Below are 242,608 nucleotides of genomic sequence, written 5' to 3'. Positions count from 1 at the left end.
TGCCATGATTTTGCCTTCCACTCTTTTTTTTTTTTTTTTTTGCGGTACGCGGGCCTCTCACTGCTGTGGCCCCTCCCGTTGTGGAGCACAGGCTCCGGATGCGCAGGCTCAGCGGCCATGGCTCACGGACCTAGCCGCTCCGCGGCATGTGGGATCTTCCCGGACCGGGGCACGAACCCGTGTCCCCTGCATCGGCAGGCAGACTCTCAACCACTGCGCCACCAGGGAAGCCCTGCCTTCCACTCTTTTTTGGTGTGTGTGTGAAAATTTTTATTGTGGTAAAATATAATATATATATATATATATACATAACAAAAATGCTCATTTAAACAATTTTAAGTGTGCATTTCAGTGGCATTAATTGCATTCACAGTGTTGTCCATCTCTCACCACTATTGATTAATAAAACTTTTTCCATCACTCCAGAAAGAAATTCTGTAACCATTTTAAGCTATAAGTTCCATTCCCCCATTCCCCTGACCATCAATAATAATCTACTTTCTATTTCTATGAATTTGCCTATTCTAGATATTTCATATAAGTAAAATCTTATAATATTTGTCTTTTTGTGTCTGGCTCATTTCACTTAGTATCATGTTTTCAAGTCACCCATGTTGTAGTATGTATCAGTACTTCATTTCTTTTTGTGGCTGAATAATATTCTGTCATCTGTATGTACTACACTTTGTTTATTGCATTTATCTGTTGGTGGACACTGTGTTGTTTCCATCTTGGGCTATTGTGGAGAATGTTACAGTGGATATTGGTGTTGCCAGTGTGTGAGTCAGTCCCTGTTTTCAATTCTTCCGTGTATACGCCTGGAAGCACAAATGCTGAGTCATATGGTTGACTGCAATTCTCACAGAGTACTAGGCACCCAAGGAAAAGCCCCTCTTGAAAAGGAGTTATCTTAAAGTATTAAAATTCTTATATCAGATTTTCCAAACCACACAATATCTGGGTCATTAAGAGAAAGAGGAAAGGAGAAACATTGAGAAGAAGTTGAGTTAGAAGTCATACATAAACTGACATGTCAGAAATGATCAATTTGGGAAACTAAGTTTACCTACACTACTAAATGACTCAAATATTTTAAATAGTGATTCAGAATATTAATTTTAATTATGAAGTGTCAGGTTTATTTACTTTCTTTAATTTTGTATGATTTCATCCTGTTTAATAGGAAACATCATAATGATGGTGTTTTTCAAACTGTGGGACCTAATCCCCATTAGTGAGTTATGAAATAAATTTGTTTGCTATGACTAGCATTTAAAAAAGAAAGAAAATAGAATTGAGTAGAAAATACAAAACTGCATTGCACCTAGTTAAGGGTAAACATTATTTTGTGAAACACTTGTTTCAGTTACGTGTGTGTTCTGTAAAATATTTCTTATTATGGGATGTGATCAGAAAAAAAATAGTTTGAAGACACTGGTATAATGGAAAGTATGGGCTTTGGAATTAGCTAGAACTTGGTTTGAATCTGGGCTCTGGGTGACTTCTGCCAGTTACACGACTTCTCTTACAGCTCAATCCTCTCATTAAAAAAGGAGAGTAATAATATCTACTTCTGTTTTGTGTTTGCGAAAAGATCAGATTACTTAAGTAGAGTGCATAAAATATAGCCAGTATTAACAAATATATAATTACTTCCAAATCTTCCCTCAAATAATGCTCTCTATGTAAAAATACTTCATTCACTAGAAGGAGGACAATATGTGTTATTGATGACTAGATCTGTTATGCCATAGTCTACTCTGAAAACACATCGCTCAGTCTGTTTCTGCAGTTTGGCTTAGGAAGGAGGCTTGAACACATAGTTCTTTCCCCTTCCTATTCTCAGATTGCACTTTTCTATACCATGGATTTTTGGCATTTTGTTATACATCTGTCATATATTTTCTAATTATTTCATAGTTCTCAGCTAGTATTACAAACTTTCAAATCTCTTCTAGTGCTTAAAACAGTGCTGGATGAAATTTTATTGAGCTTTTAAAGGTCCATAGCACACCTTTTGCAAAATATCTCTTATCCAAGGGGAAGCAGATGTAATCCTGATTCCACCAGTATTTCTCACTCAATCTACTCCATGCTAAACAGGTCAGTTAGGCACTGTCATGTCTCTGGGTAGTACAAGTGGAAGGTGTGAACAGAAAAACCACTTGATCTGAGGACAGTCGAAAATGAGATCCCATTTTCCCCTCCCCACTCCTATTCCCAATCGGGGAGGAGGCATTTATAAGCTCTGAGGACCAGGGCCCAGAAACCTGCTGGCGTCCTGAGCTGCAGAGGCTTTCCAGCACGCACGATCTCCCGCACTGAGAGTCCTTCTTCCCAGATGAATTCTCATAGTATCACAGACGCGCGCAGTCTCGATCGATACTGGATGGCAGACGTACTCCCACCGTCAAGTGTAGGCACGGGGCGGTGGATTTAGCCGCCCTGCCGCTCTGTCGCAGCTTCTCATCAGCTCCATACGAGCATAGGACGTTAACCCGTTCCCCGGCTGACACCCAACCGGTCGCCTCCCCGTCGCCCTTCCTCTCAGCTCTGCCACCATAGAGCCGGGGCTTTTCCGTCAGACTCCCACGCGCGGGGGGCAGCAGGGTCCCGGGCCCGCAAGGAGGGCGCTGAGAGGTGGCCTCTCCGCCCGGCACCCCAGACGGCCCCTGGAGGCCGCTGAGGCACGGCGTGCTGTGCTTCCTCACACTCCGCACCTTACCTTCGGGCGTCTTCGCCTGGTGGGCGGCAGGGAGGAGGCGGCTGCAGGCAGCAGCTAAGCCGGGCGCCGGGGCCCGAGCCTCCGCCGCCCGCCTCCGGGGCCCCCGCGAGCCCAGCCCCGAGAAAGCCCCACCCCCCCGCGGCCGCTCCCACTCCTGATTGGCTGGTCCGGCCGAGGGCGACCCGGCGGTCCCCCGGCCCGCGTCTCAGCTATAAAGGCGGCGGACACATGCCTGCGGCGGCGAAGCTCGGGCAGCAGCGGTGCTCGCCCGCTATCAGACCCCGCGGCGCCCCGGTTACTCCTTGCCCCCGAGCGCTCTGACTCCACCATGCCTCGGGGCTTCCTGGTAAAGCGAACAAAACGGACAGGTGGCTCGTACCGAGTGCGCCTAGCAGAGCGGGTCTTCCCCCTGCTGGGGCCCCAGGGGGCGCCGCCCTTCCCCGAGGAGGCTTCCAGTGCCCCTCAGCCCGGTGCGGAGAGGGCGGGACCCCCAACCCCGGAGGAGGAAGCGGCCCGCGAGCTGTCGGGGTCGTCCTGTAGGGCGGCTGGGGTGAGCCCAGCGGTGGGCGGGAGGGAAGGCGCGGAGTGGAGGGCGGATGGCCGGGAGGGTCCCGGGCCCAGCCCCAGCCCCACGAAGCCGGCGGGCGCGGAGCTGCGCCGGGCGTTCTTGGAGCGCTGCCTCAGCTCGCCAGTCTCCGCTGAGTCCTTCCCCGGGGGCACCGCCACCGTGGCCGCTTTCTCCTGCTCGGTGGCGCCAACAGCAGCACCGACCTCGCGGGAGCAGTTCCTGCTGCCGCTCCGGGCACCGTTCCCAGACCCCGCGCTCCATCCGGACCCCGCGCCTCTCTCGGCCTCCCTGCACGGCCTGAAGCGGGCCACCGGCGGCGAGCGCTGCGCCAAAGCACCTCCGGGCTGCACGTCTGGGCCCGCGGCCGCCGGAGTCAAGAAGCCAAAAGCCATGAGGAAGTTGAGCTTCACCGATGAAGTCACCACGTCCCCTGTGCTGGGCCTGAAGATCAAGGAGGAGGAGCCCGGAGCGCCGTCCCGGGGCCTGGGGGGCAGCCGCACGCCGCTGGGGGAGTTCATCTGCCAGCTATGCAAGGAGCAGTACGCAGACCCCTTCGCGCTGGCTCAGCACCGCTGCTCCCGCATCGTGCGCGTCGAGTACCGCTGTCCCGAGTGCGACAAGGTCTTCAGCTGCCCTGCGAACCTTGCCTCTCATCGCCGCTGGCACAAGCCGCGTCCCGCAGCGGCCAATGCCGCCACAGTCTCCTCAGCCGACGGGAAGCTGCCGCCTTCGTCGACCTCGTCCTCCCCGGATTCCGGGGCTGTTGCATCCTTCCTGGCGGAGGGGAAGGAGAACAACCGGGCAGAGAGAACTGCGGATCAGCACCCGCAGGCCGGGGACAGCTCCGGGACGGAGCAGCACCGGGACAGCGCCCCATCACAAGGCCTCCAGGTGTTGTCCCACCCCGATCCTTCGCTGCCTCAGGTCCCTTATACGGCGGGGGTGTTGGGGCGCCGGGTGCCTGAGCCGGGCGGGGTCAGTGCTGCCGGGGGACCCGAGATCTTCGTGTGCCCATATTGCCACAAAAAGTTCCGTCGCCAAGCCTATCTGCGCAAGCACCTGGCCACTCACGAGGCGGGCTCGGCCCGCGCGCTTGCCCCGGGCTTTGGCTCCGAGTGCGCCGCCCCACTCGCCTTCGCTTGCCCGCTGTGCGGGGCGCACTTCCCGTCGGCAGACATCAGGGACAAGCACCGGCTGTGGCATGCGGTCCGCGAGGAGCTGCTCCTGCCCGCTCTGGCCGGGGCGCCTCCCGAAGCACCGGGCCCAGGAGGGGCGTCCGACGGGAGTGCTCAGCAAATTTTCTCATGCAAGCACTGCCCGTCCACTTTTTTTAGCTCCCCAGGCCTGACCCGGCACATCAATAAGTGCCACCCCTCAGAAAGTCGCCAGGTACTGCTGCTGCAGATGCCATTGCGGCCGGGCTGTTGAGGGCGAAAGACGAAGAGGATTGAGGGTGGCCTTGGAGCAAACAGATCATGGGAATTTCTGTGGGGCTTTCTTCAACTTCCAAGTTTACCCTCTTTACTTCCTTTATTTTCTCTCCTAAAACTCCCAGTAGTCAATGTGCTGCCAGAGGAGCGGGCAGCGAAATGTAAAATCCCTCTCTAGAGCAGGTATGTATATGGTATAACCGTTCTCGGTCAAGAATGATCAGCTTTAAATCCCTTCTCACTTTCCCCACGAAAATAGGATTCCCCTGCTCCCACCAAACTCTGGAGACCCCAATGAATCCTGTATGACTTGTAATTCCTATGGAAAGTCGCAGTGAATGCGTGCATGTCTCTATCTACAAAGGATTCTAGCTACCAAAAGTGGTAGTTTTTTTTTTTTTTCTCTTCTTCCTCTTGTCATCGCAGGCGCCTGTGTAGTTTCTGTCTCAATAGGGTCAGATATCTTGCATTGTATATTCTGTGAATTAAAAGTTATGTGATTGGTGCCAAACTTACGTCGGGTGGGTGGGAAATACAAGACCTGTGTCTGTGGGCAGGAAATGTTAAGATGTTTGCGCGCTTTTGGGTGATATGAGAAATCTCCTTGTAAACTTTCCTTTTCTCAATTATTAAGTCCACTCTTAAGCTAGTGTTTGGAGGTGGGGAATAGCACCTCTTTACTGGAAGGAGTTGAGACACCCCCCAAATTCTCACCTCTAGCTCTCGTGTGCAGTATTCAGGAAGATACTTTAAACCTTTCTTTAAATAGCTTTTGGGAAACACAGAACTCATTTCCTGAAGTTTGACTGTTTTAGTAGGGTTTCATCCAAATTGTTTAACGCTTCTGTTGTAATCATAATGTGTATTATATACGACACTATGTTCAGCTTAAGGAAGATGTTAATACTTCTAATCCGCTATGGAAATGAATGGCAATTCATTCAATATTCAATATTTTCTTTTCAGCTGCAACCTGGTTTTGATTTTTTTTGTATTACCATACTTAGCATACATTCTGTACCTATGCCCGAATAGCCAGTTTGGGACACTGGCTGAATATTGCTTGACAGATAGCCCATATTTGTAAGATGCTTACCACCAAATAAATGTACATAGCTGGTGCTTTGTTGTGTTCTGTGTTTGTCTTAAGAATCCCATTGAACACAGCCTATTTTTAAAAGCCTCACTTCTTATCTCCCCAAAGCCAGTATCCTGCTTTATAATCTTAGTGACCCATTTAGACAGAATACAGACAGGAGAAATTATACTTTGTAAATGAATGTAATGGTGCAGAAATAAAATGGGAAAATTTCCTTATATAGTATATATACTATGAAGTATGGCTGCATAGACTGAGCTCCAAAAGGCAAAGAATATGTACTGTTCTTTAAATATTAAAGATACTTTACCACCCAAAAATGTCAACAGGAAATATATTTAAAATTTCTTCTTTTTCAAAAAGCTAGTGAATAGTTTATCTGAAGATGAATAAAACGTTAACTGTGCTAATCAACTTCGGTATTTTTAAGTTGGTATTTTCACTCCATTTTGTTACGTATCACCAAACCTTTAGCTGTTTATTTTTTTAAAAAATGAAAGCACTATAGAAATGTGTAAATAGTTACTTTATCTTTTCTGCAATTCTTCACCTTGGTTGTGGGAAACTGTCTATATTGTTTAATCTTTTTCCCAGGGACTGTCTCTATCCATGTTTATCCTTTATATAAGCTTTCACGGGACTTTTAAAGTTTATTTTCTACAGTTTCATAGGAATTTGTTTTTATTTATAAGGCAATCCAAAATTTAAGCGCACAGGAACTCTGAAAGCCTGCTATAGAAACTGTCTGTAAAAAGTTTTGTTCCTGAATGTATATTACCAAAAAAAAAAAAAAGTAAAATTTAACAAATCAAAGCATGAGGGTGAGATAAATTGATGCTTTAACCAAGTGCATTGGGGGAAGTTTCTGCGAGCTCTTATGAAGGTGAAAATTTTCCTGTAGTTTTAATGACTGTGGTAGGATCTCTGAGAAATAAGGTGGGGTATATCCTGAGAAGGGAATTAAAATTCATTTTTCATGGTGAGCTAAGATAACCTAGGTTTATGCTTTATATCTCTCCATTAATCATACAGCCCTGCTTAAGTCTGAAAAAACACAGAAGACAAAATACAGAAGACAAATCAACACTCATGGACACGAAATGATAAGAATATTTTTATTGTATTATTAAATACCATCTTTTTTCCACTGTTACAAATTTGTAGATACTACATGAATGATGATACATAATTTATATTTTATAGTTTGCCAGTATGATGTATTTACACATGCAGTTAGTACCAATGTCATGCTACATTTCCTTAGGAGATGCCCGTTCAAAACAAAATGTGAGCAGCTTATCTACTGTAGGAAAATACTTCTGGAGGGTGGAAGGTACACCAACCCGCACGTGCAAGTTCAGTATTAACAATATTAGATTAATTTAGACTCCTGGGTCATGTCCCCTTTCCTTTGACAATAATACACATAATTTAAGCCACACATTTATGTCAGAAAAGTTTTCTCCCTCTTTTCTCTTTTCCTACCCGCCCCACCCCATTCCTCCCTTTTTGGTACTTAAGAAAGAACATAGATGTACCAGGATCCAGCAGCCAATAAGGGGCCACAATCTCAAAACAGAAATGGCATTTAACAGTGATACCATTTAAAAAGCAAAACATTAGAAAAATATTTGGAAGCTAAACATGAATCAAAGTTCAGCACAGTGATTTTTCTGGTTTTTAGATATGTCATGGCATCACCTGCACAGTAAAGAAATGAGACATTGCTTTGGGAAGAAAAAGTTAATGCTAAAATTATTTCAGCTGGAACTTGAGATACTAAAAGACCATTTATTTTAGGTGGTTTATTTTGATAATATAAATAATCCATACACATCCTGTGTATTAACAGATTTGCAACTATTACTACAACTTTACAAATGCTTAAATTTAAAGATGTACATTTATTAAAAAAATTATAAATTTACTGAGCCATAAAGTTGTAATGGGGCACGATAAATAAAATAATGAGACTATCTGTCCAATTATATTTTGGCTCAAAGTTAATTACGAAATTAAAAGTAAAACTACTTAGACATAATTATCTAGGGAAGGTAAAGGGTGTAGAATAAAACTCCCCCCCACCCCCCATACGGCAGCTTGGAGTGTGGGGGGAAAACCAACCGAATAAACAACCCAAATCTAAAATACTAAGTTACAAGTTATTTAAATCCAGTGTTTTCTAAAATAAATGTTCAGGAAGGAACATGCATGTTATGGTAAACACGAAGCCTGAAAGGGTTAACGCTATGTTCATGCTAAGGTGGCTACTGCTGATCACTGCTGGGCTGCTGTCTCCTTAGGATTTATTGGCTGAGCCAGAGGAACGACGCAGCTTCATGGACATGCGGCTTTTGCTAGTTCGAGGAGACATTGGTGAGGCCAGGTCAGCCCCGTCTACCTGCGTTGCTGTGGGAGTTTCACTGGGTAGAATCTCTGGGTAGGAGCCTGTGGGAAACAGCAAGAGCATTAGTGCAAGTCATCCAGCCACCCATCCTGTAAGAAATAACTTTTCTGCTACAGATCTGCAGCATGGATCCCAACCCTTAGTGAGGTCTTTTGAGAGGAAAGAGCAAGCCCCAAACTTGCTTGTTATGACAGTGATCTGGTGGCTCATGTCATCATATTAGCAAGAAAGCACCAATCATTATTTCCAGAGCCAGAACCAACCAGAGAGCTCCCCAGAAAAAGCAATGGGAAGCAAAATCTTTGGGACAGAAAGGACAGGGATCCAAAGCACCATTAGCATGCACGTAAGGGCTTAAGAAGCAGGTGAGAAGGACCAATTCCTATCTCTAGGGTACAGGGTATAATCAAGAAAAGGGCCTTCATTGCTCAAACTTGAAAACAAAACAGCACCAAACGTTTCCAAAAAGGAACTTAGCAGTGTGAGACCATTATACATGCTAGGTAGTTAAATATGCTTTTAAGAAGGAGCAAGATAAATTCCCTGGGGAAGGAAGAGGACAAGAACTCTTATCTGAAAGTCAGTCAAAAAAGACAAACTGATCTCTCAAAGTGTCTCAACTTAGAATTGACAAGTAATGCTTTTGTTTTCTTAAACTTTTGCAGTTACAGTATCCAGTCATAGCAAGTAGATAACCAGTAGAATTTAGTAAGATATAAAAATTTGAAAGAAGCAAAACAAGTTGAAATTGGAAAATTCTTCATATCATTTATTTACAAAGTAGTTCTTCACCTTTGTACTTTATTTCTGAGTTATGATTCTCTAATTCACAGCAATACTACAGAACTTTGCACACTATAGGCTCTTAAATATTTCATGAATAAGAAATTACATTAAAAATTAAAAACCCTTCCAGAAAAATCTGAAAATATAACACAATAACAAATTTTTAAAAAATTCTGTATATTTTGAGGCATTTTAATCCAGATTTCCTTGGTCTTATGTACATAAAAATTATCTTTACTATGTACGTAAAAATTATCTTTACGAGTGTCACAAACAAAGACATGTCACACAGGTTGCAGGCTTAAACTTACACAGCTCCGAACTCTGTAGGGAAACTTTTGGCATATTTGTTAGCCAGCGTAGCACCACACTGACACTTCGAGCTTGGGAATACTTATACGACTATTTCCATATAATGAAACATTTGTGCTTAAACTGAAGTTATGAATATTTATAAGGAAACATAAAACTGTTCAATAAGGGGTACAGATCCTACTGAGATGTCTTAGGAAATTAAGAATGTATCTCTGTAGAACACTTAAAAGGTTTTAAGGCCAAATATTATACTTAAGAACAAACATACATTGTCAAGGAAAAAACATTTTATCAATAATCCTAATCCAGGTAAATTGCCCTCCTTTTTAAAGTAACCTCTCCAACATTCTCTTTTCTAATTGAAATGAGGTTGACCTTCAAAATACAAGAAGGACATATATTTCTGTCCACCTTTACTCTTCCTGAAGATCTGAGTTGGTTCATACTGGGCCCATACTGGAAAACCTAGAGGAGAATATGAATCCACGGACCTTTTTAGGGAAGCACTGCAGGTGGATGGCAGAAGGAAGGTGAAGAGCAGTAGCTCATGCTTTGCTGGTAATGCATACTATTCCCGGCCAGTCATGAGAGGCCTTCCCATGGCTGTTTACCTTGAGATGGCCAATGTTTTCTAGTGGAGGTTTTGGGAGGAAGAGAACTATCACTGCATTTCTTTCTTTGTTGTGAATGAAGAAATGGAGTAGCGAGCAGAAGTGAGAAAACAAAAGAGAAGATAGATAACAGATATGAGCGACAAAGTGCAGAATCTTACAGGTGTTAACAGAGGAGTAGAGAAGACAGTAATCAGGTTTTTATTATGAAACACAATTGGGCATGCAATGCATTAGGGCGATGAGGTTTCACAATGGACAAATGCTTTGTAAATTCAAATGTTATACTTACCCACTAACAAAACAAGTTCAAACAGGAAAAAAAGAAAAGAAAAAAAAGTCTATGAGAGATTCTTTAAACATCTACCTTTTAAAGTGTTCATTGTACTGGTGGCATATTATGCTAACCACTCAGTCATAAAATCTCTAGGGCTGTACTGTCCAACGTGGTAGCCATAGCCACATCACAGTTAATTAAATTAAAATTATAAATAAATGCAAAAAAATTATAAATAAATGCAAAAAATAAAATTAAATAAAAATTAAAAATTTGGCTCCTTGGTGCACTGGCCACATTTAGATTGTTTAGCAGTCACATGTGGTTAGTGGCAACCATACTGGACAGCGCAGATACAGAACATTGCCATCATCACAGAAAGTTTTATTACAGAACACTGCTTTAGAGTACGCCAAATTCAAAGAATATTTTCCTCAAAAACAGCAATTCCTCTATGTCTCCCCTACTGCCTTCAAGGTGAAACCCCCTTTCACGCAACTGAGTCAAATCAGGCTAATGTTTAGTGTGTGTGGTATACAGTACCGCCTCATGTTTTAGCTAATGATGTTTGTGATAAATACTCAGCATACCCAAACTCTATAAATAATTTATGGTGGATAGATCTCAACTTTAGATTTAAAGAATAATGTGATACTTATACTTCATTTCACATCCTATTCTGTCTAAGTATTGATTTATATCACCTGAGTCATAAAGAATATTGATTTATTTATTTCTATTGATAATATATCCTCTCAAGTATAAAGTTTAAAAAGTATAGGCTCCTATGTTTCACATATAGTATCTATTAATAACATTTTTACAGTACACAGACTGTTGTCTGTACCTTGATGGAATAATAAACTGATTCATATGTTGTACACTGATTACAATGAGCTATTATTACAAATAACATGATGAATATGACTTTGAGGATCTATAAAGATTGTAAAAGGGAACTCAATGCATTGTTATTTATTGTGGCGTTGGTTATACTGCTTGCTGACAGGTATGACCACTTTAAAACTGCTAAAGTTACTGGACCTACTAAATATAGCCTTTAAAAATAAGAGGCAGCGTCATCTTAGAAAGAGCATGGGTTAGAAAGACCCATGACAAGTTTGTCATGTTACTAGATGCTGGATATTGGGCAAACTAACCGGAGACAGTTGTCTTATTTGTAAAACAAAGACAATACTAGTTATTTTGCAAAGTTGTGGGGAATGAATGCCTACATATGCAAAGATCCTGGAACACAGCAGGTATACAATAAGTGTACCTATATAATAAAACTACGATAAGAGCAAACATTAATAGACTTTAGATCAAAAAAGATGAGGATTAGAAAAGAAGGAATAGAAACTAGAAATATTTTTGAAGAAAATGACCACTTAGAAAACATCAGTTGTTAAAATGTGGAGAACTCAACGTAACTGTTTAGTTTGGGGGAAAATAAAGAATATCCACTTTTATGTTAATACCCCTATAAAACATAACCTTACATTAAAGGACAGATTACCCAAATAATCTTACTGCCTTAATATTGTTAAAGGAGTTGGTAAGTGATTAAGATTGGTGTGGACGCACCACTGAGTGTCATAAAGTAACACATAATTTAAAATAAAACAGTACAGAAACGCAGGCAAACATGAGGTTTCAAGATATTCAAGAACTACCATTACTGTAGACTTAGAACATATCGGTCTAAGCTTGTCATATTTTATCTCCTTACAAACGGGAAAACTGGGTTTAGGATAGATTAATTCATTTGAGTTCATGCAGATAAGAAATAGCAGAGCTAGGATTTAAATCCAGATCAGTCTGATTCCAAAGCCCATAGCTCTCCCACGGCAACCTTAAAACTATACTAAAAATAAATAAATAATAAAAAATGATTTTTCAATGGGTGGAAAAGTAGAGCCTTCAAAATAAAAATTTTTAACAACTTCTAATTTGCAAATATGACAGGTTACTGGGCAATTTCTCTCCTCTCTCAATATCAAGAAGGGACTGAAAATATTTAGACTAAATGAGTAATTATAATACTTCAAGTACTCTGAAGTCAGATTCTGACTTTACCAAGTGACTGTTGGTAAGGCTTTTTGTTTTTGTCTCATAGAATTGCCATGAAGATTCAGTGAGAGGATGCATGTATAGTACTTAGCACACTGCCTGGCACTCAGTAATCACTCAATTATTATTTTCATTACACAAATTTTACATCTGAATGAATGCTCTATATGAAAACTGAACCTAGTAATTATTGTTATAAAAGGTTAATGGACTTTATTTAAGATTAATATTATTTGCTTCTTGGTCAACAACATACAAGCCAAATTTCTAAGTTTAAAATACTGAAAAGAGAACACATTTGGCTGCTTATAATTTCAGGCTAACCTAGTGATAAATAAATATGATTATTTTTAAAAACATTTGTTTTTAAAAACACAGTAAACAAACTTATAGCTTATGTTATATGTTGAAGGAAACATTTTCTACTGGCACTTACAAATAACATTTAGGATATATATAAAATAACTATCTTCTGAAGAGCTACAATCTTTTCTTCCAGATCATTTCAAAGCCTGGGAAAAGGAGACAAGTTTAATGCCTAAATTTTGATGATTCATTCCATTCAAAGATTCAAAGAGATGGGCCTTACAATCATAATACTATCTCATCTACATGTGGCAATACAGATTTTGTGAATTAACAGCAAAACTGAGGTTAGAATTAAGGAAGATTAGACACTACTCTAGGTCTTCAAAATCACTGTTAGATTATCTCTTATTTTGATGGCATAGAAATATTTGAATCTTATTACTAATTTTTAGAAGATTTACTTAGATAGGAACCTATATGTTTTCTAAAGGTAATTATGCAAAGTGGTATGTATGTATACGTATATTTATGTATGTATACAGTGGACCCTTGAATGTAGGGGCTAGGGGCGCCAACCCTCTATATAATGTGCCTATAACTTATAGTCAGCCCTCCATACATGCAGTTCCTCCCTATGGTTCTGGTTCCTCTGTGTCTATGGTTCCGCATCCAGGGATTCAACCAATCTCAAATTGTGTAGTACTGTAATATATACTGTTGAAAAAAAAATGCATGTTTAAGTAGACCTGTGCAGTTCAAACCCATGTTGTTCAAGGGTCAACTGTACATGTATATGCATATGTGTGTGTATATATGTATATACATGTGCATATATAGAGGGAGTCAAATACCAATCACCCCTTTAATTTTTAAAGTATTGATACTAAAATCTCTAAATTTGTAGAGAAACAAATCCAAAGAGAGGTACATACTAGTTCAACTAATAGAGTATTAGCTGTAATTCTAGATATGCTACATAATAGGCATTGAAAAATACTTATGGCTGATGATAGTAAAAAGACATAATACTGGAAAAAAACTGGGTGTATGATATATATATTTTATTATTTTTTTTTTTGCTATACATACATTTTCTCTGTTGCGGGCAGCACACACATTTGTGCTGGACCCGAAGGCTCACTGCGCTGTTCAGGGTGTCCCCACCCCTCACTGCTGGCCGCTCTTAAGTGTGGTGTGGATAGACCAGGCTTCCTCCTCAACAGCTGTCTTTTCCCTTTTTCCAAAATTGCTGTGTCTGGCTCTGCACATTCCCTTTCCTCCTCTTCCCTTTTTTTTAAAAATTAATTTTTATTGGAGTATAGTTGCTTTACAATGTTGTGTGCGTTTCTACTGTACAGCAAAATGCATCAGCTATGCATGTGCATATATCCCCCCTCTTTTTTGGATTTCCTTCCCATTTAGGTCACCATGCATTAAGTAGAGTTCCCTGTGCCGTACAGTATGTTCTCATTAGTTATCTATTTTATACATAGCATCAATAGTGTATATATGTCAATCCCAATCTCCCAATTCCTCCCACCCCACCCCTTTCCCCCTTGGTATCCACACATTTGTTCTATGTGTGTATTTTTAATAAGAAAGATAACTTAATATTTACTGTGCACTTGCAGTAAAACAGGATCCTGTTTCTTCTTGTTGGCATTCTAGATTTTTCTTTTATTTAAAAAAAAATTGGAGGGGGAGGAGAAAAAACAACTTGATTTGAAAAGACAACGTGACATTAGGGAAAAATATCTAGATTTTGAACTGCCAATATAATCTGGCCAAGAAGAGAAGTAATTTCATTTTAAAGTTTAGAGTCGGATGAGAGGTGTTCATGAATGTTAAAAAAGAAGGTTACAGTAAAACTTTTGATATTTTCCACACACATGCCTGACAAAGATAAAGGGATTTTTTTTTCCTGTAATTTTTTTTTTAAATAAAGGACATGAAAAATCTAATAATGTTTTAATGTAGTTATGGAAGATCAACAAAGTGTGACATCATGATATCTCCCTCAGTGACCTTAGGGATAAAAATAATTTCCCTTAAGTATCAGTCTACTGCCACAGACAGTCCATTTTGAGAAAATACAGTTATGAAATTTATGGATCAACTATGATATACGAAACATGTTTTTTGTATCTATTTAAATAATACTAAAAATTATCTAGAAGAAGCCCCATTGGATTTCAGTGTCATCACAGTTGATACATTACTGTTAACCAGGAAGTAGGTTTTAAATAAGCTTGAGCCAAGTTAAGTTTTAAGCTAAACTTAAAACAGTATTTTTCCACTACTCCACTGAATAGTATTATGTTATAGGTTTGGTTAGAAAGAACAGATTATATCCTTTATATGATTACCGTACTGGTATTCCTTTAAAATGTAATTTCAATTTATTGCATTAGTATTGATTAGTATTAGTTTATATGGATGGGGTATGCATGGGATATCTAAAGTTGATTCTCAATTGCGGTTGATTCTCGATTACAAGTTAAAAGGAAATGGGGGAAGAACAAAGGGTGTTTTGTTTGACACTTTGTCTTACCTTCAGATAAACAGAACTGATATTTAATGATCTAAATCTCAATGGGGCAAATCAATTTTATCATCATGTTAAAAAGTAATAATGGGGCTTCCCTGGTGGCACAGTGGTTGAAAGTCCGCCTGCCGATGCAGGCGAAACGGGTTTGTGCCCCGGTCCAGGAAGATCCCACATGCCGCGGAGCGGCTAGGCCCGTGAACCATGGCCACTGAGCCTGCGTGTCCGGAGCCTGTGCTCCGCAACAGGAGAGGCCACAACACTGAGAGGCCAGCGTACCGCAAAAAAAAAAAAAAAAGTAATAATGAACCTAAAAATCTTCACATTATGTAATTTTTGAAAACCATAAGTCAGGTCCATATGGCTATTACATGGCCTATTTCATGTCTTCTCTCTCAACTTTGACTTACAACTTTAAAGGGACTTCTACATTTATGGGTTGGTTTGTGACAGGAAAATCAAAATCTGAGATGACTGGGAATAAAAAATCATTCTTCAGATATCATAATGTTTTTGCTACTGTAAAGGAGTAAATATTTCCTTTTTATATTATTGTGCTGAATTGAAAACCACTGATAAAATTTTTTATCTTTCATAACTATTAAAGTCTGCAAAAAAACATAAAAATGTATTAAGTAACACTGGAAAAGTTATTTACAGTGTTTAAAAACACCTTTTAAAAATTCAAGTGCATGTTTCTAACAGTTCCTAAAGGCAAAGATAATTTAAAAAAATTAACCAAAGAGCCTTGACTTGGCTGCTGTATCATTCTTCACCTAATGTCTCAGAAAGTGAGAATACTACTTACTTCCCATGTTATACATCTGGCCGAATGTGCAGGATAATATGCAAAATATAAGAAGAACATTAAGAAGAGGAATATGAAGGACTCCAGCTAGTAAACAGCTACAACATGAAAACTGACAGCCTTTATACATTTAAGGGGAAAAGTTAGTCTCAACGTGGCTTTATTATCAATATTTTTCATTTGTGAAATTTATGGCTCAACTCTATGTATGGTACACAAAAGTGTTATTCATGTCTATTTTAATAATGTCTGATATTTTATCAGATATTCTCTATTATTAAAAATGAAATGTCCAGGTATACTTAACTAGTTTTTATTTTGTTGTTCATTAACTTATTTTTAGTATCTTTCTTTTACCATCTTTCTTATGCCGAGCTGAGTAATTTTAGATAGTGTCAACCCAGTCTAATATAATTTTCTCTTTGCTAGGTCTTTTATATAATTAATTGAAAGGGCTCCAAGTTTTTTTGTAAAATTATTTTTATAATGGCCAATTAATTGGTGACAGGAATGGAAGCTTTAATTTCATCGACTTTGAGAATTACAGTAATTTTTTTTGCAAGCAAATTAGGCCAGTAAAGGCCAGTACTGTGCCTCTTAAACTACTTGATATAAAGAAAACTTATATAATATGAAGAGAATCTGAAGGCTTATTAAGATGAACTTCAGGTATACTGTATTCTCTTTTCCTGCTTCCCTTGAACATCATTAAAACAGTCATCTTTGTATTTCAGGTGCCTAGTATGGTGTGAGGCACACAACAGAATAACTATTTGATGAGTTAAGATACCCAATAACAATGCAACACATTACAAAATACAAAGACACACCATTTCAGTTCAGTAGTACTACATTTTCATGCTGAGAAACAAAAAGGTCAATACAACAAGGTGTAACTAACTTCAACCAAGGGTTCTATTATTAGTTATTTTTATCCCAGAACCAGTGTTAGTGTTTCATGCAGACCTAAGTTAGTAAGTATACTTCTGGAAGAAATTTAGTGACAATTTCTGAAATGTTTAGTATGAACCAGGGCAGTGTTAAGTTTGCTTATTAACTGAGTTACAAGCTTAGTGCTTGCTAATTTTTAAAAAAGGAAATGGGGGAAGAACAAAGGGTGTTTTGTTTGACACTTTGTCTTACCTTCAGATAAACAGAACTGATATTTAATGATCTAAAGAGGGAAAATAAAATAAATGAAACAATCATAAGGAGTGCAAAGAATTACAGAATAGGAAGGCCATGAGTCATTTTTTTTCTTACTGATTTCTTCAAAATTAGTTAATTGTAAAAATGCAGTACCCTCTTATAATCTTTAAATATTACAAAATAATTTACTCTAAGTACTTCTAAATCTAGACCAATTATGTTAACTTTATTTGTAAAATCAGAGATGATAAGGTAATATTCTTGGCCATAAAATTTGATCCTCTGAAGTTGAGAGTGCCTGCTCAACTTGTATTTCTTTTGCAGATACTTCAGTAACGATTCCGTGAAACACAATAGTTACTGCCCATTAGCTCAGATAAAATGTAGTGTATGTGCTTTTATGAAGACTGTTGACTTTTAAAGGAACTGTATTTAGGTAAAAGAAAGTATAAATCAAATTTAAAGGCCAAATATGAAAATAATGATGAAGAATATTTATATTTCAATGACTGGAAGTTTATTCAAGCAAGTTTTCCATTATTTTAAGAGTTTTTTAGAACAAAAGGGTATTGCATTTCAAGTTCCAATAACGAACAGTAACTAATACTTGCTTTTAATCTTACCGGCATCAGATGGTAAATGATGGTAGGGAGCTGGAGAAAAAACCTGTGCTGCAAAATCTTCAAATGTCGTTGGTTCTAAATGGTGCTGGACAATCGTTTGCAGATATCGCGCTCTCTCCTCATAGCTGATTTCCTTCAGTTAAGGATGAACTTCAATGCAGCATACATTGGGAAAGAACCGATCGCATCAAAAAGGACTACTATCACTGCTAAGCCATTACTTCTTAATAAATATAATTATTAACTATTCTTGCATATCATTAAAAGTACAGCTTTTTAAAGAGAAAAAAATGTAGCTTTTAACATAAGTTTACTCTTCAGGATATCACTATACCTGGCAGCTTAACAGGAAGACATTTATTAGAAAATAATTAATAGTAAACTGTTGGAAGAAAGAAAGGCAACAGTTTACTTGGGAAAGGATTCAACTGCTATCAGGTCAGCCTAGGGCTCCTCTTATCTTGTTAATCAGCTTCGATCTGCAGATGTACTCTGAAAAGCCACGCAATAAATACTATAATGCTTAAAATACTATGTCTGAAATTCTGTTTTTCATTTGTAATAATTTATTGTGAAAAATTCCTGCATATCATCTTTTTCTAAAATCCCTGCATTTTCCCAACAATCGTTCTCATTTTGAATGGAAGACTACTGTTGCTGTAATCCTCGAACTTAACTCCATGCAGTTAAGATAAATACACAGCTGAATCTGTATGTCAGGAAAAAATACCTAGTCAATTATAACACTGAAACAAGCAGGAATATTTGCAGAGAGTCCACAGGACTCCTACATACCGTCTAACAAAGCATCTACAGGGCACTGACACTGACAGAAAAATACTGTACTTCCCTTTCACCACATTTTCTTCTCTGATATTATTGACAAGCAACCAGTACCTTGAAGTGTTGTTGCTTTTGAACAACCCACTCCAGGCTTCCTGTTTCAGCAGGCCTGATTGTGCTGTTAGCACAGAGAGGGCGAGAAAGAGAGAGAATTTTTCTGTTGTTCACGAAAGCAACTATGGAAATGGCTGTCAAAATGTAGAGCAGCAGGCAGCAACATACAATTATCAGGAAAAACTCACATGCTGACTTCGTGTCGTATAGTTCCTGAACTGAGAAATCAGTTAACCTTTCTTCTACAACTTTTAAAAGTTTTCCAGCTGTACTCAGTGTGCTATGTTGATAGGCTTTACCTAAGACATTTAACTAAGTGTAAAGGATAATAAAAATTTGCTTATTGGTTCTTCTTTATTCATTGAATTTTCCCCAAAACCCATTTTAATATTTTACCCTCAAAATTCATTATTCTCTCTCTTTTTAAAATTGCAATTCAATTGTTGTAATCCTTTAGTTCCAGAGATTGTAGACCGAGTCTACAATCAAGACCGAGAAAAAATTTTGAGAGGAAGATAATTTAAAATGTTAATTCAGTGGGAGATACCATAGCCAGTTACATTTACAAAAGATTATTGATTGAGAAAAGAAAAAAAAAAGAAGAGTTAAAGGTAAGTCTATATTCATTACGCACTTGACTTAGACTGTGATGTCTTTTGCCACCTAAATGACTTGAGTAACCTCTTCTTATACTACGATTTATTTTATGTATCAAATATTGAAATAATCTTAATTCCAATTCCTGGCAATCCATTATTTTCAATTCTGGGGTTGAACTTCAAGAGAATTTTACTCCTGAAATGGGTAGCAACAGGACAAGATGCTATATTGAAAGGATTTTATGGAAGGATCATATAGACGTTTTTGAGTGTTAACACAGAAAAGTAATATAGCACACTTTTAAAAGAGGGTATATGGTTATAAATGAAAGGGGATGAAACTGATGGTTCAATCTAAATAATACCACATATCTCACAACTTGTTGGAAAGTACTTTTTTCATTGGGGGAGATTCACAGCTGCCGAATTTTCTGCAGTTAATAGAGTCCTTTGATTCACAGCAGTGCCCCTTGTACAAAAAATACTGGCCTTTGTGTATTACCAGAAACTAATTTTCTATTTGGCTGAAAAGGGAAAAATGGGGTTATTGCTTCTCCCTCCTACAGAGCTTTTCATTATGCCTGATGCACTCAACTTCTAAGCTCTTCTGAGAAAAAAAATAACTGAAGAGGCAAGAGGTAGAAAAATGAGCTTGTTAGCACATTAGAAGTGAAGTATCTTGGTGGGCCCTAGAAATTCCCAGTGGTGTGTTAACTTATCACTCTATGCATGCTGGCACTGATAGTCTCCCAATTGATCACTCTCTTTTCGCACCAAAGGTGCTGCCAGGAAGCAAAGGCTGAAGGCCCACAGGAGAACAGTCTGCTATCAAAACAAGCTGTTTTTAAAAGTCTACTTGAATGGGTAAAATGCTTCATGAAAAGTAGGGTGGAGACACCTACCTGCTTTTAAAAATGCTCTACTTTCAGAGGGCCTATAAATGAAATATTTTACTTTACCTTATTATATTTAGAGTTTACACAAAAATTAGGCAGAGAGAAAGCAAATTTAATATTTCTAAAGCAAGGAGATTATTAGAGCAAGAAATGAATATCTAGAGAAGATACATTTATTTTTTATTTTTTTAACATCTTTATTGGAGTATAATTGCTTTACATTGTTGTGTTAGTTTCTGCTGTATAACAAAGTGAATCAGCTATACATATACATGTATCCCCATATCCCCTCCCTCTTTTGTCTCCCTCCCACCCTCCCTCTCCCACCCCTCTAGGTGGTCACAAAGCACCAAGCTGATCTTCCTGTGCTATGCGCTGCTTCCCACTAGCTATCCGTTTTACATTTGGTAGTGTATATATGTCAATGCCACTCTCTCATGTCGTCCCAGCTTACCCTTCCCCCTCCCTGTGTCCTCAAGTCCATTCTCTACGTCTGCATCTTTATTCCTGTCCTGCTCCTAGGTTCTTAAAGATACATTCTGAAGTGTAATTCTATTTCACTATACAAAAGGAGATTCATAAAACTCTGAAGAAACCCTAATATATAAAGCTATAGAAACTAAAATTATCTAGACATAATGTATTCATTTTGTATAAAAACACATGATGTATTTAATAAAACTGCAAAAAAACGTAATTAGAGAAAATGATGCTTTCTAAAACAATTTTTTAAAGTTCAAGTATAGGTGGCAGAGTGAAGGAAAACAATCATTAATGGTTGAATTTAAATGAAAAACTGCAACGGTTATTACAAATTAGCCCACTGTCTGAAGTTTCCTTCTGGGGGATTATTTTCAGAAAATACTGTTAGCTTAGTAAATTATTATAGACTACAGTAACTCACCTTCTAAAAGCTAAATATTCTAATTTTCCAAGTGTGATGTAGTCAAATAAATAAATAAACAATATGAAAGCAACCCAATCTACAGTACTTACATCTTTTCCCCTTTTACTTTGGAAAACATATATTAAGGAGATATAATGAACTCTAAGTACTTAAACAATAGTCCTGAGTCCACAAACAAGGTATTTTTTGTGATTGAGATGATGATAAAGTTCCAAACAGTGATGTTAGCATCTGCAATGGTAACCATAGTCCAAAATAGTTAATTCCTATATCTCCTTATAATATGTTAGACACTTATTCCTTAAAAGGCAGCTCTCTAGGGAAGAGTTATTAGTACCTATAAATTGCGTGGCATACGCAAACTTGATGGCTAATAACAACAGGATAAGCTCAAGCTATATTCCTACTGTGACTGTGTGTTGCCACTGGCATTGAAATTAAATAAATTGAAATGGGTGAAATGATAAAAAGATGATGATAAACTTACAAATTCAGAACAAAATTTAAAGTACAAGTCTAAGTTGAATTAAGATGTTTTTTGTTGCAAATCTAAAACAACCCAAGCCAAAAACTAGCTAACAAAAAGCCATTTGATGAAGGAGACTTTTAGCTGGTAGGAATCTTTAATACAGAACTAGCCAATCAAAAGAAATAACACACAGGTGCTGCAATCACAGCAATATAATTATCCACTAATCCTCCTTCCTTCTACTTTCTGCAAAAATGGAAATGGGGGGAAGGAATATTACCATTCTAAAAATAAGAAAAGGGAACGGAATGATTTTTATAGTATAAATAAATAGTTTAAACCCAATCTGTACTTCATTAATATGAAGTTAATATCAGTATTCAATTAACTACTTTTGATTTTAAACTTATCATATGAAATAATAATGGCCCCCTGTCACTGTGTCAAGCCCAGCTGTTATGAAACTAGGGTTCAGTTTCAGCCCACTCCTGGAAAGAGGTGCATGAATTCTCTGTGCCACAGTTCCTCTGAATGTTAAATGGAGATCCCCCCACCTGCTCCTATTTATGTCACAGGGCTGTTGAAGATAAAGGATATAAATACAAAGTAAACCAAAAGTCCCTCTACATCTGTGATGAAAATAGTTATTTTGACCTTTGACTCAAGTCTTTGTAAACAGCAGGTGCTGTCTCCACTAGGACAATTTTCAGTATCATCAGTTTAAGAAATATACCTGTGTACATGTGCAAGAACTCTGATAATATTTCTTGTTTATGTTATGTACAAGAGGAACTTTTGACTTATTCTGGTAAGAGAAAACTCTGATTGCTCATGAGAAAAAGCACAATATGAAGAAAAGAGACTGCAGACAGTTAATTAGAAACACTTTTTTCAACTTTACTAATGTATAGGGAGAACAGATAAAAGGTAGATTTGGTTTTTAAAGAAGCAACAACCCTTCATTCGTCACAATAATTCTTAATAATACAATGTAATTTTGAACTGCTTCTGCTGTCAGAAAAGGCATAACTTTCAGTTTTGTGATCATTAATTCCATGGCACGCCCAGGAGGTTGTATAAATACTTAGGTCCAATGTAATTTGTGACTAGTCTCAAAGAAATAGAAATTTGTGTGTGTGTAAGTATATGTACATGTGTATATGTATGTATGTTTATGTTTGTATGTATGTTGTACATAGCAAGAATATAAAGTATAATTTTTCACAAAAAGGAGTTACGAAAATTACAGACAGACAACAAAAGCATATCATTGCTTAACTAATTTCCTCTTAAATTCAGATTTAATATTTTCTTTCCTAAACAAGAAAAAACGACCGGCTCCTTTTTAAGTAAAGGCAAAGCATGAAGTGTCTGTCTGTATCTGTGCTCAACAGCATAGCCTCAGGGATTTAGGGCCCATTCTGAAATTCCTAATTTAGTAAGCACTTGCCCACACTCATATTAATGTGGTTTCTTTGCCATTTTAGCAGTCAGGAATTTCATCTCCCTTCTCTGTATACAAAATTCCAAGAACAGCAATTGCAGGAAGAGAAAGAGTTTTACCTATTAAAAATTTCTTGCAAGTACTACTTACAATATTTACAAAGTCTGTAAGATGGTTGGTAGTTTGAAATTGGCTATGGTGGGAGTTTTCACATCATAGAACTCAAAAAATGCCACAAATCGAGGCCTCCTCCTGCTCTCCAGAGCCAGTTGTTAAGCATCAAGTGTGCCTCATTCCTCACGCTTGTTCTCCTAATAAACTAGTGGGAGACTAATGTCTGAGGGTGGAGGCCATGCCTTTTTATCTTTATATCTCTAGCACCTAGCACAGGGCCTAGCAGCACTCAATGACTGTTTATAAATTATAGAATGAAAGAAGTTGGGTTTGGTAGTTGATTAGGAGCCTGTTATGCAGACAGCCCCCTTCCTCTAATCTCACTTTGGCTCCCCAGAGACAAGGCCCTTTGGGGCAAATACAGTTGGGACTCTCCTAGGATTGAACTCAGAGAGTCTGGTTCCACCCCTACCCTTAATCTTGCTGACCTTCTCCGGAAGAAGAAAAAGTGAGTAAAGCACAATGTATACATATGTAAGGTGTAACATTAAAAGAAAATTGATATTAATTTCTTAAAAAATTATAACAATTGCCTACAGAAGAAATTCTATAAATGTTGAAAGTAATTACAACTCATTACAATTTAGCATTTAAATAAACATTTTGCCCTATTGGTTGTGATAATTTTAGTTAGAACTAGAGGAAGGATACAACAATGATCTACAAACGTTAATGTCAGGAAACTTAGCAAAATCAGCAAAATGTTTATTCAGCAATAAGCCTTGCCTCGAAGGAGAATATAAAGATTCGCTCAGAAAAACAAAGCTGCTGACCGGTAGAGTTCGGACTAGAACCTTGGTCATTTAATAGTCCAGTGCTCTTTCTACAGACAATCTCAATGATCTGGATTTTAGATGGGAAAAAAAAAAGTATAAAAGGCATTTTAGTCAGCTCAAGGATGGCCAACACAATGACTACTAGCTTAAGTTCTAAGACTGGCAATTTTTCAAAAATCTTTGTTTATATACTAGAATATCATATGTAGTATAGTAATAAAAATCCATGGCATGATCTAAAATAAAACTGAGAAAATAAACCACAGTTGACTTTTTAGTTCTAAAAGGCCTTGAAGTATCTTCAAACATTCTGAGTCCGTATGATTACACAGGGTCTTGAAAACTTAATGAAAAATAAGAATTTTATTGAGATATAGCATATGGGTAGATATATTCTGCAATTACATCTGCAGGATCTAATAATTATTATTATCAGGAGTAAAGTGGCATACTTCCCTGAAATATACAGGGCAATTAAGTATCCCAAGGACTAACAGGCACTGCTCATTTATAAAATAAAAGTAAACTATATTGCTTACTTTATAAAGAAGATCTAGTAAATTAATTAATACTCCATTTCTTTCCTACAGTAGCTAATTTCTTTAAGAAACATGCAGTCTAGTTCATATGCAGTAAAAATAAAATTCCCCTAAATAAATAGCATGAATCTTGGAATTATTTGTACTGTTATTAGAAATTCTGAAAATCTGCAACAGGTTATGACCAATTATTATGTATGATTTTTATGATGCTTTATATTAATGAAATTCTTTAGTAGTTGATACTATCTACACCATGAAGGAAAAGCTGTGATTTGTCAGAGTAGACAAAGCTGGGCTTTAATCCATCCTTTTAAGCATGCTGCCAAGTCTATATTGTTTTCACTGCGTCTCAATTAGGAGACAGGCAGGACACCTGGTACTTCTTTATCTAAGTCCCATGGGCTGCCAGATGACTCAAAATCCATAACAGGTGCTAAGGCACTGTGAGGATAGTCCTATTATTGAAAGCTGGAGCTGTATAAAATTTGGACCATATATAATTGCTCATAAATCAGTCAATTACTAAATGAAAACATTAAGTAAAACGTTGATAAGCCCAATTCTAACAAACTTCATGTAAATACATTTAAAAAGATTAACCTTAAATAAATAGGATTAAAAATTTAAACCTACCTAAAGGTTCTGAAAATCCTTCCTGATTTAATAATCTAATAATCACTGGCAGTTTCTAAAAAGGACTAACATGATTATCAAATATGTGCATCTATTACACTTTCATGAAAGTGGTATGAAACAAAACATCTAAAAGAAAAACTAAGTTACCTGGATTTCAAATTTAATGAAATTAAAATTTTGTACTCTCCTTCTTGGTAAGATCTGCTTGAAAATACTACCATTAAGTAATAATGAGACTTTCATAGTCAACAGAGACCTGCTTCAAAATTACTAGTATTACAGTAAGAGTTTAAAAAATATTGGGGGGAGACTAGGAACAATCACTGTGTTGTTCCTCTTAGGAACAAAAATTTCAGTACATTAAGTTGAGGAAATGAATGTCTGCGTTTGGACTAAATACTAAACTTGGGTTCTATGAGAAGACTGCAAAAAGGAAAAAAATAACTAAGTGAAATTTTACAGTGTACAATTACTTAAGTGTTATCTCTACCTAAATGTGCACTAACTTAATTAAGATTCTGTTTAAATGCTATAATTATCAGGAGTACAAAAAAAGTGATTTATTATCATGGTAAGTAGTTACAAAGTACAGCAAACTGTCATTTAAGACAGTGTCATAGCATCTATGATAAACAGTATATTGGCTTAAACTAATGCACTATATGCCCCCAGGGAATAATAGGCTCAGCGACTGGACTTTAACATTAAAATCTACCCATTAATCTTGACTTAACTACAATCTATTCTGCAGTAAAAGGAAGAATGGGCATTCAATGAATTACTGTTTTTGAAATATTGCACTGGTGCCCATTTACTAAAATAATTTAAGGGGACATGAAGAGATGCAATACTAGTAAATCTTACAGACTGTTACTAATTTTATAAAACATGCATTTGATTTTCCCTCAGTTTAGCAAGAACACCCCATTTTTAAAAATCTATAGATTGAAAATTTTTTCTTAAAATATTTCTCCCTGATCCTTTGAAAGGACATGTTGCATAACTTACAATACTGCAGTATAATTTAGTCAACTTAAGTTCTGCTGAAAAAAGGAATCATCTATGGAAATATACTGTGGGGTCAGGATCCTGGGGGCTGAAAAAGCTTTAATTTTTTTAAAGTTGTAGATCATTGTTTCTTTGCATCAGAACCTCCAACTGCTTGATTAGACTGACCAGAAGAAAATGGAAAGGCCCAGAGTAGTGTTTATACAAATATCACAGCATACAATGCCTCACATAACAAAGAAACAACACTCACATTTAAAAAAGCTATCCAAAATAGAATTCAAGGAAAGACAATTATGAGTGACTGAAATAGGCATTACCTACTCGTTTAAATGATAAATCCAGTATGTAACCTTAAGATTTGCTTAGTGGATTATTTTAGCACTTACGATTGTTATGCATAAAATTAAGTTACATTTTTATATTAATATTGCTTATATGTATTCAGACGATATTTGGGAATTCTAAAAAGCACAGCGTAAGCCAAATCTGTCTCTAACCTTATCTGATATATTAAATGTGCTGGTTTTAATCCACTTTCCCTTATTTTAAATTTCTATCAAGATAACAAAACATTACTTTCATTTCATTTAAAGGTAAAAATATAATGAAGCAAACCGACTTTTGCTCTGCTATAATCTGGTGGGCTGAAAATAGATAATGGCGTGTTAACAAGGAATTACTACAGGTGGTTGCTTAAATATATTTATTTGCTTTCTTTTTGATAGTAGGTATGTGCTAAATAAAAGTCAACACGCTTATCAAAAGAGTAAGTAAATGTAGAAACATCAATTCTACAACAGCTATTTTTGCTTCTTCTCTTTTCTGAACAGCAATTAGTAAAGCAACCCCTTCCCCTCCTCCCTAGTGCCGTCAAGCTGTTCAGAGCAGTTTGCAACTCGACAATGGTACCATTGTGAATGCTCTCTGGGCTTCCTTCCCACAGAGAGTTAAATGGGCAGTTCCTGCTGCCCATGATTGGTGTCCAGTGAAATAATACTCAAGAGCCAGGTTTTATCAGCTTCACGCCAAAGAAGTGAAGCCAGGGAACCCAAGCCTTCATATCATACTGGACCATATGCCAACCCTGATGGCCCCAAAGGTTTATCACTAAGAATCAGGATCCATCATGTCCCTTGTGAAATTTCATTTCGCATACCTTATGTGAAATGCAAAGCTTCACTAAAAACCGAACCTTCTTTGCAATTGGCATGAACAGATGGACGGTAACAGTGGTTTGGCAAGCAAAAGTTAAAATTTAAATAGGCTATATTCTAGCGTTTGAGAGGAAAAGCAGTTAGAAGAAAATGGGGAGATTTGTGATCCACAGTTTAATTTCAATTCCATTACTGAGTTATTAAAAATTCAATAGCAAAATCCCATATATTTAGTAAAAGGAAAACAATGGATTAAAAGCACTGCAATTCCTACATTAAACGAGGTTAGAGTAATTTCAGCTTTACATCCTTCCTTCTTTGCTCTCTGAAATCCCCAAATAGCATCTGAATCTACTGCTGTTTTTCTATTTAAATAAAGACTAGAATAGAACTTCCACATGATGCAGTAGGTGTAGTTAATAATAATGTGAGCATACCAGTGCATCTTCATCACTAATATCAACAACACAGCGTTTGATAGAAAAAAAAAAATCCTTTTCTAGCAAAGGTCAGAAGTTAATAAAGATGGAAGTAGAGAAACTTCCAAGTTTTGTTGTTTTTAGGGAACAGTCTGACAATCACCTGATAGAGTTCTCCTATTTTCTTTCTGGTACACTATGATATAACCCAACTGTCCATAGATTGGCATATATGGACCATACTGTCACACTGGATTTGAGAAAACAGGTAAAATGGTGGTACTGTTTTCTTTTCCTTTGCTATTAACGCTGTGAAGCCAATGTACTATCAGAATAGGATAAAAAAACTTCATTTGTCAACAACATGTAAAAGTATAACAGTATGTAAAAAAACACATTTTCTGAGCTCTTGCTACATGACAGACAGGCTGCTTAGTGCTTCATGTGGATAATCTCATTTAATCCTTACAACACTCCTGAGTTTGGTACTCCTTTTACAGATTAAATAAAATTAGACATAAAGACAGTGACACACTTAATAAGTGGTTCTGGACTCTGAAGCCCAGGCTGATTACCCAACAGTCAGCCTCCACATTTTTAAATATAATTAATTTATAATTAAGGACTATAATTAAGGACAGTCTATACTTACCAATATTATCTTCTGAGGAAATGATCTATAAAAGACGGTAGATACATAAAGTTATACAGTTTCTCAATAAACTCACTTTCTTCTAACATGAAATGGCAGCAATATTGATGGGCCTCCCTAAGAGGTTTTATAATGTTCTATCATAATGAATGGCAAACTGCATTAGTGGAGCCAATCAATTACATTTCATTTCGTTTTGGCTCTCATACTTTTGCAACAGGTTCTTTACATTTGAGTAGTAGAACTGCAGGGATAACAAACTGTGACTAATTGAAGAATGATCATTGACTTCTGGTAATTTGTCTGATAAAGTTAAACAGAAACCCAATTCTGGCATTTACAAAAAAGTCAAATCTAAACAGATTAGAGGAAATCAAATAATATTGGTTTGGGAGGAAAGAATATTAAATCTAGGAGGAAAGTGTTTTTTAAAGATACTATTTTATTTTATAACATCCCCCAAAATGTATATTTCACAATATTATATATGTATTACATACATATATATATATATATATATATACACACACACACACACACACACACACACATAAAGCCTCAAAATATAAATTACAAGACTTATAACAGACATGCTGCATTCCATCTACTCAAATCTCACCCTTTGAGGCCCGGATTTTCTATACATTCTTCCCTGATTTTCTTACTCCAAAGTAATGACTTTTTCCTTGGAACTCCCATAGCATCTTATCTACAACCGTACTGTGACACATTTTACCTTGTGTTATAATTTTTAGTGAACATATAATTATCTCCTCTATTAAATTATAAGATTATTGAAGAGATTACCATCTGATTTGTCTTTGCATTTCTCTCAAAATCTTTACCATTACCATTTAAGTGATCTAAATATTTTTGATAGAAGAAAAACAGTACAGTTGCATCTTTTGACCTGGTGGTGGTTAAACTGTAATTATTCACCATACAGTGTATTTAGGATTTATACTCTTTTTTCAAATTATATTTTGCAGTTAGGTTAAGAAGAAAAACTTAAGAAAATTAGGACATGGGATGTGGTTAATTTTATGTCAACTTGGCTAGGCCATGGTACCCAGTTTTTGGTCAAACACCAGCCTAGATGTTGCTGTGAAGGTATTTTTCAGATGTGAATACCATTTAAATCAGGAGAAAAGTATATCAGATTACTCTCCATAACGTGGGTGGGTCTCATCCAGTCAGTTGAAGACCTTAGGAGAAAAGACTGAGGTCCCCAAGGAAGGCAGGAATTCTATCTCCATGATGCCTTCTGACTCAGACTGCATCAACTCTACCCCAACTCCCACAGATTTCAGACTTGCCAGTACCCACAACCGTGTCAGCCAATTCCTTAAAATCAGTCTCTCTCTTTATGTACTTATGTACATACACACATCCTACTGATTGTTTCTCTGAGAACCTGAATACAACACGACTATATACTGTAACTTCTGAAAATTTCTATGTATAATAAATCTCATATTAAAAAGAGAAGCCTTAATGTAAAGGTTTTAAAAAAAGGGTTTTTTAACTGTAAAATGAGGAACCCATTCCACGGCACTATCAGATTCAGAACTTTCAGAACTTCCAAAGCCAGAAGAGAAACAGTACATATTTGATAGCAACATATTTAACATTTATACATAGTCAAAATGTCCCTAGGATCAAAACAAATAATTAATTTAAAATTTTTATTTAAGGAAAAGTCATGATAGCTAAGATCATGAAATTAATGCTTTGGAATTATTATTCCTAATACAAAAAAGCCAGAAACAAACAACAACAAAAAAACCCAGATCCCACCAACACACACATACACTCTCTTTCAACAGGTAATTAATAAATGATGACTAAGATCAACCTGAAATACCCCTCAGGTCCAATGGTTACTGAGGATGTGCCTACTCCTTCTCCCCAGTGATGCATTTCAGTTCTAACTGCATGATCAAACCAATAAATTGAGCTCGAGACAAAAAAAGAAACAACAACAAAAAAAAACCCCCCAAAAACCTAGCTGACAAAGTCAGAGGTTGCAAGAAAATGCTTTTCAAGTACAAGTAATGCAAGAAATAACAAGTGAAGTAAAGGAGAGGTTTCAAAGCTTGAAAGACAGTCATCAATACTGACAGATTACTGTAATTCTGGCTGCCAGCATGATCGATTTGGGCAGCATATGACAATCAATATTGTCCTCATTTAGTGAACAACATTAGATTCACAGATACAGAAGATGTTCCTAGGATAAAATTTAAGCTGTACTTAATGATCATAAATAGCACAATTTATGCTGTGGAATCTTAGTGGGTACTTTTACTGGGCATAAAATAACTGACACAGCAGTACAATTATCCAAATATAATTGAGTTTATTACATATTCTTTTACTCCTTCATTTCTCTTATGAGGATTAAAATAGTAACTGATGGTTTTCAAAGCCTACTTCTATCTCAGTTTTTGTTGTAATTTCTTTTGTTTTATTGATCTGTTTTAGAGCGCATGATTTTTTTCCTTAATGGGAGCTTAAGGAAATTTGTCAAAAATATACATTTAAAATTTTATTATATTTCTGAAATATGTATTGTTATTTAAAATGAAAAGACATTTATATTTCAATATCTCAAAAACATCTAGCTGTAATTTATTGTATAAACTTTCATTTAAAAATCAAGTAATTGGGCTTCCCTGGTGGCACAGTGGTTAAGAATCCACCTGCCAATGCAGGGCACACGGGTTCAGTCCCTGGTCTGGGATCCCACATGCTGCGGAGCAACTAAGCCCGTGCGCCCCAACTACTAAGCCTGTGCTCTAGAGCCCACGAGCCACAACCACTGAAGCCCGTGTGCCTAGAGCCCATGCTCTGCAACAGGAGAGGCCACCACAATGAGAAGCCTGCGCACTGCAAGGAAGAGTAGCCCCGGCTCACCGCGACAATGTGCAGCAATGAAGACCAAAAATAAATAAAAAATTTTTTAAAATGAATAAAATCTATCTTTAAAAAATATAAAAGTCAAGTAATCTATCAGTACCTATATGAAGTGATTTCCTCCAACGTTTAGAATTAATATACACCTTTGTGAAAGATGACTACATGTTCTTCAGATTAGCAAAGGCTGAGTGTCTCTATTATATATTTAAATAGCATGGGAAAATAACTTCTATATAGCTTCTAAATTCAAGCTTCTAAGTCAAGAAAAATTTGTTTGATCTGTCTGATTTAATATTTTTACTCTGATAGTTCCAGAAGTGGTTTTCCTGATAGAAGTTGCTCACATCTGCTGTGTGTAAATAAAGTGTTCATGTTTACTGTTTTCATCTGAAATTATCTCTCTTCATCTTAGAATTTTCTCCAATGTGCTATTTATTAACATCTCAGCAAGATTAACTATTAAGAGCTTCATGAAACAGGCCTAAAAATCCAATCCAATCAATTAACCAACCAACCAACCAAACATAAAAACCCAATTAGGCAATTCCTTGCTGTTGGGTAGAGCTGTTTCATATTGACTGTAATCTTTACACATAACAGAATTAATCACTGCACAAAATAACATACCTTATTTCATTTACTAGGTGCATCCAAATTCATTATCTCATTTATTCTTCACAACAATTCCGAGATGGGTATTAGCATCTTTTTTACAGATGAAGAAAGTTAGGTTTAGAGATTCTGGGACTTGACTAGGATCACAAGGTGGACCTCGGGTGCCATGGACTTATATACACTACCAAACGTAAAATAGATAGCTAGTGGGAAGCAGCCGCATAGTACAGGGAGATCAGCTCGATGCTTTGTGACCACCTAGAGGGGTGGGATAGGGAGGGTGGGAGGGAGGGAGACGCAAGAGGGAAGAGATATGGGAACATATGTATAACTGATTCACTTTGTTATAAAGCAGAAACTAACACACCACTGTAAAGCAATTATACTCCAGTAAAGATGTTAAAAAAAAATCAATGTTTCTAACTGCAAATCCAGCTATTATACCTCTAGTGTAACGTGCAAATCTGAACTAGTCCTTAAGAGTATGAATTTAGGCGCAGGTAAAAGAAATTAAGCTATATCCTCACTTTTAACTGGTATACTTGAACTACTTGGTAAGGTGTGCATTTTACATGTTGTTTGTATATCAGGCCTGAAATAGTTTGTGTGAGTTCAATAAATTGAGTTCCTGTTGACACAAGAGGCAAATAAGAGTTTTGTATTACAATCTAATCTCGCTCTCATCACTTTCCCAAAAGATTTAAGGCATTCTTTCAACTGTGTCTTAAATGAAATGATGGAGAACACTAACCTCAGGATAAACATCAAGATCAGGGGAACTGTAAAGAGGCATAGGTCAGAAAGAAGTCAATCTCAGTAGAGTTGACAATGCGGACAAAATTAGTTTACAGATAATAATCTGTATATTCCTTATAAGATTAGCTACCTTTCTAGAGATATTCAGGATATAATAAACTGAATCCTTACATTTCATGACAATGACCACGTCAAATCTGAGTTTTCAACTCAAAGTGAAGATGTAACCGCTACAAATAAGAAATGCTATATAAATGACATTAAGCTTAAGCAATGTAACATGCCATGATCCACCTATAATTCCATTCCACAGTATCAGAATACGTGAGAAATTACATAGAAATCAGATTGCTTAAGTCAATTTTCATTAAAAGAAGAAAACGTATGTGGTAGACTTATGATAAATGCATTTCATGTGGAATAGGACACAGGATATTTTTAAAAGCCTTCCCTGTAAAGCTTAACATCTACGGTTTATTATGTAAAAGAAAAATAATTGAAGTGTTTTGAATAATGTAGACAGTATATGGAAACACAAATCCATTTTAGAAAGGAATATCAGAAAACAATTTAAATTTTAAAACTGTGCATATTTCGCCCCAGGCAGTGTTCTAAGTTTACACATATTGACTCATTCAGTTCTCATAACACTACAGGCTAGATATTATTATCATTCTCATTTTATGGATAAGGAAATTGAGGCTCAGAGAGGTTAAATAACTTGTCCAAGGATGTATAGCTAATGAAGTGGTGACCAGCATTTGAGTCCAGGTAATCTGGCTCCAGAAGCCATGTCCTCTCATACTTCCATGTCTCTGTTTATGTCGTTCCTCTGCTTGGAATGCTCTTAATCTCATCTACCTGATTAATTCATTCATCCTTCAAGATTGGTTCAATCCTTACATTTCTCAGAAGTGTTTCCTGATACCACCACTCCTTACAGCTGACTGAGAGGTATCTGAAGTATTGTTATAATAATTCCAGAACATCCTGTGCATAACTCTATTACAGCACAGATACTGAAAACAATATATTTCCTCAACTAGATTGAGTACTTTGAAATGACTGTTACGGTTATCTCTGCACATCCAGATTAGCAGAACGCCTAGTACATAATGGGGCTCTAATTAATTAACCAAAAGACAAGTACTGATTAAAAGCGTATAAAAGAAAATACATCATTCAAATATCATAACTGCTTAAACACTGGGGAGGAACTCCATCCTCTATATATCAATAAACAAAAACTCAAAGGTCTTAACAACACATAAGAAGTAGTTACCTTGGAAAGTAGACGTAGAGTAGAAACCATACTGCTAAAAAGGATACAAGTTTTGATATAATGGAATCAGCGATTTCAGAGCACGGCTTGCATTTATAGCGGTTGCTCGAACCATAATGGGTAGGACCTTTCCATTCACAATAGCACCATCAAAAAGTGGACCAAAGAAGGGAACCTGATTGAGAAATGAGAACATAATTTTATACTCAAACTGGAGAAAGGTTGTAGATAAGAAACAGTTTGCATACAAAAGTCTTTCTGCTTCCTGTTTAGTTCTTCCTTCAGTAGAAATGCTATTCAAATTCAGTTCTTTTCCATGATGGGTCATCCATACTAGGACAATAAACAAACAAAAAATGCCAGTGGTCTACAGGGTTTCCATTCAAAAGAATTATATGCTTCATATAACTGACTAAATAATTTACACTACCTGCAAATTTTCAAATTTTTGTAGCCGCAATTGTATACAAAAATCCAACACTTGGAAATAATTTACTTTTCTCCCATTGAGTAAACACAGGAAGGACACACATTCTTACAGGCAGCAAGTTAGTTTTTTATTATTTTCATGTGATGCCAGCTTTACTACCAAACCTAAAACACTTTTATTATTATTTTACTACAGAATCTAAAACACTATTTTTTATTTTATTATATGGTTTATTAGAAAAAAATCTGTCATTTTTATCAGATGACTGACAGTTTCAAAAGTATTCTGTTTGAATATGGCTGGTACAAATGGCAGCTGAAGGCAAAGACACGAGCTGTGGATAATACAGTAAATATTTTAGGCTTTGTGGCCACATATTGTCTCTGCTGTATATTCTTTGATTTTTTTAAAAGAGAAAAACTCATTAAAAATGTAACAAACATTCTTAGCTTGTGGGGTGTACAAAAACAACAGTAAATGGGAACTTCCACTCTGGTACTACCTAGCCTTCTTCCATGCAAATACAGTTTCTTTCTATTTTTCCTATTTTAGCGCCTTCTGAAGTAGACTTAGACAATTCACATAGCTATACCAGAGTCTGTGTCTCATCTCCCCCTCCATTTCCACGTTTTGATGCCTAGTCTAATTCTTCTGAAAGAGGGAAAGAAACTCACAAAGCCACATAGAACTCAAAATATATTAGTAAAATGTAAGATAAGGAGTTCTTACCTCTGGTTTTTTCATTATCTGGATACTGAACATGTGATTTTTCATTGGGTATATTACAATAAGGACATCACCAAATTCGGTAGGAATAATTCCTCTCCTGTAGTCTCTAGTATGCTCTGACCAAACGATGTGTACTTCATCATTTCCTAAATGTCTCAACTGGAAAACCAAGAAAATAGTTCATAGTGCTCGAGAAAAGCCCTGTGAATACAGTCATACAGCTACTGACAACATACTATAAAAAGATTAAAGGGTAAAGAAATTTTAAAAATATTTTTTAAACTTCATTTGATAATTTTTCATAACATGCAAAACACAAGCACTCAAAAGACATTAGGAGACACTGCAGAAGACCAGATAATTTTCAACTGTCTATACAGTCAATGGCAAACAGAGAAATTAGATAAAAAAGATTCACATACAGACCAAACGCTCTTCTTAACCAGCAACTGAACCAATTTTCCACTACCAAACCTTTTAAAAATTGTTTAAAAGAGTGTTTTAAAAAGTGACGGATTTAAGACTATTCTTTTTTTCTGACCACTCTCTGGAACTGTTAATGAGCAGTGAAAGGGTCTAAAGGAGGCAACAGAAAGAGAAGGAAAAGAAGTAAATCATAAATATCTACTGAGTAAGAGAAAGTTGGTTATATTTGCTTTAACAAATTTATTTCCAGCTTTTCTTTGACTATGAAACTTTGCCTACGAAATTCTTTCAAGTAATTCTTTCAAGAAATTCTCTTTGTGAGATTTGTTAGACTCTCTAAAGATTTTATTTTAATACTTATAGTGCTTACGAAGGTGTTTTTGGCATTTAGAGAACTAACATTATGATGATTAAAATTATAAAAAGCAAAGTATACAAAAGTTGGATTTCTATTAAGTTATTAGAAAAATTAACTTAATGTCCATCAGTATTGAGTTTTCTTCATGTAGATTATTGTTTAAACATGTATTTTAATATATCAACACAATTTGGTTATTTTAGTACATTTATTGATTCTGGCACTGCAAACATTTGAGCCCATTTTTGGTGCATATCTCACACAGGCTTTTCTATTACTTTCAGATAACGTGACATATTGTAGGCAGAAAAGTGTGGAAGAGAAAATTAGGATAAGTGTCATCAATATTCTTAGTAGGGGCTAACATACAGGCAATTTCTGTTTTTGAAATATTGGACTTATTTTGACTTAATGACCACAAGGCAGGAAAACAATTAAATGTGTCATTTAAACAAACAAAGGAATTAACCTTCCAATTAATGAAAGGTTTTCTTCTGTCACCCTGTAACCCTGGAGTTCTTAATCTGGGTTCAAGGGATCTATGAATTTTTGCAAATTTTATTTGTGTATTTTTCTGAGAAGAAAGTCTATCATATAGGACTATGTATTACAAAAAAAGCCAAGAACCAGTGTTCTAATGGTTCTTAAAAGTCCCCAACACCAATCTATCTAGAAAATCCTAGGTACTATGAATGTCATTAAGTATTTGAAAACACGAGGTAAATCCCTGAACTTTAAAATTTATATTCCTAAGTAAGAAATGCCCTCTCTTCTTTGACAGATTATAAGATAGTGGCAGCTATTACTCTAGAGACAGTGCCCAGCTAAGTCTATAGACCAGCATCTATTATTTTAGAAATATAAAGATTTTTATTTTCTTTTAAGGAGGACTTTTTTTTAGGTCTAAGTGGATTAAATAATTCTTTTTGGAAACCATAAATGTGCTTATTGCTCTAAATACATGATGATAGACCTCAAACATCAAAACAATGTTTATTTTAAGTTTTAATTATCATTACTTACAACACACACACACACCCTGAATGACATAAATGCAAGACTTGGACTTTGTGACATTTTTAAAAACCAAAAAAGATTACACAACTCAGAAAAGCCATGGCTCTATAATTTCATTTTTTAATCAAAATACTTTAAAAATATCCTTCCTATACAGCCATCCCCATGTGTCAGCTTCCCTAATAGGTTTATGTTAACTGAATACAAAAGAAATGTGAAATAAATTTAACCAGGAGGGATGATCCAATCTAATTTTGATACATTAATGTCATATGCTGTACATGTTACAACAGCAGCCAGATCTAATACTAAGCTCCAGGCTATACTGAGATTTCCAAATGGCAGATTGTTCTAAGTGATATCAAGTATAATTGAAGTAATAAACGATAGTAAAAGCTGAGCACACTGTCAGGAAGAATTTAAGTATTTACTTTTTAAAATTAAATGAGTTAGGTTAGGAAAGACAAGACAACTGAAATAATGCAGGTCTCAATTTACAGAAAATTCCTTTTATTTATCTGCTACATTAACCCTTGAACTCTTGCCAAACCTATCTATAATTTCTAGTGCCCACTTATCTAAAGAAATGAGAGAAAAGGGCAACTGTAGTTTTATTTTATAATGAAAGCTTGTCTTCAAATATCTACCACAGAGTATTAAAAGTCTCTTATGGAAGTTTAACAGAAAAGAATAATATATTTTTTCCAGGATGTTGTAATGCAGATATTTGTGGCATAGAACTATGCATATAAGCAAAGTCATTTAAAACATGTTCAATCATTTTAAGGAAAAAGCTTCAAGAACATCCCTTATCATTTTTATCCAAATGCTTAAAAAAGCAATTATTTTATGCTGTTATGTTGAGGCATGTTTTTATATCTTTATGTCTTTAAACCCTGCTATAAAATAATTAAACAAATTGAGAAATTGCTAATCATTGCCATGTATCTTAGAATTTTTGAAGACTACTGAAAATATGAATTTTGAGTGGTTAACAGTTAACAGAAACTTCAGAAGTGTGTTTGACATTTATTTGACATAAATACTTTATATAGTATTTGATGTTTTAAATTATTTTATCTATTCCTTATATTTTACAGATTTAAAGGGTTGTGTCTTATGTATACTCAGCAGGGTTTTTCCATACTCTGAAAACTCTCAAAGGAGTTCCTACCTGCATGTTTTTGTACCCAAATGCGAATCACTTCTGAAATAGACTATAAGAATTCTGTACATGGGATAGGTCTGTTAAAATGACTGGCAACCAAAGTACTCTTCCAAATTCACTGTGACTGCTGTTGAAGTCATTTTGGAATTCGAGGTATATAACATAAGCTGCAGATTATCATTATCAATTTATGAAGATAAAATAGTTAAATGAAATTCAACACATATAAAATTGAAGTCCTCAGTACATTATAGAATATTAGCACTGGAAGAGACATTAAAGCTCTAACTTCCCACACAATACAGGAACTCCCAGTGCAATATCCCTGACAAGTAATCCTGCCTCTGCTTGAATATTTCTAGGGTTAGGAAGCTTACAGATTCACAAATTAGCCCATTCATTTTAAAGAGCTAAAATCGTTAGACCCTACTTTACAGTAAGCCAAAATCTGCCTTCCCTAAGCTAGTTCTTCCAAAATAAGACTAATACCAAATAAACCCAAGCTATATTTCATATATTATCTTTTCAAATATTTGAAGATTCGTCTAATATATAACTCAACTTTTCTAGGTTAAAAGTGTTCCTCTTTTTATACTTTACAAACGTATTCATTATCCTGGATTATTACCTCAGTTTATTGATGTTTCTATTAAATTGTGGTATCTGAAATAGAATATAATATCAATATATTCTATAATACAACCAGCCCACAGTAGGACTACTTCCTTTGTTCTGTTCACTCAGTTATTTTCTGCATTTTTACAACACTGGCTCAAATGGAAGCTGTAGTCAATTCAAACCCTTAAGACTTTTTCTTACGAAGTTCTTTTAAGCGGGTACAACTGACTACTAGAACTAGAGAGGATTTCTATGTATTCTTAATAAACTTTAACTTACCAGGTTCCGATTATCTTAAAGCCTATCAAGGCCTTTTGTTAGCATGATTCTTCTATTCAGTATGTTGGCTCTCCCTTTTCCAGATTTGGATAACCTTAAATTCAAATTCTTGTGTCTTTATTTAGATTTTGGATAAAAATGTCAAATGGGACAGGTTTGGCTAAGAGCCTTACAGTAAGTCATTACAGATGTCCTTCCTGGTTAAATGAATATCCAACATTTGTTAAATACTTACTATTTCTGAGTGCTTTGTGATAATTTAATTTTCAAAACAATGCTACAAGATAAGAATAATTATTGACCTTATTTTTACAGGTGAGGAACTGAACCTTTGTAACTTGCCTAAGGTCACGTAACTAATAAGTGGCAGAGCCAAGATTGAAACCCAAGTAGGCTAGCTTTAGAAACCATACTTTAACTACCTCCCTCTATTGCCTCTCATTATATAATTAATTTCTCTAGATATAATTACAGAACCAGTCACTAACATACTTATTGAACTATTATTAAGACCGCATTTCTTCAACTTGTCTACAACAAACGACTTAGTTAAATGCTTTATACTGTCTATGGCCTTCCCTGATGTAGTAATCCTATTAAAACAAATTAAGTTACTTTGATGTGATTTGTTATGGTGAACTCATGGTAGCTCCTAGTGATCACTACTTCATTACCTAAGTGCTCACAAACCATCTGTTTAATAATCCTATTTTGCCAGGCATTGACATGGAGCTCATGAATGTTAGTAATTTTTGTGGTTGGTGGCCTGTTCCATGTCCTTTTATGAAAATCAGATGTTTGCCTATCTATGGCAGTGTTCTCATTTTCCATAATTATCAGTAGAGATTCCAGAGTCAATTCTAGATTTCCTCAGTGAAATATCATTCATTTGGAGTTAGAGACTAGAATTCATGTAATATAACTATATCATCTGTTTTACAAAATCAACTTACCCCCTTGACGTCCTCATTTCTGTTAAAAACACCTAATAACTTAATTATAATTACTCAGAGTCAAAACCTGAAAGTCTTCAATTTCTGATTTCCTTATAGTATCTCTAACAAGCTCTTCATTAAAAAAAAAAGTATTATGTTCTCTTTTTGTACTTTCCTTCCTATTTCCTCTACTGTTGCTCTAGATCAGATGCTAGTCATCCTACACAGCTGGACTAGTTCACGAGTTCTTAAAAGGCCTTCTCTCCTCCTTCCCTCTCTCCTTCCTATCTACCTCTTTCAAACAGCAAATATTGAGAGCTGACTAAATGCACTGCACTAGCTATTAAAGATACAACGGTGAGGAAAAACAGACATATTTTCTTCTCTCACATAGCTTTAAGTCCAGTGGAGAGAGAGTAAAATAAACTAAGCAATTAATGAATAATTAACAGTAGAGATAATGCTCTAAATATACCTCTCTGAATGCAAATAACAAAGACAACTGATCTATAATGGCACTTGAAGAATGCATAGAAGTTAGTTAGGTTAGGGCAGTTACTTCACGAGATAGTGGTATACATGTAGAAACTGAAACTGAGTTGATACTCAGTGCCCCAAGCCCTCATTCTTTGCCCCTCACCTTCCAGACACTCATGTAGCAAAACATAAACTATCATATACTCCTCAATCATGTGCAAAAACATACTCTCATACATTTTCACAATTCACTTGCTGTCTGGATCGTTCATTCTTAGTAATTGGGAAAAGCTTCTTGAAGCAATAGGCATGGCATCTAGTACAGAATACTTTAGCAGAGTGGGCACTCAATAAATATGCTATTAAAAAGATAATGTCACAGTACTTACCTAGCAAATTGTTTCTTATCATTACATAGTGCACAGCATAAAAATACAATTATCTGCAATTACGGCTTTATTTAAATATGCCACTTTGATGGTGATACGTGCTATACAAATATAAAATAGGGTAATGTGATAGTGTTACTGGATAGAGAGGGCTTCTTTAGCTAGGATGGTCTGGAAAGGCCTCTCTGAGGAACTGTCATGTGAGTCTGAGAATAGAACAATGAGGATGAAAAAACCTGATAATGTGACGAAAGAGCATTTCAAATGGAAAAAAAAGGTTAAGTGCACAGCCCCTGAGATGGGAATGAGCTTGACATGATGGCAGGTTAGAATGACAGCCAGTGAGGCCAGATTGTGGTAAGTGAAAAGGAAAGTGACAGAAGATGAGATCAGGGAGGTAGGCAGGCAAGTGGCCAAATCCTGTAGGGCACTGAAGGCCACAGTAAGGAATTAGAATTTTATTCTATATGCAATGAGAAGCCACTGCTATACCATCCAAATTAAACCATTCACAGTGCTGAGACAAATCTGCTCTGAACCATTTATACTTCCTTGTTTCTTTATCTTCATTTCTTGTCATCAGGAGTATATTTATAGAAATCGGGGTTAAAGGTAGAGTCTATTATATTAAAACAGAATTATTTTATGTAATGTGGCTAGATTTAGGACTACAACCATGTGTATAATTCCATAGCATTTTTACATTAACTACACTTCTACTAAAACAATGAAAAAATTTTTCTTATTATTCCTTAAGTTTGTTTTTCAATTCCTTTTCCAGACTATATTAGCATATAGTTCTTTGGAAAGTGAAGTATACTTTAACTGTATTTCTAGATAAAATAAAGAAAAATGGATTTAAAGTTATAATCAGACTAAGCGGTTCGATAGAGCTCATTTATTTGCGAAACTATTGTAACCAAATTTCAAAACAAAAAACGAACTGCTGTCCAGTACACTAACAATATTTCAGAGGGAACTGACTTAAATAAAGTGCTTCTTTCCCCTCTTTTGGGGGGTCCAGGAAATGAAAGATAGGCTAGAGAGTCCAACTAAAAGTAGGTTACAATTATCTCAACTTGATCTTCATCAAACTCCTAAAAGGATGATTCAGCTACCTATGAAGCAGAGTATCAGCAAGTGGCTACAACAAGGAGACAGGAAATGAGACAAGCTCCTGTGAACACTTTATACCAATGCTTGCAGCACTTTTGATTTTTAGGGGTGAATAAACTCAGTAAAGTGGAAATTATTTTTAACCATTTTCTGTCAATCTTCCTCAGATAGAGAGAATTTATAGAACAGATGGCTTGGACTGGAGTTATATCAGGATTTTTAATATGGTGGCGTAGTATTTCTAAGAGAGACTACTTTGTTAGACTGAAAATTTGGTTAATTTGTTAAAAAAAAGTATAGTCTATGTTGTAAAAATTCTGTCGCTACCATTTTGATCCTTGAAAGAGCCTTTCTTCACAAGAAATAAAATGCTAACACTTAAAGGGGTTCAAAGATATTTACCTCTCATTCTGAGAAAATAAAATGCTTAAAAATAATTTACAAAATCACCACATATTTTAAACACAAAGTGAAAACTAAAATTAGTTTCTATAAAACAGATATAAATGATTTTCTCCTATCAAGTTTAAAACAAAGAACCAGAGTCATACATAATTCTACCTTGCCAGAGGCACGGCTATTTCTTTAAACTGACTGTTGACTATCTAATTTAATTAGAGGTATTAAACTCCACGCTGAGGTCAACAAGCCTTACTTCCTTCAATATTACACTTCAACCAGTGCTCATTAATGTGTCTACTGAATGGATTAACACACCTAAAGATATATGTACAAAGCAAAGGGGGACAACCTAATGATATCCAATTGTTCATTTGTAACAGGACACATGTTCTAGGCCTCAACTTATTACTACTAATGTGGAATTTATTAAATTCAGGAGAAAAAATACCAATACAGAAAGTGATTTTTTTATTAAGGAAAACTGGTATAAGACAACTGGTTTCTATGATTAAGTTTAAGGATTTAACCTTTTATTGAAAAGAAATTGATACTGTAATAGAACTAAAATATAAGACTGTTACTTAGAAAAATCTTACATACTAGGACTCTGAAGAGCAGTAAGGGCAAGAATCACAGAGAATAGGGAAAAGGAAAACTCAGTATATGGAGAAATAAATGTTACTTTTTAAAAAATTTCTATGAAAAGAAGGTTTAGAATAATTTATGCTGAATTATGAGACTGGGTAAATTTTTCCTTTCTACTGAATTAAGTGAAATATTGCTTCAATTTAGCCCCAACCTTGATAAGAGTAGATTTTACTTAAATTACTACTTGAGAATATAAGAGAACTATACCTTCCAAAATGATACCACTTTATTACATATTGTTTACAATTTTGACAGGTTTTATTTTTATCTGGTAGGTATTATACATGTGAAAGAAGTTATGTTTTGAAATTTTCTCACTACAACAAACAAATAAACCCTTTAAATTGCTCTATTTAAGTAAAAAAAAGCCTATCTAGCCAGGGTAATTTTCTTCAATAAAACAGGTATAGTTACTTTGACAACTAATATAATAGCATGCTTGCATTATAAATTTTAAAAAAATTATAAACATATGCTTGCATTTTTAAAAGTTACATTATTTCTGGCATCTTGATACTAAACAATTGGAATACTACGCCATGTAATTGCCTGCAGTCTTTCTCTAATAATTTGAAAAAAACCCAAAACACTAAATAATTGGAAAAAAATACTTGTACTATTCCACTTGGTAAATTGCTAAATAATTTTACATTTAGAATTAATTAGCTTAAAGGGGGAAAAAACCACAAAATTTTCTTCTAGGGTGTTATGTCAGCAAAATGGTGGACCAAGCAAGCTCTTGTTTCTCCACAGAGACATTGAAAAATCATGACATATATACAGAAAACCCTGATCCCACAACAAAACCTGTTAGAACTAATATATGAATTCAGCAAAGTTGCACAATACAAAATTAACACACAAAAATCAGCTGCATTTTAAACAATGAACAATTCAAAAAGGAAATTATAAAAACAATTCCATTTATAATTGCATCAGAAAGAATAAAATTCTAAGGCATAAATTTAAGGAGGAGAAAGGCATATATGTTGAAAACTACAAAATATTGCTGAAAGAAATGAAAGACTACATAAATAAATGGAAAGCTATCCCATGTTCATGGATTGGAAGGTTTAATATTATTAAAATGACAAAACTACTCAAAGTGATCCAAAGATTCAATGCAATCCTATCAAAATCTCAACACAGTTTTTCATAGAAACAGAAAAACTCATCTTAAATTTCATATGGAATCTCAAGAGACTCTGAATAGTAAAAGCAATCTTGTAAAAGAAGAATGAAGTTGTAGAACTCACATTACTTAATTTCAAAACTTACTACAAAGCTACAGTAATTAAAGCATTTAATTAAAGCAAAAGGACATTCAGACCAATGGAAAAGAACAGGGAGTCCAGAAATAAAGCTTTGCATAGATGACCAATTGATTTTTGACAAGGATGCCAAGATCATTCAATAAAGGAATGTGTAGTCTTTTAAACAAATGGTGGTGGGACAAATGGATAGCCACGTGCAAAAGAATGAAGTCAGACTTTTATCTCATACTATACACAAAGAATAACTAAAAATGGATCCAAAACCTAAATGTAAAAGCTAAAACTATAATACTCTTAGAAGAAAACATACGGGAAAATATTCACAACATTGGATTTAGCAATGATTTCTTGAACTGATACCAGAAGCAGAAGCAACAAAAGAAAACATAGATAAATTGAGCTCCATCAAAATAAAAACTTCTGTGCCTCAAAGGACACTATCAAGAGTGAAAAGACAACCCCCAAAATGGGAGAAAAATATTTGCTAGTCATATATCTGATAAGAGATTAACATCTAGAATATATAAAGAACTCCAACACCACAACAAGAAAATTACAAACAATCTAATTTAAAAAAATGGGTAAAAGAGCTGAATAGACATTCCTCCAAAGAAGATATACAAATGGCCAATAAGCACAGGAAAAGATGCACATCATTAGTCATTAGGGAAGTGCAAGTCAAAAACCACAAAGCATAATACTTTGTGCCTATTAGGACAGCTAATAACAAGTGTTGGCAAGGATGTGGAAAAACTGGAACTCTTGTGCATTGCTGGGAGAAATGTCAAATGGCACAGTCACTGTGGAAAACAGTTTGACAGTTCCTTTAGAAAGCTAAACATATAATTTCCATATTACCCAGCAATTCAACTCATAGGTCTATACCTAAAAGAACTGAAGACAGGGATTCAAACAAATACCTGCAGGACAGTGTTCATTGCAGCATTATTCACAACAGCTAAAAAGTGGAAACAACCCAGTGTCTATTGATAGATAAATGGATAAACAAAATGTATATATGTATCATGGGATACTATTCAGCCATAAAAAGGATGAAATTCTGACACGCTTTAACATCAATGAAGCTTGAAAACATTATGCTAAGTGAAATAAGACACAAAAGGACAAGTACTGTATGATTCCAAATTAATGAGGTATCTAGAACTGGAAAAATAAAAGAGAAAGAAAGTAAATTAGAGGTTACTAGGGGCTGGGTGGAGGGGTTAATGGAGAGTTATTGTTAATGGATACAGAGTTTCTTTTTTGGGAGAATAGAGTTCTGAGATTTCCAGTTTCCAGCCTGGCATGTAAAGAGATTAGAAGTTACCACTCTGTCCTAACAACAAGTAAAAAGCTAAACAACTGAAAAATCAACTACAGTACTCTTAGATCAGAGAATTGAGGTCACAGGGAAAACTGCTGCCCCAAAATTGGACAGACAGGCATATATGAAGAATAACAACTTAACAGAGCAGAAACCTCTGTAGGAACCAGTGCCAGAGTAGGAAAACCTGAACTGTAGCTGACAAACTGCCGGAGACTCAGTGTGAAGAATGAGAGAATGAAAATGCATCAGAACCACAGTCGGATATGGCAGGGATGTTGGAATTACAACTATGATTAATATGCTAAGGGAACTAATGGAAAAAGTAGTCAAAGTATGGATGGATGAACAGATGGATAATGTAAGCAGAGAGATGGACATTCTCAGAAAGAATCAAAAAGAAATGCTAGAGATTAAAAAAATATGTAAGTGAAATGAAGAAAGCCTCTGATGGGCTCTTTAGTAGACTGGACATGTCTGAGGAAAGAATCTCTGAGCTTGAGGATGTAATAATAGAAACTTCTAAAACTGAAAACCAAAGAGAAAAAAGACCGAAAAAAACCCCATAACGGAATATCCAAGAACTGTGGGACAACCACAAAAAGTGTAACATTTATGTATAGAAGGAGAAGAAAGAGAGAAAGAAACAGAAGAAATATTTGAAGCAATAAAGATTGAGAATTGCCCCAAATTAATGTTAGACACCTAACAACAGATCCAGGAAGCTCAGAGAACACTAAGCAGGATAAAGGGCCCCCAAACTACATCCAGGTATATCACATGCAAACTTCAGAAAATCACAGATGAAAAAATCTTGAGAAAAGCCAGAGGGGGAAAAAACATTTTACCTATGGAGGAGCAAAGATAAGGATTACATCTGACTTCTCCTCAGAAATCACGCAAGCAAGAAGAGAGTGGAGTGAAATATTTAAGTGCTGAGAGAAAACTCTACTAATCTAGAATTCTGTACCCTGTGAAATTATCCTTCAAAAGTAAAGAAGAATAAAGATATTCTCAGACAAACAAAGATTGAGGGAATTTGCTGCCAGTAGACCCGCCTTACAAGAAATGCCTTTCAGAGGGAAGGAAAACAATATAGGAAAGAAATTCAGATCTACATATAGAAAGGAAGAGCATCGGAGAATCAATAATTGAAGGCAAAATAAAACTTTATTTTTCTTATTCTTAATTAATCTAACACATAACAGTTTGTTCAAGATTATAAATGGCAACAATGTATTTGATAATGTATGCTTATGTATACACATGGTTATGTATAAGTGAAATAAATGATAGCAATGACACAAGGGATAGGAGGGAAGAATTGTGCTATTAATATGCTATTAATAATAGCATATTGTGCTATTATAAGGTACTTGCAGTGAACCAGCATAGTATTATTTGAAAGTGGACTTAGATTAGTTGTAAATGTATAGTACAAACTCTAGGGCAAGAACTGGAAAAAAATTTAAAAAGAAAAAAAATATAAATGATATGCTAAGAAAGGAGAGAAAATGGAATCGTAAAATGCTCAATTATAACCACAAATGGCAGAAAAAATGTAAAATAATCCAATTATATTAATGATCACTTTAAATGTCAATGGTTCAAATACACAGAGATTGTCAGAGCCGATCAAAAAAAACAAGCCCCAACTGTGTGAGGCTTGAAACCAACTTTACAAGAAACCAACTTTAAATACAAAGATACATATAGATTAAAAGTAAAGGGATGGAGAAAGATATACCATGATACCACTAATAAGAAAGTGGGAATAGCTATACTAATTTTAAAAAAAGCACACTTCAGAGCAAGGAAAGTTATCAGGGATAAAGAGTGGCATAATCTAATGATTAAGAGGTCAGTATTCCAAGAAGACATAACCAATCCGTAAGGTGTATATGCCTAACAACAGGGTGCCAAAATATGTGAGGCAAAAACTGACAGAACTGCAAGGAAAATAAAAGAATCCACTATTATAGTTGGAGACTTTAATACCCCTCTCAGAAAAGAAGAGATCCAAGCAGGTAGAAAATTGGTAAGGATATAGTTGAACTCAACAGCTCCATCAATCAACTGAATATAACTGACATTCATAGACTATTTCATTCAACAATAGCAGATAACACATTCTTCCCAGACTCACATGGAACATTCACTAGATAGACTACATCTGGGCCATAAAATACACCTTAAAAAATTTAAAAAAATAGAAATCATATGATGTCTGCTCTCAGACCATGACGGAATTAAACTAGAAATCAATAACAAAAAGATAGCTGGTAAAGCCCAAAATACTTGGAAATTGAACACCACAGCTCTAAGTACCACATGGGTCAAAGAATTCTCATGAAAAAATAAAAAATATTTTGAACCAAGTGAAAATGAAAAAGTTCTGGAAATGGATACTTGTGATGGTTCTACAACACTGTAAATGTACTTTATACCAAAGAACTGTACATTTAAAAATGGTTAAAATGATAAATTTTGTTTTATATATATTTTTCCACAATAAAAAATTTTCTATACTTATAGATGAAATAAACTATTAGTGTTCAAGGTTTAATCCCTCAACATTCTCTAATAAATCCAGTACTTAAACATTTCACCATTTAAGGGTATAATTTTAATTAGAACTCAACCATTTAACAATTCTTAAATGGTGTTATCTCCAAAATTAATTTTGCTATGATAATGGATTGTTAAACATCCATTTCAGACTCTTCTTAAATAATTAAGGACAGACCTTTGTGACTGTTGTGAAGGAAATAAGAAACCTTAATTATTTGAGATATTTCTACAAAGGCTGCAGGAATAAAATTTCAAGTACCTTTTAACCATCAGGTTTAATATACTGAAGTAAAAATATCCTGATATGTTTCTTTAAAAAAAAAATTTCAACAAAAAATGATATACTTTGTTCTGCTCTTATGTTTGCAATCGAAAATACTATTAATTTTAGACTCTTTTGAAAAGGAAAAGAGGGTTTCCTTTTGCTCCGGGGTTTAAAAGTTGTATCCATGAAGCCATGAAAATGAGGATAACTGCCAAGTCCTAATGTTTAAAATAATTTATCTTTTTGTACTATACTCATAATTGCCTCTAATTTGAGTATGGCTTATTTTCATACAAATTTAAAATGAGGTGATGGAAGAAAGTGCTTAATTGAAGTTTTAACGAAGTTTTACTCCAATCCAACTCTTCACCATTTTCTTGTCCGTATTCATGTCTCATTCTGTACTTCTAAAAACTACATGCCAAGATATTCTATAGCAAATCTGTTACTAAATATACTTACTTTCCTACACATCAATTACCTCCATCTTTACTACACATTCAAATCTAATCAGCATCCATACATTAGTTGTTCTAACCATTACTCATTTAGTAGGCAATTTCCAACAGTATTCTAAAATGTAAACAAAAGGCATCAAGGGTACTGAATCAATCTTATAAAATATTTGAGAGGAATTCTGAAGTTCCTTTTCAAAAGAGTATAAGGATAACATTGTTTTCATAGGCTATTAATGAAGTATGAAGAGATTCGATATCAGGCAACATGATAACAGAGTACCAAGTAAAATGATCTATGATATTAAGTTGGTTACATTCAGTAGTAGTTTTGAGTAAATTGAGGAGTAGGAAGAAGAAGAGAAGATAAAGAAATGTTGGACAAGGTTTCACTTTAAAAAAATGTTTCTCCCTAAAAAAATAAACATGGATTGAACACACAAAACTTTATTCTGAGGTATGTCTGTGTCACTAGAGTGATTTTTGAATGCTGGTGCCAGCTACAGCAAAATGGTGGTGTAGGTTTTAAAAGACATGGGCCATCAAAACCATTCCACTATATCTCCCATAAATATTCTAAGGCAGTAAAGTCTATTTTAATGAATTAATGCTTATTTTATCTGCTATATTAGTTTTAGTTAAAATTTATGAGAGAGCACATTATATTTTAAGTGATTTGTAATAATTTACATTTTAATTTTTTTCCTCTCCGTCAATCAATATAAACGTTATATCTCTCCGTGTGTGGGGTCTTGAATTATAATTTCACCAATCTGAACATTTACGGAAGTTTTTCAATTTGTCAGATGCCCATTTTCTTGAAGGCAAATGCTTTGTTAAGACTATAACTTTCAATCATATCATTAAGGAAAACAGAGTTTACTCTGCAACAATACTGTTTCTGAAGACACTACTGGGTGAAGAAAGGAGTACTCAGAAATAGTTCTTGATCAATTAGATGACTTGCTTACATATTTTATGTATTACTAAGATTTTAACTCTGAGCACTTTTTTTCTTAGCACTTACTTTTTTGGTCAAAGAGTCATCAGAATCAGAAGGCATTCTTGTTGATACGTGAAATATTACTTCAACTGTAGAGGTAGCAAAATATGGTGTGGTCAATCCAGTGCTTTTATTTCTTTGTAGTCCTCCCATGAAACCGCAATGGTTTGTAAGATTTACCTAGAAGCAATGAAAAGACACATAATATTAATTAACTAAACAAAACTAAAAACCTCACTATGGAAGAAGACTCAAATTTCTCACTTTGCAAAAGCATGAGGAATGAAGTCTTCTGCATGTTATCAACTATGGCTTGACCCAGAATTATTAGTTAGAACTATTCAAGTCACACTGGTAGATTTTCTTAGGTATTTGAGGGCCCCTAATTAGTAGGAACTAATTAGCAAAGAAATCAATCGCTGTGCACTATGCATCTCTTGTTAGGCTACGAGGTGCTAAATGGTAAGGGCTGTGTGGGACGCCGAGGGCAGAGAGTAAAAACCAAGTGGCAAAAATCAAGACTGGAAATGATTTGAGGATAAGTTAAAACAGTAATGTCACTTTGATAAAACGATTAATTGTGTCATATTTACTCATTGAAATTGGCTTCCTAATTATTAGTACTTATCATAGCCCAGAACAAAAATACAAAAATGTAGAACTTAACTACACTTCAAATGCATTAAAAAAATACAAATTAATCTGTGCAAAGTCTTTTTCCTGATTATAAATATATTTACTATCAGGACTGTTGCACTGGACGATATCCCCTGGATTTGTGTGATGCAAAGAAGCCAGCAACTTGTGTTCATTGTAGAAAATCAAAGAAATATTGTAAAGAAAAAACAAAATATTGTAAAGAAAAAACAAAATTTAAACACTGCTTGTATTTATCCATCCAGAGAAACCAGTTATGCACCTGCTTGTAAAAAACAAAATATAAATATGTGAAAAAGTGGAAACCTATAAAAGCAAATTTCTGCACTGTGTGAACTGAACACATCTCAACTATCAATATCAGTTACTAATGGCTGAATGTATGAATAACAAGTTAGTTTTTATGCCATTACTACAAGATTTCCTCAATCATTTATATTTTAAATTTATTTTTTAACTCAGTAATACATTCATACAATTAAAAGTTCAAAAGATACAGCAAAATTTTTCCTTCCATATCTCTCATCTCTAGCTACTCAGTTCCACTCCAAGGAAGCAATTTAAGTATGCTTGCAAAAATGTTCTCTATATACAATTAAAATTTTAAAGGTATGTATGCACATATACACATGTATGTATATACACATGTGCACACACAACACGGATACACAATGTTCTGCACCTTGCTTTTTTGCATTTAAAATACCTTGAAAAATACTCCTTATTAGTAAGTAAAGAGCCTTCTCATTTTTTTTTTCATGGCTTCACATAAGTCCCTTTTCTTGATGTACAATAATTTAACTAGCGCTCTACTTGACGGATATTTAGGCTTTCCCAATCTTTTGCTATTACAGTCAATGCTACAATGAATAACACTGAACACGTCATGCTGCATTTGTGAAAGTAGATCTGTAGGACAGATAGTCAAAAGTAGAAATGTAAGGCAAAGGGCATGTGCACATCTAATTTTGAAACTGACTACCAAATTGCTCTCCATAGATGGTACCAACAGTGCATGAGAGTGCCTGTTTCCCTCATATGCTCTCAAATATATTAACAAACTTTATGACCTTTGCTAATCTGTTAGGTTAAAAAATGGTATCTTAGTGTACATTTTTGTTCTGTTTTGTTTTAGTGAGAAAGTTATTTACTTTCAGGTCAATTCTCTGATTATGTAAAGGAGAAAGTCTCAGTTTAGTGCTCCTTTGCTATAAATAATTCTGTAACACTTGCAGATCTCTATTTTTTAATTAAACGTTTTATCTGGAGGTAATTATAGATTTACACAGTTTTAAGAAATAATGAGATTCTATGTACCCTTTACCCAGATTCCCCAGTGCAATCACATTATAACCAGGATACTGATATTGACATGATTCAGAGACAACATTTTCATCACCACAAGGATTCCGTGTTGCCCTGTTACATGAGCAACACTCACTTCCGTCCTACCCTACCCTCCTTTTTAACCCCTGGCAATCACTAACCTGTTCTTTACTACTAAAACTGTCATTCCAAGAATGTTATATAAGTGGAATTATTTGGCATGTAACCTTTCCAAGCATTTGGAGATTTTGCCATTATCTTTCTGTTCATGATTTCAAGTTTGATCCTACTGTATATGGAGAAAACACTGTATGATTTAAATGCTTTTAAACTTGCTGAAGTTTGTTTTAATGGCCCATATATGGCCTATCTTGGTGTATGTCCCATGGGCACTTGAAAATAATATGTATTATGGTATTGGTGGGTGGAGTGTTCTATAAATGGCAATTAGATCCTGTTGGTTGTTGGTGGTGTTGAGTCCTATATACTTGCTGATTTTCTGTCTACTTCTCTCAGTTGTTGAGAGAGGGGTGAAATCTCCATTTATAATTGTGAATTTGTCTATTTCTTCTTTCAGTTCTATCAGCTTTGCTTCAGATATTTTGCAGTTCTGTTGTTTGCTGCACACACATTTAGGATTGTTAAGTCTTCTTAGTGGACTGACCCTTTTATCACTGTTATAAAATGTCCCCTCATCTCTGGTAGTTTTCTTTGCTCTGAAGCCTACCTTATCTAATATTAATTCAGCCACTCTGGTGTTCCTTTAAGGTTTGCACAATATAATTTTTTCTATCCATGTACTTTCTACCAGCCTATGTTGTTATATTTGAAGTGAGTTTCTTTTACAAAGCATATAGGTGAGTCATGTTTATTTATTATTTTTTTTTTGCGGTACGCGGGCCTCTCCCTGCTGTGGCCTCTCCCGTTGTGGAGCACAGGCTCCGGACGCGCAGGCTCAGCGGCCATGGCTCACGGGCCTAGCTGCTCTGTGGCATGTGGGATCTTCCCAGACCGGGGCACGAACCCGTGTCCCCCGCCTCGGCAGATGGACTCTCAACCACTGCGCCACCAGGGAAGCCCTGAGTCATGTTTTTTAATCCATTCTGCCAATTTATTTTTATTTTTTAATAATTATTTATTTTTGGCTATGTTGGGTCTTCATTGCTGCATGTGGGCTTTCTCTAGTTGCGGCGAGCGGGGGCTACTCTTCGTGGTGGTACGTGGGCTTCTCATTGCGGTGGCTTCTCTTGTTGTGGAGCACGGGCTTTAGGTGCATGGGCTTCGATAGTTGTGGCTCGCGGGCTCCACAGCACAGGCTCAGTAGTTGTGGCACACGGGCTTAGTTGCTCCATGGCATGTGGGATCTTCCCGGCCCAGGGCTTGAACCTGTGTCCCCTGCATTGGCAGGCGGATTCTTAACCACTGTGCCACCAGGGAAGCCCCACTCTGCCAATTTTTAATTGGTATATTTACATCATTCATATTTCCTGTAATGATTAATATGTTAGAGCTTAAGCTCACCATTTTATTTTTTGTTTTCTGTTTATTTTCTGTTTTATTTTTCTTGCCCTCTATGGATTACTTGAACATATTCTAGAATTTCATTTTTATTTATCATTTTTTGAGTGTGCTTTTGTTATATGTTTTTTACTGGTTGTTCTTGGTATTATACTATATGTACATACCTTATCACAGTCTACTGATGTTGACATTTTACCAGTTTGAGTGAAATATAGAAACCCTACCTCACTTTATGTCCTTTTACCCTCCCTTGTTTGTAATATAATGTAATATAATGAATATTTTCATGGCATTATATTTATTTATTTATTTATTTTTTTGCAGCATGCAGGATCTTAGTTCCCTGACCAAGGATCGAACCCGTGCCCCCAGTATTGGGAGCGTGGAGTCTTAACCACTGGACTGCCAGGGAAGTCCCTGTCATTACATTTAGAAACACAGCAGGTAGTAAAATAATTTTTGCATCAACCATCAAACATAATTAAGAAAACTCAAGAGGAGAAGTAAATTTAGTGTATTTACCCATATTTTTTCTTGCCATGCTCTTTCTTCCTGATGTTCCAAAGTTCCTTCTATCATCTCATTTCTGTTAACAGAACTTCTGTCAGTGGTTCTTTTAGGGCAGGTCTGCTGGCAACAAATTCTCTAAGTTTTCCTTCATCTGAGAATGTTGTGCTTCATTCCTTAGCTAACTATAGGATTCTGGGTTGACAGTTTTTTTCTTTTAACATTTGAAAAATATTACCTCCTCTGGCCACCACAGTTTCTGATGAGAAATTCACTATCATTCTAATTGTACCCATATAGATAGGTACAAGTTTCCTCTGGATACTTTCGAAATTTTTTTGCCTTTAGTTTTCAGAAGTTTAATTATGATGTGTCTTAGTATGGATCTCCTTCCATATATCCTATTTGGTTTTCACCAGGTTCTTCAATCTGTAGCTTTATTAGCTTTATTTTTCTTGCCAAATTTGGGAAGTTTTCAACATTATCTCTCAAAGTAGTTTTCAGACCCAACCTCTTTCTCCTCTCCTTCTGGGACTCACAATAACAGGAGTGTTAGATTTTTTGTCATAGCCCCACAGGTCTGTTCATTGCTCTGTTCACCATCTTTATGTCTATTCTCTCTCTGCTGTTCAGATTAACTTTTACTGTTCTATGCTCCAGTTTACTAATTCTTTCTGTACCCTCATCTCCACCTGACTCTGTTGCTGGGCCAATCTACTGAGTTTTTTATTTCAGTTATTATATTTTCAATTCTAAAATTTCCATTTAGTTCTTTGTATCTTGTATTTCTTTGCACAGACTTTCTATTTTTCATTTGTTTCAACTGTGTTCCTAATTGCTTGTTGAAGCATTTCTAATATAGTCACTTTAAAATCTTTGTCATCTTGGTGTTGGCATCTATTGCCTTCTTTTCATTCAGTTTGAGACCTTCCTGGTTTTGGTATGAGTTTTGGTTGAAGCCTGGACATTTTCATATTATGAGACCATGAATCTTATTTAAACCTTCTGTTTTAGTTGGCTGTTTTGCAACACAGCTCTGGAGAAGCAGGGGCTTTCAGCCTCATTATGGCCAGGTGGAGGCAGGAGTTCTGACTTCCTATGTGGTATCCACTGACACAGCAGTGGAGGTGGTCTCATTATCACTGGGTGATGGTGAAAGGCCTAATTCTCCACTAGACCTCCTCTGACTCCAGTGTAGAGGGGGAGACACACCTCATTATGCCTGGGTGGGGCCGAAATTCCAGGTTCCTCATGTAGTCTCCACTGACACTGTGGTGTTAGACATGGATGGGGGACTTGTTACCAGTTGGCAGAGATGAAACTCTTAGCTTTCTATTTGGTCTTCTCTGATACTATCTTACTCCAGGGTGATGTTCGGGATGCCTCATTATAGTCATTTATTTATTGACCAACTGATTTTTGGCTGCATTGGGTCTTCACTGCTGCACGCAGGCTTTCTCTAGTTGCGGTGAGCGGGCTTCTCATTGCAGTGGCTTCTCTTGTTGCGGAGCATGGGCTCTAGGCACGTGGGCTTCAGTAGTTGTGGCACGTGGGCTCAGTAGCTGTGGCTCACAGGCTCTAGAGCGCAGGCTCAGTAGTTGTGTTGCATAGGCTTAGTTGCTCCGCGGCATGTGGGATCTTCCCAAACCAGGGCTTGAACCCGTGTCCCCTGCACTGGCAGATGGACTCTTAACCACTGTGCTACCAGGGAATTCCCCTCATTATAGTCTTGTAAGGGTAGAAGTCTAGGCTTCCTAACCCACTTTTGTTGTCAGGGGTAGGGATGAGGGTCACAGTATTTTCTGTGGTGTTTGGTTGGCATACAGCAGTTACTGTTTAAATGTTTTCTGTCTTTCCAGGTTGCTCCTTTCCTGATCCTTTGGTTAGAAAGAGTAGGCTTTTGTTGGGTTTTTTTTTGTCCTGTGCTTGTTGATATTTCTAGGTTGCTGGCTTCTTCAACTCCAAGTCCAAGATATATGAGGCAAAAAGAAAACCTGAGAACTCACCATAATGTCATTCCTTGGTCCTGAAGTCCTGTTGGTCTATTTTCTTTTCTCCAACGAACCCGTGTCCCCTGCATTGGCAGGCAGATTCTCAACCACTGCGCCACCAGGGAAGCCCTTGCCTGACTTTTTAATTCTAGCCAACGTAATGGGTGTGAAGTGGTATCTCACTGTGATTTTGATTTCCATTTCTCTGATAATGATGTCAAACATTTTTTCATGTACTTACTGATCATCTGTATATCTTCTTTGGAAAAATGTTTATTCCGATCCTTTAGCCATTTTTAAATTGGGTTGCCTTCTAATTATTGTTTTGGTGAGTTCTTTGTATATTTTAGATACAAGTCCCTTATCACATATATGACTTGCAATTATTTTCTCCAATTCTGTGGGTTATCTTTTCACTTTGTTAATGGTGCCCTTTGATGCACAAAAGTTTAAATTTTGATGAAGTCCAATTTAGTTATTTTCCTTTGTTGCTCATGTTTTAGTGTCATATCTAAGAATACCTTTTATTTGTTAGTTATGTCTCAATAAAGCTGGAAAAAAAGAATCCACTGCCAAATTCAAGGTCATAAAGATTTACCCCTATATTGTCTTCTAAGAATTTTACAGTTTTAGCTCTTACATTTAGGTCTTTGATCCATTTTGAGTTAATTTTTGTATACAGTGTGAGGTAAGATTCCAACTTCATTCTTTTGCTTGCAGCTATCCAGCTACTCCAACACCATCTGTTGAAAGGACTTTCTCCACTGGATGGTCTTGGCACCCTTGTTGAAAATCAGCTGACAACAGACGTGTGGGTTTATTTCTGGAATCTCAATTCTATTTCATTAATTGATATATGTATCCTTAGAGCAAGTAACTTGCTGTTTGATTAGAGCTGCTTTGTACTAAGTTTTGAAATTAGGAAGTGTGAGTACTCCTAATTTGTTCTTTTTCAAATGTCCCTTGCTTTTACTAATACTTTTCTTAGTTTGTTTTTTTAACAGGACATATATTTATAACATTTCTTTACACTTTCCAAACCACTTTCACATACATAATCTCAAATGAACTTCATATTATATATCTGTTGGGTAAAAAAGCACACTGCTTTTGACAAATAAGCAAAAGGCCAAGAGAACTCAAGTAACTCAGTGAAATAGCAGGTTAGATCAGCTATAAAAATATATATTGAATGCTAAAGGTTTATGCATTGGACACTGTGCAAGGACTGGGATTTAAAAAGAAAAAGCAGGAAGATGAAAGAGCCTGCCCTCTAGGAACTTACAGTCTAGTGTAGTGGTCTTCAATAATTTTGCTCATGTACTATCTATAAGTATATTGAGAAACTATGTATTAAATTGACAACTATGATGAAAATTGTCATCATAAGTTTAAGCTGTTACAAAAGATACAATTTCCAGTATACTGTATGTTATATCTATATACTTTAAATATATTTTCATCAAAATCTTAGAGCACAAATTTGGCTGATACAGTATATATAAAATGTCTGCTATTAATGACAAATCAATCAGCCACATCAAATTCACTTTCTGTTAGAACATGTCTGACTCATAATTTTACAATTTAAATAAACATACTAATACAAATCTCTATGACAAACACCTCACTTCTGAATTATAATTCTAAGATAGACAGATTTGGTTCAGGAACTTCAACATGAGTTGGTTGCCGGGTTGTTGGTTGCCAGGATGACAAAAAGTACAGCACCTTTCAATACTTCCTGCTTTGCCATTAGAGACACTCTCTCTCAGGAACATGCCCTCTTGAATGAACTGTCCCTTTTTTGGTGCCAAACCTTCCAGGGCAATGCAGGATTCAGGTGAGTAATAGGTATGCCTTACTTTTACAAAGATGAAGAACAGAAAAGGAGAGGCAAAAGACTGTAGAAGGGTTCTCCGGAATTAATTGTAGTAAAGTTGAGGATCCAGAAACTTATCTCCTCAAAACTAACCTAGCCAACATGCCCCCTAGAATCCTTGGGATAGTCCTAGGATATTCATATCTTCGTTTGAAGATCACTAGTCCAGCGGTCACAACTGTGAGGAAAATCCAGATCTTTTAAGTCTAGGAGTTTAGCACACTCTGACAATATAGTGAATGATAAAACAGTCAAAAACCTTCCTAAGTCCCAATTGCTGCTGTCTTTGTAGATGAGATATAAGGCAGAAACAATATCAAACCCATTGTTATGTTGTTGAGTCTCCTAAAATAATGCTTCCAAAATAAGCTAGAAAGAAAAAGAAAACCATTGCTTCCAAATAGAAATAAAATGATATTTGTATAATTTAAAAATAATACCTCCCAACCGAGACCAGCTACAAAATCTTCATATGCTTGACTTCCTCCTGTATTGGTGAGAATGGAATGTTTGTCTTCTTGTCCTTCAGCAACATAAAATACTGCAATCTTGTGTGTCTCTCGGCTATAAAACAAAAGATTTCACCATTCACTTAATCATTAATTTATCCGTTCATTCATCCAATAATTAACTTCTAAATATGTGGCAATAAAAAGATGAAAATGAATTAAACATTATAATCTACTAAGGGAGACAAGTAATTATAAGAAAAAATTATAAAAGTTACAAAATGCACTCAGAACAGAAGAAAAGGATGATTACTTCTGACTGAGAAACAGAGAGAAACTTAAAGAAGGTAATATTAAGCTGGGTGAAGGTAAGTAAGATTTGACAAATGAAGGAGAGAAAGTATCAGGAAAGACACACAGGTGTGAATGCACAAAGCATCTGAAGAGCTGCCTGTTGTGCAATGTGTGGCTGAATCCCAGAGTTAAAGGGACTGTGTTTTAGAAATAAAATTAAGTAGGAGTACAGAGATGGTGAGAAATGATCCATTTCTCCAAAGTACTTATAAGAAATGTATACACAAATATTATAAAAGTGTATGGAGTAACTGACAAGTTCTTAGATATTTTAGTTTTAGTTCTCCCTAAAATTACAAATGCTCATAAAAGCAAATTTCTTGTATGAAATTTGGCTTTCCAAGCTAACTAGAAAATAAACAATGACCCAAGCAAACAGCAACCGCCAACGTACTTTTGATTCAAAGACACAAAGTAGAAAGTAAAAGAAATAGAAGAAGATGCTATGCAAACAGTAACCAAGAGGGCCAGCATAGCTATACTAATATTAAACTTTTACATAAAAATGTTATAGGGAGTTCACAGAGAGACATCCTGGGGTGGAGTGGGGGGTTGGTTTGGGTTCCTTTTTCCTTTATGTGTATGTCATTAATCTGACAATTCTCCCTCCTCCCCACTGGCCTGTCCCCATTCCTCGTATTTGTACAGTTCAAGCAATAAAGACACTCATTTCAGGAAAAAAAAAGTTATAAAAGATAAAGATATAATTCATAATGTTAAAGGTCCTTATAACAGGAAGATATGAAAATTAAAAACATATGCATCCAACAACAGAGCTTCAAAATACATGAAGCAAAATCAGACAGAATTGAAGGCAGAAATAGCTATTTCTATAATCATAGCTGGAGACTTCAATACCTCACTTCCAATAATGGACAAACAACTAAGAGAATATCAACAAGGAAACAGAAGACTTGAACAATAGTATAAAATACCTAAAGAACACTCCACCAACAGTAGCAGAAAAACACATTCTCCTCAAGCAAACCTGGAATATCTTTCAGGATAGACCATATGGTAGGCCACAGAACAAGCCTCAATACATTTGAAATAACTGAAACCATGCAAAGTATGTTTTCTAATCATAATAGAATAAAATTAGAAATCAATAAAAGAAGAAAATTTACAAATATGTAGAAATGAAAAGATATACTCCTAAATAAGTGATGGGTCAAAGAATAAATCTCAAGGGAAATTAGAAAAAAAATCCTTAGAGATGAATGAAAATGAAAATATAATACAACAAAACTGATGGCATGCAGGTAAAGCAGGGCTCATTGGTAAATTTATGCACATAAATGCCTATATTAAAAAAAAGAAAAAGATCTCACATCAAAAACTAAACCTTCCACCTTAAGAAACTAGAAAAAGAAGAACAACTAAACTCAAAGCAAGCAGAAAGAGGACAATAATAAAGACTAGTGTGGAAATAAATGAAACAGAACAGAAAAACAAGAGAAAAATTTTAAATTGGTTCTTTGAGATGTTAAACAAAATCAACCTATAGCCAGAATGAGCAAGAAAAGAAATACTGAATTTATTAAAATCAGGAATGAAAGGAGAGACATCACTACATACCTTATAGAAACAAAAAGGATTATTAAGGAATACTATCAACAATTGTATGCCCAAAATCAGATAGTTAGATTAAATGGACAAATTCTTAGAAAGACACAATCTATTAAAACCAACTCAAGGGAAAATAGGCTATCAGAATAGTTCAATAACAACTAAAGAAACTGAAATAGTATTCTGATTGAAAAGGAAGTAGTAAAACTACTTCCACTTGCAGATGAGATGACTCTGTGTATAGAAAATCCTAAGGAATCCACTAAAAAGCTATTAGAGCTAATAAATGACTTCAGAAAGGATTCAGGATATAATATCAACATAAGAAAATCAACTGTATTTTTATAAACTAACATGAACAATCCAAAAACAAAATTAAGAAAGCTATTTCTTTTATAATAGCATCAAAAATAATAAAAATACTTAGGTATATATTTAACACAAGTAACAACTGATACTCTGAAAGCTACATTGTTGAAAAAAATTAAAGATCTTAAAAAAATACCACATTCATGGACTGAAAAACTTAATATTGTTAAGATAATATTTCCTAAATTGATCTACAAATTTAATGCAAGTGCTGTCAAAGTCCCAGCTCCCTTTTTTTGTAGAAATTGATAAGCTGATCCTAAAATTCACAGGAAAATGCAAATAGTCAAAATAATCTTGAAAAAGAAGAACAAAGTCAGAGGACTCATAATTCCCAATTTTAAAACCTACTACAAAACTACAGCGCTCAATGGACTGTGGTACTACCACAGCAGAAACATATAGCTCTATGTGGAATAGAATCTTGGGTCCTGATATAAACCTTTATGTTTATCATCAATTGCTTTTTGCAACGGTACCAAGCCAATTCAATGGGGAAAAAAATAGTGTTTTCAGCAAACGGTGCTGAGGGAACTGGATATCTACAATGCAGTTGTAGATATCCAATGAAGTTGGATTCTTACCTCATACCATATATAGAAATTAAATTTAAAAGCATCATAAACCTAAAAATAAGGTCTAAAACTATGAAAGTCTCATAAAGAAGTTTACACAACTATAAAATGTCTGTGTAAAAGCTACATGAATGTTCACAGTAGCATTATTCATAAGAGCCGGAAAGTGAAACTAATGCAAATGTCCATCAAGAGATGAATGGATAAACAAAATAAAGGATATTCACACAATGGGATATTATTCAGCAATAAGAAGAAATGAAGTGCTGACACATGCTGCAACATGGATGAATTTTGAAAACACTGTGCTAAGAAGCCTGCCACAAAAGACCACATATGTTTGATTGCTATTACATGAAATATCCAGAATAGGCAAATCTATAGAGACAGAAAGTAGATTAGTGTTGTCCAGAGATGGGGAGTAGGGGGTGATGTTTGGGGGTAATAGAGAGTGACTGGTAATGGGTAATGGGTAGATTAGTGTTGTCCAGAGATGGGGAGTAGGGGGTGATATTTGGGGGTAATAGAGAGTGACTGGTAATGGGTATGACGTTTCTTTTAAGAAAATATTCTAAAATTAGATTGCTGTTATAGTTGTCTGTGAATATACTAAAAACATGTACACTTTAAATGAGTGAATCTTATGGTATGTGAATTACATCTCAATAAAGCTGTTAGAATTTAAGTTGGAAGTATGACCTACTATGTGTAAATTCTGATCCTGGCAGAAAGGGGACCTCTGTGTTCTCAATTTCCTAGGTAAAGGGCTATCAGCTAGAACTCATAAATCACAATTTATAAAATTGAGAAGAGTTGCATAGAAATGTTCACCTAATACTATATAAATCAAAAAGAGGAATACACGAGCCATATAGGAAAAATTAGAAAATATATCTTTAAAATGCAAAAGTAAAAATGAAATCACCTTTATATTATCTGTCCTTTTTAAAATTTGAAAAAGCAGAGTTTAGCTGCTCTTTTATATCAAATTTTAATTTTTCAGCATTCCTTCTTATTTTTCTACTTACTAACTACTTCTACTAAATGCTTGGTATATATTGATTGCCATTAGATTAGTATGTACCACAATAGTGAATGAGGTAAAAAGATTAGAAAAAATGAGATTACTGAACTTGCAGCCATAAATATTTTACAGTATGTCCAGTACTGGCAAAATATTATGAGCTTACTACTGGAAAGTTCAAAGTGAAATATGCTAACTTATAAGCACTTCTGATTCCCTGTATATACACTGCAATAGAAATAATAATACAAATAATTTGGAGGTTTGAAATTTAAAAATCTGATTGTTCAACCATGAGGAATAGGAATCAGTTAATCTAGTCAAAGAAAACAAAGGATCTATAAATGGTCTGGAGAGATAAGACTATAAAGAAAGTAACTTTTCATTTTCTTCCACCCTAATCCTCCAGACAAGTAATCAGGTTTGTTTCCAGGTTCTTGGCTTAAGAAGAAGCTCAAAGTTGCCTTACTGTCAGATAATTAGAATTAATTTTTATCTGAACCCAATATGTTAGAAAAAGAAACTTGTTTTCATTATTTAATTTGTTTAAAAAAGCAAAATAAATGTCATGTGTTCATGTGGTGTACAATATCAGAAAGAAAACCTATGCTGTCTCAAGGAAGATGTCCTTCATATATTCCAGGTACATATGAGAATGGAAGTAGTTTAGCAGGAGCCAAGAAGTAGAAAAGCATAAGGTAATGTAAAGAAACCATGAATAGCCAAGACTGGCTGGTATGGCCTGAGTTCTAGACTAAGGAGTCTGGTCAGGCACTGGGAAGTCACTAAGGAATAAAATAAAAATTTTACTTTAGAAAAATTATTCTTGTGGTGAATATTGTCTAGACGGTGAAGAGTTAGAAGATGAGAGAGTTGTTTTAACTCTCTCCGAAAGAAGTAATAAGGACATGAATCAAGAAGTTGGGAGTAGGAAAAGCAAAGAAGAGATAGAAGTGAGAAATAATAAGAAGAAAGAACTGACATAATGATAAACACTAAGGGCAAGGGAAAGGAAATGGTCAAGTGTGGGTGACACTGAAATGGTACTTCTGAATATAATGGAGAAAATAAGGAGGAGGATGTTACTTGGGAAAGAACTGATGACCTGGAAACAGAAGTAAGGAGGCAGGGAAAAAATTGTAATAAGCAGCTACAAAATCATGACTGAGAATTAAGAGAGAGGAGTACATGTGCAGAAAAGAATGGGGTTGAGAAGATATGAGAGATATCCCAGTGAGAAGGAAAACTATGTTAGGGGAGAAGGCAGCAGAAAATGAGCCAGTGAAGACAAACTAGAAATAACTAGTTTAGCAGGAGCCAAGTAGAAAAATATTAGGTAATGTAAAGAAACCATAAATAGCCAAGATTGGCTGGTATGGCCTGAGTTCTAGACTAAAGAGTTTGGTCAGCCATTTGGAAGTCACTAAGGAATAAAATAAAAATTTTACTTTAGACAGTTTTACTTTAGAACAAAGTAATTTAACATGACTTTAGAAGCCAGGGGAAAAGAACATTTTAAAGAGAGAACAGACAACAGTACTGAACTTTTAGGGGATATAATACTCAGGAGTTCTTAGGGCAGAAACTATTCTGTATTATATTGTAATGAGTATACATGTCATTATACATTTGTTAAAACTCATACAATGTACAACACCAAGAGTGAATCTAATATAAACTTCAGTTAATAATAATATATCAATATTGGCTCATCAATTTTAACAAATGTACCATACTGATACAAGATAAAAATAATAGGGGTAACTATGTATAGGGGGAAAGAGGGTATGTAGGAATGCTCTGTATTTTGCAATTGATTATCTTGTAAATCTAAAACAGCTGTAATTTTTTAAGTGCCTATTAAATTAATTGAATTTAATTAATTAGATCAATCAAGGAGGCTGGAGAGGATGGAGAAAACTTTAGACATGGTGGTCAGGATACTAACCTTCAAAAGGATAGTTTCAGTAGAACAGTAGAGGTCTGAGAATACATGGTGAGCAAGACAGCAAAAGAGGTATGATTTGTGCCCTCAATGACTTTGCTATCATCTAGTACCAAAGATAAATTATTATGGGGAAGAATTAGGATATGAGAACTCAGAGACTACTTATAGCGTTTTAATTTTATAACTGTCTTGGAAAGAATATCTAAGAAATAATAATAATATTAATACAGTGTGATAAATACTATGACAGCAGAGTGTTATTGGGATCTCTGAAAGCCCATGGAAGGATATCCAAACATAGGGTGGAAGGAACTGGGGAGGAAGGTAAAGGGTTAGCGGTAGCTTAGGGAAAGGCTTTTCAGAAAAAATGATGTTTAAGCTGAGACTAAAACAATGGACAGGATCTACACTCAGAAAAAATTTAGAGCATAAGACTATTTCATTGTTAAATAATAAAGAATAAAACTCAGACAGATAACATTCAATTCTAGAAGAAAAAGAAAAATATAAAGCTTATAAACAAGAAATAACAGTAATTAAAGAGTTAAAAAACAGAACATAATAGAATATGATAAATGAGAAACTGTTTCTCTGAAAAGATTAAGTAGATTCTTTGCATCCAGAAAAAAAAAGCCCACTGTAATGGTGGTGCATAATTCACTTACAAATACAGCTTAAAAGTTAAAAATCATTTTAAAAGAAACCATAATTACAATAATTTGTTATTTAATACATAATACAAAAAAGATGGAAATTGTTAACACCAATAACCTAAAATGTGAGGGAAGAAGTAAAAGTATAAAGGTTCTGTATGCTGTATATAAAGCAAATACTAATAGAAAAGGAAATAAACAGCAATACAGTAATAGTTGGGGGTTTTAATATCCCACTCTCAATAATGGACAGATTATCCAGACAGAGACTGAAAAAGGAAACAGTGGATTTGAACAACACTATATACCTAACAGACATACACAGAACATTCTGTCCAACAGCAGCAGAATATACACTCTTTTCAAGTGCACATGGAACATTTTCTAGGATAGATAATGTGTTAGGATGCAAAACAAGTCTCAACAAATTCAAGAAGCTAGAAATTATATCAAGCATCTTTTCCAAACACAATGGAATTAAAGTAGAAATCAATAACAAGAGAAAAGCCAGAAAGTTCACAGACACATAGAAATTAAACGACACACTCCTGAACAACCAATGGATGAAAGAAGAAATCAAAAGGGAAATTTAAAAAAGATCTTGAGACAAACAAAAATAGAAATACACACTGAAAGTGTGAAGTATAGCAAGTTCCAAGAGGGAAGTTTGTAATGATAAACATGTACATTAAGAAAAAAAGATCTCAAATAAACAGCTTAACTTTATACCTAAAGGAACTAGAAAAAGTAGAATAAACTATCCCAAAGTTAGCAGAAAAGGGGAAATAATAAAGATTAGAGCATAAATAAATAAAATAGAGAATAGGAAAATAGAAAATATGAAGCAAACCAACAGTTGGTTCTTTGAAAAGATAAACCAATTGAGAAATAAATGGTATTGGGAAAACTGGACATTCACATGCAAAAGAATTAAACTGGACCCTTGTCCTACACCACTCACAAAAATTAACTTGAAATGGATTAAAGACTTAAATCTAAGACCTGAAACCATAAAACTCTTAAAATGAAAATAAAGGGTAAGCTCCTGGACATTGGTCTTGTCTATGATTTTATGGATATAACACCCAAAGCTCAAGCAACAAAAGCAAAAGCAAAACAAAAACAAAAATAAACAAGTGGGATCACATCAAACTAAAAAGCTGCACAGCAAAAGAAAGGATAAACAAAATGAAAAGGTAACTGACAGAGTGGAAGAAAATATTTGCAAATTACATTTCTGATAATGTAAGAAACTCATACAACTCAATTGCAATAAAACACTTATAATACAATTAAAAAATGGGCAAAAGACATGAACAGACGTTTTTCTAAAAATGATATTCAAATGGCCAAGAAGTACATGAAAAAGTACTTAACATCACTAGTCATCAGGAAAATGGAAATGAAAAACCACACTGCAATATCACCTCACACCCAGTAGAATGGCTATTATCAAAAAGACAAGCGATAAGTGTTGGAGGGGATGTGGAGAAAAGGTAACCCTCGTGCACTGTTGGTGGAAATGTAAACTGGTGCAGTCAACTCTGTAAAAAGTATGGAGGGTCCTCAAAAAATTAAAAATAGAACTACCACGTGATCTGGCAATCTCACTTCTGGGAATAAATCCAAAGGAAATGAAAACACTAACTGGAAAAGATATCTGCACCCCTGTGTTCACAGAAGCATTATTTACAATAGCCAAGGTATGGAAACAATCTAAGTGTCCACCAATGGATGAATGGATTAAGAAAATGTGGTATTTACAATGGGATTCAACCATAAAAAAGAAGGAAATCCTGGCATTTGAGACAACATGATTGAACCCTGAGGGCATTATGCTAAGAGAAATAAGTCAGACAGAGAAAGACAAATATTGCATGTTCAACTAGGAGAACTCCCACAATAAATACAAAAGTTAATCCTTAACACATACACATACGTAAAAGAGCTCTTACAATTAAGAAAAATTCCTAAATAGAAAAACAGAAAAAGGACACTAAGAGAGAATTTAGAAATTCTTTACAAATATATGAAAAATATTAACCTCACTAGTAATTAAAAACTATAAATTAACAAGATACCATGATTTGCCCCTCAAATTATAAAGGTTAAGAAAATGTCATCAATATCTTTTGCTGGACAGGCTGAAGTTATGCAACATTGGTAGGATTAGAAATCAGTACTTAATGGAAAGCAATTTTATATATGGCCTGAAATAAGTCCTTATGCTTTGACCTAATAATTCTATTTCTAGGAATCTATTCTAGGGCAAAAAATTAAAAACAACTCAAATGGCCAAATATCATAGAACTTGGTGCCATAGAATTTTTTTTGAAGAATATCAAAATGGCTGAGAAAATGCTAATATAGAGTTTTTTAAAAGACATACTTACTATACATTACTATGATTCCAGTTTTGTAAAACAAACAAAAATCATACATATGTCTATCAAAAAGAAAGACTGAAAATATATAAAGAAATGCTAACAAGTCTTATGAATAACAATAGCTTTATTTTTCTGTTTTCTATAATCAAAGAAATTATACATTATTTAAAAAAATTATTCTGAGAAAAGCTAAAAACAACAAAAACCAGTTAGGAATGACAGGAAATGAATAAAAAAAATATTTTTCTATAAATTTGGTAGTAAAAGGCATGAAAGGGATGTACTATAGCTTTGTTTTAAAGGCAGATAACAAATATGCTTATGGTAAGAGAAGTAAGTAGAAATACAAGATAAAGAAGGGATAACTTTTTGAAGATCCTATAGCAGGCTGAGAAAGTAGGAAGCAGAAGTATATAAAGAAAAAAAGGCTTTTCTGATGCGGAAAGTGAGCAAGAGAAGATGGCTCAATACAGAAAATTTTAAAAGATGAAGATGTAAGGCCTATTTGTTTTGATGTGGGAAAGGTCTGAATCATCTTCACTTTGCATTCCTGTAGAATAGTGATGGCAGGGTGAATGGCTTGTTACAAACTAGTTTCCCAATTGTCAGAATCACTGGATTTAATTAATGAACATATGTGACTAACCTGTGTTAAAATGTGAATGTGTGGAGGAAGAAGAAAGGTTAAGAACTACTGTTCTAGCAGATTGTCTTTCACATAGGTCAAACCTTTGAAGTGAATTCTTATGAGGTTAGTAGAGTAGAGATGACCTTCTGACTATAATGCTAGGCTTGAGGAACAAAGAAGTGGTTTATAACCATTACTCTGAGAAGTAAAGTAAAAGTGAACAAGGGATAAAAAATTTGCCAAACAGCAGAGATGGCATTGTTGAAGTAAAGGTGCATGAATATACAGTAACTCTCTATATCACACTGGTTTGATAATTTTTCTAGTAATATACTGCTGCCAAGGAGTAGAGAAAGCAGTCGTTAGGAATGATTCTAATTAGAGAACTGGTTATGGAAATATATATACACACACACACATATATATGTGTGTATATATATACTTAAGCAGAAGAACAGTTTTGAGGGTGCAAGATAAGGCATTTTAAAAATGGTTGACAATATGTGAGTTTGCTGAACAGAAAGGTAAGTGGAATCAGAGCTGGGTGGACAAACTGACTGTGGGAACACGAAAAGCAAAAAACTGAAGACAAAAGTATAAAACACCAGTCGAGTGTTTATTATTTATAAACAATCCAAAGATACCAAACATTTAAATGCAGCTGTACGTTTTTCTAAAAATGGTATTTCTAAGGTATATATAAATGAAAAACAGTTTCTGCTCAGAAAGTTATAATTCAACAATACAGTATTATTCACACACGAACAGAGAAATAGCTGACAGGTGACAGAGATAAACCTGAAAATTTCCCAACAACTTACCACTGTCTTGAGTCCAAGTTCCTAAGTTCTCTAAGTAGTTTTTCATTTTTCTTCAGGAGATGAAAGCTCCTCCTAAATAGAGAGATTTATAAACATTTTCATCACGTTTGCAGAGAATGACATGACAGTTCTGGAAATACTTTCCAGTCTACTCATGCAACTCTTATACTTTTCTTGCCTTTTCATACTTCTAACACAAAGGAGAACAGACCCTAAAAAAAATGTAAAGAATATATGTCATTATTTCTACCCAGGTCCTCATACATTTCTGCTAGTGGATCATAATCTACTGGCCACTTAAATGTTTCCTTGCAGATGCTGTGAGTTTCCCAAACTCATATTCAGGAAAATGGATAAAAATACTTATAGGTTCCTTCTCAAGAGTTTCGTAAATATATGTGAGAAAGTTGTTCCTCATGAGAAATAAAATATTCACAAAATCTAAATCATTACCAAATAAGGATGTGTAATCCAGATGGAATTTGTTTTTTTTCTTGTTTTACATTATATGTATTTTTCTACACTACAAAGCAGTGTGTACATTTTACCAAATACATTACATAGGTGCTAAACTACGTATAAATTATATTCATGAAATCAATGCTTGCTGTGGTAAAATATAGCTTCCCATCTTTAATTTTTCTCAAGAGACAATGTATGGACCATTCTACAGCAAAAGAGAGTAGAATGAATTTATATTAGTGGCAATTACCTGTACGTGGACATACCATAAGGCAAATTGTTTTCCTGATATAACATGGCTTTCCCATAAGGCAGAGGATACGCCCTTCTAATAAATGGAAGGGTTTAAACCAAGTAAGATTATAAACACTAGGTAAGCAAGTAGAATTCCAATTCAGTGCTTCACATGCATTTGAATTCCTTTAAGATTTATTCATCCAGTGATACCTGAGCTCCCCTTCTACTACAAACTGAACAAAAACAATACATTCAATAATGCTTCTTCTTCCACTTCCCTACAGCTTTTAGTATCATAGAAATTTTAAAAATCAATTTTAAAGATAAATTTAAAAATATTTTTAATATTTAAAAATATTAATAATGCTTTACACTAGTGTACAATTTTAGTATTTTATGTACATTATCTAATTTAATTCTTACCATCATGTGAGGTAGGAGTTATTTCCTCAATTTGCAGACTGTAACCCGAGGCTCAAAGTTTAAGTGACTCTAACCTGGATCTTTTGCTTTAAGTCTCATGCCTTTTCATTTAACTCCTACTTAACTTACTTCAAAACTGTGTGTGTATTGCAAGTTTTCAATGAGGTTTTGCAATAGGCATAAGAGAAAACAAAATTTAAAAAAATGAAATCCAGATTCTTTTCTTGATTTGATGCTAAATCCTGAGTTAATTTCTCTGATACAAACAAGAAATGATCATATCACTGTTTGTCTAAAAAAAAAGTTAGGCCTATGTGCCATAATAAGAAATATACATTTGGGCTGTGTCCCCAGTTCCTGACACAGAGGTCCTAAAACCCTTGTAATTTCCTGAGTGCTGGAGGTAACAGGAGAGTCTTACACAGACCTCCTAAAACCTTTGGAATTTCCTGGGTAATAAGAGCATCTTTTGTTCTAATAAGGTGACTCTTGGTGGTGTCCTGGATAACTTCAGGATGGTGCCTCATCACCAGAAAGAGCAAGCCATGATTAGGATCTTGAAACTTTCAGCCCCACCTCTGGGGAGAGAGAGGAACTGGAGACTGAGTTAATAATCAATCATGCCTACATGATAAGACCTCCATGAAAACCCCTAAATTATGGGATTTGGAGAGCTTCCAGGTTGGTGAACACATTCAGGGTGCTGGGAGGGTGGCACACTGCAACTCCACAGGGACAGAAATTTCCACACTTGGAATCCTTCCAGACTTTACCCTATGTCCCTCTTCATCTGGCTGTTCATCTGTATTCTTTAACTATCCTTTGTAATACACTGATAAATGTAAGTAAATGTTTTACGAATCATTATAGTTAATTTTCATACCCAAGAAGGGGGTTGTAGGAACGTCTGATTTACAGCTAGTTGCCCAGAAGTATGGGTGACCCAGACCTGCAATTGATGTCTAAAGTGGGGGGCAGTCTTATTAGTCTGAGCCCTTAACTTGCCTGTGCTAACTCCAGGTATTGTTGAAACTGCTTGGTGTGGAAAACTCACACATTTGCTGTTAGAAGAAAAAACAGTTTTTCCTATTAGCTTACATGAAGGTTGGAAAAAACAAGATTTTTTTCAATTGTATGAGCTATGAGTTCTAAGTCAGATAGTTATACTAGTCATTATGAAAATGTTAAAGTTAATTTATTACATTAAGTTATCTTTTTATTCCCTTGAAACCTGATTATGACTCAGTAGACGCAAAAAATAAAAAAAAAAAAAAAAAAAAAAAAAAAAAAAGAAAATCTGCCCACTGGTCAAAGAACTAATTGGTAGGTAAAATTTAGCGAGGGAAACAACAGAGACTAAAATGCTGATCATAAGATGAATAAGACTAATATTTTTTTAAAAAAGGAAAAATTTCTCCTTTATTCTTACCTTTTGTCCCAGGAATTCATTCCCAATATACTAAGAAGCAATCTGCAATAATAAAATGCTGACTGAGGTTTCTGAGGTGTTGGTTCATCTTGCTCCACAGCTTTCATGTTTAAGTCATTAAAGTGTTTCTCAACAAATTCTTTTTCTTCTGTATGCTGCTTAAGGATAGCGTTAATAACATCATTTTCCTGTTTTTCAGAAATGCACACAGGCTGTGGAGCAGGAATATTAAGTGAGACTCCAGTCCTCTGTAAGCATTCAGGACTAGTTACACCTAAATACTGCAAAAGCTCGTCAAGAACATCTTCTTCATCTCTTATTGTATCCCAAGTTGGTACAGTTTCTCTAAATCTTCTTCTAAACTGGAGGGAAACCCCATCTTTAACTGTTATATCTTCTAAGCATTCATGAGATGTAGAAGGCTCTTCTGGCTTCTCTTGGTGAGACAATGAAAGTATAAGAGATGTAGGTTCTGACAAACCACTTACAAGAGGTGGTCCATACAGGATGGCAGAATCCCATGAATATTTTCCAGAAAGATCACGTACTATAATCCTGACATTTGAATTGGCTGATGCAAGGCCAGCAGATAAACCTCCTCCAGGTATACTCTCTTCAGATCTGATCTGGATACAGGACACTAAGGTTGTATTGTTCAACACAAAGAACTGAATATTTGGACTCTCAAAGAGTTCAGGAGAAAGTTCAGTGCTTTCACTGTAATGATTGTCGTGATTTTCACACACCTGACTTGTTAACATAGCAGGACCACCACTCATTGGATAATGGCCCAAGTGATTTACCAGATGTGTAATAACAGTGCGGGCAGCTATAGAGATTAATCCTTGTTGCATTTGAGTTTTCACTAGAAATAAAAAATATAATAAGTGAGTGGGAATACTGCTGCTTCCTAGGAAGTCATATAAGAATGAAACATTAGACAACAAATGGGGATTCCATCACATTATCAAAATCACATTCAAATATTTGAGTAAATATTAATATTTTCAATTTAGAGTATGTACTACAAGAATGATAACGAAGAAGAAAACTGTTCTTTGATGAAGTTTTGTTCATTTTTATAAGAAAGCCCTTTTTGAAAATTTTGCTTATGGATTCATAATTTAAACTAAGGCTCTTAAATGTACGTCATACCGTCAAAGAAGGTTCAAAAGTGTTATAAATCACTTGAAATCACTTAGCACCCAGATTAAAAAGTCAATGAAATCCAACTGTTAAGTTTCTTATATTATGAGGAGATTCAGAAACATAGTTTGCAGCATGCCTTAAATGGCATTTAATTATGGCTTTTATGGATGACGTAAAAGTGTCAGAAAAAAGTGATCTTTCACTAAACTTTAGGAGTCAGGATCAATTTAAATAGTGAGTCAGTGTAGCCAGCATATGCCAAGGAAACTTTATTTTAAAGGAAAAAATATTTTATGGCCTGCTTATTTTTCTAAGGCATTAAAGAGATCAGGAGCATATCTATATGAGTAACTTAAAAACAAACAAACATAGGAAATGGTAAAAAGAGAAAACTCAAAGAATATAGTAATAAGAGGCCTGAAGAGGCAAGGTGCCTAATGTCACAACCTGAAGGAGGAGGAAAAAGGAGGGGAGGGTGGAAGGAAAACAAAGAATACAGAAAGAGAGTAAAGGGAGAAAGGAGGAAGTGCAGATAGACAATAACTTGTCCAAGCCCACTAGCCAAAGACTGCCAGTGTGATTCTATAGAGGGTTGATGTGGAAGCCACTTATGTAATGAGTGGTGTCAGGAAGTGGGGACAACTGGGTTAACTTGATACTTTTCATCTAGGAGGTGGGAGGAGAGTTGTCATTAGTAAAGACATACTAATCATTCATGTTAGAAGAGGGTGTTCAGTTGTGTGTTTGTGTGTGTGTTGATAGTGTTCTTGTCTGTCTTATATACAAGGTTACAGAATAATCATGTCTCTGTATTGTTCTACCACAGTGATATTGTCTGAGCATTGTTATATTCTGAAAGTTAATCATTTGGGAATACTATGGCCTAGCTATCAGAATAAATATAGATTTGAAAATGTCCTGATGATCAAAGTATTACCTACATAAAATAAATTCCTTAATTTCGAGTGTACTTTGTGATGAATTTCAGTAACTATATAGAATTGTATAACCACCAACACAATCAATATATAGTAAAATTCTCACATCAAAGGAAGATAAATTTTATTTCATGTAAATTATACCTCAATAAACTCAACTTTATAAAGTTTATAAGGGAACTAGGTTGTGCACTGCTGATATGATTACTTAAAAAGAGGCAAGAAAGAAGAACAATGTTATATTTTCGAGGTTGTAGCCCTCAAGATTCAGAACCGACACCACTGGGTACAGGCAAAGAGTCAGCAACAAATCAGCTGCTATGCCATTAATACCAATAACATCTTCTCCATTATTCCAACTCTAAAAAAGAACAGTTTTCTGTGGACTTTGGTTGATTTTGAAATGTTACTGAGTGTCAAACTTTTAATCTTCCATAATCAAGTTTTATTTTACATACATGTATATATAAACATTTTCAGTTTACTTAAAAAGTTCCAATTACATTGAGCTGTTCTTTGACGATAGTATGGCTAGCTCTGAAAATGAGCTATTCAGCAGTAGATAGCAACACTAAATGATTAACCTTAATTCAATCCTACATTTTCAAGACCTATTATGGCAAAGTAAAAAGATATGCCACTGAATGATGAGAAACAGAGGGGTGATTTGAATCTAGTGCCTGCTTTTGCTTCTCTAATTACAGCTTCGATTTTAATGAGTGTTCACACTGTAAGAGGCCTTGCAGATAATCTAGCCAATACTTCCCATTCTCATTTTGCACTTGAGGGTTCACAGAAATTCACTGATTACACTTAAAAAATAAATTAAGATTTCAGAAGTAGGTAGAAGCATTTTCTTTCCTAAGCTGCTTCTCCAAATTCAGGATATATATATATATATATATATATTTATTTATATAAAGGGACAGAAACCTCTCAACTTGTTAATTTGGCAGTTAGGTTTATTTAGATTTATTTTTGAATTGTAAGCTACAGAACATACACATCTTTCTTCTACATATCTTAGATATAAAGAAAACATATGAAATTCTCTAATGTAGAAATTCAAAATGAAATTCTAAAATAACCAGCCTTGTGAGAAAATGCAAAATGAAGATATCGATGCTTCTAAGGCTTTATGTAACTAGCATTCATTTAAAAAAGTCTATTCAAGGTTGTCTTTTCATATTGTCAGATTAAACAAACCCTACAGCATTTGCAGCAAACCCGTAATTACTGATTATTATGGCATACAAAAGCAGCAAGGCATAAAAAGCTGCTGCAATTCACTGCACTGTAATAGAACATGCAGAGGAAGTTAATTTTGGCAAATGCTTTAAATATGAGCTTTGCATAATATGTATAGGTGAAACTATAATTAAGACAGAATGAATTCTTTGGAGCCTCCTTTCACTCTGACCCTGCAAATGATGACTTTTTGCTAATAAGACTACTGCCATTTGACAAAAAGCCAACTTCACTACCTTGCTTTATTCTTTAGTAAATTTAATAATTACAGCTACTCCTGCCAATAATTCTCAAATCAGACTTGTTCAATCCAATACTGAGCTTATTAGGGACACTCTATGTTTAGAAATCTTTGGCCAAAAAAGTACTTGAAGATGATGAAGCATGCCTTAGACAAGGGCACAATGATTAGCCATTTCTGCCACATTAAAAAAACCCCACAGCATGTAGTCACTACAGACCACAGAATCACCTGCTGTTAGCTCACAGCTGTTCCTAAAAGGTTCTGCATTTATCTGGTCCTTAATACCTTTAAGAAAGTCCAAAGGGAACAACTTTAATACATTTAGAGAATAGCACCCTACAGAGTATTTGGTATCAATATAAAGCTCATCTGTTTAAAACCTTTACACCTTTCTGTCTTTTACAGTGACTGTTAATGGCACAGTAAATTTGCATGAAATACATTAAAACTTCCCTTTACATAAGTAAACTATTTATTTCACTGTTTAAGAAATACACTATCCTGCCCTGAATCAAACTTTATCATTTTACACCTTTAAAAATGCAAAAAGCAAAGAATATTTTCATATAACTTTGTCCTTAAGTAAAAAAAACACTGTATTGTACTATGCCAAATCTAAAGAAATAATTATGTCACCTGTATCAATTACTGTCTGAATTATTTTTCCTATATTCCTACTTCACTTGTATATATGTGTTCTAGACAAATTATCAGCTATTTGTGATCAACCCAAAACCCTAGCCCTGTTTCCTTGATGTGTAACTTTATATCTTCACTTGCATTCTATGTCATCAATCCATTACCACGGCCACATCCTAAATGTTTTAATCATTTATAACTATTCTGCCTTTAAAAATCAAACTCTTCCTTGATAGTTTACTCTTTGACCACAACCTCCTAGTCTAGTGATTTCCCAATTTTGTTTTGTAGAGCCTGGGAGAGGGCTGTTGCAGATGAATGGGAGAAAAGTCAGCACAATCCCTGCTGCAGCTCTACTTTAAAAAGTTTTACAAAGTGGACTTCCTTGTGAAATTTATTTGAAGAGGTTCCACTGCTTAAAAACTCATTTAATAAACCACTGTCCTAACATACTGATATGCTCTGTGGTTCTCAAACTTGGCTGCATATTAATCACCTGCAAGGTTTTAAAAATCCCAGCAATCCCAGATCAATATATCAAAATCTCTATGGACGGGACCAGACATCAGTATTGTAATAAGCAGCCAAGGCTGAGAATCACTGTTCTAATTTGTTATTAACAACTACATCTACTTTCTGCATCACCTCTACTTTCTTCCAGCTTATTACCCATTTCCTAGCATCAGTTCAATCCTTACCAACCCTAGATTCTATAACTAAACCATATATCAACATTCTGAAAGCCATTGTTCCCTTGTATATCTGCCAGATCCACCTTACTGAATGTTGACTGGTGCAACCAAAATTTTGCAGTTTCCATTTTCTACTGGGCCCTCAGTAACTTCTGTCAGTCCCCTTAATTTACTTCCACCTTCTTCTTTCTGGTCGCAGAGGAAGGGCTAATATTAACACCTAATCTTTCCAGCTCACCTCTCAGGAACTTCATCTCTATTAATGATCCCCTTACTAACTTCCTTCTCAGCTTATCATTGAGTTTAACTGTCTTTAGAACTCCTTTAATCCTGAATAATCTTTTAACTTATCTATTGTTTTATGATTTTTCTTTGCTTTTTTAAAATAAAAAAGTCAAGCTTTTTTAAAGAGCACTTTTGACAGATGGCTCTACTTCCTTAACTTCTGCTTGCTCTTCAACCCACAGCCATCCACTTCTGTCTCCTACTTTTCTGCTGAAACTAAAGTAGATATATTTGTCAGTCTTTTTGTACTTGATATCTCTATCATTTAATACCATTGGCCAGTCTTTAAAAAAATCTTTCTCTTCTCTTTGTTTCTGAGAAACTACTCTCTCCTGGTTTTCCTTCCTTTCCAACTTTTTCTTCTCAGAATACACACACCCATGTAAATACATATTCCTAACAAAGACCCCTCTGCTAAGACCTAGATCTGCATGTACAATCAATTGTCCACTAGATCTCTTCATATGAATATCCAACAGGCACTCTAAGCTAAACCATTTCCAATACTGCCCTCCTGATTTTCCCTCCTAATCCTTTAAACTTTCTCATATTCTTAGTCTAGTTTAGGGAAAATATAACCAATTTAACCCTTTAGCAACTCTTGCTTGGCCTATTGCAACAGCATCATGATTGGTCTCTCTGATCCTGAGTTAACCACCCTAAAATCAATCTAACATACTAGAGATCACCAAACTTTTTCTGCAAGGGGACAGAGAGTAAATTATCTTCAGCTTTACGGGCCATGCTATCTCTGTCCCAACTACTCAACACTACTATTACTACACAAAAGCAGCCATAATGACACACAAATGAAGAGCATGCATGAGTCTCAATAAAACTTTCTTTATAGAAACAGGTGGCAGGCATGGGCCATAGTTTGCTGACGCCTGTAAAATACTACTATCAAAGTGCTCTTAATACTAATTTTATCATGTATATCAGTGGACCCCAACCTTTCTGGCACCAGGGACCAGTTTCGTGAAAGAACTTTCCCACGGATGGGGGGTCGGGTGTGGAGGGATGGTTCAGGCGGTAATGGGAGCAATCGGGAGCGGCAGATGAAGCTTCACGTGCTTGCCCGCTGTTCACCTCCTGCTCTGTGGCCCAGTTCCTAACAGGCCACAGACCAGTACCAGTCCGTGGCCTGGGGGTTGGGGACCCCTGATGTATATCACCTCCTTAAAACCCTTCAGTAATTGCTGGGTTCCTCTGGGCTACCCCTGTATCTTGAATGTACTTTTGTTTTAATATGTACTCATATCATAAGGTTACTTGTTTACATCTTTCCCTTTTATCAGAGAGTAAACTCTCTGAATGTAAAAACAATGTGGTTAAAAAACTTATCAGAATAACTCAGAAGTGTAAAGGGAATGTCATCACATATAATCTTAGGAATTGTGTATCTGAAGTTGTTTCTTAAACTAAAAATGAACTTAGCTATAACGTACATGTCAAGGTAAACAATTACCAAGTAAGATATATTATCCTCCAGTATTTCTACCCAGGCCTCAAATCATACCTTGGGAGAACCCAAGCAACAATACTGTCCTGAAGAGAATTCATTTTACCTTCTGTTACTGGCTGGAGTTTAGAAGATCGTTCCGAATCAGGAGAGTGCAGAGGTTCAGGCTCTTTTAGGCTTTCCAAATGCATAAAAGGATCATAATCTACAGATGCCAAATCAGAGAGGCTTAATGGAAAATACCTTGGATTGCTAAAACACTGAGATCCATAAACACACCCATGTAATACCTGAAAATACAGGGGAAAAAACATACCAAGTTTTCCTTTTAAGTGAAAATAAATACATAAAGAAAAAGTAGAAAACAAGTCAACTGCTAATACAAGTACTTGACAAAAATTTAAAATATTTAAACACTTAGCTCTTCAATCAAGGTAAAATTTAATCTAAAAAAGAAGAATGAGCAAAATTTAACGAATGATTCTCATATTCAACAAAGACTTCTTTCAAAATTTTGCAATGAAACAACAGTGTCTTGTAAGAAGTACTTTTTAATTATCCCTAGGTACCATAAGATAAATCTATGTTCTTAGAAAACACCTAGCTCAGAGTTTCCCTGGTGGCGCAGTGGTTGAGTCTGCCTGCCGATGCAGGGGACACGGGTTAGTGCTCCAGTCCGGGAAGATCCCGCATGCCGCGGAGCGGGTGGGCCCATAAGCCATGGCCACTGAGCCTGTGCGTCCAGAGCCTGTGCTCCGCAACGGGAGAGGCCACAACAGTGAGAGGCCCGTGTACCGCAAAAAAAGTAAATAAAAAATAATAATAATAAAGAAAAGAATCCGCCTGCCAATGCAGGGGACACGGGTTCGACCCCTGGTCCGGGAAGATCCCACATGCCACGGAGCAACTAAGCCCGTGAGCCACAACTACTGAGCCTGCACTCTAGAGCCCGAAAGCCACAAATACTGAGCCCATGTGCCACAACTACTGAAGTCCGTGCACCTAGAGCCTGTGCCCTGCAACAAGAGAAGCCACCACAATGAGAAGTCCACGCACCACAGCTAAGAGTAGCCCCCGCTTGCCGTAACTAGAGAATGCCCAAGCACAGCAACAAAGACCCAATGCACCCAAAAATAAATTTATTAAAAATAAATACCTAGCTATAAAACAATGAAAATGTAATACTAAGAAATGTTATTTCTTTAGGTTTTAAAAACCCTTGGTTACCAAATAAATAATAAAGCAAAGAAGTTTACCTTATAAATACAGTTGAGAACAGATTTTTCTATTTTATCATTTTCTGTTCCTGTTGCATGGACTGGTAGGAGCAGTGTCTTTAGAGGTAAGGCCATGATCCAGTCCAGAAGGCACAGAAGTAAGGATACCACCAACTGAAACAACAACAAAAAAGATCATTATTATTGTAAACTCATAAAATAAGAGTTAAAAATTTAACAGAAATTCACCAACTTATCTTTTGTTTTCCAAAATGTATTTCAGGAACTATCAACTAAATTCCACCATTAATATTTACCTAGACCTAAATGATTTTAAGATGTATATGAACATTACTGTAGGTTTCTCCCTTATATTTTAGGGCAAGCAAGCACAATGAAACCTTAAGCATAATAAAAACAGGAACATTAAAATTATTATCATTTTTAAATTAATTAATTAATTTTTGGCTGTGTTGGGTCTTCATTGCTGCACACAGGCTTTCTCTAGTTGCGGCAAGTGGGGGCTACTCTTCGTTGTGGTACGTGGGCTTCTCATTGCAGTGGCTTCTCTTGTTGTGGAACACGGGCTCTAGGTGCGTGGGCTTCAGTAGTTGTGACTCGCGGGCTCTAGAGCACAGGCTCAGTAGTTGTGGCACATGGGCTTAGTTGCTCCATGGCACGTGGGATCTTCCCAGACCAGCGATTGAACCCGTGTCCCCTGCATTGGTAGGCGGATTCTTAACCACTGCGTCACCAGGAAAGTCCCCAAATTATTTTTAAACAAACATAAAAACACTGAGCTTAAAAGACAACAGACATCAATTAGCTATTCTTACGTAATGCACAAGAAATGGAACACAAATGAAAGGTTTTAGTTCATATGTATTACAATCATTTCCACATTTCTTTTCTAATTTAACACCTCATTGAGCAACCTGCCAGAAAGACTATCTTAACCACTTTCTGATACTCTTACTAATTACATTAAATGAATTTTTCTACTGGACACGTTTAAACTGATGGATGTTATAAACAAGACACTGTTATCTAAAATGTAGAGTAAAATAGCAGTATCTATGTGGTCCATTTTATTGAATAAAGAATCACAATTAGTACCATAAAAGTGTCAATCAAGTAGCAATAAGAGATACACTGATCTTTAGAATCAAAGACCAACTCTCCAACTCAAAGAGTAATGCTGGCCTAAATCTCACAACACACCCTCCAAAAGAACAATAAAGAACAAAAAGAACCAATAAAATACCACAAAACCCACATCCTCAGTATAACCAGAAAACAGAACATTCTAAATTCAATTATCTGTGAGTAGAAAATACACACAGCAAATCCAACAAGCTTTTACCCATTCTCCCACTGCAAGCTCTCATGAAGAGTGAGGGTAGTTTGGGTAAGCTGTAAAAGAGAGAAGGAAACCAGGTACAAACCAAAAAACCAAGCCCCCCAAAAAAGGTCTACCCTAAGTGTGAGAATAATGAAAAACATGTACTGGTAGATAGCGTACTGAGTAGAAGGAAAGTATTTAAAAGTACTGCAGGAAAGGTAATACTTTGGGGGAGAAAAATTGTTAAAAGGGAATGGAGAGACACCTTGTGGAAAACATAATGTGAAAAGAAAAATGAAAAGAGAAATTTAATACCTTGCAAGATTTTTACAATTTTTAAAAACTGATGGTTCTGTAATTCCTCTCCCACCTTAGTGTCATCCAATGAAAACACTATACTTTGCTAAACTGCCAGAAGAGGGAGCTCTTGAAATAGGAATCCCATAAACCACCCCAAGCTACCAACCTTGTCCACAGAAATGCAGACAGTCTTCATCTATAAAAAACTACTATAAAAAGAAAACAGAAAATGAGAATCTTAAGCAATTCAGCTGATGAAAATTCCTGCCCACCAAAACCAATAATGAAGCAGAAGAAAACTATAACACAACCTTCTAATCTAAATTAAATATTGTCAAATAAGCATTTAGGTATAGGGGACAACGAAAATCCCATCTTAAATCAGGAATTTAAAAAACTAAGAAAAAATAGACCAAAAAGGGAAGAATTGATTCAAGTCAGGAAAGAAAACTAAAAAAGGATAAAATGATATTAGAAATGAAGCCCAAGTTATAAGATGCCTAAGGAAGAATAAGTTTAAAAAAATAAAAAGAAAATTTAATAAGGGGTATTGAATAAAGAGAACAAAAGTGAGACAAAGAAAAAGGTAAAAAATGTCACAGAGAAATGACTGGAATGGAAGACAGAAAAAGAATATCCTATTGACTTAAATGTGGAGTCCCCAAAATCTACATATTGACAAGGCCTACCAGATCCAGGACAAACTGACCTGCAATAATCAACTCTAATACATATCCTGGTAAAACTTGAAAAGTAAGACCTAAAAAAATAAATATATGTGTGTGTGTGTGTGTGTGTGTGTATGTGTGTGTGTGTGTGTGTGTGTATCTCCTTAGAGCCTCCAGGAAAAAACATGAAATAACTTACAAGGACAAGAGAATAAAAATGGCATCAGATTTCTCAAAAACAGTATACAAGCAAGGCAACATTAAAAAAATAAAAACCTCAAGGAAAATAAGTGTGAACCAAGGATCCTTTTCAAGTATCTACTTGAAAAGTAGCTACTTTTCAAGTATCTTGCTGTTACAGAAAAAAATTTATATATGCAAGAGCTTAGGGAATTCTGCATTCATGAGCCCATCTTGAAGAATAAAGATGAACTTCATTTAACCAAGAAGTTGACAGAGGAACTTCAGTAAAAAGTCTAACAGTGAGTGTCTGATATATTTAGTTATGGATCTAAGATTTTTTAAAAATGTAGAGATGAGTGTAGAAGAATCATTTGTTACATGACATATGCTAAATGTTACGTGCAGACATAAAGGAACTAAAAATAAAGGTAAAGAGAGAGAAGAAAAGTAACATAAGCTCACTTATTAACATATAGGCAACATATGGGAGATAAAGGATACCATTAAATAATCACAAACCACATAGTATAAAAGGTTAAGAAAGCAAGGGAACAAAGGCATTAAAAAAAGTATACATATAAAGGTAACTACAAGAAAAAAGTACAAAGTTTCCTGAATACCAAAAGAATTTTAAGAAGAACAAAGGAAATACATCATGCAAAGAAAGAAACAGAAAATATAATATGCATAATAATCATAAAATAGACTGACAGAGGCAAGATAAAAAATACAATATATCATAAAAATGGGTTTAACTTGCCTAATAAAAGAAAAAGATTTTCAGTTTGGCTCACAAAGCAAGACGCAAGTATGTGCTGTATTCAAGAGATATAGTTAAACAAAAAGATTCAGAAAGGCTAAAACTAAGGAGATGGAAAAAGGTACACCAGGCAAATTAGAATTCAAACCAAAAAGCATTAATGTTAAAGCTATAATTCAAAATGAAGATAAAACTGTTATGGATATCTATGTATAAAATAACAGTGACTACAAAGGAAAAACCACAGTAGATGCAAGGAAATATAGAAATATTAATAGAAGACTTTAACACACCACTCTCAGTACAAGACAGGTCAAGAAGACAAAATATAATCCACATTAACAAAAGTTGAGATCTTCAAAAATGTTTATCAATAGTAAAATGATTTTGTCACCAAAAGAGTTTGAAAACTGCTAGTATAGAAAGTTAAGAAACAGACCCAAGTAATTATGGAACTTGATTATTCATTAAGAGGCAAAGAGGAACTTTTTAATGAAGGGAACTCAGAAATCTGGTTATCCATTTAGGAAAACAACAAAAATTAGATCCCTATCTCAAAAGACAGAAAATAAACTTCAAATGGATGAGGGGTAAAAGTGTAAACAATGAAGCTGTATAAGTACTAGAAGAAAACGTGAAAAGGTTTTCTACCTATGGCTCAAAATCTAGATACCTAATGAAGTAAAAGATTGATAAACTGACTTACATAAAAAACTCCCTAATATGTAAACATCTGAGGGAAAAATACCAAAATCTGACTGAAAATGTAAAAAAATATGAATGGACAATTCACAAAAATAAAGTAAAAAATTAGGCCATTAACAAATATGAGAAGATATTCAACTTCACTTATAAAAAGAGAAAGGTAAATGAACACTACACTGAAACACTATTGTTCCCCTATCAAACAGGCAAAAATTTTAAAATATGTCATACTCTGTGGTTAGGCTCTGGGGAAACACTCTCATAGTATATGCTTGTGGGAATGCCAATATTTAACATAATTACAATATCTGTTTACCTTTTGACCCAGCAATTCCACTTCTAGGAATACACCCTGAAGACACATTCCAACAATGTAAAAATATACAGACATAAAGTTAGTCACTGCAGCATTGCTTGTAACTGCAAAATTCTGAAAATAATCTCTACGTCCATACATAGAAGAATGACTTGAATAAATTATGAAATTTATAAATTATGGTGCACTCCCTCAATGGAGTACTAATACTGTACAGCTGCAAAAAAGAACACGGAAGACCTCTGTGAATTTATTTATTGTGAATTTCCAGAGTATACTGTCAAGTGAAAAACCGAAAGTACCAATGAGTATCTAGACTATTATACTTTTGTGTAACAAACAGGAAGAAAAAAGAAAATACAGATGTATCTGCTCATCTGTACAAAATAAACAAAGGATGGATAAACCACAGACAAATAAATAAATAAAAACAACAGGGATGGGGAAAAAAATCTCTAAAACGGAATATAAACAGCAACGTGCCTGTTAACAGCTGCTTCTTTGTTTCATATAGTTCTATGGGAGCTGTGAATGCAAGCCCTTTGGCTTTCAGAGCCAGGTGATTCGGGGACCTGTCCTTGGGTGGCAGGCTTAAAAGGTGGGGTGCTAGATGTATGGGCTAAACCCTTCTCTCCTCAGAGAAAAGGTGGAAATTGGGGGCTTCCTCCTGACTGTATGGAGCTCTGCTAGGGTGGGGTTTATGGCAAGAGTGTGTTACAGCCTTTCCTACCTATTTTTGATGTGGGTATTTTCTTAGTCGCTTGATGTGTAGAGGTCACTTGACTAGTTTCTGGATTTCTCTCAGAGGGAATTGCTCCATGTGTAGCTGTATCTTCCATGGGTCCAAGCGAGGAAGAAAATTCAGCAGCCTTCTATGTCACTACGTTGGTGATCCCCCTCTCTGCCTGTTCTTTAACTGCTATCTTCAAGGTGTTATACTTTGCTAACCCTTCTTACTCTACAGCTTCACCTTAAGTGATCTCATATACTCCCACAGTTTAATAGAACTCATGTGCTGACAATGCCAACAAGAAATCTCAGTGTTACCACTTCTTAATCATACTGTGTTGAAATATCAAGTATGTTTTATTACATATGTTCTGCCCACTATTTACAGAACTCTGCAGCTGTAATTATGTTTCTGGATCTATTCTCAGTTATTTTCAGGCATAAACAAGACCATAACAAGTAAAAAAATTATAAATGGACAGAATATCCTCCCAGGTTCCTTATAACCCTAAAATTCAAAGACTTTATCAGATGACCATGATTAACTTGAGATATAAACTAAAATGTGATTTAGTTACACTTAAATAATGGAAAGCTATATTTCCAATTATTTTAAACACAAGATTAATTAATGTCTCCCATGTAAATAGATATACGTTCACAGTTTTAAAATGTAAGTATCTTACTAGGTAACCACATATTAAATATTAAAAAATTTAAATTACCCTCTTGTCCATTTCATAAGATGAAGCTTCTGTACTTGGCAAAAGATGGGTAATAGTGGCTATCAGAATCTGTAGGAAATAAAGAAAATAGCTCAAAATATGTCAAACTAATGGTGCATCCTAAAACTTAAACAATAATGCTAAAGTGATACAAAATCTACTGCTGAAAGTTTATCCAAAATATATTAACATTGTTATTTCAAAGTAATTTTTAATAGGTCAGCTTTTCAAGTACACTTAACTATCAATCATTTACAATCCTAATGTACAGAACCAAAGTTATATATGCTCTGTTAACTATAAATGGATTTCTTACAAATTCAAGTCATGAATCAATATGTATAAACATACAAATAATATATGTTCTGATAGAAAAATGAGAAGACATAGATAAGCAAAAAGATTTATAAAAACCATCTGTAATTTATCACTCAAGACATCTACTTTGCTCAACCAATTAGGTATAGAAGGGATGTATCTCAACATAATAAACACCATATATGACAAGCCCAAAGCTAACACCATACTCAAAAGGTAAAAAGTTAATATCCTTTCCTCTAAAGTCAGGAACAAGATAAGGATGCTCACAACTGCCATTTCTATTCAACACAGTACTGGATGTCCTACCACAGCAATTAGGCAAGAAAAAGAAATAAAAGTCATCCAAGTCTGAAAGGAAGAAGTAAAATTATTTCTGTTTGTACATGACATGATCTTATATATAGAAAATCCTAAAATTCCACCAAAAAAAACCCCGTTAGAACTCATAAATGAATTCACTAAAGCTGCAGGATGCAAAATCAACATACAAAAATCAGCTGCATTTCTATACGCCAACAATAAACTATCACAAAGAGAAATTAAGAAAGCCATCCCATTTACAACAGCATCAAAATCAATAATATACTTAGGAATAAATTTAACCAATGAGGTGGAAGACTTATACGCTGAAAACTAGAAAACACTAGTGAATGTAGCTGAAGACACAAATAAATAGAAAGATATTCCATGTCATAGATGGGGAAGAATTAATATTGTTCAATTGTTCACACTACCACAGTGGTCTACAGATTCAATGCAACTGAATGCAAAATTCCAGTGGTGTTTTTCTCAGAAATAGAAAAAAACTATCTTAAAATTTGAATGGAACCACAAAAACACCCAAAGAGCCAAAGCAATCTTGAGAAAGAAAAACAAAGCTGGAGGCATCACACTTCCTGATTTCAAGCTTTATTATAAAGCTACAGTAATCAAAGTATGGTACTGACAGTAAGGTACTGACATAAAAACAGGCATACAGACCTGTGCATTAGAATAAAGCCTAGACATAAACCCACACAGACAGTCAACTAATCTTTGACAAGGGTCCAAGAACACACACACGGCGTTAAGAAAACTGGATATCCATGTGCAAAAGAATGAAACTGGACCCCAATTTTATACCACTCACAACAATTAACTTGAAATGGATCAAAGGCTTAATATAAAGACCTGAAACCATAAAACTCCTAGAAGAAAACATAGGAAAAGTCTCCTTAACATGGGTCTTGGTAATGATTTTTTTGGAAATCATACCTAAAGCAGAAGCAAAAACAAAAAAATAAACAAGTGGCACTACATAAACTAAAAGCTTCTGCACAGCAAATGAAACCATCAATAAAGTGAAAAGACAACTTACAGAATGGAAAAAAAGTATTTGCAAACCATATATCTGATAAGGCGTTAATATCCAAAATATACAAGGAACTTATACCCCCAATAGCAAAACTAACTAAATTTATAAATGGGCAAAGGATCTGAATAGACATTTTTCCAAAGACATACAAGTGGCCAACAGGAATATGAAAAGGTATTCAACATCGGTAGTATCAGGAAAATGCAAATCAAAACCACAATGAAATATCACCTCACCTTTGTTAGGATGGCTATTTTTAAAAAAACAAGAGAGAACAGATGTTGGTGAGGATGTGGAAAAAAGGGAACCCTTATACACTATTGGTGGGAATGTAAACTGATACAGCCATTATGCAAAACAGTATGAAGGTTCCTCAAAAAATTAAAAGTAGAACTACCATATAATACCACTCCTGGGTATATATCAGAAGGAAGTGAAATCAGTGTCTCAAAGAGATACCTGCACACCCATGTTCACTGCAGTATTACTCACAATAGCCAAGATATGGAACAGCCCTCATGCCTTTCGACAGATGAACGGATAAAGAAATTGTGGTATACATATATACACAATGGAATATTATTCAAGCCATAGGAAAGAAGAAAATCCTGCCATTTATGACAACATGAAAGAAACTGGAGTGCATTACACTAAGTGAAATAAGCCAGACAAAGACAAATATTGTATGGTATCACTTATATGTGGAAAAGTAAAAAAAGCTGATTTTATAGAAACAGAATAGTGGTTGCCAGGGTCTGGGGTCTAGTGAACTGAGATGTAGGTCAAAGGGTACAAATTTTCAGTTATGAAAATAAGTTCTGAGGATTTAATGTATAGTACAGTAACTACAGTTAATTGTACAGTACTGAATATCTTAAAAGTTGCTAAGAGTAGACCTTAAGCATTCTCACCATAAAAAAATGTTAACAATGTGAGGTAATGGATATGTTAATTATTGTGATCTTGGTAACCATTCTACAATATCAAATCATTATGTTATATACTTTAATATAATACAATTATATTTATCAATTATTCCCCAATAAAGTTGGGGGGAAAATAAAGAAATTTACTCTCATCTTCCCAGATATTTCGGTATATATACTTGTAAATATACACCTTTTTTTTAAAGAAAGATTTTATAGTGTGGCTTTTTAAATTAACATATATTATACACTGAACAGAATATGAATAAAATTGATACAAAGAATATGAAATAAAAGACCTTATTAAAAGAAAGCAAAACATTCTTATAGCGTTATCATTTACCCTGGAAATTTCTTGATCTCATTCAATTTTTTTTTTTTAAGAATATGTTGGGGGTAGGAGTTTATTAATTAATTAATTTACTTTTGCTGTGTTGGGTCTTAGTTTCTGTGTGAGGGCTTTCTCTAGTTGTGGCAAGCGGGGGTCCCTCTTCATCGCGGTGCGCAGGTCTCTCACTATCGCGGCCTCTCTTGTTGCGGAGCACAGGCTCCAGACGTGCAGGCTCAGTAGTTGTGACTCACAGGCCTAGTTGCTCCGCGGCATGTGGGATCCTCCCGGACCAGGGCTCGAACCCGTGTGCCCTGCACTGGCAGGTGGATTCTCAACCACTGCACCACCAGGGAAGCCCTCATTCAATTTTTTAATGTGCATGTTAAAAATGTATAGAGGTGGGCTTCCCTGGTGGTGCAGTGGTTGGGAGTCCGCCTGCCGATGCAGGGGACACGGGTTCGTGCACCGGTCCGGGAGGATCCCACATGCCGCGGAGCGGCTGGGCCCGTGGACCATGGCCGCTAAGCCTGCGCATCTGGAGCCTGTGCTCTGCAACGGGAGAGGCCACAGCAGTGAGAGGCCCGCGTAATGCAAAAAAAAAAAAAAAGTATAGAGGTAAATTTACTGTATTTTTATTGTATGCTATTAAATTTTTATAAATGATTGCTTCAAGTAGAAAAATTCCTCTAAACATAATTTATACCATAAAAGGCTTTACACACTAATAGAATCTAGTATATTAGATTAATACTTAATACTGGTAATAGAACTGGGCTTCTATTCCTAACTATGTAAGTAGGTAACCATTAGTGAAATGCTCTACTATTTTAGAATTTCATTTCTTCATTCAATTAGAGGTAAAGTATAACCATTTATCTGTAGGCACTGGCCACTATAATGTAAAGTGAAGCAATCTGCAAAAACTCTACACACCTAAGAATTACTTAGGTAAGTATTAATAGCATATAAACTATGAAGAAAATAAGGGGAAGGATTTGGAGGCCTTCAAATGAACAAAAAAAATATGCTTACTTAAAGAACACCTTAACTTTCAACAGAATAATCAATCTTAAAGGGTAAAATTTTCAAGTTTTAAAATTTCAAATGTTTTAATACTAATAGACATATATATGAACATTCACATTTACATCCAGTTATCATGTTCTGCATGGTAACAATGGTAGCTGCTGCCAACATTTATTAAAATTTATGTCCCATCACTTTTATGGCAAAAAGTGCTCAGCGTGTTACATATATTTTCTCATTTAGTCTTCAGAGCAACTCTGTGAGGTAGGTAATTTTATCCCAAATGTAAAGATAAAGAAAGCCAGAATTTAGAGGACTGAGTAATTTGTTGACAGTTACAAAGTTAGTAAATGGCAGAGTCAGGGGTTAGTTAAACCAGGTCTAACCTTCAAACCCAACCTCTTAACCATAATACTATATTCAACTCAACAGATTATTTACCTAAGAGATTCTACATGCAAGTCATCCTAGGCATAGAAAATAATGAAGAAAAAAAATGCCATTGTCTTAAAGAAGCAGCTCAGAATTTTTTAAAAAAAATATTTATTATTTGATTGCATCAGGTCTTAGTTGTGGCATGCAAGCTCCTTAGTTGCGGCTCACAGGCTCCTTAGTTGTGGCATGTGTGCTCTTTGGTTGTAGCAGGCGGGCTACTTAGTTGCAGCCCGCAGGCTCCTTAGTTGTGGCATGTGAACTCTTAGTTGCGGCACGCATGTGGGATCTCGTTCCCTGACCAGGGATCAAACCCGGGCCCCCTGCATCGGGAGCATGGAATCTTATCCATTGTGCCACCAGGGAAGTCCCAAGAAGCTTAGAATTTTTACACAAGTATATTTAGTGCTAAAATAGGGCCTGGCGACGTGGTTGGGTGGGAAATGTCTGGACTTGAAATTTTACAGACTTGGGTTTGAACCCTGTTTCTACCCTGTTACCTTATGACTTTATACAGTTGCTGTCTCCTCAGTTCTCTCATCTTAAATAAAGGGAGGAGAGGAGGCAGGGATAACAGTCCACCTCAAATGACTTTTTACGAATTAAATGAGGTAACATATGAAAAGGTGACTAGTATAGTGACTGATACATGGTAGTAGGTGCTTAATAAATATTAATTACTATCTTTCCTAAAAATGTTATAAGAATATGAAGATAAGAAAGATAAATTCTGGTTGGAGAGAACAAGTAAGGATTCTTATTTTTTGAGGAGATGGTATTTAAACCAATCACTGAAAGATGGGGGGTGGGGTAGAAAAAGTAAAACATTTTAGGTAAGAAGAGAGTGAGGGGTATGTTTAGGGGATAATAGCTGACTCAGGTGCCCAGACTACAGGGTATTTCATAAAAGGAATCAGTACATGACTCTGAAAAGATGGGCTGGGTCCTCATCTGGAGGCCTCAAATTAATTCCCAGCTAAAGAGTTTGGGTCTTATTTTATAGACAAAGGAAAACCACTCTGAGATTTTGTTTGTTTGTTTGTTCTTTAGGAAAGTGACATAAGAGTCATGTCAATGTGAATGATGACTTGGAGGGGATGACCTCAGAAGCCAGGAAACCAGTTTAGAAGGTTATTATAGTATCTCAAGAAAGAAATAATTAAGGGCTGAAAAACGTCAGGTATTGTAGGAAGCACAGAACACATAAAAAAAATAAAAATAAAAATAAACCACTTCATAAATGACTGGCTGAAGAGGAAAGGAAAGGAATGAATCAAAATAATCTCCTGATTTTGGTAACTGGAGGGATGGTATGTTTTCTAACCTAAGACAGGGAATGAAGCCTAATATACATTATAAAGACAACGGCAATGATAAATTTGCATGTAGCATTTAAAACCAACCACATAATCTCTTAACATAATATAGAAAGGGACTGTCATGAACTTTGATATCTCAAAAAAATACCCTGGGGCCTCCCTGATGGCGCAGTGGTTGAGAGTCCGCCTGCTGACGCAGGGGACACGGGTTCGTGCCCCGGTCCGGGAAGATCCCACATGCCGCAGAGCGGCTAGGCCCGGGAGCCACGGCTGCTGAGCCTGTGCGTCTGGAGCCTGTGCTCCACAACAGTGAGAGGCTCACGTACCACAAAAAAAAAGAAAAAAAAAAAAAAAGTACCCTGAGTGGCCATTATTTAGCTATGCAAAATTTAAAGAAAACTATTAACTAATTTTAATCTCAAGGTATCCAAATCTAAGGATCTTTAACAAGTCATAATAAGAAATAAATGAGAAATTACTTACTTGAATAATTTTCAAGGGAGAATCAGGCTGGTAAATCTGAAGTCTAGGTACATAATGAACCAGCATGTGAAGCATGTTACAAGCTACATGGGCTACTGTTTTATTTGTAAACTGTAATAATAATAAGAAAAAAACAAAAAAGCACTGTTATAAAAAATTTCTTCCTGATATTATTCATCTCTGCATTAGCTGCTAAAAAATTTTAAATTGTATACATGTTTTTTTTTGTCATTCTATATTTGTGTTTATTAAAATATTATTAGGAAGATAAATATACACCTGCAAAATAAGAAAATCATAACATATTCCAAAGATATAATTAACTTTATTTTTTCTTGTAATGTTTGTCCTCATTAAAGTTTTATTCCATTTTCTCTTACCTGGATTTCTGGAATGGCCTCTAAACTGCTAATCTTGTTATCCCATCTTTCCCCATTGCAATCTACTTACTATACTCAATACTTCCATATTATCTTCTGAAGAACTGTTCTGATGCTGACGTTCTCTATGCTTAAAAATCTTAGATGACTCCCCAATGGTATAAAGTCAAACTTTTTATGCTTATCTTTCTATAACCAAATCTCACCCACTCTTCAAGCCCTGACCACATAGTTCCTCTTTCCAGTCTTCTCTGATACCTAAGTCAAAGTGACCTCTGCTTTCTCTGAACTCAATCAGCAGTTTATATGCACCACTCATTTGGTTCTCTCAGCTTTTTATATTTTATTACTTATTTTAATCTTTTTCAGCCATCATATTATTAATCTCTTCAATCTAGTATTTATATTTCTTTTTCATTCTGGTATTCCTTACTCTGCCTAGCAAAGCACCTCAAACATAGTATATACTCAGAAATATCTGTCAAATAAGTAATATTTGTACTTTGTGTGTTTAGAGTTCTACACAGATATTATAATACAAGTCTTAGGACAAAAAGTAATATCACTCATCTTTTTACAAATAAAAAATATCCACTTATTCATTCAGACTCTCCAAATAATCGGGTTATTATTTCTGAGCAAATCTTATTCTGGTCACAAAGAGGGCATTTAACTTGAATGATAAAGCCAAAACCTGAATAGCTCAAGAATTCAGGAAGTAATAAAGATCGAAGGGTAGGTTACAAAAATACTGATTAAGAAATGATAAACAGCCTTACAAATGTTGTTAAATGACTGGTTTCCTTTTTAGGAGTCATCCATATTTATCTTAGGGACAAAGCCAAATATATAAAAAGTTGAGATAAAACAGGTCATCACCAAGATATCCTAAAATCAAGAGTAGAACTATTCTTAAGGAAAAAGTCAGAATCAAAGAAATAATGTAATAATAAATTAATGAATTAATGATTCTGTAAGGGCACAATATATAATTAACATTTAGAGAAAAATAATCATACATTCTATACTATCTTAATATAGTCCACTAAATATTTATTTACTTACCTTTAAGGAAACACAAATTACATTCAGAGCTTCCTTAATTTGAGGATGATGAGACTCATGGACTAGTTCTTCACATATCCAAATACCTAAACTGCAAAGTGCTACACATCTGCAGAAAAGGCAACCAATAATGATACAAATAAAAGTGGATGAGCGTTTAAATGAAATGACACCACCACCACAACCAAAACACCCACAACCAACCAACCCAGAGTGAGCATGCACTGTTTAGGTGAATTAATCAATTTGTTACTCTGTTAATTAATCAATTTATTGCTGTTAATTAATCAATTTGTTACTTAGGAAGATAAAGTGGAGGAAAGCACATCCCCCAAACTCTAAGCCTTATTTTTTTCAATTTAATTTAATTTTTATTTTATATTGGAGTATAGTTGATTTACAATATTGTGTGTTTCAGGGTATACAACAAAGTGATTCAGTTATACATATACATACATCCATTCTTTTTCAGATTCTTTTCCCATATAGGTTATTCCAGAATATTGAGTAGAGTTCCCTGTTCTAAGCCTTATTTTCAACTATAATTTATTACCAAGATCATAGGTGGGGATAACACACAGGATCTTTCTAACAAACCCATATTGATAAATTGATATTGTCATAAAGCTTTCCAAAAAAATATGCAACCTGCTTTTTGGGGACTTCCCTGGTGGCACAGTGGTTAAGAATCCGCCTGCCAATGCAGGGGGGAGCAGGTTCGAGCCCTGGTCCGGGAAGATCCCAAACGCCGTGGAGCAACTAAGCCCATGTGCCACAACTACTGAACCCACGCGCCACAACTACTGATGCTCGAGCGCCTAGAGCCCGTGCTCTGCAACAAGAGAAGCCACTGCAATAAGAAGCCCACGCACTGCAACCAACAGTAGCCCCTGTTCACCACAACTAGAAAAAGCCTGCAGGCAGCAACTAAGACCGGATCAGACCAAAATAAATAAATAAATAATTTTTTTTTTTTTTTAAAAAAGGAAAGTGTAATTTTATTGACTGATAGCAGCAGTCAGTAAGATATTATTTTCATATCTTTTACATTTAACATAGCTAGCTACAAATCCTTTTTAAAACAAATTGGGACCACAAATAAAATTTATACACTTTATAAAGGAATTCCAACAGAAACAGAACTTGGAGATATTTTGTTCTGTTTCCTCATGTCTTGTGAAACTTCAGTTCCCTACTTCAACTGAGTTTCAGCTTGAAGAAAGTAATCTGATGATCAGAATCAGTAAAAATTCTATTAGTGTGTTCAAGTATAAGTTTCTGATGAAGCATATAATGTTTCTAAGTATTAAAAGAAAGTCAGCTCCTTCTATATATCTTGCAAGTCCTGATACTGATATTCTTAAATTAAATTCAGTAGAATGCTAAATTTCAGAACAATTCAGTGCAGAAATATTTTTCTTCCTGAACATAATGGATCAGAAGTTAAGTCCCTTCTTTCAGTCCATCAGTGTTAATGCTACTAATTTACTATCAAAACTATAGAAAGTCTTCTATGTGAGGTCTACAGCTTCCTTTCTTCCCTACTGTTGTCCACCCATCAATCTTATGTAACGTTTATAGATCTAAATAACCAAGTGACAGGTTTAGCAGTGGAAGGAGCTGTAATCCTAAAATAACAATAAACTCTGAAGTGAAGCAAAGTTCTCCATAGATGCAGCTAACTAAAGACACAGTAAAAGGCACAGACTGGGAGTACAAATGCTTAAGTTTTTGTTTTTTGGTTTTTGCTTTTTAAAGGTTAACATCAGTTTTTGTGTGTGCATGTGTGTGTACAGCTTCCTACATTCTTCAAGATGTCAAAATAATCTAGATTATTCCCAGTATGGCTCAACTTTCTGCTACTAGTCAGATTCTGGGGTATAAGCTTCTAAGGCCTTACATTCCTGAAAAGTATAGGCAAACAAGTTTAGGAAATGTTTAACGTTCGACTTCTGGGATTTTCCTACACTGTCAACGAGCTATCATGTTAATGATTCCCAAGTGTACATCTGGTCAATTATGTTTTAGGCTTTGATATTCTTTCACCTGAGAGGCAATGAAGTTTTTTTTTAAAAAAAAAAATAGGCAGGGCTTCCCTGGTGGCACAGTGGTTGAGCGACCGCCTGCCGATGCAGGAGACACGGATTCGTGACCCGGTCCAGGACGATCCCACATGCCACGGAGCGGCCGGGCCCGTGAGCCATGGCCGCTGAGCCTGCGTGTCCGGAGCCTGTGCTCCGCAACGGGAGAGGCCACAACAGTGAGAGGCCCGTGTACCACAAAAGAAAAAAAAAGGCAGAAGATCTAGAATCAGAAGCTATAGGTTCAATTCTGGTTCTGCCACTTATTACTTATGCATCTAATAAGGCTCTGAAGACAAACTGCCAGGGTTTTAATCATGGCTCTACATTTTCTGGGTGATAGGGCATATTACTGAAATTCTCTGAGAGTTGTTGTAAAGATTAAGTGAGGTAATAAAGTGTTTAGAACAGTGGCTGGCACATAGAAAAGGCTTAATGAATGTTAGTTTTCTAAGCCATCAGTTTCTTGCTAGCAAAATTGGAAGAATAATGATGATTCCAATAATTTCTTAGAATTGTGATGAGGATTAAATGAAACAATATTATAGGAATATCCTCGTAAACTTAAAAGGTTGTCATTATTAACATAGAAAATGCTAGGGAAAGAATATCGAAAATCATCAAATTTGGGGCTAAAGCTAAAAGAAATGAAAATGTGGGATAATGGAAAAGACAATGTCATTTTCTGGAGTAGCTGAGCAGTATTAAAATAGAATTAATGTTGAAAAAGAATTCACTCCAAAAGACTTGTTTTTAGTTACCTTGGCTATTAAGTAAGAAAAATACACAACTGAATTAAAAAGCTGGAGCTATGTCTCATTTAAGAAAATTGCTCATTACTTTTAGTTGCTGGAAAAAGAAGAGGTTTAACTTAGAATTAGAATCCAAACGGTCAAAGTCATGATCTGTACTTTTATGAACCTTGAGTCAAATAATGTGTAGATTACTGAAAAAGACACAGCTTTGTGGAGGTTCAAGAAATATAAAATAATGATATATGATATTTGGGGGAAAAGAAGGAGCATGGTATGCTATTGGCAACCTGCTTTTTTTTTTTTTCATTGAAGTATAGTTGATTTACAATGTGTTAGTTTCAGGTGTACAGCAAAATGATTCAGTTATATATATATATTCTTTTTCAGATTCTTTTCCATTATAGGTTAGGCAACATGCTGATTTAAATCAACCTTTTTGAGAAAGGTTTAGTAACACAGACAAAATGCCACAGTTTTCACTTCTTAATGAGACATTTAAAAACAAAAACATTCTAAAATCTTATTTACATTCTATTTTTAAAAAATATCCTGATCAAATATTTATAAAGATTAATATATACTACTTTCTTAGATATATTACTTTCTACAATAAAAATATTTTAATTCAATTTAACAAACATTCATTGGGTAACTAGCACCATATTTCAAGGTACTACATAAGAGACGGTGACAAATATAATCTGAAGGGAAAGCAAAATCTACTTAAATAAAATTAAAAGAAATCATTTTGGACACAGAAGGTGACTAGGATTTTATTTTTTTTACTGAAGGGAAGGTTCATACTTAAATAATGAAAAAATGTATTTAATCATCCAAATAATTTAAATTTATGATTCAGAATAGCTTTTGTGTATCTGAAACGATCTGGACTGCTAAATAATTCCGTTAACTTCTAAAATAAAACTGCAAACACAGAATAGCTATGTCAAGTCTTAAGAATATCTGACTTACCGTGCAGGACCAGAGGGCTCATCTCTTGCCGAGCTTAATACAGTTTTGATTATAAGTTCCTAAAATGAAGGAGAAATATTAGCAATGACTAAGATTTTTTCATTCACTTATTTAACAAATACTTATTAAACAGCCACCACGGACCTAGGCACTGTGTCAGGCGCTAGGGATACAATAGCAAAATAAAACAGTCATTTTTCGTTCTCATGTACATACTTTTAGTATATTCCAATGTTATTCATAAAATTAGCTAAATAAATAAAACAATGGTATGGTCTGAATGTTTGTGCCTTCCCCCCAAATTCGTACATTGCAATCCTAACCCCTGAAGATGATGGTATTAGGAGGTACTTAGGCCATGAGAGTGGGGCCTTTATGAATGGGATTAATGCTCTTATAAATAAGAGACTCCCACAGAGTTCCCTAAGCACCTTCTACTCTGTGAGGACACAGCAAGAATGCACTGGCTATGAACCAGGAAGAGGGCCTTCACCAGAATGTGATTATGCTACAGCCTTGATTTTGGACTTAGCTTCCAGAACTGTGAGAAATTTCTGTCACTTATAAGCTACCCAGTCTGTAGTATTTTGTTATAGCAGACAAATGATTTTTGAAATTTATCACCAAATGTATATGTTCAAAAACTTTTTTTCTGATTAGAAGATTAATAAAATGCTCACTATAAAGATAATTAAAGCAGATTTAATAGCTCAAAGGTATGAACAAAACTTTTCACAACTTTGAGAATTATCATTTTAAAGAAAGCTTCCTCTTCTTATGTGTGAGTTTTGGGATAAGTGCTAGTTAATAGTTAATACGGTTTTTAAAAATCATTCAATTATTCACTCATTAAGGATTTATCAGCTATCTAGATTGCAAGCTCCTTAGAGGAGTAACCTTCTACTTATCTTTGTGAATTTAGCAGCTAACCCAATGGCTAGCCATTAATAGGTACTTGGAAGCTACCTATTGTTTAAGCCCAAGAGCTTTCTATGTAATAGTGCTATTTGGTTGTTTTTAAAAATCACTTCAGCCATTACTGCCTATACAATGGCCAGCAAAGGACAAGGCCACTCTGATCATACAAATCACATATAGTAGGCTAGGCTAAGCCCAAACGAACTCAAAACGGCCTAAGCAAACTGAAACTCTTACCTATCTTTGACCTTCAGGGTCTTCTGAAAATAGAAGAAACCAAAGCCATTACATCCCTGAAGACCAAAGGTCAATTTGTATAGTTTTAATTAAATATCATTATAAATTTGCATCGGCCCCTACAATTTTATGTTTAAGTGAAGTTCACTTGTTTAACAAATGTTTTTGGAGTATATTCTACATGCCAAGCAACATGCTAAGCTCTGAGGATATAGCAGTAACTAAGACCTTGTGGTACTTATTTGTCTAAAGTATAAATCAAACACTGAAAAATAATTACAAGTGTAATTATTACAAATGTTTCACAGAGAAATACAGGTGGTATGGAAAGTATATGCAAAACTACTGACAAGCAAAAAAAAAAAAAAACTACTGACAAAAATTTGATTCAAAACATTTCTTTCAAAGAAAGCACAAGTTTAAAAAAAAATCATCAGCATGACTTCTGAGGAGATAGAATGCCCCTCTCTCGTCCCTTCTTTATTCTCTTTTCCCTTCTAATTCTAGGGCCAATTCAGGTCAAACAGAGACCATCTGGCAATTACTATAACAAGCACAACTTCTTAGGACTGTTAAACCTGTGGGAATTTATAATACATGGGCATTCAGTTAGAGACAGGTCTTGACTTAGTGACAGAATTATTCACTACCAGGCACATTGCTGGGTCCAGAGCACTAAGTGCCTTTATCCTAACTAGGAGACCTGACCACACCACTCCCCTCTAACTTGGTCTAAGAATTACTGAGTCCAGAGGAGTAAGGATTCTGATCATGTCACACCTTCCCCTTCAAACAGAGGCTGACCTCTACAGAGGCACAAAACAACTTTTCACCAATTTTTTTTACTTGAAATTTTTAAAAAGGCTTGTAAACAAACAACAATTAGGGTATGTCTACTCCTAATTAGACACTATCTTTTTTTTTTTTTTAAAGATTTACTATCTGAGTAAGCAATTGTATAGACAGTTCAATTTTGCACCATCTCTTACTCAAGCCTGTTAATGCTTCAGGTACATGGGATCTCCACCCCAATTCCACAGTTCCCTATAGCAGAATAGAATATTCCATTACATTGTTTGATTCATCACCTTGGAAAACTGGGAGAAGGAGACAGTCAAATATGCAGGTCGAGTGCCATCTCAATCTTAGAAGCCTTACATTAGCAGCATAGTATATGGCTCATGGGATTTCAATAAATGTTCAGTGAGTGAATGAATGAATCCTAAGATAATGACATGTGAGTGGGTTCAATAATGAGAAAATGTTTCCAAAGTAATAGTTATAAAAAAAGGTTATGCGGGCTTCCCTGGTGGCACGGTGGTTGGGGGTCCGCCTGCCGATGCAGGGGACACGGGTTCGTGCCCGGGTCCGGGAAGATCCACATGCCGCGGAGCAGCTGGGCCCGTGAGCCATGGCCGCTGAGCCTGCGCGTCCGGAGCCTGTGCTCCGCAGCGGGAAAGGCCACAACAGTGGGAGGCCCGCGTACCGCAAAAAAAAAAAAAAAAAAAAAAAGGTTATGCTCCTAATGGACATTCCAGCCTTTGTGTCTGAGGGGTACAGCTGGCTAAAGTTCTTTAACAATTGTGTGGATTTCAAGAGGAAAATGAAGAACACAAATTTTACTGAATATATTGTTATGATTATAAAGTCATTTAAATGCTAAAATTAGCACCTAATTTCTTACCTTAACATCTGTAAATTGAGACACAGCAATATCAGGAATGTTGGGATGGAGAGCAGGCAGTTCACAATATAAGTTGGGAAAACAAACCAAAGATCCAAGAAGAACTTGTGCTTCCACTCTTGGTGCCTATGTATCAGATTTTAAAAATCTTTAATTATCAGAAAAATTACTTTATTACCTAACCAGATTACACAGGGAAGTCAGAGTACAAGCAAAATTGAAAAAGGAAAGGGGAACACAAAAAGATTAGGTTTTCATCTATACTTTCCACTAAAACTACTGTTATTCTCAATAAATGCAATGAACAAATAGTAGAGCTTTCTTTAAGAGCAGCTAATAAGCAGAAATGTGGGTACAGCTACTGAGTATGTAGACAGGAATACAGTTTTAGTTAACAGCATAAAATTACCCTGATTTTGAGGAAAAATATAAATACTTTCATTCTAAAGGCAACTCACACATCGTAACATATTGTTCTAATGAGCAGAAGACCCATGATCTCTAGAATATATCCGTTACTATCCAAGGATGAATAAAGTAACTAAGGATGAAAATGGTCAATATATCTTCAAGACACAGGCATTAGTCTAGATGTGTTTTATGATATTATGCACATGATAAGAACACTACCTATACTACTTACTAACAACAAAATTAGAAATTATGCTTGGACTGCAGATGAAGGTAACTTTTCATCTTTTTTCCTTAGCTGTATTAAGCCATTTCTGAAGTATCAGCACTGAACATTTCTTTTTTCTTCTGCCTTCTTGCATGCCCACCTAACATCAACACCCACCTACTGATAAATTGCTTTGTTTACTAAAATACCTACAAATTGATTTATATGTTTAATAACACCTAACAAAAATGCTAAAACCAATCTATTAGAAATATAAAACTTCTTCTATTTACCTAAAACAAGAACCTATCTCCAAAGGATTTCCTTGTTAATAAATGTTATAACAGAGGTGATATTATGATTTTCAACAAAACAACTCATTTCCATATTAAAAAAATAATCTAGATTTACAGATACAAGGCCAGCAGTATAATGGGGCGGGGTAAGCTCACATCCACCATCCCGATTTAAAATCAATTTTACTATAAAAATGAAACTGAAAAACACCCCCAATATTTAATGATAGAGATTAGCTAAGGGTTTTTCTTTAAAGTTGGATAAAAAAACTGGGAATATTCATTTAGGTATGTGGGGCATAATGGGAGGCAGAACTGGAATGGAACTGTAATTAAGAAAGGCAAAACCTAATCAAATTACTTTGAAATCTGCCTGGGGGCGGGGGGATTAACAAAAGGAAGATGATATGTGTGGGATCTAAAATGAAACTCCAAAGAGCAAGATTTAGACTGTGTATCTCCAACACCGTCCAGAGGAAAACACTGCCCATAACCTTACAGTGGAGATGTGTCAGGTTTAATTCTTGTAATGATTTGGCTTCCTATGCAGCCTGTCTCAATAGGTGTTCCTCATAAGAACCACAGAAAACAGAAAACAACTGTTTTTAAAATTTTCCCAAGGATGTTACAATAGTATCCTTCTAGATAGGAGGAAGGTTTAGTCACTTAAAATGGATGCCTGGGCTTGCTTGGTGGTGCAGTGGTTGAGAATCTGCCTGCCAATGCAGGGGACACGGGTTCGAGCCCTGGTCTGGGAAGATCCCACATGCGGCGGAGCAACTGGGCCCGTGAGGCACAGCTACTGAGCCTGCGCGTCTGGAGCTTGTGCTCCGCAACAAGAGAGGCTGCGACAGTGAGAGGCCCGCGCACCGCGATGAAGAGTGGCCCCCGCTCGCTGCAACTAGAGAAAGCCCTCGCGCAGAAATGAAGACCCAACACGGCCAAAAAACCAATAATAAATAAATAAATTTAAAATGGATGCCTAAGGACATCAGGGCTGTAGGAAATGTGCCAACTACTCATCTGGAATAATCAGCCAACTGAACAGTTATAGTTTTCATAGTAAATGCATTAAAAAATGGCATTGGTTTATGCATCAGGCTCCTCTGAGTTCTATCAGCTTTTGCCAGTATCCAAGAGATTGATAATCTGTGTACTCTGTTAATACTAAAATAACCTTGTAACTTGTTTACCATCTTTAGTTTGTCTTCCATTTAATCTATTCCCAGTTTAATACACTTATTTAACATTAGCAAAGCACAGATTTAATCATCTCTCTCCCTACTTTAAAAAATTCAACTGTTTATCTAATATAAAATATAGCATTATAATCTGATCCCTGGCATTAATAGACCCTCCAAGATATAGTCTAAAGCAGTGCTTCTCAATCTTTACTGTCCATACCAATTATTTGGGATATAGTTAAAATATATATTCTGTTTCAGTAGGTCTGGGATGAGGTCTGAGATTCTGCATGCCAAATGTTTCCGGTGTGCAGACCACATTTTGGGTAGCTGGGATCTAAAGTACCTTTCTGTTCTTTGTGTCTACTACTCTCTAGTTAGACTAACTAGCTTGTAAACAAAATGAATTATTTGTCATTCCTAGGACACAGCTTATTCATGCCTGTTTCCCTATGCCTGGAATACCTTCCCCCTTCTCCATTTTCACTCATAAAAATACTACTAATCTTTCACGGACCTACTCAAATACCTTTTCCATGGAACCTCCTGATATCCCTTAAAAAAAAAGCTCTCTCCTCTGTCTTAATTACCAAATAATTTTATTTTGTTTAACAAACACTTAAATTGCACATACAATGTGTCATATAATGTTCCAACCATGTTACAAATATTAACTCAAATCCCCATAAAATAACCAGATGAGGAAGGTTACCTCCATTTTATAGATGAAGAAACTTAGACACAGAGAAATCAAGTAACTTGCACAAGGTCTCACCGCTAATTAAGTGGCAGAGCTGGGATTTGAACCCATGCTTTTAACCACTATGCTAAGCTCCTCCTACTGGTACCTCTTTGTTGTCCTACATTCTATAGTCATTAATATATTTTTCTATCTTCCCAGCAGCAGATTATATGCTCCCTGAGTACAACGTGTATCTCATTTATTCTATATCCTTCTATATTCCACACAAAGGAACACTTTGTACACAAGGGGAAACAAAAGTTTAATAACCACAAAAGGGCTTAGCACCATGTTGAACACATACTAAGTGCTGAATATATATTTACAGATTCGATTAATAAATACCTATAACCATGATGCTGTGCCAGGCCCTGAAGATACCAAGATAAGTAAGACATGATCACTGTTCTCCAGGAACTAGGGAAACAGGGTTAATAACTAGCTATAAATATGGGTTGTTCTCTTATTTGCACATTTCCTCTAGGTGACTGTATCCAGTTTCATGGCTTTCAATAGCATCTGTAAGCTAATGTCTCCCAGCTTTACATTTTTGGTCCAGACATCTCCTTTGAGATCCTGACTTGTATATACAGTGGACCTTCTGACATCTCATGGGTGTCTAACAGGCAGCTTCCTATGCCCCAAATAGAACTCCTTTTCATTCACTTTTGGTCTTTTGCAGCTTATAAATGAAATAACATATGTTAAACTGCTTTGCAAGTTTTATAACTAGCACTAGTCAAGTATGACTGATTTTTCTTTCCCAAATACTTTTAGTTTTTCCCAGTAGACATTCAGTTATTTCTCATTTCTACTTTGTTCCAGGGTGATCTTTCTAAAATACAAATGTGATCATGTCACTCTGCTTAAAATCTTTCAACAGCTACTCATTCTTTCCTTAGGATGAAATCTAACCTCTTGAGCACTATAGACAGAGCTACTGCCTTCCTCCTTAGTTCACTTCTGCCACTTATATCTGAACATGTTCCAGTTATACTAAGTTACCTGGCATTGTCTCACAGCTCCAAACTGTTATGAAAAACCCTCACATGCTGTTTTAGAGTTTACTCCTAGAGCATATTTCTGGGTTACCTCACCTATATTTCTTTCTTCTCTTTTGCTATAGCTCATTGCCCATTTTCAAAATTTTCTTCCCTCCCTGTTTGTTTCCTTAGATTTCCTCAATTTTAAATTGTTTTGCTTATCAGATTTAACCCATTTTTGTAGCTCCTGGGTCAATTTATCAAATAATTTTAGTACTTTCTTACACTTCAGAATTGTTTACTTTTTTTTTTAAAGTGGGAGAGACAATCAATTCTAATTAAATTACATATCTTCCTGAACATCAGTTTGTTATATTTTATCAACAATGGCTCTTCCTTTGTTGTTCTGTTAGCTGAATCTTGGTTAACTGCAGTTTGTTATATTATGAAGGACAGGAAATAAAAACTTACATTGAGAAAAGCTGACGAAGCCACTCTACCAGCTGCTACAATAAAATCCATAATAAGCATTGTGGCACCAGGCAAACCAAGTGAAAAAAATTGAGGTGAGCAGTGCTTGATGATTGTATTGACAATATCCTTAGGAATAAAGAAAAGAGGAGAAGAAAAATATCACAAATGTAATCTTGGGTATCAGCTAATCAATATCCTTAAAAATAGACAATGTATGAAATAATAAAACAGGTAATAACTATAACTGGTTGGCTAACTGGAAAGACTAATTTTAATTCTTCCAAATAATCCATGCTTAGTACTATATTTTGTCACAGGAAAGTAAACTGAAAACACTTTTTAACTGACATCAATACAGCATTTTTTTTTTTTTCACCCTAGAGAGCCAGTTAGAAGGGTCTCTACTTCGGAGGGTTAAAAATATAAGGCCCGGGCTTCCCTGGTGGCGCAGTGGTTGAGAGTCCGCCTGCTGATGCAGGGGACACGGGTTCGTGCCCCAGTCCGGGAAGATCCCACATGCTGCGGAGGGGCTGGGCCCCTGAGCCGTGGCCGCTGAGCCTGTGCTCCGCAGCAGCAGAGGCCACAACAGTGAGAGGCCTGTGTACCACAAAAAAAAAAAAAAAAAAAAAAAAAATACGGCCCATGTGTTGTAAAACTTAATTGCAGAGTAGTTCCTTCTGCCACCTATTTGCTTCCACGTGATAACTCTGATGTCTGAAGTTGCATGACCTATTATGTGGCAACTGGAGAAACTCTCTATTTTAGAAAAATTGAAGTCCTTTGATGATAGACATCTAGCCTCAGAAATCCAGATGTAGGCATTTTTAAGGGAATATTCTCAACTTGGTTGTTCATTCATTTTGCCTTTGGAATTTACCATGAGGATGCAGTATAGCAGGTTGTATTACTCAATCCAATTTAAATGAACGCTCTTTATCCAGTAATTAAGAATATCATTTTATTTGAGACATGTTTATAAGGTAGAACACAATAATTATTTCAAATTAACACAAGAAGTTTTTTCACTTTTCAGAAAGATACATTATCATCTTTTAATATTATTTTAATGCTCCTGAAATGAACTGCAAGTGAAATTTAACCACGTTATGATTACAAACATTTACATTACTTTGACCGGCAACTTCCTGTACTTTTCAGTTTTATGGCCAGGATCAAGACCTGTGAAGTAATGTTCTAGAGACATATTTATGACTATCTAATGTAATGACTATACTGATGCAAATCAATATACTTGTCACTATGGTAATACAATTTATAAAAATAAGAAAATGTGATGTGCTGACTCTTAGAGTAGAAAAAAACCTCTGACTGCTGCATGACTAGCTGAGCAAATACCTAAGTCCCAATTGCCAGTTATCAAGTAACAATTACAAAATACCTAACAATAAGTACATTAGGACATTAAAGGAAGATGTTGTCAGCATAAGCAAAGGATGTTTTAATCTCTTCAAAGAGTGAACAGTTCTTATAACATTAGAAGAAAGATGCACTTAATAATCAAGTCAATCTCCCAACTACAATAGCTTGTTTTGAAACTATGTTTCAGAATAAATGAGGTTATAAATGGAATAAATCTGTAAATAAATTACAATATAAGGGAATGTTTTTAATTCTACACCTTGAAAGTCAAGAGTTAAACAGAATAAAGAATCAAAGATAAACTTATAAAGCAACTTGTTAGAAAGTACATATATTTACCTGGTCAATATGAAGTAATCCACAGTGCATTATGTTGTAGAAGTGTGTTAGGAAATCTCTATTTGGAGAAACATCTTGTCTTCTTTTCATTGTATTACAAATAAGTTTATAGGCGTGTAATTTACCTTGCTTATATTTATCAGTTAACATGGTTGCCTACAATTGAAAGATGTTGTTTTTAATACTCAAAACCAAATACTGTTTGTTAAATACTGAAACAATTGAACATAGCAAGCTATATATTTGTTTTCATTTATTTCTATGTTGGCCCATTTTCTTTAATGAACTAAATATCAGGATTCCTAAAATTATTTTTATCATTAAAATGATACAAAGTAGGTGTGAATAACTATACACTGTTTCACTTAGGAAAATGCACCAAACATATCATATAATGCTTAAAAGAATTAGTTCTTTAGAAGTACATAGCATATTCTATAACACAAAACTGAGGTTTACATTTCATTTAAATACAACAAAAACATAATTTACTATATTCATTTTTGTTTTAGTAATAAAAATGATGCAACCTAAATAATAATTTTGCTAGGCCCACTCTCCTCTCTATATAACCCCTAATGGTTAGTTAAAAATTAAGTGTTCTACAGGGAACTATATTCAATATCCTGTGATAAACCATAACGGAAAAGAACATGAAAAAGTATGTATATATATATGAATATATATATATATGTATATATATATGAATCGCTTTATATATATATCGCTTTATATATATATCGCTTTATATATATAGCGCTTTATATATATATTGCTATATATATGTATATATATATGAATCGCTTTGCTTGCTGTAGGGTAGAAATTAACACAACATTGTAAATCAACTATACTTCAATAAATTTTAACAAAAGCAAAAAAACACACAAAAAACAAAACTAAGTGCTCTAGAAGACTACACAATAGTCTTCTCTCTGTTTGAGACTGACCACATACTTATTTACTAAATGAAACTTTTAAATTAATATTTTATATATTAAGCTTACCTTGAAAAGCCAAGGTGTAAGAATTCTCAGTGGAGGAATTAAAACCGGTGGAGAAGGGGAGGTCAGGTTATCAGTTGAAATGCCGAGGTTATCTCTAATCTGTAATTTTCAAATAAAATGCAACAAACCTATGAAAAGTGTTCTCTTTCCCAGTTTGTTTTACCTTAAACTTGAGATCTAGTTCCTACCACTAACAATATATTTAAACATGGTTAAGGCATCAGTTCGTAGTGCGGGGGTGGATGCTATCTAAGGCTTTTTCTGTACTTCTTAATACTTTATTTTTCTTTCCTTCTCCCTGTTTATCTTTTTCTTTTTTACCTTAGCTAGATTCTGCCAAAGTTCACAGAGGTAATCAAAAACTTGAGCATGTATTTCAGGATCCATAATAGCGTTGACATCTCCCAAAATACCTAGCATTCTTCGCCACATTACAGTAGCAACATCAGCATGCCATCCTGTGAGAGTGCCCCCTGCCATCACACTACAGCATTCAGATGGAAATTCACTGATTTCTATAGAAAAAAATAATTCACTGGTGTCAGTAATTTTTCTAGAGAATTGATCACAAAAACACATAGGAGTCAAATTAATAATCTTAAATATCTACAAAAGTGAATAAAAGAAATGTTAAGATGCATCAGTGTTATTTTTTCCTGGTAAGGTCAAAACCTCGCTAGTTCATAATTCCTTATTTTGACAATAATTACTTATGCAATAGGGCATCTATCTAGATTTACCTAAGGAGAAAATGATGCAGATACCAGATGGAGAAATTTACGTTTGACATAAAGATCATATTTATAAGTACATACTCTCTATTTAACCTAATAGCTACTTCAAGTTCCATCATCAAATTAACAGAAAATCTCAGGCTGAAGGCAGATCCTGTAGGAAGTCTTCCTAAGCTTATTTCTTTGTAATTAAACCTTCTGAAGAAATATATTTCTGTATTTCACAATTAAGTCAGGCCTAGCATTAAAAGGGATATCACAATGGCATGAAAAAAATAATTTAAATATAATCTAAAATTTCCATAATTACATTTCTTTTGTTTATTAATACTGGCATGATTATATATAAGACATATAGGTAACCTAGGGTCTTAGTCTCATTTCTGTCACTAATTATGTGATATTGTACAAATTATTTAATAACCTCCCTGAAGCTACAGCTCCTCATCTGTAAAATAGATGTTTTAGGTAGGTATCATTATAGATCTCCATAGAAAAGCCATAATTCTATGCAATGTATATAATGGAAAAGGCAAAATCATTAGAAAGTCAGTAAAGACTTTTTCCTGCTTGATAATATGTCAGTGTACTGATAATTTACAAAGTCATACACAGTATGTGTACATCCTTTACTCTTAATGTTTAACTTTTTTCTCTGCATGTAAAGTGTACAATAACTGAGTATATTATTAAAAAGTTACTGGACAGTCTTTCACAGTAATAAAAACAGGTTTTTGGTGTAAATTCACTAAAATAAAATTTAAAAAAAACACTACAGGGTTAACCATCACTGTTAACATCTCCCTATTCTACAGAACCTTCATAATATAGTGATAACTCAACTGATTGGTAACTATGAAGGACATTATTGGAACAACTGAGGATAACTGACTATAGACTAAAATTGCAATGATGTATCAATGTTAAATATCCTGAACGTGGCCCTTATATTATGGTTATATAGGAAATGTATACTTATTTTTAGGACATACTTGCTCAAGTGTTTAGGGGTAAAGGGTCTGATACTTGCAATTCACTCTTAAATGGCTCAGAAAAAAGAAAGGGTGGGTACGGTGGGGTTGTTTTAATGGGTGTGTGGGGGTGTGTGTGTGTGTGTGTGTGTGTGTATGTATAGGTAGAGAGAAAGATAAAGTGGTAAAATATTAACAACTGGTGAATTTATCCAAAGGATTTATGGGTATTCATTTTACTAGTCTTGCAACTTTTCCATGAGTTTGAAATTTTTTCCAAATGTTGGGGAAAAAGCTGAAAATAAAAACCCAAAAACCAAAAAACTGCAGGCCAAGAGGAGGAAAGAAAAGGTCAGAAATAATCTAAAAACCAGAAAATCAGGGCTGTGTAATTGCAAGGTAATTGCATATTAAGAGAATGAGGGCTTCCCTGGTGGTGCAGTGGTTGAGAGTCCGCCTGCCGATGCAGGGTACACGGGTTCGTGCCCCAGTCTGGTAAGATCCCACATGCCGCGGAGTGGCTGGGCCCGTGAGCCATGGCCACTGAGCCTGCGCGTCCGGAGCCTGTGCTCCGCAACGGGAGAGGCCACAACAGTGAGAGGCCCACGTACCGCAAAAAAAAAAAAAAAAAAAGAGAGAATGAGTACCTTAAAAGGGGGGGCAGGGGGCAGAAGTCACATGGTTTTAAATTTCTTCCTTTGGCCAGAGAGTAAATGTGCTGCACTACCAATGAAAACTAGTATTTTACATTATTCATTATAAATATCTTATCAGCTGTGTCCTTGACCAAATTTTCTGGCATATTTTCAAAATGAGTTTTTATCCTGATGCTTGTTACATGATGTAGGACTTAACAAAAATAACTTTTTATTAACTTGCAGTTTCTAAGGTTTCCTAGTCACTTTTAAACATTTACTTAAATATAAAAATACTTCATTTGGACTGCCTACTTCGATTCAGCAGGTTCTTCAGATAAAATATTAAGAATAACGATGTCAAATTATGTATTTCCTGCTTTAGGAAATGGTAATGTAAATGATAATATAACATACAAAAATAATGTAACCACTAATACCAGGACTATAATCAACTATAATAAAATAACAAAAATCAGAATGCAAATATCTTTCTTTAAGGGCAAGAAAAAAAATGTTATACAAATTAATTTCCCAAAGACAGAAAAGCCCAAAAGACTTATAATAATATTTACATAACATATATAAAATAATCAGTTTTAAGATGCCTTATTTAAGATCTCCTGACACTAATGCCCTGAAAGGAAATAATGGCAAAGATCTAATTTCCAAATATTGCCTAGGTCATCTGGTGTCTGTAGAACAGAGTGGTGGAGCTTCTCATCGAGCTGTAGATCCTTCTGTTCCATGTGATCTATATTCAGTGTGGAAGGAGAAGGTGTCTGTGACCTGGATCCCAGAGCTGAATGGACTGGAGAGGCACTTTCTGAACCTGTAAATATAATTTCGTAAAATTACCACAAAGAATATATTCAATACCCTCTACCTAAGATGTAATGCTTAAAAGCCCAATAAAACACAAATTGAAAATATCAAAAGATAAATCAGGTTATAAACTGGCCAAAGAGGTCAATAAAATCATAATACTGTACAAGATTTCATATCTAGCAGTCTCATTCCATGTCTACTATGGGACTAGTGTGGAATGAGAACGGGACATGCCAATTAATAGGGGCCATCAGTGAGAGCAAGAATGCCTACTTCCATTCCTGGTCCAGCTATAGAAACTCTGGTACCCACTGCTACTTTATTTCACTTACTTCAGGCTTGAGGCAATTCAGGAGAAGAGAAACTTGCCCATTGCTATATGCCACTAACATTGCTAGCCTTGACATCTTTCTTTTAAAAGCATATTTTTGAGAGTCAGCTATGGTTTTGCATATATTAGCATTTAATTCCTTTTTTATTGCTGAGTACTATTTCAATGAATACTGGATGGATGAATACATTACAATTTGATTATTCATTCACTGGTTAATGGATATTTGGACTATTTTCAATTTAGCTACTGTGAATAATGCTGTTATGAACTTTCACATACAAATGTCTGAAATAAATACCTAGGAATGGTCATATGGTAAATGTATGCTTAATTTTAAAAGATACTGCCGTATTTTTGCAGAGTGGCCCTACCATTTTGCATTCCCATTATAATAATGTAATGTATGATATTTCCAGTTGCTCCACACTCTCTTCAACACTGGTATTGTGTTTTTAACTTGAGCTGATTTATTATGTGTATAGTGGTACCTCATGGATTATTTATGTTCCCTCATTACTAGTAATGTTGAGTATCTTTTCATCCAAATTTTCATCTAAATTTATGTTTAAGGACAACTACAGTAAAAGGTGTTTATTGTAAAATAAGAATTCTTCTTTGGGTAGTAACTTAAATTCTGTAACAGACTGTGGATACAACCAAACTGGCTCCTATCTTCCACTCAGCCCTCATTCTGCAATGCGCAGGCTAAAGTTCTTACTTATCCTCTGGTAGAAAAGATGTGGAATAGAAGAACGTGAAAACATAGGATGGGTTCCTGTGAGTATTTCACTGGCCGAATTTCATGTTTCATTTGGCTGAAGAAATGTGCCTAATTCAGACATGCAGACATCACTGCTCCAGTCTTTCAAGTTCCAGCCAACCACAGGATGCAAAAACCACCCTATTGATATTTCATCCATCATCCATCAAAGGGGTGTCAAACTGCAGTAGGAACCAGAGTGAATCTGGATAATACAGTGGAACTCTTGAAGTATGGACCACAGGCTGCTCAGGCTCCCTCTGGTCACGGTACTGCTCTTGGAATAATGTGCCTTTCATGACTCAATTTCTTGGACCCCACTTGTCATATTATTGTCAGGTTTGACCACACACAAAAAGTTGCTGAAAAGCATAATTTACTATATTAATTTACTATATAAATACAGAATATTAGTATACTGAGAAACAGACCTTATTTTAGTGTGCTTTATGTTTGCAATAATAAATAGTTTACCAAAGAAATCTACAAAAATCTAGGCTAACTCTGAAAATCAATGAAAAAGGTAAAGTGCAGTACCTCAACTTTTTTTGGTCATTTATTTAAAAATTGCTGCAGGAAATGCTCTGGTGCAAACATACACAAAATTTTGCGTACGGTATTAGGAGTTTATAGAGTTCCCTGAAGCTTATCCATGTGGACTCCAGGTCAAAAAACTCTTATATTAGTGTTTTTTTCCCTCCATTGTTACATAAAGATGAGTGAAAAAAATAATACTTAAATAGTAATAAGTAATACATAAAATCTATCAAATACAAGTCTGAAAAGGTTCTTAGGTGGCTTAAAAAAAATGCACTTAAGGAATACACTCCCTTGAGTAACTTTACCAGTAACTGTTGCAACTTCAGTACAAAAAGCTTGTTGATTAAGACTGCTTGTTTCCGAATCGATGTGAAGCGTGGTTAGACTAGCCACTTCTTGCTCTTCAGCACTCTGATAATGGCCAGAACCTGAATCCACATCAGCAGAGGATGCATTCCCAGTATCAGCTCCAAAGCCAAAATCTATAGGCAGAAGAAATGCTAGTGTACAGAAGTTCCAATTATAAAACAAAAATATTTACAAAAGAGACATAGCTACTTCATCAAAATAATTAAATATGAACATTCCCCCCAAATTAATTCTATTTACATACCACTCAGGCAAGGGTAAACAATGTTAACACTTTGAAATTTATAATTAGAAACAAATTTTTAAAGATCCTCATAGCTTATTATTAACAAAAAATGATAAAAGGACAGAGACATACAATATATCATCACTATTCTTATCCCTGTTTTCTGATAGCTGGAAATATACTTAACTGCTTTTCAAGTTTTATAATCTCTAGAAGAAAGATATATATAATAAAAATGTCAGATACGTGGTAAGAGTCATTTTTCTTTCAAATCATATTTCCAGTCCAAGATCAGAGTAGTATATAATCCATGAGGGCAAGAAACATAATTCTCTAATGCATCTCCCAGCTCTTCACAAAGTTGGTTCCCAAGATTTTGACTTTCTTCTTTTAAATTTTGGTACCCTTCACTGACTGCCAAGTGTAATACAGAATTACAGCAGAAAAGCTATGTGGTAGTAATATAGCACCAAATAATATCACTGATGTCATTTTAACATGAAGCAATTATTCAAGTAAGGTTCTGGGTACCATAGCATTGAACATAACTGTACTGAACATGCTGAAGCACTGACCATAACTAGATAGTGGTCCCCAAATACGACTTCATGAAATAGTCCAACTCATAACCATGACTGTCCTTTATTCTAACACCAAGCCCATCCTTTTTCCTGTCTATGTGTCTGGTCTTAAAATATCATTTGTTCTATGAAAGAACAGTGTTTTTTTTGTTTTTTAAATGCCTTTAGTTGGCAAAATAAAGAGGTCTCAACTGGAAGTGATTCCCTAAAAATTCTTTTGGAGTTTCACTGAAAATGAAATCAAAATATGTATCTGGAAACCCCTAAGTAATGTTAGAGAGGAATATGATGGTTACGTAAACTGTCAGTCAGTCTCGAACAGAAAACAAATCAACAAAAAACCGTACTGCTCAAACAGAAAAAAAGATACTTGCTGTCAAATTTTCGGCCATCATATTGGAAAGCGCTGAAAGAATCCGAATGACTATCTGAGCTGATAAGATCACTGCTCCCTGCACTGGCAGGAGAAGTCCATTCTGAGGGCACACCTGGGTCATCAATAGGGCGCATTTGGTTCTGCTTGTTCAGAATATCAGGGAGGTCTTTGGGAATTTCGAGGCTACCTGGACTACTTCCTCTTCTTGTCATAGTCTAAAAATTCAAGAAACATTTTACCATTAAAAAAATTTTTTTGAATTCTCATTAAGCATGTGAAATCTTTAATTTCCAAGACAATCGTCACAATAAATGTTGAAATTGAGGGCATTAAGTAGGAGTGGGGGAAACACTAACTGAAGACTCCGTGTAACTGTATGGAGCTGGGTCCTGAACTACTGTTGGTCTGGCTAAAGCAAAGACCCAAATACCATTTGGTGCTGGGCCCGAGACCCTGAAGCCTCAAAAGGATCCATGGAGTGAATATTAAGATAAGATAGTAGAAAGAGCAAAGTATTCAAATGGAAAAAAAAGAGGCAAATGGAAGAGGGAATTCCCTGGCAGTCCAGTGGTTAGGACACTGCACTTCCACTGCAGGGGGCATGGGTTTGGGCCCTGGTGGGGGAACTAAGGGATCCCCGCAAGCTGTGCAGTGGAGCAAAAAAAAAAAAGAAAAGAAAAAGAAACAAATGGAAGAGATAATGGAGGGAGGGAAGAATGACAGCAAGGATGTCATTCTATGATGATTACATATAATGATTTTATAACTTTTTTCCCACTCAAGGAAAACAACTTAAAAAAAAAAAAGGAAAATGTAATGGAGCTACAGACTTTCACGAAAGAGACAAGTTGAAATCTAAATGGAATATTGCCCTTTAAAAAAAGCAATTCCACATATATTTATCTTTCCTTAACAATTAAGCATCATTAGAAATAAAACTGCTTCCATTTTCATTTTGCCTTAATTCTAACACTCAAGATAAAGATAACTTTAAAATCTATTCCAAAGTTATCTGTAATGATTAAGTAACCGATGTTAGCATGCTGTCAAAATGGTGTGAGTTGGGCCAGAAGACCTCCATTGTTATCTTTCCTGTTGAGGGCTGACAACAGGCATCAGAGTACTCTAAGAACAAAGATGAAAAACAGAGAAAGAACTAGGAAGGTAGTGGCTTATACCACAGGAGCTGAGCAAACAGGTATCCCAAATTTTCACCCTGGTCAAAACTAAAAGCCTGCTTGTTTTAGGTCTTTGAATAAAAAATACTATAAAAATATAGTTTAAAAATCTTAATTCAAAAAAGGGTTAAATTTGGGGTGAGGGCTTATTTGAATAAAATTTTCCACATGTATATCATATACATATATATGTACATATGTATATATCTTTTAGTTTCTCTACCCTCCTCTCTAAAATCAAATAAATAAAATAACACTTACTGAGGCATTACCACTTCGAAGTCGTTCTGCTATAAACTCATCCATCAGATCAGGAACATTAGCATTGCTGCTGCCAATATCACTATTAAGAGGGGGCAGTTTTGTGCTCATGTCCTCCTTATTGACTAAAAATAAATAAATAACTATATATAGTGAAGAAAGACTTAACTACATTTCCTAAATTTAAAACAAAAACAGCCAAAAAATTACCTATGCCATATCAATTATTTGCCAAACATGCATCTACGAATAATTTCTCTCCTTTTAGATTTAATTTTAAGAATTAGTAAATTGATATTTACTTTATTTAACTAAGCAGATGTTAGTCAATCTTCAGTATAACCTTAAAACAGCAAGAAAGCTTATAGATAAGCACTAGTTGAAGTTAGGTTAATATTGCCTATAAAGAAACTGGTATATTTTTCTTTCTTCCTACCTCTGCTTCTATTTGGAGCCTTAATAATTTATAATTCCATTTTCCCCAAAGAATATTTGCAAGAAATATATCCCTTGAATTTAAGTTTAGATATTAATAAATTAAAATTTTATGATTTTGACATAATGTTGTTTCTATTCACTACAAATCTAATTTTTTGCTTTAAGAAAAAAGAGATTTATTTTCACAAAGATTTTTCTGTTTAAAAAAAAACACCACAATAGTTAGATTTTTTTATGACTACATTATGATTAACATTAACAAGAAAGTTTTAAACTTGGGAAACTAACTTACAAAAAATGATATTTACTTATTTCACTATTATGCTGTAGAAAAGCATTTCTCTGCAACCAAAGGATATCGACACTGTTTATGTTCCTAATGAACTACGAAGCATTTCAGGTTAAGAAAATATACTGGTCAGGAAATCACTCTGAAATACGATTGTCTTTATACTACTTGGCCAGGCTTTTTTAAGCTGTCAAATACTGCCCTCAAGTGGCATTAATGGCTCAGTGCAAGATGCAGCGTTCTGTTAATCATGCTAACAAAACCATGTTAAACAAATAAAATCGAAACCTACCTTACTGCTGAAAGTTAATTTTCTCTAACTGTGAAGTTATTTTAAATTTGAATCAACATAAGAGAAAACAGTTACCATAATCTTGCTTTCTGTAATCTGTCCATAGAGGTTCCATATTTAAATCATGATTGGCTATCATGAAACCTTTATGCACATCTAAAATCTCAGAAAAAAGAAAGTAACGATAAGTGTTTTAAGGATATAACTTGCATTCTATACAAATGAATGCAAAACTAAAAAGCCTACAGCTTGTTTGCAAATGGTGTAAATGAAAAGTAACTGAGTCCACTTTGAGGTTTAAGAAATAATTTCCTCTTCAATGACAGTTAACTAAAAATGTTGGTGTTGGTTGCAGGACCTTGATTTCCATTATGTTATATCATGTCACAGTAATCTACCAAGAAAAAGATAAAATCAAGTAAATCAGCAGTAAAAATAAACGAACCCAATTATATAGAGCTGGGGCCCTTTTAAATGTAAACTATTGGGGGGGGACGGGGAGAAAGTATTCCAACTCCTCGGTAAACTTAATTTCAAGGTTCACGTGGTACACACTCAGAAAAATATCTGATTTAGATAGCCTTTGGAAGGTCATTAAATTTTCCTGTATGTCCCTCTTTCCTATCTTGTTCAGCAGCAAAGAGGTTTAACTAAATGCTTTATAAGGGAAATTAGTAATTTAAATAAACATTTTATGCTGGGAAAAATACAGCTGGGGAAAGGCGCATGCATAACCAAACAGAGAAAGCAGTGACCATCCCAAAGCTTTTTGATTGCTTATAGCTTGCTTCAGTTGCATTAAGCCAAACTGGTGCTGTCTTTCTCCTTTTGCGCTCTGCACACTGTTAAGTGCTCACCTGCAGCTTTCCTTCCAAAATAGCCCATTACATGACTGTACAGATCCCTCAGTGGAGCCTCTGGTGGCATTCTGTTCTGCCTCTGTGGGGAAACATTTGCCTTCGGCTTCGAAAGAGCATGTACAACAGTTTTATAAACGCCACCCAGGGAGCCCTGCTGTAGTCCTGCCTCATGACTTGACGACTTAATAGTACTACGACTACCTCCTAACTGATTACTAGCAATTCCTTCTTTTTGTAATATGGCGGTGGGGATCTCTGTAGATTCCTTAACTGTCTTACTACTTACTGGTGCCGTGTCTAGAGGCCTGTACACACCGGGTTTCACTAGCTCGGTAACACTGTTTGAGCTGGCATGGGGGCTGCTGATGCTGCTATTGCTGCTGCTACTAAAGCCGCTGAGCTTCCGCAGCCTCATCTTCCACGGAGCCTCTTTGTTTTCCAGAGGGTTATAAAACTGAACTGACTCAGTAGATGGTCTAAAAGTAACGTGAACACTATTTCGTTTTTTAGAAGCAATTTTCATGATTTTGGCTCTATGAGTTACTGTTTCAGACAAGCTCCTTTTAGTTGGAGAAAGCTTGCTAGTGCTTGTAACATGAGGCATTCTGTGGTTAACAGGTGCTTTTAGAGTAGTTTTCTTGGCATGCAAAACATGTGGGACAATGATTTTTTCATTAATTTGCATACCCTTAACCTTTTCAGCTATTGTTATATCTATACAGGCATCTAATTCTGTGGCTGTTTGTCTATACAGATGTTTCCTCTTTTCTTTATCACAAGGGCTACCCGAACTAGGTTCCGATGACGGTTTATCACTGTTTAGTTGTTTACATTTTTCAGAAGTTTTTGTTCTCATAAAGCTGTCTAACTGGTTGGGTGCACTGTTACTCATGAAGACAGCTGAGTTTGATTCTTTTTGAAACTGTATGTTTTCAGGAGTCCCAACAAAGGAGGTGGTATTTTCTGATTTACTTTCCTGATCTATGTGTTCTAATTTATCTAAGGATGATCTTTCATCCCTATTTACTGCAATAATCACTTCCTGTGAAGCTACGTCTTTACCTAACTCGTTTTTACTATGACTTTCCTGGTTTTCCTTAAAATATTCTTTCAGGGAGGAAAGAAGATCATCATCTCCTTCAAGGTCAATGTACTGGATTTGTTCAAAAGCTGAATCTGCAAGTTCTACTGGATCTATTAAGTGACAAAGATGGTCATATATGCTATCACCAACTTCCAGAGAAGACTCTCTACTATGAGTATCAGTGATGTGGCTTTCAGTGGATCTAGTTATTGAAGAAGCCTCTGTGGAACTCTGCAAGCTTGGTGCATGACGGGATGAACTGTCAATTACAGGAACTGCACCTTTGGCTCGTTCAACAGTGAATGGTTCCAAGATGTCAGAAGTGCTGCTACTTCGAGGCAATGGCTGCTCCTCACTCAAAGCACCAAAAACTTCATTTCCAGTGTCTTCGCTTTGTGAAAAATGTCTGACTCTAGTTGAACGAGGAAGTATTTGAGCATCATCAATATCTGTAAAAAAGAAAAATTACAGAGTAGGAACTATACGAATATGAAAAATAAGTATTAATTTCAACCATACCCTAAGCATATGCTTAAAAATAAAAATTTTTGAGATTTTTTGTAAGCTCAATGAAAGAAAATCTATTAAAAATACAAATCTGTTTTTAAATAATGATGTGCACAAGCCAATATAGCATGTAGTATAAATGAATTAGAAAACTACCAGAATACATTTTAATATGTTAACATGCATAGAAATAGACAGTGAGGTGATGAAACATTTGGAAGTGCAGTTAAAGATAGAGCTGTGCCAATAAATCAAGGAATTCAAACTTGCTATTCAATTTTTTGTACTTATTTAAGTTCCAAGCAGAAAAAGTAGATCTTAACACAAAAAAGCTGATCTAAATATCCCATTGCAGAATCTTACAGGGTCTTATAAATTCCTGTTTCCTTCCTTACCAGGCAAGAGGCATCACCTTTTCTTCAAATTCTTGCTTATCTATTTGATCACAGATTACACATGGAAATCTCCACCCTCTTCCTAAAGTCCTCTTTGTCAGGAAACTATTTATCTGTTCTACTGAGGTATTTTACTTTATTTAATTATAGTATTAAAACCTATTCATCCTACCAAATAAAACTAATACATTGCTAAAAAAAATAATTGTACTTTTTCATTTCTGACACAAACACCATTAATCTACTAGGAAGAAACATTCTCTGCCTATCACTGGCCCATTCCATTAAATAACCATCAAACCCTAAAAACTGTACCTATGGCTTCTTACATTTCTTTTCAAGAATTACAGATTTTAGAGTCAAAATGGACATCATAGATTATTTAACTCTCTCACCGAGGAAACTGAGGCCCAAAGAGATGAAGCCACTCTCTCAAAGTTGAGAAGCAGGTTTAGTGCTCAACGTCATTACATTGTTTTTACTGCCTGAAGTGCTAAGTATATGGTAAATCCTCAAAAATATTTACGAAATTGAAAATCACAATATGAAATACTATTTAGCTGTAGAGATATATATACAAATTAGAAATTTTAGAAGTAAAATACCATGTCTATGAATCTATCATGACCTTTAACATTACCTAGAAATAACTAAAAAAATTTTTTCAGAAGCCAGAAAAATATAATGAAAAAAGGACACAGAGTCAAAAAGTCAGATGTTGGGTGCTCACTAGGCTTGTCATGCAAAGATTATAAATAACAGAACTATAACTGATCAAAATGAGAAGAATTAGATCCAGAGTAAAACAGTTACTTGTCCAAGATCACAGATATACTTATTGATGGTGTTACGTCTAAAACTCTGGTTTTCTTATTCCAGACTCCGACACCAGTTTTCGCATTTATAAAATGGGGATAGTAATTAAAAATATTCTCAGGATCCATCCAATGGATGAAAAGAGGCTAGTCCTTCTGCTATTTCACTCATATCCCTTTCTCTGTATGAGGTCCAAAAGGAGCCACCTTATACTAAATTCAGATCAAGAGAAGTTTGTAATATACTAAGACTGCACTGTATTCCTGAAGATATACATTTAGACTCCCAATACGGGTCAAATACAAAATATCGCCTAAAGTTGAAACAATTTCTTGTTATCATTAAGTTGAGGAGAATACAACACTTTAAAAAAATGTTGGCTTTCTTCTTCACGCACTCCACTTAGAATTCTTCTAAATGAAAAAGCAAGCATCTCCTCAGAAACTTTATATTTATGCATTATACTCCATTTATTACTGTAGTAGATAAGTAATGCATATTTGTGTATCTTGACGAATGCTAAGTATTTTGGTTTATCTCCCATAATAGGTCATAAGAACCTCTGCCTAGAGATCATATTCACCATGCACTCCAGTTTCTTTCCACAAAATATTCTAATAGACTCAGCAAAGGATAGACTATATAACTTTTCTATAAAAATTATTAAGAATTTTATAGTTGGAATTATTTTATTAGCTGCAAATTCAAAATCAAGATCTTAAAACCTTATGAAAATCTAATATTATGAGACTAACAAATATACGAACTTCAAAAAAAGGGAGAATATTAGTTTCCTTTATTATTTATTTATTTATTTTGCCCATGCTGCATGGCATGCGGGATCTTACCCCAACCAGGGATTGAACCTGTGCCCCCTGTAGTGGAAGTGTGGAGTCTTAACCAGTGGACCACCAGGGAAGTTCCCCTTTATTGATATTCCATAATTTTTCCATTCTAAAGAAACCAGTAAAGATTATTGTGAAGTTCTGTTTTTAGGAATTTCTTGCCAAACCCAGTCCTCACATTGCATGTTAGGAAATTTAAACATTATTTCAGCCTAAGTGTTTTTCCCTAAACTTTAATGACTAAAAAACTTTCAAGTCTAAGAGGGCAAGAGCTTTGGAAAAAAAAAATTTTTTTTTTCTATCAATAATGTACTGTTAGAGAATTTAAAATTAAACAAAAAACTTTTGGAAAGTTTTAAGCTTTAAATACAGTTCTTACACGGGCATATAACAATATTAACTGCATAAAAGAAATCAAAGTCAGCACTTGAATTAAGCATGACTGACTCTAACGAGACTTAAATTTAAAGAAATATACCTGAACCTTGTTGAAGATAAGAAGTCTAAATGACAGCTAAATCATATACAGTTGTCCTTCTGTATCCGCTGGGGACTGGTTCTAGGAGCCCCCCATGGACACTAACATCCACAGATGCTCAAGTTTCTTATATAATATGGCCTAGTACAGTGAACACAGTTGGCTCTCCACACCTGCAGGTTTACATGGATTCAACCAACCTTGGATACGAAGGGCCGACTGTACAGTCGTTCCTACATGCATTGTTCTAAGCATCTTACACGTATTAACTCATTTAATCCTCACAACAGCCTCATGAAGTAGGTGTTATTATCCCCATTTTATACATGAAGAAACTATTTAATTCACTTGCCTAAGGATACACAGCTAGAAGATGGAGAGGTGGGATTTGAAGTAAGGAAAAAATTAGTCCATGGTCTTAATTTCTTAAATAATATATATTACATATTCATGAAATAATTAATTTTTTAAAAAGTATTATTAAGAAATTATAAACCAGCACAGTGATTTATCTCTATAAAGATAAGACTCTTAGAAATCAAAACTTAGTCAAATACAAGTATCAGTAAATGATACAGAAGAACACAACGGACAAACTTTGTATTGGATTGCTGAAAATGATGGTAACAACAGGTTATAACAGAAATGGCCTTCGAAACTATTTAATTATGCTGCTTACATTTTACCTTGAACAACGGCAGTGTCTAACTAATTTATTTTAATCTAAAGTATCAGTAACCAGTGATTGAGCAAAACAAGAAAAAAGCTTTTTAACAAATTAAAAAAAAAAACTTGAACATTGAGAAATTGCTTCCTATAGAGCCTACAATGTGTTAGCAATGTCAAGTTTCATCTCTGGATTTGCTTAACGATGTTTTAGCATTAAAGTGTTGGAAATTACTTCTGGATTAAAAAGTCATTTTTTCTGAATGTTGTGTTTCAAAGAAAAGTTTTCTTTGCTATTTCAAAAAGATAAGCTGTAAATTAAAGTGTAATATTAGCTTGTAAACATGTAAAAAAAAATTCTTTTCACTGAAATTTACCTTTCTTCAGGATTTTGTTTGTATTAACATCACAATATCCCCATTGCTTGAAATAGCTCTTGTCACATAGTAGGGGCTCAATAAATACTGGTAGAAGGAAAGCATGTCTTTGATATTAAAAATAGTAGCTGTTAATTACTAAAATATCAAGCTAGTTCCTCAGAGGGAAAAAAAAATCTCTTAATCTGTAATACTAACATACCACTAGAAAATTTAAATAATTTCTAAAACGAGGTACAGAAAAAAGTGCCAAAATCCCTTTTACCAAAGTTAAATTCTATTCTCGGTTAATCATAAACACTAGCTATCAGTAATAATATTTTTACAGCTCCTGAATTCATAAAATCATTTCTATTACTTTATGTAGAAACTGATGCCATTTAGAAGCTCAAGTTTTTTCTGAATTACCTAAAGGAAATGACAATGTCCTTTATGTAATTAAAAAAATTTTTTTTGCCTATTTGGGCTATAATAGCAATGTACCTTCAAGGTAAGTTAAGAAATACAGAATATCTATGTTTTCGATTCTATTATTAGCAGAGGCTAGTAAAACTTCCACATCTTTTTATGACTAGATGTTCAATTTTTAGGTAATTCAAAGCAGTATGCACATCATTGAAATCATATGAAAAGACTGAAAAGCAATAAACCAAGCCCAAATAATTAACTTTAATTTTAGACCACTAAAATTTAAAACACTAAACTATCTTCTACTCTTATCCTTCTAATATTGCTTCCCTGACTCTTAAATTCTGGAAATAGACAAATGACCAATATTTTTTTAATAAGAAAATTATAGTTTTATTTTATTTGTTTGCAAACATGTTATATAATGCCGTGTTTAAGTTAGATTCAAACTTTTCTTGAGATGCACTTTTAAAAAAATTAACACATTATTTCAACAAAAAAATCTAATTTAGAATTATGCTAGAATCTGCTGGTTTTCTAGGTGGAAACTCTGTAAAAGGTTACTATCACATATTGATGACAAGAAGAAATAAATTCCTTGATTGTGCAAAGAAGAACCTGCTTGTTTGATTAGAGATAGAAAATTCTCCTCCTGATTAGGCAGAATTTAGGAACAGTATGGGGCATGAGACATAACATCTTCTTTCTCCTGATACTCAGAAAATAGAAGCAGAGAGATCAAAATATTTTGCTCTACAGTGCTCAATTCAAATATTGAAGTACTGTTAATAACCTTAGCAGTCTACATAATATGGCCTAGACAGACTAGAATCTAATAGCATCAAATATGGCAAACAAATTAGCAGTTTTGAGAACTAACTGGAAGAAAGTGGGTTTGTAAAATTTATTTCAGGGTGAGACACCCAGAGTTCTTGATTAGAAAATAATAAGAAACAGTTGCAAAAGTCAGTTGCCCACCATGCCTATGTTCTTTTACATCCCTTCTATCATGAAAGTCTTATTTCTGACAGTAAAAGCTAATTTGCTTAAGAATAATTATTGAGATTTCTGACTTCTCTTTGTTTATCAGGAAAATAAAGACTGCAAGGCTGGGCTACCATATGTGTAAAACTACAGTCTAGTGTAGAAGAGAGGACAGGAAAAATGTGCCTGCCCAGACACCAGCACTACTGCAGAGCTTTAAAAAATAAACTAAGATACTCCTGCAACCCACAGGATATTATATCAAAACCTGAGACAGGAGCCTGGGAAGAAACATTTGTTCAACATCAGATGAGTCTAATGTTAAGAACTAAAGTCACTGACAAAGTCAGTGCCCTTGAAATAGTCCCCAGAACTTAAGAAAAACTCTCCAACGATATTCAGCTAGTCAACTAGTTTAGTCTATCTATATACAGCTATACCACATAGCATCACATTCACAACAATGTAGGTTGAATGGTCATCTAACCAAGAATACTAGAGGAGAAAAAAAGGGCTGGATAAAAATAGAGTACATTGGGCTTCCCTGGTGGCGCAGTGGTTGGGAGTCCGCCTGCCGATGCAGGGGACACGGGTTCGTGCCCCAGTCCGGGAGGATCCCGCATGCCACAGAGCGGCTAGGCCCGTTAGGCCCGTGAGCCATGGCCGCTGAGCCTGTGCGGCCGGAGCCTGTGCTCCGCAACGGGAGAGGCCACAACAGTAAGAGGCCCGCGTACCGCAAAAAAAAAAAAAAGAGTACTTTGAAAACTGACAGCTACTTCTTAGAAATCGTAGTATGTTAAAATAAACAAACGTAAAAGGAATTAAAAGAAGTGCCTTTTTACCCTGTAAGTATTCAAGAGTAGCAAGTAAATATTCTTCTGGAAAACCCTACTTCTAACCAAAAGCTAGAGTGATTGTCTATGGGTAGTTTCATTGTCTTATTGGTGAAACAGTTATAGAAACCTCAACTCCTGATCTTAGATGACGCATCCAGGAAATACATTATTATGAGTTCAATTAAGCCTGCTCACAGCAGGGGGAGAGAGAAAACTATGAAGAACAATTTCTTCTTTTATGTAGTTCACTTTCCTTTTTAATTTTGAATTATATACCTCCTCTTGGTTTGGGAGAAATCTCTGATCTTAGGGATGGTGAAAGGGATTTCACCTGAAATAACATTATTAATAAAAATGCACCTTCCCTCACATAAGCCTATAGTCAATTAGAAAGTAAAGAGGGTACAAAGATAGGTTGTTAAAAAAAACCCAGCAACCTCACCAAAAGTGGCAACATCAGGGAAATACTCCTAAGAAGAGTATAGGAAAGCACAAGAATGCACCATAACTTTCTTTGAGCTAGCACATTTTGCATAGTAAGCACAGTTGACCCTTGAACAACACGGCTTTGAGCTGTGCAGGTCCTCTTATTTGTGGAGTTTTACAAGTAAATACGTAGTACAGCACAACACTACGTGCAGTTGGTTGAATCTGCCCATGTGAAACCACAGAAATGGAGGGCCCACTGTAAAGTTATACATGGATTTTGGACAATGTGAAAGGTCGGCACCCCTAACCCCTGCGTTGTTCAAGGGTCAACTGTATATTCAACACAAATTTCCTTCAGTCTAAAAGACAAGGCACTGTATGATCTTAGTCATACAAAAAAAAATTTTTTAAAGAAAAAAACTGATCTATGGTGATACAAATTACAAAGTCTGTGTATGTGTGTGTGTGTGAGTGACTGACTCGAAAGTGTCACTAGGGAATTTTGGGGGTAATGGAAACATTATATTTTGTCTGGGGTGAAAGATGATGTGGGGGTGTACAATTCTCAAAACTCACTGAACTGAACACAGGAACTATGCATTTTATTGTATGTTAATTAAGCCTTATTAAAGAGCAGACCAACCCAATACTGGAGATCAAGGACCTGAGGCAGAAGTACAAAGCTAACCAGGTTTTGAGGCTTCTTAGAAATTGGGGCTTCACAAATTGGTTGCTTTATTTGGTTTAAAAGAGAGTTGAGGGCTTCCCTGGTGGCGCAGTGGTTGAGAGTCCGCCTGCCGATGCGGGGGACGCGGGTTCGTGCCCCGGTCCGGGAGGATCCCGCGTGCCGCGGAGCGGCTGGGCCCGTGGGCCATGGCCGCTGGGCCCGTGGGCCATGGCCGCTGGGCCTGCGCGTCCGGAGCCTGTGCTCCGCAACGGGAGAGGCCACAACAGTGAGAGGCCCGCGTACAGCAAAAAACAAACAAAAAAAAAGTGAGTTGAGTTCTTAGAATTCTATATGCTATTTTAATCTAATATAAATCCAAAGATTTATTCCAGAACAACTTTTAGATTATGTACTTTTCTCAATTACTGATTCCCCTGGCTTAAGTTCCATTACTATAGATGATGAAGAATGCATTATTCAAGATTTACCATATAGTTAGTCAAATAATGACATTATAAATATACATTACCACTTCACTTAACCACCTGAGAAGAAAAAATCAAACATGAACAGAAAAAAACCTGACCATTTACAACCCAAACTATTGGTCATTGGCACAGCACTAAACTTAGCACTTCCAGAATGAACTGCAAGGATAGCATTAGAGTTCAAACAACTCAAAATGTTGATTGCTCAACCACTTTCCCAATTTCCCACACCTCCCCCAAAGAAATTAACTTTGAAGAGTTTATTTGATTAAGCAAAATTTGAAAGCAGAAGGATTAAAACGTGAAAAAGGTGGTGCAGAAATTAGCAGAGGTGGCACTACCTGAAAGCTCATCAGAAAGGGGAGTGAGAACAATATCAGGCAAGAAGGGTTTGGAAGTATGGATCAGAACAGGAGCACTTTTAGCACTGCGTATATAGGCCGATGGCAGAGCACATTCACCAATGGATCGGCTTCTCATGGCTTTAAAAAAGGAAAAGAAAGAAGTGGGGAAGGAAAAAAGAAGTGACTATAATGAAAGGCTTGTGTCACAGAAAAAGCAGCAACAGAGAAAACTAAAAGATACAAAGGAAGGAAATCTTAAATTAAAACATTTCAGCACGGCAAATACTGGCAAGCTGTACGAAAAGAAATTAGAGAACACATATGACATTTCGAATGTAAATTTTTTGGTGTAAAGCAGGAAAATTTTTTTTTTTTATTATTAGCAGTTACAATGGTATAGCATTAAAAACAGCAGACACTTTAATTAGCACTATGTTCTCAAAACCAAAGGTCAAAAAGTTCATCGAATGGAAACACTGAAAAGAACCAATATTAACAGTTTCAAGAAATTTTAGGTACCATATTTGGCATTTCTCTCAGCCACTCTGAGGCAATTCTGAGCCATTCTTCTTAATGAAGCTGAATTCCAAGAACAAATTCTTTCTTTCATACTTTTTTCTAATAAAGTTTCAAAGTCACTCATAGGTCTTTTTTAGAGAATTTTATGTAATTCATAATCTAAAGAATTAAATCTCATGGTTAGTATTTGTTCCTGGTAAAAGAATGCTTGATCAAATCAGTATCTCCTATTTATATTAAACTTAACAGTATAATTTTAAAATTTTAAGTAAAAACACAGAAAATAGAATTTGCAATAAGCATGAAGAATCGAGTTATTGAGAAAAATGTTTATGCTTATTCAAGTCTTAAGCATATTATGTAAAAATTTAAAAGATTAAATTTTTGAAGATAAAAACTTAAAAACTGGAATTAAAGAAAAATTGCATTTGTAGTTGTATTTGGTAATTTCTTAAAAGTAACCAGTTCACAAAATTAAAGACAAATTCTGACACACTTAGAAATAAATAATCAAGTTTATACTTCCCAAATATTTTTTAACTTAACTTTTAGTTTAGAGATTCTTGAATAAATGAAGGTATGTATGAATGGAGAATTTAAAAGAAACAATACTGCATAATATCCAGTGTAATAGTGACATTGATAAAAAAAATACATATATTTAAATGTTACCATCAATTCGAAATCTTAGATTTTTCTGATTATTAGAAACAGCTGGTTCCCCGATGGCTAAATCCCTTAGTCTGTCACACAAGGCCTTTGCAATCCAGCTGCAATATCCACGGAAACTCCTCCGCCTTCTGTTCTCCCACGTTGCTGCCACACAGAATTTTATACTGTTTCTTACAGATTTCATGCTCTTTTACAACAACATGGCCCTGTGAGTTCATAATACATTTGGTCTTCTTTTCTTCTTGACACTCCTTCATACATAAAATGTCATATCATCTGTGATGCTTTTAAGACTCTCCCACGTAATTAACTTACTAGCAATACAGCAATTACCAAAACAAACAAGAATTCCTTCTTTTACAAAGCTTACAATCTGTTTTTAGTGGACTGTACGTTTTATATGTCAGCCTCCTAACTTTTCAAAGGCAAAAACTATACCTTCTTATCTTTATAACTCTGGTGCCTGGCACATATGAGCTCAATAAATCTTTACTGAATGAGTATCTGTATTTGGGCAGCACAGCATAATCATTTGAAAAAAAAAAAGTTTTCATTGTGAACATATAGAGGAGAAAACCAAAAAAAGTATTAACCAAAAACTAGATGTATGTCATAGAGTTATAACTGGAAAAGGATAATTAGAGAGTCCCTAACCCCCAAATTTATCAATGTTGGCAAAATAAAGGATTCTTTAAGAGCAGCTTTCAGGTAAATTTATGTGCAGCAAAACATGGAAGGTTGGAATATATTAAGAAAAGGCAACAACATGCCTTCAGTGTATGGCTTTCTGTATAAGGTATTAAAGATAGGTATATTTTAAAATTGAAACCATACACAAAATGTCAGAATCTGACCCTACTCGTGATTTCCTGCTAGCTTCTTCTACCTCTCGTGAAAGCGACCAGCAATTTTATAATCCGATTTGAAATAAAAGTTATGTTGACTTCAAGGTAAATCATTTCTCAAAACTTAGAGCAAAGACATAAACACATAGGTAAAACTTGAAGTGCTGCTTATTAACACAAAAGGTAAAATGCCACCTACAGTTATAATCAGATGTGATTTTTAGAGATATTTCTTTTAAAACTAAATTGAATCAAATTTTCAATTCCACAGATGAATTACAAGTTTTTTGAATTTTTCCCTTGGGTTAGATAATTCCTTGGAGATAACAATTCCGTCTATTCCTTCTTTCTCACCACCAACCTGAAGGAAGAGCTTGGGCATTTCCCTTGGAACTTCTCCCATTATCACAATGGTGTAAGTTTGTGTTCTGATCCTGAATGAATTCTTCAGAAGTGCACCTCTCCATCTGCTACTGTACAACAGGTCTTTAAGCATACCTGGAAATCTGTCAAGTGCCTCACAGCTGTGCAACCTATGCTACAGAAAATGACTTACATGAATTAGCTCCTGGGATTTTGGGGATTTACTAACCTAAGCTTAGATCAGAGAATCTCTGTAAAGCCACTGAAACTGGTCTAACTTCAGTTAATTACCCTACAATAGTCTCTAAGTGTTCAAGTGAAAGGAAGAGTCACACGACTCTCACTTTAAATCAAAAGCTAGAAACGATTAAGTTTAGCGAGGAAAGCATGTCAAATGCCAAGACAGGCTGAAAGCTAGACTGCTTGCTCCAAACAGCCAAGTTGTGACTGCAAAAGAGGAAAAGTTCTTGAAGGAAATTAACAGTGAAAAGGCGAATGATAAGAAAGCAAAACAGCCTATTGCTGATATGGAGAAAGTTTTAGTTGTCTGGAAAGAAGATCAAGCCAGCCACAAGATTCTCTTAAGCCAAATCCCAATCCAGAGCCAGGCCCTAACTCTCTTCAATCCTAGGAAGGCTGAGAGAGGTGAGGAAGCTGCAGAAGAAAAGCATGAAGCTAGCAGAGTTGGTTCATGAGATTTAAGGAAAGAAGCCATCTTCATAACATAAAAGTGCAAGTGGTGATGTAGAAACTGCAGCAAGCTATCGAAAAGATCTAACTAAGATCATTAATGAAGGTGGCTACATTACACAACAGATTTTCAATGTGGACACAACAGCCATCTATTGGAAGAAGATTCCATCAAGGACTTTCATAACTAGAGAGGAGGAGTCAATGTCTGGCTTAAAAGCTTCAAAGCACAGCCTGGCCCTCTTATTAGGGGATAATGCACCTGGGGACTTCAAGTTGAAGACAATGTTCATTTACCATTCTGAAAATCCTGGGGCCCTTAAGAATTACGCTAAGTCTACTCTGTGCTCTATCACTGGAACAACAAAGCCTGGATGACAGCACATCTGCTTGCAACATGGTTTACTGAATATTTTAAGCCCCACTGTCAAGACCTACTGCTCAGAAAAGATTCCTTTCAAAATATTACTGCTCATTGACAATGCACCTCATCACCCAAGAGCTCTGATGGAGATGTGCAATGAGATTCACATTGCTTTCATGTCTGCTAACACAACATCCATTCTGCAGCCCATGGATCAAACAATTATTTCAATTTTCAAGTCTTATTCTTTAAGATACATTTCGTAAGGCTATAGCTGCTATAGATGGTGATTCCTCTGATGAATCTGGGCAAAGTATAGATACACTGAAAACCTTCTGGAAACAAGAAAACCATTCTAGATGCCATTAAGAACAATGTGACTCATGGGAAGAGGTGAAAATGTCAACATTAACAGGAGTTTGGAAGAAGTTAATTCCAATCCTCATGGATGACTTTAGTGCAGGAAGTAACTGCAAATGTGGTAGAAAGCACAACAGAACTAGCCTGAGGATGGGACTGAGATAAAACTCAGTCTCAAGATAAAACTTTGAAGAGGAGTTTCTTCTTATGAGTGAGCAAAGAAAGTGGTTTCTTGAGGTGGAATCTACTCCTGATGAAGATGCTGTGAAGACTGTTGGAATGAGAACAAAGGATTGAGAGTATTATTAAAGTTTAGTTGATAAAGCTGTGGTAGGGTTTGAGGGGACTGACTCCAATTCTGAAAGAAATTCTAGTGAGTAAAATGCAATAAAACATCATTGCATACTACAGAGAAATCGTTTGTGAAAGGAAGAGTCGACCAATGCCATGGACTCCCTTAATGGTCTCACTTTAAGAAACTGTCACAGCCACCCCAGCCTTCAGCAACCACCACCCTGATCAGTCATCAGCCACCGGCAAAAAGACTATGAAGTACTGCAGATTCAGATTCATGGTTAGCATTTTGGGGCAATATTTTAAATTAAGGTATGTAACGTTGTTTCTTTAGACATAATGCTACTGAACACTTAACAGACTGCAGTATAGTGTAAACATAACCTTTATATGCACTGGGAAACCAAAAAATTCGTGTGACCCGCTTTATTGGGATATTTGCTTTATTGTGGTGGTCTGGAACCAAATCCGCACTTATCTCCTGAGGTCTGCCTGTACACTTTAATTTTTAAAAAGCAGTTTCAGGTTTACAGGAAAATTGAGTGGCAAGTACAAAGAGTTCCAATATATCCCCTTCTTCTCCCACCCCCACCTCGAGTTTCCCCAAGTACTGACATCTTTCATTGGTATAGTACATTTTCTACAACTGATGAGCTAATACTGATACAGTGTCATTAACAAAATCCACAGTTTACATTAGGGATCACTCTTTGTGTTGTACATTCTATGGGCTTTTGACAAATGTATAACATGTATGCACCATTACGGTATCATACAGAATACTTTCACTGCTCTAAAAACCCCCTGTGCTCCACCTATTCGTCCCTCCTTGTTGCCCTGCTCCCCACCTCCACCCCTGGTAATCAGTAATCTTTTTATTGTCTCTTTAGTTTTCCCTTTTCCAGAATATCATATAGTTGGAATCATAGTGTATGTAACCTTTTCAGATTGGCTTCTTTCACTTAGCAATATGCATCTGGAGCTCCTCCATATTTTTTCCATGGCCTGATAGCTCACTTTTTATATTCAAAGAATAATATTCCACCGTGTGGATGTACCACTGTTTGTTAATTCATTCACCTATTTAAGAATATGTTGGTTGATTCCAAATTCTGGCATAAATTCCGAGTTTATGAATAAAGTTGCTTTAAATATTTGAGTGCCAATGTTTGTGTGGACATACGTTTTCAACTTACTTGGGTAAATGCCAAGGATGGTTTGATTCTATGGTAAGAGTATGTTTAGTTTTCTAGGAAACTACCAAACTGTCTTCCAAAGTGGCGGTACCATTCCCACGAGCAATGAGAGTTACTGTTGCTCCATATTCTTGTCAGCATTTCATGTTATCAATGTTCTGGATTTCAGCCATTCTAATAAATATGTAGCGGTATCTCATTGTTTTAAGGGCAATTTAATTCCAAATCCTATAGATTAAACCTACAGACATATCCGTATGTAAGCACAAAGTATAGAAATATACATGACTATATTCTGTACCATTTTTAACAGCACAAAATTGGAAATAAACTAAAAGTCCATCTTCAGGATACAGGTTAAATTATGGTACTGACATGTAATGAAATCTGATGCAAGGAGTTCAACATTTTCTAGTATTAGTATTTTCCAACTTTATGCAGCTATCTTTCTAAACTAAGTTTGTAATGCTGGTCATTCTGACTGGTGTGAGATGATATCTCATTGTAGTTTTGATTTGCATTTCTCTAATGATTAATGATGTTGAGCATTCTTTCATGTGTTTGTTGGCAATCTGTATATCTTCTTTGGAGAAATGTCTATTTAGGTCTTCTGCCCATTTTTGGATTGGGTTGTTTGTGTTTTTGATATTGAGCTGCACGAACTGCTTGTAAATTTTGGAGATTAATCCTTTGTCAGTTGCTTCATTTGCAAATATTTTCTCCCATTCTGAGGGTTGTCTTTTTGTCTTGTTTATGGTTTCCTTTGCTGTGGTAATGCTTTAACTTTTTATTTGATAGGTTAGTCCAATGAGCAAGCCAGGCAAGACTGTTTTAACATAGGTATCAGAAAGTAATCAGTCAGGTATACTTTTAAGATGAGTATTTTACTCACACATGCTTTTATACAGATTAGATATATGCCAACATGTTAGCAATGATTTCTTCTCATTAGACACCTAATATGTTTTTATGCTTCCTTAAACTTTACTTTCCACACTAAGCATAAATTACTTCTATAATCAGAAATATATGTATATGGAACTTTTTAAAAAGATTCTAGTTTTAAGTAAAATTTTAAAATTAAAAGAACAATTCCTTCTTAACCAATATAGAAATATTTTCTATAAACGTGACATTAACATAAAATGAAGAAAGGCATTTCAGATGTAATCAACATCTTCCCAAGAATTTCAAAATGTAATTCTATACCAAAATTAAATTATATTAATTTGTATCCATCAATATCCTTTTTCCTTGTATAATCTCTCATTCTTCTGGCTTGACATATACAATCAATATAATTCTATGGTTATTTTATAGGCAGAAGACAATTGTGAAAATATTCTTTTGAACAATTTTAAACATTTTTAATTCTTCTAACATCTTTAATTTAATTATTCTCTTTCTACTTTTGTTTCTTCCTTTAGAACTGTAATTCTTAACACTTTAGAACCCATCATTTCATAGAAGACACGTCCTACAACAACGTTTTTAAATTTCTTTAAAATAGTAGTGTTTTTCACTGATTACCATCAAATATAGATATATTCCCACAGAAAATTCTCCTTCCACAGAATCACAGATTGCAAAGCCTGAAGTAACTTCAAGCAATTTTGTTTCAGGCATGTGAGATATTATCATACCCACTATACAGATGAAGTAAATAACGCCTAGAAAGTTCAGTAAATTATTCAAGGTTATCTAGCTATTTAGTGATGAAAGAGTGAAAAAAAAGATCAGGACAAAGTCCTCGTTTTTCCTTGCAGCACTCTTTCTACTACAGTGAAGACCAAGTTATAAATCTCTGAGAGGAAAAGGAATAAGATGGTAACTAGGTCCACAGTATGCTGAGTGATCCTACATCCAGAAATTCTTCCCATCATAGAAATTTCTTCCATGCTTGTTAAAGGCAGCAAGGAACCTAGCAGTATGCTCCACCTTGGCCTCAGCTGCCTACAAGTAGAGAGCGTGAATTCCTCACTGGAAGTTTGTGAAGCCAATATAATTGTATAATTGTAGCACTGAAAATAAGCTACCTAATTTTCCATGTTTATGAGTATATTCACTTAGTAGAAACTATATCAATTAATACATGAGTTCTGTAAACTGAATCAGAGTTCTACTTCAATTCTGTAAAGTAACGGTTTAAAATTATTGATATCAACAGTAAAATAAACTACATGAAAACAATAATGTAAGACACATCTTAATAGCATAAAGTGATAACACAGCATGTCATCAGACTCCAAGTATTACTGAAAAAAAGGTTTTCCTATGGAAGTTTTTCACTTAACAACAAAAACCAACAGATAAGAAAACAGTGTATTTATATACATTGTTACTAAGGACTATAAACGCATTGCCCCATACAATTCTCATGATTTTAAAGAGTACATACCAACAGTTTTTTGCCGTACTATACTCCTCGCCTTTTCTGTTCCTGGGGAACCAGTGGTTGTTGCACTTCTCTGTCTCATTGGGGCTTGGCCAGGCTGATCGCGACTCCATCCTCTAGAAAATGACTTGTCAACTGAAACTTTCTGAAATTCATGTCCCACTCCTAGAAATGCAGATTTTCAATCTCAGTGTACCGTCACCGTATCAATAATCTCTTTGAATTATGTGTGCCACTTTGCCTCAGACTCTTAGGTTTACTCATAAAGTAACTAGATAAAATGCTTGCGTACTATAAGGTTTTTCTGAACTTCATTTCCATGTTCCAAAACTGAGGCAGATTTTTAAAAATACAACATCAACAATAAACGATTATAAATCCTCTACCACTCACTTGCTTCATATAGAAGTGAAATATTTGGACAGGCAAAAAAGGATGGAAAATGAGCTAACCAAAATCCATCCTGTGGTGGAAGTCACTCTATCTCTACCTGCCAATAATAGCCACTTGGAAAATAAACAGTACAGGAAAAAGTAGTTTGGTCACACACTTAGCACTCTGGACTATTGTTAAGTATGAAATGTGACTCAGATGTAATCTCTAGACTGCAACTAATTATTAAGAGTGAAAAATACTAGCAAACCCAGAATTATAAGGACATGTTTTTATGATATAATCACTATGTTACTATCCCTCTCCAGCTTTTTAACATTAGGCAGGTATATAATCCACATCCAGGGAATGTTTGCTTTTGTTAAAACTAAGAAAATGCTTTTAAAAGAATTTCTCACACAATTCTTTTTAAATAGAGTAACATGAAATCACTTTCTATGTTTCAATAAAAAATTGTGTATGATAAAAAGGGGGCTTCCCTGGTGGCGCAGTGGTTGAGAGTCCGCCTGCCAATGCAGGGGACACGGGTTTGTGCCCCGGTCTGGGAAGATCCCACATGCCGCGGAGCGGCTAGGCCCGTGAGCCATGGCCACTGAGCCTGCACGTGTGCTCTGCAACGGGAGAGGCCACAACAGTGAGAGGCCTGCGTACCGCAAAAAAAAAAAAAAGGAAGAGTGTTTTATAACACATTTTGGTTAATTATTAAAAATAAAATATTTAAGATTCTGAATTATTTATGTAACTTTAGCTAGATATGTACAGAATACTTTATTTCTCATCAAAATTACTGTTGAATTTAAGGCTCTTCAAGAACAATGACAAGGTACCTACATGTTTCACTGTTGAAAATTTTTAACCTTCAGCGTAAATTAAGGAGGGAATAATTAAGAGAAAATATAACTTTTACCTTCACACCTCTCCCTGGCTTAATTTTCCCAGACCAAATTATTTAAACAAATTTATATGGAGCACCTTTGTGAACAACTCTTACCTTTCCCTTTGTGCTTTTTTTGTTTCTGTTCACTCAGCTTATCCAATGGTAAATCACTGAGATCCAAACTATATAAATTTCTAGCTAAAACTTTAGTTAGTGTCTCCATAGTCAATGACCATTCAGTGGCTAACTCTTCCCAATAGGTCAACGATGACAATACTGAGAGTAAGTCATCCCAAAGTTCTCGGGAGATGTACACATTTAGATTTGCTTTAATCCAGGCAACTATAAGAGTCTATAAAGACAAATAATCAGAAATAACAATGAAATATATTCAAAATCAATTATTAAAAAATTACACCAAAACAAGCAGAACTTTAAATCATATAATATCCATGATATCCTTTCTTGGTACATAATACTTATAAAAGTAATTCAAACACTCATTAGTACCTACTATAAATTTCAACAACTGCCAATTCCCAACATTCTGGCATTAGGACAAGTTACCAAAACTGAAAAGAAATCTCCCTGAAGTTTAACTACCCTTCATGCTGCATTATGTTAATGTTAAATAAATGTTGTTTAAAAAGACATAAAAGTCTCCACACTATTACGTGTTGAAATTATTGAGTAGTTAGTAGTTATTGAACTAAAACAACAAAACCTACATTCTCCAATTAAAGATGGGAATCACTAACTATACAATTTGAATATTCTAAAAAAAAAGTTACTAGAGATGTATTTAACTTACTGAAATGTGTTTTTGAAAACTTAAACGTAAACTGAAGGATAAAATTAAATTTCATTTTAAAGACACCAGAGGAATTAAAGGTGTTCTGTAACAAATCCAATCACAGAATAAAAAACTTATTCATAAAAGGGCAGAAATTACTGACCAGGCTGTACCCCTGAGACTTTATAGATTTCTACCAAAGATATAATCCTCCTATTGAAGAAATAAGTCACAAAATAAGTTTTTCAAAAGTTTAACTCAACCAATTTTACTAAGGAATTCACATAAATTTATACATTAAATATAAAGATAAAAATGAGCAGAGTTTATGAAATAAAACAGTAATAACGAGTGGCCCTCCATTCTATTTTTAAACATTCAGAGTACAAAAAAGTTATTCCATGTAGCAAGCTAAAATTTTACATTCCAATAGCACCCACCATTGGGTTAGTGCTAACCATGGCAGTGGGGGTGGGGAACTCATGAAGTCAAGAGGAGTTTAGATAATAAATGTAGCTGGTTTCAAAGACTTATACGCTACCATCACAGAATTTTAGGTGAACCAGCATATCTGGGGAAAAAAATGATCATTTGAATGGCTACACTAATGGACAAGAATGGGAGCTGAGATAGCTTTTATCCTTGACATTAAGAACCATTTTATCCATGTATTTGTATTTAATGTGTCATCTTTAAAAAAAATACTACTTTACTTTCTATTTTCCAAATAATCCATAATACATTTAAAGTCAGTGCTCTATCCTTAGGGTGGAAAACACAGCATATAATTCCTATATAATCAACTACCACTGATACTTCAAATGAAGACGTGAAGAGAATAAAGTCTTTCAGAATAGCATGGTAAGAAAGAATCGTGATTTACTACTTTTTCTTTACTACAGAAGGACTTAAAGTCTTGTTTTTCGAACAATCCCAGAGACCTGGAAACTCATAATGCAAACAATCAAGCCATTATCATGGAGCCTTCTGGCAGCTTTCTGCAATCATACATAAGTGTACCACACAGGAGATAAATATAATCAGCTTGTTTTAACACTTTTTTCACAGATCTGATTGATATTTCCTCTATAAGGTTGTGAGCTTGTATGTATGGCAAATAGTCTATTTAGATAAGCAACTTTTATTTGGCTCTACAAAAAATTATTTAATATGAAATGATTTCTGATTTAAAGCTTTCTTCCCAGGTAGTAAGTTCAGGGCTCAATGAGTCTTAAGAAAAAATACATATCTATCCACCTATTTATCTATTTATTTATTTATTTTTATTGCCTGGAAAAGTGGTCCTGCAAGTCGACCTGCCAAGGTCATATTTTTTTTTCCCTGGAACTGTAGAAAAGCTTGTGACGGCATCTTCAGTACAGACTCCGTGACTCTGAGCAACACAAGCAGCATCTGTTCCCTTAAAGTAAAAAAATTAATTAATGTTTCCTTTTTGCATATGTTTACTTTTGGTTAATGAATAACTTTCAAATTAATATTTGTTATAAAAATGTTATTACCTTTCAATAACTCAAATACCAAATATCTTTCAAAATTTTAGAATTCTTTAAATATTAAAATATAAAATTCCATTTTATAAATCTATATCAGCCATTTTTAAGCGATTTCTCAGCCACAATACCTCTCACCAAATAAAAATTTATACAACAGCTGATGAATTGGGAGTGAGAATATGGAGACTGCTCCCATCCTTCCACCCCACAAATCAAATAGTGACCTTAGGGAGCTGTCTGAAGAACACTCACCTGTCTATACAATACAATTCTACCTTGATACCTGTCCATCTCATCCATCTTTACAATATGGAGAACAACTGCATATCTAGAATTGTACCAGGTTCAATTTCAAAAATTATATGATATTTTAAGGCTAACAGATCACAATAAGCCTGACAAGTAATCAAGAACCATCACCCTATTGCTTCTTTCCATCCTTTTTCGTTTAGCCATCTTTCAATTCTTTATCCTCTTTGTGTACTGCAAGTCAAGCCAACCCTATTATATTATTCTTATCTTGCCTCTTCCTCCTAGATGCTTAAGACCATAAAACTACCTTATTTGCACCTGATAATTCAAAAACTGATGCAACCACATACAAAAAAAAAAAAAAAAAAAAAAAAAAAAAAAAAAAGAAGTCTGACAAGGGGATTTCAGTTGGGTGTATAGTCAGACTAACAACCTAAGTCTATCAAGCCTCCTCCTCTCTGGCTTATTTGCAGGCCCATTCTAGGCATAGCAATATGTGGGACAGTCCATGTGAGAAATGCAGCAGAGGCAGCAAGAAATCCCAGATCTAATATCATGGTTTTTCTGGGAAGTAAGTGCAGAATTAAATATAAAAGTATCACTCAATGAAAAATATCCTGAATTTATTAACCAAACAAACGTATGCATTCAACTCATAAAAATCAGAGGTAACATGTTTGTAACCTTAGGCTTCTAGCTTCACTATATGAAATGAAAAGCCATTTAAAGTCAACCACATATTCAATAAAGAATAGGTTTTCCAAATAAATCTTTCTGATTTGTAGTCAAACCATAATTCACTCATATATTATTAGATAACTTTTCACTTTATAATACAATAATGATTTTAATTCATAAAGTCTTATAAATTCAATGTAAATATGTGAGAAATCTTTCATAATGCTATGACTTCAAGGGAACTTATAAAATTTTTAAAAATTCTAAAATTGTGTTCCACATAGCAAGTCTCTCACTTTAACGTGAACCAACAGCATTGATTAAAAGCATATAAAAAGAAAAACAGGGGAAGGACTAACAAAAGAATGGTCAGTAGGACCACAGTTCAAATTTATGCTGTGTGAACAATGATAAATTACTTAATCTCTTTGTGCCTAAGAATCACCATGTAAAATTATCTACCTCATAGGGTGCTACAAGGATTAAGAAAGAAAACAGATGTAAAAAGATTAAAAAGATACCTGACACAGAAAAAGTGCTCCAAATCAGTTAATAATTCCTTTAGATGTAACTGTATCAATATTATGTTAATCAAAAGTTTTTTCAAAGTAAAACCATTTTCCCATATGTAACAAAACACCAAGTAGGCATATTCTTTGACTAAGTACCGCCAGTTTTTAAGAATCACTCAAAAGAGGAAAATTGCATACATACAAGGATGTTCATTATCCTCCCCTCCTCCAACAACAAAATAATTAACTACATATCCAGCAACAGGTGATTAGTTAAGAAAATTATGGTACATACATATGGCATAATACTATGTGACTGTGTGTGTGGTTTGGTGAACCAGATGTTCACCAAAAGGCAAACAATAATTACCTCTAGAGAGTGAGCTACTGGGCAACTTTTATTTTCTTTTTAAAACTTTTCTTTGTTTGAATTTTACAATGAACATGTATCATTTTTACAGAAACCGAAGAACTGCTCCTCATCTCTCTAAAAGGCCTCTTTTTTCATTCAATTAAACAAATATTTATAGAGTATCAGTAATATATGATACTATGCTAAGAAATGTAGGAAATATAAAAACAAGACAACCAGTATATATACCTTTCAGGGCATCTCAATTCAGTGAGGTAAATGGACATTTTACAAGTAATTTAGGAACTAAGACAATTTTGACAAGATCTACAACAGAGGTACAAATACAGAATGAAAACAAGTGAGCTGAAAAAATAAGGCTATGTGGAAAAAGGAAGGTAGAACCTAAGGATAGTTATGGTAACAATAGGAAAAGATGACAGGAATCAGACACTCTAAAGAAAAGTTCAGACTGTGCTCGAGAGACAGCAATTTGATAAAGCTGGGAGGTAGGATCTCATTCTGCAGGGTGGAGCTTAGGCTTGAGATAGGGCTAGAAAAATACTCAGGAGCCTGACTGTACAAAGCCTTGAATGCCAGGTTGAGGAATCAGGCATTTCATACATTCAGTCATTTACTTATTCATTCATTCACCCATATAAATTCATTTATTCATACATGCATGCCAGTATTCATTCCTGGGGGTGGCGGGCAGTGGGGGACGCCATCACATGCCCACTTTAGAAAGATAGACAAAGGCATCTTGTGGCAGTTTGATCAAAGATGTTTGAGATAAAGTGAAGGTGACCACTGTGTCATCATGATTATTACATAAAATACTATATTTATTCACTCATTCATTCAATAATAGAAGCCTGTACAATATTGTTACAAGCCCTCTTCACAGGCACTATTCCTCTAGAATTTACTATGCTCATATACACACACACACAAAAAAAGATAAGTATTTTTACCAAGTCTTTTTGTCCATTGATACTTGCACAACCATGAACCGATAAATGTTAAGAATTCGTTTACACATATCTGTGTGCTCATCCAGAAGATTTTTTATCTCATTTGCAGGTTCAAGAAGAAATATGTTTGAGGAGTTTATAATAAACACCTAAGATAAAAGAAATCATTAGTGATTCGTTACAGAATTTCAATGGGAAATTACTTATTCAAAGGGAAAACAACTCAAGATGCTGATCACTAGGTGATCTACAGCAAACTTAAAAGCATTAGACTGTAGGTTAGTTCTAACCCTGCTTCTACCATCAGCTTGATATTGCAAATTTAAGCTCATTAAATCTATTTTTATGTTTATCTAGACAAATATAAAATTACTAGTAGGCACCCGAAAAAAATAAGCCAAGTGAAAAACAGCATTTTTAAAAAGTGAGGGCGCTTTAATATAACAACCTGATTGTTGTCATAAAATGAAAAGAACAATAAAAATTAAAAATTGTTTAGGATAAAAGATGATACCTCAATCAAGATGGACTTTCTGAATGAGGTGTTCAACACCATCTATTCTCTTTTTTCATGTTTATTGACTATGTGTGCATATCTGTTTTGGTAATAACAGACTGCATATTATAGTACTACTAACCAGGGTCCATCAATATGTATCTTTAATTAAATTCATTATAATCAAATCATTAATTGTATTTTGTTACTGAGGAGAAAGTTGTTATAATGGTGACAGGTATGTGCAAAGGTTTTCAAAGACACTTTGGAGGAACGGAACATTACATCTATTGTGAACCTAGGACATTTACATCTTCTACACCCATAACTCTGATTTAAATCCCCTGGATGAACTCCATGGCAAAATACAGTTGTAAAATCATGTGAGAAAAGAACATTAAGCTAACTTTAAAATTGGGAAAAGAGCTGACTCTGTAAGTCTAACAACACTAAGAAAAGCAAAAAAGAGGCACAAATAACATTAGAAATAAAATATGGACATACCTACATAGCCAGTAGAGAATTTTAAAATGATAGTTCAGTGAATAACTTTATGTCAATAAAATTGAAAATTTAATAAAATGGATTATTTTTTAGATAAAACATAAATAGCCAAAACTGACTCAAGAAGAAATACAAAAGACGTATATATCAATACTATGAAAGAAAGGGAACTGGTAATGAAGGTATCCCTGATCCATCCCTAAACACCAGGCCTACACTGCTTTATAGGCAGAGTTTTGCCCAGCTTCCCAGTAGATGATCCCTATTTTACACAAGCTGTTTCAGAGATAAATAAACTACCCAATTTATTTTTATAAAACTATAATCCAGTTATCAAAAACAGACAAGGACTACATAAGACAAGTAAAGAAGAGACCAATATCACTTATGAACATATAGACAAAAATCTTCAAAAAACAGCAGCAATTCAAATTGATCAAAATATAATACTTTATGACCAAGTAGTTATTTACCCCAGAAATGTAAGGATGCCTTGACATTGGAAAAGTCTATACTATATCAATAGATTAAAATGGAAAAAAGTAGGATCATCACAATGCATAAAGAAAAAGCATTTAGCACTTATTATTTTTTTTTAATTTAGCAAACTAAGAAAAAAGGTAAAATTCCTTAATCTGAAAAAGAATATTTATCAAGAACTACAGCAAATGTTATAACAGCAATTGAACCTGAAAAGTTCTTCCTGAACCTGAGACATCTGGAAGTAGTGCCAAAAGCCAAGAACAAGACAAGGGTACTCAATATCACCTCACTGTCCCGGGAAACCCAGTAAGCAAAGGTGGCAGGGAGCAGAGAATGGATATAAATATGGGTGACTTAAAAAAGGAAAAGCAAAGCTCAATTATGTAGCAACATGGAAGAAAACTGTTCCAAAGAAAAGGAAAAGCAAGTTTAAAGGACCGGTGAGAGCCGGCCTAGCACATCTGAGGAACAGCAAGAAGTACAGAGTGAAGTGAGGAAGGGGAAAAGCAGTGGGAGATACGTTGAGAAACAGCCAAAGCATGTGAAGCCGTTGAGAAACAGCCAGAGCATGTGAAGCAGAGCTTCTCACACTGCCAGTGGTGAGGGAACAGGTTTCCCCCACCGAGTCTTACAGAACAACCCTATTATAAAATACAATTTAAAAAATGAATAGGTAAAAAAGGAAATGAAAAAAAGACTTTTCATCAGAATCAAGAGACATTAAATGACTTAGTTTCTAAACTCTCGCTCTCAATTTTGTAATTACCTTGTGGATCAGCACTAGTCTGTGGACCACACTCTGAGGAGCAATGACGTAAAGGCCTGATAGACCATTGAGAAGAACTTTGTTTTTATGCTTAGTGATAAGGAAAAGCCACCAGAGGGTTCAGAGCAGAAAAATAACATGATCTGACTTACATTTTACAGGATCCCTCTGGCTACTGTGTTGAGAATATACCAGGATGATGGATGGGCAAGACCAGAAGCAAGAATACTTATTAGAAATTTATTGCAATAATCCAGATAAAAGATTACTGAGGCTTGAACACAAGAAGTAGTGTGAGTGCTGAAGAGCAGTCAGATTCTGCATACATTCTGAAAGTTGACAGGATTTGTCGTCAAATTAGATATAAGATATAGAAGAAATATAGGAAATTAGATGGCCTGAGCAACTGAAAAACAGCTGCCATCAAATGAAGTGAGGAAAACTGCAGGAAGAGCATGTTTGTTGAACAAGGTGAGAAGCCAAGTTTTAGACATGTCAAGTTTGAGATATCTATTAGATATTCAAGTGAAGATGCCAACTTGGCATTTGAATATTTGAGTTCAGGACTCATAGAGCTCAGATAAGAAGTCTCAGACTAGAGATAAAATGTAGAAGTTGCAGTATATAGATGACACTTAAAGCCATAGGAACGGATGAGATCAACAAGTGAGTAAGTTTACATAGAAAAGAGATCTGAAAGCTGATTCCTGGGCACTTCAACATGAAAAGCTGAGCAATATATTGAAAAATCAGTAAAAAAAAAAAAAAAATCTGAGAAGAGGCCAGTGAGTTAGGAGAAACACAGGAGGGTATGCTACTCTGAAGGCCAGATGAAGAAGGGTTTCAACAGCAAGGGAATCATCTACTCTGTAGAATGCTCCAGACAACTCTAGTAAAATTAGGATTGAAAAACATCCATTCGATTTAACAATGGGGAAGTCACATGTGGCCTTGACAAAAACAGTATGGTTTAAAAAAAATGAATGAATATAATGAACTAAAAATCAATAACAAAAAGACAATCAAAAAGAATAATGGAAAAAGCATATTAACAGGGCATTCATACATGAGAAAAGATGCTCAATTTCAATAGTGATGAAGGAAAAGCAAATTAAAACAGGGAAACAAAAACTAAGAAAAAATGAGACAACATTTCACACACACAGGAGCAGCAAAAATTAAAATCTGACTATACAAGTAATGAGGAAGATATAAGGAAATGAGAACTTACAAGCACTACTAGATGGAATGTAAATTATTATAACCATGCTGGAGAACAATTTGGCAATAACAGTAAAGTAAAGCTGATAATGTACAAATGCTCCAACCCAGTAATTCCACTTCTATGTATATATCCTAGGGAAATTCTCCCACATGTGCCCAAAAATACATATATAGCATGTTTAATGTAGCATTATCTGGAATACTGAGAAACTGGAAACAAAAAACCATCAACAGAAAAATGAATAAATATGAAATAATCATAAATTGTAATACCACAAAGTAGTTTAAAATGAATTAACTATGGCTATGTATCAACAACAAATCTCAAAAACATAATGGTTAATGCAAAATGTTGCAGATGACAGTACGCCATGACACAATTTATATAAAGTTTAAAACTGTCTAGAAAAAGAATGTGTTTATCAATATATTATGAAGTGAAATGAAAGTTAAGGGAAAAACAAAATTAATATGGCACAATGATAATTAATAAATTAGCATGTGAAGCCGTTGAGAAACAGCCAGAGCATGTGAAGCAGAGCTTCTCACACTGCCAGTGGTGAGGGAACAGGTTTCCCCCACCGAGTCTTACAGAACAACCCTATTATAAAATACAATTTAAAAAATGAATAGGTAAAAAAGGAAATGAAAAAAAGACTTTTCATCAGAATCAAGAGACATTAAATGACTTAGTTTCTAAACTCTCGCTCTCAATTTTGTAATTACCTTGTGGATCAGCACTAGTCTGTGGACCACACTCTGAGGAGCAATGACGTAAAGGCCTGATAGACCATTGAGAAGAACTTTGTTTTTATGCTTAGTGATAAGGAAAAGCCACCAGAGGGTTCAGAGCAGAAAAATAACATGATCTGACTTACATTTTACAGGATCCCTCTGGCTACTGTGTTGAGAATATACCAGGATGATGGATGGGCAAGACCAGAAGCAAGAATACTTATTAGAAATTTATTGCAATAATCCAGATAAAAGATTACTGAGGCTTGAACACAAGAAGTAGTGTGAGTGCTGAAGAGCAGTCAGATTCTGCATACATTCTGAAAGTTGACAGGATTTGTCGTCAAATTAGATATAAGATATAGAAGAAATATAGGAAATTAGATGGCCTGAGCAACTGAAAAACAGCTGCCATCAAATGAAGTGAGGAAAACTGCAGGAAGAGCATGTTTGTTGAACAAGGTGAGAAGCCAAGTTTTAGACATGTCAAGTTTGAGATATCTATTAGATATTCAAGTGAAGATGCCAACTTGGCATTTGAATATTTGAGTTCAGGACTCATAGAGCTCAGATAAGAAGTCTCAGACTAGAGATAAAATGTAGAAGTTGCAGTATATAGATGACACTTAAAGCCATAGGAACGGATGAGATCAACAAGTGAGTAAGTTTACATAGAAAAGAGATCTGAAAGCTGATTCCTGGGCACTTCAACATGAAAAGCTGAGCAATATATTGAAAAATCAGTAAAAAAAAAAAAAAAATCTGAGAAGAGGCCAGTGAGTTAGGAGAAACACAGGAGGGTATGCTACTCTGAAGGCCAGATGAAGAAGGGTTTCAACAGCAAGGGAATCATCTACTCTGTAGAATGCTCCAGACAACTCTAGTAAAATTAGGATTGAAAAACATCCATTCGATTTAACAATGGGGAAGTCACATGTGGCCTTGACAAAAACAGTATAAAAAAAAAAAAAAAATCTGAGAAGAGGCCAGTGAGTTAGGAGAAACACAGGAGGGTATGCTACTCTGAAGGCCAGATGAAGAAGGGTTTCAACAGCAAGGGAATCATCTACTCTGTAGAATGCTCCAGACAACTCTAGTAAAATTAGGATTGAAAAACATCCATTCGATTTAACAATGGGGAAGTCACATGTGGCCTTGACAAAAACAGTATGGTTTAAAAAAAATGAATGAATATAATGAACTAAAAATCAATAACAAAAAGACAATCAAAAAGAATAATGGAAAAAGCATATTAACAGGGCATTCATACATGAGAAAAGATGCTCAATTTCAATAGTGATGAAGGAAAAGCAAATTAAAACAGGGAAACAAAAACTAAGAAAAAATGAGACAACATTTCACACACACAGGAGCAGCAAAAATTAAAATCTGACTATACAAGTAATGAGGAAGATATAAGGAAATGAGAACTTACAAGCACTACTAGATGGAATGTAAATTATTATAACCATGCTGGAGAACAATTTGGCAATAACAGTAAAGTAAAGCTGATAATGTACAAATGCTCCAACCCAGTAATTCCACTTCTATGTATATATCCTAGGGAAATTCTCCCACATGTGCCCAAAAATACATATATAGCATGTTTAATGTAGCATTATCTGGAATACTGAGAAACTGGAAACAAAAAACCATCAACAGAAAAATGAATAAATATGAAATAATCATAAATTGTAATACCACAAAGTAGTTTAAAATGAATTAACTATGGCTATGTATCAACAACAAATCTCAAAAACATAATGGTTAATGCAAAATGTTGCAGATGACAGTACGCCATGACACAATTTATATAAAGTTTAAAACTGTCTAGAAAAAGAATGTGTTTATCAATATATTATGAAGTGAAATGAAAGTTAAGGGAAAAACAAAATTAATATGGCACAATGATAATTAATAAATGTGGGTGGTGAGTTCATTATATTTTAAAAATTACACTGAAATACTGAATTTTGTATTTGAAATATTTAATGATTTTTATTTTATTTTTAAAAAATAACAACAAGTGATCTACCTGCAAAACTGCTTGGGCACCAGCTCGTATGTTTTGTTCTATGGCTTCTTCAGAAGCATTATGAAGAACATCTTGGTAGGTGCCATTTTTTGCCCAAGTGGAATTTCGAACATGATCGGCAATACTGGTCCCATTTTCCTGAAGCAAAATAATCAAGTTTTTAATATTTCATCAATTAAGAATGCTGTGACAAGTCAGTAAGCTGAAGAAGTAAACTGGAAACTACTGGGTCCCTCTGCTAAACATCTTCTCAAAATAGAACATACCCTATTTGACTACAAAAACAACATATAGGTGCACTGTAAAAAAGGTTCTCACTGACAAAAATACAAAGAAAGTAAAAACAAATCATCCATAAGGACCAGCCAAAAATTGTATTATTTCAGATACAGACATTTTTCTACCTATCTAATGTATAAACCTCCCTTCTGTACATTTACACTCTCAAGAATGGGATCATATGATTTACAGCTCTGTAAAAGATAAATTCTGTTGTAAAGTAAATAAATGCCAGAATCCAAATGACTTAAATAAAACAATAGAAAATAGCTTCTACTTATCCTACTTAAGAGCAGTAAAATCCTGTTATCTGAAGATAGATGAATACTGCTACTTCAAACCACTAACACTGCAGCTTTCTGCTTGAGTTTAGCTGTCAAAGTCCCCCTGACTAGGGAGCTCCCTCAGTCAAACAGAAATGTGACTCAGAGTTGATCCCTTTTTTAAAGTTTCTCTCTAGTTTCTTTCTGCTTTTGGTCACTCACCAGTATCTTCAAATACTTTTTTTAAATATATATTTTAATATATATTTTTAATATATGGGAGGTTCAGTCTAATATAAACTATTGTTTCATTACCAGAAGCAGTACTGGAACTCAGTGCTGTCCGAGTAGCCAATACAATATGCCATGGTCTGATCTATAGCTTTCTCTCAAGCTCCATACTTCTATGATCAGGTATCTTCTGAACGGTTCTTCCTGAATGACCCACAAGCACCTCAACTTCAAGATACTTAAAAGTAAATTACATAACCATGCCCTCCCCTTCCTACCAACTCCTATAGCCTCCTTGGCCGCCATCGCCACCACCGCACTTATTTTCTCTATTAATGTGCGAATGGCAACTACCCTGGTTGCAAAAAAAAGAAACTTGGCACACCTTTTTCGTTCCTCATACCCAATTAATCATCAAAATACTGGTTTCACCACCAAGGGAGCTCATTTATCTGTCTTCTCCCTTATATTCCCATTGTAACTGCCACTGTCCTTTATCAGGTATTTATTATCTCACTTCTGATACTTCCTAACTAGTGTCCTTGCCTCCAGACTGATCTCCAATCTATCTTCCACTCTGAGCTTGGTATGAGCCTTCTGAAATATGTAACTATCCGTGCCATTTTTCTATTCATAATCTTTCCAGTGTCTAGAATGTAATCAAAGTCCACTACAATGGCACACAAGTTACTAAACAGAGCCTAGTTCTTGTCTATCTCACATTTCTTACCACTCTCAACCATCTGCTCTTAGCTACAGCCAAATAAAAGTCTTAGTGTCTCTTACATCTTTGTAGAAGTTATTCACACTGTGTGGCTCCTTTCCCATTTGTTACCTGCTCTTTGTATTACAGTACTTCCTCACTGAAGCCTTTCTTAGGCAGAATTAGGTATTCCCTCTTTCACACTGTAGGATCATAGCAATAATATTGCTTTATAATACTTAAATTTGCATGCTTGTCTTCTTGCTAAATCATTGTTACATAAAGACAGAAATGATGTCTTTTCACATTTCTATCTCTAACACTGTTCTCAAAATGGGCATTACATATTTTAGACAGCACTCAAACTTGTCGGAGTGTTTTACTGTCACAAGAATTGAGAATATCACTGGGATTTAATGGGATAAGCCAGGTAATGCTAAACATACAACAAGGCACATGACAGTCTGCACATACACAAACTGTCCTGTATTCTGCATGTCTTTCAAATGTGTCACAGACAATTTGTGAATAAAAAACCCATTAATAATTAATTATTTGAATCTGTAACAACTCCATTTTATAATTAACACCAAATTTTAAATGATTTATATACACATATATCGAATTTACCAGAAATACAAATCAATTAAAGATTACAACTTTTGTTTTTTGGTTCACGCCATTAGCAAGAAATCACATCTCTAATGGCAACACTGGTGAAGTATGTAAGGAGCCAATAGAATACACTTATGCAATACACCTCCATCACCCTGCATTTGTAGCTTCCTTCCTTCTGGCTTTCCTCCCTCCTTTCTACTGCTTGTTTTTTTACTATGTATGTAGGTAGATTTATTATCTATCATTTTTATTTAAGGATACTAAATGACAGACGGTAGGCTCAGTATTGAGCTATAAATTCATAACAAAAAACTAGAGGAGAACAAATTATTTAGATAGGTTTATTTTCAAGCTTGATGCAAAAACTGGATGTCTTTGCTGGTACATAACAAATACAACTGTGAATATTCTTTCATAATTTGTATAATTTTATTTACTTCAATTATATTTCTAAGTTTCATTTTTTCCCTCTAGAACTAGGGGAGGATGCCAAATATACATATATATATATACATGTATATATCATATGATATATACATATATATTATATATACATGTATATATGTATGATATATACATATATATCATATATACATATTCATATATAAATATTGATTCACTGAATCCCTATAGAATGTGCCTATTATTCATTTATATGTTAATATCCTGAAAAAAATCCACTGATGAAGTTAAATTAACCACCAAGGTGATTACCAAGTCGCTCCTATCTGGATTTAGTAAGATATATGTCAATATCAGAGTGTAACTTTTTGGTGAGAATCTGACCAATGGCAAGTGTGAAACACAAACCAGAATACTCTGAATTCTTTCTTGGGAATTTCTGCACTAGAGCTGACTACAGAATAAAAAACATCCTGACCTGTTAAGTAAGCTGGTCTGTGAAAAGAAGTACTGCAGTTTACTCACAGAGGGGAAAGAATGAGATAAGAGAGAGCACGAGTGGAATTTGTGTCCCTGGTTCCATTTACTCCTGAAGTCTAAACGAATAAGACAGGCAAGGGGGAACTGCACTTTGGTAATCACTCTCAGATGTATTGGGGGATCTTAGCTCTCCAACCAGGGATCGAACCCAGGCCTAGCAGTGAAAGCATCGAGTCCTAACCACTGGACAGAAAGGGAATTCCCACCACACTTTTAAATATTATACCTTTTATAATAGCATCTAATTTTGATCCAGGCAATGACTTAAAGAATCAGAATACAACCTCTTTTAAAGTTGTCACATCAAAGAGCTTTGGGATAGGGTACTGAGGTAACTGTTACATTAACTAAATTGCAAAATATAACTGATCCTTGAACAACACTGGGTTTAGGGTGCCAACCCTCCGAGCAGTCAAAAATCTGCGTATGACTTATAGCTGGTCCTCAGTATCCAAGGTTCCTCCGAGTCTGAAAGATTCAACCAACTATGGATCATGTGGTACTGTAGTACTTATTCAATACTATTGAAAAAATCCTTGTATAAATGGACCCACACAGTTCAAACCCATGTTGCTCAAGGATCAACTGTGTACTCAAAGGTATCTTTATCTTCCCATTTATCCTGTATTATCTCACTCTGTGAAAATCTAATCTATTAAACATACTAAAATACCTAAGTCTTATTTTACCTCTTCTCTCTTTTCTCCTTCTTCCATTGAAATATCATGGTCTGTGACATTGTCAATGCATGGTAAGTCTGAAGATGAGATCACAATTTCTTCAGGCTCTTGCATGAACAAAGGCTTTTCCTCTTGCTGGATCCATTCTTGATATACTTTTACCACTTTTCTCATAGCTGCTGCTTCACAAATTGGTAATAAAAATGCCTAGTGAAAAAAAAAAGAGAGAATATAGATAATGATACCTTTTACTTTGACACAAACCACTAACACATACATTTCTATCTTGTTATAAAATATGAGGTATAAATGATTTTTAAAGAGTTAAAGTCAACCAATTCATGGTCAGAAAGAAACCTTTTGTCTCCAAATAATTTGTAAATACATTAAGACAGAAATACTTTTGGTAGGGAGATACTGATTTCCAGCACAAGGAGCAAAGAATTGTTTCACAACTGTACTATCTCAGAATGAACATACTCCTTGTAACTATGCTCCTAAAAGCTTAATGTAAATACACCTTTTCATAATAAATCACATTTTTGTAACTTATATTATTAGGCTTTTTAAAATTAACATTAAAATGAATTTTGATAAAAAGACTTTAATCAAAAAACAAAAACTATGACTCTAAGAAGTAATAAAAATACCATGTAATGAGGCAACTTAGCTTTTCTAAGAGTATTTTTTAAAAAGTTACATCTTTCTTCTTTCATTTTACATATATAAAGTTATACAAGTTAAATAATAAGGCAAAAAATACTTAGAAAGTTAAAAGAATATCTTACAGTTATTCTTTCCTCAGGTACTTTCAGGTTGCCGTAAGTTTTAAAAAAGTATGTATCTTCCGCATCACAAAAACATTGTCACGTGGGAAAAAAAACTTTTTTATACAATTCATACTTGCATACATAAAGCAATAAAAATACTCTTAATCTCACTATCCAAAGTCCTTCCCTTATGCATGTTTCTGTTTATGTGTTAACGTTTTCACTTTACTTTTTTACAAATAGAACTTGACTTTTTTTTTACAACCACCACCTATTAATTTCAACTAAAAATCCAAGACCTTTACCTAAAACCTGCCACTTTCTACTCTAGAATTATCAGTAGGTGTATTTAATAATAATCGTGGGGTTAAATGACTTTATCTGATTGAAACTAGCCAAGAAAATCAGGTTCCTGAGATAACGATGAAAAGTTAATGTGTAATATCAATAGGGTATTTAATGTTCTTTGGTAATCCTTTTATTTATTTGCTATTATTGATTCCCTAGCAAACTACTGCATTGGCCAAAAGGTTCGTTCAGTTTTTTTCCATAAGATGGCTCTAGCAGCACTTAGTTGTCTTTAACTTCATTCGAAACAATTTCGTTAGATTGTATGTGACAGCTGTCATATCAACGTGCATTTTAAAAAAGACATCAAAATTGGTGAATTTTTGTGTAGCCATTTTAATATTAGATAGAAGAAAAAAAGCAACATTTTCAGCATATTATGCTTTATAATTTCAAGAAAAGTAAAAACTTAAGTGAAATGCAAAAAAATATTTCTGTGGTATATGGAGAAGGTGCTGTGACCTATCAAACATGTCAAAAATAGTTTGTGAAGTTCATGCTGGAGATTTCTCGCTGGACAATGCTCCAGGGGTCAGGTAGACCAGTTGAAGTTGATAGCGATCAAATCGAGACATTAATTGAGAACAATCAACATTGTTGATACTCAAAATATCCAAATCAAGCACTGAAAATCATTTGCACCAGCTTAGTTATGTTCATCACTTTGATGTTTGGGTTCCACATAAGCGAAAAAAACCTTCTTGACCATATTTCTGCATGCAATTCTCTACTGAAACATAACAAAAACGTTCCACTTTTAAAACAAATTGTGATGGGCGAAGAAAAGTGGATACTATACAATAATGTGGAACAGAAGAGATCCTGGGGCAAGCGAAATGAACCACCACCAACCACACCAAAGGCTGGTCTTCATCCATAGAAGGTGATGTTGTGTATATTGAGATTGGAAAGGAGTCCTCTATTATGAGCTCCTTCCAGAAAACCAAACGATTAATTCCAAGTACTGCTCCCAATTAGACCAACTGAAAGCAACACTTGACGAAAAGTGTCCAGAATTAGTCAACAGAAAGCAAATAATCTTCCATCAGGCTAACGCAAGACTGCATATTTCTTTGATGACCAGGCAAAAACTGTTAAAGCTTGGCTGGTAAGTTCTCATTCATCTGCTGTACTCATAAGAAATTGCACCTTCAGATTTCCATTTATTTTGGTCTTTACAAAATTCTCTTAATGGAAAAAATTTCCATTTCCTGGAAGACTGTAAAAGGCACCTGGAACAGTTCTTTGCTCAAAAAGGTAAAATGTTTTGGGAAGATGGAATTATGAAGTTGCCTGGAAAATGGCAGAAAGTAGTGGAACAAAAGGGTGAAGACGTTGTTCAATAAAGTTCTTGGTGAAAATGGAAAATGTCGTTTATTTTTACTTAAAAACCGAAGGCACTTTTTGGCCAACCCAATACGTTACTTACTACTTTCCTCCATCTAACAAACCCTTTCCAAATTCTCATTCTCATGTTCCAGCAGCTTAATGGTCAATGACATAATTTTGATCATCATTGCCTGCTCTAAGACTATTTTACAACTGAAGCAACAGCTCGGCCTTCCTTAAAGATTTAAAAACCAAAACAAAACAAAAAATACCTCAAATAATCTCCAAAAAGTTCTATTCTCAGATACTGAAAAATTAACTTTAAAAAAAATTAGCATGGGAATTCGCTTTATTTTCTGCTCATTTTTGCTATGAACTGAAAACTGGTCTAAGAAAAAGTTTACTAATTTTAAAAATATTAGATCCAGAGTTAAGATTTTCATTATTGCATAAATTATCACACTATACCCCAAGTGGCTGGATGAATCTACTAAAGACTGGAGTGTATATGTATGACATTTGTCCTTACAGGCCCCTACACTGATTCTGCTGACACCCTAAATAAGGATCTTGAGGAAAGACTGATGTTAGCCATGGCTAAAAATCTGATGCATAAAAACTAGAGGGCCATTTTATACATTTACAATGAGAAATGGTTGTCTCAGACCAGAACATTCAAATCCATATTGGCACCTTATCTTTCTACAAAGAAGAACCACTCACAATCAGACATCAGTATTAATTGATAATAAGGGAAACTGTCATCATAGGCAAGAATATTTGAATCAATGTGCTCAGCAAATTTTCTCTCTGTAGGTAGACCTGCATGAGGTCATCTCCAGTTTTATGGTTCTATGACCATAAAACAACATAACCAGACAACTACATGGAGGAAGAATCAAAACAATAGGAGATGGAAAAAAACATTTGATGGTATCAGCTTAAGATAACCTGGTATACACAATTTTCTAATAATTGGCTTTGCCAATGGGGTCTGATTTACTGGTAGCTAAGCCTCTCTTCTTCAATGAAAAAACACTAACAAAACATGTTGGTCTCTGATTATTCTTTTAATGTGCTTCCATTATTAATTAATTAACCCAGATTGTGACAGACACATTCTTTAAAATTTAATCAAATACAGTGAGCATTTAGCAGACCTGGGAATTTTTTGTCTCCTTAAAGCAGTGGTTTGCATTTTGGTCTCAGAACCCCTAATCTGCTATATGTTAACACAAATAACACATTTTCCAAATTAAAAGAAGAGTGGCATTATTTTACATTTTTGCAAATCTGCTTAATGTTTAGCTTAATATAGAAGACAGTTGGATTCTCTTATCTGCTTGCTTCTACATTAAATCTGATACAGTATCACATGTCAGGTATGCTCTGGAAAACTTCACAGTACACTTGTGAAACAACAGGAGTGAAAAAGGTTTTGACCTTATGAACCTCAAAAGATCCTGGATATTTCTCATGAGCCCCAGATTATACTTTGCCACCCACTGACTTCGGAAAAAAATTAGGCATATGTATGTATGTTTATATTTTTTAAATTTACATACATATAAAATAAATCTGTGGTGCTTTTAAAGGTTAAACTCTTGATGTGTTATATTTACCTCATATCAAAGTACTTGGGGCTCCTCACTGTACCCTCCAAGTACTAACAACATAAAGCACAATAAATGGGTTTCCTTATGAAATAGAGGGTTAATGTCTGGAGTCCATTTATGCCTATTCTATTGGATATGGAGAACAATTTTATCATTTCAAATAACTTGGGCATTTATGTTTTACAGTTGTATCTTTGTTTTAAAGATAGGTAACAATATAAATACTTTCATCTGAGATAGAACTCACAATCATTAAACAGGCCCTAAAAAAAACATTATCAGCTATATGACAAATTAGCTCAAGACTTAGCTTCTAGAAATACATGTTAGCCCTGAGCTAGGACTGACAAAGTGCCCAGCACTCAACAGTTACTGAGCTTGATTCATTCACCAAATATTTATTAGGTTCCTAACTCACTGCCATGCACTATGGCTACAATGATGAATGAGAAAGAGAAGTATTCATGGAGGGTAATATGAAAGATCAAAATTGAACAAACATTCAAAAAAATAATTATAAAACTCAGGAGAGGTACTATGAAGAAGAGTACAGCTTTCAAAAACATCATTAAAAAAGAGGTACTTACTGTGTGTGTGTGTTTGTGTGCACATGTGTGGGCAGGTGCTTCCACCTGTCTGTGGGTGGGTGGGTGAATTGGTGAGGGTGGTCATGGAAGACTTTTCTAGTGTAGACACATTTAAGCTATGACCTAAAGGTTGAGTAGCCAGGCGGGAAGGATAGAGAGGAAACAGGGGAAGGTTGAAGGACAAAAGTTCAGATAGGGAAACAGTAAGTATAACGGCTATGAGGATGAAATTATTTGAAAGATGAAAAGTAGAGACATTTCTACTAAAATTATTTACCTATAAAGGACTTGTGCTCTAGCTGGGATCGCTAAGGGCAAAATCATTCTATGCCCATATACCTGATAATTAATGGAATATTTCTGTCTATACTATAATATAATACATTGTGGAACATATGAGCCTTCAAAATCAGGAAAGAAACTATTACACAGATTCTCAATTTTACAAATTTATCATCAGTATTAAGCAGGTAAAAATAGCTTTCCTAATACAATCTAATCTTCAAAATTGATTTCTTTTCAAAACATGAATGATTCATTGGAGTCACCATCTTAAAATTATTTTTCCTTAAGTTTTATCTTAAAAATCACTTTAAAAAAATAGCTATTACAATAAAAATAACATCTCAGAGAACTTCAGTTCCCAGCAATATCATAAAAAAGATATCCTGGGGGCTTCCCTGCTGGCGCAGTGGTTGAGAATCTGCCTGCCAATGCAGGAGACACGGGTTCAAACCCTGGTCGGGGAAGATCCCACATGCCGCGGAGCAACTGGGCCCGTGAGCCACAACTACTGAGCCTGCGCGTCTGGAGCTTGTGCTCCGCAACAAGAGAGGCTGCGATAGTGAGAGGCCCGCGCACCGCGATGAAGAGTGGCCCCCGTTCGCTGCAACTAGAGATAGCCCTTGCACAGAAACGAAGACCAAACACAGCCATAAATAAATAAATAAAATTTAAAAAAAAAGATATCCTGGAATCTACCTGCACAGAACACCTAAAAATTATCACAAAAAAATATACATTTTTAAAAGAATGGCTCAGCTTGTGAGGATATTCTGAGTCTAGAACAAAATGGAAGTATTAATCTAGAGAGGCAAATAATCAATGCAGCTGCTGGGTGCTGCCCTGGACAGCCTCCAGAGCTTTGGTTTAAAAGGCCAACTGTATAGAGGGGCGAGACAGAGCAGAATCCTACTCACAGCTGATAACAATGAAGGCTATATCCTCAATACAAAGGTGAGCTAGGAGGGAAGAAAATAACTTGACTCCAGAGAAGAGTCAGTGAGGAAACTTGTCTGTTGACTTGGGGTAGGGGAATATGAGATAAGAACAGCCTTCCCTGGAAATTCATTTTCTCAGGCTGGCCATCACCTAACTTTGAGAGCTGCAAAGTGAGAAGAATAATAAGCTAAGAATTGTAATTTAAAGTAAATCAAGGTTGACAGGACCCCTGAACACCTGAGAGAAGCAAGTGCAAATCCTCTCTGGAAAAACACATCCTTCAACCCAGGTTTCAAAGTAATTTGCACAAAATTCCAAAGAAATGTAAGCTCTTAACACAAAAATCCAAAACAAATGAGGGTGAGTAAACAGAAACAACAAGGCCAGAACTGCAAAAACTTAAGTTACTGGAATTACTGGAATAAGGAATATTAAATAAGTATTTTAATACATTTTAATTAAGAAGAAAGTGAAAATATGAACAAAGAATAAGCCACTGCAAAAAATGACTAGACAGATATTAAAAAAACAACCAAATACAACTTTTAGAAATGAAAATATAAAGAGCATCATAAAAAACACAATAAGGGGAACTCTGTTTCCAAGAGTGTCATGGACCAGGTAACCTGACCAACCTTACAACTAAAAAAACAAAAATAATACATTTTTAAAAAAACTTTCATCTTCTTAAATGCACTGATGAGCCATAAAATAGGAAGAAATATTTGAAAATGAAAACCTACATAAAGTCCAAACTCAAGAGAGGTCTTAGGTGTAGCAATAAAGCTGACTTTCACTTTGAATGAAACCAATTACTTTTATGGAACTACTGGGGCAAGGAAGGAAGAACAATAGGAAACCTCCAAACAAATTTGGGATTCCAAAAACCTATATATCATCAGTGTGATGCTGAATTAGAAATAAACCCACCTCACTAAAAGTCTGCAAGGAAAACTGCTCATATTTAGATGCAAAGTAGATAACAGGAATCTTGTCATAGACACTAACCAAAAGCTAGTCTTAATACAGGTTTATACTGTACATTCATTATTATCTGGCTGGCTTAAACTTCAAATCAAGAATTCAGTTTAATGAAGTTGGAAGTGTTTCCTTGCATCTATGTGAAGCAAATGCAATTCCTCTCTGGAGCAATCAACCTTTAACAAACCAAATCAAGAAACAGTCATAACAGCAAAAGCTCAGAATCAAAGTTCTGAATTTCTGAAATCACAAAATAGTGCAAGAAATATTACAAGATATTGCAAGAGAATATAGCATCATGAGAAGGAGCATTCAGAAACAAAATATGGCAGAATCAGACCTATGAAGACCTCAGGAATATTAGGGTGATCAATCAATATAAAATAACTAAGTTTCATATTAATACATAAAATGAAAGTAATGAACTAGAGACAATAAAATTGACCAAGCAGACTGGCCAACTTCTAGAAACAGCTGTAATTAGAAAGAAAGTATCCAGAATGCAGCACAGAGAGACAAAGTGATGGAAAATATATGTGAGAGGTCAGTAGACGTATGAAGTGGGAAGGTCTAACACACATCTTGAAAGGCAAGAAAAAAATGGGACAGAGGCAATGTTTAAAGAGAGAATGGCTGAAAAATTTCCAGAATTGTCAAATTATACTAATCCATAATTACAGTATCCCCAAAGTATCCTCTGAAGAATAAATAAAAGGAAATCTAGACCTGGACATACCACAGTAAAATACAAAATGCCAAACGCTAAAAAAAGGTACAAAAAGAGCCAGAGAAAAGATAACTGCACTAAGAATTCAACTGTTGATTGACATCTCAACAGCAACAATGTAAAACAGAAAAGTGGGAAAGCATCTGAGTGTCCGAAATGTACTAGGTGAAAATAATACATTTTAATTGTCAATCTAGAATTTTATGTCCAGGGGAAAAAGTATTTCAAGAATGTGGGCAAAATAAAGACATTTTCAGAGCAAAATCTTGTGTTTGAAAGCAACGGGCATCCAAAAGTAAATTCTAAATGATGAACTTCAAGCAGGGTGGGTTGGCCAAAACGTGCCTTCGGTTTTTAAAGTAAAACTAAAAGACACATTTTCCACTTTCACCAAGAATTTTATTCAATAACGTATTCATCCTTTTGTTCCGCTACCTTCTGCCATTTTTTGGGCAACTTCATGATTGAAGTTGCCTAAAAAACTTATCTTTTACCCAAAACTTTTTATCTTTTTGAGCAAAGAACTGTTCCAGGTGCCTTTTACAGGCTCCAGGGAATTGAAATTTTTTCCATTAAGAAAATTTTGTAAAGACCTAAATAAATGGAAATCTGAAGGTGCAGTGTCTGGTGAATATGGCAGATGAATCAGAACTTCCCAGCAAAGCTGTAATGGTTTTTTCCTGGTCATCAAAGAAACATGCAGTCTTCCATTATCCTGATGGAAGATAATGCCTTTTCTATTGACTAATTCTGGAGGCTTTTCGTCGAGGGCTGCTTTCAGTTGGTCTAACTGGGAGCAGTGCTTGTTGGAATTAATCGTTTGGTTTTCTGGAAGGAGCTCATAATAGAGGACTCCCTTCCAATCCCACTATATATACAACATCACCTTCTTTGGATGAAGACCGGCCTTTGATGTGGTTGATGGTGGTTCATTTCGCTTGCCCCACAATCTCTTCCGTTCCACGTTGTTGTACAGTATCCACTTTTCATCCCTCATCACAACTGGTTTTAAAAATGGAATGTTTTCATTACATTTAAGTAGAGAATCACATGTGGAAATACAGTCACGGTTTTTTTTCACTTAACTTCTGTGGAACCCAAACATCAAAGCAATGAACATAACCAAGTGGGTACAAATGATTTTCAATGCTTGATTTGGATATTTTGAGTATACTGGCTATCTCCCGCATGGTATAACATTGATTGTTCTCAATTAATGTCTTGATTTGATTGCTATCAACTTCAACTGGTCTACCCATGCCCTAGAGCATTGTCCAGTGAGAAATATCTAGCACGAAACTTTGCAAACCACTTTTGAAAAATATATTTATTTATTTATTTGGCTGCGCCAGGTCTTAGTTGTGGTGTGTGGGGTCTTGGTTGCGGTATGTGGGATCTAGCTCCCTGACCAGGGATAGAACCCGGGCCCCCTGCATTGGGAGCGTGGAGTCTTAACCACTGGACCACCAGGGAAGTCCCTGCAAACCACTTTGACTTGTTTGATAGGTCACAGCACCTTCTTCAAACACTGCAAAAATCTTTTCTTTGCCACTTCGGTTGCGTTTTTACCTTTCTTGAAATAGTAAAGCATAATATGCTGAAAATGTTGCTTTTTCCTTCTATCTTCAATATTAAAATGGCTACACAAAAATTCACCAATTTTGGTAAGTCTTTTTTTAAATGCACACTGGTATGACAACTGTCACATATAATCTAACAAAACTGTTTCAAATGAAGTTAAAAACAACTAAGTGCTGCTAGAGCCATCTTATGGAAAAAACCAAATAAACCTTTTGGCCAACGCAATAAATGGAAGGTCTGAAAAGGGAGAAATCATAATCAAAAGAAGTGATGAATATAACTAAATGTAAATCAATACTGAATGCACAGAATAATAAGATTACTGGAGTTAAAATACAAGCATGCAAAATAGAACTGAATTATTTGGTAATAACAATATATAAGTTAGGGGGAGAAATCAGAGTAATAATGTTCTACGATCCTTGTATTGATTAGGAAGAGGGTAAAAAAAACACTAACTTTATATTTGGAAAGTGAAGTATGTATGCTAAAATTTATATAGTAATCACTAAAGGAAAAGGAATAGAGTAAAACTTTCAAACCAAGTGATGGGGAGGAGGAGGATACAGAATGAAAAAACATCAATTAAAAACAAAGCAAAAAATAAGAGAATTATGAAAAAAATACAGACATAAGAAAAATAAAAAGAACAAAATAAGATATATCAATAAATCCAAACATATCAGTAATTATAATAAATATTCCAGTTAAAAGACAAAGATTTTTTAAAATCCAACCATATTTACAAGAGACATATAAAATGTAATGATATAAAAGGGCTGAAAATAAAAGGATTAAAAAAATATACATGAGCCTAATTATAATAAAAAGAAAGTGGTATTAATGTACAAGTAGATAAAGTAGACTAGTACAAGTAGACTTTAAGCAAAAATAATTGCTACAGATGAAAAGGGCCATAAATAAAAGGCTTAACTCACCAAAAAGATATAAAATTATAAATATGTACGTACTTAATTACAAAGCTTCAAAATACATAAAGGAAAATTTATAGAACTACAAGGAAAAAAATAGACAAATCACCATCAGAATATAAGATTTTAATACACCCTTCTCCATAACTGTGAGGTCAAGCTAACCAAAAATCTTAAGAATATAGAAAAGTTGACTAAAGCAATAATAAGCTTGATCTAACAGACTTTAATAATCATGAATTCCAAAGGAAAGAATACATTCTCTTCTAACACACAGGACGTTTATGGAGGCTGACTACATACTGATTATACAGACTATATTCTCTGACCAAAAGAATCGCATTAGAAATCTGTAAGAAAAAGGAAAACTAGAAAAATCTTATATGTTTGGGAGACAGACACTGCTAAATAACTCATAGGTCAACGAAAATATTAACATGAAAATTAGAAAATTTTTATAAGTGAATAATAACAAAAATGCTATACATGGAAGTTTGTAGACTGTAGCTAAAACAGCATTAAGAGGTAAATTAATAGCCTCAAAAATACTTATATGAGAAAAATGTGAGGCTAATTAATTAGCTAGGAAAAGAACCATCAAATAAAATCAAGAAAAGCAGAAAGAAAGAACAAGGAGCAAAAATTAATGAAAACAAACATAAAACACAGAGGATCAACAAAGCCAAAAGCTCATTCTTTGCAAAGACTAATAAAACTGACAAATCTCTGGTAAGAATCATCAAGAAAAAAAACAAACAAGGAACAAATACTAACAGGAATGACAAGGGGAAACATTACTATAAATGCCCCAGAGATTAAAAAGCTTGTAAGAGAATGTATTTAAAAACAAATGTAATGAACAAATTCCTAGAAAAACAAACACACTCAAACTGACTCAAGAACTAGAAAACCTGAACAGTTCTTTAAGCTTTAAATTTTCCCACAAATATTCCAACCATTTTTGTCAAATATCTTTCCTTTCACATGTGTCATATATTCTGTCAACACAAACCTTAAACTTGGCAACTAAGAATCACTGCCAAAGCTACAGCAAGTTTGTGGCACAGAATAAAGAGCACTGACATGGGAACCAGGATCTGGGAGTCTTAGTTCTGGATCTACCACTTACTTGCTGTGAGACTTGAATGATCCCCTTCAGCTACAAAACTCAATGATGTTTACCTGCAAAAGTACCTTTGCTATTAAGAGCAAATGATTGGTTTTCATAAGGTTTATTTTCCCATAAAAATTTCTATGTAATTGAGAATGTGCATTTAGGAATTTCTAGCTATCTTTATGTGAAATAGCTTTTATTCATTTTCCTTCCCTCTCTTTCTTTGTTTTATTCCCCAAATAATATCTGCCTTAAGCAAATTTAATTTCAGAATGCCTTAAAGGACAAAACTGAGCCTCCAAGGGGAGGATAAAGACAATGAAAACATCGCTTCTTATATTCATAAACCACTTTTTATTGATTTTAGAGTGAAAGATAACAATTTTTCTATAATTTATTAATCAAATGGTAGGAATAAAAGTTTCAAACCGCAAAGTGAGTCACTAAGAAAATTATTCTGATAACAGAAGGAATATTGGAGGGGAGGGGATAATTATTAAACTAAAGTTACCATAAACTAAAAATATAAATAACTGAAAATATTAAAGAATTAGATGTAATAAACCAAAATACTAAATATGAACTTTAAAAAACATTTCCATGAAGAATAAATTTTAAATAGCTTAAAGTCAGTATATTCAATATTAAAAGCAAAAGTCTATATTACAAATTAAAAATACTGAGAGGTATTTTACCTGACGAAATATCTCTGTGACAAAGTTTACATTACTTCTTTTAGAAGAAAAAACTCTGCGAACTATTTCAATGTCTGTGAGATGTTCTTCATCAATACTACAGAGACTAGAAGAGCTAGGTTCTCGCTCCGTGAGAGTGCTTGTGTTGGAATGAGACTGCTCAGGTTCTGTAGTTCTATCTGCTTTATCAACATTATCATTTTTGTTTTCTTCTCTGGATACCAAACTAGCAGCTGCTCTCTAAAATAAAAACAAAAAGGGGAGAATATCATAACCATTTAAATCAATATTCTGTCTTCAAATAGCAAATAATGACAAAATCCAAAGCATTCCATAAGTAACTTACAGCACTGTTTAAAATCTATGCATAGTTTCATTTAGAATCTGTTCTAAATAGTTAAATGGCAATGAAATAACTTAGTATCTAAGTGATATAGTGATACTCACTAATCATCTATTCAATTAAGTTTATTTTTCAGTATGTTTGCAGAACAAACAAGTTACTAATTAAACTGGGTAAAAGAATAATGCCAAATGGAGTCAGCTCAGCTCATCAATAATAAATAAATACCTTAATTCTGGAATATTTATTCAGTAAGTTTTAATGTGTAAATTCATCTCTATTTTACCTTAGACAAAAATTATACAAAGGAGGACTTCCCTGGTGGGAAAAAAAACTTAAAAAAAACAAAGGAGGACTTCCCTGGTGGCACAGTAGTTAAGAATCTGCCCTGCCAATGCAGGGGACATGGGTTTGATCCCTGGTCCAGGAAGATCCCACATGCCATGGAGCAACTAAGCCCATGCGCCACAACTACTGAGCCTGTGCCCTAGAGCCCACGCACCACAATTACTGAGCCTACATGCCACAACTACTGAAGCCTGCATGCCTAGAGCTCATGCTCCACGAAAAGAGAAGCCACTGCAATAAGAAGCCCACGCACTGCAATAAAGAGTAGCCCCTGCTCTCTACAACTACAGAAAGCCTGTGAACAGCAATGAAGACCCAACACAGCCATAAATAAATAAATAAATAAATTTATTTTTAAAAAAGAAATAGAAGAAAAATTGTGACAGAAAAAGTAGAAATTAAGCTAAAATAAAATACATATTAGAAAACTCTACATTCTAATAACTTAACAATTTTCACCATGACTGAAGATGATGGCTAAGCCTAGAGAAAAAGTTATTTTACATTACTTCTTTTAGAAGAAAAAACTCTGCGAACTATTTCAATGTCTGTGAGATGTTCTTCATCAATACTACAGAGACTAGAAGAGCTAGGTTCTCGCTCCGTGAGAGTGCTTGTGTTGGAATGAGACTGCTCAGGTTCTGTAGTTCTATCTGCTTTATCAACATTATCATTTTTGTTTTCTTCTCTGGATACCAAACTAGCAGCTGCTCTCTAAAATAAAAACAAAAAGGGGAGAATATCATAACCATTTAAATCAATATTCTGTCTTCAAATAGCAAATAATGACAAAATCCAAAGCATTCCATAAGTAACTTACAGCACTGTTTAAAATCTATGCATAGTTTCATTTAGAATCTGTTCTAAATAGTTAAATGGCAATGAAATAACTTAGTATCTAAGTGATATAGTGATACTCACTAATCATCTATTCAATTAAGTTTATTTTTCAGTATGTTTGCAGAACAAACAAGTTACTAATTAAACTGGGTAAAAGAATAATGCCAAATGGAGTCAGCTCAGCTCATCAATAATAAATAAATACCTTAATTCTGGAATATTTATTCAGTAAGTTTTAATGTGTAAATTCATCTCTATTTTACCTTAGACAAAAATTATACAAAGGAGGACTTCCCTGGTGGGAAAAAAAACTTAAAAAAAACAAAGGAGGACTTCCCTGGTGGCACAGTAGTTAAGAATCTGCCCTGCCAATGCAGGGGACATGGGTTTGATCCCTGGTCCAGGAAGATCCCACATGCCATGGAGCAACTAAGCCCATGCGCCACAACTACTGAGCCTGTGCCCTAGAGCCCACGCACCACAATTACTGAGCCTACATGCCACAACTACTGAAGCCTGCATGCCTAGAGCTCATGCTCCACGAAAAGAGAAGCCACTGCAATAAGAAGCCCACGCACTGCAATAAAGAGTAGCCCCTGCTCTCTACAACTACAGAAAGCCTGTGAACAGCAATGAAGACCCAACACAGCCATAAATAAATAAATAAATAAATTTATTTTTAAAAAAGAAATAGAAGAAAAATTGTGACAGAAAAAGTAGAAATTAAGCTAAAATAAAATACATATTAGAAAACTCTACATTCTAATAACTTAACAATTTTCACCATGACTGAAGATGATGGCTAAGCCTAGAGAAAAAGTTAAAGGCTTAAGGCAGTAATAAAGAAATTACTACCATGATATGATAGGAGTAGCACTATTCTGTGGTATGATAAATTACTTTCTGGTACATTATTCAATATTTGGTCACAGTTTTGTCACCTATAAAATATAAGAGTTTAAGTAAGTGTGTAAATGATCTCAAATATGCTTCCCAATTTAAAAAAATCTCTAATTTTTAGTTTACTGAGCTCTGGGATCAGATAAAATAGTTCTGCTTGAGAGTTTCTACATTTAAAAATTCTTTGTAGAGAACCTAGAACAACATTTTGAGGAAAACACATCACATAATCTGCTACAGATAAATAAAAGGCCAGGGGGAATATAAGTCAAATTTTCTGAACACTTATGAACACACTTTATACCTCCACTTAATTTTTAAAGGATTTAAGAAGTTGTATAAAAAGCACACACATATAAAATATTTTTAAAACTAAATGAGGAAATCCAAGAAAAGGAAAACAAAAATAATTTTTAAAACTCTGCAATATAGACAATTTCAGGAAAAACACATATTGCGAGAGGAGAGGAAAGTGAAAAAGAAGTGTGAAAAAAGGGGAAATGGGTTAATTAAAAATAACAGAATTTTAAATATTAGTCCTTCCATCGTACAGCTGTGTAACTTTACATTGCATTTCTAGAGTCAGTGTTCTTCGTGAAAAGAGGTGACATGAGATGGAGACAGGACTTTAAAACAGTACTCTGAGAATACCTAGAAATCTAAAATGAACTATGAAGGTCATTTGATTGCAAATTGTTTCCAACTTCAAGAATTTGCACAATTCAGAATATTTTTATTTGTACAATTCAGGATGTTTTTAGTACTTTACAATTAACAAAATATAGAAATAAGCTGAGACTTGTATGTGACTGAAATTATCTTCTATACCTTACAGGTTTTATTTTTTTATTAAGAAAACTATTGGTTCTATAATAATTGTTAAAATTCGGATTTATAAAATACATTTATACAAAGAAAATATCATTATTATTTGTTTTAAATGTGTTCTACAACTAAGGCAACTGAAATCAGCAGACAATTCCCTAAAGCCATGTTTAACTTTAAGAAGCTTACTCTAGGGCTTCCCTGGTGGCACAGTGGTTAAGAATCCGCCTGCCAGTGCAGGGGACATGGGTTCAATCTCTGGTCCGGGAAGATCCCACAAGCTGCGGAGCAACTAAGCCCATGCGCCACAACTACTGAGCCTGTTCTCTAGAGCCCGTAAGCTACAACTACTGAGCCTGCGTGCTGCAACTACTGAAGCCCTCACGCCTGGAGCCTGTGCTCCGCAACAAGAGAAGCCACTGCAATGAGAAGCCCGCACACCGCAACAAAGAGTAGCCCCCCGCTCACCACAACTACAGAAAGCCCACGCACAGCAATGAAGACCCAACACAGACAAAAATAAATAAATAAATAAATAAAATTTATATATAAAAGAAAGCTTACTCTATGTGTCTATTACCTGAATATTCTTTGGCAAGACTTCACCTTCCATCCCAGGAATATGAGGTCCTGTATGTGGCTTTGGCTCCAGCCAGAATGAAACCAGCCAACGAATGACAATAACACGAGCCTTAATGAAAGGCTCCTTTGTACAATAGATTGCTTCATTGGTTTCAGCATCCTTCTTTATCATGACATAATGTGGCTTTGGTCTCATCTGTGGGATATCTAGGCAAAATAAAACGAAAACCAAAATAAGAAAGGAATTATGCTTAGATAAATCTATGTTTTTAAATATTTGAGAAAACACTGTGATAATGTTCTGGTTTAAGAAACAGAATTTGTACATTTTAAAATAATTTGCTAGATATTAGCATGGGATCTAGAAGACTGAACCATATACAGCTGATATATGGAAACATGTCTTTTTGCAAAATATCACTAAAAAATCATTCAAAGTACAAAGAAACTTCCAGAGCCATTTAAAATTAATGAGACCTTACTTCAATTAACCTAAGACTGAAACACATATTTTGACATCATACAAAATATGAGAATTTTTACAGCAAAATTATTTTTAAAGCAAATATTGTTCCCAATGGTAAAGGTTTGCTATTCTAATTTAAATCATTTCTACTAGCCCTAATGGCTTTGCCTAAGCTTGTTAGCTGCCTAATCTTGGCGGAGCTTAAAACAGAAACATCTTTGTGCAAAAAGGACACTTCCACATACAGGCTGTCAATACCTTCTATACATGGCAGAGGTCTACTTCTAACCCAGGGCTGTCCTTGAGGCTATAGCTTCAAGATTCCAACAGACACTTTGGCACAATCACTAAATACTGGACAAGATATGATCAGACTATACGACAATGTAATTATTCACACAGAATTTGCAAAAGCCATAGAAATTGAACCCAGAGGGACCTTTGAAAATATTTATAACATGGTTAAAAGATCATACCAAACATTAGAATTAAGTTTAATTTATAATCATAAATATTTCTGGTAGGCTAACTTCTCCAGTAGGTGATATCCAGAGACTAAGTTTTTTAAAAATCTCTTCACTCTCAATGAAAACTTTCTACTAATAAAACTGCACTTTCAGTATGAATCACGGTATAATATCTCCAATTAATCAATATAAATGAAATGTTATCAGTTTTCTGCAGGTAACAAATACTAACTTTACACTGAGGAATGTTTTACTCTTATGTGTAATATTTTAGAAAATTCCAAAGACTACCTACCAAGTACAGGATGATATAAACTATTCTCCTTACAGATGTTTGGAAAAATATAAGGCAAGTAATATTTCTTAAAATGTGAAAATAAAAATGAAAATCCTCTTTCTTGGTTTTCTTTGTTCTTCCATTCTAAACTTTTTACCTAAAATTAAACAAACAATTAGAATCATTCCAAGAGAAAGAAATTATGAGCTGTTATAAATAAGCTTGTAAAAGGTTACTTAAGCAATAAATTAAACTGTTACACTGCAAAGATATATAGCTAAATATATATGTGTATGTACATATATATATGTACATACAAAAAGTGGTCTAGTGCCATGCAAATGCATTATACAGTTGACCCTTGAATAACTCAGGGGTTGGGGTGCTGACCCTGTGCGTGCACTTGAAACTCCATGTGTAACTTTACAGTCGGCCCTCCGTATCTGCAGATTCAACCAACAGTGGATTGTGTAGTAATGTAGATCATATTCATTGAAAAAAAATCTGTGTATAAGTGGACCTATATTGTTCAAAGGTCAAGGATACATGTTATCTTTCAAAAATCTTGTAAGTTAAAATGTGCTCTGCAAAACTGTCAAAGTTGACTTAAAACTCGGCTCTACTACTGACAAAGCTGCTAATGTTCTTTCCTCTTTCCCACTTCCTGAATAATTCAGCCTAAAAGTCATACAAAATAGGCATATGTGAGAGGAAGGAAGAGAAGGTATGAAATAGTGGCAGTCAAGTGCAGGTGATCAGAGCCTGACCACAGGAGGCATCCATGAAGGGGGTGTAACAGAGGCAGTAGCCCAGTGGGGACTCAGAGCCTGAGAGGGGTGAGGACAGTATCCATAAGTGTAGAGGGGAGTAAACAAGAGGGGACACAGTTGTAAAATACAGGGTGTGAACATTCCAGTAGGGTGAAGAAGATATGTAAGTAGGGGAATAGTAAAGGCCCAGAGTGTACCACAGTGAGCTACTACTACACACTAACTTTAGAATGGCTAAAATTATAGACTAACCATATCAACTGTTGGTGAGGATATGAAGCAACTTTAAGTCTCATGCATTGCTGGTGGAATACCAAAAGCTACAACCATTTGGAAAACTATTTGGCAGTGTCTTAAAAAGTCAAAATATGCCTACCATACAACCCAGCCATTCCATTACCCAAGGGAAAAGAAAGTTTATATTGACACAAAGACTTATTTACCAATATTCGTACCAGTTTTATTTGTAATAGCCAAAAACTGGAAACAACTCACATTACCATCAACAGGTGACTGGATAACACATCATAGTACATCCATACAATGAAAAGATACTCAGCAATAAAAGGGACCAAACTATTGATACATACAATAATATGATTTTTAAAATAATTATGCTGAAAAAAAAGAGAAGCCAAACCAAAAAAAAAAAAAAAAAAATGGAGGTACCATACAATTCCATTTATCAGAAAATGCAAATGATAGTGAAAGCAATCAGACTGAAGTTGCCTGGGGATGGGATGATGGGGGGGCGGGGCAGGTAGAGAAGGGTGGATTACAAAGGGATCTGAGAACTTTTAGGGGTGATAGATATGTTCATTATCTTGATTGTAGTGATGGTTTCATGGTTGTATACATGTAATAAAATTTATCAAATTGTACTTTTCAAACATTACAGTTTACTGTATGTCAAATGTTCTCAATAAACCAGTAAAACAAGTTTAAAAATCCACATGACGTACAAAAGTTTTTTTTTTAAAGAAAAACTGGTAATAATCACAGTAACAATAACTACCCACCACTGAATACTTACTACATGTCATGCACTTGTTTATTCTAAGTGTAAGGCCAACTGGCCCGAGGCAGGGGAACACAATCAGATTCACAGTTTGCATCAGAACAAAATTCTCAGGACCACCCAGTTCCAGAAACTGCCCTGGAGACATTCCGGACCACCCAGTTCCAGGAACTTACTTGGGGACTTTGAAACCAGCCCAGCCTTCCCGCCTTTCGAGGGGCGGGACTAATGGTCCCCCAGGATACCCGAAAAGACCACCAAATAAGGAATACCCTGTGCCCTCCCAGATTCACCACACCCCTTTCCCTCTTCCCCTATAAAATCTTGCCCAACCCTCGCCCGGGTGCGACTTCTCTGGCCACCTTTCTCTCGGACCAGTGAACCTCGCCCGGAAGCGCTCCCTAATAAAGCTCACTTGAAGCTTTCCTCTGTTTCGTGGTGCCGTTTGTTAAGATCCGACCTTACACTAAGTACTACGCACTAATTACTTAAGCCCCAAACACCAAAATGGGATAGGTATTATTTTTTATCTCTACCTTAAGCACAGAGAGGTTAAGTAATTTGCCAAAAGTCACATTATCAGTAAGATGTAGAGACAGTATTCAAACCCTGGCAATCTCGTTCAGGATCCAAATTAACTTCATAATGTTTGTTTCTGAGGCACAAGGAACTTTTGTGTTTGGAACAGTTACAAGAAATGTGTATATGCTAAAAGTGTTTTCATCAATAAGGATATTCACATTTCATATATAGAGATGAATAGGTTACCTTACAAAATACATGCACCTAAGGACTTCCCTGGTGGTCCAGTGGTAAAGAATCTGCCTTACAATGCAAGGGACATGGGTTCGAAACCTGGTCAGGGAACTAAGATCCCACGTGCCGCAGGGCATATAAGCCTGCATGCCACAATTACTGACTTGCACGCCTCAACTAGAGAGCCCACGAGCTGCAAACTACAGAGCCCACACGCCCTGGAGCCTGCGCACCACAACTAGGGAAAGGGAAAAAAACCCTCATGCTGCAACTACAGAGAAGCCCGTGCACCGCAACGAAACATCCTGCATGCCTCAATGAAGATCCCTTGTGCCACAACTAAGACCCAATGCAGCCAATAAATAAATAAATAAACAAATAATAAATAAATAAGTCTTTAAAACAAAAAAACAAACAAACTACATGCACCTAGAAATTTTAAAAGTACAAGTAGGATTAAATGTAAATTACATTCCCCCATCCCCCACCTCACCCTTAGTCCACCTCCCCAGTTGCTGCCTCTAGGCAGATTGATCCCTAAATCAAACAGTTTTTCATTTAAAGTACCATAGCTGCTGATTATAAATGAAAAGATTAGAAAGTAAATCCAACTGGCTCACATAAGAAGGTATATACACATAAAGAGTCTACTATAAAAATTTCTCTCTTCAGCTCCCTTTCTAAGAGGTCCATAATCTCTCCAGTGATTTTTATTTCAGGAAGGGTATACTAACATCTCTTTTCAAAAGTAAAAGTCTGTGACTTCCCTGGTTGCGCAGTGGTTAAGAATCTGCCCGCCAATGCAGGGAACATGGGTTTGGGACATGTCGCACAGCAACTAAGTCTGTGTGCCACAGCTACTGAGCCCACACGCCTAGAGCCCGTGCTCCACAACAAGAGAAACCACTACAATAAGAAGCCCACGCACCGCAACAGAGTAGCCCCTGCTCGCCGCAACCAGAGAAAGCCCGTGCACATCAATGAAGACCCAACACAACCAAAAATAAATAAATTTATGTACTTAAAAAAAAAAAGTAAAAATTTGTTACTTCTCCTTCAGGAAAATAAGCAAATATCTACTGTGACAGAATAATGGTAAGAGGGGGAAAAATGAATTACCCACAGGATAGTAAGGAGGGTGATATAAAAGAAGATAACACGTACCTGAATTACTATATATTTTAAAAGTGCTTCAAGAAAATAGCTTGTTAGATCTTCTTGTCCTTTATCTCCTGATTGTGGGGGGACAAGTGGAGTGATTTCTTCTATAGTGACTTGAGCTATCCGAAGACAAAAAAAAAGTTTAGTATAATTACAAAACAAATTTAACAATATGATAATATGGCCCAAATAAAATTTAACTACAAAACAGATAAGCAAAGAATACTGCTTGAAAACATTCTGATGATTGAAATCTGAAATAAATCTGAGGTCATCCTGATAGCCCATCACAAAAACCATAAACTTTAATAATCAACTGTTTCATGAACCCTTGATCAAGGAAATGTGACACAGGGATGGACAGATATTGAGGGATTAAGAGTGAATAATGTCTCACCTGAAAAAGAATTGCTCGTGATATTTTAAAATTCAGATTAAGAGTGTCCACTACAAAATTCCATAAATATGATGGGAAACATTAATAATAATGTGCTTATTCATCAATTAAAGAACAACCTGATTACTCTAGGTAATGATCATGCTTACTCTTTAAGGTAGCCCCTTTATTCAAAGGATGAAATACTAATTCCCTCTCAAAAAGAAAGAGAAGTTAGCATCTTAGTTTCTTGATTATGAAAGCCCACTTGTAAAATAAGAAACTTTCACATTTTTAAACTTTTCACATATTCAAAAACATTGATTATAACAAAAGCAAATTCAAGAAAATCAACCCACAACTAGCTAAATTTTCTTAAATATTTCCCAGGCAACACAATCAGTACCTGGTTTAGCATAGGCAGGTCCCTAAACCTATTTCCCAGTAAACAGCAGCCAAGTAATTAAGCCCAAAGACATGGATTTTTTTTAGTCCTCTTTGCACAAAGTAAAACATACTTGTATGTCAATGTACATCCAAATTAACTCAAGGATACAAGCTGATACATGAAAATTCAAAATTAAAGATAAATGTAAAATGGCCTGTATTAAACATGTTTCTAATACTTTGCTATCAGGGGTCTTGCAGGCCCTAGTGAGAAAGCCCCTTCCAGAGCTAGCTAATTCCTAGAGAAAACTATGGGCCAGAGAGTTTGCCTTTCATATGCAAAGCAAACAACCCGGAGCCCATATCTCTACCACTTCCTCTGCTGGGCTCTCACACTCAGGGTTACTTACTAGTTCCCTAGCCTAATGACCCCCAGGGCTAAGTACCAGACAACCAGAGACAACCCCTATGCCCCAGAGCCTGCTAAAATTATCCAAATTAGCCAGTTTTCAACTTGCTCACCCTGCTTCACACATTCCCGCCTGCAGAAACCACAAAAGGGCTCTTGCCCATGATACCCACCCCTACCCTCAAGCCCCTACCACGCCCGACTAACCCTGGTGCTTCCCTGTGTGGCCACCCTCCCTGGTGTGGCACACCCGCTCCTCCTGGGAACATGAGTAACAAACTATCTTTTTAATGGCAATCATCTCCTGGTCTCATTATACCTGGTTGACAAAACCTACATGTTATTTTTAAAATTTTTATTTATTTACTTTTTTACTGAAGTATAATTTACATACATTATACAAGTTTCAGGCATATGACATAATGATTCAACATTTGTATGCACTGCAAAATGATCACCCCAATCTGTGACCATACAAAATTACAAAAAAAATGTTTCTTGTGATAAGAACTTCTAATATTTATTTTCTTAGCAACTTTCAAAGTTGCAAAATATTATCAACTACAGTCCCCATGCTGTACATTACATCCCTGTGACTTATTTACTTTATGACTAGAAGTTTGTACCTCTTGATCCCCTTCACCCATTTTGCCCACCCGCAACTCCTACCTCCCACCTCTCTGGCAACCACCAATCCCTTCTCTGTATCTGTGAGTTTGGTTTTATAAAACCTACATTTAAAAACCTGGCCTTGGATTATTCAGTTAAAAATGTACAGGGACTTCCCTGGTGGCGCAGTGGTTAAGAATTCACCTGCCAATGCAGGGGACATGGGTTTGAGCCCTGGTCCGGGAAGATCCAACATGTCATGGAGCAACTAAGCCCATGCGCCACAACTACTGAGCCTGTGCTCTAGAACCCACGAGCCACAACTAGTGAGTCTGCGTGCCACAACTACTGAAGCCTGTGTGCGTAGAGCTCGTGCTCCCCAAAAAGAGAAGCCACCGCAATGAAGAGTAGCCCCCGCTCGACACAACTAGAGAAAGCCCACGTGCAGCAACGAAGACCCAATGCAGCCAAAAATAAATAAATAAAATAATTTTGTTTTAAAAGGTACAGACATTAAAAAATATCTATTACAAACTACACAGACATTTTTAAATTAATGATGGAAAAGATCTTATGACTCTTACTTTCTTGAAGGTTGAGTGGAGGATTAATGAGATTATCTAAAGTTCGAGGTCCATATTCAGATTGTGGTGCTGAAAATCCAGGGATTAAACATGAAAACATCCAAAGCTGTTCTTTGCTACAGTTATTCTGAAGAGCTTGCAACCATAATAAGAAAAGGCGAACACCTTCCCGCCTAATCTAAAATGAAATAAAATGAAAAACAGTATTTTTATTTAAAATGGAAATACTTTGTTCCTTTCAGGCCAAAATTCTCTAGAAGATGATTACCGAATGATACTCTGCAAAGGAGAGGAAGAGAAGGAAGGAAGGAGGGAGATAGAGAGAGAATTATAACCATGACAATTTACTGAACCCTCATTATTTATAAATCTAAATTTATGGATTTTGAACAAAATAACTTGGTCTCTAACTATTTAAAGCCATCAGGTAATCTATTTATGCTATAATTTCCATTTGTAAAAAGTCAAAATCATTTCCTTCTTATTTACTTCCCTCCTTCCCATCATCACCACTCTAATCTAAGAAGCAAGGAGAGAGGGCAATGACTATTCCTGGCTATAATGAGTTTGGTAAAAGGAGGAATGGTCATGGGGATCCTGATACACTGCTAACTCAATGCTCTTGACCTTAAAAAGATTATCAGTCTGAAATTATCTCATTTACTTAATTTGCTTCCAAAGGGCAAAGTAGGAATTCTGGCCTATTACTGTATTTTTAAGCAACTAGAACAATGCCCCATACACAGCAAATACATATTTAAATCAAGGGAATGCTCTTCCAGGAAGAGAAGAGGAGAAAATAGAAGAAACTTCAAATCTCCCAGTAAAACACAAAGTTCTTCAGTAACCTAACCTCACTGGTAGCTTTGCAAACAGCCACTGCCAAAGCTATTCAACTGCTGCCACCCTCACAGTTTAGTTAGAAACAGGACAAAGATGTAGGAAAGCTTATCCCTTATGTACTGCTATACCCAAGCCTTGACACCAAAAGTACCTACTATATGAGACTTTTATCCAACCTATACCAAGATGCTTTTGGACTGGGTAGCTTTTCTTACCACAGCACAATGAGATAATGAAAAGGGGGGGAAAAAAAGAAACAAAACCATTTTTTAATAGATGCCCTACTTCCCTCTACATCTAACAACAGCTATGATAAAATGAATAATAATTTGTTGAATGGCTAAATAATTTTTGTCTTCTGGGGACCACAGAGCAAAGTACAGTCGTCCCTCGGTATCTAGGGGGGTGTTGCTTCCAGGACCTCCCCCACCATGGATACCAAAATCAGCAGACGCTGAAGTCCCTTACATGGAACTGGCATGGATGGCATGGATGTGGAACCCATGGATATGGAGAGTTGACTGTATTTCTGCTGAATGAGTCCATGCAGTGGCAAAACTACAAAAGTTTTTCAATAGCCTGGTCAGCCTCATGCGTACTGACTATGTTGCTGTTTTTTAATTGAATTCACTTCGATTAAGGGAACTGAAGATTATTCAAAATTATTTAGGAAAATGTTGATGTAGGCAGTATAGCAATTGACTGAATGCTTTACTCAGTTCCTAAAAAGCCATAGAAAAGAAATATAATTAAATTATACCTTCAAGGAGTTTCCTGTGTGTAGTAGTTTCTTTAAAATCAATCCTGAAAAGAAAACATGATTTTAAACATTCATATCTTACTTGTTTCTAAATGTCAGAGTTCTCGGTCAGACTTGAAAACACTTTAAAAACAAGTCCTTGGCAACCTCCAAATTATTCTTGGTGACCTGAACATCCCTCTAGCCATAATCTTGGGACAGAAGGGCATATAAAAAGTCACCTTTTTTAACACATGGTTTATTGCAATTAAACATGATTTATCCTATCAAAACAAACCCTAAACCCAAAATTGCATGTAAGACAACAATCTACATGTATCTTTTACTTAGACTAAGAATATAATTAAATAATTTCTCCATCACTAATAGAAATAAAAACCACTGTAAAAATTTCCATTTAGTTAACCACATGAACATCTATAACTCTAGTATTTCTTAGCAAATATTTCCATTGTACTAATTTTCCTTTTCAAAATACTCAAAACGATCTTTAATAGTCCTTTTTCTTTTGAATTATACAATACTTCAAATCTACAATAAAATAATGAAATAACATTCACAGACATCCAGATGTCCACCATTTGGTCTGAACAAATCTAAACACAGTCCCATGTTTCCTATAATTTCAAAATTTCACTTATTTACATTATCTGTAATGTTTCATGTAACACTACAAGCATCATTGAAGTCACCTGTGAACCCACCCTGAGTCATTTTCCTCCTTCCTTCCCCAGAGGAAACCATTATCCAGATTTTGGTGTTAATTATTTCCAAAAATATTTTATGTTATTACTACTTATTTATAAATCCATAAAATATTTGGAATTAGTTTCTATGTTTAAAACTTATACCAGTAACAAAATTTCCTCCACAGCTATTTGTTCTAATCTTGCATTTTTATTCTTTCTAGTAACATCAGGATTATATATATAACATATATTTATATGTATGAAATACATATATAATATATATATTTACATATATAGAAGCGTATGAGATTACTTTGATAACACATGGTTGGCAACACAAAACACTGGTAGATGCTCTAATATTTGCCAGTCTGAGTGTTACATATCTCAGTAATGTCATTTGATGTTTCCTAATGACACTGAACATTTTTTCATTTGGCTGCTCAAGTTTCTGCAAATTGCCTGTCATATCCTTTGTATATTTTTAAACTGGGTTATTTTGTTTTGTTTTGTTTAATATAAGAATTCCTTACACATATTGGCTACTAATTCTATGTCAGGTCTATGAATTGGAAATGTATTCTTGACTGGGATGGTAGTATCGTCTGATGTACAAAATTTTTAAATTTCAATATAGTCAATTCACCAATGTTTTTTCTTTATGTGTACTTACTGTGTCTTAAGAAATACTTCCCTACTTTAAAGTTATGAAGATAAACCAAAGAGTCTCATCAAAAAGTTTTAAAGTGTTGTTTTTCACATTTAAGTCCTGAAATCCATCAGAAATTTATTTCTGTGTGTGGCAATAACAGAATTTCCCCTCCCCAACCAACTGCAGTACCTTTTCAGATTTTATAATGAAATGAAATGCTGTCTCAATCATATTTCAAGTTTTCATATATAAGCCTAGGTCTTTGGCTGGCCTTAATGTCCTTTTCCATTAATCCACTTGTCCATCTCTGTCATACCAATGATATTGTCTTAATTATTAACATTATAACTTTATAATACATCTTGTTATTGGTTATAGTATTATTCAGCAACACCATCTTCTCTCCCATTTGTTATTCTTCCAAGTTGCTTTGGCTTTGATTTTCCATATAAATTTTGGAATAAACTTGTTGGGCTACAATAAAAAGTCACTACAGGAATTCTGGATGAGAACTGTTATCTTTATACCATCAAGCCTATCATCCATGAATAATGTATAAGATTCCATTTTTTTGAGTTCTTTCTTGTTCTTCAATAATCACTTCATTGTCATAAATTAATCTAATATTTAAAATGACTATGGAATACACATTCTCAAGCATACTGTAACATTCTCCAGGAGAGACCATATTCTGGGCCATGAAATGTCTCAAAAATTTTTTAAAGATTATGATCATATAAAGCATATTTTCTGGCCACAAAGGAATTAAGTTAGAAATCACAACAGAAAGGAATCTGTGATACCATCAAATGTTTGAAAATTTAAAAAACAAAGACACTCTTAAATAAGTTATGGATCAAAGAGACCAAAAGGGACATCAAAAAAATATTTTCAACTGAATAAAAATGAAAACACAACATACTAAAGCTTATGGGATAAGCTAAAAGCAAAGCTTACAGGGAAGTTTGCTGCCTTGGATGCCTATATCAGAAAAGAAGGAAGGTATTAATATTCTAGACTTCCACCTTAAGAAAATACATATAGACAAGGAAATTAAACCCAAAGCAAGCAAGATTTTTTAAAATATGAAAGATTAGAATGGAAATCAATGAAATAGGAAGCAGAAAAAGACTAGAGAAAATCAACAATACCAAAGTTAGTTCTTTGAAATGACCAACATTAATGACAAATGCTTAGCTAGACAAGTCAATAAAATAAGAGACACAAATTACCAAATTCAGAAATGAAAGAGGGGACATCACTACTGACCCTATAGGAATGAAAAGGATTATTATAAAAGAGTAACTTGAACAACTTTACACCAACAAATTAGGCAGTGTTAATGAAATAGACAAATTCCTAGAAAGATACAAATTATCCAAACTGACTCAAAAAAGGAATATAAAGTAGCAATTACAAATCTCCACACAAAGAAAAGCCCAACTCTAAATGGCTTTACATGTGAATTCTATCAAATATTTTAAAACGATGTAGTATCAATTGTTCACAAACTCTTTCAGAAAATAAAGGAGGGAACACTTCCCAATCTATGTACATGGCTATTATTATCTTGATAATAAAGCCAGACAAAGACCTCACAAAAGAACACTACAGTGTTCAATATCCCTCATAAACATAGAGGCAAAAATCTTTAATAAGTTATTAGCAAACTAAAATTAGCAATATAATAAAAAGACTATATAGAAATGGTAACCAATTGGGATTTATCTCAGGGATGCAAAGTTGGTTTAACATTTGAAAAGCAATTCGTGAAATACACAATATTAATAGAATGAATGACAAAACCACTAATAATGCTGCCTATGATCATGTCAATAGAAGAAAAAGCATCTGACAAAATACAACGCCCATGCATGATTAAAAACCCTCATAAAAAAAACCCTCATCAAAACAGGATAGAAGAGAACTTCAACTTGATAAACAGTATCTATAAAAATAGCTAACATCGGCCAGGGAAGAATGATCTTCAGGAAGCACTGAAGAAGAAAACACAGGGTTTGAGAATTACACAGGATGGAACTTAAATACTTATTTATATGTGAAATAGGATTCTGCATTGAATCTAGATTCTGCCAGGACATATGTGTGATCCTGAGGAATCACTTAACTTCCCTGAGTCTCAGTTTCCTCAAACATAAAGTGAAAATAAAATTAAAAAAAAAAAATAGCTAACATCATACATAATGGTGAAAGACTGAATGCTTTCTCCTTTACATCAGGAATAATATAAGGATGTCTACTTTTACCACTTTTATTCACTAGTGTACTAGAGAAACAATAAACAAAAAAGAAATAAGAAATTAAAGGCACCAGATTAAAAATTTTAAAGTAAAACTATATTTGCAGTTGACATGATCCTATACGTAGAAAATCAAAAGGAATCTACAATAAAACAAATAAAATAAACAAGTTATAATAAACTAGAAACAATGCAAATGTCCATTAATTGGTGAGTAAATAAAATATTGTATATCCATACAACAGAATATTAGACAATACAAAGGAATGCTTATATATGCTATAATATGGAAAAAAAAATATGCTAAGTGAAGGAGGCCAGATGTAAACCAGTACAAACTGTATGATTTCATTTACATGAAATGTCCAAAAAAGACAAATTTATTGAAGACAGAAAGCAGACTGGTGGTGGCAAAGGCAACTGACTGTAAATGGGCTCAAAGAACTATTTTAGGGTAGTGGCAATGTTCTAAAACTAGACTGTGGTGACTCTAAATATTTACCAAAAAATAATAAATTATTTATTTAAATGAGTGATTTTTATCTAAGTAAATTATACCTCAAAAAAGCTACTTTTAAAAAATCAACTAGAGTCACTCATTTATTTTTCTATATATACAAGACAAAAAAGAAAGGAAACAGTTTTAGGATTCTCTGGGTGACAAAGAAAAGTGACCATTTATGTATTGTCTCAAGTTGGACATTTACTAGAATATTATTAATCATGAGAACCAGATAGCACAAAGGTCATTTAGAAATAGAAGACTACATTCCTCAGCAGATAGAATAAACTTTAGAAGTTCAGCTGTCTCAAAAAAGTTTCTTCCCAGACAACCTTCAAGGACATTTTAATGATTATGAAATAAAAAATAGGATTTCACTGTTCTGTTGAACACTTTATCATGTGATTATTAGCAATTCACATATCTTCTTAGGTGTGATAACTATGCAAATATTTTCCCTATTTAAAAAATTGATTTGTCTTATTAATGAGTTGCCAGACTTCTTTATGTATTAAGGGTACATCATTTTTAGTCTTGAGCTTTATCTAAAAAGTTTATTCTAAAAGGCTTTATTATTTAGAATTTTGTGGGTTTTTTAGCCCCTACATCAATATCCATCCTACATGTCCAGAGTTCCTTTTGTTTCTAGAACTGCTAATTGGGATGACTTACAGTTTCAAAGCCTCAGAAATTTCATTTGCTATAACTAAGAATTGTAGGTTCTAAATAAATATATGACTCTTTTTTAAGAGAAAAAAATACAATTTTTACAAATGAATACAAGGCCTATAACATTCTACTTCAACAATGTAGATGTGGTGGCCATCTGTATATTCACCACAAGAGAAGGGTCATGAGAATCACTACCAATCAGCCCTGTCATCATTAAGACACTGAACCAAAGCCAGAAATTGCCTACCTGCAGATTCCTTTTTCAACCAAGGGGGAAAAAATGTCTTGCAATGAGAGCTCAAGAGTCCTGTGGTGATGCTATGATTGTTAAAGAAACAGACTCCAAGCCAGCAAGCATGTTGGCTTAGCTCCTGGTAAGATAAAGTCTATGACCTCCTGCCTACTCGGTCTTTCACAGTAATACACAGCAAGGTTGCTTATTTTTTCTTTCCCCTTTTTCCTTTCAGCTTCATTTCATGATCTGGTAAGCTCTACTTCGTCTCTTCAAGCAGTAAGCTTAAACCCAGTTCCCTCCTTTTTTATTAATACACTGCTTGCTTTCAAACCTGGAACCCATGGCTTTCGCTCTACGTGGCACTTTGTTAACTTCTCTTCCATTTTTGATTACAGAATGTTTATTCCGATGCTGAGTCTGCTTTTATTTTTTTGGCTTTATAGTTTCATCATCATTGCTAACATATTCAGAGTAAATGAACAGGTGGATCAAAGAAATTTAATATGCCACTTTTATTGGAAAACCTTCATGTATGTTTTTATCTTACATTCCCAGGAAGCCTAGTTCTGTATTCTTTGTTTTTACTAAAGCATAAACTATGAACTCATTTCAAATAATGACCAACCCATTAAAGAGTATTTTCATATATTATCATTTATTTCAAATATGAAATACATATTTAAATTACTTACCAATACTATGAAACTGCCATCGCTGATGAATTCTTTCTGGAAGAAGTTGCAAAATTTTCTAAAAATCAATATGAATAAAACAAAGAAAAGTATGAAAAGCAAGTAACACGTCCTCATCTTGAGCAATGTGAAAAATTAAACAAAGAGCTTACACAAAGCCTTCAAGAGTTTCTTACATAAAAGACAGTATTACAAATACAAAATAGTCTTTGAGCTAATCTGATGGTACTGGCACTACTTCAGCGCCGGCATACTGATTAGTATTTGAAAACTCCAGAAAACAACAAGCTATACTAACAAAGACCTGGAACAGGAAATTAATGAAATTTATCTTTTACTATGATGTGAAAAGTAAGTATACTTCTCTTTAGTGGATAAATACTAACTTTAATATATATATATATATTTTTAACATCTTTATTGGAGTATAATTGCTTTACAATGGTGTGTTAGTTTCTGCTTTATAACAAAGTGAATCAGCTATACGTATACATATATCCCCATATCTCCTCCCTCTTGCATCTCCCTCCCACCCTCCCTATCCCACCCCTCTAGGTGGTCACAAAGCACCGAGCTGATCTCCCTGTGCTGTGCAGCTGCTTCCCACTAGCCATCTATTTTACATTTGGTAGTATATTTTTAAATGCTCATTTACTATTCTTAGAATTTCTGCATTGTGGATACTACTGATATGTTTTAAATTCTTTTAGATATTAATATTTGTGAAGTTTTCTCTCCAAGCAGTTTTTTTTTTTTTAATAAATTTATTTATTTACTTCTGACTGCATTGGGTCTTTGTTGCTGCACGCAGGCTTTCTCTAGTTGTGGCAAGTGGGGTCTACTCTTTGTTGTGGTGCGCGGGCTTCTCGTAGTGGTGACTTCTCTTGTTGCGGAGCACAGGCTCTAGGTGTCCAGGCTTCAGTAGTTGTGGCATGCAGGCTCAGTAGTTGTGGCTCACAGGCTCTAGAGCACAGGCTCAGTAGTTGTGGCACACAGGGTTAGTTGCTCCACGGCACGTGGGATCTTCCCAGACCAGGGCTCGAACCCATGTCCCCTGCATTGGCAGGCGGATTCTTAACCACTGCACCACCAGGGAAGCCCGGTCTCCAAGCATTTCTTTCTCTTACTTTGATAAATCTTACAGGGAAAATATTTTGCTTCCACAAAAATCCTATCAAATACTTGTACTAAATTAATTCATGTGAACCCAAAGATACTTCTATGTTATGATGGCTATGGGTATGAGAACAAAATTTTAAGATTCTGGAGCCCTATAGTTAAGCTACCATATACAGAATTCCACAAGTTGGGAATAAACACTTTTTACATATAATACTTTCAAAATTTTGTCTTTATTTTCCTTTATATATTGCACCTGCGTGGATTATTCTAGTTCAACAGCTGCCTTATTATGCTGCTGAACTACGTTCTCAACACTCATCTGCTTGCTGAATGACATTTGTGTGTTTGTTATTATTGCAGCTCTATTATGATTATTTAGAATCACCATTAATTGAATGTTCATAAGGACCAAACACTAGACACTTTATGTAATGATATCTCATTAATCCTCACAACCATCCTAAAAGGAGTGCTCATTGATCTCATTTGAAAAATAAAGAAATGGGTTAAGTAATGTGCTTAGGTTAGAAAGAGGAAAAATGGAGTTTCCAACATCCATATGCCTATTTCCAAAACGTGTGCTTTTATACTATTCTGTTCGAAAAACAGTATGCATGTTTTTACACTTCTCTATCTTCCTTTTGATATAACCTTCTTTAGTCTCTCTCATATAAGAGGATGATGAAGAAATAAAGTTCTTCACAGATAGATGCTATTCCCACATGAGATACATAAACTTCTTCACCTCTGCCCTCCTATTTCTCTCATACTTAGCCAACAACTGTATAATTATATTTATGGTGGTGTGGAAAGAGATAAAATTATAGAAAATTAAAAAGACAAGTTTGTGAACCACTCGAAAGTACTCCTAAACTATCACTATTAAATTATAGTTTAGATTTAATCCCATATCAAATATAAATTTAAATATATTCATCTTTTTTATTCAGTCATATAAAGATGAAAGAAATCATGTATACTATTAACTACACAGAAGAAAGCAGAATATAAATCCTATGTCATACTGATATTACATAATGATGCTTTTTATTCCAGAAAAAGGAAACCATTTTATTTATAATTTTTTAAAAAATCATCATTAGTCTAAAGGTGGAGGTCAGATATTACTGTCCCCATTATAAGTAGAAAAACATCAGCACACAGGTTAAATATTTTTTCCAAAAGATGAAAATCCTATATCTAACATCTCTTTTCCTAATGAAATTTAGTGACTGATTACAAACATTTCTGTTCAAAGAGTAACAAATGATCAGTATATATTACATACAGGAAAATAAGTATTATTTTTTAACAGAAGGAATATTCTGAAAGAGCTTCTATTAACTAGTCAATCATCTCAGTTTCCTGAATATAGGGCAAGCATGAATGTCTGAAGGAACACTTTCCAGGAATTATCATCTTGCTTTCTCTGTACATACTTTTACTCTTTCTCAAAATATTCATGTTTTAATATTTCCCTTGTAAACAGTTCATGCAAACACCTGGGGAGGTAAATATAAGCAAATTCCTCAGGGTTAACGACTAATGAAAATTAACTGCAGAACAGGTACCAACACCAGTTGCTTCTGTCTGGAACTCTTAAAAAAAAAAAAAAAAAAAAACTTTCTTTTTTCAGCTGTGACTAACTCAGCAACTAAGAGAGAGATCAAATTCTTCTAAACCATACTAAAATAGTCAACATAAAAAAAATAGTGAATTATCTTTAATTAGCAGTAGATAGAATAGTTCAATCTTTAGAAACTGATTTCTAAATTCTTTACTATGCTTGTCAAGACACAAGGTCTAATCCTGACTTTCTCCAGTTCTCTAAAATTCTCAATAAAGATCAGAATACTCCTATCACTATTTGATCTGAAAGACAGAATGAAGAGCATGGGGTTATTTGAAAAGCATGTGTGTCCCTCATTTCTATCATTGTGTCAAAAATGAAACAAATTTTAGCAAAGTATCAAATGTTGTTGTTTCCTTCTGTTTATTTAGCAATAAAAATGTATCCCATCCCAATCCAAAGCAAATGTAGTAGAACTATTTATAAAATATTTAAAACTATTTTATATAAGTTTTCAATGAAAAGCAGTTAAAGCAGAAAACTCCTTAGGTATGTAACAGTTTTATGAATTTACCCTCTCAAGTAATAATGTTTTGTTTTCTGTTTTTTTAAATTCTCCATTTGTGTAAATCTCCCACAAATTAAAATTTTCATGTTTGCAAACACAGTGAATATTGTACCAACTGTGGTATCAAATGCATAAAAACATAATTTTATCTGTACCTAAAAATAATATGTGTACCTCAGAAAATAAGAATTAAGTCAGGTGTATTTTTAGGTTAAAAAGTGCAATTCAGTTTTTGAAAAGCATGGTAGATTCACAGTGTTTGTTAATATTTAATATATTCCTTTGTATGTTCTAAAAATTAATTTTGGAAAACAAGTTACATTGGCAGGTACTTACCTCAAAAATAAAAAGTATAGCATCCAATTCCTCCCTTTGAGACTTGTGACCTAAAACATTTTTATAGAAAAATATTTTAAACATTATCATTTTGTCCTCAATATCAACAACCACTTAAAAAGCTTAAAATATTTCAAGCACTGAAGTTTTTTTTCTCATTGATTCTTTAATAAAATGTTTAAAGTGTATTCTGTTCAATGTATAGACAATATCATAGCATCTCTCTCTACTCTTTTTAGACAGCTAAATTTATATTCTACATATTTATGTCTAAAAACAAATCATAATATGTTGTGGAGAACTCTAAATGAACTCTAAAAATGAATTTATGAAAATGACTGCTCAAACCTGACATATGCCCCTAGGGCAGAGCAAAGGTGAGAAAACAAGTAAACCTGAACAGAGAAAAAGGAAATCTAAGCCTTCTCAAAATAATAAGGATATTACTACTAACCCATAGTGTGAGAGGGGTGTTCTACAAGCTGTCTAACAAAAAGAAGTGAAATAATACTAAAATTCCAATGTCCAAGAGTATATTTTTAAGTGAATGTTTATGACAATTATTTGAAACATCAACATAAGCCAAGACCGATTTTAACATCTTACCTTTCTGTTTAAGACTAGCTTCAATAGTAACAAAATTCTCAAAAAACACATAATATATATGTGAAAAATGTTGGTCAAAAAACTGTTTAAGATCGATGGACTCTGCATTCTCTGAAAAATAAATGAAAACAGTTTTTAGTGATTACTATTTATATCACGTTCAGCAAATATTTATTGTGGCATGTTTCCTTCAAAAATGCCAAAGAACTGCTCTTAAAATTCTATTAAAATATTTAAGAGATGTGTTTATACATTTATATCCTTGTTCTCACAACTTTAGCTTTTAAAGATTTTAATTTTAAAAACTGGTCAAATCAGGTTATCATAATCTTTGTTTACTAAAAGAAAACAATGCCTCAGAAAGTTTTATCCAAAATCATTAAAAAAGAAGTCAAGTTCTATTTTCAATTCACAGCTATGCTCTCCTAACTTTTCCCCCAAGACAATTAAAAATCAGTATTTCTAAGAGTAATAATACATGTCTAAAATACATTTACTTTAAATATCTAACAATAGGCTTTGCAAATAGGCACTTAAGTATTATAAAACTCAGGCAATACTGTTCTATAAGAACTGTCAGTATAGTCTAAGGCAGAGAAACTGAACATTTAACTATATGCAGAGCAGAAAGTTTTGGGTACTAACACAAAATTACTTTCAAAACTCAATGAGGGGTGAAGGTGGGGAAAGAACAAACGCCTGACAGAGAATGTATTATCTGAAAAGACCTCTATGGACAGGAAGGACTTTGGACATAAAGTGGTGGGTTTGAATGAGAAAGACATTCTTGGCATAAACAAAGATATGAAGTGAGGAAAGCAGGATAGGATGCAGAAAAATAATTCATTTTGGCTAGCTTTGAGCATTTTGATAAAAATAAAATAGAAAAAGTATCCTTGATATGTCGAAAAATATCATTAAGTGCAAACTAAGGAAATGGGATTTATTATTTAAAGCAAGATATCTACATCGTAGGTGTATATGTACTTATGCATTTTATTGTTTGGTTTATTTTCGGGGGGGTGAGAAAGTTGGGGAAAAGGGGAGGAATTAAGAACTTTTATTTTATATACTTCCTACTATTCAAATTCCTTTACAAAAAGCACGTCTCTTTTATAATAAACAAATTTGAAAAAAGCAACTGGAAAAACAAAGATTTTTTTGAACCTGGGAGTAAAATGAAGAATAAACTACTAACTGCTGATAAACTCAAGTTAAACATCAATTAATTTCTTGGAATGCTCTAAGGCTGAATGGAAGATTTCAGAATAAAGTTAAATAGTAACAACATACAGACAGCACTTTAAACTCTGGTGTATTATCTTACCCTATGAATATTCATAAATCTTTAATGACATCTCATCTATGGAATTTTCCAAGACTGTTTCCCTTTTGTTTTGCCCTCCCCAAGGAAGGAATGGATGCCCTCTCCTCTCTATTCCCTTGTGTTCTCTACATTTCTCTCTCATGGAAGTCATTATGTCTCAAGTGTTTCCTTGTCTTTTTTCCAGGACTAGTCTACATTTTCTTTAGGATAGAAAGTGTGTCTACCTTAGTATTTCCAAAACCTAAGCACAGTGCTGAGCAAATATGTACTCAAATGTGTTTTATTATTAATAAAATAAATTATTTTAATGTTATTGTATTCATTTTGTAGCTTGGAAATTTTTATCTTGGAAAAGACTGCATAACCTACTGACAGGCAAAATAGCACTGCTTCATCTTAACTGGAATTAGAACACCCAGATTCCATTCCTACCTGTAACACTATCTGTGTACATTTTCACAGAACTAGGGGAAAAAACAATAATAATGGCTAACACAAACAATGTTTTCTATATGCCAGAAACTCTTCTAAGTCCTTTATAGAAATTAATTCTTAAAGTCCTCAGAACAACACTATGAAATAAGTACTACTATTATCCCTAACTCTAAAGATGAGAAAACAGGTATAGAGTTCAAGTAATTCAGTTAGTAAGAAACAGTCATGGATTTAAACTCCACACAGCCTGGATTTAGTGCCCATGCTCTTAACCTCTATGTTATTCAGCTTCCAGTGTAATATTGATACATCTATAAGAAAAATAAGAAAAGAACACTAGTAGTTTATCTGTTATCTGCCTGTAGGAAGATAAGAATAACTGTCATTGAAAACTAGTTAAACATATTTTAGAGACTACCAAAATAAAACACATACACTGAGATAAACAGGAGAAGTATTCTGTTTTCCCCACTGAGTAGTTTGAAGTAACAAAGAACTATGAAATGAGAATGAAATAGACTGTTACAATTACAGCTGAATTTCCTGAAATTAATGTTTCAAACAAAACTAATGTCCCAGGGGAAAGAAGAAAATGAGAACAATAACAAAGCAAAACAAAAAAGTCAAAACAAAACAAAACAAAAGCAAACATGAATCAACTTCAAGATTTTGCAACATAAATTTAGGAGCCAAGATAGTCTCTCTCAATTTCCTTCCCATGGTACAGCATGTTACACAAAGCCTGGAAACTACATACTGGCTAATAAAAAATACTGCATCAAAATTAGGTCAATTTGTTTTTTACTCTGTATCTATTTGTAATGAACTAGTTAGCAAATAAAAACTCTTATAAAATATTTTTGTTCACCAATTCACAAAATTTACATAGTAGGGGAAAACGGGAAAAAACACAAAAAAGGTGGATATAAGAGAATAAGAAGGTTTCACTTATTTAAAAAGAAGTCTCTCTATAAAACAGTAACACAGAAGAAAGGAAAATATAAAAGGAAGGAAATCCACAAAGAAAGAGATTATGGAAAAACTTCTACCCAATACCTTCCCCCCAAAAATGCCCCAAACCCTTTATGTTTTCTCTTTTTGTGAATGCCTCCAGTACTTTTAGTCAGCATGGCTCCTAATTATGTCACATTAGTTAATACAACTGTCCCTCAGTATCAGCAGGTGATGGTTCCAGGAACCCATCAGATGCCAAAATTGGAGAATCCCTTATATAAAATGACATAGTATTTGCATATAACCTATGCACATCCTCCCACACACTTTACGTCACCTCTAGATTACTTATAATACCGGACACAATGTAAATGCTACATAAATAGTTGCCTGGGTGCAGCAAATTCAAGTTCTGCTTTCTGGAATGCTCCAGAATTTTTTTCCTGAATATTTTTGATCCAAAGTAGGTTGAATCTGAGGATATGGACCCACCCCTCCAAAATGGAGTGCCAACTGTATCATTCTCTTACAGCTCTCTTTGGGAGCAGAAAGCATGCCTTAGCTTCTTTTACCTTTCTAATTTTTTTTAAATTTTAATCTGAGGAAGTGCTCTGCATAGTGCTAAACTGATGGTTGGCACTTAAAAAAAGTTTAAGCATTCAAAAACTTCCCCCATTTTTAGAAATACTTCTGTTTGATTTGCAATGTTTGTAAATTAGTCTTTCCTTAAAGAAATCAAATAAACATTTCAACCACAAATTAAGACTGAAGTTTCTGAGATTTTAAAAAAACTTATTCAGGCTTAGGAATGCTTTGAAGACCTTTGGGAATACTAACTTTAAGTAGCAAAACAGTTCTAGACTTCATTTAGTTTTCACAAATAAAATTTCAGACGTCGTCTCTAGGATCTTTTTATGAATAAGCTTCAAGAAGCTAATTAATATATTTACTTCCTACTACATCTTTTGAAGACATCTAAGCTCTATAACAAATCTATAATTAAAAATTACAAAATTCAGAAGGCCAGTTTACCTGACCTTAAATTTCAGACACCTGTACTAAATACTTCCCTAGAAAAGTTATCACATAACCCACACTAGATGACCAAAAATTCAACAAATTTTGCAATACCATCATTCTTCTTCCTCATCTATAAAAAAAAAAAAAGCCACCATTTAGAACTTTTCCTCAAATGATGGCATTATAATACACTAATCTGTGAAGTGTATCACAAGTAATCTGCTCCTGATAATAAAGCACTGAACAATGCAAATTATTGCCTTAAAATAATCAATAATAATGAGGACTGATCCAACAATACAGTGAATAACACAAAAAACTCTCTAATTGCAGAGACACAGAAATGCTGGATAATAAATAATACAAGCTCAAAAAAAAAAAGGAAGAGGAGAAGGAGTAGAAGTGAAGAAAAGAGAGTAAGTAGGGGGCTTCCCTGGTGGCGCAGTGGTTGAGAGTCCGCCTGCCAATGCAGGGGACACGGGTTAGTGCCCCGGTCCAGGAAGATCCCATGTGCCGCGGAGCGGCTGGGCCCGTGAGCCAATGCCACTAAGCCTGCACGTCCGGAGCCTGTGCTCTGCAACGGGAGAGGCCACAACAGTGAGAGTCCCGCATACCGCAAAAAAAAAAAAAAAAAGAAAAAGAGTAAGTAGGAAAGGAGGAAGTGGGATGGAGGAAAAGGTGTCATGAGGGAAAGGAGGATGGTGAGAATGTGGTATAAAGGCAGGGAGGGGTTGAAGGGAAATATGTAGGAAAGGAGATGGGAAGGAAGTAAGGATGAGGAGAAGGGAGAATGGGTAAGGGAAAAGAAACACAAAAATGTATTATTAAAATATAAGCAATATGGAGGAGTCAAGCACAAATAAGGGGGGAAGTAGAAGAGAAAAGTAGGAAGAAAACAGAAAGAAGGTGCAAGAGAAAAGAAGGGCGGTAAAACCACACAAACAGGCTGGAAAATTATAAACAATACATTATCAAGTTCTAAGAAAAGAGGAGGGTATATGAGAAGGGAGAAGAAATTGAGAAACGGGAGGAAGAGAGGACAAAAGGAAGAAACAGAGAAATAGTAAGTTGGAAGACAGACTGATGCTATTACTCAGAATGTAGCACAGAAAAATAATAAGATGGAAACAGACTGCCTGAGAAGTCCCAAGAACAAAGATAAAATGTAAGTAATATTCAAAGAAATAAGGTCTGAGTACTATCTAAAATTGGTGAAATATGTAAATAAATCTTCAGACTGAAAAAGCATAGTGATTCCCAAGCAGAATGAACACAAATCCACGGTCACATCCTAACTCCAAAAACAAAATGGAAATATTACAACCAAGAAAAGTTACCTACACAGAAATATCAAAACTAACAACAGACTTCTCATCAGCCCAATAGAGGCAAGAAGACAATGCAATTTTATACTGAAAGAACTAAGGGAAAATAATAGTCATCATAAAATTCTAATTCAGCTAAACTACTGTTCAATAAGATGAACATGAAAATAAAGAAAAGGCATTTTCTAACATAGAGTTTAACACTTAAAAACTCTCACTCAAAGAATTACAAAAGATAGATTTCTGAACGAATAGAAATAAACTCACATGGAAGAGTGAGAAGCAAGAAGCAAAGATGAGCTAAGAAACTGGAAAATGTGTGGGTAAATCTCAATGAGCACTGACTGTTAACAAAAGTACTAATGCAAAAGGTTACTAACAAGGAGGAAGTAAAATAATGGGCAATAATGTGAAAGATGAAACAAATGCTGGAGAAAGTATTTTAAGATCTTATTTTATTTAAGAGGACAGTAGAAACAGTGATGAACTCTAGACTTCAATATTAGTATGCTATTGAAGTTTTCTGAGTTACCAATAAGAGAATCACAACAATGCATAACTTCTAATCATTAGAAGGGAAAAAGAATATAGAAAAGCTTATCAATCTAACAGACATGAGTAAAGAAAAGCACCCCAAAAAAGTGAATGAGATGACGGAAATCAATATAAATATACAAGTAATTATAAAAAAGTTAATGGATTAAATGCCACAGTTAAGAGAGAGCTGTAATTATACTGGATTTAAAAACACACACAAAAGTCAAGCTACAAAGTATTTACTAAGTATTTTTAACCCAAGTACTAACCAAAAATACCAACAGTGATTGCTCAAAAAGAGACAAAAAGTAAACATTAAGGCAAGAATTAATACAATTAAAGAGTTCAATGTATTTTGACAAAAGGCTCTATTTACCAGAAAGCTTTAATTTCAATTTTGCATGAAGAGATATAAACAGCAAAAGCCGACAGATTTCTAAGGAAAAGCAAACTCATTTATAGTGTGGTAGCTTTTAACACATCTGTCTCATATTTAACAGAAGTAAGTAGTAAGTATATACAAGATTTGAACAACAAAATAAGCACTTTACCTGTAAAACTCTAAGTTCAAGAGACTATAAATCTTCCCATGTAAAAGTAAGGTATTTATAAAAACTGAACTATTGGGGACTTCCTTGGTGGTCCAGTAGGTTAACACTCTGCACTCCCAAAGCAGGGAGCCCGGGTTCAATCCCTGGTCAGGGAAGTAGGTCCCGCGTGCCGCAACTAATAGCTCACATGCCACAACTAAAAAGAGCCCACATGCAGCAAGGAAGATCCCACACACGGAAACAAAGATCCTGAATGTGGCAACTAAGACCTGGTGCAGCCAAATAAAAAAGTAAATAAATAAGTAAATATTAAAAACAAAAAAAGTTTAAAACCTGAATTACTAAGGACACAAACTAAACAGAAAAAGAACCAAGAATAACTTAGCACATACCATGCTCTCTGACCAAAATGAACTAAAATTAAGAATTAATAACTAGGGACTCCCCTGCTGGCACAGTGGTTAAGAATCCGCCTGTAAGAGGAGGAGCTTCAAGATGGCGGAAGACTAAGACACGGAGATCACCTTCCTTGCCACAAATACATCAGAAATACATCTACATGTGGAACAGCTCCTACAGAATACCTACTGAATACTCACAGAAGACCTCAGACTTCCCAAAAGGCAAGAAATTCCCCACGTACCTGGGTAGGGCAAAAGGAAAAAGAAAAAACAGAGACAAAAGAATAGGGACACGACCTACACCTCTGGAAGGGAGCTGTGAAGGAAGGTTTCCACACATTAAGAAGGCCCTTCAGGAGCAGAGATGGCGGGTGGCAGAGGGGGTAAGCTTTGGTGCCACGGAGGAGAGCAGGCAACAGGGGTGTGGAGGGCAAAGTGCAGAGATTACTGCACAGCCGATCGGTGCCGACCAGCACTCACCAGCCCAAGAGGCTCGTCTGCTCACCCGCCGGGGCGGGCGGGGGCTGGAAGCTGAGACTCAGGGCTTCGAAGGTTGGATCCCAGGGAGAGGACAGGGGTTGGCTGCATAAACATAGCCTGAAGGGGGCTAGTGCACCACAGCTAGCTGGGACAGAGTCTGGGGAAAGGTCTGCAGCTGCCGAAGAGGCAAGACACTTTTTCTTGCCTCTTTGTTTCCTGGTCCACGAGGAGAGGGGACTAAGAAAGAGTGCCGCTTAAAGGAGCTCCAGGGACAGGCGCAAGCTGCGTCTATCAGCGCGGACCCCAGAGACGGGTATGAGACGCTAAGGCTGCTGCTGCAGCCACCAAGAAGACTGTGCAAACACAGGTTACTATCCACACCTCCCCTCCTGGGAGCCTGTGCAGCCCGCCATTGGCAGGGTCCCGTGATCCAGGGACAACTTCCCCAGGAGAACACACGGCGTGCCTCATACTGCTGCAACGTCATGGCGGTCTCTGCCGCCGCAGGCTCGCCCTGCACTCCATACCCCTCCCTCCCCCCGGCCTGAGTGAGCCAGAGTCCCCGAATCAGCGGCTCCTTTAACCCTGTCCTGTCTGAGCGAAGAACAGACACCCTCAGGCAACCTACATGCAGAGGCGGGGCCAAATCCAAAGCTGAACCCCAGGAGCTGTGCAAACAAAGAAGAGAAAGGGAAATCTCTCCCAGCAGCCTCAGGAGCAGCGGGTTAAATCTCAACAGTCAACTTGATGTACCCTGCATCTGTGGAATCCCTGAATAGACAACGAATCATCCCAAATTGAGGAGGTGGACTTTGGGAGAAACGATATATATTTTTTTTTCCATTTTTCTCTTTTTGTGAGGGTGTATGTGTATCCTTCTGTGTGTGATTCTGTCTGTTTAGCTTTGCTTTTACCATTTGTCCTAGGGTTCTGTCTGTCCATTGTTTTTTGTTTTTTTTTAGTATACTGTTTAGTGCTTGTTATCATTGGTGGATTTGTTTTCTGGTTTGGTCACTCTCTTCTTTCTTTCCTTTTCTTAATTTTTATTACTTACAAAAAATTTCTTTTTAATAATTATTTTTCATTTTAGTAACTTTTATTTTATTTTATCTTCTTTCTTTCTTTTCTTTCTCCATTTTATTCTGAGCCGTGTGGATGACAGGCTCTTGGGGCTCCAGCCAGGTGTCAGGGCTGTGCCTCTGAGGTGGGAGACCCAACTTCAGGACACTGGTCCACAAGACACCTCCCAGGTCCACATAATATCAAAGGCAAAAATCTCCCAGAGATCTCCATCTCAACGCCAAGACCCACCTGCACTCAACAACCACCAAGGTATAGCGCTGGACACCCTGCGCCAAACAACTAGCAAGACAGGAACAGAACCCCACCCATTAGCAGAGAGGCTGCCTAAAATCATAAGGCCACAGACACCACAAAACACACCACCAGACGTGGACCTGCCCACCAGAAAGAAAAGATCCAGCCTCATCCACTAGAACACAGGCACTAGTCCCCTCCTCCAGGAAGCCTACACAACTCACTAAACCAACCTTAGCCACTGGGGGCAGACACCAAAATCAACAAGAACTATGAACCTGCAGCCTGTGAAAAGGAGACCCCAAACACAGCAAGTTAAGCAAAATGAGAAGACAGAGAAACACACGGAAGATGAAGGAGCAAGGTAAAAACCCACCAGACCTAATAAATGAGGAGGAAATAGGCAGTCTACCTGAAAAACAATTATTCTGAGCAATGACAGTAAACATGATCCAAAATCTTGTAAATGGAATGGAGAAAATACAAGAAACATTTAACAAGGAGCTAGAAGAACTAAAGAGCAAACAAACAATGGTGAACAACACAATAAATGAAAATAAAAATTCTCTAGAAGGAACGAATAGCAGAATAACTGAGGCAGAAGAATGGACAAGTGACCTGGAAGATAAAATAGTGGAACTAACTACTGCAGAGCAGAATAAAGAAAAAAGAATGAAACGAACTGAGGACAGTCTCAGAGACCTCTGGGTCAACATTAAACACACCAACATTCGAATTATAGGGGTCCCAGAAGAAGAGAAAAAGAAAGGGACTGAGAAAATATGTGAAGAGATTATAATTGAAAACTTCCCTAATATGGGAAAGGAAATAGTTAATCACGTCCAGGCACAGCACAGAGTTCCACACAGGATAAATCCAAAGAGAAACACGCCAAGACACATATTAATCAAAGTATCAAAAATTAAATACAAAAAAAATATATTAAAAGCAGCAAGGGAAAAACAAAAAATAACATACAAGGGAATCCCAATAAGGTTAACAGCTGATCTTTCAGCATTTATTCTTATATATAAACAAATCAATCAATGTGATACACCATATTAACAAATTGAAGGAGAAAAACCATATGATCATCTCAAAAGATGCAGAGAAAGCTTTCGACACAATTCAACACCCATTTGTGATAAAAACCCTCCAGAGAGTAGGCATAGAGGAAACTTTCCTCAACATAATAAAGGCCATATATGACAAACCCACAGCCAGCATGGTCCTCAATGGTAAAAAACTGAAACCATTTCCACCAAGATCAGGAACAAGACAAGGTTGCCCACTCTCACCACTAATATTCAACATAGTTTTGTAAGTTTTAGCCACAGCAATCAGAGAAGAAAAAGAAATAAAAGGAATCCAAATTGGAAAAGAAGAAGTAAAGCTGTCACTGTTTGCAGATGACATGATCCTATACGTAGAGAATCCTAAAGATGCTACCAGAAAACTACTAGAGCTAATCAATGAATCTGGTAAAGTAGCAGGATACAAAATTAATGCACAGAAATCTTACATTCCTATACACTAATGATGAAAAATCTGAAAGAGAAATTAAGGAAACACTCCCATGTACCACTGCAACAAAAAGAAGCAAATACCTAGGAATAAACCTACCTAAGCAGACAAAAGACTTGTATGTAGTAAACTATAAGACACTGATGAAAGAAATTAAAGATAATACAAACAGATGGAGAAATATACCAAGTTCTTGGATTGGAGGAATCAACATTTTGAAAATAACTATACTACCCAAAGCAGTCTACAGATTCAATGCAATCCCTATCAAACTACCAATGGCATTTTTCAAGAACTAGAACAAAAAATTTCACAATTTGCATGGAAACACAGAACACCCCAAATAGCCAAAGCAATCGAGAAAGAAAAATGGAGCTAGAGGAATTAGGCTCCCGGACTTCAGACTATACTACAAAGCTACAGTAAGCCAGACAGTATGGTATTGCCACAAAAACAGAAATATAGGTCAGTGGAACAGGACACAAAGCCCAGAGATAAACCCACGCACATATGGTCACCTTATCTTTGATAAAGCAGGTGACAATATACAATGGAGAAAGGCAGCCTCTCCAATAAGTGGTGCTGGGAAAACTGGACAGCTACATGTAAAAGAATGAAATTAGAACATTCCCTAACACCATACACAAAAATAAACTCAAAATGAATTAAAGACCTAAATGTAAGACCAGACACTTTCAAAGTCTTAGAGGAAAACATAGGAAGAACACTATTTGACATAAATCACAGCAAGATCCTTTTTGACCCACTCTTAGAGAAATGGAAATGAAAACAAAAATAAACAAATGGGACCTAATGAAACTTAAAAGCTTTTGCACAGCAAAGGAAAACATAAACAAGATGAAGAAACAACCCTCAGAATGGGAGAAAATAGTTGCAAATGAAGCAACTGACAAAGGATTAATCTCCAAAATATACAAGCAGCTCATGCAGCTCAATATCAAAAAACAAACGACCTACTCCAAAAATAGGGAGAAGACCTAAAAAGACATTTCTCCAAAGAAGATATACAGATTGCCAACAAACATATAAAAGGATGCTTAACATCAGTGAGCAGTAGAGAAATGCAAATCAAAACTACAATGCGGTATCACCTCACACCAGTCAGGATGGCCATCATCCAAAAGTCTACAAGCAATAAATGCTGGAAAAGGTGTGGAGAAAAGGGAACCCTCTTGCACTGTTGCTGGGAATGTAAATTGATATAGCCACTATGGAGAACAGTATAGAGGCTCCTTAAAAAACCAAAAATAGAACTACCAGATGACCCAGCAATCCCACTAGTGGGCATATACCTTTAGAAAACCATAATTCAAAGAGTTATGTACCACAATGTTCACTGCAGCACTATTTACAATAGTCAGAACATGGAAGCAACCTAAGTGGCCATGACAGATGAATGGATAAAGAAGATGTGGCACATGTATGCAATGGAACATCAGGCATAAAAAGAAGCGAAATTGAGTTATCCGTAGTGAGATGGATGGACCTAGAGTTTGTCATACAGAGTGAAGTCAGTCAGAAAGAGAAAAATAAAATACTGTATGCTAACACATATATATGGAATCTAAAAAAGAAAAAAAAATAGTTCTAAGAACCTAGGGGCAGGACGAGAATAAAGACGCAGACATAGAGAATGGACTTGAGGACACGGGGAGGGGGAAGGGTAAGCTGGGACGAATTGAGAGGTTGGCATGGACATATATACACTAACAAATGTAAAACAGATAGCTAGTGGGAAGCATCCACATAGTACAGGGAGATCAGCTCAGTGCTTTGTGACCACCTAAAGGGGTGGGAAAGGGAGGATGGGAGGGAGATGCAAGAGGGAGGGGATACAGGGACATATGTATACATACAGCTGATTCCCTTTGTTATACAGCAGAAACTAACACACCATTGTAAAGCAATTATACTCCAATAAAGATGTTAAAAGAAGAGAAAAAGGTAGAGGAAACAGATGAAATTAATTTGAATATATTATATTTAACCAATATATCAAAAATATTATTTCAATATATAATAAAAATAAATATTATTAGTGACAAAAAAAACCTTAAACATAAAGTAAAATAAAAATTATTCTCTTGCCTTCAAAGATTCGACATAGGCACAGAGGAAATGAGGAGATTCAGTGAAAAAGATAATCTTATAAACAAAGATACAATGTCTGATTTAAGAGCAAAATCAATTCTGTTTTATCAAACATACCGGAAGCATAGAGACATAAAGATAAGGCAAATAGTTATAATCACTTATGTTTACTTAAAAGTTTACATTTGCATACATAGCACTTATATATATATTTTTTTTTTTTTTGGTACGCGGGCCTCTCACTGTTGTGGCCTCTCCCGTCGCGGAGCGCAGGCTCCGGACGCGCAGGCTCAGAGGCCAGGGCTCACAGGCCTAGCTGCTCCGCGGCATGTGGGATCCTCACGGACCGGGGCATGAACCCGTGTCCCCTACATCAGCAGGCAGACTCTCAACCACTGCGCCACCAGGGAAGCCCTCCACGAATATATTTTTGAAATAGGTATATTATTTCCACTTTCTGAGGAAATTAAGCCTGAGAGACGTTAGGTAACAAGGCCAGGTCACACAAAGCTATTAAACAGTTCCATATCAGCTTTTCTGATCCCTCAATCAACACCACCATTATTAGCTACACTTCAGGTGGTACGCCAAAGCATAATATAACCTTGCGGCCAATTTTAATCAAATTCATTCTGAAAGAACGGTATTTTTAAAGAATTATTTGAAAGCTACACAGTCTTGTAGAGGCTGAGATAGATACTCTGAAGTTTTAGGATAGTGAAAATTTTTAGTTTGATACTTCATGATCTCTTGCCTGAATTTTATTAGTAGCCTCCTACCTAATCTCTCATCATTTGAAGGCCACTTTTTATCCGTCATCCACATATTGCTACCAGAATAATTTACCAAACCTGAGTCCAACTACCGGTATCATTCATCAGCTTAAAATACTTAAGGCATTTCCCACTGTAAACAGGATAAGCCTGGGTTCCTTCACATGATATACAAGTCCTATTTTTCTTCCCTAACTTCCTAATATCTGTCCACTACCCACTATACAGTAAGGAACTAAATAAATTATGATACATCCATACAAATGAATAGGCAGCCACTAAAAGTATTCATAAAAGAACATTTTAATAAAACTGAAAAACATTAAGTATTGATAGTTTAAAAAGCAAGTTATAAGTAGGTAATATCAGCGAGTTAGTGGAATAAGAAACTCTGAAAATCTTTTCCTCCATTAAAAACAGCTAAACAAAAGCAAAAACAGTAAAAATCAACCTTTTCGTAGACCTGGAAATTAATTAAAGGCTCGCAACAATCAAGCACATTTTTTCAAGAAAAATGGATGAATCTCAATTAGAACAGTTACCTCTGTGGCATTTCAAACTTACTGTGTTCCCATTCCCCATCCTCATCTCCTTAGCAGCCTTAAAAACCAACAGCCCAGGATCACAGTGAGAAACAGCAGCCTATGGGTCACTGGAGAAGTCAGAACAGAATTGGAGTTCGTTCAAAGCTTCACTCTAAGAGAAATGTCATTATTTGACTTATCTAGCTGCTCCTTCAAAAATCCAGCTTGCAAAGCTTGTCTTTATTTGAGTAACTCAGAACTCACACACTGCAACAGCTTTTCCCCTGGAGACATTTGTGGAAAACAATCAGTGGCAATTATTTAACACCACAGCTGCCTGAGGCAGCAATCACTGATGAGGCAAACAACTAACCAAAAAAAAAACTTAAAAGGAAAAATATAGAGAATGTGCTATCCACAGGGAACTTTAAAGAGCTACAACATATTAAGGGGAGTATAGAAAGCCATGGCCTGAGCTGCAAGCATACTAAGGCAAGTCTGGAAAAAGATTTAAACTTTCACCTGTCTGATCTTGAGGTTACACAAGAAAGCTGTGAAGGCTAAAAAAGTATTGTAAACTGTTTCTTGAATACTGACATTATGTCCCAATACACACAGAGAGCTCCTTGGCAAAGACTAGGAAACTTACTGACTCCAGGCTTGTAAGGAAGTATCCGTGCAGTCATTAGCTGACCACTAAGTTGAACGAGTAAAGAATGCGGTGGTCACATAGGAGAAAGAAAATACACTGCACATAGTTCAGGAAAGTCATTAAAGAATCACACAGCAACAATAACAACAGAAACAACAAACCCTGGGGGAGAGCGAGAAAGTGGTTTCCAGAGTTGCTGTATTATTTAAAATGTCAGTTTTTCAACAAAATTATAAGACACACAAAGAAACAAGAAAGTATGCCCCTGCTGCGCCACAACTAAGCCCGTGCACCACAACTGCTGAGCCTGCGCTCTACAGCCTGCGAGCCACAACCACTGAGCCCACATGCCACAACTATTGAAGCCACATACCTAGAGCCTGGGCTCCGCAGCAAAGAGAAGCCACTGCAACAAGAAGCCCATGCACTGCAACAAAGAGGAGCCCCCACTCATCGCAACTAGAGAAAGCCTGTGTGCAGCAATGAAGACCCAAAGCAGCCAAAAATAAATAAGTAAATATAAATAAATTAAAAAAAAAAAAAAAAGGAAAGTATGCCCCAGCTCTCATGTGGAGGCAGGGAAGTTTGACCTTTGGGAATGATCACTAAAACTCACAAAGGAGACCTGGGCCTTGGGCTCCCAGAGAAAAAGAAGAAGAAAAAGAAGGTAGTCAAAGAACCAGAGACTCAATACTAGGTTTTAAAAAGCGACAATTATTTCACAGAGGTTTGTCCCACAAGAGCCATACCACCCTCGAAGAATGTGGTCCAAGAGCAGGCACCCAAAATGCCTCTAGTGAAGAAAAAGAATGGTCATAGCCCTGTGAGGAGCCCCTAGAACCTGAGGCCACGTTACATGCTGGACGGACTGAGCCGTCACCCAGCCCCAGGAAGCAGGCACTTGGTCCATCCAAGTCACTCAGTGGGAAGAAGAGGAAGTCCATGCCCCCTGGCTTGAGGGTGAAGACCTCCCCAGACCCCAAGCAGGTCAAGGAGGTAACCAGAGCTGGCAAGAAGCTCAAAAAACACAAGAAGGAGAAAAAGGCCCAGGAAGCTACAGCCTTCTCAGCCAGGGACCCTTGGTTCTGAGAGGCCAGGGATGCTTTGTACACTTGCTCAGTTGGGAAACATGGCATCTGGAAGCAGGCAGCCTCGTGACAGAAACAGAAGTAGGGGAGCCCCAAGGAACACAACGTGAAGATGAAGCAACATGAAGATGAAGGAGAAAAAGAAAATCCACCAGGAGGGAGATACCCCTCCTGGGGCACCCTGAGTTCTCCAGGTCCGGGTTGAGCAGCCCTAGGAAAGCAAGTAAAAAGAAGCCAGTCAAAGTTGAAGCTCCAGAATACATCCCAATAGGAGATGGCCCCAAGGCTTCTGTGAAGAAGAAAATGAAGTCCAAGAAAAAAGGCAGAGCAGGCAGACATTGAGGAGCCAGCTCTGAAGAGGAAGAAGAGGCAGCAGAGTAGGAGGAGAACCTTGGGATGAGGAGCACAACACGGACTTGGAGGTGGTGTTGGAAAAGAAAGGCAACAAGGACAAGGCACACATAGGCCAGGTGCAGCCTGGTCCTCATCCCTCCAGTGCATCTTCCCTCCCCTAGATGCACACTCGCCTCCTGCCAAGCCACAAGATCCTGGTCCCAGAGGCCTTAGGGACTCCAAAGACTACCAGGCTAGCCTCTGCCACACCTCCAGCGGCAGGGAGCCCATGGTCTCCAACACTTCATGCCACGACTTTGGCTGAGGGGCTTTCTGGTCCTTCAGAATCCCAGGCTGAGGCTGTCCTCCTCGTAAATGCTGCAGGGGGAGAAGAGGACACGTGCTCTGCCTGACCCACGCGTGACCACCTCCTCGCCTCCATTCAGGAGCATTTTTTTTTGCCTTTCGCAGCTTTATTTAAATATAATTGACAAACAATAATCTGCACATTTTTAAGGTGAACAATTTGATGAGTTCTGACATATGTATGCATCCAGGAAACCAGCAACGATTAAGGTAATGAACATACCCATGATTTGCAAAAGTTTCCTTGTACCCCTTTGTAATCCATCCCTTCCTTCCCCATCCCCAGATAACCACTACTACTCTGTCACTATGAATTAGCTTGCATTTTCTAGAATTTGTATATAATTGGGATTATAGAGTATTTACTCTTTTTTTTTTTTTGCGGTATGCGGGCCTCTCACTGCTGTGGCCTCTCCCATTGCAGAGCACAGGCTCCGGACGCGCAGGCTCAGCGGCCATGGCTCACGGGCCCAGCCACTCCGCAGCATGTGGGATCTTCCCAGACAGGGGCACAAACCCATGTCCCCTGCATCGGTAGGTGGACCCTCAACCACTGCACCACCAGGGAAGCCCTACTGTGTTTTAAACTGGCTTCTTTCACTTAGCATAATCATTTTGAGATTTATCTATATTGTTGCATGTATCAATAATTTGTTCCTTGTTATCAGCTGTCCAATATTTCTAGCATTGTTTGTTTTGATGTTAAAAACATTTTCAATTCTCAGTTGAATTGCCTAGGCACCTTTGTAAAAAATCAACTGACTATGACCAAAACAAAACAAAAGCATGCCCCATGTACAGGAGAAAGATCAGTCAATAGAAACTGTCCCTGAGGAAGAACAAACATTAGATCTACTAGGCAAACACTATCATCTGTTTTAAATATGTTCCAAAAGTAAAGGAAACCATGTCTAAAGAACTAAAAGAAAGTGTGAGAATGGCACCTCACCAAGGAAAGGATATCAATAATGAGGTAGAAATTATGTTTAAAAAAAAAGAGTTTAGGGCTTCCCTGGTGGCACAGTGGTTGAGAGTCCACCTGCCGATGCAGGGGACACGGGTTCATGCCCCGGTCCGTGAGGATCCCACATGCCACGGAGCGGCTGGGCCCGTGAGCCATGGCCGCTGAGCCTGCGTGTCCAGAGCCTGTGCTCCGCGACGGGAGAGGCCACAACCGTGAGAGGCCTGCGTACCGCAAAAAAAAAGAGTTTAACAGTACAATACAAAATGAAAAGTTCACTAAAAGCTCAACAGCACATCTGAACTGGCAAAATAAAAAATTAGCAAACTCAAAAGATATTAGGTTAGTTGAGATTATCCAGTCTCATGAACAGAATTTAAAAATAATGAAAAAAAATGAACAGAGCCTCAGAGACTTCTGAGTCACCATCAAATGCAGCAATACACATACAACAGGAGACCCAGGAGAGAAAAGAGAAAAAGAGACAGAAAAATTTCAAGAAATAATGGCTGAAATTTTTCCAAATTTCATGAAAAACATTTATATGGACATTTAAGAAACTCAATAAATTAGAAGTAGAATAAACTCAGAGACCCGTATCTAAGCACATCATAACAAAACTGTCAAAAGATAACAACAAAAAGAATCTTGAGAGCACCAAGAGAGAAGCAACACATCACTTAACAAGAAAGTCTCACTAAGAAAAATATCTGATTTGTCATCAGAAAACAGGAAGGCCAGAAGTCACTGAGATGACATAGTCAATGAGCTTAAAGAAAACACCTGGCAACCAGGAATTCTATACCCAGCAAAACTGTCCTCAAAAATTAACACAAAATTAAGGCATCCCTAGGTACACCAAAACTGAGAGAATTTGTTGCTAATAGGTCTGCCCTATAAAAATTACTAAAGTGAGTCCATCAAGATGAAATGAAAGGATTCTAGATAGTAACTCAAATCCACTGTAAAAAACACTTTGACCTGTAAATGAAAAAACAACATACCAAATATATGGCATCTCACTAAAACAGTGCTTAGAGGTAAATTTATAGCTTGAATAAACACCTCGATGCAGGTCTCAAAATCAATAACCTAACGTTCCACTTTAAAAAACTAGAAAACAAAAAGCAAAAGCATGTGGAAGAAAGGAAATAATAAAGATTAGAATGGAGATAAGTAAAATAGAGAAAAGAAAAACAATACCAAGAAATCAATGAAACCAAAATTAGTTCTTCGAAAAGATAACAACATTGACAAATCTTTGGCTAGACTATCCAATATAAAGAGAGATATGATTCAAATTACTAATCTGGAAAAGAGAACATTACTACCAATCTTACAGTAATAGAAAATATCTTAAGGGGATACTATGAGCATTTGTTGTTAGCAAGTTAGGTAACCTATATGGAATGGACAAATTCAAAGAAAAGACATAAAATGAACTACCAAAACTGACCCAAGAAGAAATAGAAAATCTGAATAGATCTATAAAAAGTAAAAAGAAGGACTGAGTAATAAAGAAAACTGACCTCAAAGAAAAGTCCAGGCCCAAATGGCTTAATAGGTGAATTCTATCAACTCTTCCAAACAATAAAGAAGAGAACACTTTCAAACTGTATCAGTGAGGCCAGTATTACCCTCATTCCAAAATCAGACAAAAACATTACAAGAAAAGAAAACTACCGACCCATATTCCTTATGAATAAAGACACAAAAATCCTCAACAGAATACTAGAAAACTGAATATGGCAATATATGGCAATATATTAAAAGAATTATACATCATGACCAAGTGGGATTTATCCCAGAATGCAAGATCAGTTCAACATACAAAAATCAATCAATGCAATACACAATATTAGGTCAAAACCTACGTGATAGTCTCAACAGACACAGAAAAAGTACTTGACGATAGTCAACATCCCTTAATGATAAAGAAACTCAAAAAGTTAGGAATAAGAAGTAATGTCCTCAAACTGATGAAGGGCATCTATGAAAAACCCACACCTAACTTCATACTGACTGGTAAAAGACCAAAAGTTCTACCCTTAAAAACATGAACAAGACAAGGATGTCTGCTTTTGCCACTTTTATTCAACACTGTACAGGAAGTTCTAGCCAAAGAAATTAGACATGAAAATAAATAAAAACCATATACACTATAAAGTGAGAAGCATTACATCTCTATTCACAAATGGTATGATTTTGTATATAAAACATTCTAAGGAATACACACACAGAAATCTATAAAAGTTAATAAACAAGTTCAGCTAGGTTGAAGGATACAAGATGAATATACAAAATCAATTGCCTTTTTACCCACCACCAATGAATAATTCAAAGTGAAATTAAGGAAACAACTTCATTTACAAAGCATGAAAAGAATAAAATACTTGGAAATAAATCTAACAAAAGAAATGTAACATTTGTACCCTGAAAACTATAAAACATCAGTGAAAGAGACTAAAGAAGATCTAAACTAACTGAAAGACATTCTATGTTCATAGATAGCAAGACACAATATTGTTAAGATAGCAATATTCTCCCAAATATATCTAAAGATTAAATGCAACCTCTATCAAAATCCCAAGTGGCTCTTTTGCAGAAATTGAAAAGCTGATCCTAAAATTCATAGGAAAACACAGGGGACCCAGAATAATCAAAACAATCTTGAAAAAGAAGAACATCAAAAGGTACCAGCTTCCAGTTATAAAATAAATAAGTCATGGGGAATGTACAGCATGTGTGACTACAGTTAATACTGTATTACATATTTGAGAAGTGCTAAGAATAGATCTTAAAAGTTGTCACCACAAGAAAAGAAAAATGTTGTAATTATGTATCTGGTGACAAACATCAACTATACAAATATCAAATCATGTTGTACACCTGAAACTAACATAATGTTATGTATCAATAATACCATAATACGTCAACTGAAAAAAAAAGAAGAAAAAGAAGAACAAAGCTGGAGAACTGACACTTTCCAGTTTCTAAGCTTACTACAAATTACAGTGATCAAGATAGGGTGGTGCTGCTATAAGGATAAACATACAGATGAGTGGAATAAAGTTGAGAGTCCAGAAATAAACTCTTACACTGATGGTCAAATGATTTTAAACAAGGGTATTAAGACAACTCAACAGGGGAAAAACAGTTTTTTCAACAAATGGTGCTGTGACAACTGAATATCAATATGCAAAAGAATGAAGCAGGATCACTACCTCATACCATATACAAAAATTAACTCAAAATGGACCAAAGCCCTAAATGTAAAAGCTAAAACTATAAAACTCTTAGAAGAAAACATGATCTTGGACTAGTCAACTGTTTCTTAGATATGACACCAAACTCACAAGAAACAATAAAAAATAAACTGGACTTCATCAAAACTCAGAATTGTTTTGCCTTAAAGGGCACTATAAAAAAAGTGAAAAGACAATCTACAGAATAAGAGAAAATATTTGCAAATTGTATATCTGACAAAAGAAACAATAACCCAATTAAAAATAGGCAAAGGATTTGAATAGACATTTCTCCAAAGGAGGTATACAAATGGTTAATAAGCACACGAAAAGATACTCAACCTCATTAGCCATCAGGGAAATGCAAATCAAAATCAAAATGTGGTACCACTACCCATCCACTATGATGACTATACCCAGAAAGACAGACAGTAACAAGTGTTCGGAAATTACAATACCTTCATACATTGCTGGTGGAATATAAATTATGCAGCTACTTTGGAAATGGTTTGGCAATTCCTCAAACAGGTAAATATGGAATTAACATATTACCCAGCAATTCAACTCCTACAGCAGTATATACCCAAGAATTGAAAACATATGACCACACAAATGTTCATATCATTATTCATAACAGTAAAAAAGTGGAAACAACCCAAATGGCCATCAACTGATGAAGAGATAAATAAAATATGGTATATCCATAGTTATTATTAAGCCATAAAAAGGAATGAAATACTGTTACATGCTAAAACATTGATGAACCTTGAAAACATCATTAAGTGAAAGAAGCCAGACACAAAAACCACATATTTTGTGATTCCATTTATATGAAACATCTAGAGTGGTCAAATACATAGAGATAGAAGTAAATTAATGGTTGCCAGGGTTAGAGAGTAAGGGGAAATGGGGAGTGACTACTAATGGGTGTAGGTTTCTGTTTTACTGATCTATCTCTTTTAGCCAGCCTAATATTCAACTCCTTGACATCCCGATTTGTGAGATCTGCCAGACCCTATTTGACTAACTAAATCTGAAAGCTAGAACTTCTTGGCTAGTCTGAAAAGAATTAATATGAAAAGAAATAGAATTAATGGAAATCAGACTGAAAAAATATTTTTTCCTAAATCTAGAAATTGCAAACTGTTATATCACCAATTAGAGATGTTTACTTCAAGCAAATGTACTACCTTCACTTTTACAGAGCCAAAGATTAGCCAGCTCCTAGTATACAACTATTATATAAAATAATGTCTTCTTTGTTTTTTTAATTGAGTAGTCAGACAATAGGAAAGCAATCAAAATACAGTACTACTAATGTTCTGGATTCAGTTCTATACCTCCAAAATAGAAAATAGTTTCTCAATTCATATCCCTAAACTCAAAGGCATCCTTCTGAATACTGAAAATAGTTAAACATATGCATATTTTAAAATGAGTAAGGGGAAGTAAATACTATTACACTAGGAAAAGAAAATATACTTTAAAACAACAGAGGATAAAAGCAGAATGAGTTAGAATGGGAGAAGTTAATTTTAAACACTGTATAGACCATGCTTCTCAAATTATCTATAAAGGGACAGTTTTTAAAAAATTTTTAAATTCCAATTCAACACAAACCAAAGCTTACAATAAATTACTAGAAAATAAAGTGAAAAGCACCTAGAATGGTCTATACTCTATTCAACAAGACAAGTCCTTAATCACATGATTGGATGTCACAGCATTATCAAATTGAGATAAGCTTCTCAACACCTCAATTTCTGCACTTAACATGTTACAGACCTGTAATAAACAGCCGGTTAACTAGCACCAGTCTGCAGGCTACATTTTGAGTAAGAGTAGTACTGACTGGGAAGGAATGATGCAGAGGTTTTGATGTATAGACTGAGTAGCCTTGATACTGGTAAGGGAGGTGAGAAATCTGTTCCTGCAATGAATTCACCAATAAAACATGATTTCAAAAGGTAGAATGATATAGTCAGAGAAGTGGCATAATCTCTACTTCCTAAATTCTCATTAAAACCTGGTAACCAAATCTCATAAATCATCTCCCCACATTATCTCCCACATACTCAATCCTTTCTATTCACCTTGCCATTAAATCGTAATTTCTAGGGTGAGGCCTGGTATCTTTCTTTTTAAAAGCTTGGAAGACCACTGCCTTCAACATTCCTGCATTCATAGCTGTGCTCTTATCATTCACCTTCCCCCAAACTGCTCTTCTTTTACTTCTATCTACTGAAATTCTAATAATCTTTCAAGGTACACCTCAAACGACCCAGCTTCATGAAGCTTTCTCCAAGGCCTCTCATTTATATATGATCCTCTGTCTTTAACACTCATAACATGTTTCATATTTGACATGACTCTCTTACTATACCATCAACTTCTTCATTCCTTTGCAGTTGCCCAAAACCTAGCAAAGCACTATATATAGTTAGTTATTCAAATGGTTGCTCAGATCTATTATTTTCAGATTTTTAAAGAAATAAACAGAAGCAAAGATGAATACTTATTTTTCTTAAAGACAATTTTCAGATTTTCAAAGAAATAAATGGAAGCAAAGATGAATAATCATTTTTCTTAAAGACAATTTACAAGAAATGGCATGATTACAAGAAGCAGCTTACAGTAACAACCAACTTGCCTCTAGAAGGCCCTAAGGACAACTGATGGGAAAAAAAAAAACAGACTGGGAACCTTGAAGCTACTGATTTAAAAAAATTCAGACAACGACAACAAATTTTTGGTAACACAAATACACCTTTTACTAGCTATGCTACTTTAGTTTGGGGCGGTGAAGCAAAGAATAATTTTGCTAAGTGATGCAATTTAAAGATTTCTTTATGTTTATGCAAAATAAAATACCAATAATGAATTTCATTTCCTTTCATTCGTTCAATTCTTTACTTTCCCAAAATATAACTTTTAAATAAGTCTCTCTCTAACTTACCCATTTTTAATAGGTTAAAGACTGAAAATAAAGTACAGAATCTAGACCATTATCAAGTTATTCAGAGGTCTGTACTCTATTTTTTAAAAAAAAACTTTGCTTGACTTTGAATAGGTCATAATATTTGATTCAATTTTATCACCTTTAAGATTCCAATTAAAATTTGAATGTTTTAAATTCTTCCATAAATTCTGTGCTTCAAATGCATTTTTTTCATGTAATCTTCCAATAATACCTGAGATGTTACTATTTTAATTTTACAGACAGGCAAAGTATCTATAAAGTGTTAAGTAGATAATACAGCTGAGATCAGAACACAGATATTATGACTTTCCCCACTATATCACCCTGCTTACGAGCCATTTAATACTCAAGTTTCCGTGGGGATCAATTACTATTTGCCACACTGGTCTGTTGAAAAAATTAAGTCAGGTAACACATGTGAAATGCTTGGTCCAGAACCTGTCACATATAAATGTTCAAAAATATTAACTCTTATTTCCAATATATGACAGCTGCTTCTATAAAAATGTTTATTCTTTAAAAACTTCCCAAAGATAATGAAGAGATGGAACCATTATTTATTAAGTAATTATTAGAATGCTAACAATTCCTGAGAATCATAATGTTCAACTAAAGGAATATACCTAAATTCTAAAATCAACCCCCAAATAATATTTAGATTAGTTCAACTTTTTCACTATTCTAAACAACACTGCAGTGATCCTACACACTCATCCACTTACTTCCTTAGAAAAAATACTAAGAGGGACTTCCCTGGTGGCGCAGTGGTTAAGAATCTGCCTGCCAATGCAGGGGACACGGGTTCAAGCCCTGGTCCAGCAAGATCCCACATGCCGCAGAGCAACTAAGCCCGTGTGCCACAACTACTGAGCTCACATGCCACAACTACTGAAGCCCACGCACCTAGAGCCCATGCTCTGCAACAAGAGAAGCCACCGCAATGAGAAACCTGTGGACTGCAACGAAGAGTAATCCCCGCTCACCACAACTAGAGAAAGCCTGCACAAAGACCCAACGCAGCCAAAAATAAAATAAATAAATTTATCAAAAAAAAAAAGAAAAAATACTAAGAAATGGAAGTGCTGGTTTCAAAGCATATACATATGTACATTTAAATTTTTGACTGTTAACAAACTGCCCTCTAATTTAGATTCAGCCAGTAATGTATGAGAGAATCTCTTTCCATATTTCATAAATTTTTAACAGTCCATAAATTAAGGAAATTAACTTCTTTAAATGTTGCAAGTGTTTCTTGCAACGTTTGTTCTGTTCGTCTTTTATCTCTGTTAATGATGGGTTTTACTATTAGAAATTTAAAATGTTTTATAAAGGCAAATTTACCAATCATTTTCATGACAATTTCTAACTTTGCTGTGAGTTTTAAGAGTTGTCTTCCTTATCCCAATATTTCAAATATATTTGCTTAATTTGCCTTCCATTTTATACTGAAGAATCAAAATAATGTAGAACAAATTCTGTTATAAGATATAAAGTAGTGATCTATAAATGTTTTTATCCAAATGAACATTCTTTCCTCCTAATCTTTATCTAAACCACCATTTAATGAAGTGGTCACATGTGCTCCTTCTGCAGCAAACAGAAGTCATCCCTTTTAAATTTAACATCCTTTTTAAATGTACCTATTCTTTTTTGGGTTTTTTTTTGGGGGGGGGTCACACTGCATAGCATGCGGGATCCTAGTTCCCTGACCAGGGATCGAACCTGCGTCCCCTGCATTGGAAGCACAGAGCCTTAACCACTGGACCACCAAGGAAGTCCCTAAACGTACCTATTCTTGACCATAAAAAAGATGTGCAAATCTTTCTTAGAGAAAAATATAAATTTTTTTATTTACAACCTTTATGGAAAGCCTAATTAAATAAATGGAGACCCCTTGGGATAGGAAGAATACAGCTGATCCTTGAACAAGACAGGTTTGAACTGCACGAATCCACTTATACCTGAATTTTTTTCAATAGTAAATACTACAGCACTACACAATCCACAGTTGGTTGAATCTGTGGAGGCAGAAGCAGGGATATGGACAGCTGACTATAAGGTACACGTTGCTTTTCAACTGTGTGGAGGGTTGGTGCCCCAACACCCATGCTGTTCTAGGGTCAACTGTAGATATACTATAGACGTCAATCTCCTTTAAATTAAACCTATAGATTCAAGGCAATACAATTTTTAAAATCCTAACAATATTATACACAGAATTTAACAAGCTGATTCTCAAATTCATATGGAAAAGCAAAAGGACAAAATACGAATAGATTTATATTAGCCTCCTGTGACTGCTGTAACACATTAGAGCCACAAACTCAGTATTCTGTTCCATCTCCACATCTCCTTCTCCTCTGTGTCTGTCTACAAGTCAGTTTATTCTGTTAGATTGGGGGGGGAGTGGGTGGTATATACTTCAAAGATGACATGTTGTTGTGCTCACTAGACATAAGTTTTTTAAAAATTAGATGTTATATAAGGGTCATGAAGATTTCTTTCAGTAACGGTGAAGATTATCTCATAACCTCTGCCATAATGCCATAAACGTTTTTCATGTAATGTCCTATTTTTTTGTTTTTCTTTGTTTTTCTGTTTCACATAGGACAGATTTTAGATTCTGAGCCAGTTTTTTTGCACAGGTCCTTCAGGTAACCCAAGGATTCTTTCTGATCAGAATACTGACTTTAAACGTTTTTTCTACCATTCTTAATTGAAAGGAAGTTACTCACAGAAGAGCAACTTCACTCTCCTCATACCTAATATATTCATTCATGAACTACATAATATCTACTAAGCACCTTTCATATGCCAGGCACTATGCTGAGTCTAGGGATATGAAGTTAAAGAGACATGCTTCTACTCTCCGGAAGGCTTAAGATACAGGCATGCAAATAAGTAATTACACTGTAATAAATAACCAAATTACTAGAAGTAAGTAGGAAAAGTCCCTATACCTACCAGATGATAGAGAAGACTTCACCAAAGCGCTACAGATTTTCCCCTGAGACTGAAGGAAGAGTAAAAGCTTTCAGGTATTAAGTATGATTTTCTTCCCCTGCTTTTTCTTTAATACAATTGCCATCTTACATAATATAGTATTAGGTCCCTTCTTAATAGCATCTGATCTACTTTCTCACTGCACCAGCGGGCTTCCTAGAATACAATTCTTATTATCACTCGTATTCATGTAATACTGCTCTTACGTGAAGTATACCTAACTCATGGTTGGTCCATAATTAATGGATAGTGGTATTTTCTAAAAATGCATTAATGCACACATCCAAACCATATTAAGTTTTCAATTTACAGTTCATACAAAGTCTACTTCCTTTCTATAGTAGTTATCACTCTAGACTGCAGTTTTGAAATCCAATAAGTGGGATTATTATTTTGTTGTTGATACTTCTTTCTTTCTTCCTCCTTCCTTCCTCCCTCTTATTCTTTCTTTCTTAATAAGAAGGTTAAAAGAAATGGGTTATTAATGACAGTACAGTAAGTAACATTAGCAAAAGCACAGGCATCACAGAAAGTGATGTCTCATTCAGTATTACTGAAATGTAAAATACCAGAGAGGGGTAACAAGAGGTTGAAGAAGATAATGTGACTAAGGTAAATTTATTTTTCTTTTTCTACCACATTGTCAAAGATGAAAGTTTCATGTCTTGGTAACCTGGAGATGACGATGCCATTTACACAAATAGAAAAAAAAGAAAGAATGAAAACAATTTAGATTGTGTAGACATTTGATCTTAGAAAGAATAGATCTAACAAACATACTAATCGCCTATTTTTCTATTTTCTCCAAAATCTATTTCTACTGCATGATCCTTCTAAAAGACACATTAAACAATATATAAACATACATATATATACAAATTGTGATTGAATTTAGAATCCAGAAAAAACAATGTTTTAACCAAAAAAAAAGAGAAAGAAATAAAGAAAAACGTATGCTTTCTTTTCTAGGACACTGAAAACTTGTAACCCAACATGTTTCTCTTTTCACTTTGGCTGCCAGGAAATCTAAGAATCAAATTCAATGCCTTATAGCTATAATCAGCTCATCTCTGGAAACTGATAATGTTACCTTTAAGTAATGGCTCTTCGGTTGCTTGTTTTATCACTATTGTTCTATTCCACATTTTATTCAGTCCTATAAGCCATGTAAAATTCTTTGGATGCAATAAAATCCTTAATGAAAGAAACGTTAATGCAAAAATGGCTTACAATATTTTGAAACAGCTTGTTTTACTAAGCAAATTAATCAGTAATATTGTTTATGTAAATAATCTGTTCAGTAAATCACTTCTTCATAAATACACAAAGATAAAACATTTCAATGAAGTCAAATTAATTTTTTAAATCAGTAAGAGTGAAATTAAAGACTATAAAGAGTTTATACAAATTAAAGAATATAAAGAGTCTAATGACATGTATATAGGATTACTTGCTAACTTTGCCCATCAAATCCTAAGAACATATTCAAATATCAAGTTAGTTTATTTTTATAGGCAGTTTACACTTCACAATGACTCCTACACATTTTCAGATTTCCAGGCATATCCGTTCCAAGTTAATCTATACCACTTTCAAGTTATTTACTTAATGAACATATATGGTACTTGTTTCTTTTATACATTACTTTTTATACCTAATGAACACTAGGTTATTTTTTTCTAAGATTTTTTTTATTTTTCTAAGATATTTTAATCTGATTTTCTTTCTGAAAACATTAATATATTCAGATTGGAGAACAATTAGATATTTTTCAGATACAATCAATAATCAACTGATCATAAATTTCTTCTCTGAATGTAAAAAAGTAAAAATATGGGGGCCGAGTTGCTTTGTATGAAGCCAATTTTCAGTCTCATTCATTTAAGAGAACCTCTTATTATCAGCATCTGATGTCCAGTGTCTTGAAAATTGTTGTTTATGTTTCAGGAGTTTTTTTGTTCTTTTGTTTGTCTGTTTCAAGCAGGTACGAACATCAGATAAGGAAAGTCATTCCTGACATATGGCAAACAAACAAGGTATACCTTCAGCTACTCCAGTTTAATGTCTTAAGAGTTTCCAGCCCATGGTGAGAGGAAAGGGAATCCAGGTAGAGCCAGTGGAATCCATAAGTTGAGAAAATGAGCTGATAGTTCAAGGAAACCAAGGTAATTAGAGTCCACAGGACAGAGCACCAAAGAGGAGAGAGCTGTATACAGTGAGATCCTTGAAGACTGGAGAGGGTTCTCTTTCAGTATGATCATAAATACTTGCAAGGAAACTTCCCAAGACAGGAAAAAGTACTATGTGAGAGAATATGAGAGAACAGTACCAGATACTCACATAAGCTGGGGAACAGCGCCTGTTCCCAAGAGTGGGGCTACAAAAAATCCCTCATACCTGTGGGCACTGAATAGAATACTCAGGAAGGTATTGCCCCACAGTAGGTAATAATCACCCCTAGATGGATCCACTCAACAAACCCTAAAAGCAAGACCTGAAATGATTAAACTGTTTTCAAGTAATTTAACTGCATCCCAGTAAAAAGCTCAAGAATTTACAGGAATACAAAAATATCCAGAAGCTAAGAAGGTAAAATTCAAATATGAGACATCCAAAGATTACTCAGCATACAAAGAAGCAAGAAAACAACCCAGGATGAGAAGAATAATCAACTGATGGAACTGACCCAGAATAGATAGAGATGTTAGAATGAGCAGAGGATATTAAGTTATTTTACTTGTATTCCACATGTTCAAGAAGCTAAGAAGATATACAGACAATATAATTTTATACACACACACACAAAATGAACTAGATAAAAACTACATCTGAGATGAAAAATAAACTAGTGGGATTAATGGCAGATTGCATGTAGCAGAAGAGACTAGTGAATTTGAAGAGTAGAAATAGGAACTACTCAAGATAAAACAGAAGAAAGAATCTAAAAAAGTGAAAAGAATATCAGTTCTTTTCCAAAAGCTATGAGTCCCTCCAATATACTAATACTACTTCCTAATATATGAACCTGATATTAATACTTTTTAATATACTAATAAATGAAATAAATAAAAGAATAAATAAATAAAAGTAGGGAGGGGAGAAATAACTGGGGGAAAATGTCCAAAAGTTTTCCAAACTTTATGAAAACTCTAAACCCACAAATCTAAGAATCTTGATGAACCCCATGGCAAGAAATATTGAGAAAACTGCACCATGGCACATCATAATCAAACTGCTCAAAACCAATGATGAAGAGAAAATCTTAAAAGCATCCAAAAAAATTAATTATATACACACATACAGAGTAAGATAAAGATGACAGCAGACCTAGGGCCCCACCGCCCGGGCCATGGCAGCGGCGGTGGCAGGAGCTGCTGTCTAAGCAGCGGCTGCGGACCAAGTGAACTCGGCCGGGGAGCCCGGGCACCGGGAGAGGCGCTGTGGTGGCGGGAGCGCAGACGGCTGGAGACTGCCTACCTCTCCTCCTCCCCAGCGGTGGAGCCCTCGTAGGGGGTCTGTGCCCGGTCACCATGACGACGCTGACGAATGCCCAGAATAAAAGCAAAACGTGGGAACTGAGTCTGTATGAGCTCCACCGGACCCCTCGGATGTGCCAGAGAGGTAGAGCAAGTATTACTATATTCATTTGAAAGATAGTAAACAGGCTGAAATTACCTTCCCCGCTCCTCAGTTCCGCATGATAGGTCAGTGCATGTAAGACTCACCTTCAGAGTTTATTAAAAATGGAATTCCCGCTGGCCCCTACCTGTAACATCGCGATACAGTAATGGGATGGGACCCTAGAATCTTCATTCTTAACATGCATCCTAGGGGATTCTTATGTAGGTAGTACCAGGACTGCACTGTAAGAAATTCTGTTGACCAAGTAACTCTTCCACAGATGGAAAATCTGTGCCATGCCCTAGGCCTATCACCAAATCTCAGATCCTCCTATTCCAAAGCTCCTACTCTTAGAATTCCCAATTTCCTCAAGTGGCCAACGTGAGGTACCCAGATTCTGACATCTCACTGTATTTCTCAAGACTCCAAGTTCATGGACCACTTGTTTCTAAAACCCCTTTCCCCCCAACCCACCCAACTGCCTTTCCACTCATCGACACCTCCAGGAAGCCATCATGGATGGCACATAGATTGCAGTTCCCCGTCGGTTGCTGCATTCAGAGGTCATGTGCCCCATCTGCCCGGACATGCTGAAGAATACGATGACAACCAAGGAGTACCTCCACCAATTCTGCTCTGATTGCACTGTCACGGCCCTGCGCAGCGGGAACAAGGAGTGCCCTACCTGCGGAAAGAAGCTGGTATCCAAGCGGTCTCTGCGGCCAGACCCCAACTTCGATGCTCTGATCTCTAAGATCTACCCCAGCCGGGAGGAATATGAGGCCCACCAAGACAGGGTGCTCATCCGCCTCAGCCACCTGCACAACCAGCAGGTGCTGAGCTCCAGCACTGAGGAGGGGCTGCGCATGCAGGCCATGCACAGGGCCCAGCATGTGAGATGGCGGATGCCTGGGTCAGATCAGACCACAACAATAAGTCAGGGGGAATGAGAACCGGGGGAGGGAGAGGGGGATGGAGAGGACTGAGCTCAGACTCCGCCCCTGACTGTGCCCCAGGCCCTGCTCCCAAGTGACCCCATAGAGGAGGCGCTGGGGGAGCAGTGTAGGGACAGAGGGAGGTGGCACTGGTGGGGTGGGTGGAGGTGCCGGTTCTGAAGACTCCGGTGACCGGGGAGGGACCCTGGGAGGAGGAACCTTGCCCCCCACCAAGCCCTCCTGGGGCTTCCAGTCCCCCAGAGCCAGGTGGAGAAACTGAGCTCGTGTTCCGGCCCCACCCCCTGCTCGTGGAGAAGGGAGAATACTGCCAGACTAGGTATGTGAAGACAACTGGGAATGCCACAGTGGATCATCTCTCCAAGTACTTGGCCCTGCGCACTGCCCTCGAACGGAGGCATCAGCAAGAGGCAGGGGAGCCAGGAGGGCCTGGAGGGGGCGCCTCTGACGCTGGAGGACCTGATGGGGGAGGCAGGGAGGGTGGGGGTGCCAGAGCAGGTGACGGTCTGAAGAGCCTGCCTTGCCCAGTCTGGAGGGTGTCAGCGAAAAGCAGTATACCATCTACATCGCCCCCGGGGGTGGAGCTTTCATGACACTGAATGGCTCGCTGACCCTGGAGCTGCTGAATGAGAAGTTCTGGAAAGTGTCCCAACCACTGGAGCTCTGCTATGCCCTCACCAAAGATCCAAAGTAACCCCGCAAGGGGACAGCCAGAGGATGGGGACCATGGGGTGTCCTTGAGTCCTGGCCCACCACCCAGCTTCTTTGTCCCCCAGAGTCCCCCAGCCCGGCCAGCCAACAAGAGGACACAAATGAGGACAAGTGGCTTTTATACAATTATCTATATCAGATTCTTCTATATTGTACAGAGTGGGGCCTGCGCCCCCATCTACTGACTTTTCTGTTGCCCCCAACCTCCCAAGCACGCAAGATGTTGGGAAGGGTGAAGAGCCCTTCCCTTCATGCCCTTCTACCAACGTCAACAAATTTGCTTTTTTTCCTCTTCTGGGAGGGAAAAAAAAAAGATAACAGCAGACTTCTTATCAGAAACAATGCAAGCAAAAAGACAGTGGAGTAAAATCTTTCAAGGACAAAGGAAAAAAGCCATCAACCAAGAATTCTAATCATAGCAAAACATCTTTCAAAAAAGAAGGAAAAATAAAGACTTTTTAACATAAACAAAAGCATAAGGAATCCATCACCAGCAGACCATCATTACAAAACAAATGTTAAAGGAAATCCTTCCAACAAAAACAAAATGATGCTGGCTGGCTGGAAATATCTATCTCTGCAAAGGAATGAAGAGCGCTCGAAATGGTACCACATGGGTAAATATATATCTTTTTCCTCATTATTTAAAACTATCTAAAAGATAACTGCTTGCTTAGACAAAACAATTGCAGGGTTTACAACATGTATCAATATAAGTAAATGTATGACCAGAAAAGTATAAAGGCTGGGAAGAGAAATTGAAGTACACTCTGTAAAGTTCCTACACAACACAAGAAGTGGTAGAATATCACTTAATAGTAAGTAGACTCTGGGAAGTTGAAGATATATAAATCATACTATAAATCATATAGCAACAACTAAAATAAAAGATTATAGCTAATAAGACAAAGACATTTTTAAAAAATCATAAATGTATTCAACTAATATAAAAAAAGGGAAAACAGAAAACTAAGAAAAGATAAGCCAAATAGAAAACAGCAAGATAACAGACACAAACTTAAATCAAACTCAAACAAATCAATAATGACTTTAAATGTATGTCATCCAGATCTAAATGGCAAGTTATTGGTCTGAATCTGAAATGAACAATTACAAGTAATGAGACTAAATCAGTAATCAAAAACCTCCTAACAAAGAAATGTCCAGAATCAGATGGCTTCACGGGTGAATTCTGTCAAACATTTAAAGAATTCATACCAATCTTTCTCAAACTCTTTTCCATATAATGGAAACAGAGGGAGTACTTCCAAACTCATTTTGTAAAGCTAGCATTACCCTGATAACATAGCCAGACAAAATCACTACAGAGAAAGAAAAAAAAAAAGAAAAGAATGTTACAGGCCAATATACCTGGAAAACATAGATCCTTAACAAAGCATTGGCAAACCAAACGCAACAATATATTAAAAGGATCATAACCATGATTAAGCGGGATTTATTCCAGGCATGCAAGAATGGTTCAAACATCACAAATTAACCAATGTGATTCACAGATTAACAAAATGAAGGTTAAAAGTCATATGATCATCTCAACAGATACAGAAAAAGCATTTTAAAAAGACTCAACATCACATTCATAATAAATACTCTCAACAAACTGGGTATAGAGGGAATGTACTGCCACATAATAAAGGTCATATATGACAAGTCTACAGCTAACATCATATTCAATGGTGAAAAGCTGAAAGAGCAAGGTGCCCACTCTCATTACTCCTATTCGACACAGTATTGGAAGTCCTGGCCAGAGCAATTTGGCAAAAGAAAAAGAAAAAATAAAAGCCAACAAAATCTGAAAGGAAGAAGTATACCTGTTTCTGTTTGCACATGACATGATCTTATAATATAGAAAACCCTAAAGACTCCACTAGAAAACTATCAGACTAATAAATGAATTCAGTACAATTACACAATACAAAATCAACATACAAAAATCAGTTGTGTGGAAATGTAGATTTGTGCAGTCACTATGAAAAATAGTATAAAGGTTCCTCAAAAAGTTAACAATAGAGGGACTTTCCGGCAGTCCAGTGGTTAAGACTCCATGCTACCACTGCAGGGGGCATGGGTTTGATCCCTGGTTGGGAAACTAAGATCCCACCTCAGGCAGCGTGGCCAAGAAATTAAAAAAAAAAAAATGTTAAAAAAAAAGGGGAACTTACCTTGTGATGCAGTGGTTAAGAATCCACCTGCCAATGCAGAGGACACAGGTTAAATCCCTGGTCCAGGGAGATCCCACATGCCACGGAGCAACTAAGCCCACATGCCACAACTACTGAGCCTGTGCTCTAGAGCCCACAAGCCACAACTAGTGAGCCCACGCACCACAACAACGAGTAGCCCCCACTTGCCGCACCTAGAGAAAGCCCACGCACAGCACTGAAGACCCAACACAGCCAAAAATAAATAAATAAATTTTTTTAAAAAAATTAACAATAGAACTACCACATGATCCAGCAATTCTACTTCTGGGTATATACCCAAAGGAGACGAAACCACTACTTTGAAGAGATATCTGCACTCCCATGTTCAGTGCAGCATTATTTACAACAGCCAAGACATGGAAACAACCTAAGTGTCTGGCAACAGATGAATGGATAAAGAAAATGTGATATATACTCATTTGTATGGACATGTGTATGTCCATACAAAGGAATATTATTCAGTCAAAAAAAAGAAGAAAATCCTGTCATTTGCTACAGCATAGGTAGACTTTGAGGGCATCATGCTAAGTGAAATAAGACAGAGAAAGACAAATATTGTATGATCTCGCTTATATGTGAAATTTAAAGACAGCAAACTCATAGAAACAGAGAACAGAATGGTGGTTGAGGCAGGAGGTAGGGGTGGGGAAAATGGGTGAAGAGAGTGAAAAGGTATAAATTTTTAGTTATAAGATAAATAAGTTCTGGGGATATAATGAACAGCACAGTGACAAAGAAAAAAAAAGTCATCCAACATCTCAATTCAAAGGCCGAGATTCTTAGATTAGAATAAAAATTAAGACTCAAATATATACTGCCACCAAGAAATCCACTTTATATAAAGAAACAAATAGATTAAAAATACAGGAAAATATATATTAGTCAATGAAAGCAGAAGTCTATATATTACTGTCAAAGTAGATTCCAGAGCAAAGACTATTACCAAGGTTAAAGATATCATTTCATGGGCTTCCCTGGTGGCGCAGTGGTTGAGAGTCTGCCTGCTGATGCAGGGGACACGGGTTCGTGCCCCGGTCCGGGAAGATCCCACATGCCGCGGAGCGGCTGGTACCAAAAAAAAAAAAAAAAAAAAAAAAAAAGATATCATTTCATAATGCTAAAGAACTCAATTTATCAAGAGGAAATAATAACCCTAAATGTTTAGACACCTAATAACAGAGCTTCAAAACACATTAAGCAAGATCTGATAGAACTCAAAAAGAAATAGACAAACCCCCAATTACAGTCAGAAATTTCAGCGCCCCCGTCAATAACTTGTAAAAACAAGGAGACAAATTCAGCAAGGATATAGGAGACCTGAACAATACAATCAAACAACTTATCCTGACATTTTTCAAACATTCAACCCACCAAAAGCAGAATATATACTGTTTTCAAGCGACTATGGAACATCCATCAAGTTAAAACATATTCCTGACTGTCAAATTTCGATAAATTTTAAAGAATTCAAGTCATAAAACATGTTTTCTGACTATAATGAAATCAAATTAGAAATCAATAACAGAAAGATATCAGGATAATCCACCAATATTTGAAGCTAAAAAACACACTTGTATGGATCAAAGAAGAAATCAAAAGGGAAGTTAGAACACATTTTGGACCTAGCTGTAAATGAAAATACAAAATACCATAATTTGTGGGATGCTGTTTAGGGGAAAATTTATATCACCAAATGCCTACATTAGACAGAAAAAGGCTTCAAATCAATAACCTCAGTTTACACTTTAAGAGGCTACAAAAAGAGCAAATTAAACTAAGACTAAGCAGAAAAAGGGAATAATAAAGACCAAAGCAGAAATCAATGAAATAAAAACAGAAAAACAGAGAAAAATCAATGAAGCCACAAACTGGTCCTTCTAGACAATCAATAAAAGAGATAAGCCTCCAGCCAGAGTGATCAGGAAAGAAAGACAAATTAGGAATAAGAGGGGTGACATCATCACAGATTCTATAGATATCAAAGGACAATAACGGAGCATTATGAACAACTTTATACCTATAAATCTGACAACTTATATGAAATCGGAAAATCCCTTGAACGATACAAACTACCAATGTTCTCTCAAGAAGAAACAGATAACCTGAACAGCCCTCTAACTACTAAAGTAGTTAAAAACCTTCCCTCAAAGAAAACTCCATATCTAGATGGCTTCATTGGTGAATTCTACCAAACATTTAAGGAAAAAAATGATACCAATTTTACATAAACAATTCCAGAAAACTGAAAAGAAAGGAATGCTTCTCAATTAATATTATAAGGCTAACATTACCTGTTATACAAAAGCAAAAACATTACAAGAAAAGTACAGACCAATATCCCTCATAAACATAATTACAAATGTTTTAGAGTATCAAATCCAACAATGTATAAAAATGACATATTACAATCAACTTAGGTTTGCAGAGGATTGCAGAGTTGATTTAACACTTGAAAATCCATGACTATAATTTATCACATTAACAGAATGAAAAAAATTTTAAAACCTGTTAACCTCAATAGAAACAGAAAAAGCATTTGACATATCTAATATCTATTCTTGATGAAAACTCTCAGCAAACTAGAAAGAGAATAAAACTTTCTCAACATAACAAAGGGCATCTATAAAAAACCTACAATTAACATCATACTGTATGGTAAAAACCTGATCACTTTACCCTTAAGATCAAGAAAAAGACAAGGATGTCCACTCTCACCACTTCTATTCTACACTGTGCTAGAGATTCCAATAAGTTCAAGACAAGAAAAAGATATAAAGGCATCCAGGTTAAAAAAGAAGCAAGACCATCTTTATTCACAGACAATGAGATCATGTATGTAAAAAACAAAAAATCCCATGAAATCTATAAAATACTAATAAGTGCGTTTAGCAAGGTTTCAGGATACAAGCTCAATATATGAAAATCAACTGCATTTCCTTTTACTAGCAATCAGAAATAGTCATGAAGGGGCTTCCCCGGTGGTGCAGTGGTTAAGAGTCTGCCTGCCAGTGCGGGGCACACGGATTCGATCCCTGGTCTGGGAAGATCCCACATGCCGCAGAGCAATTAAGCCCATGCACCACAACTACTGAGCCTGAGTTCTAGAGCCCGCAAGCCACAACTACTGAGCCACGCGTCTAGAGTCCGTGCTCGGCAACAAGAGAGGCCACCTCAATGAGAGGCCCACGTACCACAACGAAGAGCAGCCCCCGCTCACCACAACTAGAGAAAAGCCCGCGTGCAGCAACGAAAACCCAATGCAGCCAAAAATAAAATTAATTAATTAAATTTTTTTTTGGAAGATCCCACATGCCGCAGAGCAATTAAGCCCATGCACCACAACTACTGAGCCTGAGTTCTAGAGCCCGCAAGCCACAACTACTGAGCCACGCGTCTAGAGTCCGTGCTCGGCAACAAGAGAGGCCACCTCAATGAGAGGCCCACGTACCACAACGAAGAGCAGCCCCCGCTCACCACAACTAGAGAAAAGCCCGCGTGCAGCAACGAAAACCCAATGCAGCCAAAAATAAAATAAATTAATTAAATTTTTTAAAAAAATGGTCATGAAGATATCATTTACAACGGTATCAAAAGTAGAAAATATTTAGGGATAAGTGACAAAAGATGTGTAAAACCTGTAGATTAAAAAGTATAAAATGCTGCTAGAGAAATTAAAGAAGCCCTATATAAAATGAAGAAACATACCTTGTTCATGAGTCAGAGAATTCAATATTGTCAATTTTTCCCAAAGTGACCTACAAATTCATCACAATCCCGATCAAAACCCCAGCAAGAATTTGTTTGTTTGTTTATTTATTTATGAGAAACTGACAAGCTAATTTTAAAACCCATAGGGGAAGGTAAAGGACCTGGCATAGCTCCCTCCCACCACTCCAAAAAAACACAAACCTTTGAAAAAGAAGAACAAAGTTGGAGGGACAACACCATCTAATTTCAAGATTTATTACCAAGTTACGGTAACAATAACAAAAAAAGCCACTGTGGTACAGGCATCAACACAGACAAACAGATCACCAGAACAAAACAGAGTCCCAAAATAGAACCATGCATATATAGAAAACTGAGTTTTGGAAAACGTACAAAGGCAATTCAGTGGAGAAAGGGCAGTCATTTTCAACAAATGGTGCTGGAAAATTTGGATATCCATATGCAAAAAAATAAACTTCAATCCATACCTCAAACCATATTTGCAGAGTTAACTCAAGATGGATCACAGACCTAAATATAGATCCTAAAATTTTTAAACTCTAGAAGAAAACATAGGAGAAAATTTTTGTGACCTTGACTTTGGGCAAAGATTTCAGATACAACACCAAAAGCAGGAACCATAAAAGAAAAACTTGATACACTGACTTTATCAAAATTAAGAATTCCTACTCCTTCTAAGAATAGAATTAAAAGACATCCAAAGACTGGGGGAAAAAAAAATCTTTGCAAATCATGTATCTGATAAAGTACTTGTATCCAGAATATCTACAGAATTTTCAAAACTAAATAAGAAAGCAAAAAACTCAATTTAAAAATAGGTGAAAGATTTGTACTTGATTTCATCAAAGAAGTTATACAATGGCAAATTAAGCACATGAAAAGAAGCTCAATGTTATTAGATATCAGGGAAACGCTAATTATATCCACTACATAACTTATTATAGTGGCTGACAAGAGAAAGAAATACCATACCAAGTGGTGTTGGTGCATTTGTGGAGGAACTAGAACTCTCACACACTGCTTGTAAGGATGTAAAATGGTAAAAATACAAAAAACAGTACATCAGCTTCTAAAAAGAAACATACAACTGCCATAGGATCCATCCATGCCATTCCTAAGTATTTATTCCAAGAGAAAAGAAAGCATATATCTATATAACACGTACATCTCACAGCAGTTTTATATGGAATAGTCCAAAACTGAAAACCCACATGTCCATCAACATGTGAATGGGATAATCAAATTCTAACATATCCATACAATGGAATATTACTCAGCAATAAGAGCAAAGTACTATAGACACGCCACCACAAAAGAAATAGAGGAATTTCAAAGTATGCTGAGTAGAAGAAACCAATCAAAAAAGAGTAAATACTGTTAATTCCATATATATATAAAATACAAACTAATGTATTGGAGAGCAGATCAGTGGTTGCCCAGGGAAGGGGTAGGATGGCAGGCAAGTAAGGTTGAGAGGAAGGGATTACAAAGGGGCAAAAGGAAACTTCGGGAGGTTACAGATATATTTATTTTCTTGATTGTCTACGTTCCTAATCTTGATTGTCATGATGGCTTCACAAGGTATATGTACGTCAAAAATATGTATATGTATAGGTATATGTATGTACTCAATTACCCCAATGTTCATAGCAGCATTATTTACAATGGAAACAACCTAAGTGTCCATCAATGGATGAAAGGATAAAGAAGATATGGTGTATATACACAATGGAATGCTACTTAGCCATAAAAAAGAATGAAATATTGCCATTTGTAGCAACATGGGTGGACTTGGAGGGTATTACGCTAAGTGAAATAAGTCAAAGAAAGACAAATACTGTATGATATCACTTATATGTGTAATCTAAAAAATACAAGAAAACAGTGAATATAACAAAAACAGTAGCCTCACAGATATAGAGAACAAACTAGTAGTCACCAGTGGGGAGAGGGAAGGGGGGAGGTGCAATATAGGGGTAGGGGATTAAGAGGTACAAACTACTATGCATAAAATAAGCTAAAAGGATATATTGTACAACATGGAGAATATAGCCAATATTTTATAACTATAAATGGAGTATAACCTTTAAAAATTGTGAATCATTGTATTTTACACCTGTAACTTATATAATATTGTACATCACCTGTACTTCAATTTTTGAAAAAGCATTCAATTATATGCTTTAAATATGTGTGATTTATTTTCTGTCAATTACACCTCAATAAAGCTACTAAAAAGAATGATCCAACAATAATCAATATATTTATTAGCTAATAAGCGCTTATCTTTTTTTTTAAGTTGGGAAGACTGAACTGTTACCTTGCCATACAAGAAAATTATCAATAACATTTACTCAATATCCACTTCATGCCGAGAATTATGTTAGCCATTTAGTTAGATACCAAGTTACCTGCTAACTTACTATCATTATCTTAAGGCCATTAATTGTAAAAAACCCCCAAAAAACAAAGGGGGCAGGGGGAGAGGTCAACATGAAACTTCAGCAACTAGACAAGGCCTTATTTCTATTTTTTAATAATTCTAACTTCCAGTTCCTAAAAATCAAACACACAGCAATATCAATAAACAGTAGATTTAGATCTAAATCCTCCAAGTTCTATAAATTCATCTGGAATTGTCCTTTAGTGGGAACACATGCCAGGACAAAGGCTTACACCAGATGTTTAAATTATGTTCTCATATATTGGGATGCACTGAATTCTATAAATACCCTGAGTGAATGGCAGTTCCATTTAAAGGTTAAAAATACAGTTTAGATGGGACCAAACAAAAGTCAAAATCCTGTGTAATTGGCGATGCCCCATTATTCTGCAAACTAGTTTCCTCACAGTGTTTACTTTATGTAAAACCTGCACTTAACTTGCAAAAAGGATCTGAAGTGGCTCTCCCATCTGCAAAATGGGAGAACTCTAAGACACCTTTCAGTCTTTGCCATTCTACTCTCTCCCACTCATTTTCTTAGGAATCACATTAATCATATTTCAAACAAAGTAACTGTAACACTTAAAGATACAGAATATTTTATTCAATTAATTAATATGTTAGAACCAAGTGCAGGATTTGGAGGTCCAACTGTTTTTGTTCTATATTTTGACAAGGTTTACCTCAGCACCATTGACATCTGAAGCTAGAATATTGTTGTGAGGGATTATCCTGTGCGTTTCAAGATGTTTAGCAGCATACCTGCTACCCACTAGATGCCAGTAGCACCTCTCTCCAATTGTGACAACCAAAAGTGTCTCCAGACATTCTCACTGTCCCCAGGGGAGCAAAACTGTCCCTGGTTGAGAATTACTGTTCTAAAATGAGTGCAGTAATCTCTCCGTATGGACCTCCTCCACTCACGCGGCAGGGAGTATCTGAAAGCACAAAGTCCTCCATTTGAAGGTTCATAAGGATATTTTAAATGTTTATGTACAGTATATGCTCCATTTAAAAATAAATAAATTTCTAAAAAGCAAAGGGTTTTTTTTTAAAAAAAAAACTATTTTGTTTTCAAACTGAGAAATCTAGGCACTACAAAATATCTGATATGTATGACCTCTTAATTTAGACCACGTCTCCAGGGTGGAAAAAAAACTTCTATGCCAAAGAAGTATATATGAACTATTTCTTAACCATTCCATAACTAAAGAACTGTGGCAGTTAATTTAGGAAATGTCAATACTCTATTGGAACTCAACTTTATAGCTCTGCCATTACCCAGCCTACAGTTTGTCCCAAGCCGGTATCAAATTCCATTAAGTCTTCAATTTCAAACTGCCACTATCTGTGATAAATCTCCTACATCCACACATTAACTTTCCCTGTCTCAGTCTCCTAGCCAAATTTTTCTTCAACAGCTTAACTCTCAAATAGAATTTAAATAAAAAGATGACAATCTCAACTATATTTAGAAGATTTATATTTTCTTGAAAAAATCTTTTTACATTGCTAAACTGGATTTAACTGCTTTCTTACTATTCCACAGGAATAAACACAATTTACTTGTGATATAGATTTGCTGCCATCAATGTAGAAAGAGTAAAAATCAAACTGGAGACATGAAATCTGGGTTCCAGTTCTGGTTCTGCCTCCTAGTAGCGGGATGACCACTTAACATTCCCAAACTTCAGCTTTCTCATTTGTAAAAAATGAAGGATAATAATTTAACTAACTCTAGAGTTATTGTGAGGATTAATTATAATTTATGTGAAGTCATTCTGTAAAGTACCATACAAATGTTAGGTATTGGTGTTATCCTGTTGGTATGAGTAAACCATATAGTAGAGAAACATGCACCTCAAATAAAGGACATGTCACTGAATAAACGTCATTTTTCGAAACGAACATTCTTTAGGAAGAGAGCCTGAGATGACAAACTCTCAACTAGGATTCAGGCATCTGGGTTCTAAACTCAGTTCTGCCATTAACTCTCTGCATCAACAAGGGCAAACTAACTTTCCTCTTCATCTCAGATTTCATCTAAAAAGATCCAAGTATTGGACCAGTTGCTCCATAAGTATTATTACAGCCCTTACCAGCCCGAGAAATGACCAAGCGTCCAAAAAATTCCTTTAACACCATATCCACAACTCAAAGAGCAGTTTGGTCGGCCAGCAAAACAGAGGGCAACAGACGGTAAGAAAATTTTAATTAAAAATAGAATTCTATATAATTCTCGAAAAGCAAAGGAAGCTATAAACTACCTTGTTTTCTATAATTAATAATGTTCCACCTCTAAATGACAGTAATTATGAACAAGGTGCATTAACAAGGGCGGGTCTCTTTCCCACAAGCTTTTTGGGAGCCACCCATTTCCCAAAGAGGTATAACTGCTTCCTCTTCGCTCTCCTTAGCCAAGAAACTTGAAAGAGTAAGGCTTATATTGTCTGAGATTTTTTTTTTTTTCATTTCACTTGGGTGGGGATGGCGGTAGTCATCTGACAAACATATCCTATAAACACCATTATCCGCAACACCAAGTCTCCCGAAAGACTAAAATAATCTAAGTCTTCAGAGTAATAAGTGTTTTTTAAAAAGAGTTCGGGTTATTAACTCAAAATGAGAAAACCCCGTGTTAGTGTGACTAGTGCTTGCCAACTGCCAAGGGTTCCCTTCCCCAAATTATCCGCCCTCCCGCGTCTCTGCAGAGGCGACGCCTCGCCCTCTACTCCCGCATCGCGCCAGGGCGGAGGGAGAGTCCCCAGGGGCTCCCAGGAGAGGGAAGGCCGGACAAACCAGGCCTCCAGGCGCCACCACCCCTCGCCCCTCACCGATGACAATGCGCAGGTGCTTGAGGCGGGTCAGCGCGTCCTTCTTGGTGTCCAGCACCTTCTGGGTAGACTTCTTCACGTCTCCGTGCGGCTTCTTGGAGAACATCCTGCCTCCGCCACGGCCGACTCCGGCCCCCTCCCGGCCCGGTCCCGGAGGCGCCAAGTGGAGGGAATGGGCGGGGGGAGACTAGCGTGAGCAGCTCATTCACTCCCCAGCCTTGCGGGCCCCGGCGCGGCCGACTCCTCCCAGATCCAGGTCAGTGCCGCCACCTCCACCCGCCTCGCGCGCCGGCTGTAAAGCACCTTCGGCTCCGGCTCCAATATGGCGGCTCCCCTCTCCCAGCCCTGCACGGAGCAAAGGAGACCCAAGCGGGTCGACCGCCTTCGCCGCCGCCGCCGCGGCCGCCGCTCGCCGCCACAGGCCGGGGCCCGGTACCCAGGACCCGGAGCCGCGGAGGTGGGGCTCTCGGCGGCAGCGGCACCACTCCTCTCTCCCTGAGGCCCCCTTAAGGTTAAAGATTCTTTAGCAGCTTAGACTCTGTAGAGGCCGACACAGAGACTGAGCGCGCTGGTGGGTTTCACGACTTTGCCGTCGGTGGCGAATGGTCCCCGTGGCAACCGCCTTCTGACGTCAAGGGTTCTTGACGTCATGCCAGCGTGAGATCACCCGTGACATTACCCCGCTTTGGTTTCCTGTGCAAGCAGCCAGAGGAGGAGCCCGAGAAAGTCAGGGAAGATAATTCCTGCGTGCGCTTTTGTAAGCCTAGTGACTCTTAGACAAGCTCCCCGAGTAGTTTTTGTGTTTTAAAAGTCCTCCGCCTGTCTCTGCTGTTTACTATGTAAATTAAGAAGTAACTTAAGAACATAGCACCAAAACAGATGTGCAATATATTTTAGGTGCCAATTCTGAAGGCTTTGGTAGTAACACCCCTTCATTTCCTTAATTTGAGTTTTGTTTAAAGGATTTTTGTTTGTTTTGCAAAGTGATGATTTTCAATTTACTGTAGTATAGAGACTTGTAGGGTTATAGTACATCCTCTTGGTAAAAATTATCTTGCACAAATAAATGAATTCTCCCAAAAGCATGCTATAACAGAAAGAAAACTTACAGGGAAAAGAAATCTGAATAACTTTAAGCGTTAATTTTCTTGATATGTAGAGTTCACAAATCCAGGAGAAAATTGCTAAGGTACAGGTAGAAAAGTTAGTAAGGACATGAAAAAAAAATCACAGAAGTCTATACTCAACTAAAATGTGAAAAATGTTCACACTCACGGATAATTTTTAAAAATCAGATTAAAACAATGTTTCTTTTTAAACAAATTTTAAACAGCTTTATTGAGGTATACCTGATATACAATAAACTGCACATTTTCGAATTGTACAGTTTGGTAAGTTGGACATTTGCATACATCCATGAAAACATAAGCACAATCAAAATATTGATCACGAAGGGGCCTCTTGCCCCTTTGTAATCCTTCCCTTCTACCACCCCACCTCTGGTGCACCAGCAACCACTGATCTGCCTTCTGTCACCCGGAATTTGCATTTTCTAGAGTTTTATAGACGTGTAAGCATACAGTATATGCTTTTTGTCTGGCTTCTTGCGCTCAATATAGTTTAATTTTTAATAATGAAATATTTTATCAGTCAAAATAGGAAAGTTTGTTTTTAAATTAGCCATCGTACTGCTGGTAAAGGCAGCAGCAGACACTCCTATTGCTTGCTAGAAAGAAGCAGTAATTACTACAAAATTTGGCATTATGTATCAAGACACTTAAAAATATTTATATATAATTTGATTCATTAGTTTCACGTTTAGAACCCTACTCTAAAATATCAGAAATGGGAAAAATATGTAAAAATATTAAAGCATGATTTATAACATTGGAAGATTAGAAACTGTGAATGTCCATCAGAGAGGAGGTAAACATCCAGTAGGTGGAATGACATACAGCCATGAAAATTATGAATATGAAGACTTTTTAATGACATGGAAAATACTCAATAAAATATTAAGTGTAAAAGCAATATAAAGCTGAAAATATGTTATCAAAACTGTGAAAGAAATTATGCATACAAAATGTAATTAGAAAAAAGATTTTAAAAATCCAAACTTGTGATTATATCTGCAAAGTGAAATCACAGGTGATTTAAAATTATTTTCTATATATTTTGCTTAGTATTTTTTTACTAAAATGTTTTACTATATTGCTTTCACAACTTAAAAAAACAGAAGTTTAAAGAAAATTAGGAAAATCTAATGTACCAATTTTAAACTCACAAAACAAATTAAGATGTATGTGTAGGAATAGAAACTCCTTGAAAACAAAGGCTTTTTTAAAAAAAATTATCATATGTCCTACTATGGTATCGAATAAATATTTGTTGATTTTTAAATTATGTTTACATTACAAAATGGTCTCTTTTGGTAGTGTGAGTCATCCAACCCCATGATTCTGACTATCATTTATTTGGTAGTCAGATAGGACTACCTGTGTCCCTATCTGTAACCCAAGTCTCTTTTCAGAGCTTCCACAAGCTACTCAGATTCAATACATACAAAACAGCACTCATCATCTTTGTCCTCCCCCCTCCCAAACCTGATCTTCCTCCTTCATCAAATATCTTCACTGATATTACCACTATCTGCTCAGTTTTTCAATCCAAAAACTATCTTTTTTTTTTTGGCTGTGTTGGGTCTTCGTTGCTGTGCACAGGCTTTCTCTAGTTGCGGCGAGCGGGGGCTACTCTTTGTTGCCGTGCGCGGGCTTCTTATTCCGTAGCTTCCCTTGTTGCGGAGCATGGGCTCCAGGTGCTTGGGCTTAAGTAGTTGCAGCACGTGGGCTCAGTAGTTAAGGTGCGCAGGCTCTAGGGCGCACAGGCTCAGTAGTTGTGGCTCGTGGGCTCTAGAGCACAGGCTCAGTAGTTGTGGTGCACGGGTTTAGTTGCTCCACAGCATGTCCCAGAAGGGATCAAACCCGTGTCCCCTGCATTGGCAGGCAGATTCTCAACCGCTGGGCCGCCAGGGAAGTCCCAGAAGCCAGTATTATCTTAAGGCTTCTTCTTCTCTCTTGTCCAATCTGTTACCAAGACCTGATGATTCTACTTCCTAAATATTTCTTGATTTAGTCCTCTTCTCTCCATTATCACAACTTTTGTTCAGGCTCAGGGCTTCACCATTTGTAGCCACATATGCTAGAAACGGCAGTGGTTTCCTCCACCCCCACATCTTAGTAGAGTTTGAGCATCTACTCCTTTTTAAGTAAATTTTAAGAGTTAAAAAAATAAAAAGCCCAATAGTCCTCTCTTCTTGCAATCAGTACTTGAATATCTGTGTTAATGAAGAAAAGATGTGGCATGGATAAATCAAGACATCATTTTTTTTCTTTTCTTTTCTCTTTTTTTTGGTATGGTTTATGGTTTTTGCATACATGTTTGCTTATGGATATATTTTATAGTTAGGAAAAGCACAACACTTTGGATCAAAAAACAAAACCCATATTGAGGGACTAACTTCAAAGAAGGTATAAACATGTCCAGATTTTATACCTTGCTCCCACTTCATAGTGATTATAACCAATCCCTAAGTTTGTTAAGATGATGCAGGAAAAGCAGACCTAGACTGTTGTTCTTTCTAAATTTACTGAAGTGGAGATTAAAAAAAAAAAGTAATTAGCCACATTGATTGCAGTGGATATATGTTGGCTTGCTACCTTCTGATAATCATACCCAGATTTTCCTTTGGAAAGCCACCCCTCTCTTGGTCTCATTTGATCTCCTGCCACACTGCCACCTTTAGACTTCAGTATTCTAGCACCCTGGGCAAAGCAAGTGTGTTAGGGATGGGCACATGGCCAGGTCAGTCTAATAAAACTCTCTCCTACAGCTGTTGGAAAAGAGAAGCTCTTTTTTTTCCAGGATGAAGTCCTGGAACTGCTAGGAACCAACATGTGAAAAGAATCTGCTGGGGATAAAGCCAACACTTTGAGAACAGAGAGTATATTTAAAAGGAGAGTAAGTCTTGAATTGCTTGGGCATTTGGATCCAAGTTGCCTGAAGTACCATGATCTTTTCTATTTCACAGGTCAGTGTAGTCCTTATTTTGCTTATCCCAGTTTCGGTTGAGTCTGTCTGAGCCTCATTTTCCTCATATGTAAACCACATCATTAATTATGATAATTAGGTAAGAAATGGTATGGAAAGTTACTTTTAAAATGGCTGACACATCTTATAATGCTCCTCTCCTTTCCTTCATAGACTTTTTTTTTTAACATCTTTATTGGAGTATAATTGCTTTACAACGGTGCGTTAGTTGCTGCTGTATAACAGTGAATCAGCTATATGTATACATATATCCCCATATCCCCTCCCTCTTGAGCCTCCCTCCCACCCTCCCTATCCAACCCCTCTAGGTGGTCAAAAAGCACTGAGCTGATGCACCTGCTTCCCGCTAGCTATCAATTTTATATTTAGTAGTGTATGTATGTCAGTGCTACTCTCTCACTTCGTCCCAGCTTACCCTTCCCCCTCCCCGTGTCCTCAAGTCCATTCTCTACGTCTGCGTCTTTATTCCTGTCCTGCCCCTAGGTTCTTCAGAACCATTTTTTCTTTTCTTTTTTTTTAGATTCCATATATATATATTAGCATATGGTATTTGTTTTTCTCTTTCTGACTTACTTCACCCTGTATGACAGACTCTAGGTCCACCCACCTCACTGCAATTAACTCAATTCATTTCTTTTTATGGCTGAGTAATATTCCATTGTATACATGTGCCACATCTTCTTATCCAGTCGTCTGTCGATGGACGCTTAGGTTGCGTCCATGACCTGGTTATGGTAAATAGTGTTGCAATGAACATTGGGGTGCATGTGTCTTTTTGAATTATGGTTTTCTCTGGGTATATGCCCAGTAGTAAGATTGCTGGGTCATATGGTAATTCTATTTTTAGTTTTTTAAGGAACCTCCATACTGTTCTCCATAGCGGTTGTATCAATTTACATTCCCACCAACAGTGCGGGCGGGTTCCCTTTTCTCTACACCCTCTCCAGCATTTGTTGTTCATAGATTTTTTGATGATGGTCATTCTGACTGGTGTGAGTCAATACCTCATTGTAGTTTTGATTTGCATTTCTCTAATGATCAGTGATGTTGAGCATTCTTTCATGTGTTTGTTGGCAATCCGTATATCTTCTTTGGAGAAATGTCTTTTTAGGTCTTCTGTCCATTTTTGGATTGGGTTGTTTGTTTTTTTGATATTGAGCTGCATGAGCTGCTTGCATATTTTGGAGATTAATCCTTTGTCAGTTCCTTCGTTTGCAAATATTTTCTCCCATTCTCAGGGTTGTTTTTTTGTCTTGTTCAGGGTTTCCTTTGCTTTGCAAAAGGTTTTAAGTTTCATTAGGTCCCATTTGTTTATTTTTGTTTTTATTTCCATTTCTCTAGGTGGTGGGTCAAAAAGGATCTTGCTGAGATTTATGTCATAGAGTGTTCTGCCTATGTTTTCCTCTAAGAGTTTTATAGTGTGTGGCCATACATTTAGGTCTTTAATCCATTTTGAGTTTATTTTTCTGTATGGTGTTAGGAAGAGTTCTAGTTTCATTCTTTTACATGTACCTGTCCAGTTTTCCCAGCACCACTTATTGAAGAAGCTGTTTTTCCCCATTGTATACTCTTGCCTCCTTTATCAAAGATAGGGCAACCATAAGTGCGTGGGTTTATCTCTGGGCTTTCTATCCTGTTCCATTGATCTATACTTCTGTTTTTGTGCCAGTACTATACTGTCTTGATTACTGTAGCTTTGTAGTATAGTCTGAAGTCCGGGAGCCTGATTCCTCCAGCTCTGTTCTTCTTTCTCAAGATTGCTTTGGCTGTTCGGGGTGTTTTGTGTTTCCATACAAATTGTGAAATTTTTTGTTCTAGTTCTTGAAAAATGCCATTGGTAGCTTGATAGGGATTGCATTGAATCTGTAGATTGCTTCTAAGTTCTTGAAAAATGCCATTGGTAGCTTGATAGGGATTGCATTGAATCTGTAGATTGCTTTGGGTAGTATAGTCATTTTCACAATGTTGATTCTTCTAACCCTAAAACATGGTATATCTCGCCATCTATTTGTATCATCTTTAATTTCTTTCATCAGTGTCTTATAGTTTTCTGCATACACGTCTTTTGTCTCCTTAGGTAAGTTTATTCCTAGGTAATTTATTCTTTTTGTTGCAGTGGTAAATGGGAGTGTTTTCTTGATTTCAATTTCAGATTTTTCATCATTAGTGTATAGGAATGCAAGAGATTTCTGTGCATTAGTTTTGTATCCTGCTACTTTACCAAATTCATTGATTAGCTCTAGTAGTTTTCTGGTAGCATCTTTAGGATTCTCTATGTATAGTATCATGTCATCTGCAAACAGTGACAGTTTTACTTCTTCTTTTCCAATTTGGATTCCTTTTATTTCTTTTTCTTGTTTGATTGCTGTACCTAAAACTTCCAAATCTATGTTCAATAATAGTGGAGAGAGTGCGCATCCTTGTCTTGTGCCTATTGTGCTATTAGAGGAAATGGTTTCAGTGTTTCACCATTGAGAATGATGTTGGCTGTGGGTTTGTCATATACGGCCTTTATTATGTTGAGGTACGTTCCCTCTATGCCTACTTTCTGGAGAGTTTTTATCGTAAATGGGTGTTAAATTTTGTTGAAAGCTTTTTGTGCATCTATTGAGATTATCATATGGTTTTTATCCTTCAGCTTGTTAATATGGTGTATCACATTGATTGATTTGTGTATATTGAAGAATCCTTGAATTCCTGGGATAAACCCCCCTTTATCATGGTGTATGATCCTTTTAATGTGCTGTTGGATTCTGTTTGCTAGTATTTTGTTGAGGATTTTTGCATCTATGTTCAACAGGGATATTGGTCTGTAGGTGTCTTTTCTTTTTACATCTTTGTCTGGTTTCGTATCAGGGTGATGGTGGCTTCATGGAATGAGTTTGAGAGTGTTCATTCCTCCCTCTGCTATATTTTGGAAGAGTTTGTGAGGGATAGGTGTTAGCTCTCTCTAAATATTTGATAGAATTCAAATGTAAAGCCATCTGGTCCTGGGCTTTTGTTTGTGGGAAGATTTCTAATCACAGTTTCAATTTCAGTGCTTGTGATTGGTCTGTTTATATTTTCTATGTCTTCCTGGTTCAGTCTCAGAAGGTTGTGCTTTTCTAAGAATTTGTCCATTTCTTCCACGTTGTCCATTTTATTGATATATAGGTGCTTGTAGTAATCTCTCATGATTCTTTGTATTTCTGCAGTGTCAGTCGTTACTTCTCCTTTTTCATTTCTAATTCTGTTGATTTGAAACTTCTCCCTTTTTATCTTGATGAGCCTGGCTAGTGGTTTATCAATTTTGTTTATCTTCTCAAAGAATCATCTTTTTTTATTATTTCTTATATTCTTTTATTCTGCATTGCATCCAAACATTGTGTTACTTAGATCATTATCTCCACAAAATTCTAATTGCTAAATAAAGCCTATTCCCTAGATATCAATTCTCCATACCTAACGAAAATGGCATTTTATAGAGCTCTTAGATACTATATCCCAGGAAGCATATGCAGCATAAAGGTGGCCAATATTCAGAAGCTAGATTTTCTTGTACTGCCCAAGTGATCAGGAATAACCAAAACATTTTAAATGAATGAAAATTATTTATGGTCTAAAAAACACTTGAGGATAAATCTGAGGAATACAAAATATAGGAGAAAAAAATAAGCATGGAATGCATTCTGTATCATCCAGTAATTTTGCTGCAGTGAGTCCGTTTTCAAGGCAGGTTCCTAGGTTTTTACGGCTTATAATGTAAACCTTTATGAGAAGATTCTGACTTTGAGAAATGACATGTGGAATTATGCTGGTTTGTAAAATGAGTGTAATCCGAATCCTCAGCCTCTGTCATGGTAGGTGGTAGTGGCTGTGCTGGCCTGTCATTCTTAGAATGGTGAGGTTCATCACTCTCTTTTGACTTTGAGTGTGCTGATTTAGCTGTCTTGTGCTTCCACTCGGGGTCATGCTTTCTTTTGTCCAAAGATGATTTCTCCCATTCCCTGGCTTTCTTGTAAGCTTTCTTTTCTTCAGCCATTAGAAGTCTAGCGATTTCCTCATCCTGAGCTACCTGAGCTCCTCTCCTGTCCACCTGGGTAGCCAAAATTTCTTCTTCTTGCAGTTTTCTGGCAATTTCAGCATGATACCATTTCTGACCCCCTGTTGGTCACTCGTGATGGAGTAGAGACCGCTTCCTTCATCACTCTGGGCTTCATTCCTCCATCTTCATAATAGTAACTATCACCATAAGCATTGGCTCCAGGGGACTCTGGAAAGTGTTTTTTTCGCTTTTTCTCTTCCTGTAACTCTTTTTCTTGCAAGAGTCGAGCTATGTCCTCATCCTTCTTCTCCTGAACGTGTCGTCTCTCGGCCTCAATAGCCAGCTTCTCCTGAATCTCCTGAGCAATTTCACAGTCTTGTTGTTCACTGAGCTTTTTGGAGACTGAGTAATCAACTTCCATGATTTTCCCATGCAATTCTACTTTACCTCTCCATTGTGCTAATCCGGGCTCCGAAGGCTCCGCTGCGCTCCCCTCCCTGCCCTCTCCTGCTGGTGGCCCTGGTGAGACCCGCCGAAGTCCCCCGGGGGCCGCTTCCGCGAGAGCCAGGTTCCTGCCTGCTTCTGGTCACCTTGACCTCGCCGCCGCCCCGCCCCCCACCCCGCGCGCCGGTGGGGAAGGGGCTCTGGCCAGGCCGAGGTTCGGGGGGTGCAGAACGTGGCCTGGGGGCGAGCGTGGCTCCCAAGAATCATCTTTTAGTTTTATTGATCTTTGCTATTGGTTCCTTCTTTTCTTTTTCATTTATTTCTGATGTGATATTTATGATTTCTTTCCTTGTGCTAACTTTGGGGTTTTTTTGTTTTTCTTTCTCTAACTGCATTAGGTGTAGGTTACGTTGTTTATTTGTGATTTTTCTTTTTTCTTGAGATAAGATTGAATTGCTATAAACTTCCCCCCCAGAACTGCTTTTGCTGCATCCCATAGGTTTTGGGTCATCATGTTTTCATTGTCATTTGTTTCTAGGTAGTTTTTGATTTCCGCTTTGATTTCTTCAGTGATCTCTTGGTTATTTAGTAGTGTATAGTTTAGCCTCCATGTGTTTGTATATTTTACAATTATTTCCTGTAATTGATATCTAGTCTCATAGCGTTGTGGTCACAAAAGATACTTGATACAATTTCAATTTTCTTAAATTTACCAAGGCATGATTTGTGACCCAAGATGTGATCTATCTTGGAGAATGTTCCATGAGCACTTGAGAAGAAAGTGTATTCTGTTGTTTTTGGATGGAATGTCCTATAAATACCAATTAAGTCCATCTTGTTTAATGTATCATTTAAAGCTTGTGTTTCCTTATTTATTTTCATTTTGGATGAGCTGTCCATTGGTGAAAGTGGGGTGTTAAAGTCCCCTACTATGTTTGTCGATTTCCCCTTTTATGGCTGTTAGCATTTGCCTTATGTATTGAGGTGCTCCTATGTTGGGTGCATAAATATTTACAATTGCTTTATCTTCTTCTTGGATTGATCCCTATATCATTGTGTAGTGTCCTTCACTGTCTCTTGTAATAGTCTTCATTTTAAAGTCTATTTTGTCTGATATAAGAATTGCTACTCCAGCTTTTTTTTGATTTCCATTTGCATGGAATATCTTTGTCCATCCCCTCACTTTCAGTCTGTATGTGTCCCTAGGTCTGAAGTGGGTCTCTGTAGACAGCATATGTATGGGTCTTGTTTTTGTATCCATTCAGCCAGTCTCTGTCTTTTGGTTGGAGCATTTAATCCATTTACATTTAAGGCAATTATTGATATATATGTTCCTATAACCATTTTCTTAATTGTTTTGGGTTTGTTTTGTAGGTCTTTTTTCCTTCACTCGTGTTTCCTGCGTAGAGAAGTTCCCTTAGCATTTGTTGTAAAGCTGGTTTGGTGGTGTTGAATTCTCTTAACTTTTGCTTATCTGTAAATGTTTCAATTTCTCTCTTGAATCTGAATGAAATCCTTGCTCGGTAGAGTAATCTTGGTTGTAGGTTTTTCCCTTTCATCACTTTAAATATGTCCTGTCACTAGTTTCTGGCTTGCAGAGTTTCTGCTGAAAGTTCAGCTGTTAACCTTATTGGGATTCCCTTCTATGTTATTTCTTGCTTTTCCCTTGCTGCTTTTAATATTTTTTCTTTCTATTTAATTTTTGATAGTTTGATTAATATGTGTCTTGGTGTGTTTCTCCTTGGATTTATCCCATATGGGACTCTCTGTGCTTCCTGGACTTGATTGACTATTTCCTTTCCTATATTAGGGAAGTTTTCAACTATAATCTCTTCCAATATTTTCTCAGACCCTTTATTTTTCTCTTCCTCTTCTTGGACCCCTATAATTTGAATGTTGGTGTGTTTAATGTTGACCCAGAGGTCTCTTAGACTGTCCTCAGTTCTTTTCATTCTTTTTTCTTTATTTTGCTCTGCAGTAGTTATTTCCACTATTTTATCTTCCAGGTCCCTTATCCGTTTTCTGCCTCAGTTATTCTACTATTGATTCCTTCTAGAGGATTTTTAGTTTCATTTATTGTGTTGTTCATCATTGTTTGTTTGCTCTTTAGTTCTTCTAGGTCCTTGTTAAACGTTTCTTGTATTTTCTCCATTCTTTTTTCCAAGATTTTGGATATCTTTATTATTATTACTCTAAATTCTTTTTCAGGTAGACTGCCTATTTCATCTTCATTTGTTTGGTGTGGTGGGCTTTTACCTTGTTCCTTCATCTGCTGCATATTGCTCTATCTTCTCATTTTGCTTAATTTACTTACTGTGTTTGGGGTCTCCTTTTCGCAGGCTGCAGGTTTGTACATCCTGTTGTTTTTGGTGTCTGCCCCCAGTGGGCAAGGTTGGTTCAGTGGCTTGTGCAGGCTTACTGGTGGAGGGGACTGCTGTCTGTGTTCTGGTGGGTGGGGCTGGATTTTGTCTTTCTGGTGGGCAGGGCTGTGTCCATTGGTGTGTTTTTGGGTGTCTGTGAACTTAGTATGATTTTAGGCAGCCTCTCTGCTAATGGGCGGGGTTGTGTTCCTGTCTTCCTAGTTGTTTGGCATAGGGCATTCAGCACTGGAGCTTGCTGGCCGTTAGGTGGAGCTAGGTCTTAGCATTGAGACAGAGATCTCTGGGAGAGCTCTCGCCGACTGATATTATGTGGGGCCAGGAGGTCTCTGGTGGTCCAGTGTCCTGAACTCAGCTCTCCCACCTCAGAGACTCAGGCCTGACACCGGGCCAGAGCACCAAGACCCTGTCAGTCACATAGCTGCCTTGAGTCATGTGTACTGTGTTTTGATGATTTCAACACCACAGTGCTCTCTCAGGGCTGCCTACTTGAAGTAGCTCCCACTGTGGAAACTCCCTTCATAGAATTTTAATGGAGCAATTTGTGTAATTGTTTAAAAATTTGCTCTCCCTCTATCCTGTATCCCATCTTCTTGCAAAATACTCAGTACAAAATGCCCTCAGTAGGGCTTCCCTGGTGGCACAGTGGTTAAGAATCCGCCTGCCAGTGCAGGGGACTCGGGTTCGAACCCTGGTCCCGGAAGATCCCACATGCCGCAGAGCAACTAAGCCCGTGCTCCACAAGTATTGAGCCTGTGTGCCACAACTACTGAAGCGTGTGCACCTAGAGCCCGTGCTCGGCAACAAGCACTGCAATGTGAAGTCCAGGCACCACAATGAAGAGTAGCTCCCTCTCACCACAACTAGAGAAAGCCCACACGCAGCAACAAAGACCCAATGCAGCCAAAAATAAATAAATTTATTTATTTCAAGAAAAAAGAAAGCCTCAATAAATATCTGTTGTATAGAAGAATGATTGTCAGTTCCCCTCCCTTTCTCTTGCAAGGCACTTAGTAAATGTTTAGTAAATGAATGAAATAATTTTAGAAAATAAAAATTGTAACATATCATTAATAATAATTATATGACTGGCTCACCTGAGGAAAAGAGGAAACACTATTGCAAAACAAAGTGGTATTAATGTAATTTAGAGATAGCATGTGCAGCCCACTGCCTGATTTTCTCTATAAAAGTGTAAGCTCTCCCCACTGGAGACATATTTATTTTGAAAAGAAAAACTCAGAAAATTCTCTTTGAAATATTGCTTGTGGAAACTAGAATTCAAACTTAAGTTTAAAATCATGAACGTCCCAAGGTCATCATCAATCTCCCAAATGTGAGTGTTACATTACTATTTGTAATGTAATGTAATACATGTAATACATTACATTACTATTTATTATAAAGTCAGGTTTATTCGAATTTAAGAGATTTTTAAAAACGAATAGATTTTTAAATAGACTTTATTTCTGTAGTTTAGTTTTAAGTTCACAGTGAGAGGAAGATGCAGAGATTTCCTGTATGCTCCCTCCCCCCACACATGCACAGCCTCCCTCATTTAGCAACATTCCCCACGAGAGTGGTACATTTGTTACAGTTGGTGAACCTACATTGACATATCATTGTCACCCAAAAACCATAGTTTACATTAGGGTTTGCTTTTGGTGATACCCATTTTATGGGTTTGGACAAATGTATAATGACATGTGTCCACTATTATAGCATCATACAGAGTATTTTCATAGCCCTAAATATCCTTTGTGCTCCACCTATTCACCCCTCCCTCTAACCCCTGGCAACCACTGATCTTTTTACTGAACAGACTTATTTTTTAAAACAATTTAAAATGTACAGGAAAATTGGGTCAATAGTATGAAGGGTGCCCATTTGCCCAACTGCTGCAGTTTCCCCTGTTATTAACATCTGATATTAGTATGGTGTATTTATTACATTAAAAAAACCAGTAATGATATGTTATTATTAACTAAATTCCATAGTTTTATTTTTATCTAATGTCCTTTTTCTGTTCCATGATCTTATCCAGGATACCTTATTACATTTAGTTATTATTTCTCCTTAGGCTCCCTTTGGCTGTGATAATTTCTCATATTTTCCTTGGTTTTGATGACCTTAAGAGTTTTGAGGAGTACTGGTCAGGTTTATTGAAGGATGCCCTTCTACTGAAATTTGTCAGGTGTTTTTCTCATGATTAGACTAAGGTTTTGGGTTTGGGGGAGGAAGATCATGGAGGTAAAGTACCATTTTCCTCACATCATATCAATGGTACATGCTATCATCCTGACCTCCACTGTTGATGTTGACCTAGATCACCTGACGGAAGTATTGTCCGTTACATTTTGTAATGGACATTGTACATAATGTACAAGTATTGTACATTAAAGGTTTCTTTAATGTAAAGTGTTTTGTTTTGTTTTGTTTTTGGCTTTTCCATACCATACTCTTTGGAGGGAAATCACTGTGTGCAGTCATTATTAGCTGATTACATTTATTATAAAAGCTGTACATTTACTTCCAGTACTTTAGACATGGTATCCGTTTTAGTTTCATTACTTGTGAATGAGAAGGTTGAAATTCCAACTGTGTTGCAATAGTAACAGGAGAATGCTTACCAATTGAATCCTAATGAGACACGAATGGCGAGGAACTGAAGTTAGCAGTTAGAAAATTAAGAACCAAAAGAAGTGATCAAGAGAGAGACCAGCAGTTCTCAAAACTCTTTGTCTCAGGATCGAAATTATTGAGGACCCCCAAAGAGCTTTTGCTGATTTATTACATTATTAAAAATTAAACCTGAGGAAACTACAAAATCCGGTTGAAAGGAATCAACTATATAAATAAGTGGAGAGATATTTCATGTTCATGGAATGGAGCATTCAATTTTTTAAAGATGTCAATTCTTCCCAACTTGATCTATAGAGTGAACACAATACAAATCAAAATTCCAGGAAGCTATTTTGTAGGTATCAACACACTGATTCTAAAATTTATGTGGAGGGACTTCCCTGGTGGTCGAGTGGTTAAGATTCCGAGCTTCCATTGCAGGGGGCGTGTTCAATCCCTGGTCGGGGAACTAAGATCCCGCATGCCGTGCAGTGTGGCCAGATAAATAAATAATAAAAAAATTAAAGTTTATGTGGAAAGGTAAAAGATCCAGAATAGACAACACAACACTGAAAAAGAATAAAGTTGCTACAACCTGATTTCAAAACTCACTATACAACTATAGTAATCAAGAGAGTGTTGTACTGGTGAAAGAATAGACACAGCAATCAATGGAACAGAATATGGAGCCCAGAAATAGACCACACAAATATAGTCAACTGGCATTTGACAAAGGAGCAAAGGCAATTCAATGGAGAAAAGATAATCTTTTCAACAAACGTGCTGAAACGAGTGACATCCACATGCAAAAAAATAAGCCTAGACACAGACCTTACACCTTTCACAAAAGTTAACTCAAAACGGAGGACACATAAAAGTAAAGTGCAAAACTGTAAAACTACTAAAAGAAAACAGAAAATCTAGGTGAGCTTTCATTTGGTGATGAGGTTTTAGGTATAGCACCAAAAGCATAACCCATGACAGAAAAAAACTGATGTTAGATTTTATTAAAATTAAAGTTTCTGCTGTGGGAAAGACACGGTTAAGGGAATCACAAGATAAGCCATAGACTTGCAGAAAATCTTTGCAAAACACATATCTGAAAAAGGACTTGTTTAAAACATGTTGGGTTGGCCAAAAGTTTCGTTCGTTTTTTTCTGCAAGATGGCTCTAGTAGCACTTAGTTGTCTTTAACTTCATTAGAAACAATTTTATTAGATTGTATTGTGACAGCTGTTATATCAGTGTGCATTAAAAAAAACATCAAAATTGGTGAATTTTTGTGTAGTCATTTTAATATTGAAGACGGAAGAAAAAAGCAACATTTTTGGCATATTATGCCTTTTGAGAAAGGTAAAAAAGCAACTGAAACACAAAAAAGATTTGTTCAGTGTATGGATAAGGTGCTGTGACTGATCGGACGTGTCAAAAGTGGTTTGTGAAGTTTCATGCTGGAGATTTCTCGCTGGACGATGCTCCAGGCTCGGTTAGAACAGTTGAAGTTGATAGTGATCAAATTGAGACATTAACTGAGAACAATCAATGTTATACCACGCGGGAGATAGCCGTTATACCCAAAATATCCAAATCAAGCGTAGAAAATCATTTGCACCAACTTGGTTATGTTCATTGCTTTGATGTTTGGGTTCCACATAAGTTAAGCAAAAAAAACCTTCTTGACCATATTTCCACATGCAAGTCTCTACTGAAACATAACGAAAACTTTCCGTTTTTAAAACAAAATGTGACGGGTGATGAAAAGTGGATACTGTACAATAATGTCGAATGGAAATCATATTATGCCTTTTGAGAAAGGTAAAAAAGCAACTGAAACACAAAAAAGATTTGTTCAGTGTATGGATAAGGTGCTGTGACTGATCGGACGTGTCAAAAGTGGTTTGTGAAGTTTCATGCTGGAGATTTCTCGCTGGACGATGCTCCAGGCTCGGTTAGAACAGTTGAAGTTGATAGTGATCAAATTGAGACATTAACTGAGAACAATCAATGTTATACCACGCGGGAGATAGCCGTTATACCCAAAATATCCAAATCAAGCGTAGAAAATCATTTGCACCAACTTGGTTATGTTCATTGCTTTGATGTTTGGGTTCCACATAAGTTAAGCAAAAAAAACCTTCTTGACCATATTTCCACATGCAAGTCTCTACTGAAACATAACGAAAACTTTCCGTTTTTAAAACAAAATGTGACGGGTGATGAAAAGTGGATACTGTACAATAATGTCGAATGGAAAAGATCGTGCGAAATGAACCACCACCAACCACACCAAAAGCCGGTCTTCATCCAAAGAAGGTGATGTTGTGTATATGGTGGGATTGGAAGGGAGTCCTCTATTATGAGCTCCTTCCGGAAAACCAAATGATTAATTCCAACAAGTACTGCTCTCAATTAGACCAACTGAAAGCAGCCCTTGACGAAAAGCCTCCAGAATTAGTCAACAGAAAATGCATAATCTTCCACCAGGATAATGGAAGACAGCATGTTTCTTTGATGACCAGGCAAAAAATTGTTACAGCTTGGCTGAGAAGTTCTGATTCATCTGCTGTATTCACCAGACATTGCACCTTTGGATTTCCATTTATTTAGGTCTTTACAAAATTCTCTTAATGCAAAAAAGTTCAATTCCCTGGAAGACTGTAAAAGGTACCTGGAACAGTTCTTTGCTCAAAAAGATAAAAAGTTTTGGGAAGATGGAATTATGAAGTTGCCAGAAAAATGGCAGAAGGTAGTGGAACAAAAGGGTGACTATGTTGTTCAATAAAGTTCTTGGTGAAAATGTGTCTTTTGTTTTTACCTAAAAACCGAAGGAACATTTTGGCCAACCCAATACAGCGAACTCTCAAGAAAACAAGTGACCCGATTAAAAAATGGGCAAAAGACTGGATAGACACCTTACCAAAGAAGATATACAGATGGCAAATAAGCATATGAAAAGATCTTCAATATCATTTATCATTAGGGAATCACAAATTAAAACAACAGTAAGGGCTTCCCTGGTGGCGCAGTGGTTGAGAGTCTGCCCGCCGATGCAGGGGACACGGGTTCGTGCCCCGGTCTGGGAAGATCCCACATGCTGCAGAGCGGGTGGGTCCGTGAGCCATGGCCACTGAGCCTGCGCGTCTGGAGCCTGTGCTCCGCAATGGGAAAGGCCACGGCAGTAAGAGGCCCGCGTACCGCCAAAAGCAAAA

General features: G+C 35.7%; 2 protein-coding genes and 3 pseudogenes across 9 annotated transcripts; 3 read left to right on the top strand and 2 right to left on the bottom strand.

The window, feature by feature from the left end:
- The first annotated feature begins 3,053 nt into the window (after positions 1 to 3,053).
- Positions 3,054 to 4,721, top strand: INSM2 (INSM transcriptional repressor 2). The gene has a single exon (XM_024762084.1). It carries the CDS (start codon positions 3,054 to 3,056, stop codon positions 4,719 to 4,721), a length of 1,668 nt encoding a protein of 555 aa, XP_024617852.1.
- Positions 4,722 to 6,923: 2,202 nt separating this feature from the next.
- On the bottom strand, positions 6,924 to 226,343 carry RALGAPA1 (Ral GTPase activating protein catalytic subunit alpha 1). 8 transcript variants are annotated; one of them, XM_024762042.1, is made up of 40 exons: positions 225,825 to 226,343; positions 183,404 to 183,514; positions 182,798 to 182,847; positions 179,202 to 179,259; positions 173,500 to 173,543; positions 171,897 to 172,074; positions 169,535 to 169,650; positions 165,845 to 165,983; positions 164,615 to 164,823; positions 160,779 to 161,018; positions 148,887 to 149,084; positions 145,162 to 145,299; positions 138,919 to 139,067; positions 135,927 to 136,056; positions 133,958 to 134,195; positions 132,577 to 132,738; positions 115,549 to 117,084; positions 113,673 to 113,797; positions 112,232 to 112,448; positions 110,987 to 111,163; positions 108,899 to 109,051; positions 106,201 to 106,394; positions 105,880 to 105,978; positions 104,873 to 105,028; positions 103,151 to 103,279; positions 98,856 to 98,981; positions 96,017 to 96,075; positions 92,209 to 92,317; positions 90,764 to 90,874; positions 84,572 to 84,640; positions 78,883 to 79,017; positions 77,733 to 77,916; positions 70,970 to 71,834; positions 68,419 to 68,490; positions 58,082 to 58,205; positions 49,782 to 49,937; positions 35,033 to 35,191; positions 33,921 to 34,048; positions 17,726 to 17,850; positions 6,933 to 8,270 (listed from the first exon to the last, which is right to left on the bottom strand). In XM_024762042.1, exons 1-40 carry the CDS (start codon positions 225,928 to 225,930, stop codon positions 8,122 to 8,124), a joined length of 7,623 nt encoding a protein of 2,540 aa, XP_024617810.1. In that variant the 5' UTR covers positions 225,931 to 226,343; the 3' UTR covers positions 6,933 to 8,121. The 8 variants fall into 8 exon arrangements, 7 of the variants coding, with proteins under 7 accessions (XP_024617805.1, XP_024617810.1, XP_024617811.1 ...); XM_024762043.1 differs by having other exon boundaries at positions 116,917 to 117,084; XR_003005576.1 differs by lacking the exons at positions 164,615 to 164,823; positions 165,845 to 165,983; positions 169,535 to 169,650; ... (4 more) ...; positions 183,404 to 183,514; positions 225,825 to 226,343 and adding exons at positions 10,234 to 10,236; positions 14,219 to 14,274; positions 17,097 to 17,127 and having other exon boundaries at positions 8,205 to 8,270; positions 160,779 to 160,900.
- LOC112411131 (lysine-rich nucleolar protein 1-like) lies at positions 197,934 to 198,938 on the top strand (annotated as a pseudogene).
- Positions 212,842 to 214,579, top strand: LOC112411133 (E3 ubiquitin-protein ligase RING1-like; annotated as a pseudogene).
- A 7,142-nt stretch (positions 226,344 to 233,485) lies between the features above and the next one.
- Positions 233,486 to 234,376, bottom strand: LOC112411160 (coiled-coil domain-containing protein 50 pseudogene; annotated as a pseudogene).
- Between the last annotated feature and the right edge of the window lie 8,232 nt (positions 234,377 to 242,608).

This window comes from Neophocaena asiaeorientalis, unplaced genomic scaffold, assembly GCF_003031525.2.
Source record: "Neophocaena asiaeorientalis asiaeorientalis breed wild unplaced genomic scaffold, Neophocaena_asiaeorientalis_V1.1 scaffold190, whole genome shotgun sequence".
NCBI lineage: Eukaryota > Metazoa > Chordata > Mammalia > Artiodactyla > Phocoenidae > Neophocaena > Neophocaena asiaeorientalis.
This window is presented reverse-complemented; position numbering and strand designations above follow the sequence as displayed.

Coding starts and splice junctions, on each gene's coding strand:
- INSM2 (XM_024762084.1), top strand. CDS start 3,054: ATGCCTCGGGGCTTCCTGGTAAAGCGAACAAAACGGACAGGTGGCTCG.
- RALGAPA1 (XM_024762042.1), bottom strand. CDS start 225,930: ATGTTCTCCAAGAAGCCGCACGGAGACGTGAAGAAGTCTACCCAGAAG. Junction 149,085..160,778: donor TCACAGAGATATTTCGTCAG/GTAAAATACCTC, acceptor TTTTTTCACTAG/GCATTTTTATTACCAATTTG. Junction 139,068..145,161: donor GTGCCCAAGCAGTTTTGCAG/GTAGATCACTTG, acceptor CTTTTATCTTAG/GTGTTTATTATAAACTCCTC.